At 40.5% G+C, this 249,529-nt stretch overlaps 14 protein-coding genes and 1 long non-coding RNA gene across 26 annotated transcripts; 7 read left to right on the top strand and 8 right to left on the bottom strand.

Moving 5' to 3' along the window:
* Positions 1-16,449: 16,449 nt before the first annotated feature.
* Positions 16,450-38,289, top strand: LOC117480474. 9 transcript variants are annotated; one of them, XM_034127812.1, is made up of 32 exons: positions 16,450-16,756; positions 18,162-18,536; positions 18,665-18,769; positions 18,891-19,009; positions 19,331-19,549; positions 19,685-19,772; positions 20,144-20,296; positions 20,846-20,943; positions 21,353-21,525; positions 21,615-21,731; positions 22,424-22,669; positions 23,122-24,012; positions 24,625-24,855; positions 24,984-25,202; positions 25,333-25,557; positions 25,682-25,906; positions 25,999-26,214; positions 26,360-26,557; positions 26,701-26,934; positions 27,088-27,258; positions 27,380-27,586; positions 27,776-27,970; positions 28,574-28,773; positions 29,074-29,142; positions 29,268-29,312; positions 30,003-30,065; positions 31,152-31,325; positions 34,433-34,819; positions 35,323-35,445; positions 35,644-35,754; positions 36,244-36,324; positions 36,629-38,282. In XM_034127812.1, the coding sequence occupies exons 2-32, from the start codon at positions 18,483-18,485 to the stop codon at positions 36,656-36,658; spliced, it is 5,667 nt and encodes a 1,888-aa protein (XP_033983703.1). In that variant the 5' UTR covers positions 16,450-16,756; positions 18,162-18,482; the 3' UTR covers positions 36,659-38,282. The 9 variants fall into 9 exon arrangements, with proteins under 9 accessions (XP_033983703.1, XP_033983702.1, XP_033983707.1 ...); XM_034127811.1 differs by having other exon boundaries at positions 16,451-16,756; positions 18,159-18,536; XM_034127816.1 differs by lacking the exon at positions 22,424-22,669 and having other exon boundaries at positions 16,451-16,756; positions 18,159-18,536.
* A 326-nt stretch (positions 38,290-38,615) lies between these two features.
* Positions 38,616-43,662, bottom strand: LOC117480476 (casein kinase II subunit beta). The gene is made up of 7 exons (XM_034127820.1): positions 43,528-43,662; positions 43,096-43,171; positions 40,023-40,125; positions 39,835-39,950; positions 39,674-39,749; positions 39,375-39,564; positions 38,616-39,094 (listed from the first exon to the last, which is right to left on the bottom strand). The coding sequence occupies exons 2-7, from the start codon at positions 43,165-43,167 to the stop codon at positions 39,004-39,006; spliced, it is 648 nt and encodes a 215-aa protein (XP_033983711.1). The 5' UTR covers positions 43,168-43,171; positions 43,528-43,662; the 3' UTR covers positions 38,616-39,003.
* A 506-nt stretch (positions 43,663-44,168) lies between these two features.
* On the bottom strand, positions 44,169-45,740 carry LOC117480593 (allograft inflammatory factor 1-like). Its single transcript, XM_034127958.1, has 6 exons — positions 45,630-45,740; positions 45,490-45,551; positions 45,276-45,342; positions 45,134-45,175; positions 44,826-44,991; positions 44,169-44,526 (listed from the first exon to the last, which is right to left on the bottom strand). The coding sequence occupies exons 1-6, from the start codon at positions 45,646-45,648 to the stop codon at positions 44,439-44,441; spliced, it is 444 nt and encodes a 147-aa protein (XP_033983849.1). The 5' UTR covers positions 45,649-45,740; the 3' UTR covers positions 44,169-44,438.
* A 226-nt stretch (positions 45,741-45,966) lies between these two features.
* Positions 45,967-49,140, top strand: LOC117480592. The gene is made up of 8 exons (XM_034127957.1): positions 45,967-46,864; positions 47,165-47,491; positions 47,578-47,853; positions 47,938-47,973; positions 48,070-48,252; positions 48,341-48,391; positions 48,496-48,558; positions 48,655-49,140. Exons 1-8 carry the CDS (start codon positions 46,801-46,803, stop codon positions 48,666-48,668), a joined length of 1,014 nt encoding a protein of 337 aa, XP_033983848.1. The 5' UTR covers positions 45,967-46,800; the 3' UTR covers positions 48,669-49,140.
* Positions 49,141-50,188, bottom strand: LOC117480594. Of its 2 annotated transcripts, XR_004555667.1 has the most exons (5): positions 49,969-50,188; positions 49,622-49,879; positions 49,426-49,526; positions 49,302-49,327; positions 49,141-49,226 (listed from the first exon to the last, which is right to left on the bottom strand). It is a non-coding gene; the product is annotated as an uncharacterized LOC117480594 (long non-coding RNA). The 2 variants fall into 2 exon arrangements; XR_004555666.1 differs by having other exon boundaries at positions 49,622-50,188.
* A 2,675-nt stretch (positions 50,189-52,863) lies between these two features.
* LOC117480591 (steroid 21-hydroxylase) lies at positions 52,864-56,751 on the bottom strand. Its single transcript, XM_034127956.1, has 12 exons — positions 56,631-56,751; positions 56,249-56,437; positions 56,069-56,158; positions 55,825-55,979; positions 55,576-55,671; positions 55,212-55,322; positions 55,028-55,114; positions 54,672-54,755; positions 54,437-54,550; positions 54,180-54,346; positions 53,499-53,602; positions 52,864-53,408 (listed from the first exon to the last, which is right to left on the bottom strand). The coding sequence occupies exons 1-12, from the start codon at positions 56,743-56,745 to the stop codon at positions 53,155-53,157; spliced, it is 1,566 nt and encodes a 521-aa protein (XP_033983847.1). The 5' UTR covers positions 56,746-56,751; the 3' UTR covers positions 52,864-53,154.
* A 335-nt stretch (positions 56,752-57,086) lies between these two features.
* LOC117480582 (tenascin-like) lies at positions 57,087-61,645 on the bottom strand. Its single transcript, XM_034127938.1, has 15 exons — positions 61,525-61,645; positions 61,254-61,435; positions 61,137-61,198; positions 60,010-60,044; positions 59,778-59,900; positions 59,508-59,651; positions 59,291-59,410; positions 59,052-59,207; positions 58,830-58,942; positions 58,609-58,741; positions 58,356-58,507; positions 58,174-58,270; positions 57,918-58,079; positions 57,661-57,824; positions 57,087-57,560 (listed from the first exon to the last, which is right to left on the bottom strand). The coding sequence occupies exons 1-15, from the start codon at positions 61,643-61,645 to the stop codon at positions 57,462-57,464; spliced, it is 1,863 nt and encodes a 620-aa protein (XP_033983829.1). The 3' UTR covers positions 57,087-57,461.
* Positions 61,646-67,769: 6,124 nt separating this feature from the next.
* Positions 67,770-82,325, bottom strand: c4b (complement 4B (Chido blood group)). The gene is made up of 41 exons (XM_034127691.1): positions 82,210-82,325; positions 81,722-81,908; positions 81,468-81,639; positions 81,311-81,381; positions 81,134-81,222; positions 80,957-81,039; positions 80,780-80,867; positions 80,212-80,335; positions 79,943-80,084; positions 79,656-79,768; positions 79,424-79,576; positions 79,172-79,339; positions 78,884-79,075; positions 78,452-78,595; positions 78,228-78,351; positions 77,480-77,551; positions 77,161-77,373; positions 76,950-77,064; positions 76,583-76,653; positions 76,359-76,498; positions 76,046-76,261; positions 75,554-75,605; positions 75,347-75,436; positions 75,053-75,259; positions 74,647-74,722; positions 74,307-74,499; positions 74,104-74,199; positions 73,399-73,561; positions 72,993-73,183; positions 72,752-72,910; positions 72,607-72,666; positions 72,437-72,527; positions 72,189-72,360; positions 71,991-72,081; positions 69,294-69,368; positions 69,120-69,222; positions 68,938-69,027; positions 68,748-68,846; positions 68,557-68,640; positions 68,320-68,452; positions 67,770-68,239 (listed from the first exon to the last, which is right to left on the bottom strand). The coding sequence occupies exons 1-41, from the start codon at positions 82,278-82,280 to the stop codon at positions 68,098-68,100; spliced, it is 5,115 nt and encodes a 1,704-aa protein (XP_033983582.1). The 5' UTR covers positions 82,281-82,325; the 3' UTR covers positions 67,770-68,097.
* A 4,815-nt stretch (positions 82,326-87,140) lies between these two features.
* Positions 87,141-89,502, bottom strand: LOC117480387 (C-type mannose receptor 2). Its single transcript, XM_034127690.1, has 5 exons — positions 89,344-89,502; positions 88,839-89,198; positions 88,387-88,722; positions 87,742-88,260; positions 87,141-87,641 (listed from the first exon to the last, which is right to left on the bottom strand). The coding sequence occupies exons 1-5, from the start codon at positions 89,411-89,413 to the stop codon at positions 87,280-87,282; spliced, it is 1,647 nt and encodes a 548-aa protein (XP_033983581.1). The 5' UTR covers positions 89,414-89,502; the 3' UTR covers positions 87,141-87,279.
* Positions 89,503-90,757: 1,255 nt separating this feature from the next.
* rxrbb (retinoid x receptor, beta b) lies at positions 90,758-98,690 on the top strand. Of its 3 annotated transcripts, none has more exons than XM_034127687.1 (12): positions 90,758-90,915; positions 92,154-92,347; positions 92,683-92,827; positions 93,037-93,216; positions 93,635-93,688; positions 94,902-95,062; positions 95,262-95,391; positions 96,241-96,367; positions 96,473-96,514; positions 96,635-96,726; positions 96,833-96,938; positions 97,061-98,690. In XM_034127687.1, exons 2-12 carry the CDS (start codon positions 92,207-92,209, stop codon positions 97,206-97,208), a joined length of 1,326 nt encoding a protein of 441 aa, XP_033983578.1. In that variant the 5' UTR covers positions 90,758-90,915; positions 92,154-92,206; the 3' UTR covers positions 97,209-98,690. The 3 variants fall into 3 exon arrangements, with proteins under 3 accessions (XP_033983578.1, XP_033983580.1, XP_033983579.1); XM_034127688.1 differs by lacking the exon at positions 90,758-90,915 and adding an exon at positions 90,930-91,137; XM_034127689.1 differs by lacking the exon at positions 93,635-93,688.
* A 93-nt stretch (positions 98,691-98,783) lies between these two features.
* On the bottom strand, positions 98,784-188,420 carry fhod3b (formin homology 2 domain containing 3b). Its single transcript, XM_034127686.1, is given in 27 exon segments — positions 98,784-101,105; positions 101,217-101,384; positions 102,305-102,491; positions 104,488-104,680; positions 104,866-105,056; positions 105,164-105,325; positions 106,085-106,204; positions 107,108-107,290; positions 107,963-108,121; positions 108,440-108,651; positions 108,654-108,825; positions 108,828-109,369; positions 109,935-110,477; positions 111,231-111,412; positions 112,476-112,526; positions 112,786-112,920; positions 113,975-114,085; positions 117,559-117,806; positions 118,648-118,791; positions 119,400-119,494; positions 120,416-120,527; positions 121,307-121,401; positions 133,312-133,417; positions 134,547-134,614; positions 173,569-173,633; positions 181,919-182,025; positions 188,256-188,420. Coding segments are annotated over 27 exon segments (4,599 nt in total). The 3' UTR covers positions 98,784-101,022.
* A 1,453-nt stretch (positions 188,421-189,873) lies between these two features.
* slc6a19b (solute carrier family 6 member 19b) lies at positions 189,874-195,739 on the top strand. The gene is made up of 12 exons (XM_034127284.1): positions 189,874-190,108; positions 191,140-191,280; positions 191,363-191,500; positions 191,572-191,753; positions 191,837-191,947; positions 192,288-192,400; positions 192,472-192,600; positions 192,699-192,855; positions 192,972-193,176; positions 193,258-193,417; positions 193,753-193,915; positions 194,017-195,739. Exons 1-12 carry the CDS (start codon positions 189,910-189,912, stop codon positions 194,230-194,232), a joined length of 1,914 nt encoding a protein of 637 aa, XP_033983175.1. The 5' UTR covers positions 189,874-189,909; the 3' UTR covers positions 194,233-195,739.
* Positions 195,740-196,068: 329 nt separating this feature from the next.
* On the top strand, positions 196,069-200,969 carry LOC117480513 (sodium-dependent neutral amino acid transporter B(0)AT3-like). Its single transcript, XM_034127857.1, has 12 exons — positions 196,069-196,237; positions 197,374-197,514; positions 197,683-197,820; positions 197,935-198,116; positions 198,733-198,843; positions 198,928-199,040; positions 199,137-199,265; positions 199,455-199,611; positions 199,712-199,916; positions 200,286-200,445; positions 200,531-200,693; positions 200,793-200,969. Exons 1-12 carry the CDS (start codon positions 196,069-196,071, stop codon positions 200,967-200,969), a joined length of 1,845 nt encoding a protein of 614 aa, XP_033983748.1.
* Positions 200,970-202,718: 1,749 nt separating this feature from the next.
* si:ch211-254p10.2 (solute carrier family 40 member 1) lies at positions 202,719-206,361 on the top strand. Its single transcript, XM_034127856.1, has 8 exons — positions 202,719-202,821; positions 202,916-202,983; positions 203,135-203,294; positions 203,591-203,706; positions 203,902-204,028; positions 204,202-204,462; positions 204,882-205,568; positions 206,102-206,361. The coding sequence occupies exons 1-8, from the start codon at positions 202,719-202,721 to the stop codon at positions 206,359-206,361; spliced, it is 1,782 nt and encodes a 593-aa protein (XP_033983747.1).
* A 19,547-nt stretch (positions 206,362-225,908) lies between these two features.
* LOC117480466 (rap guanine nucleotide exchange factor 5-like) lies at positions 225,909-248,523 on the top strand. The gene is made up of 18 exons (XM_034127799.1): positions 225,909-226,355; positions 230,514-230,653; positions 231,335-231,435; positions 238,565-238,643; positions 238,945-239,089; positions 239,175-239,272; positions 242,171-242,201; positions 242,422-242,500; positions 243,635-243,784; positions 244,361-244,458; positions 245,006-245,128; positions 245,612-245,790; positions 245,974-246,064; positions 246,156-246,206; positions 246,488-246,575; positions 246,729-246,793; positions 246,898-246,952; positions 247,336-248,523. Exons 1-18 carry the CDS (start codon positions 226,176-226,178, stop codon positions 247,452-247,454), a joined length of 1,872 nt encoding a protein of 623 aa, XP_033983690.1. The 5' UTR covers positions 225,909-226,175; the 3' UTR covers positions 247,455-248,523.
* The last annotated feature ends 1,006 nt before the right edge of the window (positions 248,524-249,529 follow it).

The raw sequence follows: 249,529 nt of genomic DNA, 5'->3' as shown, positions 1-249,529 counted from the left end.
ACTATTTAACTAGGGTACATAATTCACACATGGAACTACAGGTTGGGGGTATTGTTTCCGCCCGGACATATATGTTGACGGTACCTCCGGGGTACCTACAGTGTGTGTGTCCCTTTCACTTTCTCTTACTCTTCTCGGCTCGACCCGACAGCATGTCGATTTCTGCTCCTCAATAAAGCCAGATTTGTACCTCCGATGCACCGCCTCCGACTCCCTTCTCTCGGCACTACATTGGTGACCCTGACATAAGTCTCGCGAAGGATCCGAGGCTGAATCGAACACGGCAAAAAGCGCAGCTTTTCTCGGAATGCCGGAGATTCTTGGAGATGTCCGTAGCTGCCACGTGCACATGGACTGTGGCTCGGTGCGCCCCGCGGAATGGCTGAGGACGTCGCTCGCCATTCCCGCTTCGTCTCGGCACTGGAAGGCAGCAAGCCTTCCTGCTACGAGGAGACGATGCACGACCTGCTAGGTATGGAGGAACCCGACTTCTACCTCGTGGGGCTGTTTCTTCGGGACATGCGGCTGCATGTCCAGGCTGCGCTAGCTAACACGGCTAGTGTTGAGCCCCACGCTTTGGCCGAAGAAGCTTGCCGGTTCTTCCTGGCCGCCCGGCGATTTACCCCTGAGGTGCTTGCCACTGCACGCTGCAGCGCCTTCCCTGGTGGGGGCACGCCGCCTAGCAGAGGCTCCGGGGCCGACGACGACGACAGCGACTACCGGCCGTCGAGAGCGGCTAGCCTCGACTGCTAACGACAGCTAGCCACGACAGCTAGCCACGACAGCTAACGGCTAGCTGCTACCAACGGCTAGCGACGACTACTAGCAACGGCTGACGATGACTAGCAGCTGCCAGCGGCTATTGACATCCGACTGTTTTTTTTTATTTTTGTTTTGTTTTTTGTGGTGCCGGGGAGGAGGTTCGATCACGTCTGGTCGGCCTCGTGTGGATCCTCACAATTTCGCCCACCTGTTTTTGATCGTGGACAGGACGACCTTTTGAGTTTTTTTTCTGGTGCCTGAGAGGAGGTTCGACCATGTCTGGTCGGCCTCGTGTGGACCCTCTCGCTGTTTCACCACCTCGACGGCGGTTTCGGACGTCACACACGCCTTCTTCGGCCCGTGGGTGGCGCGCTTCTGGACCCCGTCTCGCCTCTTCCCTCGCCTCGGCGGTTCCGGACGTCGCCCATGCCTTCATCGGCCCGTGGGTGGCGCGCTTCGGGACCCTGCCTGGCCTCACCTCTAACCGCGGCTCACGGTTCGCCTCGACGGCGCCCCGTCTGGCCTCTCCCCTGTCCACGGCTCCTTCCTCCCGAGGACTTCGTGCCCGCCGCCGCTGTGCCTTCGCCTGCGGCCGGGCAGCGCTCCTCCCTGCTGGGGACCACCAGGTTTTTCACGCCTGTCCCCTCGTCGCTACACGGCGACCCTGCTTTCTGCGGCCCCCTGACGTCGGCCCGTTCCGGCCCGCCCCCCAACCTCCGGTGGGGATGCCCTCGCCCTCGTTGGGGCCCCTACCCTCTTCTGCGGCCCCCTGACGACGGCCCGTTCCGGCCCGCCCCCCACCCTCCGGTGGGGATGCCCTCGCCCTCGTTGGGGCCCCTGCCCTCTCCTGCGGCCCCCCGACGATGGCCCGTTCCGGCCCGCCCTCCGGTGGGGATGCCCTCGCCCTCGTTGGGGCCCCTGCTCTCTCCTGCGGCCCCCTTCCGACGGCCCTTTCCATGGCCCGGCCCTCGCCTGCGGCCCCGCCCTCCTCGGCCCCTGTGGTGCTTCCTCCCGGACGCGAGGATTGTGTCCATGGTTGAATTCTGGGGGGGCTTGTGTAGTGACCACTATTTAACTAGGGTACATAATTCACGCATGGAACTACAGGTTGGGGGTATTGTTTCCGCCCGGACATATATGTTGACGGTACCTCCGGGGTACCTACAGTGTGTGTGTCCCTTTCACTTTCTCTTATTCTTCTCGGCTCGACCCGACAGCATGTCGATTTCTGCTCCTCAATAAAGCCAGATTTGTACCTCCGATGCACCGCCTCCGACTCCCTTCTCTCGGCACTACAGTATGTGTTTTATCCTCTGAACGGAACTAATTTCCGGTAAAAACTGGTTGAGGTGGTATGAAGATTTTCCCTGGGTGGAATACAGCGCAAGTAGGCACGCGCTTTTCTGTAAAATGTGCAGACATTTCCCCAGCCCAGGTGCTGGGGGTGCATTTACGAGGGATGGATATGTAGACTGGAAGCACCTGCGTAACTCCGGACGGAGAAAAGGAGCGGAGATTAATCTACATATAAAGACGGAGAAAGTAAAGGATAAAGTTTATGTTTAAATTTAGCACCCCCCGAAGAGGCACAAAGTTGGTATGAACTATAATATAAAAATGTAGGTTGTGTCCTAATTCGTTTGTATGCTGTTTTGTAGCTTTGCTGTCTGTTTACAGTTAACATTTGGTAGTAGGCCTATGCTAAAGTGATTCTAATACGAATGGAGCCTAAATGTATTTGTTATTCTTGTGTCTTTATAGCTCTTACGTTGATATTGGAGATTTCAATAAATTCATATCATCAGTCATGTCTTCGATCATTATTCAGAGGGAAATGCTACAACGATGCTTGGCAATGGGCATTATTATATATTATTATTATAGGCCAGGCCTACCTTAAAGTAATTTTTCCCCCTGGAAAAAGCTGGCCCACCCTATTTTATACAGGCCCGCCCTAAAGTAAATTTCTTCCTACGCTACTGCGTCTCTATACTTTCTTACATGAATGCGGAATACTGGAATGAAGCAATTATAGAAACATCCGACAGGGGGCAACACGCCCTCAGTAAGCCACAGTTGTGAGGAGGCATGCCTGCATTTTGTGACTGAAGTTGTGTGTGTTTGTGGTGATGACAGTTGCTCTTATCTTCATCCAGAAGACTGGAGTTGAGTGTGTCACACTGGGTGGATCCTGGCTGCTCTGCATGATAATGGTGAAAAGGTGTTTCCCACAATGTGAGAATATACTGCATGTAAGAATGAATGATTTGAAGAATATACTCGAGTCTAGTCTATCTATCTATCTATCTATCTATCTATCTATCTATCTATGGCACTCTACAGTATATCATGGCTCACTGCACATACTAAGGACAGATTGTTCATCACAAGGCGTATTAGTCAGCTTACAAAAAACACTATTGTATTGCCCATGGGAAGTGTATTTTTTGTTTAGTTTTAGGTATAATACTGAGACAGATGTTCCAGCTGTAGCAGCTGCCAGACAGTGATGTGCTGCACCTTAAGGGAATTCACAGTGCTTTTGATGGGAGAATGAAATCAGAATCAGAATCAGAATACCTTTATTAGTCCCACATAGGGGAAATGTGCATCGTTACAGCAGGAAAGAGCCACAGACAGCTTAATGTTACATATGTTAAAAAAAAGTTATGATATAATAAAAATATAATTAAAAAAAAAAGTTAAAAAAAAAAAAGATTTAAAAAAGTTACATACTTTTCAAAATACAAATCCTGTAACAGTTCTTAGGATTTAGCAGCCAGGTATATATTACACAGTTATTAATGGCATATGTATATAATGTATATATTGCACATATAGCACGGAGCCATAGCTAGGATATGTGTGTTTGCCGTATGCACCTGATGCACTGATGTAGGATTAACCATGAATTTATAGCACATTGTTTGAATATGTAAAAAAAGATACACCAATTGGTATAAATGTGTTTCTGAAATTGTGTTGAAGAAATTCTTAAATAACTTTCATACACCAATCTTTCTCCCTTTTTGACAAAGCAGATATTTCTATTTGGAATTTTTCACACATCCATGTCAAGTCACAATCAGCAGAACACATTTTTGAGAGGTGAAGGGGCTCTAATTTATATTTGGGGAGTCACAATAATCAGTAAGAAAACTTATAAGTAATAAATTGCCATTTGATCCTTACTTACATGACATCATAACAAAAAAGAAGGTGATCGTCTAGGAACCAATCAGTAATAGAGTTTACCTATTATTAATCCTTGGATATACTGGAACTACATGTTAATGTAACAATTTGTATTCTTATGTTGTTACTTGCTAAAGACATGTCTAAGTTTAAAAAAAAAAAAAGATTGCGACAATAGATACACAATAGATTACACATGTAAACACACAACAGCACCCCCCTGTGGACCCACCAGCAGAGTTGGAAAGCATTTGCAGAAATGTCTCAACTTTGGCTGGTGGCTCTGACTTTGCTCCTATCAGTTGTATTTGACTTTTCACTGGCACAACGTTTGCCTTTGTTTAATGATAGCTTAATATTTGACCACACATTCCTCTGATGTCCAGGCCCTGATTCTGAAACTACACAGGTAAACGCATATGCTGCTGTACCTGTTTTGCATTTTTACAGGTGATATTTTAAGAAGGAATCCTTTGTGCCAACATGAACACTCTTCTATAACTGATGCCTTAAATGCATATCCATCTGTGTTGAGGCAAGTAGGATTATTTAACCTTCTAAGAACTGGTTTAAATTATAATCAAAACATATCATATATATTATTCTGAAAGGTATCAATTAGCATAATAAGTTATTTTACTTTTGGTATATTTTCATGCTTATACTTTTGCACTTTTACTTGAGTAACCTTTTGTTTGCAGGACCTTTATTTGTAGGAGAGTATCCCTACACTCTTGTACTCAGAGGTGGGAGAAGTATTCAGATCTTGCACTTGAATAAAAGTAGGAGTACCAGAGTGGAGGAATACTCTGTTACAAGTAAAAGTCCTGCATTCAAAATGTTACTCAAGTGAAAGTACAAAAGTATTACCATAAAAATATACTAAAAGTACCAAAAGTAAAAGTACTTATTATGCAAATTATCCATTTCAGAATAATATATAGTATATGTTTTGATCATAATTATTGATGCTTTAAAGTGTTATCAAACCTGGTAAAGGTACAGCTAGTTACTTTGTATACTGCAGGGTAGCTTGTGAATGTTACTCCAGGTGTAACTAAAGTCTTATTTAAGTGTTGATTTTATTTCACATCATTAAACAAAATCTGCAAAGTAACAAAATCTACAAAATAAATGTAGTGGAGTAAAAGTACACGATTTACCTCTGAATTGTAGTGGAGTAGCCTAGAAGTAAAGTAGCATAACATGGAAATACTCAAGTAAAGTACAAGTATCTTAAAATTGTACTTCAGTACAGTACTCGACTAAATGTAGCCTACTTTAGTTACTTCCCACCTCTGCTTGTACTTTTACTCAAGTATAAGATCTGAGTAGTGTTTCCACCTCTGTAAATAACGCTCCCACCTCCACTCCACCCATCAGTACTTAGTGCTTCGTCATTGTGGCTGCGACACCGCCTCTCTGTGGAAACCTGGCCGAGAGTCTCCAATTTGTTCTGAATAGAAACACGGGGATTATGGCAACAAACTGAAAGTGGATGAAACGCACAGAAGAGACATCTATCTGCTCAGGTATGACTCGCCTGCACGCTATTGTGTTTACATTTTACACAGCTATTCCTGCGAGGCTTTTCATTTTGCGTCTGCTCGCGACGGCAGTTCGTTTAGAGTTCACTGAACCGTATTTAGAGGGATTATGTCAAAGATGTTTGTGCTGTTAGCTACCTGGGGAATGAGGAACTAGGACACCTAGCCTCCTGTAGTCTGTCGAAGGCATGATAATATTAAACAGAAATGTCTACCAAATGATTGTTGTAGGGTTGCATTCAAAAGCCCAGAGACTCCAGGCCCTTCATACTTTGTAAACTAAAGATACCGAGTTAAAAATGTTATAAACAAGGAAACACAACCACAGCTAAACAGGCAGGTTGTCCTAGGAATTATGTACTTTTGCATGGATCTATTTAGTATACCGACAACAGAAAAGGAAATCTAAAGAAAGGTGTTGGTAATAATTATGTTTGATAAAACAACTGATTTGAGTCAACCATTACCTGTTTATATAAACTGTTTCTGGGTGCTAGCACTATATGCCATACTTTCAAAGAGCTATTCATCTTCTGATTCAGGCCCATTAGCTATAAATTCGTTTTTGATGTACATTATGCATTTAATAAGAAAAAAGCATGGTTAAATGTAACACTAGAAAATGTCTTCGGATGTTTAAATGTATACTAATGTTGAACATCATTATGAGTTTTATCAATTGCACAACAGTAACCTGCTTGGAAGCATTCGAGGATGGATAAGAAGGTACTTTTGACAAATGAAATGACAAAAAAGGTGCACATTGATATGCACTAAAAGCAATTGAAAGCGAAAATACTAGGTGGACCACTCAATGATGATTTTACTGACCACCTTTATATTATTTGTTTGAGTTTTGAAATAAACTAATAAACACAAACTGAGATACGATCATTATTCTATGTTAATAATTTGAAACAATTTGAAACTTCAGCCCACACCTACATCTCATCGAACCATGTGTGCTGTCACTCTTTTGAGTATATTTTATAAACCCATTAATTAACATGAATAAATCAATTTGTATTTAGTATAGTATTTCTCTGAACTGACACACTTTTTTTCCATTTCTCCTTCTCCCTGCTTCTGGTCTCGGATTGTCGCCAAAAATCTTCAACGTTGACATGTTGTGAGTATCTTCTTTATGGTTGTATAAGTGTGACAAAGGCAATTGGTATTGTTTTGCATACAACACTAACAATTATATTACCTTAATTTATATACAAATGATTCCCTCTTAATGTACCACAAATTGATTTTAAGCTTTTGCAAATAATGACTTTAACAAAACAAGCCTACTTCCATGCAGCTGCAGAGACGCATTTCATTTTTATGAATGCAAAGATTCGATGAAGTCCTTACTATTTTTAGAGAATATTAATTCTCAAGATTTCTATTTGACCTGCCACTCTTCCTGGCATCTGAGTGCAGACCTTCTCTGTATCTTCTTTATCCATTTTATAATTTATTTAAAATGTATTTGCTGGTTAAAATGCTTTTCTATCATGATTCTGACTCCATTTGCGTGGGAATAGTTACCACTATTTCTCTACTATACCATGGACTATTTCTTGTACTTTCTTTGTAAAGAGCCATTTAAAAAAATTAGCCTTTTTAAAGTGCAGCATTAAAAAGATCTGAAAAATACATTGGGATGGAATCCCTTTTAGAAGTTTATTGGCTGAAATGATGCTTTCCTGCTGTTGTTGACCTGCTGGTAACTGCCCACACCAAACTACTTTTGGGAGGGGTAGTGTGACCGTGTCAGTCTGAAGCATCTGGACGAAACACATCTTTATCTCTCATGAACACATGCTTCTGGCATGCCTCAAAACTCTGTATTGACGTCGTAGAGTATTATTGGCGGGGATTCCCTCTCACTCAACAAATAATGTAGAACTAATAGTTTGGTCTTTCACTATGAAGCTTTTTTATTGTTAGACTCTAAGTTCACATATTTTACCTGGATTGCAGTGGGTATTGAAAGTGTCAGTATAGAGAAGATATAAAGAAAATGTTTTTATTTCAGACCTGTCCCACTAACTACTAGTCAGTCAATGGAACAGCATGTATAAGTGGATTCATATACCATCTGTCCACCAGGGGGCAGTGTAAACTAAGAAAACATGGCTATTTACAGTAGCATCAGATGATCAACACATTTGTAGCGTGTACTTAGGTGGCCTAGAATGTCCGACACAATCTGTTCACCGTACCGTGAGCCCCAGGGTACAGCTTTTTATTTAGAGATCTCAGATAAAATCCAAGCGTATGCATATTAATATAAGCATTTCCCTTCCAATCTGTCTACCAGCTGCAGAAAAGCCATGACTCATTTATTTTGGGGAAAGTTGTCCTGCCCTATTCTCTCTATTATAGCACAGGAGGCACATAATATGCAACATAGACATGTCCTGACTCTTCCCCTAGGAGAAAACATCATGCTGTTTTATTTAAATTATCTTAGGTGTGCATGAAGGGGAGAATTCAAACGTAACCTAGGACGAGAAGGATAGGGGACATGTCTGCTGGCAGAAAGGAGCTGAAACATGGAACATTCCTGGTTCATGAATTCTTCATAACATAATGGTGCACTATGAATATTGATGCACTGCTACCATCAATCCCGTTAGTGCTTTTGAGAGCTCTGTTCATGAGCACAAATAAAACCCCTGAAACTATGCTTCCATCACATGCACTTATAATTCATATTTAAAGCATTTTTTAAAGCTGCACAAGTTGTTTTACATAAGATACGGGAGGGAAGGCAGCGTGTGTGTGAGATGTGTACCCAGATGCAGTATTGAAAGTCAAAGAGAGATGAATTGGGTGCCAGTGGTATTGGACATTATGTAATCACTGAGTGATGGTGCCAGATAGGGATAAAGATGTTCCAAACAAATACAACCCCCATGCACTCAGCTGGAGCAATGCACTGCAGCATCTAATTTGCCTGTTTGGCTGTGCTTTTGAGCAAATGAGGAAGAGTGATGGGGGAAACAGAAAGTGCGCGTCAGTGTTTTGGGTGTGTCGTCTCAGAGTCTGTGGTTCCAGTCTGTCAACGTCTCGAGGGACTGTTAGTGCTGCTCCTCCTCTCCTCCCCTCTCGTTTCTGTTTCTCCTCCCTCTCCTGGGTCCAGCTCAACACCTGCTCCTTGCAGTAGGAACAGGGCAGGGCAGGGCAGGGGTTCCTAAGCAACTGAAGGCAACGCGAGTAGTTCATGGAGCCTTTGTTTCTCTTTCTTATTGTCTCTCAATTAACTCTCTCACTTTCCCATTCAATCCCAAACTGAAGCAGCACTTTATCTAAAAGTAGCTCTTCCTAGCCGCTGGGATTCGTCAGATGTTTACAGTGGTGTTACAGTTAATGTTTAACATTAGCAGTTGTCATCATGCTGCTTATGTGTCATCACTGTGTTCAGTGATCAAAGTCTAAAGACAAAAACATGATCACCAACCGATACTGTGCAAGACGGAAGGTTTACATTTCTGTGGTTTGATGTCTGCATTGATTTCTGATACCTCTTTTGGACTTTATGAAAGATTTACGGACTCATATTTCTACTGGTAAGACTTTTATAAACATATTTTACACATAATATTGCACAGAAATTACATGTGACAGTGCTATGCATGGCACATTAACTTTCCTCTGTGAAACAAAGGTGATGATGCCTTAGTGTAGCTGTGAGAATAATGAACCCCTCTACATCCCCCTACCCCCCCCCCCCCCCCCCCCCCCCCCCCCCCCCCCCTTTTCAGCCCATGAGCCGTATGGGCCTAATGGGGTCAGGCAGATGGGTGGGGTCCATAAAGACAGCTTGTATGTATGTGTATGCACATGAGCGGACGCACATGTGCTGGTGCATTATTTTATTTTTACATAGGAGGTTGAGGTAAGTTGTTGGACAGTTTCTAGTGATTTTGAAACGGTGTCTCTTTTAATATCTCACCATTTGGCTCATAGTTGTAGTCCTGACAACCTCATACTGTGCACATGAATGCACCACGCTGCTGCCTGAAAAGACTGGAGGAATATTCCTGTAGCCCCCCTCCTGTTTCTGGACATTGTACTGTGTTAATGACTGCACTCTTTTGCCCCCATTCTCCATGCCTATTTGGAACGTGTGTAAACACGTTTTATGTGTTGTACCAACATATTAATGAGTTGTTTCAAAGCAAAAACTACTGATATACATAGAAATCTGTCGTTTATCTTCCATGCTTCTGAAAAACTGTGGGGTGTTTTTAAGGTTGGCTTGCTGCAGCATCCAAACATATTTTTGACATATAGGCCAATATTTAGCAGCTTTATATGAAAGTTGTGTCCATGTCCTCCACCCCGGCATGTGGCTGTGAGCTGCTCGGTGCTCTGTTGGTCAGCTCAGGTCCGAGCCTCGGAGCGAGACTCCTCCCCTTTACGAGCGTCGGACACCTTCAGCACAACAAAGCATGTGTCGCTCCGCAACATTGTTTCTACTCTGAACGTGCGGAATAAAGGATTTTGTCGGATTTTTATAGTGTTTGCTTTCCCATTGATGCTAATCCTGCAATAGGTAAGCCAAATGTAAGATGTGTGTTGGTGGCGCGGTGGGGATGAGTTGGTGTTTATTTGTTTTGTTGTACATTCGGCGCCATTTTCATACACAGATTGTTTAAATACCCCGGCACGCCGGCTCGATACAGCTGGCAACTATTTGTGCGGTTATATTGACACAAAGTTGGAAATGGAAGTAATGTTTGACTATATTACTGTGTAAGATTTAAACGGTGATTTGTAAAAGCAAATTGCATTTATAAAACCTTTCTTTTGCACAATTAAAACAGCAACTCGCTGTCTTACAACATCCCGATAAATCACAAGTGCTCCGTAAGCTGAGGATGTGTTGTTTTTGTAAAGATGAGTGGACATGCAAGTTATCTGTTTACAAAAAAATGGCACTAAATTTGTTTATTTTATGAAAACTTCGGTAAAGGGTGATACATTATGTCTAATCTTCACGTACAAGTACAGCAAAGAGGTCAGATCATATGAAATTATTATTATAATATATGATGTATTAGAGAAACAGAACCCAATATATTGTTATGACCTGACTAAAAATAACATGATTGCCATATTGTATCCCTTAATAATTATTATATGAAATAGTCAGTGTTCCTCATGATGCAGCTCTTCGTGTTAGGAGGTTCTTGGTTTGGATGCTTCTGTGACTTGTGTTACACAGCTATGTGTCTTTTCAGATATATATTTGTTCATGCTGTGTTAGAGATGGCATTGCTTTTGAATTTGATTTATTCTGCTTGACCAGACTTGCCTTTACCCTCGAGAGGATAGTAAAGGTAACACATATCCATCTTTGGTGGAGGGCGGCATATGTGAATTTGTGTCTGTGTACTTCCCATCACACATTAGGAGAAACTCCTCCAATAAGCCTCCCTTGATGATACAGCTGGATACATATAGTCAGATTATCTTTTATGTAGTGCTGCATATGACGTGGTAAGGATCAGAAAGAGCCATGGGTGGCATTATTTCAGTAGGACTGGCAAGTGTAACAGAAGTCAACATAGAGGTACAAAAATGACGAGAGGTAAAATACAATCTGGGTGCTCGGATCTCATGTACTGCTGAATCATCACTGTTGTAAACACAAGGCTGCTGAAGGAGGTTTTTGGGTCTGCTGTGTGAGAGTGAGGTCAGCGAGGACCCAGAAGAGATTGCTGATGTTAATCCTCTTTTGGGAGTTATGATGTATTTGTGCAGTTAGACTACTACTCTGTTGTGTGTGTGCATCACTAAATACTCACTTACAAGTAAACACATAAACAGTCCATTGCTCTTTTCTTTAAGAATGAGGGAGTCTGTGGGTTCTAGCTTAAAGGCCTTTATAAAATCTAACTTTACATAACATTTACAAAAATAATAGCAAATTGCAAAAGTATTGAGTTCATTAGTCAAATCCTTTTACTGACAAATCTCACTTTCAAGACACAAATCTGTTTTTTGTGTGCGTGTAGAACATTAAACATTAACATTTCTTTCAAATTGTGCACTAAGGTTTAGTATTTCTTCAATGGGCTTGGTCTAAGGGGATGTTGGAGACAGATTCAGGCTTTCAGGGTAACCACAGTAAATCAATCAAGCTACTTCATTCTTTTCCCATGTCGGTTCATGTTACAGCATCATGCTCACAGACCATCTGTGTGTATTGATCAGGGAAGGGTTTGGGATAGGTTTACAAAGAGGACTTGACTAAAATAAACCTTTTGTAGCCCAATGTCTATCACAGAGTACTCTCAAGAGATATAGTATCACAGAAGCCATGATTACAATGCTTCCTACAAAGTTTGATCCTGAAGTTTTAGTCACTCAACATATCATAATCTTAAAAGCAGGCAGTTTTATTTTACCTTTAAGGATGCTTCAATAAGGAGTACATGACGTACCCTATAATGATTTTGCGTTTGGGGGCCTTCTCGCCTATTTTGTTTGTTTTCACAAAGTTGTTGGGTCTGTCAGATGAACAGTTTATCCAGGCACGTGTTTGCGTGTATGTTGGCATGTGTGCCTGTGTTTACTGAGAGAGGTTAATAGGAGCCACCATGTGGCCAGAGGACTGATATTTTGGCTTTCTGTTCATTTCTGTTGATTTTAAGCCAGGTAGGCGGGGCTCCACATAAAACCATGAATCAGCACAGCTGATAGCCAAAGCGCTTCTTCATACCCTCTCTACTCCACACACACACACACACACACACACACACACACACACACACACACACACACACACACACACACACACACACACACACACACACACACACACACACACACACACACACACACACACACACACGCGCGAATGCATGCACATCCAGAGCGGGAGACCAGAGAGACAGAGGGGGGAGACACACTGATACTGAGTGAGATGGATACTGTAGGCAGGTAGATGGTTGGAGATAATCTCACTTGGTCACTTGGGGGACGATTAACTCTAAACTCCTTCTAATTCCTTAAGCCTACTCTCAGTACCGAGGAAACATGCTTTCTTTTTGTCCCTATATTGCTGCAGGTTAATGTTATTGTGGAACTCCATTCTGCTGTCAGTCAGTGTCCAGTGTCTGGTGAATTCACTCAAAACAAATGAAATATTTCCTGTCGTCTTTTTTAAACAGTCCTATTGTGGTGTATGCATTTGCGGCTGTGCACACATGTGCATATGCGTGCTGTGTGCAGCGCACTGTGAACAGAAATAGATATGAGCTCGTCTGTAAAGGGCTAATGAGTCCCAGCATCCTAAAGACATGTAGCTATTTATATACTATACCTCCTCCTCTCCCCATTCAGCTCTCGTCTCATTTCATCACACACTAACACACACACGCACAGCAGCAGCTCTTCAGCATCACTGGCAAATAATATTAGAGTCTTGGTATCTAGAAATTGCTTAATTCGCTTTTTTTTTTAAACTGGAGACTTGGATTTAATGGTAATATAAATTAATTGAACCGGTTTTGTCAATGGGTGAGCATTGGTTTGGACCTTTTCTTTTGCATCATTTTAATGAGAAGAATTAATACATTTCGGGTCAAACTGTTTAAGCTAATGAATTAATTAATTTGAACCAAATGTAAATCAGTTGTTTAATCACATTTCAAATCTTCCTGTAGGAACATTACATTCAATTGATAGTCACATAAACTCTAAATCAAATCCTGATTCCCCTCCAGCCCTGGCTTTTGCACCTGATCCAGCAGCTCAGAGCAGAGAGCTCACTCTTGCTAGAGGGTGGCCTACTTCATTTATAATTTAGCTAATTAGAGCCGCTAATTATGTAGGATGGAGGGCAGATTTATTTGACAGAGCAGCTATATTTCATCTAATTACCTCCAAACCAAGCAAGAAGTATGCATTGTATTATGAGAGATTGATGCTTTTTAAGAAAGACATTTTATCTCAATGGGTCCTGATGCAGGTTAGCCCTGCTCAGCTGGCTGATAGCAGAGATGTTAGATTGGCAACACAAAATGGAGGAGGCAGCAGACACAAGCTCAGCTGGTCCATTAGGAGCATGTCTGTGCCCTGACAATCACAATTGAGATGACAGAGCATTAAAAGACCCAAAGGAGCCCGTGGGCATTGATGCATACCGGTGTGTGCGTATGTGTGTATGCGTGTGGTGACCTAGGGAATAGGCCGATGGGGGGTCCTGTGGGGGGGAAGGGTAGGCAGGATTAGTTATAGTGTGCAGCACAGTTATTGGTCACTGGACACAAACAATGGGAGGGCTAAAGAGGATTTGGTTTGTGTGCGTACCCCCTCCTCCCCTCCTGCTGTCCCGCAGTGCCAGTAGGAAGTGTATGGTATATAGAGGGCCGGCCTGCACCCTTTGGGACGGCCTGTACATCTGGAAGATCGGGCTGCCTGTCTGCTTGTCTAGAATCCCCCTCCCCCAATTCATACAAGGCAGGGTGGGACTTGAACTACATATGGAAGAGACAAACACATTCGTCACCAATTGGACAATGCCTAGTTCAGGACAGACGGGATACAGACGGGATGCGGATCGGTCTGAATGAGGACACACATTGATTGTTATGAGAACTACTGTAACAGATATATAAGGAAGGTGTGAGGATTGCATAATGATTTGCGCTCTTTAATAAGCTGGTTAAAGTTTCTAAATATACCAGAACTGCCCTCTCGCTGCCAAACTAGTGAATCAAAGTCGTGTTCATTGAAGTCCCTTCTGCTGTGACTTTAAATCACATCATTGTATAATAAGTCACTTAGACAAGTACGCTTGCACTGTTTGTTACATATTTAAAGCAGCCTTGGTATCTCCCATCGCTGTTGTATTTTTATATTATATTAAACAGAATATTTTTGGGTTTTATACTGACAAAACAAAATATTTAAAGACTTATATCAATTGTAAATGACTCCTTTCCTTACATTATATTCACCAGCCGATGAATATGTAACATTAGTGTCAGATTGATGGATAATGACCTTAATTGTTAGTTGCGGTCCAAACAGAAGGTAACATATATCCTTATATCTCCTGTATTTTTCTACTCATGGCTTCGCAGCACCCCTCAAAGTGACCTCATCCACCACGAACTATTGATTGAAAGGATTGATTAACCAATTTATATCTGCATATAATGCCATATCGCCCTAGTGCCCTTATATGACCTGTGCAGGGTGGGCGTGTGTGAGATAGGGCGCAGGGCATGCCTGGTGAGGATGATGCAGGCGCTGCTAATATGCAGCTCCAGAGCAGAATGCCTCCTTTGTGTCAGTGAGATTTAATGAGTCTGTGATAGGCAGTATGGTGAACTCACTTTCAGAACTCTGTGTAGACACAGACATACTCTTCAACAAGGAGGGCTATTGTGTGATGAAGTGGTGTATGTGTATGTGTGTTTGTGTGTGTTTGAGTTAAAATATAATCTGTTGGTGGCAGTTGGCTTCAGGAGAAAGTCTCATGTATGCCACTCAGATTATGCAGCTAACAATACATTAAAGCAGCAATTTAAATTATTTAATTTGTTATTTACTTATGGTAAATGACCCGGCTATTAGTGATAATAATGCATGCATATATATTACCCTATTTGCATAATACAATACAATTCCTAAAAAAAGAAATACAAGCCTCTGCTGATCATTTGGGATTGAGCAGAGTAGATGTTTTGATAGTTTTGTTTTTTGTGCAATGATTGTTTTCAATATGAATTAAACTGCTTTTTAATCTCCAAAATATGACATTGTGAAATTACAGTGAAACGTAATTATTGTGCTAATAGCCTACTTCTCCTAATCTCGTTTGTTGTGTACCAAGTATAGCCATGATGTGCACCGTCACACTGTAAAGCACCATGACCTTCCTCCACCTTTGACTCTCTTCTGTTCTCCTTCCCAGTGGCTACCATGACAACAGAGGCAAGTGCAGTGAGCGAGGCGGACACTGAGGGCAAGCAGAAGGCCAGTGGCGCCGAGCCCGAACCTGAACCAGAACCAGAGAACAAACAGAAGCCGGAGGCGGCCACGTCCGAGCCGGAGGGGGAGCAGTCGAGTAAGGAGGCCCTAGAGCAGGCCTCCGAGCCTGGGCCTGCTGACGTAGCTACCTCCCCCGAGGAGGAGCAGCTGAAGCCCCGCACCCGGACCTCCGCTGGCAAGGGCCTGTCTCGCCTCTTCTCCTCTTTCCTCAAGCGCCGTTCACAGTGCTCTGAGGGAGAGGGGTTTGAGGCGGAGAAAGCCAAGGAGGATAAGGCAGACAAAGAGGACAAGTCTGATGAGGTAAACGAGGAGAAGGAAGAAGAGGTGAAAAGTGAGGAGAACGAGGAGAAAGCAGAGGAGAAAAAAGTGGAAAAGAAGGAAGAAAAAGAACCAAAAGAGGAGAAAGAAAAGGTTGAAAAGAAGGGCAGTAAAAAGAAAAAGAAAGAGGCCAAGAAGAAACAAGACAAGAAAGATGGGCTGAAAAGTGAAGAGGAGAAAGTGAAAAGTGAAGAGGAGAAAAAAGAGGAGGCAAAGGTGGAAGAGGAGAAAGAGGAAGAGGAGAAAGCAGAGCCGACTGTAGAAAAGAAAGAGGAGAAATTGGAGACAAAAGAAGAAGAAAAAAAGGAAAGCGCTGAAGTCGAAGACAAGGAGGAAGAAGCCGCAAAGAATGAAAGTAAGGAGGAGGAAAAGGTGGACAAACATTTGGTGAAGAAAAAAGAAAAGGATGAAAAGGTAAAGAAAAAGGAAGAGGGAAAAGCTAAGAGGAAAGCAGAAGAAGAAGAAAGGGTCAAGAAGAGAGAAGAAGAGAAGGCAAAGAAGAGAGAAGAAGAGAAGGCAAAGAAGAGAGAGGAAGAGAAGGCAAGAGAGGCCGAAAAAACTAAAAAGAGAGAAGAGGAAAAGGCTAAGAAAAAGGAGGAGGAGGCTAAAAGAGAGAAGAGGAGAAAGCCAGAGAAGAGAAGACGAAAAAGGAGGAGGAGAAACCAAAAGAGGAGGTCAAGGTGAAAGAGGAGGTCAAGGTGAAAGAGGAGGTCAAGGTGAAAGACAAGGAGGAGGAAAAGACAGGAGAGAAGCAAAGAAAAGAGGAGGTAAAGGGGAAGAAAAAGAAGAAAGGAAAGAAGGAGGTGAAGGGGCCGAGTGAGGAGCAGGTCAAAGCTCCCATCGCAGCTCCAGAGCCCGAGCTCAGAACTGAGCCCGACGCCGAACAGGCTCCAGATCAGCACTCGATAAGCAGCGCAGAGAACCAGGTGAGTGTGACACCGACACATGTATCACCGACACAGACATCCTTAAGGCCGCTACACACCCACCTGAGACCAAAGAACGCGTACCGAAGGCGTCCCGACTTTTACGTCAGCTTCGTCGCCTGCGTCGGCTACGCCGCCCGCTACGCCGCCCGCTACGCCACCCGCCTACGAACACACCGCAAATACTTCAGTCGACGAGTGGCAATAACTGTCCTTACCAGCAGGCAGCGGTAGTGTGAACAGCCAATCAGAGGGATTGCTTGGGCCGACTTTCTCTGACCTCCCGCGGCCGATTCAACATGTTGAATCGGCCGCGGGAGGCGTCCGGAGGTGTGAAAAGTTGCCGTAAAGAGACGACGGTGCGGGACACACAAACCTGAGTAGGGCGCCGCGAATGCCCGACTGCCGCTGACGGCCTCTGACGGCCCCTGACTCCCAAAATTGGGCTGGTGTGTCCGGGCCTTTAGATGAGAAGATTGAGACCACTTTCATATCTTTCTGTTCATCTACAGTTAGCTTAGCTTAGCTCCAAGACTGGAAACGGAGAGAAGCAGCAAGCCTTATTGAGTCCAAAGAGAACAAAATCACCCTGCCAGCATCTTCAAAGCTTCATAATAAACACATGTTATCTTGTCTGTTTTAATCTCTATGAAATCCAAAGTGTCAAAAATAACCAGTGCCAGACTATGTCCTTTACGGTAGAAGTGACCCAGAGTTGGCACTTGGATAATGACATTCCAGGAGACTGCCACTCCTGGCCAAGAAATAGTCACGCACATTCATTAACCCCCTGTTGTTTTGACACTTTGGTTTCTGTTCAGTTTAAACAAGGGAGATAAAGCATGTCAAACCAATTAGTGAGCGTTCGAGGCGCAGATAGGAAGTATCTTTGGACAGAGCATGCTAGCTGTTTCCAACTTCTTTCTATTCTGTAATGCTAGGCTAACCTGCTGCTGACTGTAGCATCGTATTTATTGCGCAGATGCAGGAGTGGTATTGATCTTCTCATTTTATAAGAACTTGCTTTTCCCAAAATGTGGAAAAAACGTTTCATTCAATCACTAGAGTGTGAGCATTAAGGATAAAAAGACGTAGCTCTCATGTATACAACAGCAGATTGGATTGTAGTAGAGGAACACATGTTTTTTTCTTTCTTATGAATTGTTTATGATGTGGACAGCTTGCTCAGCGAAGTAACTGTGGTGCACTGAGCTGAGAGCTTGGCCTGACACAAACGATCCATGCTGTTCTTAATATGCAGCTAGCATTAACAGCAGTATCTTTACTGTGTTCTATTAACGGTAGACTGTGTATTCATTGTTGAGCTGTCATATTAAAAAACAAAACAATTAGTCATTCCCCTTATTTATTCTTTTGATATCTTCCGTGTTTATTCTACAAGCAGGAGCAAAAGGAAGAAGCTGCCATAAAGAAGGAGCCTGAAGTTGTGGAGGAAGTGAAGGAGGAGGACACGGAGAAAAAAGAGGAAGAACCCGCAGAACCGGAGATAGAAGCCAAAGGAGAGGAGAAGGCGAAGGAGAAGCCGAAGGAAAAGCCGAAGGAGAAGACAAGGGAGAAGATAAAGGAAAAGGCAAAGGAGAAGACAAAGGTGGAGGAGAAGACAAAGGTGGAGGAGAAGACAAAGGTGGAGGAGAAGAAGGAGAAGCCTGTAAAAGAGAAGAAGACAAAGGAAGAAGAGGCTCAAGGCCCCAAACGTCTGAAAACCATGCAATGCAAAGTCACCTTACTGGACGACACTCAGTTTGAGTGCGAGCTTGATGTAAGAGACCTCCCAGATTTCAGTTTCTTGAATGTTTATACCAATGGCTACTACCCGCGTTAAAGAATCAAATGGTGATGTCATCTAAATAATCTCCTTCTCCCTGTCTCTCTTTCTTTCTTGTGTAGAAACATGCTAAAGCCCAAGAACTTCTTACAAAGGTGTGCGACCATGTCAACCTGCTGGAGAGGGACTACTTTGGCCTCGCCAACTGGGAAAACCCAACCACCTGTGTAGGTTTTTCTCTACTCCCTGCAGTAAAGTTACTCTGCAAAAGCATAACCCTTTATTATGAATGACAATGAAATTGGCTGTGAGCAGTTGTTTATTTTTTACCCCACATTTATTCCGCAGACATGGATGGAGTCTACCAAAGAGATCCGGAAACAGGTTCCAGGTGCTGTGTATGAGTTTACATTCAGCGTCAAGTTCTACCCTCATGATCCAGCCCAGCTTACCGAAGACCTCACCAGGTGAATATCTATTCATAATATATTAATAAAGGAATAGTTGGATTTAGGAAAATATGCTTATTCTATGTGATTTAACATGTTATTTGGAGAGGTGCTGGTAAGCTGATTGTTCTTAAGGACAGAGCCAGGCTATTCGTTTGCCTCTTCTTCCAGTCTTTATGCTAAGCTAAGCTAGCATTATACAAAAAATACCTAAACGTAGCTTTCAGCTTCACAGCTAAGTCGAAAGCTTGTGTTTCCAACAACAATATAGTAAATTCAGAATATACTTTTCAAATCTTCATAAGTGAGCTAATTGTTGTCCATTCACGTCTTCTCCAGGTACTTTTTGTGTGTCCAGCTGAGGAAGGACATCATGCGAGGTGTTCTTCCCTGTTCCTTTGTCACACTGTCCATGCTGGGCTCCTACACAGCCCAGTCAGAGCTCGGAGAGTATGACCCAGAGCTCCATGGAGTGCATTATGTAAGTGATCTGAGCCTGGCCCCCGGACAGAGCAAAGAGCTGGAGGATAAGGTGATGGAGCTGCACCGCACATACAGGTAATCAATGGGGGAAATTGGAGCAACAAAGTGATGGCAATCTGTAGCCTGCAGTTAAGTTTCATCAAGTTTGAGTTGGAATTAAAATAATCATTCTATTAAAATGGAATATAACTATGATCTGTCTTTTTCCAGGGCAATGACCCCAGCCCAGGCAGACTTGATGTTTCTGGAAAATGCCAAGAAACTCGCCATGTACGGAGTTGACCTGCACCAAGCTAAGGTATTATTTGTTTAAATAAAGTCACCTGTTTAGATCGGTATCAAGTTGGTAATCTAACAATGCAAGTATTTCATGGGAATTTTAAAATTCAACAGTTCATGGATTCATCGATTTCTTGTGTGTGGGTATTTTGCAGCAACCCGCTTGGATTACATCAGGAGCATCCCGATTTTAATTACAAAATTGATGTCCCATTTTAGAAAAAAAGGAGAGATTAATTTCATTTTAAACTCGATGCCCTCAAACTCCATGTCCTCAGTTGTGGGAGAAAGTCTGCCTCCCAGTGATTGTTTATTGTATGTGCAGGGTTAGGGTGATGGCGTGCAGAGCTACAATATCCTAACTGTTTCATCCTGTTTTTGTGCATCCAGGATCTCGATGGCGTCGACATCACGCTCGGGGTTTGCTCTAGTGGTCTGATGGTGTACAAGGACAAGCTGAGGATTAACCGTTTCCCTTGGCCCAAAGTTCTCAAGATCTCTTACAAACGCAGCAGCTTCTTTATCAAAATCAGGCCATCAGAGGTAGATCTGAACTTACATTCATTTTTTGTACTATATTCTAAATTAAATTGTTTCCCTTGTTTTTTTTATTTACTACATTATCATTACAATTATAATGTTATTTTTTGATTAACACGCTATTATTGTAATTTGTACATTATTTTAACTGGATGGGAATGCTGTATAGCTGTATGGATATGGATATGTATGTCAAGCCTCTATATACATATTTCTCTGGCTTAATACAGATTTAGCATGAGGATTAATACATTTGAATAATAATCCTTAAATATATTGCACACTGCAATTCAGGCTTTGATTTTAGACTATTTTGTACACTTGCATTTTTATTTCCAGCATTACATTTTTTGTAATATACAGTATAACAAATGTTTCTAAGATTTTAATTTAAGAAATTGTCTTTTAGAATTGACAGGGTTTACAATATATTCATCAGGATTCACAATATGTTCATACAACCCAGCAGATGCATGTCGATGCTTCAGAATATTCCCATCAACATAAGGTCATTATATTTGACTTTTTTTTTTCTTTTTTTTTCATTTACAGCAAGAGCAGTATGAAAGCACAATTGGCTTTAAACTGCCCAACTACAAAGCCTCTAAGAAGCTGTGGAAAGTTTGCGTTGAAAACCATACCTTCTTCAGGTGAGTTCAGGTCATTTAATGTAACCACACATTCTAAATTACACTTCCTTGCCCGGCAACAGAGGTCATTTGGAGGTTGTTCCTATCCCTTAGATAATTGGCTAACTGCTCTCTACAGCTTAAGCCCTATATTGGCTCCCTGGCAGTTTAACCACAGAAGCAAAGCTGCATGCCCATGGTCATGACCTTAGAATTAAACCTCAAAGGGTTTGTCTACTTAGTAAGATGAAGGTCGAAGCTGTTGCTGACCTTTTTGCATAACTGACAATTTTAAGGGAATGCAAAATCCTTTCATGTTAAATGATGTAATTTACATTTATATTCCTGGTACGTGGGTCTGTCACTGAAAGGAAATTGGAAAATGTATTTAATGTTGAGTGGATGAAAATGAAGTGTTTTTGTCTTTCAGAGTTCCAACAGTGGAGCCGCCCGCATCGCGCCGCTTCCTCGTCTTGGGCTCTAAGTTCCGGTACAGCGGGCGCACTCAGGCCCAGACCCGCCAGGCCAGCTCCTTGATCGACCGCCCAGCCCCTCGCTTCACACGCTCGGCGAGCAAGAGGCTCTCCCGTAACCTGGATGGAGGTATGTGCCACTGTGTGAACCTGTGTTGGAATGATTGTTTAAGAGCGCAGGTTCGATAAGCTGCCCTCTGACTTGTTTCGCTCTTGCAGCTGGAGATGAAACTCTCCAGCTCCTGCAAGACCTCTCAGCCTCCACCAGGTCTGAGGTGGATGATTGGTTGCTGATGCTGACATCTGACAAACCCCAGCCTTCTCCTGAACTCCCAGGTACCAGGAACTGTGTGGAGCCGCTCCAGCGCTTTCTGGCATATTTGCTGCTTTTATAGCCTCATCACATATATTAACATGCTCTTTCATTTGCCTCATTTGCTATCATGCCCGTAATCCTCTTGAAAACATTGCCTGTCAGCTGCGGGACAGATGGTTTACTTGTCAGGATGCTGACTTACTCTGACATGTGGGTAATGTCACCCACCTAGTACTTCCCCTGGCATCATCCCAGGGTCATTCAGTTCTCTTTCTAAAAGAATACATAATAGGATTTCTCGAAGACTCAAATACACACAGGCATTTTCAGTCTTGAGGCAGGTTCCTCATTTTTTGGGCATTTTCTTGCTGCTTGATATGTGTTGCACAATGGCTTTTCATTTGCTTGTACCTTGTAATTTTTTACATTTTTGACTGACTCATCACTGCCCCAGTGTCATTTAAAAGGTAAAAAAGTACTTTTTGCAAAAGTTTTGCCATTTTCACCTGCTCTCGTTGTGAAGGATGAGAGGCATCTTCCATTCAGCTTTCTACTAACCTGAGCTTACTTGAATTACAAGAGTCTCGTACAAACGCTTGGCATCTGCTTTGGTCCAAAACACGCTTGAAGCACTGTGAAGCATCACACTGACCGTCATCTCTCCCTGCAAAAACCTTTGCACAACAGTCATCACTCGGTCATTTCTTCACAGCCAGAGGGGAGTCTGAGCAGATTTCCGTTCAGGAGCAGGGGCAGTCTGTTCACACAGTCTCATGGCAGGGCACTGGGACTGGGCAGACTGGCTCTCAGACCATCACCCAGACAGTCAGTCAGCCAGGGCAGGAGCTGACGTCTGACGAGCAACAGCAGAGGGGAAAAGAGGACGAGTGGTCTGCCCTGCTCGGGCGATATCCGCCTTTTCCCTTTATCTCACCTTTTGATTTTGCAAAACAGCCAGGTATTTGCACATCTAATGCTTGCCTCAGCTTGAATTTTAAAGAACATGTGGCAAGTGTGTTATGTTGTACACTGCGTTATCTTAAAAGCTTCTACAGAAACTAAGCGTGTGGTGATATTCTTCCTTGTTTAAGGATTTGCAGTTGGTAAGCTTTGTGTGTGTTCGCTCATGTGGTATGATGTATTTTATGATTTTTCTCTGATGTTGTCGGCTAAATTCAGCTTGGCAAAAATTAGCTCAATAGACCAACTATTACGACCAGCACTGAAACGACCAGATGATTGGTTCCTGTACTTTGAGCGAATCATCAGCATGTCCTCGCTTGGGCATGTTAACAAACTATGTGATTCTTCTTTGTGTGGAAATATAAACTATTAACAGTCTGCAATACGAATCATATTTTAGTTTTTTGTATGCTTTATTGCTTTACTTTCCCCTTTTAATCCTCCCAGTCTCACGCCAAGCTCAGTTCCAGCTCCTGGAGGAGGAGGAGGAGGAGGAGGAGGAGGAGCAGGGCTTGCGAATGGCGGATCAAGAACTGACCAGTGAGGAGGTCTTTGAGAGTCTGCGGGAAACCGAGATCTTGTTAGACGAGCTGCAAATGGCAGATGTTTTGGAATGGAAGCTGAGGGAAGTTAGGGGTTTAGAGGAAAGACTGCAAGAAATGGATGAGGTGGCAGAGCGACTTCAGGAAGTAATAGAAGAGGAACTGGGAAAGGAAGAGGTAGAAATGTTAAGAGAGGGAGATTTGGATCAGGAAAACGGAATACAGGTTGAACGCATAATAGAAAGTGTTTTGAGGAAATCTGTGAAGTCAATGGAGACAAAAGATGATGAAGTGGATGAATTGGAAGAGCAGATAAAGCAGGTGTTTTTAAAAGGCATTTTGCCTGAAGAGGAAGAGTCCCAGATAAAGCAGGAGAGTGAAAAAGAGATGACGGGAGAGGGTCCGTCTGATGATAGCTTGAGAGAAGAGCTGTGCCAGATAGAAAATAAATGGCAGGACGAGATGGAGGAGAAGTTGAAGGCCGGATCTCCAGACGTCACTTCGGTAGTAACATACCGGAAAGTGGAGCGTAGGATTAAGAAGAGAGTGACTATTGTAGAAGATAGAGGGCAGATGCAGGAAGAAATTGAAGATGTGCTTGCACTGCGTGGTTTAATATCAGAGGAAACGCTAGGAAAAGACGGGACATGGCGTAAGACGGTCATACTGGAAGCCAAAACTGAGGGAGAAGTTCTAGAGAGGCTTCAGGCTGACAGTCCTTCTCAGAGCGCAGATGGAGATGAATGGTTCATACCTTTTGACCGACTTCTGTACAAAGCTGTTTCCAAACCACCAGGTACAGTATGTCATTGTGCAAATAGCTGTAGACTTCTGCTAATCTCTCTAATCTCTGTATCATTTCCTTCTCCAGTACTACATTGTGTGCTGTTAACACTAACAATTGAACCGTCTTTAGATTTATTAGAAAGGAGAAGTAAGCATATAAATATAATTTGCCATTTATGAAAGGCCTCTCTGTGCTGGGTGTTGTTCTGGGTTATATTCAGGTCAAAGCAGTCTACTGAAAGTAATGACAGTATAGCTGACGGAACAAATTTGGTTAATGAAGATGTCCTAATTTGAAAACGGGTTGAAAGAAAAAAAGGTCCAACAACCATAGCCTTTGTAGTCTGGTGTATCCAGGAATTGGAAGCCTTTTTGTATCATTAAAATGGACAGTAATTATCATTTATATACAGAGAATTCTTCTTAAACCTCGCTCACAGCGAAATAACGCTTTTAAAAGTAATATGATTTGCAGTGTTAGTAATACCTATACTAGTCAGGAAAAAAGTTTTTTGCAAATAAGAATAATCAACCACACCCCTGTCCTGCTTCTGCGAGCTTTTCGGCACTGCATGTTTGCCCCGATGTTCAAAGTTTTTTGTGTCTTTACTGTCATCATTAGTCACTCCCGTGGACCGTGCTCAGGTGGATGAAGGTGAATATTTCCCTTCAGAGACTGTTGTTACGACAGTTAAGCAGAAAACTGAGATCATAGTCGCTGAGAGACAGACAAGTGAAGAGGAAATAAGGCGTATACCAGAGATCCCCCCACCACAGACAGTCACTGAAAGAGATGATGACTGGCTTTTGATGTTGGATGTTGTTCCCAGGGAAACACTCTATGTTCCACCAGGTATTGCTTAGGCCCTCTGGTAAAACGTTGGCTCTCTGGTGCTTTATTCTGTGCTTGCTTGCTAATATAAAGGAAATGTGTATTACTGTTCTTTTTAAAATACTTGTTTCTGACCCAACTCTTATCAGAAACCAAAGGAAGAGACCACATGGGCGCAGAAAGTTCTGTCTATTTGGGTGGAACTGCGACTTGTGAGGAGATTAGAGAAGTTGTTTCTGAGGGGGAAAAGATAATAGAAGTGGCGCCAAGACTTCAAGATATCCCACAACATCCAGTAATAGCCAGAGATGATGCCTGGTTTGTGTTTCTGGATGTTGCTTCCAGAGAATCCACATATGTACCACCAGGTACGGCTAAAAGCCCCTGTGCTGCTTTTTTTAAACTGGCTATCTTGTGGTTTTATTTTGTGCTAATATACAAAGAGAGTGTACTTCTCCTTGTATTTCAAATACCGTCTCTCATCTCTACCCACATCAGTTACATTGAAGGGAAGAGACCAGATGGGTCCAGAGAGTTTGGTCTCTCTGGGAGGAACTGCAGTCAAGGAGGAGATTAGAGAAGTCGTTTCTGAAGAGAGAAAGATAATAGAGGAGGTACCAAGACATCCACAAGAAATCCCACAACAGCCCGAGACACACAGAGAAGATGACTGGTTTGTGTTGCTGAAAGTTGTTCCCAGAGAAACATCATATGTTCCACCAGGTAATGCTAAAGGTCCCTATTTGCACCGTTATCGCAGCAATCATCCTCAGCTTTGTGGACACCGTTATTCTTAATCTCCTGTACTGTATATATTTCTAAGGCTTTTTCATCTCTTTTGTCTCAGTTGCTGTTGCAGAAGTTGTTAAAGTGTCCCCAGAACAACGTGTCGCTCTGGTTAAAATAACAGCTATTGAGCGGAGTGAGAAAAAAGTTGTGGGAGAAGAAATAAAACAAGTGTTTGCAGAAAAGCAAGTAGTAGCACTCCCACAGGCTGTGAGAGAAGTAGAAGATGACTGGTTTGTGCTGCTGGATGTTGCCGCTAGAGAAACATCATATTATCACATACCAGGTATGGTCGACTATCTCTACAGGCCTGACGTAAAGTCTTAGAAGCTTATTGTAGGCGTCTTACAAATGTTCCTTCGTTCTGTTTGTCATTAGTTACCATGGCCGTTCACGTTTATACTGAAGACAGACTTTCTACTGTGGCTGAAACAATAACAGTAGAGTCCAGGAAGGAGGTCTTTGTTAAAGAGACTGTGATGCAGTGGGAGGACAGAGGACAGCAGGAAGTGTCCGGGCCACTCAGAGAAAGAGATGATGACTGGTGGATCCTGCTGGATGGTGTTCCCAGAGAAAGTGCCTATGTACCTCCAGGTACCCACAGCCTTGACATCTCACACATTTTCCTCCTATAGAAGAATATCTTACAAACAAACATGGTGTCACGCAAACTATTTCTAGATAACTTAGATTGTGGTGTCTGATTATGAGTTTGAGTATTTATTCTGTTTGCTTTCAGTTTCTCTGGTAGCACCAAGCTACATTGATCCCAGTGTTCAACCTCAACAAGTCCAAGTGATAAGGGTAGAGCAGAAGTTGCAGCAGGTTGATCTTGAACCGATTAGACTGCAGCCTTCCCGACCTCAGACGGAGAGAGATGATGGCTGGTTTGCACTGTTTGATGCTGTCCATGAAAAGACAGTCATACTACCATCAGGTACATGTAATATATGTTCGAACCACATCAGAAGTTACTCTGAAACCTTATATTTTAAGACATTTACCAATTTCTGCAGCGCTAAGCTTTTCTTTGTTTGATGGATAGCGCTCAGCTTCTTTGACTCTGTTTGTTTGTGTCAGTTGCTCCCGTTGAGATTATTCCGGATATGAGGAGGGCGTTTGAGACCGAGGTGTCTACCACAGAGACTGGAACATGGAAGAAGATGATAATTGGTGTGGACAGCAGGCAAGATGAGACACATCTGTCTGAAATTAGATCGAGCCGAGTTGCACTGCCGTCAGAGAGGGAAGGAGGAGATGATTGGTTTGGTTTGTTCGACATCATCCACGGAAAGCCTGTTGTCATACCACCAGGTACCTTTCATTGCCAAAGCTGCTGCATACACTTTGCTTCAAAAAAGTTCACATAAACCCGACTGCCCGCACACCTGATGCTTTCAGCCATAAATAGCATAAATAGTTAATCAATCGGCGTCAGAGTTATTTAACTTTGTTTCTCCATGTTAGTTGCTGTGGTTGAGCGTGTTGTCCAAGTAGTGGCAGCCATTGACCAAAAACCAAAATATCTCATGGAAGACGTGAGGCCCCCCGTGAAGTTTGTGGAGGTTAAGACGTCACATCCAAGACGGATTGATGATGATTGGTTTGTGCAGCTAGATGTAGCAGCAAAAGAACCAGGTATTATTTTGTCGCTCCTACTGTGCGTGCGCTTTATAGTTTTATAAAATAACTCACCTGTTTAATATATGTTAAGTAGAATCGTTGTTACTGAGAAGGCTTTGTTTATATTCTACATTAGTGACTGTGGACAAACATTTCCACACACATCCTGAAGTAAGACCAGCTAAAGAGTATGCAGCCATAGAGAAGAGAGCGCAGAAGAGCGTTACGATAGTGGAGCAGAAGTGGCAGCTGGAGGATGTGCTGCAGCAGAAACCGAGTGCAGCAGTGAGAGAGGTTGAAGATGATTGGTTTATCCTTCTGGATGTGGCCAAGAAGAAATCAGGTATTATTAGAGCAAGTGACAGCTATATATAGGAACATTTTACATTGAATTTATTTTTAAATCATTCTAAGATGTAAGCCTACTGTATCAACAGACTCAGCAGTCATTGAATTTACTTTCACTATAAATGCAAGTGTGTTCATATTTTGCACTTCATTTCTACAATAATACCCACTTGCTTTGTATTAGCTGCTGTCCCTGAGCGCTTCCAGCTCCCAGCAAATGTGAAAGTTCCAACTGCTGCTGGGGCCGAAACAAAGATTGTGATATCCGAGAGGAGACCACAGTTTGAGCAACGGGTCCTGGAGGAAAGGCGTCCTCACACACAAACACATGTCCACCATGATTGGTTTGTTCTACTAGATGTTGGCCTCAGAGAGTCAGGTACCTGTTTGGGTTTTGTTGTTTGCAGATGAACCGCTTACATGTTTTTTCGCTCCATGAAACGCTTAAGCAACACTTGCAGCCCGTTCACAGGATGCCCTGACTTGGATGCACATTCATCATCACTGAAGGGCCTCTGGTCGTGCTATGTTTTGCACATTGAAGAAATAACGCTTTCTTAACCTCGGCATTTCACCTGTACAACCACATCGGACTGCAGCCTAACGTCATCTGCCTTTGCATCTTTCATTGGATTGCAACAAGAACTAATCCATGCTTTTACTCTCATCCCACTTTGTGGATATTTGATTTTGGCCCACCTTGAGGGCTGACGTTTCCTTTTTTTTAAAAGACTAAACAAGGCTTATGAGGTACAGTATACCCCTGCAGTGTGAACACATCGAAGCTTGTAAGTATGATGTGGCTGCTTGCATAGACGCGCTATTGTGTTGTTTTTTTATTTATATGTTTATAGATGTTTTATTGTGCATTTTACTCACTTGGGCGATTTGATCATGTTGGATGTGCCTACCGTCGAATCCCTCTACTGTGCTTGAACATATTTCCTTTTATTTACGTACAATTCTGTCTGTATTTTTCTAGTGGTGGTCCCACAGAGGGGCGTCCGTCCCGTCAGTGCTCCGGTCTTCTCCCAGGCCGCTCTGGCCGAGGCAGGGATCCCCTTTGCCATCCCGGAGCAGCCGCAGACCTCCACTCCACTGAAGACCAGCCTCAAGGAGGAAAGAAAGCTGGAGGTCACTATAGAGGCGGTGGAGCCCTCAAAAATCGAGGCTGTGGTCAAGGTATACAATTTCTCGTTAAACACTGTCTTACACGTTAATGAGGAATTTTAAATATAAATGTGTACGTGCAGGACACATGTAGCATCATGTATGTGTGTAATCAACGTTTACCTTACAGGAAAATTGGTGTCCATTTATTTTATTATTTGTCCTCATAGCGATTGGCTGGGAATTTTTTGTTGTAGATAATAAACTATTTTTAATGCAATTGCTTCATGGTCTTCAATGAAGACACTAAAGTAGCGAACAGAGATTGTCCTCTGGGTCCGAGTGTGAACTGTGTCTCTCTTGCTGCTGTAGCCAGCAGCGTGGAGGGACCAGAGAGAAGTAGACTCTTCACTGATGGCAACCCTCAATGGGGACATTCAGGTTAGTGTCAGACACTGGCCCCTTGCATGTGGCCCCTCACAAGACTTGTTTCCACTCTGGATCTGAGTGTTAAAGCCAACAAGCAGAGGATGCTAACATGTGTCCCTCTCTCCTCCCCGGGGTAGCACGAGTCTGAGGAGACGAGCACGGAGGTGGTGCGAATGCGAAAGGTCAGATTCATAGCCTCGTAAACGTTTCCGTAGCCATCTCTCCACCTCCATTCTGATATCAAGCTTTTCATCCAAAACACTAATCTCACCCTCTTCTCATGTTGTGCTTCTGTACAGCTCGGTCTAAAATGATATCCACATCCGGTTGGATGAACATACTGTATTAGATCGAGTCGATTGAAAGTAGATTGAAAATGTAAGCAGCGAGTAATATGGTGTAAATAAAATAGTATAACTTGAAAAAAAGAGAAAATGCTTGCCTCAGATTATACGTTTTTACACAGATTATCTGATTTAAAGTTTACACGGCATTCATTTCCTCTCATTGCTTGCTGTTTTCACCCTGGAATGCACACATGCATGATTATAGATTTGTGCACTTAACTAAGAAGTTGCATGATTACTGGTGTTTGATAACATTTCTTTCACTTTAGGTTCTTTATTTGTTTGTTTTCTTTGTGCAAATAGATACCCTAAGGCAGTCCTCTATAGCCTTAGGTCCTTTGGTTCGTTAGTGCATTGCCGTTCGACTCTTATACTCACTTAACCCTCAACTATTTTGCATGCAGACTCCTCACAGCTCTGTTTGTATTAACACTGTAGTGAATGTTGTAGTATGCATGTCCAACATATCTTCAAGCACACAGGGCAGCTGAAACAAACCCACACCTTTTTTGTTCTTTTTCACAGAAAAGAGCTAAGAGAAATGAGGGTGACTCGATTTATATCAGACATAGCCTTTTAATGTTGGAGGTTTGTATCCCTTCTGGAGATGTCCGTCTCTATCTGTGTTTTCCTGCTCTTTGGCACGGCTGCTCTTTCATATCACGCTTGCATGTGGCATGATTCTCACTTTATGCATCGGCGTTTAATTGCTGCAGAATAAATGATAACGTTGTGTGTTTTGCAAATCAAAGATGCTTTGGTATCCGCAAACTTGTTAAGGATGCTGCATCCTGTCACTCTTCATAAGCAGCTACATTTTTATTTGGTACATTTTTTCCCAAGATCATCAGTATTCTCCTGTTCCTGCTTTTGCTCGTTTACCTCCATATAATTCTACAAAAATGACATCTTTTGACCATAGAAATGTGAATAAAAAAATATACATTTTCTGTCATTTGTAAAAGGTATGACTTTTGGAGAAACACTTAACATTAAGTGACGATATATTCAATTAAGATCAACTTGGTGCTAAATGTGGCCAAATGAGAGCTGCTACTGTTGCTTTTGTTCTTTTGTGTCAAATGAGGTTTTCATTCATACTCAGGCTTTCTCTTTCTTCATCACGTCTTCTGCTCTTTCATTTGCAGCCTGTTTTTTCAAGGGCTTCACTGCTAAATGCTTTAAAATACACCATTAACTATGTGATGTGCAGCTTGTAGCTCCTTCCCATCCAAATCTCAAATTACATTTGATCAACGTGGCACTTACTCCTTTGAACCTTCACCAAAGTCTGCTCTCATGAATCAGCCACCAGAATGATTTAAATGTTGAAAATATGTTGTTAATCTATTAAGAATCCACATAGTTTTGATGTAGATGATTGAACCCTATGTTCCTTTTAGAATCACCAAATAACCCTGCTGCGGCTGCTGCTGATGCTTATTCATTAATCAACACAAATTGTACAGAAACAGGAGGAAGCAACACAAACTGACTTTTCTTTATTCTCTCCCGTTTGATTTCCCAACTACGAACCCCATCCGTCATCTTCCCTTTCCTTCCCCTATTGTTTCTCCCTTTTTTTATTGTTGCATGGCCCAATTCCCTGCTCCCTCCCCCCCTGCCCCCTCCCCCTCCACACTCTCTGTCCCCTCTTGGCTCTCCTCCCTGCAGGAGTTTGATAAGCCTCAGGAGGACCTGATCAAGCATCATGCCAGCATCAGTGAGCTGAAGAGGACCTTCATGGCCTCCGCCCCGGAGAGCAGGCCCAGTGAGTGGGACAAGCGTCTGTCCACACACTCTCCGTTCCGCACCCTGGGGGTCAACGGCCAGCCCGGTGCAGATGGGGTAAGTCTCCCACAGAAAACACCAACAAATGTATGTTGATGTAACTACTATAAGTCAGCCTGCTCAGGAATTGAAGCAAACAAAGCAAACATTTAAATTGATTTTGAAACCTCTGACAATTTCCAAGTTGTCTTGGTTAAAGCTGTACTTACACATGCATCATCCTAAGTGTTGTTCATGGCTCTGCAGTTTTAGAGATGTTTGGATAAACATCTGTGCACTAGTGTGAGCAGTGTGCATGGTTTGCAAAGGGAACAGAAGACCCTGAAACTAGCATTGATTCTAAGACCGATAGAAGAAGGGATCAGCTTCTTCCATGTGTCCTTCTTGCTCCGCTTACAGTCTGAGTGCAAATGGATGGTGTGTGCATGTAGACCTATTCAAGGAGATGGCATGTGGAATGCAGCACATGCATGTGTACTGTATGAAGAATGCAGATGGACATGTTGAATAGGGTCTGTACTTTGTGTGTGAAGCGTCTCTGGGACAGATTGTCCTCTCTGAGATCTGGCTCCTCTCCTCCTCTTATCTGCGATGGATGCCTCTGAGCTCTGACTTTGTTTTGATTGCATGACTGACGGACCTGACTTGTAAACTTTACCGCATGACTGCACGTTCTGCTTACACTGAGCAGAATTGACCTTTTCCCCTCTCCGCTGTCCCTCCTTCATTGGAGAGCTTTCTTTCGCTTTTAATACTTTTTCTTTGCACTTTTTCTTTTTACACTGATTTGTAAATGTCTTGGCTGCTGCCCCGCCCCAAGCCATGGTTGTTTTCCCCTGAAAAGACGAGACCTCATACACAGTTGTATCAGCAGCTTTTGCACCACAATGCCTCGACTAAAACATAATGTAAACTATGAAAGGAATCCATTATAACAACTGTGTCATTGCTGGTATTAACAGTTGTGTTACAGTTCAAATATGAAGCTCTCTATTACACTAGAAACAACCCCCAATTTAGCTGAACTGCTGTCACACGAATAAACAAGTGTATTCTACTTAAGTTTATTTTGTATGCCTTTTGGTGAGACGGTAACTGAAGTGCAGCATAACTGTTTGGACACACATATTTGTTACACTTGGGGAAAAATGCCTCCAAGTAAATGATATTGTCAGGATGCATTAGGGCTGCACTGAAATCAAAGCAAATCAAATCTGACAGCTTAGAGTCTGCTGTGACGAGATGAATCAGAACAGCAATATGACATTGGTCAAATGTTGTCTGCCCAGTGGATCGGACACACACTCTTTAGCTCAATTTCAAGCCAGTTTGTCATTTTTGCTTAACCTTCAGTTGTCAGACTTAAGCCCCTAGTGTGGGAGTTAACATTTGCACAAGTACAGATTAATATCAATGTGGGTTTGCAAGTTTTTGGCACGCAGCAGCAGAATGTGTCCTGCTACTTCCTGACTTGCTACTTAAGATAAGAATTGAGTTCTTAGCTATGTTGTTACAAGGCAGCCTTACACAGATCAAATCAAATGACTGATTAAACACAACATAGCACATAGGTCAATCTAACATCCTCCAGCCAGAGGCCTAAGATCCTTTTGGCTGTACATTCTTCATTCTCCTCAGCTTACTGAGATCATTCAATTATATTTATAAATAAGATACAATAGTGGATGAATTTCTGTCTTTTCAGAAAAAAATGAATTGTTGGACATGGAAAAATGCCAGTAACGTTTCCATGATCTGGACAAAAAATAAGAAGCAATCAAAATCCCATTTTATTATTTCATTACAACGTTATTACTCAACTCTGGCTTTTTTCAAGATTCATTTAATTTATGGGTCATTTCAAAATTCCTTCCTTCCATCTCTCTCCCCCACCCCTTCCTCCTCCTCCTCCTCCTCCTCCCCCCCTCAGTTTGTCATCCGCCTCCCACGCGGCCCCCTGCTCGACTTCTACTCCAAACGCAGCTGAGGGGCCGTCTCGAACCCTGCGGGAATCCCACACAGGTGTGAGTGTGACTGGGGGAGACGGCACCTAATCCATCTACCCATCAACCTCTCGCTTTCTCTTCTCCTCCTCTCCTTCCTACGCCTCCTCTGCGACATCACTGTAGCTTTCTTCATCTCTCATCCTCCAGCTGCCCAATTTTTCTTCTTCTTCTGGCATCTGTGGGACAAGACTTTCATTCCCTTTGTTTCGAACCGCAGACCTGGTTGCTCCGGCCAGAAACAGACTTGCACTGGGAAAGACAATCAAGCCATTTGGCATTTTCTGCGTTGTCTCTTTGACTTGAAATCATCAATTCTACCTGACAACTGACTGGAGGCGTATAATGCCTGACCGTATCACTTTGAGCCTGCTTTTATACACAATTTGAGGTATATTTATATTGTCTGTTGTCTAAGGATATTGTCTAGGCTGATCACTGTGATGTGATTTTTGGATAAGTAAACTTTTTTCCTAAATCCACGTTAACAAAGCACCAAAAACCGCAGTGTTGTTACTGAGAATCTTTTCAGTATTTGTTGTCCCAGTATAGTATTTCCTGTGATGGGAGACCTCGAGGCAGCTTTATTGTGATACATATTAACCTCTTTGTCCTTCACCAGTATTTTATCGAGGCAGTATGTAGCAACTGCAAAAGATTCCTTGTTGCATGACGTTTTGACAATCAACTCTGACCAAAGAATAAAAGGCATTCCATGTACAGTACAGCTCATATGAGTGTGTGTTCCTTGAAATGGGTTCTCACACTTTTCATTGATAAAAAATGTTTAGCAATACAGGTATTCAGTATCCATCTTATTTGGTGACATACTGCTGCATGCGTCATGTGGAAATCAGTTAGGAAAAGATGAAGGGATACACATGCTCTATACTATACAAACTAGTATTGTTATGCTGTGGAGTTCAAATGTTAATTATGTCATATACAATCTAATTCAACCCTTTAAAATCATCATGTTCCTACAGAGCTGTACAACCTCATAACATGGATACTGTTCTCTGTACATACTGTAAACATAATAGTATTTTTTTTTTTAAACGCATGCATTATAATTTAGATAAATATGACTTCATATCATGTCAGTAGGAAGCACTTCTCCAACATACGATCACACAGATACTGTGTTGTGTCTTCTTTTAGAGCGTGTGCATTAGTCTCCTTTGCAATGGTTCAGAGACAAAGACGGCAAACGAGGAAACCAGCAGCAGTTTGGGCTTTTCAGGCATATCAAGTCCTACTGTGAGCCACATGAGTGAGCCTGATAGTGTCGAAGCCCGCGGCGTTCCAGTTGAGGAGTCACATGATAAGGAAGTGGTTGTAGTTTTTGAAACCTCCTTGGTGCCCATCATAGAGGGGGAGATGGCGCAGCTGCCTCCCTCCTTCGACCCCTGCTGTAAAGCTTTAGAAAGGATCCTGGAGGAGGAAGGATCATGTCCAGAAGTGTCGGAGAGCTCTGGAAAGATAGTCGGACGTTCCCCAGCTTCCTGTTTCAGGAGCGATGGTCCGCAGGTCGTACGCTGCTTCCAGGTAGCCTCCTGACCCCGTCTCCGGGCGACTCCGTCTTTACTTTGCCTTTCTATGATTTCAAGGGCACACTCGCTCACTCCTTTGCAGCACTATCATTAAACAAAGCATGTGAATCTGTAAAGAGCTGTGTGAAATGTGTTGATACAAGAGAAAATGGTTGCAGCAGAGGTGTTGCACATGGGTGTGATCATAGCTACGGTGAAGGGTTGCTATAACACTAGCACATTATTCTCTGGCATGTTTTGTTTTGAACATTAACTTCATCTTCCCAACACACATATGGCTTTTCACATCTCCCCGTTTCCTTTTCAAGTAGTTGGTGGTGGGAAGTAACAAGGTGATTCTGTTGTTTCCAAAAATCTAATTTGGTGACAAAGAAAGGGCTGTTGAGGTGAAAATCACGCCACACTGCAAATGCTAAAAAGGGAATGCATGGTGTGAAGCACATTGCTGTGAGGTGTGTGGTTAAACAGCCACTCATGGGGCTATGCTCCCATCCACAGCCCCCTCTGGTGCAGACCCAGACAGTCACCATCACAGCTGTCTCCAACTCCTCCGCCCCTGGCATCTCCACCACAGAGGTCCCTCTCGTCCAGACCAAGAGCTTCATCTATGACTCATCAAAGGTAGGGGCTCCAGGACCTGCTCAGCCCAGATCTGTGTCGGCTTTAAGCCTTCCATGTTTAGAGGAGATATCAGCGGGTCTGGGGGGGTCAGGCCAGGGGCTCCACAATAAGCATGAGGCAGCACTGCACCTTCCCTGGCTCAGGGTCACCTTACCTTAAAAACAGTTACTCAGTCAACCTGTCTTTTTTTTACCTCAGGAGACAGTTGGGACGGACGAAGAAAAAGATGGCTCAACTATGACCACCTCTCAGACCGTTACCTCGGAGACCAGCAGCGGCACCACGGTCACCACCACTCACATCTCAAAGGTCAGCAACACAATCTTTCTCTCTGTTGGTTATCTCCGCCAGGCTTAAACCTGGAGGGGACTGTGTGTGTGTGTGTGCGCGCGTGCGTGTGTGCGTGTGTGTGTGTGGCATACTACTGAACCCATCAGACTCATATTTTTTCTGCACCTAAATTAAAGTATACTCAATGACCTCATGTTCAAAAAAATGTAAAACCTTGGCGGACACCTTTTCTAATTTTAATGTAAGTTATAATACCTGAAGACTTTTCTTTTTGCCCCTGCTTTTAATTGAACTATTCATATCTTACACTGCACTGTAACTGTTTATTTGATTATCTTTTTAATGACTGTTTTAAATGCCATTTTATAATGTGTTTCCACTGCACCATTTCTTAATATCCTTCATTTTTGTAAAGTACTTGGAATTGCCTTGTGTTGAAAGGTGCTATATAAATAAACTTGCCTTGCTTTGCCTTACTTTACCTCTCAACTATTTTCTTCCCAACAGGTAGTGAAAAGTGGATCTTCAGAGACTCGGGTGGAGAAGAGAATCGTCATAACTGCAGAGTCTGACTTTGACCAAGATATGGTAGGAACATCCTGCCCGTAAAACAAAATAGTATTGGACAAGATTTTTAAGGACTAGTTCGGCATTTTGGATTATACCATTATTTGCTTTCTTGTTGAAAGTAAAATGGTAAGATAAATACTCTTCTCATAGCTCTCCAGAAAAAAGGAGATGCTGAGCTTAGATTGACATACAGACCAGAAACAGGAAGAAATAGCCGGCTTAGTTGTGTCCAAAGCTTCATTATCTAATGAATATAGAGACAAATGTACTTTATTATTTCATATAAAGACTAATAATAGTGCAAATAATGTCTGTGTTTCAGGAGAGAGACGGCGGAGCATCAGCATTGTAATTGAATCACCACCTGCATTTATCCTTTGACTCTTCACCTCAGACACACACCGACTACCTGCGCACACATATCCCAGGACAATATCTCATAAATATTCTACCTACCTTTATAGATGAATGAGTAGATCCTCTTTGTTTTTCCAGTTATATGTAGTGGGGGGGCTGCACAGTGCTCAAGTTAGATGGCTTATCTCATACTGGTGTTAAAAAGCTTACTATACAATCTTTTATTGGTTAAAAAAACATCATTTTCAGTCGAGTGATCCCAGTTATGTTTGCTTTTAAATGCTTTTATTTTCCTAGTGGTTTTTACATTTTTTGGTTTTATACAAATGCACTGTTTCAATTCTAGTTTAGACACCATTATCAGCATTTATTCCCTTGGTGATGCTAGGGGAACGTTAAGACTACATTCAAGGGAATTATTTTTGTTTACATGTCTATTTAATTCAAGAGAAAGAATTGTTTAAAACAAAATGACGTACCTCGCATCAATAAGTGAGCAAAGACATTCTGTGCTTAAATGTGGACAGTTGTTCGCTGCTCAGTTACAAAAACAAAAAGTCAAAAGCAAGTTCTTCCCTAACCAGCCAAGAACCAGCAGCCTACACATTATTGTAAAGTTTTAATCAAAAAATGGATCTATTTTCAAATATTTCTCTATTTTATAGAATTAATGCTTTTATAGAATTTGTACACATTTGAGGTTTTTAAGTTATTCATCCATCTGCTCGTGGAATTGCAGGTTACCATTGTGCTGTTTACTGAACTTTGAGGTCTCTACTAAAGACCTGTCTTGCCTGAATCATTCTTATTCGTTTCCTCTTGTAGTCCACCAAGTTTATCAAACCTTTAACAATAAGACAAGGGAGTGCTTCCCTCAGCCCTTTGTTTTGTTCAGTAGTAGAAAGTCATATTTCTTTTAATATATTTGGTTGATAAGAAAAGTTTTACAAGCTTTGGTCTGTTAATCTCAGGTTTTGATATTCTTTGTAAGACTACAGACCTCCATATGATTGTACGAGGAATGTCCATATATGTATAAACATCCCTACTTTAAATGTACATTGATGTTCAGCCAAGTGAGGTCAATACATGCAAAGCTGGTTTGTCCCAGTAACCACGCGAGAGGTGCAGGCAGCTGTCCCAGTATATATGTGGCTTTTCTCTCATAGGAGCACAAATTGTCTTTTTTACATGTTCTACTATACAGTAATTTATTTGTAAAGTAGGAACTGTTGTGTGATTTGATGTACTGTGATGTTTCAACACAAGCTGTTTTCCAGGCTTTCACTAGAGATGTCACAATGTTAAATATTGCATTAATTATCAACCAAGTTTGTAAAGCCTTTTTACCACATAGTCTAAGTAGATTGCTCACACTTGCTGTTTCTTGTGCTTTTTCATAGAAGAGAAAATGCTTAAAATATATGAATCCCTTTTTAGATAGCATGTTTGTTAGCCATTTCTTTTTTCTACCCAAAAATAAGCCATTGGTATTGTAGCTACATGGACAACAGAAACCTCTCCTGGAAGAAAATGTAGAATTTCACATGAAGAAAATAGTTGTTGCTTTGTGACTTATCCCTGTCTTTTTATGAAATAATAAAATATGCATAATTTTGCATTTTATTTGGCGTTCTATATGTGTAGCATACAATTCAAAGAAAATATTTTGGTACGAAATCAATATTTAATGCCATTCACTAGCTCCACTGTAAATGTTGCTGCATGTTTAATCGATACCAAACTCTTGAAAAAAAAAAAGTTAAATCTGTTCAGATTGTAAACATCAAACACATACAGGAAATCATTGTTACAGTTGCCAAAACATAATAAAACCACTGAATTTAAAGTTAAACGAACAAAGGAATACAATTGAAATCCAGAATAGGTCAATTTTTCGAGTTTGCCATTGCTTTTTGGAAATACCTCCTGTTCACATTGACACACACAAGTTAAGGATTTGATGGTATTTAATGTTGAATTTCAAAAGCATTGACTGACTCACTGATAGGAAACACCCATTGGGCTGTTGGCAAGATGTTTTGTTACATTCAATTAAACCACAAAGCACTTCATGATCGAGTCAAAGGATTGACATCAATTAACGTTAAACACTTACAGGAGATTGACCCGTTGGTAATAGCTCAACGTTAAATATGGAAGAGAAAAATCCTGCTCAACTGTAACAGTGTTTCACTAAATAAGAAGTATGTCTAAATCTAAGCGTCTATTCAAGTTTGGGAAACTGTACAGGCATTTATTTGGAATATATTATTCATTCTTTCAAACAAGTAGTAAACAACAAAGTCTTTCAGTCCACTGTGTTCGTCGGGCGGCGTTCTAGCGAATTGTCTTGACTGGGCTCTTGAAACTTGATGCAGCCTGAAGTTGGAGTTGATAGGCCATTGGGTGGATTTTGAAACCATATAGCCTGAAAGAAAAAAACATGAAACAAAATCACTTTCTGGCAGAAGTACATTTTTATTTACACCTGAGATCAAAGCTAAATATTTAGACACTAAAACATCTAAAATGATTGAAATTTAAATGATGACAAATAAGATAAATCTGACCACAAACAATGTCTACTTTTATGCTTAATCCATATGTATTTAAACTTTAAGTGTGTGTTTAATATTCAAAAGTGTGTACTGTTAATGCTAGTTAAAGCTAATACTGACAATACATAACTTGAGTCAGATCAAACGCACCTTGGCACAAACTGATTGGCTGGTCGCTTTGGACGATACTCTGGATGCACCATGAACAGCATGTGGGGGAACCCCGTCCCAAAATACGCTCCATCTGTGTGGTGGTGTCTGGAGGATTTGGGTGTGTAAACATCCATACACTTTGGGCAGTAAAGCTTCACCATTGCTTCTCCAGGGATGTCGGACAAACCTGCATCAGACAACAGATGGGTGAGTGTCTGCAAATCCTCTAACAAAGGTCAAAGGTGCAGCATGTGCTTTGTGTGAGGCAGAACGTGTTAATAGGAAGTCAGACTCACCAATAGGAAGCATCGGCTGATTCTCACAATAGACTCTAGGGCAATAGCCGAAATCCCCTTGTTGATATTTTTCCAACTATGAAAAACAACACATTTCAAAATCACTGATGATTCATGTCATGGGGCAAGTAAGAACTTGACATGATTTAGTAATAACCTACCATTTGTGCAATGCCTCTGTTTGTGAGGATGTAACGTGCATGAATGAGCCCGTAGAGCATCTCCGCCGCCTGCTCGATCAAGTCACTCTGATTGGGGTTATCTTCCAGTTCCTCATCTGTCAAATTCAAGTGTTGACTATTAATAATTTAATTTCTCATGGGAACAGCTACTTCCTTGATATTCTCACCTGGCTCCAGGTCTAGAATCATGTCCAAAGCCTGGCGATAGTGAGGCACCTGCTCATTCAAACCCGTCAGGTTAAACTTGTCCTGTATGTAGTCTTCATCAACCTGTAACACACACAATTGAAGATGATAAATGGCTATTAATGGTATGTATCTGTTGCAACAGCACATTGCTCAAGCACACTGATAAGGAAGCATTATGCAAGAGCTTAACAGGATTACTTAGATCAGTGGTTCTCAACTGGTCAGGCCTCGGGACCCACATTTTCCTTTGTCAATAGATCGTGACCTAAAATTTGAACCACTCAAATCTATTCAACAAAAAATCGTGCTGTAATATATACGCTTTGCAGCATACAAGATTAATGAAAGTGAAGTACAGTGCATATATCCCTTCACAGAACTAAAGAATGCTTTTAAATAAAGTTTAATGAGATGATGGAATCAAAGTTGAACTGTATAACATAAAAAAGCACACATGCTGAAAACCCAATGCCATTGTTTGTTTTTCACTTTGTTCTGACAGCTGAACTTGCTGCTCCTCACAGAGAGAAGAGCAAAGAGGAGATAGTCTGTGTGAATTACTTTAAATTGTGGGTAGGGTAGATAGCTCCCATTGTTCTGTGACCTGTCAATCATCAAACCGGGGGTCATATTTAATTATGTGTTCATTTTTATCTGAAGTTGTACCCATGGATGTATAAAGAATAGTTCTACCTCAGTTATTCTCCGTGGGGACTTCCGGCAAAAATCTTGATTCTGATTGGCCAGAAGACTCGAAAAAACATCAGCAAAGATGTTGTATTGAGAAGATGATCACTACGTGACAGAAGTTTTCAAAACCGTTTATGGTCTCCGGTACTTCCAGTCCAACGCCTACTGCATGCACAGCGTTAGAAAATCGGGTCTTCAAAATAAGTTTGACTTTTTTAAAAAAAATAAAAAAAGATATATATTTTTTTTCAACTTTTTTTTTTTCTTCACTCACACATCTGCGACCCACTTTTGGGTCACACATCTGCGACCCACTTTTGGGTCACACATCTGCGACCCACCTTTGGGTCGCAGATGTGTGAGTGAAGAAAAAAATAAATAAAAAAAGATATATATTTTTTTTCAACTTCTTTTTTTCTTCACTCACACATCTGCGACCCACTTTTGGGTCGCGACCCACCAGTTGAGAACCACTGACTTAGATCCTGTCGATGAAGAAAGCTTGGGGTTAGAGTTGTATTGTGTTAGTGCTAACTTAATCAGACCCACCAGTGAGATGCACATTGATATACTATACTGACAACACAATTAGTTTTATGTTAAGTGTTTTATTCTTATTTAACTTGTCTCTCTTTATAAACATTTTTTTTTTTTAAAGGCACCATATGCTTGGGTGGAGCAGAGTAGTAGCAAACAGCAGAGGGAAGTGGCTCTAACGGGGAAGTGCTTACTTTGTTTTTGCAGCAGTATTTGTGTAAATAGTTTGAACCTTTAATCCAGCCAGACATGAAACTGATCTCACACATTTGTTTCCGGCTTAATGTGAAACCACACTGTGACACCAAATAGTTTATGACTGTTGCTTTAAAAAATAAATACGGTTGCTATATGCAGGTTTACATATAAACACCTCTGCAGATATTTTCTTAACACATTGAGGCTTGCGTGTGTGATGCGGCTGTTTGCATAGATGCGCTATTGTGTGCTAAGTGTATACATGTGTTTATAGGGTTATAGCTGCTGTTATACTGTGCATTTTACCCACTTGATGGTTTGATCCTGTCAAATGTGCATCCTATCCGATACCCTGATAGCAGATGTTGGAGTTGACTGAGGTGTCTGTAAAGCAGGGGTGTCCAAACTGCGGCCCGCGGACCATTTTGAATCGGCCCTCAGCAAATTCAAAAAGTATAATGGAATATGGCCCACAAATGAAACTTGTGCTTGTCTTATACTTCTTAAATATAAATGTAAACATATATTACACAGTAGTAATCAGTAGTATTCATGTGTTAAGACCACTTTTCAAATAAATTCAGTAAATTAAAGTAAACATATATTAGTTGATAAGAAAGAAGCCAAATGGGAGTGATTAGTAAAATATGCATAAATAAAAAGAAAGAAGCTAACTAGGTAACATAAGATAAGAATAATCAAGTTTAAATGATTTGTTATTGGTTGTGATCATATTCTAAAGATGTTTGGATTATTGAAAAGTATACAGCTCCCTTTCATATGAGTGTTGAGAGCTGTATCCATAAATTCATGTTGTGCTCAAAGTGCACCAGATTGATGCATTTAACTTCCACATTTAAAAAAAATCTTCCCGGGGGTGCATGCCCCCGGACCCCCCTAGAGGAGGTGAGGACCCCCCCCAAATAACGCAGGTTAAAATAATTAAATTGCATACATTTTCTTTTAGTAAACACTGAAAACGGATCCCACAGACCCAAACAGCACACAAAGGTTAAAGGTAAGCATATGATAATGTTTAAATGTGCTAAATATATACACTGCAAAAAACTAAAAAAGGAGTAAAAGTAGCTCACGACTTGTTTTATTTTTTGAAAGTAGCTCTCATCCTAAAAAAGGTTGGAGACCCCTGCATTAGAGCGTAAAAACTGTAACTATAAGTATCTGAAATAAATATGTGTACTGAAACAAATACCAATAACTGTATTGCATTGTTTTCTTATGCGCAATTACTTCATAGTACTGTCTTTGTCTTTTTCGTCCTGCATTTATTGTGCCCCCCTCAGAAAATAACTGGTCCCAGCCTGGCCCCCCCCCCCAGTCAAATTGGTCTAGAACCGCCACTGGTGAGTGGCCCAGCCCTTCGTATATTTTTCTGTATATGGCCCTCGGTGATAAAAGTTTGGACACCCCTGATGTAAAGTGTCCTGCACGAATCTGCTGTTCATTCTGCTGATGTCAGACTTCATTCGTGTGTTAAAAGCATGTGCACATACATTGTTTTCCCCTCAGTGTAGCTCTGCATTTTCGATAACTTGTTCAGTTAGTGCTGATTTCAAACCGAGGCTGTACAATGTAGATTGTATATTATTAATGCGGGGGACTAACCTCACAAAAGAACTCATTCCCTCTGAGTCCACAGAACCAGGAGATCCAGGACACCTCCTCTGAGCTGCTCATCCTCCTGACAAAACAACAATATTCATGTACATCTTCACTATGGCTAACAGCTAAATCCGGCAGTTCATATCCTTGAGATGTGGACTTTATAAACACAGATTTAACTTGTTTCAAACAAACTCAATCTGTCCTTTCTTGGACTTAGAACAAAAGTGTTCTTTTATATTGCTAATGTTCAATATACCTTGGAGTTTGCCTATCTAACCTGCTGCTAACGTTAGCTTAATTGCTAGCATTCGTTAGCGTGAACACACATCGTACAGATAGATATTGCTGACATTAATTGTAACTGCAAACTGTCTTTAAACATAGTTTCTCATGCATGTGTATATTTGTTTCCAGAAAGTCACTTTTACTCACCTTTCTCTATATTAGTTACCACATTAACCTGCAAGCTTAGCTAGTTTATCCTCGCTCCCCGGATGACATGCACGTCGTTTTCCGGTCAGCCGTATTTTTCAAAATAAAGTTCTTCATGACATCTCAAAGAAAGAACAGCACAGAAAAGGGAAATGCGATTAGGGGTACTAACGGAACTAAACGCGAAAAGTACTCCGGTGTGAACGCGGCTATTATGTTAACTAATTGTTGGCATTGACCATAACAAAATACAATTCTCGTTACACTTTATGTGAAAAACATGAACAAACTTCACTTTTCTTCACCTTCACTTTTTTTATAAATTTAAAACAAAGTAAGGGTAACGTAGAATGTAGGATTTTTCAATCTTGGTGGGCATTGTCTTTTTTAATATGATCAAATGTTTAATTTATCTTATGAAAGAGAGTGTTATTCCTTTATTTATTAAAGAAACATGTTGGTATTTTGACTAAGATGATAAGGGTTAATCAATATGTCATGTTTTGTATTTAAGCAGCTAAACCACATCATATAGAATCTAGATCAACAGGTTATGGTATGATGGCATTTGCAAGTAATTAGTTGGCTATAAAGTAGGACATCTGTTCTGTGGTCACAATCAGACAAGGCAGAATGCAGAAAAGTTTTGGTAGATTCTTTAATTTTTATTTAAATTTAAAAAAACCTTTGCACATGTGAACAATATATGTGTATTTATTTTGACATGCATTTTGAAGCATTAGACCTAGGTTATGTTTTAATCTGGTAGATTTGAATACTTTATAAAAAAACATTTGCACATTTCAACAATTTGTTTGATGTTGTCATTTCTATTGACATTAATTTTGCAGCATTTAATCCTGGGTTATGTTGTAATACAAAAACAATCCTTTCTGGGATGGAGAACTCCATCATGGCAGGTCTGCAAAGGTTTTGCGAGAAGGCGGTGCAACATCTTTCTTGTCCTGCTCCTTTCCCATGCCTTCAAACATCAAGATCCTTTAATGTAAAACACAACATGTCAGTTACTATACTGTACGACATTTCTATTAATGTTTTAACTTTAAACACGATAGAGATTACTCCTGCATTAAAACAATGAACATCACATGACACAGATCTAGCAGATACTTAAGTGCTTTTCACACTGAATACATTGTTGCATTTTTAGTTGTTCAAGTTTTAATTGATATATTGTGATTAAAACTCACGTGAATTTTTAGCAGTTTTATCAGCTAGATCAAGGCTTGAGGATCATCATCAAAAATAGCCCTCCTTGTGACCAAGTTTTGACTTACAGTTTGAGAATTGCATTTCTTTTTCCAAGCATCATATTCAGGAAGTCGTTGTAGCTTATCGTTTCTTTAGATGTATCTCCAACCACCTCTGACATCATCTTTTTCAGCTCTAGGTGAGTCTTGGCCAATCCAAGTTTTTCCAGCATTTGTTTTAACCCCATTAAATCTATAAAGATCAAAGACAGCCAATACATTCAAAGTGCTTATATAGTATGAATATGTTAAGATGTTGTGAGTCATTACTGAGAGCAAGAGTTGCAAACTGTAGCAAAAGATATTTGAGGGTTTTATGATCGGTGGCGTTTTACCTATTTCTCCTTGGTCGTTTAGATCAAACTCCATGTACTTTTCTGTGATAAAAGCAAATGTAATTGTATTCAAATTATATATCTTTGCACTAAATTATAAGACAATTTACTGATAAGCGATTGGCAGCCTTTGAATACTCACTTTGAAACATGTCAAGCTTTGAGCTAAGGTCTTCCTCTTCAGCATGCTGGGGGTCTGACAGATAAGTCTAAGGGTGATAATAAAAAATAAAAACAATAAAACTGACATTAGTTTGATATTGCACATATGTCAGGCCCTTGTGGGTAGAAAAACTATACAAAATCCATTTATCGCTATTGAAATTGGCTGACTTTGTCTAAAAATATCAACACACCTCATTTATAGACAGCAGCCTTTCTTCCTGTTGAGACTTGAGAAGACCATAGGCTTTACCTCCTGTGAAACAACATAAAAGACAACATTTAAAAAAAAAGTCAACTGACAAACATATTTGAAAAAAAAAGACAAACTGACCTTGAGCATTGTGGTCCATTTCTGTGCACTGTGCTAAGAGGATGTGAACACTGGAAGTGTGAAAAGCTATGATGGCGTTTCTCTTTATCAAGCCACAAGAGGAAGTGAAGTTACAAAGTTTCAGTTTGCATTAGTGACATTCCTCTGTTTAAGGCGACAGTAAAACAAAGGTCAGTTGGGTCAGGTCAGAATGCCCATCATAACATTGACACACACTGAATTTGACAAGTAAGAAAAAACCCTGTTGTATTGCAATAAGAGAAGTTTGCATGCAAGATACCTGATGTGTAATGGCTAGGACTATCTGACTTTACGGACTCGAATGCAGTCTATGTGGAAGGGAAATGCCGCTCCACCAGTTACAAGAGTTAAGATTGTAATTGAGGAAGGACGTTTGTGTTTAGGAACTGAGAGCAATGCACGTTAATCATTTTTAGACATCTGTTTATAAGGAGTGTTTGAATAAAATCAAGTCTGCCAGCCACTGAGCCTCTTCACTGCAGCAGTTGGGGGTTGAATGTCGTGCTCAAGGGCACCTCAGTGATGGGAGGAGCAAGCTTGTTCTTCTGTTTCACTTACACATTAAAATGCAAGCTTCATAAAATACTTGACAACACAGAATTTTACTTATTTAAGAAGCGACAATGCACGTTAATTATTAAAAGCATTTTAGTTGATCATGCATGTGTGCCATATTTAACCATAGAGGCTAATTTTCATCTGCAGTTCATGGCATTAAAAAAGACATAGAAAAAGACATGAGCACATTTTAAGACAATTGCACAATTAGCACAATTACAGCACATATTAAAGCACATATGCCCAATTAAAAGCACATTAATACAACACATAAACACACAATAGACAAAAAAACACGTACATTAGCACAGATAAATCTAATAGGCACAGATCATTTGAAAAATAAGGATGAAGCCCATAGTCAAAAAGCTCTTGTGCTCTTATTTTCAATTTGTCAACTAGATGTAATGTCTTGTTTTTGCCACATGGTGTCTCTATTGGTCACATAATCAGGTAAAACAACAAGTAATTTTTGTCTCTGCAGCTAGTTTCATGTGATGACTTCTGTGTGACTTAGAGAACTGAGAATAGGAGTGAAAGGTCTACCAGAGAATAACACTTTGAAAAGCCATTCCGCTACATTACTCAGAAAATGGCACAGTTTTATCCACAGCCTCTCCTGCTATTATTGCTGTTAAATATATCAGAGTGCAGAGGTGAGTAAGTCCCTAGATATTTTATTTACCAAATTCAGAATGTCATTTATTTTGTATAGCCTGGATACAAAATAGGTATACACCAATTGTGACTGTATTTAAAATTGAAGGGTATCACATATATTTTCCTTTTTAATAGCTGATGTAATAATATGTTTGACATCTTCCTTGTATTGTGAAATCTTGAATCATCTGCTTTACAGGTCTGACACTAAATGTTTTAGTGCGTGCTATATGAAAACCCTATATACAGGTATTTTTCTTAAATAATCCTATTTTTTATCTCTTATTTTGTTAAAGGTGGCTCACTAGTGTTAGTGTCTGCTTCTCTAGGAGAAGACGTAGTTCTCCCTTTTTCTGATCCAGTCATGACTGATAAGGACACGTGCTTTAGAGTCAAATTGATTAAACATGCAACAGATTCCAGTCAGATGAAGGTGATCCTTGCCAGGCCTGAAATATCCAAATTCAAGGATGCTCAACGTGTGAAATGGCAAGCTGATAAAAACGGACACATGTCTATTACTCTGACAAAATCACAAAAATCTGATGAGGGACTGTACGGATGTGAAATCTGGAAAGGCTGGGATTCTATTCTTGTCAAAAACATATCTTTGAAAGTGAAAGGTAATGTCACACTTTATATCTTTCTTATTTTCGCTCTCTTAAAAATATCTCCCTCTAAAGTATTACACAAATCTATCCTCTTTCAGACTGCAAAAACCTCCAGCCAGTAAAGGCAGCTCTCAGCACCCCCGTTACCCTGAACTGCCCTGTGGACAAAACAGCAGGACAACAAGGACCCCCAAATATCTCCTGGGCAATGCTGAAAGGAGGCAACCCGGTACCTTTCAACTCTAAAAGTGATGCAATAAATGGGAAATCAGTAACTATCCAGTCTATGAATAACACTGACAGCGGTTGGTACAGATGTAATTACACGCTTGATCAAACCCAGCGCTGCTTTGATATTAACCTACTGGTCTCAGGTAAGATTTTAAACTATTTGGTTTTATAACTGACAACAAATGACAGTATACATGACTCCAATGTACCTTTTCTGTTTCTTTCAGAAGAGGAACAAGTTGTTGTGGACACAACGGTTCCAGGTACTGCAACAAAAACTCTAATATTTGACATCTTAATGTAATTGCATGAATCATTTTGTGTTCAATCTGCTATTGTAACTAATGGATCCTCTTCAGGACTGACAACCAGTGAGATTATTTTGGAAAGCGATAAGGAAAGGATCAGTGAAGTATTTTTGGCAGTTGTTGTGGCTTCAGTCATTACTGCGATTGCCATAATGGCTGCCCTGATGGGATTGTTCATCTACTGCAGACGTAACTCCCAGGCGGTTACACAGCAAACTCAGAGGCCTCCAGCAGGTTTGATCTATCTTTTATTTCAGTAATTTTCTTGAGCCTCCAGTTTGGTTAAGTGTAAATGGCTTTTTGTTCTCTTGTTGTCCAACAGGTTCTCCTATAGAGTATGGTGGTTATGAGATTGTGAACACCCTTTCAGAGAGTGAGCACCATCTTATATTCTAACTATTTTCTTCAGTCTAGTAACTATGACCGCTTTGGGTTTGTTTTCCACTTCTCTGACAACTTTTTCACTGTATCACACAGACCGTACAAATGATCGATTCGACAGTCTATACCAACACTCCCCAGATGAAAGCCTGTGTACTTGTGAGTAACTCAAATTATAACTACTCTTTTAAAATCAAACTTTAACTCTCAGTATATCCAAATAGACAAATAACACAATTCTGTCCTTCATTGCAGTCTGGAATGAGTAGTTCTCCGTCTGCTCAAGACATACAAGAAGATTGACCTTGTGATTCTCCTGCTTATATTTACACATCAGAAACATGTAACATCTTCTAACCTGTAAAGTGTTTGTCTTGTGAGGGAGAGAAACTAAGACGTATATGGAGCAGCATGGAAAATGTGTACACTGTGAAACATGAACAATGCTAGCCTCTGCTTTCACTTTGAATGTTGAAAATACTTTAACACTGTTTTGTTAATTCATCTAATCATCTGTATTCATTTAATTGCAATGAAGGCCTGTTGAAGATTAAAAATGTCCTTTAATATGTTATCCAATTTAAATCAATATCTGTTGGATTTTCAATGATAATTAAAAAGGAGTCATAAGAACTGATCTAGGAAAGTATTCTTATTTAAAACAATGGATAGTTGCAATCAATGTTATACATTTGTATTAACCTTTAGTTTACAGCCTGTAATAAATCATAAAAACTGTCAGTTGTGGTGACAGCTCCTCTTTCGGTGTGCCTGTGCTGGTGTGGTCCCTCGATATGTTTTTCTTGAATGACCTCGTAAATATGAGTCTGTGTAGAGAAACACTGGAGTTATATCACTGGAATATCAGACACAAAGGTTATTTTATCATTTTTATCTCTTACCATTCCAATACTTGGCTGTTCATTTTCTGCAAAGAGAAAAGTAAGAAAACAGCAGCCATTTAGGTATAATTTCATTACAGTAGATGTACTGAAAGTTGTGCAGCTCCTTAACTGCTCTCACTACCTGTATTTGTGTTGTGCTTCCTCTTCATGTACATGTAAAGTCCAATGGCAGATATACACATCAGGAGGGCTAGAGGAACAGCTACCCTGGCGTTTGCAGAACTGCAGATGTGGAATAACTATCACTTTTAGTTTCCCATAAACATTTGTTGAATTCATTTAGGAGAAAAGGCAACATTAACACAAGGTATACTTACGGTCAATAGAGCGCCATTTCTTTGACGCCATGACTCTCCCCTCTCTTTGTATAGAGCAAGTTAATTCACCAGTAACAGAAAGCACTGGGAGAAACAGCTTGTTTAGAAGAGTGTTATTGACATGTATTAAACCGCTCTGCCAGCTATTGTGGTTTCCTCCAGACCAAAGTAAATCGAAGTCTTTTCCACATTCTTTAGAGCAGGTGAGCACACAAGTCAATGTGAGATTATCTCCTCCTGGCACACACTCTGAAGTAACTGTAAAGACAAACATGATAGAAAAGAATTTAATAGCAAAGTAAATACAGCATGCTCTGTATCGGCACTTATAGAGTGTCAATACTCACCATCGAGGGTATGCAGCCTGATTTTGTTAAACACCTTTTGCTCATCTGTAGAGTCTGAACAGTGGTATTTTCCTGCATTTAAAGCCCCCACTTTGGTAATGACAAGTTTGACATTTATTCAAATGCAATGCCTCTGTTTGGCCTCCATAAAGCGAGATATTATCATCTGTCAGGGTCCTTTCACCCACAGCCCACTTCACGCCCACGCTGAGGGAGGAAGTGTTTCCACATGAAAGTGACACTGACTCAGTGAACACTTCCTCTACCATCTGAGGTGGAATCTGGAAGTGGAGTTTGGTACCTTTGTTGTTGTATACGTGATGGTGGCTTTAACCATTTCATTCTGAGTCAGCTGGCATTTCCATTTTCTGTGATGGTCTGTACGTTTTTTAGTGATGATCAGTTTAGAGAAGCATTTCGAGGGATATTTGAACTGAAATCTATCCCCGTTTAATGGTGTATTAACTTCTGTGATCCACTTGATATGTATCCCTTTGTTGTTACAAGCAACAAATGCTCTATGCATATTGAGGAAACACTGGAGTTCTATTGTGTCTTCCACAGGATTCGGGTTCTCAACAACTAAGGAATGAACATTATTAGTTCACACATGTGACTACTGTGATATTTAATTGAAATTGTTCAAGAATGGTTTGAGTCACTTACCTTTAAGAATCTGAAGTGAAACATTTGAATTGAGCACTCCATTGTCACAAGAGTAAAGTCGTGCATCATCGAGGACCAGGTGGTTAATCGTCAGAGAGCAGTCTTTTAGCAGGGCTACCCGTTCGGGGGCCGTTACCCTTCCAGCTTTCACCACCTCAGTGACTGTATGAAACTCTCCAGCCATGTTCCAGTTTACAGAGGAGCAGTGTTTGATTGAGGGCATGCCACATGGTAAAGTAATGCTATCTCCAAGTAAGGCAAACATAACCACATTATCTGTTGGAAAGGACAACATTTTATTTTAATTCCCATGTCATGGAAGTTGTTTGAACAATCTAATTTACATTGTGAGAGCACATTTTAGTGGGAAGTTGGTCGCCTCCATTATGAACTGATCTTGTTAATAACCATGTTTGGAAGTAAAATAACATTGAAATTACATTTGCTTCAGAATATTAGTAAGAAAAAAAGTGTAATTTTAATTATTAGTAATAGGACTACTTTTAGACCTATCTTTTGAAATCCTATAGTATCCTAATTTACTTTATAAAGTCACATTCGACGGCCTATATAATCCGTATCCGCAACATAATGAAGAATTGCGTCCTAATGGGAGTATGTTTGCCCCTATTTGTACCACAAAGAAGGTTGAAATGTGGCTACTGAAATTAAGCACCAGTTTATGCAGCACTACAGTATGCTGGGCGTCCCAAATCAAACACACCCACAACGTTTTGTGAACAGGTGCATGCTGGGTGTGGCTAGCATGCTAACATCTTAAAATGTTAGTAGTGTTTTCTGGCTTCTCTGGTAAACTTCTTTCTTCAGTGGGATAAAATGGCATGCTTTGATAACGAACGAGCTGAGGAATTGGACCTGGTGCGGATTTGTGGAGGAGTTTTCGGTGCAGACGCGTTCAGAAAGGTGAGTACACCAACACACATGGACCGTTGTATCCCTCCAAATCAACATTGCTAGTGGTTGTGGGCATGCCCTACTGGAGAATCTTGTGTTTTGTTTGTGGCTGCAGCTGATGTAGAGTTTCACATCTTGTCACATCTGTATTTCATGGTAATGCATTAAAGCTTACTTTATATAGTACTATACTCCTACCCCCACCCTTCAATAGTGTTGGTGAATCCCTCTTTTTGATGCACTATTATTGTATTTACTTGATGTTTTATGGTTGTCCTCGACTGAAGAAGTTAGTCAACTAACACTCATACAATTTAATTGACAGATCTGTTAAATGGAAAAAAGTATGTGCTTATAAGTTTCTTAGAAATAAGTATTTTTAGCGTTAAAGAAATAAAGTAAAACTGTGAAGAATTGACTAAAGTAATCTTAGTCAACTAAGACCAACATTACCAATTCATAGACTATCCCAAAACAAATGGCCTACAACAGATTAGAAGACATTATATTCTATATATTTACCAAATGACTGAAATCCAGCAGCTGCCTGGGTGAGAGAAAGAAGACTCTTATCCATGAAAAAGATGCCATCCTTCTAATAGAATATGTCTTCTCCTAGATTGTGTTGCTTATTCCAATATTGCTAAATCCTCTGATGACAGAAGTGTTTTAAGTCACATGTTAAGGAAATGAATCTTTTTTTATTTTAAGACCCACAGAGGCCCATGTTCATCTTTGCACGATACGCCTTCAACTCTATAAAAAACTGTGGCCACTTTACAAACAAATGCCTACTGTGTGATTTAAATGTAATATATCCCCTTTCTATCACGTGTGCAAACAACAAAACCCTCTAGTTATACACTGGTATTGTGGTTATCTTTCATCAGATTGATGCAGAACATAATTAATGTATAAATGCTGCACACACTTTTACCAGATGTGCCTTGAACCAAGGGAGGAGGACTGGTAACCTCAGAGTCAACTGGACATTTTCTTCAGGAGGAAGTTATTTCACTTTCTGTAGCACTCTCAGTGTTGGTCCACAGGGTGGTGCTGTCAGACTCTCTTATATTCTATTATTCGATCTAGTAGTATCTTTTACCAGTTTGCAGTGTACAATTTCTAGGTTTGGAATCAATTTTTTCATTCAAATGCAGCTTCACTTGAACTGTGTTTATTTGATCAAGATATCCTTCTTACGGATCCTCACTTCTTGTTTATATTTTAGGAAAAATGTGATTGATGACTCATATCATTTCCCCCCTCCACGGGTGATTCTGAGGCTGATTATTTGTACATATAAAATCTTTATGCAGTTTGATTCGCCCTTTAATACTAAACAAATAAACAAATGTTTATATATACATCTCAATATAGATGATTGAATATAACTTTTTAATACATTCAGAGCTATAAACCCAATAACTGACTATTTTAATCAGGATATTTAATACCACAGCCAAATAGAAAAATGTGTTGATTAGAGACATACCAATGAAGGTTCTGTAATGATACTTACATTTAAAAGTTTGTTAAAAAAAGTATTTGTTTTCACGGAAATAATATGTTTAAGCAACAAGCAAGCAGTACACCCTCTGTAGTTCAGGGATTAGTCTCAGGCCTCCGACATGCTACAACTGTGTAAGGTTTGACTTTGAGGACAACACTGGCAACCCCTCTCAGGTCGGGCAGAGAGGCTTTATTCTCAGGAGGGATGAAATGGAAATCTCTCAGCAAGTAGGCAGTGAACAGAAAGAGCTCCATTTTGGCCACGGACTCCCCCAGGCAGAGCCGAGCCCCCCCTCCGAAAGGAATCAGGGCACGGGTGGAGCCTCCTCCTCCCGCCAGAAATCGCTCTGAAAAATAAGAGAGAGTAGCTACTTTATTTGAGATCTGCTGAGCCAAGTGAAAGGAATGCACTTCACCTCACACAGTTGGAACAGTACCTGGTTTGAAGTTGTATGGGTCAGACCAAACTGCAGGATCATGGTGAGCTCCAAAAAGATTAGGAATGATGACTGTGTTCTTCGGGATGAAGTAACCTGCAATACTAAACATGCGTAGGAGTTATACATTTGCACAACTAAGTAAAACAGTGTTTTCATCCATACAAGTGGCCTTTGTGTATACCTGCTGACTGAAAGACCTGATCGCAAGAGGACCAACGTAGCTATGTCAATATAGTTATCTAACCATTAGTTAGCATTTTTTCAAATCTGGATCCAGATGCAAACTTAAAAACCTGGAAACAATGTGTTGCTTACTAGCTTTTTAATATATTCATGATTTAGCTGATTTGCAAAAACAAAGCCCATGCATAATTACTTTTTGCATACACTATTTAATGCAATTCATTCTTCATAGCCAATCTTAATGTATGCATTGCTTCAAACAGTGCCAAGTGGGTAAGATTTCAGAATTCACAATGCTCTGGTATTGGAACAACAAACAAATATTATGAGTGTAATATCGGATAAACATGGGTTTTTGGCAGTTTTCGAAACTATCTGTAATGTACCCACCTCTACCAATGCCAGTAAAACAATAGGATCTTATAGACAAAATATCTCGGTAAGTAGCCACTTGTCTTCAATAATTTCATCATCACTGCACATGATTCAGCTGACCTGCTGTCTCTGATGGCTCTGTGTGGCACAGCCAGCGGGGCGACTGGCCTCAGTCTGAGCACCTCGTTGATGAGAGCGCTCAGGACAGGAAGTCTGTGTCTGTCACTGTACTTGGGGTATCGTCCCTCTAGTACTGTGCACATCTCCTCATACACTTTGGTCTGCACCTGAAGATTTTAAAAAGAGCTTAGAAAGGCAATTAGATCATCGCCCAGTGTGTGTATATATACAGTGTTTAATGTGGAGATGTGCCCTGCCTCTGGCCTGTGCAACAGGAAGGCCACAGTCCAGTTGAGCCATGCTGCAGTGGTCTCTGTTCCCCCGATGAGAAGGTCCACAGTGGCCATGTGAACATGAATATCTGTCAGGCGCTGAAGACATTTTGTTTAGTATTTTTCATAGTACATTACATTTTAAGTCTTCAGTTAAGCTAACTTAATTCCCAGTGCAATTTGAATTGTGCTCCCCTAGAATTATGTAATTTGTACCTACCACTCCATGTTCTGTGTTGTGTTGTTTTTCAAGGCCCTGTAGGAGTGATCCTGTGATGGCATCCTCATGTCTTTTGTCTTGTGACTGCACATGTGACAAAGCAACAGCTGATTCAAATATATATATATATATATAAGGAAAAAACAGAGCTTGGACACATCCACCTTTCTGGATGCGAACACAATGAAAATATACTTGGTGCAATTATTGAACTTTGGCACTATAATACCATTTTTAAACAGACAAAACAATCTGATCTCCCCAAAGGCTACTATAGTGCAAATGTCTCATTTTATGATTGTGACATTTCACTATGATTTGTTCTTTTGGCATCTTTGACATTTGTTTTTACTGACCTTGTAATTGTTGAGATGTTCCTTTATAATTTCATCTCTCTTGGCCACCTCTTTCAGAAGACGGGAAAATACAGGATTGGGCAATTTCTTTGAGAGAACAAATGACGTAATCTGTGAATTCTCACTCAAAAGATGTTTGTTGGTTTTTCCGATGATCTTTGGTCAAGAATGAATATTTACTGACTCTGAGCAGTGGAAAGGAGTCCAGAGCAGAAATCCAGGAGGAGCCCCACAGGGCAACAATCTCATTCAGACAGCTGTGCAGCTGCTGCAGCTCCGAAGAAGTCTTATTATACTAGAAAACAGATAGAAAATATCATTTTGTTTCATTTTTTAACATATCCTAACAGAAAAATGCCCTGTTTAGCAACAAAATAGTACATTATGAATGCACTAATGGAATCTAAGCTTCTAAATAGGACAACATAAACAGGCAACCAAGCATTGGCATGCCACAACCTCAACTGTTCATTGATGCAAAGCAGATTTTGCAATCCATCTTCGACCCTCCGAGGATAACACTTTGCTGTGGGAAGAAGGATACTCACTTCTTTTCCAAAAGCCAAAGTGGTGATGACATTACTGGCTGCCACTGTGAAATCCTCTGAGAGATCTACAGCGCTGCCTTGATAGTCCATCAACACCTAAACAGCGAACAAACAATGCTTTGTCTTTTGAGTCTGACCACTCTGGAAATACCCCCAACATCTTGTTTGTTCTGCCATCAAATACAGGCCATTATGTGTTTCAAATAGTGAATCCACTGTTGTATAATTAGTTTCTCTTGTGTTCTGTACCTTTCTCAGATGCAGCGCCTGTCTTTCGATCACACTATGCAACGATTTCTGGCAGCAACGCTGCAAAGCACTGTGGACGAGGCGACGGTGTGCCCTCCACTCCTCATTATAGTCCCCCAGAGAGATGGTATGCCCTCCCCCAGACACAATATCACCTAATTCAAGTCAGGAGGGGTTAAACAATGATACAATGATTATGCACACACTGCAATGCATGCATTGCAAAAAGCTTCAAGCTGTTTACCTGTGTATGAAACTGGTCTCCCTGCAAAGTCTGACCATTTTTTCACCAGTGCTTCTCTTATGACTTCACTACTGTTTAGTACCACCATGGCTGAAAAACACAACAGGGTTTTGTACTATCTAGAGAAAACATATTTTAAAAAGTTGTGCAAAATCCATAAATCTGAAATGGGATGTTTACTTGTGTTTCCACATTTCAGGCGGTAGATGTTTCCATACCGCTGTGCCAGATTGGTCAGGTGAATTGGCAGATGATCATGTGTCAGCTCCATCATATTGCCTATCAGGAAGAAGCTGGGAGGACCTGGGAGGGAAGGAGATGAGGAGTGGGGGAGCAACTGATGGAGATTCTGCAGCAGTCCAGCTTTAACTACCGGATGAAAGATTTTGGAAAGAAAAAGGTAAAACGAGGAATGCATAATAAAATCCATTAGAACTCATCCAGGTCAGGGGTTTACTATTGTTTGGTGCTTTGAGAAAATGTCCTGTTCATTTTATTGTACAACCAGTTTGTTAAAATATACAGTTAATGGCAACAAATAGATAAATACCTGTTAACTTACTTCCCTTGTGGTTTTCCTTTAAAGATGTGTCTCTCTTACAAGTAATCAGTACCATCAACAGCAGCAAAACTAGGATCACAGCTCCCACAGTGATCACTGATATTTCCATTGCCATTATGTGTCTTCCTGCTGGTGTCCCTCTTCAGAAAGGTTGTCAGCACACTGCTTGCCCCTCTTATAGTCTGCTCATCACTATCTTAGCCAGTCAGGTTAAAACAATGTTGATGTTTTCACTCAAATCAAGGACCTTTGACTATTTTGTATGTCAACAAATCTGATAATGAGATTAATGCGACACATGAGACAGAGTGATACATATAGCCAGGACTTCCTGAAGGGCATGATAACACTTCACAGTTTACGCAATGGTAAGTTATGTTGGCATTTGTTTTCTTTAAACACAGGGTTTGAGTTTTTTAAATCACTGTTACAAAACCAAAAAAGGACACATCAGACCCACATTAGCCACATTTATTCCAATGGAGTGAGACAGTGCATATTCAATTACAGTAGTAGTGGGGTGGCATACCGTGGTGGTGCTCAAGAAAGTATTACTCAATACACTGTGTTGAGATGGACCGGTCAGGCATAACAGAGGATACAACATTTAAAATACAACATTTTCCCTCTCTTTTGGTGTATTTCCAGAAAATAACAGATCAGAAAAAAAAGTTTGGACATTGAATCAAATGTTCTGATAGCTGTCGTTAAAGCTATCGAAACCACTGTACATGCAATTTCAGTTGGAAAGTGACATGCAGCAACTGTGAGATCCACTGTCTTCTGGATTTCTGAACCTTTTATTCTCTGTCAGATGTATTGAGACTGTCCTTAGCCATGGGTGGCAGGAGAGAATCTGGCCGGTCTGAACTTCATCTCAGTGAAGGCAATGGAAGAGTCTTTACCTTTCCAGTCTATCCAGACCACTCCCTGTGTCAGAACAGAGACAAAAAGTGATGTTTGGTTAGGTTTTTGTATCATAGAAGATGTTTAAAGTTCAATAGTATATGCCCAGGTTGATGAAGTGTACCTGATTATTACTATTGATGCCGTAAAGACCGTTGAGGTTGGTCTTGTAGCAGTTCTTGTACCACCAGCCTCCCATGTAGGCCCTGGCACAGTGGATCCCCAGAGGATCAGTGTCCTTGTCGCGGGTTGAGAATGGACGTCCATTATGGTACCTCATGGAGTCACCTGAGAAAAAGTGACATTAAGGTATAAATTATTCACGTTTTAACAGTATAATATAGTTTACACTGCACATTTCACGTTCAGTATGGTTTTTACCTGCAGTTCCAGTGTAGCCAGACACTGCAAGAGTGTAGTGCCTCTCGGCTGAATCAATGGTGAAGTTGGCGTAGTGAGCGTAAGCGGTGTCATTTCCAGATTGCAAATCCACTCTCAGACTCACAGGGCCAACACTGGTCAGGTTGTGAAGGAGCTCATTTCCTAGTAGTGGTAGAAGGAACAGTTGAGGCAAATGTATTCAAAATCTATATTCTGGTGCATATGTGATGAAAATAAGGACTTGATATATCTGTACCGAGCCAGAAGTCTTCGCTGAGGTTTCCAAAACCAGCGCTGTATTCATTCCATGTTCTGTAGAAATCAGTTTTTCCATTCATCCTCCTCTGGAAAACCTAAAAACACACATCAGATGTTTACTATCAAATCCATTCTGCCATTTCCTCACCACAAAATATTCAGATATCAACTGTTTGTCACCGTCCAGCCACCGCCATCAGTCTCCATGTCACAGTAGACTCTGACTGCTCCTCCCTCTTTTCCATATGGGTAGACATCCACCTCTCCTGAATGCAGAGCTCCATTGAGCAGCTCCTGAGAGCACTCGGTAGGGAAGGGGAAACGCAGTTTGCCTAAGGCATGAAACAAAAAATAAATAAAAATAATAACTTATAAAGCTAAAGTATTGGTACTGGGCAGATAAGCAGGGACTGTGTTAGTTGAAGTACAACACCTGTGATGAATTCTGTAGTGACAACAGATGTGTATTGTCCTTCTCTCTCGCCTTGTACCAGAACAATGTAGCGTGACATTGGCAACAACCCTGTCAGCTTATACTCTGTGGTGGATTGATCCAGGATCACCTCCTAATGTATACACAAAAAAGCACACTTAGTTTGTAAATGTCATTCATTTTTTTTAACTATGTGAGAATGATAAGCGAATATTATTCACCTTTGTCTCCTCTCCTGCCACCTGGTAGATCAGTCTGTAGCTGTAATAAACCACAGTGGATGTTCTCCATGCTATCACCGCAGAGCGAGTACCCACTTCACTGGCTTTAACCACTGAGAGACACAAACATATTTTTAGTAAGCAAACTATACACACAAACTATGCAGACAATGGCAAGGAAACAATCCCTGTCCTGGTAAATGTATTCCCTTTTCTACTCACGATTAGGTGTGGTGAAAGTAGTAGAGATGGCCATGCTCTGCAGACTGTCCTTCTGACTCAGCACTTTGACTGTGTACACCGTGCCTCTCTGCAGGCCTCTCAGCTGGTGCTCCACTGAGCTTCCAGACAGCATCACTGTCACTGTCACATTAGGAGCTGTGGCAAGAAGGAGAAATAATAACAGTATTTAATCTTGAAAACGTTGTTATTTATCATTCTGGTAATATTGCCACACTCACTTTTAGAGGACTCGTAGCTGATGATGAAGCGGTCTACTTTCCCCAGACTTGGTGTCCATTGCAGCACAGCTTTGGTATCTGTCACATTGACAACTTGCAGATGTGTTGGAGGAGCGGGCACTGCAGTGAAGAGTCAATCCACAATGTGTTTATATGATTTTCATGTGTTAAGACAAACAAAAAGTGACTGTAGATATTAGAAAATGTATCTAAGTACCTGTGGTCATAAGGGATGTTAGGATGTCACTCTGTGTTCTGCCTTGTGTAGTCGTTACAATGATAATGTAAGAGGTTCCGGCAGACAGCTTTGACAGAACCACGTAAGATTGATGAGACTCCACGGTCACAAAGCGGCTCTCCCCTAACAGAATAATCACAATTATCACAAAGAAAGAAATGTACTCTTCCCAATATAAAAAATCCCCACTGACGGAAATGTAGGGGATTTTGAGCTAAGATGCAGTATAAATGCAGGGCTTTGACAAACCTGTGATGATGTTGGTGTACGTCACCCTGACGCCTGAGAATGTGGTCTTTGGTTTGGACCAGGAAACATTGAGGGAAGAATCTGTTACATCGCTGAAAACCATCTCTGTGGCTGGCTCAGGCCCTGAAGACAGAAAACAAGGAGATTCTTATTCTCATGTAACACTGCTAAAATGAAGGAATTATTCTTAAAATAAAAACGTCATACAACATACAAAATAAATTTATTTTACCTGTAATTGCAGTTGCTTTATGAGTCTTTGATTTCCTCTCAGCTGCAGAGCCATATACTTGAAGAACATATGCTGTATTTGCCCGAAGGTTACTGAACTCTACAGAGCGCACGCTGCCAGGGACCACCATAGAGATCCTCTTTGTTTCAGTTTTGCCACTAGCTGCAGCTGCTTTACCAGAGGCAGCAGTTGTGTTGGTGCTCTCACTCTGTACCTGGACTTCAGTTGTGTTCTTAGCTGTGGAGGCTGCGTCTCCTTCAAGAGCTACTTCTTCCATTTCCTCGTGGTTCTCTTCGTCGCCCTCTGTTCGGGGCTCTGTTCTGATCACGGTGAAGTTCTTGAACATCCCTTGTGGTGCTGACCATGTGACAGTGAAGCTGTAGGAGGATATGTTTACGACCTTTACAGAGCCTAATCCAGATCCTCCCGCCTTCCTCGCGGAGTCATGGGTGGTTGATACCAAAGTAGAATTCACTAGATACTGACTCTTCTGCACGTCTTTCTCTTTCTCAACTTTGCCAGCGACAGTGTTTCTGTTGTCTACAGATTGCACATTTGTGGTTTCTACTTTTACTTTCTTGGTGCGTTTAGGTCCAGATGATTGAGTTACATTCTTCTCAGCCAGTGTGGACTGCTCCATGGTCTCCTTCCCTGTTCTGGTTCTGTTTGCTCCAACACCCTTGGTCAGAATGGTCACAATTTTAGCTGTGCTATTAGATTTCTTCACAATACTCTGAGTTACATTCGTTTGAGGTTGGTCTTTTAGCTGGTTTGTTTTAGGATGTGCTTTGTCTTTGGTTCCATCTTCAACAAGCTTATTGTCAGGTTTTTGGAGGAACTTTTTAGATGTTGTTTTGCCTTTGCGGGCCTCTTCCTGCTTTCTGCCCTCATGTTTCAACAGAACCTGACCAAGTGTTGGGAGACTGGTCTTTTTGCCACTTGTCTTTGTAATAGTGATTTTGTTAACGGAGGATTCTTTTTTAGCACCTGCTTTAGAATTAGTAGCCACTTTGGTTTTAGTGGTGGTCTCTTTGACGTCAGACGCCTTCTTCTGCTCTTTCTTCTGGACAAGTGTGTTCTCTACTGTGTTAATTTTCTCCTGCTTGTTTTCCTTGTCTTTGTTCGACTGCTTGGTCACTGTTTCCATGGTTACCTTGACCTTTCCTTTGGCAGTTTCTGAAATTGCAGAGTAGAGGTTACAATTAAAGTATGAATGAGAGTTAAAGATACAATTATCTCACTTACAATGATGTGCCTCTAATGCTACCAAATCCAAATACTGCAGACCTTTTACTTTTATGACACTCAGCTCCTTGTGCACACTTACTGCAGTCTGGACCGGTGAATCCCTGTTGGCAGATACATTTCCCCTTCTGACACTCTCCATTGCCACTACATCCATTTGGACAATTAGCAGAACATGGACCTGGGCGGCAAGAAAAACAACCAAAATTACTAAATCAACATCTCTGAGTTCTCAAATATGATATACTACTCAATATGACTGAATCCTACATTTCTCTTTAATGGAAGTCATCTCTCTTTCCAGTCGGGCCACGCGTCCTTGCAGCGCAGCCATCTCAGCGTCACATCCCCCGCTGCAGCTACCAGGCACCAAGCTGATCTTATGCGTCATCACCAGAGGCTCGCCAGGCTTCAACTTCAGCTCTTTGCCATTGTTTGAGTCACAGCCTTCACTGATGAACACCTTCATTGGTTTTGCAGAGGAAGGCTTTTCTTTGGTAGTGGTAGCGTTGGGAGCTTTGATTGCAGCGAGCTTATCTTTGTCAGCTGCATTTGCCGGTGTTGACTGAGCACTTTGATCTACTGTGAGGGCAGACTTGTCTTTGGTGGAAGGAGATTTAGCTACAACAGCCTGATTGACGAGGGTTGTGGGCTTATTTTTGGTGGTTTTAGCACCGGCGGGAGTAGCCTTTAACGATGTTGACTGATTTTGAACTACGGTGGGGGCAAGCTTGTCTTTGGCAGTCTTCCCATCACTGGTTGAAGGTGATTTCATTGAAACGGTCTGATTGACCAAAGGTTGGAGTTTGTCTTTGGTGGTTTTAGCTCCGCTGGCTGAGGCAGACTTTGTGGATGCTGACTTAACATTTGGAGCTACATTGGGGGCAGGCTTGTCTTTGCTAGCTTTCACTTCACTAACTGTAGAAGCCTTTACTGTTGCTGTGGCTATAGTGGATACAACTGTTTGATTGACTGTGTTTGGCTTCAGGGTCTGTTTGGTGAGGGCAGCAGTGGTTTTTGGTTTTGACAGGGCAAAAACTGCATTGGATTTGGTCGCGTCGCTTCCTGTGGAGTCTCTCCTCTCATTGGTCGGGGATTGAAAGCAGGGAAATGGGGTGAGAAGGAGGAGGAGTCCTAAAGTAAACAGCATTTTGAACCAGCAGCAGTAGCCTGCGATGGTATTGCCTTTGGTGAATTTGTATGTATGTTAGTATACAATTATTATTTCTTCCCCAATATTTCTGTGACCACTTGTAAAGTGGATTATGCCAAGTGTCTCCTAGAAATGAAAAAACAATGAAAAAGTGAGTTATTACCGAGTTGAATGCATGACATTTTATGACAAATCATTTTAGAACTTATTTTTTATCCAAAGAAAGGATTTGCACATTTTTTTTGCCAGCATCAGATTCACTGAGTTCCTTTTCACACCTTGTGCAAACTTCTACTGGCTATATGCTACACAGATCAAAAGAGACCTGACAGCAATGGCTAGAGTCCACTGAGACAAATGTAACATTTGTGATATTGGGCTGTATAAATAAACATTGATTGATTGATTGATAGAGCGAGTGACATTATTACATAATTTCTTATTTGGACCAAGAAACACATTTTGGCAAGTTTTCAGTCTTTGTGAAAGGTTATCTTGTCAAAAATAAAAGCACAACAAATAATTCTAAAATGCAGTTGTGCATCTCACTAAACATAATGTTTCTTTTATGTGACATTGTTTATTGAACAATCCTAATCCAATTTTCTCTGAGCACCAGTGCAAGACATTAGAACCAGTAAGCATCACGAGAAAATATATTGAGTTCATAAAAACTAATATAAATATACATTTTTTTCTAAACTGTGTCTACTTATACACAAGACAAAATAAATAAACCTAAAAAATTGTAGCAGTGTTTAATCAGCAAATACTTAATTTATTGGCTTGTCAAACTGAGTATAAATCTAAATGAGCTGATTTTAAACAGGAAGGAAGAAGGGGACTTGAGCTGGGGGTCTCTGCTGGGGAGACTTTGCAGAGGTAACAGAGCAGCACTGTATAGGACTGTGGGACACTGTAAGTCTTTCACTATACAGAAGGTTACATAATCCACCGAACCAACGACTCATAAAACCACAGAGAGAAATATGTCCAGCTTTGGCTTTAAAACAGCAGAAAGTCAAATAAATCATGTTTTAAGTAAACAAGTTAGATGTTGTGCCATATAGCAAGAACATTTTTGAAATGTTTCCTTGGTGCACAGATAAACTGCCTAATTGGCTGCGGTATCAAATGAATGAATAGCCCCTTTTCATTCACGAAATATAAATTGTTATATTATCACAGTATTAATCTTGATATAATGAAGAAAGCTTAAGGTAAAAGACAGAAGGAATAACAACTCCACATCATCTTGCACTAAGACTAACATCATATCACCCAATGCAATTAGTGCAGAAGGTCTTGTTAGCAGCTGAAACACGGTATTAAACAACATGACTGTTTCCAACAAATATAACACTGAAAATGATGTTCAACTCTAATATTATAATGAATAAGGAACTTACCAGAATATTGATGTTTCTTGGGCTTTATCTCGGTCTTTATGTTGCTCCCTCCATCTGAATGTAAAAGCTCACACAGACTTGCTGGTTATGATCAGGGAGGAAAAAGGTGAGAGAAAGTACCACCACTATAGAAAGGAGGAGAGTGATAAAGTCTGCTCCTACTTAAGGACCCCCTCCTCTTCCTCCACGCCTAGTGGTCCCACTTTCTCAACCACTATGACAAATATTTGTATTGGACTTTAAAAAGAGTTGCTTTTTTACACAAATATGAATATTAACAATGATCAAATACTCTCTTGTATTTAGTTTTTGCTTGCTGGTAGATTTAACATTTTAACTTCTTCTGATAGAATGATCCAAGAATTGTTGATGAACACATAAATAATACATCACATACACTTCAACTTTTTGTGTGTAATCCAACATATTTTCCAACATGTATTTTGTAAATTGTGTAACTTTTTATTATATTTTTTATTATATCATAACTTTTTTTTTACTTTAATACTTTTGAATGCATGTAACATATGTAACATATGTAACATTACGCTTCCTGTGCTGTAACAACGTAAATGTCCCCTCTGTGGGACTAATAAAGGTATTCTGATTCCGATATAATGTTATCAGACTTTTAGTGAACGTACAGAACGTTTTTCTCTCAAACCCACTCTCAGCACATACCAAGGCATTTGTTTGTCTTCTTTCATGTACTCTAACACAAAAATAGCCTGCATGTTCAGGTTTGTATGGCCGATGACAGTTATTCCAGTGTCTGCCGTATGTAACTTGACTTATCCCAGACATTGCTAACACCTAGACACAGCTTTGATTGAATAAAGCCGTGGTCTGAGAATCATGATTCAGCTGGAATACATAGCATAACACTGCAGGTATTCAGTGCGGACTCTGGGGGACAGGAACCTCTCGCTATATGAATTGGCTGTTTGTTGGAAGTAATGAGATGTAACTACGTGGGAGTTATGTAAGTGAAACAAGTATCCACCAGATTTAACGAATGCTCTGTGAAGGCTATGAATCTATGACCAATGGCCACCCACTATCCTACCTTTTGTAAGCCACATGAAGACAAATCACTGAAGGGTCTAGAGAAGAAGGGCACAAGTGACCTTTTCCTAACTTTACAGGAGAGCAAAAACAAAAGTGTATATTATTCAAGGTTTTTATATATCTAAAGATAATGTAGATACACTAACATCGATCAGTATTCAGTTGTTTTCAAAAAACCTCTTTAGGTTAACTATTGATTGCTCTTATAAACATTTATAATATTGAATTAAAACCTTGTCTGGTAACTAAAATAACATAATTTGCAGCAACTTGATCTCTTATTTCATGAAAATGTTGTTATGAATTCACCTGAGATAAATACATTGTAGATGCTACAAAGTATGTGATGGTCACACACAGTCTCGGTGGTAGAAAGTAACTTAGTATATTCACTTAAGATTTGTACTTAAGTATAATGTTAAGGAACTTGTACTTTACCATTTGATGCAACGTTAAACATCTACTCCACATTTCCAAGAGAAAATAGTACTTTTTATTCCACAACTATTGTTTGACTATTGTAGATACCCATTGTTAGTGATAATGTAATATTTACAATAATATGACACTTTTAAAAGAGCCACTCTGCACAAAGAGATCCTTTACATGAGACAGTGAGCACACAAAACCATTTTTGAATGACAGTTTTAAGACTCTGGCCAATGCAAAGAAAACAGCTCTCATATTCTGTTGCGGTTACATGTAATGATTCTATATATGTTACAGTGTGGGTATACAAGAAGCCTCACAGCAAAACATATTTGCCTCTAGATATTTTAGTTTCAAATGTGCTGAGATAACATGCTTTTCTTGGCATGTACATCATGTTCTGATACTGCAAGAAAACATACTTACAGTGCATAACTTCAGCATTGCAATGTAACAGACAATATATTACTGAATAAAGTTGATATGACATTTCCATATCAACTTTCAAATAATTGATGCAACACATTATGCTACTTTATGCTGGCTTTAAAAATGAATAGTGATGTGATGCAATTAGAGAAGAGAGGTGAAAAGATGAAGCCATACTGGTAGAATAACATGATGCACTTCTGACTTTATGGAAGGGGTCGAAGATAAAGAATTGAATTGAAAGACATATCCCTTCATCGTGACATGTGCTTTATCTGTTCATTTTAATTTCGCACCATGAGGCCTGTTTTTACTTCAGACACTTGCATCGTAGAAAAAGCGTTTTTGTTATTAATAACAGTAACAATGTTCTTTTCAAGTGTCCCCCGTCATGTCAATGTGAGCCAGCTTACAGAAAAGCAGGACCCTTAAGCTGAAGCAGCTAAATGGCCTTCAGCCAGCAATACATCTTATAATTTGCATCTGTGCTTTTCCAACTGTGACATGTCAAAATGTCTTCTGAGAAAAGGAGCTATCCAAAAAAGAAACCAAGTCACCTTGATATTGAGATGAAAAAGATGAATTGGCAATGTAGTGTGGACTCCTGAGTGGGTGGTCCCTCTCCATCCGTGCCTCCATCTGCTGGCAACCTCCAGGAAGGGCCCCGCCTTCACTGTACTCCTTTCTGCACCATAGACCACCCTTAAACCGCTGACCCTGTGATGGCCTTTGGAAAAAATGGCTGGGCCCACACCTTCAACAACTAAAGCTACTGCACACCTAGCACACCTGGTGGCACATTTCTCAATTCCCCGGGCAGTTTCACAGTTGATGCTCCAGCGCATTTGGTGTGTCAGATTAGCTGAGCGTGTACCAATGAATTATGTGTATTATAGTCAAACTCTTTTGGCAATCCATGGATGCAACAATACAATTATATTTATAAAACAAAATTACAAATCTGTCAACCTCCACTGTCTGTCTTTGATGAGAGAACCTTTGTGCTATATTTTGATGCAACAGTCTGTGCAAGAACTATATCTAATACTACTATTGCTGATTACATGTGACTCTAATTGTGAGCACAAGTCTACATTGCTTAGTCACGACAAGCCATTGATTACCTGAGGAAGCCCACAGTAAAAAGAAGAGCACTTTTTCAAATGCGCTGTTGCTGTTGGCCACTGACGGTGCACTAAAGTAATTCCAAAATGAAAATGTGAGATGCTAAAGTCTGCCTATTTATTTACCCTTTATTGGTTCAAATGTAATGAAATGTCTAATGGCAACGGCTGAAACAGTGCAGGCATTGATCTGGCTGTGATTGAAGTGATGGTCAGTACTCCTGTGTTGCTTACATTGGACCCGGCCTCAGAGATTAAAATAATATAAGCACATAAGCCCTTGCTTGTTCCTCGCCTCTCCACCCATGCCTCCCTCTTTCTCCCGCTGCACGGCTCCCTCCCAACACTCCTTGTTTTCTCCAATTACCGCTTTCTGCATCAAGTGCAACGTGTTTTAAATAATTGCACTGAGAGTCTTCAGCTGCATGTTTGCTAAGTGGAGCACATTTAAGAAAGGGGACTTTTCTTGAGATACAGAGTTGTTATCATTACGATGTGATGATTGATCCTAATCCTGTCACTATGTTTCTCCGCTGGGAGCAAGCGAGACAGTTTTATGTACAGACTTATATTCCACTTTATGTGCTAACCCTCAAACCACTCCCCTTCACCCTTACCTTGCAGATGTTAAGTAAGGAGGTGGGTAACTTTGAGGGGGGTTGGGTTGAGTACAGAGAACCCTCTCAGATCTTTTACTGCCAGTAAGTGAAAAAAAAACATAAGAAAATAAATATATTCAGCAGAAAAGTTAAATAGAGCCAGTTCACTAAACTGAATCAGACTATCTGGACAGACATGAAAGCACAAATGTTTTCGGCTTCAATCTTGAGTTCTGTTTCAAATAATTATCTAACATGTATGCATCTAGTTTATGCCCCAACCAATAATTCACATACAAAGACGTTTTCAATTACAACATGGTGTTTTTATTATATATATGTTTAAAACACTGGTAGCTATATTAGTTATAAAGACACGATTAATTGGTTACATTGTCAGTAGTAAACTATACAATTATACTGTGGGCTGAGTCACTCTTTTTTTGTTGGCTAGCAACAATGCCTCTTTAGGAGTTTAGGTTAAATGCTTTCATGACTCTTTAACATTTTTTTTATTTAACCTTTATTTAACCAGATAAAAGCATTGAGATAAAATCTCATTTTCAATGCTGACCTGGCCAAGAGGTACATACAGAGAACATACAATGTTAAATGAAAAGGAGTTGTGTGTTTTACTGTCTGCAGCCATCTATCTTGTACTCCTCTGTAAAGCTATCCAACTCTGTGCAGGCAGATCTATATGCCGATTTTTTGCATGTGTCCTTCGAAGGCTTTCTTTCAACCCAAGTGTTTGACTCCAGCAGGTACTGCATCCTTTATGAGAGGGAGTGAACAGAATGAGAATCAATCATTGTTAAATTGTTCCTTTAATTTATATTATTGACTTGACTTACTTTCCGTTTGAGTCAGTTGTGGCGCCATCTTTGCCCATGATGAGATACTGTTTTCCCAAGTCCAATTGTCCTTTACAGTGTAACCTCTTAGCAAACACTCGGACAGAATTCTCGCTCACAAGGATATCTCCATCTGGTAGACAATTATCATAACATTTATGAACAGTGTTTCCACCATAAAAATGTAATAGTCAACGTTACAGCATCTACTTAAGCTTATGGTTACAGTTTACTCACGTGATCTGAGTATATCCGTTACATTCACTGTGTACAGCTCAAAGTTGCTCTTCATGGTAACATTTAAGACTTCAACGTTGTATGCTGGAATAAAACAAAGTGTGACTTTATATGAAAGTTTGTTTTCAGATATTTAAAGTTCAGGTTATATCATATTCATTACTGCAAATTGTCTTAGGTGCATTACTGACCGTAATCTACTACAGGAAAGAAGCACGCATGTTGTAAACGGACATATTTTGACATTCTTGGACGTCTTTGGAATGTATTTTGTATTTTATGACAGGGTCCTAAAGAAAAGAGGAACATGATGAAACTTTTATAATTATCACAACATTCATTTAGCTGTTAATCAGTATGGGTGTATGATAAGTGGCCTACTTTCTGCACATTGGCACACATCCTCTGAACACAGTTTGGAGATCATTGTGCTTCTTTTGGGGGCAGAGTAAAACACAGTACACCGTCTGTCTGCAAGTGAAGCACAAATAATTCATAAATTCCTGGTGAATTCAACAACGATTTCCCCTCTATCCTCGCAACAAATCTAATAAATAGCTTACTTGGTTCATAATAATCATAGAAGACAGCTGGAGCAGGCTGTAGAAGGCCAATTAGTACGGTCTGTGTAGCGTCAAAGCTAATGCATTCCTTTGATTCAAGGACCTAGAGTGAAAGAACAAATCTTTTAGTACTGGAAATGTCAAATGTGTGTATGTCAAAAGAGTTTACCTTACCTTATTGAAGTACAGCACCACTCTTCCATAGGTGGCCTCATAATGGGCTATGTATTTTTCAGGCAGAAGTGTCAGCTACAGGAGACAAGAATTACACTTTTTGATATGATACATCCATATACTGTACTTTGGCATGATTGACCGCTCTAAACACTACAATACAAAACGTTATAGTTGCTATGTAGAACAAGCCAGTCAGAGGTGCAAGTCATAACAGTGAATTAAAAATGCTTTGATACTACAGTTGAGAAGAAAATTGGCGCCATCATTACAAAATGTAAACAAATAACCCAAAATTCAAAACTGAATTTATCTGAGCTTGAAGTTGTAAAATGAGTTCTTTCAATATTGCAATCTTTAAAAAAAAGTGTTGATGTTTTGAGACGCTTCTTTTTTTTTTTTTTACGCTTATGCATTTGCTTGCCTAAAGGTAGATGAGAGACTGTTCTCATTCATAACATTCGTTTCGATGTCTCACTATGGGATGCGCCTCCCCGCGTATTCCTCATGCGTTCTTTTCAGTTACACATGCTGGCACGCAAACTGATACTATGGAGCTGCTGCCGTCTCCTTTCTCTGAGAGCAACGCACGTACCGGGGGTGATGAACCTCGGAGCGGATCTGTTGGCCAGAGGTGCACCACTATATGCAGATCCAGAGTGAGAGAGCATCGCCACACGCTGATCCTGATAGCTCCGCACTGGCCTGCAATGTATTGGCTGGCGGAGATATATCAGCTGCTGTGCGGGCAGCCGTGGCAGCTCCCGTTACGCAGGGACATACTGTCTCAGGCAGGGGGGACGATTTTTCACCCACACCCGGAACGCTTGGCACTATGGTATAATTTGAGTACAGGTGGGCTTCCTCAGAAGGTGATAAACATTATTCAGAGTGCAAGGGCTTCCTCCACCAGGTCTCTTTATGACTGTAAGTGGAGAGTGTTTGAGGAGTGGTGCCTCCAAGAGGGACACGTCTCTTTTCAATGTCCTGTCGGTGTGATTTTGTCATTTCTGCAGGACTTGATTGATAAACACAGAGCTTTCTCTACGATTAAAGTGTACCTGGCTGCTATTGCTGCATGCCATGTTGGTTTTGAGGGAAAGACGGCTAGCCAACATCCCTTGGTCTGCCGTTTTATGAAAGGGGCTCGCAGGCTCCTCCCTGTTTCCAGGTCACTGGTGCCCCCATGGGACTTGGCAGTGGTTTTAGATGGGCTCACTCGACCTCCATTTGAACCCTGGAAGAAGTTGACATGAAACACCTGTCACTGAAGACAGTGTTGTTGCTGGCTCTCGCATTCGCCAAGCGAGTCAGTGACATTCATGCGCTCTCTGTACATCCGTCATGCACTCAGTTTGCCCTGGGGCAAGCAAGAGTGTTGCTGAAGCCTAACCCTGCTTTTGTGTCCAAAGTGGTTGGCTCATGCACCCCCATTGACCTTGCGGCATTTTCTTCACCGTTATGTTCTTCTGAAGAACAGCGGTCAAATTTGCTGTGTCCAGTTCGTGCCTTGCGCATCTATATGGACAGGTCTAAAGAGTTTCGATGCAGTGACCAACTCTTTGTATCCTGGGCTAACCCTCATAAGGGCAAGCGATAGCTCTGGCTTACACGAGTCGGGGTTTGCAGGCACCAACGGGCCTGCATGCTCATTCTACTCGTGGCCTGGCTACGTCCTGGGCTTTGTTTAAGGGTGTTTCCATCCAGGACATTTGTGCAGCAGCAAGCTGGTCTTCACCGCTCACTTTTGTCCGTTTTTACAGATTGGATGTCTCTGCTTCAAGCGTGGCCTATGCAGTGCTGGGCTCAGGGTCCGCGTTGGGACAGAGTTCTACCTGTTGAGTACTGGTGATTTTAGAGATAAGCATGTCTAGCAATACGGGAGTCTCAATATCCCATAGTGAGACATCGAAATGAATGTTATGAATGAGAACTATACTGTAGGTTACTAGCGTAACCCCGGTTCTCAGAGTAACATGAGTGAGATGTCTCACCAGACAGCCCTTCTTGCTGAGGCGAAGCGAGAAGAGGTGCTTATTTTGAATGGCGCTGCATCGTAGCGCAAGCTACTTAAAGGGTGGGTGGATTCCCTGACGTAGTCGTCAAGATCACCAGCCAATCAGGATTGGCGTAATGAGATTGATGCTTCTGAGGCATACGCAGGGAGGCGCATCCCATAGTGAGACATCTCACTCATGTTACTCGAACCGGGGTTATGCTAGTAACCTATAGGTACGTTTCTCATTTATTTCAGCAAAATATGAAGACTAATTAAGTTTAGAACAAACCCTGGAAACTGGGGGAACCGTTAACAAAACATAGTTAACTAAATCTGTCTATTATAACCTCTAACACACTCAAAACAAATATGTATTTATTAACATAAAACGCATCAGATTACATTTTACAGGGCTTAATGTGCCAGACTCATTCAAGAACAGGTATTTTTCTTGAGTTGCTGCTGTTTGCTAGATTACAAATCACAGTTGCCTGTCAAATATGTTTGTTCATAGTCATGTACCTTCAACTTTTTTTCAAAACCAAAATATTTTCTTACATAGTTTCTAAGCTTTTTCAACTTTCAAACCCCTTAGCTTGTCTATTGAATGAAGGAATGCATGAATGAAAATGAAAAGAAGCTCCTCCCACTGCCCTGAGGATGTTAATGATGAAGAGGAGGTAGAGAGTGGTACTGACCCTATCCAGGTCCTGAGTTTCAACCTGAAATCCACTCAGCAGTGTGATGTCAGCAATAGCCATTCCTGTGAGATTGCGGTCTAGGCTATGACTACACACAGGAAAACAATGAAAAATACAGACAAAGCTTTTTTTCCTTCAAAACTCACCGTCTAATGTTATTTATTTAAGATCACATCTGTACTGGTGTCAACTAACCTGACACACACATGGTAGGTGACAGTATTTTCTGATTGGAGGTTGTTATCAAGATCTCTTCTGTTTCTGGTGCGAGCATCAAACCACTCAATTGCTGATCGTGCCACTCGCACCTCCTTCTCCTTGTTGACAGAGTAGTCCTCATAGTAGTCATAGTTTTCTATGATCTTAGCTGAGGAAACCAAGGTTATTGTAACTGTAGGTTTTGTCTTCAATGCATGTGGCTGTGACTTATAATAAAAGCTCACCTGTGTACTTCACTTTGCCCTCTACTCTGACGCTGATAGACACTTTGTCACAATGGTCCTTGGAGTCCAGTAGATGGTAAGCCTTTACAATCTGCAGAAGACATTTGTGATTTATGTTATATTATGGATTAGTATTTATATATCATATTGGAGACATTTGTCAAACTTACTTTCAACTTGGTTTCGCCATTTCCTGTCAATTTCACAATAATGTTGTTCCCTGCTAATTTCTGGGACAAAAGACACAAGAATGAGATTTAGTTTGTGTGTGTGTGTGTATGCACTGTAAGTGTTCTGTTGATAATGCCCTGATACCTTAAGGTCTGTTTCCACTCTCTCCTTCTTATTTTTCAGTGTAAGCTTTGCAATGTCTCTCTTTCCTGGGACTGTGAACTCTGCTATGAGATTTGCTTCAGGACTGGTGGTCCTCTTTAGCTCGTATTCCGCAAAGGCTTCCATTGTCATGACGGTATCCTGAGGGTGGAAATAAAAAGTTTAACATCTCAACTATGATTGTTTATCTGGTAAATCTAAAACGGGGATTATTGATAATCACCTGTGATGATCCTTGGCCACCAAAATAGTTTTCCTGGGTGGTTAACCAGCACGCAGTTTTGTCTGCGATCTCGGTTTGCCCCAGTTCCACTGCAGCCAGTAAGGTGTAAGCTGCAGTCTCTACTGTGATGGCATCTGGCCTCTGTTTCTGTGGGCTGGCATTAGCTGTCCGCTGATTACAGCCATTCTCCACTGATATATAAAAAATAGACAATACGTTTAAATATCTAAACAATATCCAAGACAGGTATGTTTGCCTGTAGGATTGGGATATGTGTAAATATATTAGATAACATACATTGATCAACTTGCAATCATTCTGCCACCATAAAAACATTCTCTTCAATACGTATCTCTGGGTGTCTTAGGTTTGCTGTAATTCAATCAGAGGGACTGCTTTTTTCTACCTTCAGTAGCCAGTTTTTGAAGTATTCTCAAGGCAGATGAATGATCTGTTTCCTGTGGCATGCAAACTGCAAGGCAGTAGGCTGTAATGGCAACAGCGTAGGGATGCTGAAGCTCCTCCAGGTGTGACAGGAGATATGTTTTAGATCTTGAAATACTTGCTTCCTGGTAGAAAGTAACATAAAGGAGTCATGTTTTTACAACTATTCGTCACAAATCATTCACTGACTAAAGTGTATCGAAATACATCAAATATTAAAACATGACAATTCTGCTGACAGTAGCATGGCTCTGTATATGTGTAGGGTTTATTACCTTTGTGACAATCTTATTTTAGCATGTTGGATTGCAAAATTCGCTTTCACTGTATGTGGTAGGCTTAACCAGCATTAGGTGAACTTGTTTGGCACGGGCTTGTATGTAACAGACCTTAAATTAAATGTATACATATATTTTAAGTCCCAAACACTGACTTTTACTTCATGGTTGAGCCATAGCAGGTATCAGGTATCCAACATCGTTAAGATTTGTCTGGAACTTGTTATTATTTCTACAAAATGTTGTGCCAATCACTCTGGTAGATTTCGATGTGAATGTGAAAACTTTCACCTACCAATGAAGCTAGAGGAAAAGTAAAAGCATTAAAGTGCAATGTTGTCAAGATATATCAAGATATATATATGTTTCGAGTCGATGTATTATCTCACCACATTATTTCTTAATTCACTATCTAGGAATTGAAGAGACCGGTACAGTGCAAGATTAATGGAAGCCGTCATGGATGCTTTTTTGTCTTGGTTTACCTACATTGAACACAGAGACAATATTGCATTCAAATCACTGCAACCTATATCTTATATTGTTCTAATATAACATATGCATCTCCTAACATTTATTTATAATAAGTTACCAGAACTCCATTGTGTAGCACTGGATATCGGTCATGGTATGACCCATCTGTGTTCTGTACTGAGAGCAAGTATCTGACTGAATGCCGGATATCTTCTTCTGGCACAACCCTAGCCTTCCTGCCCTGCTCTCCAAAAGCCACGGTCTGACGCTGCCCCACCAGCGATAACACTTTCACTACATAGGCAGTCAACCTGTGGAAAAGAGAAAGAAAAACAAAGGGGAAATATGGATCACAAATGCTGATTTACAATATTGTAGCTAATATTTGTTAATATTTGAAATATTGGAAGTAACTACCTTATGTCAAGAACAATTCAGGCAGCATAAAACATACTCACCAATTACTAGGTTTCTCTTTACTCCATGGATTATAAGATCCATCTGGTTGCTTGCCACCTAAAACCCTGGCATAACCTGACAAAGAAAGTTTATACTTTGTTAAAAAACGAAATGTCTTGAGATTTGTGAAAAACCCGCAGAGGGAGCAACCTTTATAACGTACCACAATACTAGTGTGACAGAAACCATTAAACAAAGACAAAGGGGTAATTTTTTATTCCCACTTTAACTGAGTTAAGTTACCAACTAGTACCAATTTGAAATTCTAAATTTTAAAATGATTACAGTGAACAACGAGGACATCGCTATTTTTATTGGATTCTTTCTCTATTTTATATGAATATTGTTATTAAAACTTAGCAGACAAACACATGCATTTAAAATAAGCTCTTGATGTGTTCTTACCTTTCTCAATTTTATCAAGAGCATCATCTCTGGTACCAGCAGGCAGGTCAAACCATTGCTGACTCAGGTCCAGGTAGCGGAGGGCTGAAGCTGTAGGGGCCAGTATGGACATTGTCTGTTCTACACATCCTGTAGGCATTTCGATCAGTTTGGAAACCTTTTGAGGAGAAAGAAGGTTCTCTGCGTGTGAACTGCCAAATCCATCCCCTGTAGGATGAGAACATTGAAAGGATAAGACACTTTTATTTACAAAGGTCTGTGGTATGATCTCAGTTTGTTTTTGTTAGTACATACCTTCGGCTGAAATGAAAATATTGGAAAGGGAGTCTGGCACTACGTCATCTGGTAAAGTTCCGTCAATAGTGAAAGTCTTTGAGCTCTTCCCTAATAAGATACAGAGAAATAGATTTATTGAACCAAATGTACGTGTAAATTATTTTGAAGACAGAAATATTGGCAACTGTGAAGCAGGCATTAATAAGAAAAACAGCCAAAACTTACCATCTAATTTTAGCACATGGGTTTCTTCTACTCTCTTTTCTAGTCCTTCTGTCTACAACATGAGAAAAATATTGAGCTGGTTATTCTGTGTCCCTTGCTTTACATATTAATATATGCAAGTGGAAGAAGCATATTGGTATAAGCTAACATCACAATGCTCATATTATGTTAATTAATTACTTTGTTAATATCCTCAAGCATTATACATTTTTTAAGGGATACAATACTTTCTGCATTATCACAGACATTTTAATTAACTAACTATTAACAACACTTTTATAAAACTTGCTGACCTTTTAATACGCATAAAAAACTGTCAGCAGTACTTATTAACAAGTTGAAAAGTTATAACATAATGCTTATGTCACATATGGATGGTCAATAAAGGCGATTAATTTGTACATATTCATATTTTCCATATTTAATTTGTCAGGCAGGCCGCTATTATAAAATAATTTTGCATTGAGATCAAATCATGTCTTTTTCACTCACAAACACATTCAAAGTCTTCTCAATGGCATCTATTCCCATCTCATTCCCTATATCATAGAGACGGATTTTGATGGGTATCGAGCCCGTTACCATGGGGACAGCAGAGAAGGAGACAAACTGAGAGGACTGCGGCTCCACAGTAATGTTGACAAAAGCTGTCGTGGTGGCTGAGCCGGGCGAGCAAAGCCCCTCCGTTTGTTCCATGTGAACAGCCAACTATAACAATGCATGAATCCACAGAGAAAAATACATTATGAATTGAATTTGTATAGTGGGAGGGGGGGGGTTAATGTAAATGTAATGTTAATCATACCTGTAGTTTATCATCGCCATAATTGTAGATAACAGGTGAAATGGATAGTTGCTCATATTTCTTCACAGAGTAAGGCATTCTCAGAGACACAAATACGCTCTTGAATGCTCTGACCTCAGACGGCTTGACTACACAGAAACCTGGATGAAACAGAGTTATTAATGAGAAGCTACTCGGTCAAGTATTCCAGATGTATTTCTGAAGTGGGATGAAGCTACTATTACCTGTGGCTGCTGATAAAGTGACCACCTGAATCTCCCACGTGGTGATGGAATCAGGGAGAGCCAAATTATAGCTAAGGGTTTTCAATAAGATCAATTAAAGAGTGCTGCCTTACTAAAATGCATCGGAAAAATGCTTTGTCTATATTTGATTCATTAGACATTACGTAATGCATTCAATCAGATTCAATGACACTGATTGTTGAAAAATGCTAACATATTTAAATTGACACACACAGTAACAAATACAAAGAATATAAACAGAACTAAAATAAACATTGATTGAACTATGAAGTATTAACTTGCATAACAAGCCACTTTAGGAATGTAATTCAACATTTAGCATACAAAGGGTCTGTCCCCCTCTTACCTTCCTTTTCCATTTACTTCAAATTCTGTGAATGCAAAGCTTGGGGGGAAAAATCGTCGAATGTACTGAGCAGTGGTGTCCAAAAAGAACTCTTCAATGTCCTCTGTGCTGGTAGCTGAAAAACAGACAAATTAAAGGTTTGCCACAGTTATGAAATGCCAATTTTGTATTTGTGTAAGTATTTAATGTCCACATGAAAATATTATCTCACTCCTGCCAAGTTCATCCTGGGCCTCCTCTATCATCTTTTTGTTTCTCAGACGCTCTCCTTCAAGGCAGCATTTAAAAAAGGCTTCTGCACAACCAGGTTTGGCTTCCACCAGATTGATTCTCTTCACTCTTTCCAGACATGTGCGTCTCATAGGGATAAGAGAAAACCCTTGAACACAACATTCTTGAAACTCTTCATTGGAAAAGTTTGATTCTGAAATGTATGATAACACAAAAGGAAAACAAATTCAAACATGTTCTTACTAGAATCACATTACATTATCTCAGACCTGAGTAGTAATGCCAGCATGTTTTCTTACTTAAGGACATCATTTCCTGTTGAAGGTCCACAGAGCGCCTTTGTCTTGCAGCTTGTGAGTTGCAGGTAAGACCTGGAAAGTGATAACACACTGCTGAATGGATTTTGGATTTAAGTGTCCCTTAAAGGTCTCCTATTATAGTATTTTTCATCAATATATTATAGGTCTCAGATATATACAAATATGTCTCTGAAGTGTTTGGCTCCAAACACCAAACAGATCATGCATTGTAGCATCCCATAATCCCCTCTGTTTCAGCCCTGTTTCAAAAGTGCTGATTCTCTGTCTGTTACTTTAGATGAAAATAAGGAGCCACTCCCCACGCCCCTCTGAGAGATATTTGATTAAAAAGAACACAATGGTGCTCTAGGAGGAGATTCAGGTGATAAGGTGGGGGGGTGGTGTTATCTTCGTTGGTGATTGGCTAATGGTTACACAAGCCAAAAAAATCGTTATGACATAAAGTGGCCAAAATCTGATCAGCTCATTTTCAGACAGGTTTTTATATAAATGGATCCGGACAAAAAGTGAGAGAATTTTTTTCCCTGAAACTTTGAGAATCTCTTTACACAGAGGGGAAACATGTTTATGTATAAAATACATGAACAAGTAGATGTTTGCATAATAGGTGACCTTTAAAATATGTGTGTGTTAATTTAATGTTAGTAAACCTGAAACCGTCTTTATTACATCTTGACAGGAATCATTTAAAAAAGGTAAGATGAAGAAATAAAGTAATTTCTCATACCTTTTTTCCATTTTGAATCTGACTGAGAGAAAAAAGACAGTCCAGCATCAGTTAGTACAGATCCAGGGTTAGCTCCTCCACCGTATGTGCAACCAAGATCAGAGGACTGCATGGACGAAAACACCTGAAAGGTAGAACATGAGCTTGGATTTACTGTGCTATAATAATGGGATAAATGCAATAACCTCAGTGTGTTGGTAGAGATATTATGGGTGAAGTGTTACCTGTTTGGCTGTGAGTTTATTATCTGCATTAAGACCGTAGAAGGCTTTATCCACAGCCAGCAACGCCACTTTGGCTCTCTGACCATGCAAATCAAATTCTAGCACAGACTGTTTTCCGGGTTTGAACGGTCCTTTTGTTTCTACCTAAATTAAAGTACAATTTTACAGAAGTTGTTAAAAGCCACTGTCCAAAGAAAAAGTTAATTCAATTATTAAATGAACACCATTGAAGTAAAAACATGTCAACATAAAAACACCCTAATAACACCCACCACAGCTAGTTACTTTCAATCTAATGCTGATTTCCTTTAGTCTTTATAAAGTCCAACAACTGTCCTACTTCTACTCAACTGACCCCATCGGAGGTAAACGTGTGTTTATCTACTGCCTCACTCTGCTCAGACAGCACTCTTATCTGTTCTGTTTACTCACCTTGGCCTTTATCTGACATTCATCCATGACATCTACCCACACTGAGTCCGCAATGATGTCATCATTCTGGTTGTAGTAGTAGCCAATCAGACGGAAGGATGGCACCATATCAGATGTTATCTGAAGGTTTTTTCCAACTGAAGTACCAAGGCTTACAGAACCCTGCTTTATTAGGATCCCACGGCTAAAAACCTACATGTAGTCAACAAATACATGTTAGATATAAAAAACAGTTTATTCTCTCTATCAAAGAAAACAGGTTTCCTTAATTAATTTGATATGCCTCACCATATAGTATATCAACCCTTGTGTTGGGGCATTGATGGTGTTGTAGTTAACAGTTAGTGTCTCGCCTACAGAATACATCCTGTGGGTAATACTCAGGTAAAGGAAGCAATTACTCGGAGAAGAAGCTTTCTGGATTACTTTCTCCTTCTGAAGGCCATCTGCTGACACCTGATGAAGCAAGAGTATACACAGTGTATCTTAACAACAGGAAATCAAGTAGTTTATTCATTTCATTTCTTTAGGGATACTAACCTTAACTGTAATCGGAACCTCATTTTGAATGTTAAAGACATGATACACTGCCCCCTCCTGGTCAGTGGTGCCGTGCCAAGGTTCCTCTGGTTTTACTTCCATCTTTACTGGCAAACCAGCTGCTGGGGATCCATCTGGGTGACGCACAACTGCCTATAATAACAACAAACTGGATTAACCTTACAGACTTTGCATACATAGCTGTGTACTCATTTGTGAGTTTCATACATACCACTACATCTAGCGGGTATCCAGGAAGGAAATATGTGCGAGTTCGAGAGAGATCCACGGTGTATTTGTGGGAGATGATAGGAAGGTACACCTCTGTCTCTTGAATTTCACCACCTGGGCAATAAAAGGCAGAAATCAGATGCATTGAGCAATCACAAAACTATATCTTCTATGTATACCTCTCACTTACAAAATGGATATTTTACACTTTGTTAAATGTATTCCCTTTTTACACCCTATGGTTGCCTACTTAATTATGTGTATATAGTGTGACACAGTGTTCTTTACTTTGGATGTTGGTGACAAATACTCCCAAGTAGATCTGGGCTCCACGCTGCTGTAGTTCGGAGATACTTTTATTCTGCTGAATTTGGAGTTGGTTGCGTAATTCTGCTATCTGGAGAGTAGCTGATGCAGTTCCATCCTGGACCTGTAAGGAATGACATCAATTGTTGATTTTAAGTACTGTAAAGTTTAAGAAATGCAATATGTTGCCAGATTATCTGATCTCAAAATGAGCTGGATTATACATTTTGGATAAATATATTTTTCCTCACCGAACCAGTCAACTCCAGTCTCCTGATAAAGACAGGTTTCATTTTTTCACCATGAGTTGTCTCTTTTTCTACCACACCAAATTGGCAGTGGTAAGCCCCTTTAACTTTCTCGCCATGTGAATATCTATAGAGAGAAAATCATTGTAGAATTGTAGCAGATGAAGTTGAGACAAAAAAAGGTATACAACTAACACATTGGGGGACATGCACCCTTAATACTTTAAAGCACATGTGTCAAACTCAAGGCCCGGGGGCCAAATTAGGCCCTTGGTGGATTTAATTTCGGCCCGCAGGATAATTTTGTATTACTATTAGATCTGGATTTTTTATTTTGGCCCACTGTGTATTTGAGTTTGACACCCCTGCTAAAGGAATCAGCCTATATCATAAAATAATATGTACTAATACATTCTATGTGTAATATAAAATGCTAAATACTTCATAGAGCGATTCCTCTGCTGTGTACTTCAACTTTTTTCTTTAGTTTTTCGGCATAGTGGACACAATGTATTGCTGTATAAACAAGAACACTTGGCAGTAAAGAACGTTTAAATGAATCAACACTTACCTGGCTAAGATGGTGAAGTTAAACTCTACAGCATTTAACAAAATATAGCGCTGTTCCATTGCAATGTTCACCTCAAAACTTGGTAAAACTAGGATAGGATCGAAAAACAACGTTTTAAAGGGGGACAACATATTTAAAATACTTAAGAAACAACAAACTTAAACCAAATAAACTCACCGAATTTTTTGACTTTGAACTCTCTGGAAACAGCGTTTTTCTCGTCATTTTCATAGTGTGCTGTAATCTTCCATGTGCCCATTCTTTGTAAACAAAATATGCATTTGTTATTAGGGTGTCAAATGTGCTTGTATTGTCATGCTAGAGGCTGTTTATTGTTCATTTGTTTCATCATACTTTGAGACATCTGGTATGGGAAAATTGCCTTTTAGTATTCCTCCCTTTGCAGACCGTAGGGACCTCATTACTTTGTTCCCAGCAGCATTCTGTAAAGAAATAATAAGTGTCAGCCAAAAAAATTCACCAATTAAAATAATGTATGCATTATTTCTTAAGTAAGTATGTGTCACTCACAATAACTGATATATAGATCACGTCCTCACTAGGCCTATACGTGTGGTCAAGAGTGAATATCCTGTAATTCACTTGAAGACATAATATGGAAAAAGACAGGTTTTACAAACCATAATTATTCATTCTGTTGAGTTGATATTATTTTCTTTCCTTTCACCTTGTCGTGTTGGGTTGTAAATTGGCTGATCAGTCTGAATGAAGATATTTCCTCTCCGTTTTGATACCAGGACCTTTGTTGACTTCCTGCCACTGAAGGCGGGGCTCTCTGCCACCAGTGTGAGGTACCACAATGCCTTAGGTTCTTCCAACTTTGCTACAAAGTCTTTTATCTGTACAAATCCAAATTATAAGTTTGGTTAATGACCTATAAGTGCTGTCAAAATTATTTTCATTTTGAAAAGTGTCTCATACCTTGAGCTCAACTGTTTGGATCTTATGTTCCTCAGTACAAGTAGTAGTTATTTTTTCAGACAAAAGTCCCCCAGTCTCAAACTCCAGGTAGAGAGTAACAGGAATGTTAAAATGAGACTTTCCCATCTGGACAAACACTTTCTCATTAACACCCACATGAAAAACTCCGGGGGCTGAGATGAAGAATCTACACAAAAGGTGAAAAAAGCACTGTTGGCACCTTTATTGCTATCATTTGCATTGCTTGACCTATATACCCTTAGAGAAATGTGTGCAACGCCGCATATTTTATATACTCTAACAATATGACAAAATCTCATAATAATCATTAACAATATATTATGTTGAAAACATTCATTATTAGATGATGTGTAAAAACATAAAATATATATGTATACTGTATTTATTTAAATCCCTTTTTCATCAAACAAAAAAAGGTTCCCATTACATGACATAATATATAATCATGCAGCTATTTCTACATTTACCCATTGTCCGTTGAAGCAGCTGGTTCCACAGTCAAGATCAGAAACAGTATTGAGAAGATGTAGCGCTCCATGGTGCAGCTCCTAGGTCTTTGCCTGCTCTGACACAGGCTTTTGATGAACTGAAGTTTTGATATTGATCCATCCCTTTATTTCCCAATCGTTGGACTTCGCAAAGCCCTCCCTCTTTTTTTCCTTTTTAGATAACTTTGTTTCATTTCTCAAAATGAAGCCACATGTTGCATGTTCTAACTGGCTATACACAAATTGAGAAAATCATCATACTGTCAGAAATACTATGTATACTCTATTGTACAGATGTGTTATATTCTCATAGTGTTTATATTAAAATGTCAGGCTACAACATGATTGTTTTTTTATTACTTGGCATGCAGCATGGAAAGTGTTAGTTTCTGTTTCACAATGTGTACCCAAACTCTCACTGGCAAGTCAGCCAGATTTCCCGAAAATCATGTGATTTACAAGAAATCGAGTTTGTTCTCTTACGGTAGGGAATAGAGTGAGGGCTGTTTACTGATTCAGGAATGATTTAGAGGAAAGAGAAGTGTTGCTAAAGTTTCTGTAAACTCCATAAATATCAACATTTCTTCATGTTAATGGTTCATTCTCAAATATATCTCATCAATAGTTGCTAAAGCTTCTTAATCTACACATAATACTTGTCTTGCAGTTAACTTGACTTAACTCAACAAAAGAAAGAAACACACACTGAGACCGGTTCAGAAACTTTATTTTTTTCTACATAAACAGCTTCATATAAGATGCAATACAAAAAAATCATATTTCTTCTCAAGTATAGCAGGAAACATGTACATTTGATTATATTTACATTCAACATAAACCAGAAATGCAAGTGAAAGCGTCAGATTTTCACATTTATTTATTTGATTGATGTTTCACTTTATACTCTTGTAAATGTAAACACCTATAAACATCCATGTTGAGGTTTTTGTAAGAAATTAGCACCAACATTGTTATCAGAACTACATGCTTCAGATGACCAATCCCTGGTAATTTGCCTGAGGTTTTAGGCTTGCAGTGATCTACTACTTTATTGCACATACAGCATGTTTGTTTAAGGAGATTTAGTGATTCATTTCTATTTTAATATTGTCAATATGCAATTAATAGTCTATATCGTTTTTGACTTACTTCATGGTATTCTTTAATAACATGAATTGCATTTTTACGTTTTAGATTTTAAAAAGACATAGCTGTAACATCAACATCAAGCTTATAAAAAGTTTTAAAATAAAATATTTTATAGATAAAATATATACATTTGTTACACATATATACACTGTGTATAATACACACAGTTTTACAAATAAGAACAGGGGTGTGTTATGGCCCTGAGTAATCCAAAGACCCATTTGGCACACACTCTCGGCCTCCATTCACCATGTGGCCCGTTACCAGATCATCTCTTCAACCATTGATGATCGGATTTTCCCCAAATAGCAAGATACATTGTTCTTTTAAAATGTTTCTTTTCAGCAAACAACTGATCCACAAACCAAGGTCACTTGTTTCTTCAATATAATAAGATATTCACACACGAAACAAACAGAACTTTACAATAAAAAATTCAAATATGCTCGTCCAATGATGCAGTCTCCTCCTTCAACAGGGAACTCAGGAAATTAAAAAAGTCAAAGTCCAGGATCTGGAAGCTTTAGATTAATTCGGAGAACTGATTTAGAATTTCAATACCTGCATTTTAAAGGCATAAAGTCACATTTGTTAATTATCCAAACTTTTTTTATTATATTTTGAAAATGTTCCATAAATATGTAATTTCAATCAAACTAAACCAATAGTTTAAAACCAGTAGGGGCGATGAAATGATTTATTTTCCGTAATTATAAAAAAATGAAAGGCCTGCACACAGCTAAATGACATTAAATGAATTCCCATGTAGTTCTCTGTGTTATTCCAGCAAGAAGATGAAGTAAATGAGAGTCTGAGGCAAGATGTCCATGCACAACTCCTGGATATGGAGAATCAGCACAAGAATTGCGTTTGGACAATCAACGCCAGACTCCCTGTCAAACTTGGTATGAATAGCTGCATTGGTTTAAAAGAAGTGTATGAGATGAATAAATAAAAACAAGCGCAGAAATATCTATCATCAAATGGGCTGACAATTTTAAATAAATAAATGAACCGTCAAAAGAAAAACAGGCCACTCTCAGAAATGTCATCAGAGAGGTTTTTAAAAGGAATTCAATGTAAAGATTAAATGTAATCCATGTTCCAAAGGTTTTTAACCAGTAGCACTATATTATTACACAAAATGTACACATTGATTATTTAGAAATGTACTATTTCTTATCTATACCCTGGCATATTTTTAAATTAACTTGTACTAACTAACTTGTTAAAAGGTACATTATTGTAATAATGTACTTACATGCCCCAGCAATTTCAATAATACAGTGATAATATTCCAAGAGAAGCATCTATTAATGTTATTAAATATAAAAGTCTATCTTAACTTTTTTTTCAATATTGTTAGGTCCTCTGTCCTCTGCGTCCGTCCTCCTCCGCTGCTTGTTCAGTTTGCCTGTCCCGCTCTCGATGCCTTCGCCTCTATCCATCTCATTTCATGCAGGAGTGGGGTTACCTAAGAGACCCGGGCACAATGGAGAAAATCTCTATTCTACAATTAACTGTGAAAGTGACAGAAGGAAAAGAAGGGAGGGATCCACGGAGGGGTGCGCGCTCAGAGAAGAAAAGAAAAGAGGGAAGGACACAAGTGCCCATGGCAGGTAGAGGAACATAGTCAAAAACGTATATTTGCACTAATGTTTAAAGTTTCATCTTAAAAAATAAACAATACACCCGGAGGAATAAATACCTGTAATGACCGCATTTAGATAGAAAAACTATTGTTGAACGTTTGGACCCTCAGAAAGCAGCATTTAGTTACTGCATTTACACTTGTGATTTATTTAACATATTTTGTATTGCATTGAGTCAGGCTAAGGATTTTGATGATAAAATGACATGTACATTAAATGATATATTTGTTGTCCAATATTGTAAATATTCTTCACAGACACTCTTAATAAATATATACATTTTAGGGTTGTAGCACCTCATACTTGAATTAGGATTAGGCCAAATTAGGTTGCATTACACTGATCCCAGTGAAAGTGAATTATGCCTATCACCATAATCTCTAAAAATGCAGAGGGAGTGACCACTGGGTCTCCATGGCGAGATGTACACAAAAGGGTGTGGCGTGGGAATGTCCTCAGAGGTCAGGAGTGAGGGTGAAAGGGTCAGAGGTCAGAGCCAGCTGGACAGCACACAAGAGGAGATGAGGGTGAGAAAAGGGGGTGAGGGGGGAGTCCAGAGACTCACTGACTGGACCCAATGGGACATTAACATTGAACTGATGGGAGGCTCACTGACCAAGGCCTATTCTGTGAGAAACTAAGCTATGACACACTCATGTGTAATGGTCCGTGGTAATTGACAAGTGACAAGACCCTTGTTGTGGATGCAAAAGCACTTATAAAAATGCAGCGGTAGATTACAAGCTTTCCCTACTAGTTTTTAGTGGTTATATTGGGTTATTTAAGTCTATGATGCAAACAAACGTGTATACTTGTGAAATGATGAAGTGCTCTCCTTAATAATGGATTATATGAAAAGTGTTATGTGAAACTACAGTATAAGGTCTCATCTTTTGAATAAGAAGCCTATAGGCATATTGGGTTATAGATCTGTATAATTTTATTATCAGTTGGGAATTTTAGGACTCACTTCGGTATACACAAATTATTACAACCTGTTCTTAGACAGTTTTGAATTACAGCAGTTATAATAACTTACAGTATTGGGTAATAATAATATTGAGTTGTATAGTATATATAGTTTTGACCTTACAGAAGTTATAATAACTTACAATATTGAGTAATATAGTGTATAATAATATTGAGTAATATAGTGTATATTACTATCAATATTACTACTAATATAATCTATAATAATATTGAGTAATATAATGTATACCACTAGAACTATAGTGTATATTTCTATTAATATTACTATTAATGTATTTGTATATAACTTTATTATCAGTTTGGAGTTTGAGGACTCACTTCAGTATGCTCCAATTATCAAAACTTGTCATAAATAGTTATAACTTACAGCAGTTATATTAATTAATAGTATTGAGTAATATAGAGTGTATTAATATTGAGTAATATAGTGTATATTTCTATTAATACAGTGTATATTACTCTTGTTATATTCTTCACGGTTTCTTATTTTTCACCTCAAGGGAAATAGAGTTTAACAAGCAATGACAATGATGAAACTGCATCTAGAGTAAATAGTTGTAGTAGTAATTGTTGTATGGTGTGAACATTAAATAAAAAATAAAAAATACAGGGAACCCATCATGTTTCTTTACAGTTAACAGGGAAAACAGCCCGTTTTTATTTTTTGTGGAAGAGTTTGACATTCATTGAAAATGTTGTATCATTTCCACTTCCCATGGTGAAAGATGCTCTGTGTACCTCAAGGGTGCAGACAGGAAGGTGAGCGTCTGTGAGCGCTGTCTTCCATGTGTCCGCTAGTGAAGGTCAGGTCAGAGAGGGCAGCAGGCAGTCTGGATCGGGGCCACACTCTGGTGGTCTAAAAAAGAAAATGTTGGGGCCCAACCCAGGGGGTCAACATGCAAATAGTAACCCCTGAGTGAAAGGCATAAAGCAGATCAATGTTCTCACATTACTCTTGCTGCCCATGACTGTGAATGTCCACGCCTACACACCACAGGAGGTTTTCATATTTAATGAAATTCAAAATCAACAATAGAGAAGGCAGCTGTATTTCAACAATGGTAGAAGTATGACGTCATAAGTGAGCATTAAAATCAAATAAGTTGATGTCACAATTGGTTAAAAGAAACTTGTATTTAATGTTGAATCATATACTTTCGAATCACAAAGATTGTATAGCCAGAACAGTTTCATTTTTCTCCATACAGCATACAGAAAAACTGCAACAACAACAATGTCTCCTGAAGTTACTCCACTCTCATTCAGTGCATGTGGAGCAGATGAAATTCAGCTGTTCTGTCTCAGGCAGGCCTACCCACTGCTGCCTCCCAGTGGTATCAATGGCACCTGTAACACCACAGTCATGTCTCCCTGTAGGTCCTTGTCCAGGGGCCCAGTTCTGGTAACAACTCGTAGTTGAATTTGTCCAGAACCAAAAGTTAAATTTACAAGTGAATCGTAAACCTAGCCAAACATGGGGTGATGTGGCTTTCTTTGCCATATCAGCCACCTTCCCCTGAATGTCTTTGGTGGTAATGTGGATGAGATCAATATGGTGGTCCCTGCAGTATCCCATAGCTTCAATCCATGTCATATTTTTCCGGACTAGTATCAGGTTTCCTTTTTAAAAGACAAAAGAGAGAAAAACAGAGACATTTTAATCCAGTCACCAGGCAAATATAGGGAAAATTACCACAAAGGCACATTATAATTTGATTACCTGTAAGCAAACTATGACTGGTTGCCGTGGGCTTTAGAGTTAAGGACGGTGAAGTGGTATCGGCTGAAGTTGCCTTCAGTGTAGGTAAAGTAGAGATACCACCGCTAGTTATGAGTGCGGTAGTAGTGGTGGTTTTAGTGGGCTTTAGAGTTAAGGACGGTGAAGTGGTATCGGCTGAAGTCGGCTTCAGTGTTGTAATAGTAGAGATACCACCTCTAGTTATGAGTGTGGTAGTAGTGGGAATTTGCTGTGTTGCTGTCACAGTTGACATTTCTGTTGCTGCATTGTTGAGCTCGGTGCTTGACGTGCTTGACACACGATCCGTGGTATTTGGTGTTGTCGGACGATTAGCAGTTGTTGCTTCTTCCGTGGTAACTTTAGAGGTGTGCGAAGTATTAGAAACCACATTAAAATGAAAAGTAATTAGGACCTCTTGAGATGTTGATGAGTACAAAGTTGTCAGATCTTCTGTCGTCCCCTCTGTACTTTGATGTGTGGTTGTTGGAATTGATTTTCTTGCTGTAAGAGTAAGTAACAAATTAAATTGACACAGACTATAGATCTCTGTTTGGTATTTTGCAAGGTTACAAAACATAAATTAAAAGAACATAAAGATAACTTTGCTGACAGAGAACATCAACTTACCCCCTTGGCAAACGAAATGGCGCTTTCCGGCACATTTCAGGTCATTCCACTTGCCTTGATTTTTGAAAATAACAGCAGTACAATTCTGACCTTTAAGGTAGTTAGGCTGAGCAGGTAGCCAATAACGGAAAGATGACATGCTCCCATCAGACCACTTCCAGGAATCTTTAAAGAGGCCAATCCACACGTTTTCTGACTTAGACAAATCATGCACTGCCTCATTCTCTTCTGCTGAGTGTATGCTAATGAGATCATACGACAAGTCCCTGCAATGATTCTGAGCGTCCCTCCATGATTTGGTCTTAGTTACAATTAGACCACTGGCAACCTCGTTTCCTGAAAATCCAAAAGTTTGATATTTTAAACACAGAAAAAGTGACTAATGTCCTCCATTTTTAACTGATTTGTGCTGTCTGAAAGATATTTAAATACAATATTGCAATTAAACTTACCATGACAAACAAAACTTCTTTTAGTTCCACAGTCACTCGCAATCCATTCGCCATCTTTATCCATGAATGCACACGCGTCTTCGTTTTTTATTTGTGGTTGTCCATCCTTCCATCTAAAAAAATCCAGATTTTCATCTGGCAGGGACCAATGCCACATCCACACTTTTCCAGTCTCCAGTCCTATCCAAGCTCTGTTAATACTTGGAACTAAGGTTATCAAATGATTCATTTCTATTGAGTTGTGAACTGAAGCTAAATCAGTGTACATTTGTCTGCAGTAGTTCTTTGCTTCTGCATAGTTCTTCTTAACAATATTAATAATGTGAAAATCCGAAGATCCCAGTGCAGACAAGCACAATCCTGTGAAAAAACAAGTAACATGTTACAGCAGTTTGAATACCAACAGGTATATATAAAACAATAACATTTTTCTCGTCAGAAATATCCAGACACAATTATACATGAGTATTCGAATATGAGGAAAACAAGCATGTAAGCTACAAACCTGAGATAAAAAGAAGATATAAAGTTTGAGTCCCTTTCATCGTGCTCAACCTGTCTTCAGTCAAGATCATGGCAAACAGCAAAACTAAAAACGAGTTGTTTTTAATATACTATTTTAACCGGTTGCTGCAACACAGCAGCAGCTATGAGCTGCAGTGTTTGTAAGAATGCCACCGGGCTTGTTCAGAGAAACCTCTTTAGGAGCAACCACGTAAGAAGCTGTTTTTCAGGATTCTTTCTCTATTGCACATACAGGAAGGCACATGGGTTCCTGGTTTGTTGAGTTGAAATTCAATGAAAACAGTTCAATTTAATACATTTATCAATTCATCAAAAGTGGGTAACTGTGAGCTGCTGACATGATCTATGATTATGACATTATTTGGCAACAGGTTAGTAGACAAATAATTACAATAGCGTGCAAGATTACATCCCTGACCAGGCCAGGTTATATTAAACCACCATACCTTCCCTAGAGAAATGTGTTGGTAGGAGAAACATCAATCATGTTAAAAAAGTGTGGATGAATAAATATATGCATGCATTTTTACACCAAACAAAGAAAGAAGGTTGAGAAGGATCTACAGGCCCAGCAGAGAGAGAGTGAGTCTCAGAGGGGTAGTGCTTTAAAAACAAACAAACAAATATATCTGAAAATAAGAACAGTAATGTGATATGTTGCTCTTTTGGATCATGTGTACTGGAAAATGTCACCTTTTTTCAGAGGGCTGCATCTAATTAAGGGCAGAACTAGAATTATTTCTAAGAAACTGGTTGAAAAATTGAATATGTAAAAAAGCATTAATAACAATAATGTATTTGTCACACAGAGAACAAGGACGTGACGAGGAGTGCAAAAGATTACAGAAAAATAACAATGTAATGAATACTTCTGGTGAAAGAATATAACAAACAACATCACTGAAGCATACAAAGTTGTGCAATACTGTATATCCCCTCCTGTCAAAAGCATTCCAGTGCTTCTTAGGTGTGGCTGTCTAAGAGTTGGATCAGATTATGTCTCCAAAAAACACTTTTAAATTTCAATTTTAATGAAATGCAATTTATTATATCATGCCTGTAGTCAACTTTATTAATACACCATTACCAAAAACACATTTGAAAAATCATCTGAATCTTGTGTCAGAATCATAGACTATGAGTAACACATATTTTCAGAATGCAAATGTGCTGTGTGCCATTCTCCTTTAATTCCCCGGAAGGGAGAACTATAATTTAAAAAAGTAAATATTATGTATTACAATGTTCATGCAGATGGTCGGATATTGCGCACAATAATGAAATGCTATGTTAAAGTGAATTAATCTATAAGATTACAGTATAGATCAGGCGGAACACATACTGCAGGAGTGTCATATGACAAGATGTTATGGGTGGTCCCATGAGACATTTTGGCTCAAGGGATACTGGCACTGAGCCACCATGGCCTGTAAACAACAACAGCGTCAAGTTGAAGTAAACTCGCTCTGAGTGTCGGCCTGTAGTCTGGCGCTGGTCTGGTTACAACAAGTACAGTGAAGTGGTTTTTAACAATGCGTCGAAGGTGTGTCTGGTAAGTAATTCCAACCTTCAAACGACCATGAGCTGTTTTGTCATCCACTGCTTCCTCAGACTATCACCGGGAACCAAGCTAATGTTAGCTGGAGAGGCTAGCCGTAATTGCAGCTAACAAGCTAATCTTAGCTAGAATACATTGCGCTATTATTGCGGATTTATTGAAGTGGCTCGATGACCGTCGAGTTATCAAGCTGCACATTTCTTGATGGTTACCGGGGTATGTTTATATCGTAGTTTCAAGACATATTATAGCATGCAATATTTTCCAGACGTATGGCAGCCAAAGCTAATGTTAGCTGTCGGGCTTGTGAGCTTTCATGGATTTGCAGCTAGCTAGCTAGCTACCCTCGGTGAAAGCAATCATTATTTATGTGTTATGTTGAGTAATGCACTGTAGCAATATGTATTCGTGAAATAACTCATGGGCACCGGCACTTTTGTTTGTGCTTTGTATTTACTGAAAGCCTCTTGCCACGGTGAAACTTAAATGTAAACGTTACTGCGTATCGTTAGCAACATTTAGCAAACGTGTAACGCAATTGCGATGCCAAATGGGGCCAGCTATCGTTAACACATTAATGTAAGCAAACGTTGATGTACTTAGTGTTTTGAACACTTTGAACAGACACTTTCATATAATACACAAAACGTTGCTATTTGTTAATGCGTTTTCCTCTGAATTCTGGGCTATTTGAACATGTAAAACAGTTTGGATGTTGGTTTTCCGCTTAGCTAATACATGGTTACAGTCGTATTCGCCAAACGCATCACTCTTTTCGTGGGAAAATGAATACGTGTCAGGCTTATTTTAGTATTATTGACGGCTGTATAATTGTTGGAACATTTGAGACGTAACGTCACTATGTCCTTAAACTAAGGCTACAACTAACGATTATTTTCTAGGTTAATCAATGAGTTTCTCATCTGCCAGGAAACAGTGAAACTCTTTCATTGCAATTCTTAAACTCCAAAATGTCCTCAAATGTCTTGTTTTGTCTGATAAACGGTCCAAGACAAAAACATCAGCTCCCCTGAGTCAGAGACTGATGCATATATTTGCTTGACATATGATTTAAAGTATTAAGAAATGTCAAAAATAGCTGGCAATTAAAATCCTGTTTATTAACAACTACAGTACACCATTTTAGATCTACCTGCAATCATTACCAGTTATTGCAAACAGATGTTTCAAGTTCCGTCATAAACTAATAATATCCTCTGTATCACCCTCAGATTGATATCCTTCAGACGAGAACTTATCCTCTCCATTGGGTATCTTACTCGTCATGTCCTCACAGCAAGGCAACAGTTCAGCCTCCAACAGCCCCACCAGCATCTTGGGTTCTCCCTTCTCAGTAATCAGTTCCTCACTTAACTCCCCTGTGGTCTCACCCACTCTGGGATTTGGACCCATCAGCAGCAGTCAGGTAATTGACATTCATTAGTCAGTAAATTAATGTCATGGTGCACCTTCTTTTTTGTATTTAAGGGATTTATCTGCTGTAGTGTACTTTGTTTACACGGGGTCGTGGCTACACATGATAGTTTTGCATACACCGCACAGTTTTTTTGTGTACAATATGTCCAGGAAGATTGTCATGCACATACCAACGTTTGTTTGATACTTCAGTTTAGGATTCAAAGTTTAGAGAAAGCACATTTTGATAATGCATTCAACAGTGTTGTAATTTAACATGACAAAATGAACCAAATGCACCGCTGTGTTTTTAATGACTCTTTTTGGTTTCTTTCGTTTATCCAGATCTCTTCTTCAGCAGGGATGCACTCAATCAGCAGCTCAGAAGATGTCAAGCCTCCGTTTGGCCTGAGGCCCATGCCATCTCACAGCCCTGGGATAATGATGTCTCAGAAACGCATGTGTGTCATCTGTGGAGATCGCTCCTCTGGTGAGTGAGTGTGCTAAGAGCAGAATTAGCAGAAGTGAAAACACAAGCTGTAGAATGTTTTATTTCATTTTAGTAATGTAATGTGTTTTCAATTGTTTCAACATCTTAACAAAAATGGAAACCAGACAATTTTGCTGAATAATACAATTGTGATGTTTGATTTTCCCATCAGACTCTTGCTTAACGTCTTTTTATGTTTTAATTTACAGGCAAGCACTACGGAGTGTACAGCTGTGAGGGTTGCAAAGGTTTCTTCAAACGAACTGTGCGCAAAGACCTTAGTTATACCTGCAGAGATAACAAAGAGTGCCTGGTCGACAAACGCCAGCGCAATCGCTGCCAGTACTGCCGCTACCAGAAGTGCCTGGCCATGGGCATGAAGAGGGAAGGTATGCAAGATCAGGGTTCAAATAGCAGTTAAAGTTCATTTTGAGAGCCTGTTTGGCTATAAAAGGTTTATGAACACGTTTTTTTGCGAGTTGACTTACATGCCACTATACAGAGGGGACCTACATTGGAGATTTCTGCAACATAGAGTTAAATATTCCTATTTAGAATGAATTAAACATTGGCAGTCAATTAGATTACTTAGAATAACTTATTATGCTAATGCAAGCCCAATTAAATTGATGAAGTAACATTGGATTAGTACTATTTCTGGCGTAGGTGAGGGTGGATGCAAGATTAGATAGATTAGATAAGATAAAGGGTAGAGACGAGTGTATTGGGGCTGGTTTATATAACTAACCCCTCTCCATCTCTTCTCTTCATTTTCTCCTATTCTACCCTTTCTCCATCTTTCAATAGTGATCAAACATGTAAAGTGGATTAAAGAAGATGGAAAAGATGAGGGATGGATGAGTATGACATGAAATCTTAAAGATATTGTATTTTTATGTTACTTAGAGAAATAGCCTGTTGTGTTAGACATGCAAATTTGTTGATTGGCGGATTTATGTGTGAAAATTTACCCCAAAATGATGGAGAGTGAGGATTGCTGCGGTATGGTGCATTGTGATGATAGACTGCTTTGTAAAAAAAAAAAGCAGTCGGACAGCTGTAGTTCTTAGCTGAATCTCTGTAACTGTATTTACAATCTGATTGAGTGGATTGGTGTTGCGCAGCAGAAAATAGGATGGATGGATCTTTCTAGTTAAGGCCCTCTATAGGCCGCAAGAAACATTTTAACTATCTAAAATGCATACAGTTGCAGGTGTTGCCTCTTGACCAGCTCTGTGCAGCCCAAATTCTGGCTCCATATTCAGGCATAAAGTCCTTACGCTATGCTTTGCCACACGTTAAGCCTTGTCACTTTGTTATGGCTGCACCTTTGTCGAGAGTGTCTGATCTGCCAGAGAGAAGGGTACATTTTATGATTTGAGGGGAGTCCAAACATTGTGTATTTAAAAAAAAAACAGCTTCTGTTCTTCCACCTCACTGACATCACAGTTTAGATTGCTGTAGACAAAAGTGACTCTCACTTTTACTGCCCTTAAGTTTAAAAAAAAAACTTCACATGTTAGTCTCTGTTGTCCATCTATTGTGATTCTGTCTTAAACCATTTAGTACTCAATTGTGAACGACTATGCTAATGCATGTAAGCTAGGAAAGCATGTCATTAACATACTCATGCATGTAACTTGAACCTACTACTATACTTAATATACTTCTATTGATAATGGAAGAACATTCATTTGACTTTTGTCTTGATGGTTATTATGATATTATGAATGTAGTATATGGTAGAAAATGAAAAGTCAATATGCCACAAAGATACTTTGAGAAACAGTTGTTTCAGTTCTATCTAATGTACTGTATTGTAGAAAAACCAGCCCCACTCTTCAGTTAAAATTGCCAGAAATCCACTGAATGCAACACTTTTGAAATGTGTTTCTGCTCTTACAATTGTATCAAGACATGCAAAAAACCCTCTACAGAGGCTGAGCATTTTGCATAATATCACCTTTTTAACCCATAAATTCATCAGTTCACATTTATCATTCTTCCGTATTTACCATCATCTCATTCCTTTTCTTCTCCCCCACCACTGTGTCCTTGTGTTTTGTCTGACCAGCGGTCCAGGAGGAGCGCCAGAGGAACCGCGAGCGAGAAGGAGAGCTGGAGTTCAGTATGGGCGTGAATGAGGAGATGCCCGTGGAGAAGATTCTAGAGGCAGAGACCGCTGTGGAGAAGAAGACGGAGCTTCACTCTGACGATGGCTCCGCTGGCAACTCTGTGAGTGGTTAAAACATCGCAATCAAAAGGAAGTTACTTTGCCATTCATCAGTGTTTGGCAGAAGCATGATGGGTTTGGCCTAATTTTTTTAGAATAGCCTAAACAAAAACATGCTATAAGTACAGGCTTACTGTAATTGTTGGAAGTATTTGGTTTGGATGCACAACTAAGAAAATGTGATTTATTGTTTGGTTTCAGCCCCATGATGCAGTTACCAACATCTGCCAGACTGCAGACAAACAGCTGTTTGCTTTGGTGGAGTGGGCGAAGAGAATCCCTCACTTCTCTGAGCTGCCCCTCGACGACCAGGTCATCCTCCTGCGTGCAGGTACGACTGAGTGTAAAGAACTGCACCTTTTAACGGAGATCAGATGCACATTATTAGTCTTTCTTCAAGTTTATCAGATGCATATGTAATACTCCAAAGTACACTTCTAAGAGAGGCTAAGGACACATTTGTAGTGTTACGCGATGTCATACATTTACACTGCTATCTTTGTCTCTTATCTGCACTGATGTGAACTCTTGCCTGTCCTGGGCTTCACTCTGACGTCTGTTGCTGACACGTGCATTTCCCTACGGGGATTATATAACGGTTTATCTTATCTTGGAGCTAAAGATAGTGCTTTGTGGATTTCCTTTTACTCTTACTTGAGTACATTTTTAATTGAATAAATATAACTATATAAAGTTTAATTATTAAGTACCCAATGCAGTATTTTAATTATAGTCGAAGCCTGAAGGATCACTTTTAGCTGCCCTTAACTTTGTCTGAAAGTTGGTATTTGTGCATGCATAGAGTTAATGAAAAGATAAAGACTATATTGGTAATTAATGCACAGTAAAATACATTTGAAGTTGGCTGCAGGTTTTTTTGACAAAATATATTGTCCTGTTGAATTTGAACTGTGTACAAAAAGTGCTGCAGTGAACCTTAGTTCTAGGATATCTGCCCTTGTACAGTGTCCCTTAATGTGAAGACATTATGTTGTACTCACTGTTGAGGTTTGTTTGGTGTTGACCTTAGGGGGTTTAACTATCAATAATAACTTAAGACTGCAGGAGGGTCAATGTAGGTCAGGGACCTTCTGATGTGTACGCACACGGGGGATAAAGTGATGGCTCTAAGTCCTCGAGACCAGTTTCTTAATGAGCCCCTCCCTTTGTGCGTTGTCAGGGTGGAATGAGCTCCTCATCGCCTCGTTCTCCCACCGCTCCATCGGTCTGAAGGACGGAGTTCTCCTGGCCTCTGAGCTGCAGCGGGACAGTGCACACAGCGCGGGAGTGGGGGCCATTTTTGACAGGTGCAAATATGGAGACATAAAACAGCCAACACACTGTTATGCCTTTTTGTTTAATGTTGCACATGTTTGTATTGTCTAAATAATAACTGTTTTTATTTAACACAGGGAGAGTGTGCAGAGTGCAGAGGTCGGCGCCATATTTGACAGGTAATTTCACTCTTGTGATATTATTTTAGTGTTTGACTAATAAAGTCATGGTAATTATTGTATTTTACACTCTGGCTTTCCTAAAAGCATTTAATCAAATCAATCAATGTTGTTATTTAGGGTTCTCACGGAGCTCGTCAATAAAATGAGAGATATGCAAATGGACAAAACAGAGCTGGGCTGCCTCCGAGCCATCGTCCTCTTCAACCCAGGTGCCTGACCAATGCTGATATCTAAATAAGAAACATTAACATACTTTTCTTACTATATGGGATGTCTCGTGGCACTGATGGAAATCTTCTCTCTATTTGCTTGCAGATGCTAAAGGGCTCTCCAACACCGGGGAGGTGGAGCTCCTTAGAGAAAAGGTCTATGCATCATTGGAGTCCTATTGCAAACAGAAATACCCCGAGCAGCAGGGAAGGTAAACGTCTACAGCTACCTCAAACTCTGCTCATCCTTTTACAGTGTAGAAAGTCAAAGTTAAACCTGATTGGTGCCTTGGTGTTCTGCTCAAACCTAATGATTTCTCCTCTGCCCTGGCAGGTTTGCGAAGCTCCTCCTGCGACTGCCAGCACTGCGATCTATCGGCTTGAAGTGTTTGGAGCATCTCTTCTTCTTCAAGCTGATTGGTGACACGCCTATTGACACTTTCCTAATGGAAATGCTTGAAGCTCCCCATCAGTTGTCTTAGATAGGATATGCGTACTGTGGTTAGGTTTAGAAAGCTGGAGTGGGACTGGAGTGGCACTTTAAGTTATTTGAAGATTTGTCAATTTGTCTCACTGCTGTCTGCGTTACACTATTTCAGTGCAGCACAGATTCGCTCTTTAGACCAAACCCAAGGCTTGGCATGATCTACAAGCTGGTGCTAAATGTTGAAATAACTTCATGAGTAACTATGGTTTGAAAAAAAACAAAAAAAAAGTATTTTTAAAAATGTAAACATTTACATATTTCCGTCACAGGAGCTATCATTTGGGTAAACATTTTTATATAAGCTTTTTAGACACCTCCAACACCAAGGTTCAGTTAATTCTCCAACTGAACTGAGCCCCAAACCTATTTTTTAAAAGGAAGGCAACCTGAATCATGTGTATGCGTTAAGGATGTATTCTTCTTTTTATCATTTGTAATTGAAGCCAGCTCTAAAACATGATGTATTGTACAGTCACCAGGTACTGTGTCCAACAACAGCTCTAAGTTTACTTGTATCATTGCAGAAGATAAAATCCTGACAGTAACCCTGCGATAGAAGACAGGTCAGTGTTTGAATCAGCCGGGGCCGACTTGTCTGTGTTGATTGAGGATCAGCTTTATGTGTCTGGTAATATACAGTTAGTGTTGTTTACTTCTTTGCCATTTTATAAATCTAATCACGTGGTGGTTAACGATTAAACTGCACTGCACACTTGCTATGTACTATTTCTAAAACACACTTAAAAAACGCCTTGCCTCTGAATAGTTGGGCGTTTGTCTTTTGGTGCTATTTCAGTAATAATTTGACAATATCGGTGCAGATGCACGCCAAACCACAAACCTAAGAAAATATGCAAAACTAAACAAATCCCTTTGTTAATCCTTGTTCAAATGTAGCAATATAAAATGTTAACTGCATAAGAGCTTTCTGCCTGTCAGTCATTCAGGGGTTTTACTAAGTAAATCATGTCTGGTGGAAAGGGAATACTCCATTTTGTAATTTATCTATACAATTCAAAGGTACTGTGCAAAAGTAATTGTTCAGGGAAAAATGTATATTGATAAATTGGAATTATGATCAGGATATACAAATTATATAATTCTTAATATGTGCCCTTGTTTTTAGTTTTCAGCTAGTATAAAGCAGAACATGTCTTGGGTTGCACTGGATTTGCTGAGACTGTTTCAGCTGATTTTTATTTTTTGTGCTTTTTATTTTGATGCTCAATTGTATTTTCCAACCTCCCCCCCCCCCTCCTTTTTGTAGGTAGCTGTCTTGTTCATTGTTATATGTCTCTGCAATTTATTAAAAGCAAACCATAATCACATTTAAGACCAAATGAGGTCTGTATGATGGCCATGTGTAAACCCCAGATGAGCTGTATTGGAAGCTCGTCGTCGACCTCTATCTGCTCTCAAACATAAAGTGACTTGAAGCATGGGTTGTGTGGACTGAAAATAAAGAGGCGTAAGTTTTGTTTTTGGTTGCTTTTTCTTCCCCAAAACTTTTACATGTGACACATTTTTGAAATCACAATTGAAAGATATAGTAAAAGAAAAAAAGTCAAACAACGTTTTAATGAGCCTTTTTATTGACTTTGTTACATAGTTTTTGCTGTGGGCAAAGACGCGATGGAAGCCTTGGTTGTATAGCACTTGTTTCCAAGTTCCACAGTGATGTTATGGCACAGGCAGCAACATGTGTGGTGGGCTAATGTTCAATTACAAAGAAGAAATGTTGAGTGCAATGAAATCAAAGGCTTCTTTCCACAGGACTAGCTGGTGAGTTTCAACACTGCACGTTTCACAATGTGTGTGCACTTTACCCTCTGTAAAGTCAAATATGTATTAACACAAACCCTACCACAGAGAACCAACTTTCGTATTGAGCAGAAGTGACACCTTTTTTTTTTTTTTAAACCATGCATGGCTTGGTTTGCTTAAATTATATTTAGAATAATACTGCTTTTAGTCTATAATACACTATTCTACACATGGAGCCAAAACAACAGAACTCAAAGACATTGTCATGACATGTACATCATTTTACAGCATTCCCCCTATAATACCTTACACATCTATCCCCCCCCCCCCCATAACTTCAGTTCCACTAAGTTGCATGCTACACAGTGGGCCTAAGGTGCTGATTAGTTTTCAGTTAATTCTAAACAAAACAAGAACATGAACTGTTGGGTGGGTTTCACATAGCTTCATTACGATGTTGCACTAGATGTGTTTCTTTCTCAATGGCTATGTTTCCGTCACAGTGGATAGATTATCATTGCTATGACATGAAGTGAAATGGTGCAAGTTATTAATTTAGCCAAGGCCATTGCAAATAGATTAATAGCACAATGACACAATCGAAGTTAAACTGTGGGCTCCTTTTTTACTTTTAATACAGATGTAAATAACAATAGATACATAATTGAGATTTTGTGTGCGTCCGTATTGCTAATTACCCCCTGATGTTCACATTCATAGTTAGATAATGAATGTCCTGTGAACGACAAACTGAGATCTCCAGTGAAGCCAGCTGAACTACACATTAAATTGGCCTGGTCTATTTTTAATAACTTTATTTAGATCTTGACTAGAGTGGAATAATGCACAATAAGGCAACAGGATACAGCTAATGTGCATGACCAATCCTAAAATGTCATAAATACTTTAAAGCTATCTTCATAACATACTATTTGATCCAGGACAGGATTAAAAACACTGGTTAAAAATAAATCACAGCTCGTGAAAGATGTACATTGCAGTATTATCCCCTCGTCCCTCACAGACTGCACATCTGTAGTAACATTTTCTTGATTAAATGTCCCTGAAAACATTTTAATAAATAACTGTCTCTGAAAGGCACTCTGAGATGTGCAGCTCATAGTTTCTAGAAAATAAAACTATATAACTGAAGATTGCTTCCTTGTAACACTGCACTCGCCTTGCTTAAACTGTTCAGTCCGTCAGAGAGAATAGGTCACATGATGTGACATGTCCACATTTTTTTTTAGCTAAAACTATTGATGAGCATTAGACTGAGACGAGTGGAATCACGAGTCTCACCTTAACTGTTGAATACGATCTTTAAAAGGAAGTTTCTCTGATAAATTCCTTCCGATCCAGTCACTTGGATTAGACAAAACTGTGCTACTGTAGATTTGCTGGTTTAACTGTTGAGTATTATTTCCGATGTCAGTGGTTCATCAGTGTCAAGGATTTCACATTCCATTGATACCCAACTTTTACATCCAGTGCAATTGTTCCTTATTTGAGCACCTTCTTGAGCAAAATAAAAAAGAAACACAAAACTACCACAGTAGTATATAACCCTCAGCACAAAGCCATCTCTTCAACAGATTAAATGTCTTTTAGTTTGTCCCTAAAGCTGCAGGGCTGACACTAAACTCAAGGAGAATTTAGTGTCCGTACCACACTTCCTGCTCTTTGGATTCAGTCAAGGCCACTGAGATCGAAAGCACACGCAGCTCTTTTGATGCCCTCAGCCTTAAAAAACACCCTTTAGCGAGGGTGCTGTCCTTTTGGAAGGATGACTGTGATTAGGCTGAATGAGTGCACGTCATCGATGTTGATCCAGCAATAGCAAAGCTTAGTGGTTTGGATACAGCACTCCGCTCTCTGACCGTCAGTTCATGAATAAAAGCTTTTATCCAATCTCTCCAGGAAGCACTTGTGACAAGCCTATGTGAACTAAAACGCATACAGATAAGGTCAAGGAGTGGGTTGCCAGGTTGGATGTAGGCAATGGAGGGGCAGTGAAAGGGCTTCCGCACGGCCTTTTGTCCATCTCACACCTGCATCTCTGAACCACTGGACAAGCCCAGAGCGTTGGCCTCCTCTGTAGTCAAGCCGTTCTTAAGTGTCCTTCTCACTGTGCAGACAGAGAAAAGAGGATTGTTAAAATGTTTGCACGGCAGCCCATTGCATTTCTCTGTACATGAAAATAAAGGATGCCAATTGGGTAATATTTGGGATGACTCACATGATTTTCGGTTGACTCGGGATCGCCTCCTCTCCCGAGGTTGCGTCCGCTGGCTGGGACCCTGAGTGGCTGACCTCACAATCCTCTCCATGATCTCATCAGCCGTATCATCTGTGCCGTTCACCGGGTCGTCACTGGCAGAGCACCATGGGGCCACACGCCCTGAAACTGGAAGGTCGGAAGGGATGATAGGTCAGGTGTTTAGAAACCAGAGTACTTTTACGTCAGATTTCTCGTCAATAGCTTTCATGCCCTTTGACCCAATGACTCCAAATTAATGCAGTATTATATGACTATACCGGTCAAGTAGTACACCTCTTTTTATTGAATTTCCAGGCTTTTACTATTGTCTATGAATATATTTAAAATTAAAAATGTAGTTATTGAAAAAAGTTTTTTTCTGAGTCTCCAAGAATTTTAAATATAACATTTGAAGATTTTCATGTAAATGAGAGATGGCCTAAAATCCAATAATAAGGAGTGTCTTATTAGTCCAGTTTAGAAATACTATCTAGTATGGATGGAGTCAACGGGACAAATGAGCTATTGTAAAGAAATGGAACTTAAAACTTTTGAATCACATTTATTATAAGATACAACTACGTTTTTTTCCACGCGTAATTTACTACAACTTTATAAATATAAACAAACTAAATATGGGAAAGATGGTATTAACAATAACATTTGTTTTGTGTGACTCAAACGGTAGATCATTGACGGTCCCTAAGTGAAACCCTGGGGTTAAGAGCAATAGCTCAGATGTGAACTAGTCGTCCATTGAATGCTCACTGTCTGATAAACTCAGTATGAAGGATCAGGAAAGTTGTATGTTTATGTAAGGCTAAAAAGATAAGAAAATATAAGAAAGATATTTCAGCCTGATGGACATACAGAGGGACAATGCCATCCCTAGAGGCATGCTGCTAGCGTAGCTAAAAATACCCCGCCTAGTGAAAGATTAGCTTAAAGGTTACAGGCTGGATTACTGAAGTATCACTGAAATTCCTGGCCACAGAGGAATACTGAATGATGATGATATGATGAAAGCTATGTACTGTAGGGGCTGTAACGGTGTTTCTCTGACTGACCTCGGGTGCCGCTGGCTCTGGTGCGCGTGCGGAGGCCTGGCACCGTGGACGTGGGGCTCTCTCCGCCCTGCAAGCCACTCTTCAGTACGGCCTTCATGTTCTCATGTTCGGCTGCATCCTCAGCATACTGGATCCCCTGAGGCTGGCTCTCCTGTGCCTCTGATGGGGCCCCGCTGAATTTACCACTCTGTAGGGTGAGGACACAGGATTACTACAATCAGACATTTTATTACAAGGTGTTTGCATATCTCATTCCAATGCTCACTTTTAGTTTTTGGGAAAAACCACACTGAAAAGCTATAAATACCAAACATGTCAGACAGCATCATGACACAGCAGTTTTTCTATCCTCAGATAAGAAGAACTAGTGATATTGCTGTTTATTCTGTGACACCCACAAAATAGTCCATTCATTTCCATAAGGAAGTACCTGCGACACCATGCGAATACCTCCTTTTCTTTCCTTGTCAAAACCTTCAAGCTTCTTCATTCATTGTAGGTTAAACACACACAGAACCTGTCAGTCTTATGAATGATGACTGGCCTTTTGTTAGTCTCAAACAATGTACCAGTTATTGTTTAAAGTTACTTCAGCACAGTCTGGTTGAATGTTAGTCACCACAGAAAGTTCCCATGCACATGTTTGCACACAAAGTCACCCCCCTACCTCACTATCATCGTCATCATCACTCTACAGAGATAAAGGAAATGGGGGGAAAAAATGCCAAGGTGTGGAGTGAATACAATATACAGCCAAATTAAAGTGAAAGCTCTTCATATACAAAATCACAAATATTTAGGAGGTGTTTTTAGACTTTCAGATCGATAAAGACACTACTAAGTTATCGTGTTTTTATTTTTTACACAGGTCTAAGCATTTTCTCAAATCAAAAAGAAGCACATTGTCTTTGGTCTCTATTCATTTACATAAAAGGAATAGTTTAACATTTTGGGAGATACGTTTATTTGCTTTCTGGCGAGAGGTAGATGAGAGGAAGAGAGATTTATACCCCTCTCATGTCCGTAAAGTAGATGAACCCAGCAGCTGGTTAAGTTAGTTTAACCTGTTTACAAGGGAAGACAAAAATGGGCCTACAATCACCTATCAAGCTCATTCATTAACATTTAATATCTTGTGTTTTTACCAAGGATATTGTTGATATTTAGTTTTTTTTTTAGGAAAATAGAGAGGGTTGTGTTTTCTGACACTTGGTGAGTTCCCTGGAACACCGGGGACACATATTCATGTATAAAAGACGTACAAAAGTGCATTTTGCATGATAGGTCCCCTTTAAGTCACTATGCTAGGCTAAGCTAACCATCTGTTGGTTCCAGTGACATTTTTAACAGACAGATAAGAGAATCAATTATTCGAATGAATTCTCTGTAAATAATACAAAATCTTTCTCCATGTTGTTTATATTTTGTTATTTTTGGACACAGTGCTAGCTCTTTGCCTCAGCTTTAATGCTCTATGCTAGGCTAAGCTAACCATCTGTTGGTTCCAGTGACATTTTAAACAGACAGATAAGAAAATCAATGTTTCCAATGAATTCTCTGCAAATAATACCAAATCTTTCTCCAAAATCAAAAGTCCTATGGGGTTTTCGTCCTCCAAAACCATAAAAAAACATTGCGGATGTATACGAGCTAGGGACCAGAGGAGCATAGTTGACTGAACATCTTTGTAAGAGTGTGGTTGAGGTGTGGGCCTTGTTATTTCTCCTTCAGGGACGTCCAAAGGTTTGAATTTGCACACAGTGATTGAATTAGAGTTCCTTTGAAGAGAAAGGGGCCCCTGCCAAGGCTCGCAGTGGAGTGGCTCTGAGCGACCGACTCCTCGGGGTTTAAGGGATTTTAATCATGCAGGGAGGTGTTTGCTCTGGCCTTTCTTAGCCTGCTGCAGCTACAGAGTGAGATACACCGAAAAGAAAAGCTGTTTATTGTTACAGTAACCTATACATGTGAATACTGAGGAACTACGCTGATGTCATTACAAATGTACAGCGTGTCTGTCAGTAATGGCCACTTTCAGCGATTTAACCAGATTAAGGTTATAACCAGTGTCGAGGGATTGCTCATATTGTCTCATGGAATTGAGAAAGTAGAAACTAAGCAAAGATGTGGATCAGGAAATGGAGAAAGTGTATGTGTGACCCTTGCTCGTGGTGAGTAGCACTTACATCTGTTATCATTTTTCCCCTGGTCTTGTTTCTCTCTCGGTGGTTGGCCCTCTTCTGTTTCTGTTGTAGCACGCGCTCTCTTGTTGTTCGATACTCCAGGGCAAATTCACTCAGGATCTTGCTAAAGCGATGAATGCTGACCTCACGTACTGCATATATCGGATGGCCCAGGAACAGCAGAAAGGCATGAAACCTGCAGATGTGTAGGGAAACATCACATCACTGTACAAGGATCCTTTAGAAACAGACTTTAAAAATGCATTAAAAAGTTACAAAAATGTCTTTCAATGCTAAAAATGGTTGTTAATCAAACAGAAAATAGAATATATAGCTTTGCCAAGTTGATCTGATCCAGTATTTGATCCTCACGGAGCATACCTGTTGAGTATTCTCCGATGAACAATCTTCAGAATTATAATTCTCTCTGCACACTCTTTGAGGAAGTCAGACATTTTTTGTTTCAATGCTGGTTTCATCTCATGTTTCGCAATGACCTTGAGGTGATCCCATGATGCTTTGCACCTTCGCTCCATCTGGGCCAGATTGTCTTGAAGCTGGTCGAAATCCACCTAACAGAGTGGAATCACAGAATTGTTGAGGACTCTTTTCGTAGAATTTGACGTTTGCATTTCAAACTGATATTGTGGACAAACGTGTTTTTAAAATGTTGAAAAACCTTGGTCAAGCGGGTGATTGCTCCTATCTCAGAGTAGAGGTCAGTGCTGTCTGGAAACTTCTCCACCACGATGGCGCAGGCATGGTGCAGCAGGGACTGCTTATGAACCGTGTCCTTCACCTCCGGGACTTTCTCCAAGTAATTCAGCTCAAAGCCTTTCGCCTAGAGATGCATGTATACACAGCAAGTCAGAATGCGGGACGGAAACAACTGCATGGAATTAAAAATCAACTGCCCCTAGTCCAGGACTAAATTGCACTGAATTTCCTTTTTGGCACACTCAGAAAAGGGGCTCAATGGACTGAGCCAAGTAGATATGTAGATTCATTCGGCTGGTGATTATCAAAAACCACAATCTACTTTAAAACATTGGAACTCCCCTTCCAAAAAACAAGGCTGGACACTTCATGAAAGACACAATCCCAACAAGCCTTCCCTTGTTCTGCTGCCAGTTTTAAATGGCTTACTGCAAAAATATAAATGCTGCTATTATTTACGGGAACTACTTGTTTTTGATGTTGATGATTTATGTTTCCCTTGGCTATCATGTCCCAGGGGTTCACTAATGCATAGAAATACACGCAGAAATCCCCATTGCATAAAAAAAAGCACGAAGCAGATGCCAATCGAGCAGCCGGGACAAACACAAACTGTCCGAAAACACACAATCACACAACCACCTTCTCTTTTTCCACAGAGCCTTCACGAGCGTTTTTACTGTAGAAGGACAGTGTCTGCTGCAGACAGTCAGGCAGCACATTCTTCTACACATAGAGAGTCCACTGTTATCCTAGCCAAATAAATATGTTGGCGGAGGATTTAGGGGGAGGAGGAAATGGAGGAAGTGAGTAGAAGACACACAGGGAGAGAAAGTGAAAGAAGAGGAACCTCTCGGCCATATACGTCCTGAAGGTTACTCACATTAGTGCCATTGAGGAAGTTGCCAATAGCCAGCAATGTGGTCAAGATGTAGCGGAGAGTCTTGTTCTTCTCTAACTGGTCCATCCCTTCCTTCAGGTCCTGCAGAGGCTCGGCCACTTCCTGAGAGCATGAAAGGAAGTTCAGAAGCACACTAGCTACTCTTACCTCTTTTTGTCAATTAATTTGGCTGATAACAATGCACAGTAAACACAGATTTTATATGTAACTATCAAACGTTTTTAATTTGAGCATTTTGCCATTCAAAACATATAGATGAGCACATCATGTCATTCTTATACATACTGTATATTTACATCACAATATCCTCTATATTTTCTTGATGAAAATAATCAATCATCACTCTGCACATTCCTCTGAATATTTTTGCACTTTTCTAGCTATTTAAAACTGCACAGCTCTTCCACTTACATATTTTCTTTCTACAGACATTTTTCATAGTCCTATTGTATTTCCTTTTTTGTATATTTATAATACTTATAAACAATCTTTTTGCTGCTCCTATTTTAAAGCTTAAATTATCTTAATGTGTTTATGCATGCACCATTATACACCTGAGCAAATAGCTTGTATGTGTAATGGAAACTTCTTGAGCAAGGACTCGAAACACAATGAGAAACAGGAGAGCTCGAATCCTGATGGCAGACACTGAAGATGAGTTTGAAGTTACGTTGGAGAGTTGACATTTTCTGAAGCCACGAAGTGACACAGCTCCTGCCTAACCAATTCTGAAGATCTCTCCCAAATCCCAAGTCTTTATCTAGCTCTAGACAAAACTATTCTCAAGGGAAGAGAGAAGGTGGCAACCGAGGTCACGTGCCTGAACGCTGACTATAGGAGTAGAGGGATAACCTGGCAGAGGCATAGGAACATATATTTCTCAACAGTATGTGTAAACCTAGTGCCCAATAAACCTGATCCTGATCCATAGTTTTCCATTGTTTGACTTCTCGTCACTCTTGGTGTGATCTACGTGTGATTCCAGTGGACAGGAATGTGTCTCACCTTCTCTAGAAGCTCATAGTCCATCTTGAATGCCCACAGCTGCAGGCGGGCCGACAGCTCTGTGATGGAGGACAGGGTGAGGAGGAACTGCTCGGCGCTGCCCAGGGGGATATCAGGGCTGACCAGCTGGGCCTCCTGGATCCTCTGCTTCTCCTCCTCTGTGGGGATCATCGTCAGGATTTTCTAGGAGAGGGAGGAAGAAACAAGAGGAGGGGAAGGGAAAGGGAACAGGCTTTAAGGATCATTCATCAAGTCTACCTATGAAACTCCTAAGATACATTTTTACAAAATATGTCAGGGAGTAAATCATAGGAGGGAAGAAACAAATTAATTTCGACATTTCTCTGCGTGTTTATCTAAGATGTTTCCAATCTTTCCCACAAACTTGCACGACATCTGAACTTTCAACCTCCCTTTTCTTTTAGTATGGCTGTGAGGATCTCCGGGGACAAAAGGTGGGGATTAATACTCCTTTATTCTAAGAATGAACTCAAGGTGAAACTCTTGAAACTACAGGTTATATCACCCCAAAGGGATGCAACATTAATCATTGTCTGCTGAAAAAACTGCAGTATGGTTTTGAAAAAAAAAGCTCAAAATATGCATGCGGAGCTCTTCTTTAATCATCATGTGATTTATAACATGAAAACAGTCGGGACAGCCAGCTGTGCAGCCAGGAAATCACTCTAAATGTCAACACTTTGGGCCATCCCATATAGAAAAAGTGAAATCCCTTGCGAAATCCATCAGTGTATTTTGGTGTGATGAGTAAATGTCATTAAAGTGAGCTTTAAGTGTTCGTATACGAGAGACTAGACAGTGCCTTACCAATTTAGATACTCTAGACATGCTCACCTCAATGCCCTCTTTGTTCAGTGCGTACTCATCAAAGTTGAGGATAGCTGTCTTAATGGTGCGAGGAGGAGGTAAGACAGTCAAGCCGATGTTTATAGCGTTGCTGCGTTTTGAATCCAGGACGATGATTTCTTGTCGTTTGCCATCAACAGCTGCTTTCTATGAGAGATACAAAACGGCATCACATTAGCTCAGGACTGATTAGCCTTTACCACAAAATGAACAACTAACTTGCATACTATTCACCATTATAGTAGTAATAATATATAATATCCTTCGCTATAGATTTAGCTTGTTTACCCTGGTAAAGTGTGGTTGTGGTGGGACCTCAACCATAAATGCCACCCAGGGGGACAGTAGTGAGGCCAAAATGATTACTAAAATCAAAAACAATCCTTTCTAAAAAGGTGCCAAATACCAGGAGTATACAGTAATACTACATGGGTCTACTGTTACAACAGCACAGCGCTAATTTACCTTAGTGACAGGCAGCTCCTTGGACTTGGACTCAAACAGCTGCTCCAGTTTGGATGTGTCCACTTTGACTGGCTCCAGTTTGGACCAGAGGGACTCTTTACAGAATTTATGACTCTTACACTGCCAGTCCACGGGACGCACCTCGTTCCAGAAGAGACGGATGGTCTTCTTCTTCTTTTGGAAGAGAGGCATCTCCCCTCGACTCAGCTGGGGGGAGGGCGGGGGGAGAGGGGGCATGAATGGGGGGGGGGCGGGGGCATCATTTTGCCAAGGAGGGGAGGGGGAGGAGGAGGGGGGAATCCGAACAGGGGCGGGGGTGGCGGCATGGCAGCATTGTATGGCGGAGGGGGGGGGTGGGGGGTATCAGGTCACTTGAGCCCATCAGACTGTCCATATCTAAAATGTCCATGTCGTCCTCGTCCCTCAGGTCCGTGAAGTCCATCTCTTTGATGCGCAGCTCCCGGGGTTCGGCCATCAGCTGATCCCAGATATAGTCCGACTCTTTCTTGGGGGGTGCGGTTGCCGTGGCAGCCGTTGATGATTTGTCCGTCTGCTGCTGCTCCTTAGAGGCCTCCACCTCCGGAGGACATGTCAGGCCTTTGACCAGATCGCCAAACTTCTCTGCCACTGCTCGCACATTGCCCTGGTTGTCCAGATGCCCCACCTCCATTTTCTTCACATTCTCCTCCCTGGCCTGTCTGTGAGCCTCCAGTGTAGAGATCCTGCTGGCCAGGCTAGCCACAGAGGAGTCGCCCACCTCTGCCTCCTTCTCACATTTACAGTTCTCTTTCTCCGTTTCTGCTACATTCTCTTCCTCCTTGCCGGTTGTGGCCTGAGCGTAGAGCATGTCCAGCATGAAGCGCTTGCTGTTGAGTATTTTGTTGCACTGGTCGTTCACATCTGCGTCTTTAATGCACTGGGTCCACTGGCCTGTTGATACAGACATAATTTAACACAATGGGAGAAATATAGGTAGTTATGACAGTAAGTGAATAAAATGTGATGCTAATAACTGTGCAATATATACCTGGCTGCTATATGCTGCTATGCATTACATTAATGCACACAATGTACAACAATATCTGTTTTCGTTTTGTTTTTTATTACTGCCGATTTTTATTCCATATTTTATTCCATTCCATTGCAATGTAAAAAATACTGTTATATTTGACTATATTCTTTATTATTATAAATATTTTACTAGTTCTCTACCTGTCTTTTTACTTTTATGTATGCACCACGGCACCAAGTCAAATTCCTCGTATGTGTAAACCTACCTGGTCATAAACCTGATTCTGATTCTGTTACAGGATGTGTATTTTGTAAATTGTGTATTCTTTTTTAATTTAGTTATCTTTAATATTTTTTAATGCATGCTTCTTGGTTAACATTAAGCTGTCTTTGGCTCTGTTCTGCTGTAACAAATGTAAATGTCCCCTCTGTGGGACGAATAAAGGTATTCTGATTCTGATTCTGAAATCAGCATGGAACATACCTGCTTCGATGTCGTTGGTGAGTTTCTCCTCCCGCTCCTCCCTCTCCAGAGTGCTACTTGTGGAGGAGATGCTGGACGCGGAGCAGTTGTCCTTTTCGTTCACTTCCTCGTTCTGTCTCTCCTTCTCACTCAGCAGTACACTGTCTTCTACATCCCTCTCCGTCGGCTGCTCTTCCTCTTCCTCCACATTCACCTCCACCTCTGGTTGTCCCTCCTCTGCTACATCTACGACCTCCACTTCCTTCACTTCCTCTTCTGCTTCTACCTCATCCACACACTGCGTCTGCTCCTCAAGCTTCTCCTGCTCCGGCCTCTTTTCTGTCTCCATTCCTGACTGTTCATCTGACGCCGACTCTGGCTCTACATTCTGTTCGGACTCAGTCTCTTCAACATCCTCTGTCTCTGCAGGCGACTCTTTCTCAGTCTGCTGCGTGTCTGGCTCGGGGGGAGGTGTGGGGGGAGGTTCTGGTACTGTTAACTCTGGCGCTAGACTTTCGGGTCTGGTCTGCGGGTCAAGGTTTGGCTCTGAGATACGTTCGGTTCCTGGAAGAGAAATCCAAACAATGTGGAAAACAATGAGTTACAGTTATGTGCCTTTATATTATCTGAACAGAACATTTTTTTGTTTATAATGAAACGGTTTTAAATTGCTTCCTGACATGTCCTTAATTGCACCGAGAGACTGTACATTTCCAGACTGTAGAAATAGTTCACAAAGCAATCATGAAATTCAGTTATCATGGCTAATGACCATAGAACGTACACACTCTGTAAAACACAAGCTATGTATCTGAGAACGAGAGAGGTTCAATTCAAGCTTTGTTTAAGTTGTTAACAAATAAATGTGTTTTAGAAAAAACTATTTAATGTAATATTGAAAGATACAAGCACTTTAGATCCTAAAATCAATGAGGTTATCTCCATCAGCACACACATGCAAACAACATCAAAATACCTGTATCTACCTTCCTACTCTATCCCTGTTTCATTTGTTAATACATTTTGATTTGTATTTAAGATAAGATATACTTTATTGATCCCAAATTGGGATTTCTATTTTAAATGCAGCAGCATGTCAAGCAGGTATTGCACATAATTAGAAATACAAAAGTGTCGAAAATAAATAACATAAATAACATTGAACACATGTTTCTAGAGTGTAATGCGGCTGAATCTAATTTCTTTATGAAAATCATCAAGTGTTGCCAAGCCCAGTGTGTGTGACAGTGTGTGTCTCCGCCATGCTTGTATGACTCTGGTAATGATGATGAATAAACGGTACCAAACACCAGTTACCTGACGTTTGTTGTGCAGTGTCTTCCTGTGAGATGACAGACGAAGGAGTGGTACAGCGGGACACAGAGCGGCTCACAGGGTTGGGACTCAAACACAACGTGATCTCTGTTCGTCCTCTCGTTGGCACCCTGGGGCGCTCCCGCTCAAACTCCTCTGAGGCTAGCCTCTCCACGGCCTTGTACCTGCAATGATTAAATATAGCCTTCAGACGTCCTCGTTTAGATGCATGCTCTTTGGTTGTAAAAGCTTTCACCTCAGCCATTTAATAGTTTTGGTATAGTCTGAACATACATGCAAACGTACACATTTTTCGCTAATTGTAACAAATAACTTAAGTGGATGGTTATATTGTGTGTTGTATTGTACTTTTTATATTTGGGGTGTATTGTGGTTTTATGATACTGAAGGCTGTACAGTATATTTTAATAACCATGTATTATTAGTTGTAATGGACCAAATAGGGACAAAATTGAACTTTATTGAAACTATGGTAAATTGCATTGTCCATATAACGTACAAATACAAATATATAACATTTAGAGATTGAACTGCAATAAAGCTTTATTCTAAAAGTTTAAATCTCTGAACATATCTTTTAGGGGTGGAACAAAATGTATACCATGACCATTCTGTAACAGGAATTTAAATACATTGATAAATTGCCCTGAAAAATTCTCTGTAAAGATAACACTTTAAAGATATGTGCATGTGTGATGATGAAGAATGCATTCAGGTTTCAAAGAGTTATAGCCTATATGTGTGCTTTTGACATATATTTGTCTTATTCCTCTCTTATTCACACACTCCAAAGATTATTATGACACATCAGGGAGTCAAATTATTAAAAAAGGAGATCCTCCGTTGCCAAAGTGCTGTCCAACATTTTTGGCTGGTGTTAAATGATCTCACATTCTTTACAGGGTTGAAAAAGGTAAGGGCATAAGAATGAGCTATAAATCATATAGTGCTCACACTCACACTGAGACATGGTCAGAGGGAGATAACTGGAGCACATCCATGCCAAACCCCAATTACACACTTGTCCAGTTAACTTCGGGACGTCTTAATAGTGAGCAGGCCTTAAGGGGCTCTGACACCTATAAATAAGCCCGAAGCTTTACATCTGCTGTCAATTTTAAAATAGGATCTCAAAGCATTTACGAGCCTCTTTATCTGTTTGATCTACCTTCCCAAGTGCAGCCTTACTATGTGATCCATGTGAACCCATGAACTTCAGAAACTCACCTCTCCTCTCTGGCGTGTCTTGCTTCTTCCCTCTTCTCTACATAATCTTTACTGAGAAAGAAACACAGACACGGAGCAAGGATTTAGGATATTCACTGTGTGCATGAATCAATTATTTCAATTGCTCTACTGACAATGATGGAAAGTAAATCATAAAAACAACAAATGCCTGTGCCTTGATTTAGTATTTCCAATGATCCTCACACAAAATGGCAGCCAAGCATTTCAAAGACTTGAGATTTGTGCATTTTTCAGTTTGTTCCAACAATTATTGGCTGTAGAGCTGCATATGGTAACTATGGAGACTAACTTGAAGCGGTTCCTCTCTTCTCTTTCGATTCTCTGCAGTCGCTCTTCTCTTTCCAAACGTCTTCGCTCTCTTTCCGCAGCCAGAGACTCCTGATGCTGTCTATATGAAGACGTTAGCAAGCCCCCTAAAGCAGGTCTAAAGGAAAAAGGATATATGTGATAACATCAGCAAACAATAAGTGATTGGTTTGAGTTTTGATTTAGGTCAGGGATGTCCACACTTTTTTCACCGAGGGCCACATATATAAAAATATACGGAGGGCTGGGCCGCTCATTGCCTCATAAGTTCACTTATAAGTTAGCGAAATCAATCAATAGGTAGGTCAATTATGCTTGACCTACATTGAAGCCTCAGATTGATTATAATAAGGAGAAATAGGAAGGGTGTATTTCAAGCTTGTTATGTTAATAAGTCATTGGGCTTTTTTCTTATCAACTAAGATATGTTCAGAGGTCGCGTTAACCGAATATTTTCCGTCTATGACGTTTTTTTTTTAACAATGACGGAAAAATCTGAAAGCCGTTCGTCATTTTGACAGATTAGATCAAACTCAGAACAGCACCAAAGTTTCCCCGCAGTGGGGCTCCGGTGTTATGCCATGTTATTATGCATGTCCTCCCAAAAGGAAATGATATAGTTTCCAAACCTAACTTTGCCGAACAGATCATTGAAATGTCTGTGAGTACTTGCTTTACGCTGCGCGCGCTCCTGCGAGGTGCAGTGGGCATGCATAACACGGCGCTAACAGTTCACAAGCGAGTGTGCCTCCTCCGGTAGAGTAGTGTACAGGCCGACGGGTTATAATGGATTTTGACGGAAATGTTACGATCCTGTCCGTCAAAATGACGGGCAGCGAAAAAGTCTAGCGCAACCTCTGGATATGTTAGAACATTTTTCCAACTTTAATTGACTGAATGTATTTGAAAAGTGGTCTTATTAACACACGAATACTAATGTGCAATATATTTTACATTTATATTTAAGAAGTACACTATTAGACAAGCACAAGTTTCATTTTGAATTTGATGAGGGCCGATTCAAAATGGTCCGCCGGCCGCAGTTTGGACACCCCTGATTTAGGTATTTTCAAATTAGTTCAAATGGGAGCTTTACAGATTGGGTGAGCTACAATAATCAGCCATAAAGACTTAGTATTCTGCGTTGGCTGTGGAAAAGTTCAGATGCCAACCTGTCTACTGATTTGGAGTCTGGTGGGGAGGCAGCTGAACTGGTGAGGCGCTGGCTGGGTGACGTGGGAGGGGGGTGCCTGCCAGGGTATGGACTGCCATTGGCACTGATCCTGTGAAAGGAAGGTTGAAATAAATGCCTTGTTCTCTCATAAGACATTTTTGACTGAAAGACAGAGAAGGATGGACAACATTTGAGGAACCTGTGATGTGATGTGAATTCCAATGTCATACTGCTGAATAGTTTACACTGAGATATGACTGTGTTGAGAGCTCTTAAGCACCTCTCCCATGTGATCTGAATAGCTTTCCTGTGAGGAAAGCTGTGTCATCAAAGTCTGAATGGTATCTGCAGGTGTACTGCTCATCCATGTCTGTGTATGCAGACTATCTTTTATAAATGCATCTTTTCACTAAACCCACTCTTTTCTCAGAGGCCTTGTTCTTGTTGTGTTGAATGGGATCGGAGTGAACTGCACATTCAGTCCTGGAACAGTTGCACAACAAATACAAATAGCTAACAAAGATGACATAATCAATAATTGAAAACACACTAGTGTTCAACTCGGCTTTCAGACAGACTGAAACGAATAAAGCGAACACATGATGCTCATTGTTAAGTTCATACTAGTGTTTTGAGTTTCTACTAGAACATGTTCGCATGCTTTAATGTTTAAAAAACTGTTTCTGTCTCTAAAGGATGTTCTCAAGCCTTGGGGGGAAATCTGGATGGCTTGTTGTTTCCCATGTTTTCTTTCCGAGGCAGCCTAAACAACTGTCTGGGTTTACATATCTCACAGTTTGTGGGTTGGTAGGCACTCCAGCACAAGCACTGAAGATAATTATACTACTTCCCCTTTAATGTAAATCACAAAAAAAACATTTTATATCTGGTCCCTGCTCTTTTAATTTTGACCTGTTTACACCTGGCCTTACCTTTCAGCCCAGGTAGGCTTTCTGGTTGTGTAAGATGTAGGAAAGGTGTTTCTATCTCTCAGACTGGAGATGGAAGTGAGAAAAAGAGGAAAGTAGCAGTCAGGGGAGACACTCCAAGGATCAAACAGTTACATGTTAGTCAGAAAAGCAACATAGTGAGACAGCAGTAGAAGGTAAGCGTGCTGGAAGACAACAAACTTGACAGGGGCAAGAAGACAATATCTCTGTTAGTCTTACTGATTCATTGTGCCATTTAGAAGGCTAAACAAAAAGTGTTTATTAAAAAGAAATCAATTATTTTTAACTGAATCACTTATTATTGTCCACTGCACTGAGAATAAAGAATCATTTGTGCTTGGATGCATCAGGGATACACTCTGCTATGTCCAGACTATCACGTTTCTATTGCGCTCTGCAAAAACATGCATTACTAAGAGAAAGTGTCTGTGACTCATAATGCTTTAAATTCCTTAATGCTTTGATTTGATTGATACAGTGAGGGACACAGACACCGGTGATGGGGAGGACCAAGTTTTAAAGGGGTAACGGTAAAAAACAAGCAGATGAACTGTGGCTCCTGCCCTCTAACCTGCAGCGCCTCTCTCTGTCCTGGCCCTTCTCACTCTCCTCGGCCCCGACAGACACCTGGCTCTGGTTCAAGTCAGGGGACGGAGGGAGAGGTCGGGGGGGAGGGGGAGGAAAGGGGGCTGAGGACGGGGTCGATTGACACCGAGGCTGTGCTGAGACTGGCACTCTGCGGGAGACACAGTCAGGTGGCCGGGGACTAACGCTCCTCTTTTTAGGAGCGATGAACACGGGAGAGGACGTCCTGCTGAGACATTCTCTCTGCCCTGGTTGGTCACTGGCTTTAGGGAGGATGTTGGTCATACACTTTAAGTTCAAACACATGTAAGGAGTGTCTGCTACAGCCGGAGCCGCACTAGGATGACAAAATACAAGAGAGTGGGAGGACAATACTTACAGTACAAATGGCTGGGAGATACTATATGAGGGAAATGGGAAATCAAGCTTGACCTAAAATACCTGTGAGCGCCCTGTCTAGAGGACTCAGTGACTGGATGACTTTCATCATCTGCCTCTTCCTCGTCCTCCTCATCCTCCTCCTCCTCCTCCTCCTCCTCTCCTTCCTCCTCCTCCTCTTCTTCCTCATCCTCTTCTCTGTAGTGAGAGGAGGGGTCGAGGGTTGAAAGGAGGTAAGGCGAGAGGGGAGAGAATTTGGACAGAGACAATATGAAAACACAGAGTAGAGGAAAAGCCCGGGCAAGACAACACACAGAAACGACAAACACTTAAAAACATGCTTGTCAAAAAGCATTAGAAGTAGAAGAAGAGACAAACATTGAACGATGTATGAGAAGGTTAGTGGATTTTGACAATAGTCAAAGACAACATCTCAAAAATGAATATTAGACATGCAAGGTCAACAGTTACAACGACATTCAAGTGTATTTTATATGGCAGCATTAGTACAACAAGTGTTAGATTTGAAAGGTCTCTTGAAAGTATTACATTCAATAACAAGTGTTGGAGATGTAGAAAGATGTTGTGTGTTTGAGCTGATAGTCAGGGATACATCGTAAAACACGAGTCTGTGGCCACTTTGCTTTTTGGATCCCTCTTGGTTGTCTGGATTTCATTAACAATATGGACTCTGGTGATCTTCAAAGGCGGCTAGGATTTCCTGTGGTAGACTGGAAGAAGCTAGTCTGGTATCATATGACCTGCTGGACTGAATTTAAGTATACCTTAAGACCTGAGTGCTACCAGAAATATTAGTGCTACTTTAAAAACGCGTGATTAATGATAGGTGATTTAATTATGTTGAACTAGGCCAGACATTAATCAGTCGGGGATTGAAACACAAAAAGAAAGGCTGCATATCATCCTTAGTTTAAAAATCACGCCTTGTTTTTGTTTTCCGTCGTGTGACCTTTAATAAAAAGTGCAATGAATGGTTAACATGACTTCCATAAAGAAGGACTGTATGACTAACTTTTTCTGAAGCTTTTATAGGACATAGTTGGAGCTACTGCACAATTAAATGAGATCGCAATTTGCCTGAATCACCAAATGTGGTTTTTCTGAGTTAGTGTAGTCACAAAGTTGTGTTGTATATAAAACAGATGGCATTGTGGAGTTTAATGTATTCTCACTGAAGGAAGCATGACTTGAGACTGAGAGCAGATAGCTCATATCGTGTGTTTACAGAAGCTTCCTATTTCCATCTGTGGCAGGAGAATGTCTTTGACAGTGGGGAAATTAATTCAAATGTCACTTTGCAGCAAGGATCTCGTCTTGGCCGTTCTTTAAAATTACTATATAATTAAATTATCTGCTTTGGCTCTGGAGAGAATAGACACATCTCTCCAAGGCTGAAATATAATACAACACTTGCAGTCAAGCTGTTTCCTATGAAACAGAGTAATACTCAACGGAGCAGGGAGAATTTGGGATTCCATTTTAGTTGCAGGTATCTCTAAATATAAAAAGATCAAAACAAACCTGGCTGAACCTTTTATAAGCAGGATCAGACCTAGGTCAAGCTAAAATGGAAGCAAAGATAACATTTAATTTCTCTCTTGAAAATGTTCCACTTTTCCATTTCTCTCTGTCCTCCCCCCCGCCTCACCTTTCACTGATGTCTTCAACACGTTGGCCACCGAAGGGCAGGAAGCGGCTTGCGGGAGTATGAGGGCTGCTGGGAGATGCTGGGGCGGAAGCGTGGCCTCTGCTGTTTTGGAGCGAATGTCTCCGGCTGCGTCTTCTCTCCAGGCCTCGCTTCTCATTGGTTCCCCCGACGCTGGCCCGCCGGCGCTCCTTGCGAACGCTGGGAGGCAGTTGGGTTTCCTCGTCTCCGTCCTCGTGGCGGAGAGTGATCTGGATAGAAAGCATCACAAAAAAAACTGAGCAAATAATAATAATAATAATCAGAGATGGCAAAAGTACACACGTCCTTTACTCAAGTAGAAGTACAGATACTCGTGTTTAAAAATACTCTGGTAAAGTAGAAGTACTGACTAAACTTCTTTACTCAAGTAAAAGTAAAGAAGTACGGGCTTGGAAATGTACTTAAGTAAAAAGTACCCATAACTACCAACTGTTTTAAAAAGTAACTGACCTCACTTTGTATTAATAGAACAATAATGTCATTGTTAGCTAATGAATGTTTCGATGCTGAACAACGGCAAAATGACAAAGTTCTCATTGGTCCCTCTTCTTTAGAGAAGACCAGGAAGTGATGGATACGGACGGATCGTGTTCAAATCAATAGGCACGCAATGACTCTAAATAATAATGATCACGCCACCAAATGCAGGTTAAAGCTAAAGTAACAAACCTGTTTTGAAAATGTAAGAAGTAGAAAGTACAGGTATTTGTGTTAAAAATGTAAGAAGTAAAAGTAAAAAGTTGTCAGAAAAATAAGTAGTGGAGTAAAGTATTGATACCAGAAAAATGTACTTAAGTACAGTAACGAATTATTTGTACTCCACTACTTCCCACCTCTGATAATAATAATAATAATAATACATGGGATTTTTATAGCGCTTTTCCTAATGCTCAGAGACGCTTTACATACAATCAGAACAGAAACAAAACAAAGATATAAAATAAATTAAATAAATCAAACAGCAACCCTGTGACCCAGGACACACATGATCTTTAATATTACATTAAGGCTGGTTGTTATGGAAAAATGTGGCAGTTTAGGCTTCCTGACCTCGTAGATGTTGAACTGTTCTACGAGGTCGAGGTCCGTGCCCTTCCTGCTCAGGTGTCTCTGGGCCACCGCTTCGACACCCTGCTCCTCCAGACAGTCCACCATGTCGTAGTACGAGTCCTGATCTGGGAGGCCTGCCAGCGTCTGAAACACATTCAATAAAACATTTACAAGATATAACCTTGGCCCTGCAATATCTTGGATTAACTGTGAAAGTGAATTGAAACAATAAAGAAGGATCGGCTGAGAGACAGAAAGGGAGTACAATTACTTTTGTTTTGTTCAAACCTTGAACACATTGAAATGGAATCAGTAGCCAGATATGCTATCCAAATAAACTTCATTCATATTGGGTTGGTCTCCAGTGTAACTATATCTCTGTGCACTATGAACAACTGGGCAGGTTCATTATATTCATGATACTGCACAGTCCATAGTTATCTTTAATCAAGGTTTAGTCTGCTGGTGCTGTAGCTGTTGATTGTACAGTCTTTGTGTTTTTATCTGGGTGACACATTGTCACAAATGCAATCACAACATATAGATTGTATTGGATTTAATTGAGCTGACAGAATGGCCTAGCAGATCATTTCACATTTAGAAACCCAGATACAAGTTTTCCACAATTTGTAACAGGAATGAAAAGATAGAGACCATTAAGGAAGAAAATATGGAAAGAAGCAGACAACATTTTACTAGCAATTGGTATAGAGCTACTTGCCAAACCTAAGAACTGCAGGTCGTTTTCTTACCTTATTGATGAGTGTCATCGCATACACCAGCAGCTCTGTATCCACTCCATCCTTCTCCTCCAGGATTTCCATGATGTTTGACCACAGTTTTGTTCCTGCAGCAGAGAAAAGGCATGCAACACATTGTATATCACAAGACAAACTCAAGGCGCACTTGATGACAAAGATACCTGTATTAATAATAAAGTCGTAACTAATCCATCAGCTAGTTTTAAGAAATAAAAAAACGTTGCAACCTTGAAGTTGCAACAGGGAGCCGGAATCCAAACAAAAACAATGCTGTCATCCCATGGCTCCAGAAAGAGAAACGCAGTCAAAATTGTCTGCAATAGCCTCAATAAAAACGTTCTGAGGAAAAATAGAGCGGGGGCGATTTGATCTCCGGCTGTGAGTGTCAGACACAAGAGTCAAGTCCATCTCATCAGGAGACTGAGGATCAGGTTCAGTCTTCTTATGCAACAGCAGAAGTGACGGGATAAGAGCTGAGACAGAGGGATACCTGACTCCAGCAGAGCCAATGATCAGCCTCCTCTCACAGTACAATGCGGAGCCTTCAGAGCGGCAGGTAACTGAACCCCGCTGAAGACAGCAGTTACAGTCTTTCTCAATAAGCCTCGTTCCACGCATAGCTCTGGAGCTGTACAGGACAACTGATCTGAAAACGGTGTAACAGGAGACTGTGATCTGCAGGCAGCTGAACAGCAATACAGCCACCATGGATGACTTGACACGTGGAATTAATTTAAATATTAGCCCTTAATGGGAATTTTCTTTTTCACGTTTAGACTATTTACATAATAAATGAAATATCTCATCTCACTTGAGAATTTGAACAGCAGATAATAACAGCTGTCATAATGCAGATGTGATGTTTCAGTGATATGTAAACTAGGTCCTCTTAGGTGAAAAAAACACATTAAAATAAAACTCTTTGGATGTAATATCCACAGAACATTTGACAGTTTCCCCTGTCTGCTGATTTTGGCTTTAACATCCCAACATTTCTGTAAACGTACCTCTTTTGGCATCCACAGCATTAACAGCTTTTATGAGCAGGGCGGCGTTAGACTCGGTGTACTCCACAAACACCAGCAGCAGTTTTAGGGCTGTCTTCACCACCAGACGAAACTGCATAAAGAGAACAAATTAAGTTAACACAGATATCACAATGTGGCCTTAAAACCAATCATCAAACAAAGAATCCACTGAATTTCAATTGTAACAACGAACAACTATCAAATGGTATCATCTTTTCTAATAAAACCTTTTCCTGTCTAAAACGTCTTGAGAGGTTTGATAAGAACCATGTGTGTCGCTGGGCGAATGCATAGACATTTAAAAGCTCATGGGGAGCATACTGTTCTGTACTGAAATAATGAGGAATACCACGCACTTAAAAGTGACTACAATCAGAATCAAATAAAGACCGGGTTATAATAAACAGTGTTCAATATTTCAGCAGCCAAATAAATTGAAGTAGAGAGAAAACTATCAGAGAGGGGAGTAGTAGTTCTGAAACACCATCAACATCATGTCAGTGGTGATAAAACCTTCAGAGATAATTTAATACGTCTGAACAGCTGCCACATCTGCACTACAACTGGTAAACATCCCCATGACTTTGGCATGTAAATTGATTGGGAAGACACGGTTTGATTAAAAAATAAATAAGCAGAGTGCCAAATAATATTCCAATATTTATGTGGGAATGGAAAAGTAATTAGTAGGAACAGAAAACAGTGAGGGAAAGAGAGTTAAGAGTTAAAGTTAATATCTTCATCTGCTGTGCATTACACCATCTGGCCACTAGAGGGCCGAGGGGACCGCAATGATAGAGGACAGGAGTTTGTGACTGTCCCTATGTCATCATTGCACAGATGACTGTGTCTAATGTTAATATTCTTTACCTTGGATCCCACCAGGGTGTAAAGCCACTGCACCGTTTCATTGTGAGTTATGAGGCCGTTCATCCCGTCCACATACAGCATAATCTGGCCGAGAGCTGGAGAGAAACAGAGAGAGAGATGGGCATTGATTAATCATCTGCCATTTTTGTTTTGTTTTTCTCTTCTTTTTACTACACTTGTTGTAGAAACCACAAAAAAACACTGATAATTACTCTCAATGGAATAATTTCTCAAAAAGCATATGAAACTTGAGTGATAAAGTCTGGTTGTCTTTTCAATTTGTGGCAATATAAACAAAACATTGACATTATTGGGACAGAGTACTAAGGTAAAACTCCCTGTGTACTCTGACATAATGATTTCAGCCCATCCCTCATGTTTGAAAAGAGGACCTTGTCATGTATATGAGCAAAACCGTGGATTTTTTAAAAGAATTTGCTGTGGTTGTCACGTCATAATGTATAAACGAGCACACAATAACATTAATATTCCTCTGCCCATCACGATTACATCCTAAACTATAGTTGCTGGATCAACCACAAAATTGGGAAAAGACAAAAAAAGAAAAAGGGTCCACTCAAGTCAGAAGACACTACTGTAGGAAAGATATTTGAGTTGAGTACCTCACTGTATGCTGACATGACTTCCATCTATAACAGGATACATAAATACGAACATAATAAGAGCCAAGGGATCCCTATTGGGGGCCATAACAGTGTAGGGCTTCTGTTAAAGTAGGAAATGGGGGAAGGGGGTCAAACACTGCTGGGAAGAAGTGAAACAGACAAAAGCTGCCTTTAAATATGGAGTCTTTTTATTTGAACAGCATCTCAGTGGCCATCCTTAGAGAGTTAATGCATGCACACAAAAGACCACAGCAACAGGATGAGCTCAGCTTGAACTCACTGAAACTGTAGGTGATACATTGGCTGGGGGGGGGGGGAAGCAGAGCAGTATAAACATGTGAACACATCGAAATGGAACATTTTTGGAAGGGCTGCTTGACTATTTCTTGGCAGAAGCCGTCTTGTATAGGGGGTAATACCTAAGAGAATGTTCTTTTTCAAAAGTGAGAAAAGGTGATGCTTGTGCTAATCAAGTTCCAAGACGTATGAGTAGCTGGGCTGCTACAGCTGACACACCGTGTGTTTTGAACTGTTGAAATCTTGGGAAAAAAATACAAATGGACAGGCAGAGTTCAATCTTTGACCGAAAACTAGATACATGACTTAAAAAGGCTTATTGAGAGTAAGATCTAATCTCCTTTAGCCATGTTTCTTCAGACTGGTTATGATGAGAGCCTGCAGATTCTGTCATATATTTTCCCCCTCCTCTTCTCTAGAGGGGCATGAACATTGTGAATATGCGGTAGATAAGCCAAAATTCCCAGGTGCAGCTGATGTCTGTGCATGGTGCGTGAGAGTGTGTGAGTGGGTGGATGCATGAGTGCATGCCTGTGTGTGTGTGTGTGTGTGTGTGTGTGTGTGTGTGTGTGTGTGTGTGTGTGTGTGTGTGTGTGTGTGTGTGTGTGTGTGTGTGTGTGTGTGTGTGTGCGCGCTGCAGCAGCAGGGGCAGTTCATCTTTTATCAATCAGGGTTAATTACTCACAACATGTCAGGCCAGAGCATTCCTCACAGTCCTCTCCTGCTGTGAGCTCAGAGCCGGGCGTCACAGCAAGTCAGCGGCTTGGACAACATGGCGAATCAAAGCAGACCACATCAGAGTGTGTTTATGAAAACATGATTAACCTCCTCAGTCAGCGAGGGCCAGAGTGTCACCCTCTCCTGTGACTCCCCCCCTCTTTGTATGGGACTACTGCTGACAGACGAGTGACAGCAGTAATGACATGACGTACAGCTGCTCCAATGATTCCTATGGTTTGTAGAAGAAATTATCTAACTTTGTGAAAAGTGGTTAAAATAACTAGTCACGGTAATTCTTTAAACACAGACACACACAGCTGTGACTTTGCTGAATGAGTAATGCGCGACACGCTTCTTTTCAAACTGTTAGCCGATGTCTGACCTGCGGTATCATCACAGCAATGACTTCTATCTCCTGTGTGCACCTGTGTACAGTATCTGGGGAGGGTTTGAGGAATGTCCAATTGAAAACAGGGGTGAGAAAAGATAGGTGGCTTTAATGAGGCTTTTTAAACTGTCATTACACAACATGGATGTTCAGCTGCTGACAGATGAGACTTTGCTGATCGTTCCCTAAAGGCAACCACAAAATCAAATGACTCTTAGATTGTTCTCACATGTTATTTAAAGGTCCCATGTCATGGCCATTTCTACTGATCATATTTCCATTGTTGAGGTCTACTAGAATAGATTTAAATTGTGCAATTTTCCAAAATCGCATTGGTTTCTCATACAGCATCTCTGTATAGTATGTGTATTCACCAGGTATTCACTCTCTGTCCTAAACGGCTTGTTGGAGCTCCTGCCCCCCCCTCCCTGTGAGCCCAGTATGCTCTGATTGGTCAGGACTTTGCGAGGCTCGTTGCTGCTCGCCGCTGCTGCGAGCTGCTGCGAGCTGCTGCGAGCTGCTGCGAGGAGCGGACAGGTTTCCGGGTCTGCGATACAGCGAGAACAAGCGAAACTCATCCTGAGCACACACAAACACTCACAGCCGAAGTAAATACAATACGTGTGGCTTGATATTGAGTAAGAAAAAGGTTTATAACGCTGTGAGAATGGGTCTGCGGAGAGCATTTCTCCGCGATCCCAACTCGTCTATTACCAGCGTTTACCAGCCAAGGGACCCTGATGTGTGAGGTGCACCGCGGATTGGTCCATTTGGGCCAATCCGGTCATTTGTTGTTGATTTGGGTGTTCACACGTCACAGAACCCAGGAAGCAAACAATGGAAAATGAGAAATCTCCAACGAGGCGTTCTGGGGCAGCATAGACAGGTCAGTGTACTTTGAGGGTTTATGACTTTGCAGACCGTTTACATGCAGAAAAACCTTCATAACACACAAGGGGACGGGTAATAACCGGAAAAGCATGACATGGGCCCTTTAAGACATCATTCAAATATATTGTCGATAGAATCTGGGATTTTTTGTACTTAAGCTTGTGAAATATAAACAAATGTCTATATCAAATGTGGATTTAATTCAATGAGCATTAGTTAAGCTTAAGAAACGATATGACTGACGAACCTCGCCAGGAACCACACGGTAACCTTTCTTTTAGGTTCATTATAAGAAATTATTCTTGCTGCCATTTATGTACAACTCAACTTTGAGCATGAGAAACCACATAAGCTGATGATACCCTGTGAACAGTTAAGTAAACTGATACTGCAACTGTTTGAAAGAAATACAATTACCTTTCATTATGAGAAACTGCAACCTTAAGAGTCTGGTCAGAAACCGTTTAAAGGAAACATCTAATAACTCTGAGAGTAATCGCCCTTTGTGAACTTCAAATAGAACTGATTTCCACACACTTCTGATTAAATTAGTCGTGAAACTGCTCCGGAAAATGGAAAGTTACCTGGGAGTTGCAGTCCAGGTATTTAAAGTTAGATTAAATCATTAGGGCAAACTTTCCCAGCCTTTTTCCGAAAAGCTGGGACCTTGTGTCCAGAACATGGGAATTGTTTTTAAGGTTAACAACAGACAGTCATCAATAACTTCGGAAGAGGGTTAATAAGAAGAGCATGTGAGTGGTGAGTATGTACAGGACACCCCCTACTTCAAGCACTGATCTGGGGCCAAAAATGTGGGCCTCGATACAAGTAATCATGAGCAGCTCTATAATACCTCACACACAGTTCAACAATAACATTGCTAAGTCTCTTTGCATGTATGTCACGTAATGAGATGTTGGCAGACAATGAGCTGCCTTCAAAGCACAGTGATTAGAATTTAAATGTAAGCCATTATGGGAAAAGAGAGCCAAGGAAGAAAGATTTAGCTAAAGAGAAACTTGGAAGTGTTCAATGAGACTGCTGGCGTCTGTACAGCACTCTCACAGTCTATTTATTTCAAGGGCATACGTTTGCCCTAAGAGAACAGTTGAATGGTATCGAGCTGCAGATAGGGAGCCACAGTGTGGAAGAGACGGACCCAGTTTCGAGAGAAGTAAAAACCAATGCAACCGAGGTCTGGTGGAAGTGTTTCTTCTGGGCCTCTCCCTCTCATAAACCACAGCAATTATCTTCCACAACCGCAGGAATGTGCAGGAAAGGCTGCTCCCTGACCACTGCCGAGGTGAGAAGCACTCTGAGGTCTGGGTGGCAGCACCAACACGAGCCAACCTACTAAAAAAAAGAGAGGAAACAACCGTATCTAAGAAGATGCAGGAAATAACTCACCATCGTCCACTCGACAAAACTGTTCACCCTCCTTCCACTCACAATTCTGGCCCTATGGTTTAATTCACATTTGGGAATTTATCAAAACTGGGTCAGCCAAACTGTCTGTCAGCGGGCAACATTTATTTTATCAGGATGTTGGGATAGGGGCCAAATCTCCATCCCATACAGTGCAATTTAGGGCCTCTTATGTTATTATGCTCTGCTTTAGCAGGGAGCTGCACTCAGGTCTGAAGTGTGCCTCCCTGTACCCGTCTAATGTGGACGTGGTTTACTGCAAAGTCTGGAAAATAATTTGTATGTAGATTCTTGTTCTATTGTGTCACCTTAATTATAGTGAATTATTTTAATTTCAAGATTAGTGTCAACACTGGATTCTGGGAACGCATAAGGAGACACAGACAGCACTGACGTATGAAATAACAATATATCATGACCCCTTTACTGTTAGTCAATATTGGTGGAAGCAACCACATTAGCGCTACACATAGTCAATGTTAATTAAAAAGTATAGATTAGTACAGATAACTAAAATCTATCCGAGCAGCTGAAAGATTTCCTTTGCCATTTATCATGACTGCATGACGGCTTCCAGCTAGCTTCTCATTTAGAGTCTACCATAAAAAGAGCTGTTTACAACTGTCAATTATGAGCTGAATAAGACATGTTCATGGGTTACAGTCCATTTGTTGTTCAGCTAATCACCCAGCCCATTAGAGCCAGACAAACTGCCTCTGCGAGTCAAACTCCAGTCGCCCACTGCCAAACTTAAATCGACCCCCGTACAGTAAAACAACGGGGGGTGCTTCCATTTTCACTCCGAATACATGTCTGCCAGTATTCTACACAATTTACTGTGGGTCTAGGCTCAAACTAATTCAAACAAACAAACCTCATGGAATAATAGCATGAAGTAAGGCAGGAGAGACTTTCCAGTGTTTGGCTTTGCAGAGCTGATCAACTCCTGCATTGCTGAGCCCAGTGAACTACAACCCTGTAAGGAAAATAAAAAAGCTCAAACATATGACACGTCTCCATTCCTTCTCTATTTAAAATTGTATGGAGCTGATAGATTATAACTGCTGCTGTTCTGAATGTCAGTAAACTCATTTTAGGACAATTGGGGAAAGCCCAGTTTTTCCCATCCCATCCAAGTGGGGAAGACTTTGGAGGAAAGCTGCTGCTAGACATCCACCCACTCGTAGAGCGAGCTGAAAGATGAGCTGCGGTAAATTCTTACTGCTCTTGAGAGAGTAGTGGTGTGATTGGCTCTGGTTCTGGCCAGCCGTGTGCTGAATTCAGGCCCAAAAAACCGTCAGCTCACAGGAATCAGCTGTAAAACCCACCCCAGTGCTGAGGATTTCACTGTGTATGCCTGCGTGCTACATTAAGGCAAACATATTTTTTTTCTGTTCAAATGATGGTTTATGTTTCTTAGACGGCAAGTTTAGAGATGATAAAATAAACTATGGAGAAATACACCAAATGAAACATTATTAGAATATAATTGGCTTGTATTCTAAATTATGTTACAGTAAAACAATGAAGGGTTGTAATTCCAGTGCAAGTGAGGTTGCTCAGACGGAAAACTATAGATAGATGGAAAGAAAAAGAAGGGCAGATTGTAGGTCAGGCTGTTTGAACAAGTGAGGGGGATCTGAAGGGGGCTGTAGGGGTCTGCAGGGTCTGACACAGGGTGGGACGGCACCAAGCCTAACCAAAAACCTCACAACAGCCTTTGTTTTTTCTGTATAGATACATATAAAACAGTCTTGTCATCATGAATATACTTTAAACTTGTGGTTATTAACCTGTGGGTAAAGGATGGTAAAATGACAGTTGATTTGTTTCAAGATAGTATAAACAATGTATAGAGTAGTGTTTGTCAGTCAGTTAGAAAGTTTATTCTATTTAATACAGAGAGGCCAGGCTGGAGGCAAAGCCAAATTAAGTTGTATTTTTTTCTGTCATACCAAAAGTGATGAGTCTTAAGAATACTTAATTAAATATGAAAATATATAAAGCTTCCTCAACAGGACAAGAACTGGTAAGTATTGACATTTCTATTGACAAACAAAAGCAAACTAACCACAAACTTCAGAGCATCAGAGTGGCATCATGGATACTGTACTGTGTGTGGGTTTGTGAAAATGCAGTGTTTTCAGAAAGGCATTGCACAAAGCTGAAGCAGGAGCAGTGATTGGCTCTGAGAGTTGCAGGAGATCGGGTGAGATCGGGTGATGCACGTGATCTCATGTTCCCATGGGATCTGATTACAATCAAGGAGTTAAGGTTTCCATCAGTACGACAAAGCATTCGATCTCCTTCTTGCACCAAACACAGGGCTTGTCTGCGTGTGTGTCAGCAGTTCTTGTGTTTTCCATCTCAGATTTTGTTTTACCTAAGATCCCTCGAACAAGGAAATGATCACACCTACAATAACCAGCCTACACACATTGATGCCTTTGCACGAAGCCTCTTAAACACAGCCCAGACAGAATGGAAATGTTTATCCAGACGATGGGCCCTAGTAAAGGTCTCCCCTATAACACAGCCAGACAACACAATACACATTGTTTCCAACAAGAGCTTCCAAACGCTGTTAACCCAACTGTGCCTGGGTTTTCACTTAATGCTCAGAGAAATGGTCAGAACAGCAAGGAGAGAATTCAGTTATGCTCTGTTAAATATCTTTAGAACTTAGGTCAGAGTAGAACACAGAAAGATTGTGATTCCAAATTCAGATAAAAAAAACATTCCAGTATAAAATGATATTTTGGAAATTAGACATTATAATAGAGAAATCTAAGAAGTAGTGACATAGCTAAATGAAACCACTATCATGCAAACTTAACCCATCATGCAATGTTTATTTATTTGATAAAGTATCTGTTCATTAATATCAAGCATTTCATATATAGTTTAAAGATGCCAAATCAACTATATAGAATATTTAAAGGTTAATTATCCCTACAGGTTTTCCATCCAACCTAACACCAGATCACTGATTAAAATATTCATTTAACAAAGAGAATAAGAAGAATTAGCAGCTATTGTGTTAGTTTTTAGTGACACACGTTTGACCCGCACACTGCAGCATTGACGCATGGCTCAATGTTCTGCCTTGCTGATCTGCCACATACAAAATGTAATGCCACCACACACACACACAACACTGTAGAGACCAACAACGCTTTAAACAAAAGGGGTCTTGTGTTTCAGTAGCTCTTGTGAAAAAGCCTGCTGCCCACTAAAGTTACCGCTGTGTGTGACACTAAAAGCTGTGCTGAGCGCTGCTTTGGGAGCAGTGTTCCAGGTCCCAGACAGTTTAAGAGGCCATGAAACACTTGACTAGAGCACATCTCCCTTCCCCACCGACACCCTCGGAGCAGCTCCCTCTGGAAACCAGGAAGTCAAGGTGCTTTAACTTACGGCATCATAACTGCCGTGTCATTAAAAGCAGAGGATCTCAACATGGTAGCAGGAGAGAAAGAGAGGAGAGAGAGAGAGAGAGCGAGATACACAGATAGAAAGAGAGAAGAAAAGTGTATGATATAGAAGGACAATATGAAATATGGGCATGATTTATTTGATACAGTAATACTTTTGGACCTTTCGCAGCATAACTCCCATTTCTTTGGAAGCTATAAATTCACATTTATAACTTATAGCATGTAAGCCTATGTACATAATGCAACATTTGTTGAGATATGGCCTTCTGGATAAGAAGGTTATTTATATAATGTATCAAAATATATTTTTGAAAAAGTTTGAAAAAGATGTGTTCGTCTGAATTCCTGTAAGTCAAAAACTGAAGCTTCACTTCCAATTTGATTCTAATGAGTCTTAGAGATGGCTGGTGTTTTGTAAACAACAGTGTGCAGACAGAAAAGGCATGGCCTTAAGGAAGTGCAAACAGAGAAAGTGTTGTTAAAAACATCGCTTATTATGGGGATAAATGTCAACGGGGAACATTTCAAAGCAGGGAATAATTGCTTCAAGTTGACTGTTATTGGTTTGCCTTTAATCGGCCCTCTCTCTGCCGCTCCCATTTTACAGTTACCAATTAAAACACAGTTAGTGCTGTTTCTGAAAATACTACAAGTGGAATGTTGATCTAGGAAAAAACCCTTCTCCGGATTTTGCTCATGATAATAAGTACCATAGGGATCTTTTTCTTACCACAGCAAAAAAGTTTTAGCTTAGTGCAGAAACATCGTTGACCTTTTGGCACAATCTGCTTTTTATTTTAGGGCCGTTGGAGCCCTTACTGTGCTGTCAACAGTGATGTGTTACTGTGACAACCTTTGTTTTGATTTATTTTGTAGTTTCTAGAATGAATGTTGACCCAAAACAAAGGTTGCATCCGTTTTTAAAACCTGAGTTGGAGATTGAGGGTCAAAGACTTTCGGAGCAGCTAAAAAAGTGTTTGAATAAATGGTAATAAATACATTTTGAAATAACACTTTACCCCTCGAGACCTCTGCCGTTTTGAAAAACAACATTCTTAACTACAAAAACATTCAGTATGAACCCTTTGCTCAGCTTTTCACTTCATCAGCTACAGATTTATGATGTCACCAACTGTTTTAAAAAGATGGTACATGAACATAGATGTTAAATCTTATTTCTGAAAGGAACAACATGCAATTGCTTGCTTCAGAATTGAAAAATGAATATCCCTAATGAGCCCTCTATTACCTTTTTGGCCCCTGTGTGTTTGCCTTTCACCAGAGTGTAAGGCTTACAGGAGGACCAGATGGCATAGGCACCCCTGAAAAGAAGTGACCTCACACCCTTTCTCACTGATGGGGTGATAAAGGCATACAAGCTTTCCCCTGGGCCAAAAAACGCACGCCTCCAAGGAGCTGATTCCAGGTCTGGAAGCCCTCCGAGCCAGGTGTGAGGGGCCCGGAGAGGGGGCCAGGCCCAGAAAATACCCACATCACTGAGGGAGCACTAACGGGCCACAGACACCTCCAGGGCTTTGAGAGGACGGAATGAAAAAGTGAGGAAAAAGAAAAAAGTGAGATGGTGTAGATTGCTGGGAGAGCTGCAGGAACTAGCATTCACAATGACGGCAATGTTCCAGAGAGCTAATGCTGGGAACCTGTTCGTGTAAAAATGCATGCGGACTGGTGCGCACATGTGACTGGCTCTTTTTCATCTACAAAAGAACCATAAGATTGATTTCTATTCATGGAAGAGAGGAAGATTGTTTAGTCGGGAGGTTTTTAATTCACACCAGACAGATGGGTTCAAGGCAGCATTCCTACTTCTTCTTCTTCCTTTTTTTCCCTTTTACTGGCCTCAACTTGAAAGACGTTACAGTAAAAAACCCACATTAGAGGTGATCGATGCTCGATACCAGAGCAATCACGGTTCTTGGTTTGCCTCTCCATACATGTGTTAAGATTTCAGGCATCTACAGTAATGTACTCGTCTCCTGGGGTCCTTATGACATAGCTCCTCTTGGAAGTGATCAACAGTAAAGCAGCCAGACCTACATACATTTCTGACCTGTGCGTCTGCGTTATTGCACATGCTTGAGTTGTGTTCTCCAACACATGGCTCACAAGGGAGCGCAATCTGCTACTCTCCACATTTCCTCAGCTGGTCAGGAGGAATTAGGTCAGGAGTTGAAACAGGTTAAAAGGGCTTTTGGGAGGGTGGTAGTTTGGTTTAGTTCCTCATGGTGATATAGAGATACATGAGGGGAAACTAAAGAGATGGGGCGATAAATTAGCACATGAAAGAATAAAGAGAGTCCCACAGAAACACAGATGTTGTATCTGGATTCTCTGGGAGGTAAAAGGGAAATAAAGGAAAGCACAATAAGAGGGAGAAATAGGATATGAGAAGTGGGCTCATCATTCACATGACAATGACTCCTACATGTGGTCAACTCTGAAGTTTAAAAAGCCTGTCGTTGTCGTCCTCTGCCATGTTTTGGCCATTTACCCCATGTGATTTATCTCTGTCAGGGACCAGGCCAAGTTCAGATGAAACATTACACATCAGAGGCTGAGTCCTGGCGGGGGTCATGTTCATGTTCATAACTTGCCCCTGGGGCAACGTCGGTACTTTGTCACAGAAATCCGCCCTTAGCTCTTTGATATTTTTCCAATAACAGAAAAGCTCAACAAAGAGCAGGTTGGAAACAAATACACAACATCTAATTGAATAAACATGAGGGGGGTGTCATCTGATCGAAATATGCCCCCAAATTATAAGAGTCAAGTACATTGTGTCTCCTTTGAGTAGGTTTAATAAAGAAATAACAAAAAAGAGGTATGGGCTGTGCAATTGTAGTGTTAAATGGAACCTTTTGATACATAACAACACAGACTGTAACACCACTTGTTGTTGAATACCAACTATGTGCAATATGTGCAATATATATATATGCTGTTAATAACTTTGAAATATATACCTGGCTGCTATATCTTCAGAACTGTTACAGGATGTGTATTTTGTCAATTGTGTCATTAATTTTTTTTTATCGTTAATATTTTTTTATGCATGCTTCTTAGTTCACATTAAAGGTAGGGTAGGTAAGTTTGAGAAACCGGCTCGAGATACACTTTTTGTTATATTCCATGGAATGCTCTTAACATCCCGATAGCAATGAATATCTTAAGTGCTTTGACAAAAAATCCATAAATAAATGTCATCTGTGGAAGCCGTAGTACTGTGAAAAGCACGACCAATCATTTTAGCCGGCCCGGCTAAAATAACAGGATGGCCTACCTGCCTGTCAGCCTTCCATCTGTGCACAAACTTATCTCGTGCCCTCATTGGTCATGTGCGCATCCGTGTGTGTTGGAGGAGGGGCTCTGTAAGGAAGTGGCAGATTTGTTCCGGTTGTGTATTTTCAAATTCTAGCGCACTCGAGCCGGTTTCTCCAAAATGACCTACCCCACCTTTAAGCTGTCTTTGGCTCTTTTCTGCTGTAACAAATGTAAATGTCCCCTCTGTGGGACGAGTAAAGGTATTCTGATTCTGATTCTGACATAAGTTGGATCCAAGCGTGTGCATTTGTTTCTATAATTTTTGTTTTGTAACGTCATGACATTCTGGCTCAGGTTGCCTAATATAAATTCAACACATTTCTCATAATAAAATGAGGAAAAAAAAAAAAAAATGAAAGAAAGAAAGTAAGAAAAAGGAGGAGGAAATTTGTTTTATGACCTGCAATATCCTGCCAGAACTTTATTGGCCACTTAAGCATGTGTGACCTGCCCTCTCACAGCAGGCTGTTAAATGGTGGTGACCTTGCAGCGAGTGCTATGAATCCCTTGGACCCCTCATATCCCTGAACACGCTGCCCTGCCCCTTGCCGTCTTTAACACACATGATCCCTGACCTCACCGACATGGGACAGATAAATTAACCAGCTGCTAAACTTGGCCTTACTTCCACATTATCTATGGCACACATTTGAGTTTGTTTATACGCCTTAGGTGTGTGAGTGTGAGAAGGTCATCAAGCGCAATCATTAATTTACATGGTGTGTGTAAACACATGTGGTTCTGGATAGGTTTATGGAAAGAGAAGTGTAACAGGTCTGATTGATAGCATCCTTCATTAGCATGTGTTGTAAATTGAAGTGTGAGAAAGGAAACAGTTCTTTAAGTTTATTGGTTTAAAGCTGTGCTGTTCTGCAGCGGACGTACCCCTGAGGATGTAATTCTGGTAGTTCTGGTCGGCTTCAGCGCCAACTTTTATCAAACACGTCAGTCCTTCTGCCACCACAAACTCGTGCACCAGGTCCTTGTCATCCTGGAGAGAGGTCAAAGAGAAAAAGTGAGTATTGAAGAGTCGTCATACATCATACACAGAGCAATAAACTATACTGTTTTAATAGTTATTTCCTTTAAACAATTACATAGGATGTATTTAGTTCCGCCTCCTTCTCCAACTACAGTACACAACTGTCTTCAGAGTTAGGTAGATTTTAAAATGCTTGAACACTCGGTGGTGTTGTTAAAGAACTTACACAACTTTTTACCAATACATGAAAGTGATAAAGAAATGAATCAACCCCTGAAACAATTACAGGACTGTACGACTGAACAAATTATATGTATCTTATATAGACAACATGAAGACATTATGTTGCTTCAAGCATTGCTTTAAAACAAAAAAAACACACACAATTAGTTGATAAAACAGGAAGTCAAGCTGAATTAACAGATCATAATATGTTTGTTTACATTCGGTTGTAGCTACTGCAAACTGTGTGCAAAGTCCTGTTGCTAAGCCCAATGTGTCCTAGATGACAAAACGATATGCATCTCTCACACCTGTCAATCACTCTTTAATCAAAGACACTGCACTACTGTAACATAGGGAAGTAAAACTGATATCAGGCCCGGTGGATATTTTAGTCCTCAACTAGAATAATTGGTATTCTTCACACTGGAAACTCCTCAAAGCCACTCAGAGTGTAAGAAAGTAAGATATTCTAATCTATTCTGGGACTGCATCGTCTTCTGTAGCTCTCTTTTCCATCTTACTGTTGGTTTACCCTCCCCCTCTATGGCCCACTGCCCGCCAGGCCAGCCCAGCCCAATCCAGTGTGTGAAGTATGACCAGACCCGAACACTGCACAGCTGCCACGAAGGCAGACTCTCAGCACAACTCTGCCTCAAAAAAACAATGATACGTCCAATTGTGAGTGTGCACTGTTGCATGTGTGCACGCTCCATATAAGACCTGCATGTTACAGTCTGAACATGCATAGGAACATTAAAAGCCACTAAGCCAAGCAGAATATACATCCCACGCTGAGAAATACTGAGTTTTTGGAGAATACCTATGATATCATGAAAAACGTGAAATCCACTGGATGTAGTGAACTAGAGATTTTAAAAATGTCATTTTTTAAGGAAGCAGCAAAAACAATTACCTGAAAAATCTGCTTGAGGGAAAATAGTGCTCTCCGTAGCTCCCGTCCAGTTGAGTTGTAGAGTTTTTCTATGAAAGAGATAAGGAAAAGAGAGGGAAAATCAGCTTACAGTCACACATGTGGTATATTTCCATGATGGGTTCATACATACAGTCAATAAAACAAAAGCACAAGAGACTCGGAATCATTGTGATGTTCCCCATTACTAGGACTTTAGTGTACCACTTGAATCATACAAGATGATGTATCCACCATGATCTACAATTCTTTTCTTCAAAATCACTTCCTTGTGTCAGCGTCATGCACACATCATTGGCAGCAATTTTCCTGAGTAGCTAAATGTGAAAAATGTCCGGCAAGAGGAAAAGTGAGAGCAAAAGAACAGTAGGAGTAACATCTGTGGAGAGTTAGTGAACAGTGGATGTTTCCTGCTGACAAAGCCATATCTGCAGATTACCATAATACAAAGTCAAGGCAGAAACTTTAGCCAATAGCCACCACAACGACTCAGAAACAATACACCCATTAATCAGTTTATGGAAACACCAAAGAGCACTCAAGGATAGGATATGATGGATGACAGATGCTTGTGATGGAGGCGGACATCTCCTGCAACTACTTTGACAATCCTTCACCCTGTGTGCAGTGTGCACAGTCTGCCAGGAAGTGGCAGCGTTGAGCACATCACTGCTGTGTGAACTCTCTCTGACTCAGCAAAACCTGCTACTTACTGCAGCATTTACAGCAGCATATACAGCAGCATAAGGACAGCACAGTACATCCCTACCCAGTGCAGTTCTCTCTCACTTTGCTTTCTATCAAAATGTATTTTCATTCACCCATTTCTTTGTATTGGGATGCAAGATGACCTTGTTGTCTGCTTTGACAGATACTTTCTTGCCTGAAGGCAGTCTGATATTAGTCAGCAGAGGACAGGAGACTGGTATGTACACAAACAGGCATGAACACAGCGAGGCACTTTCTGTCTCTCTTTCTCACTACATGAAGCACTTTCCCAATGTCAATCTTGTCTGTTTGTTGCACCACTGCAGATTTTGCAGTCCTGACCGGATGGGCAGGATTTATCACTGTTGGTGCATCAGTGTGTTGAACTCGAATACCCACGCAATGAGAGAAGCAAATAGGCAGACACAGCATATGTAGGCTACCCATCATACAAACACACACACACACACACACACACACACACACACACACACACACACACACACACACACACACACACACACACACACACACACACACACACACACACACACACACACACACACACACACACACACACACACACACACACACACACACACACACACACAAATAACTTGAGTTTCTTGTCTTTACAAACAGCTGCCACTAATTATATTCAACAGTGTGGGAAACACACCGACCAGTACACTTGTGATTAAAAGTGTTATTGTGTCTTCAGCTGATGAGAGTGACATAAACAAGACATAAACAATGTGTGTGTTGCCAGTTCTAGGGACAAAACACAGGCTATGTGGTCTGATTTCTTTGGGTGCCTTTCCCGTGACACAGCATCTTCAAAGCACATATAAAACATTACATGAGTGTTATGGAGGCCCAATTAGAAAACTGACATGCACCATGAGAAAATCCTATTCTCTGAAAAGATGAATTCTCAAAAAAGGTCATCTCATGATGCTGGTTAATACAAAAAAAACTAAATAAATAACAAGATATTCCTCAATCTATTTCAATTAATACTAAATATGAGTCAAAGTGTGGTAGATGTTTCTGTATTTCATTCATGCATTACAATTTGCTGCCAGGGTACGATTGTCCACAGTAATTAATCTCAATACACTTACTATAAACATTTATATTGCTATTACGCAGTCGACTTTAAAAGATTAAAAATGCATCTGTAACGCAGAGGAGCTGGGACCAGGACATATGTGGTTAAAATGCTCCCATTTGATGAGGTTGCAAAGTGCAAATAAACACCTCAGAGTCCAATTCCAACAGAGTTCTTTATCTTCAAAAGATGTCTTGTTTTTAATTTATGACTATAATGGTATTTGGTAAGAGTCTGTCCGAGCTTCAAATGTATTTTGCTCTCAGTGCCGTACATAGCTCAGATGCGATGGTGATGAGTATTGGCCTTCTACGGAAGAGTCCCAGCCAGTCACTGGCAACATCCACAAGGAATAAATCTCTAGAGGTCCAGAGGTATTACGAGGGGGAGCTGTGTGATGCTGGTGATTTGTGTCTTTATAAATAACAGGAAAGAACTGTGACTTTTCAGCTCGCGCCCCCCCGGCTGTGGAACTCCCAGTGTAAGCATGTCAGGGTGGCCAAGTCGTTATATATTTTTTAATCTCCTCTTAAAACTGACACAAAAATGTGTAGTTGCATGTCTTTTATTTTATTCACCCCTATTTTAAATGTCAGATACTATTTCTTAATCACCACCATTGTAGTAAAGCACTCTATTGATGAAATAAAGAAAACAAGACTGTAAAACGTATGCTTCCAGTGCTCTTATGCCGAATACATATATACTGTATGTATTTTAAACTGAATGTATATACTGTATCTAGTCAGACCTCACAAGTGATTTTGATTCTTCATCATGTAAAAAGCAGTACAAGCTTTTCAACAACTTCACCCTCCAGTGCAGGTCAAGGTAGGGCCACATCCATTTCCCTGCACTTTGGGAAAATGACTCAGTGTTTAGATTAGGGATCTCTGAAGAGACAGGCTCTGTGATCTCTGGAGCGGAAAGTCAGAGGAAGATACCCTGGGTTACTCATCACGCCTTCACCATACAAAGCAAACGTGATTTGTGGTCTTACTTCAAACCAAAAGCTTGAATCAGCGTGCTCCTTTTCTTCTCAAAGTGCTAACGGCACTTCCTCACAGACATTGAATGTTAATCAGTCAACGGACCTACAGAGAGGAGGTCGAAAACCTGACATCTTGGTGCCAGGATAACAACCTCCATCTCAACATCAGCAAAACAAAGGAGCTGATTGTGGATTACAGGAAGCAGCAGGGAGAGGGACACGCCCCCATCGCCATCAATGGGACTACGGTGGAGAGAGTCAAAAGCTTCAGGTTCCTTGGGGTCCACATCACTGAGGACCTGACATGGTCTCTTCACACCACCACCATCACCAAGAAAGCTCGACAGCGGCTCTTATTCCTCCGCAGGTTGAGGAGGTTCAAAATGGATTCCAGGATACTCTGCAACTTCTACAGGTGCACGATAGAGAGTATCCTCACTGGCAGCATGACGGCCTGGTACGGCAGCTGCACCGACCTCGATCGTAAGGCTTTACAGAGGGTGGTGAAAACTGCACAGCACATCACCAGGACGGAGCTGCCATCCATGGAGGACCTTTACTCCCAGCGTCTCAGGAAGAAATCACTACGGATTATCAAAGACCCCCATCACCCCAGCCACAAACTGTTCTTTCTGTTGCCGTCTGGCAGACGTTACCGCAGCATCCTGGCAAGGACAAGAAGATTCGGAGACAGTTTCTTCCCGCGGGCAGTGAGACTGTTAAAAAATTGAACTGTTGAAACAACTTCAAACATTCATCTGCTACTCAGTAGTATGTATCTAATACCTAATATATATATATATCATTCCAATAACTTGTATATAGACTCGTACTGCACTATTCCACATCATAACTTTATTTTATTTTATAACTATTATTCTTTTTGTATTGCTCTTGCTCTTATTGTTATTATGTTATTATGTTGCATTGTTGGAGAAGCCTGTGACATAAGATTTTCAACTACATAATTACTCTGTAGCTATGTCAGATTGACAATAAAGAACCTTGAACCTTGAACCTTGAACGGATAGATTACACAGAGCACTGCTGAGCAACCAGTGATGCCCAGATCCCAGCACAGCACTACAGCAGTGATGCATCAGCATCTGGGCTGCCACTGGGTTTGAATACAGTAGATCCCAGGAGCATGTTTTGTGTGCGAGAGAGTGTGCGTATGTGTCAATCAATCAACAACAGCATGGTGGAGAAATTCTTCCATGCAGAGTTCCACTGACATTCCCCTCAATAAAACTGTCAGAAAGTTATTCCTGCCCAACACTAAATGAAGCCCATCTGCAAGAACAGACAATTTCTTCCCTGTCTCTGTCCGCAGTCCACACTGATGCACCTCCCAGAGGCCCGTCGCTAATGAGAAATAGCTCAGTGGAGATTAGTTCCATACCATTTGGCAGAGATATGCACCCAAAAGTATGGGCGCTCTGCATTTCCACCCTCAGGAAAAGAGCCTAAGACCACATTTATTCAGAGGAAATGTTTGTGGACCTCTCCTGTGAAACCCTGAAACTTCAAACTCAATAGCTCACTTCTTTTATCATGGATGTGTTATTGATTCAGGGTTAGATATAAGTTGTGCACACACATTCTGGGCACTTGTACAGTAGCTCTCAAAAGCCTGACCTTAAGATTGATATAATACACCCTTTACACTAAACAGACATCTAAACATGTTGCCAATTGTTCTTCATACCACAAAACAAGAGTGCAACTGAGGACTGTTTTTTTCCTCTCATCTTTACATTCCCCTCTGGCTTCTACTGACCTTGACAACGAAATGTTTCAACACAGTGAAAGTGTTATTTTTGATTTCTTATATGGATGTACCAGCTGTTTTCTTCTCTTAAATTGCAATACACAATCATGTTTTCTCAGCTGGGATAGCTACAGGGATGTAATGGTCTCATAATTATAACAATCATAAAGGTAGAAGCGGGAATTTCTATAATCATCAGGAATGTGCTCAACTACTCTGAGTAGAGGAGCGAAGGTAAAACCTGCTTTGGGGCCTGGGCCAGGACTGGATGGTTGTGCCACTGCTGAGAAGACAACTTTTAGAGGCAAATCTGACTTGTGCTGCTTGAGACACCTTCTGATCCTTTGTGTCAGTGCCAGCACATTCCAGTAATGCCATTTCTTGTGGGTCATGGGTCAATTTTCTCACCAAAGACCCGTCCCAACCACTCAGCTTAAAGATTATTAACACATTTGTTTGCCAATAAAGCAATTAACTACTTTCATTTTCCATCTGCTAACACATATAACATGCTACTCATCTGTTCACAAGCCTTTCTTTTCCAGAGAGGGCAATCAAATCAGAAGGATGACTACCACTGCTCATGCTTCGCACTGCAGGCGGAACACATAAACCACATCCAAAGCACAGCCAGGAAACACACAAAGACCCCACTGGGCAAGGCAACCCTGCACACACCGCTGTAAATTAAACTGTGTTTGCTTTCAGTAGTGGAGCCATTAGACAGGAAGCTAAAGGGAAGGATCCCTAGCGTCTTATTGCTGATTGTCTATAACACTGTCTTACAATGCACAATCAAATCAACAGCTGTCATGTGGGATGCAGAGATGTTGAGAAGAATACAGCATGGTTTGAGGCAATGGAACTTTTGCTACAGAGGTGGGAGGATAGCGAAAACCCTCATCACCCACTTAGCCAACCCCTATACTTAGAACTAGAAAGCCAAGATAAATAAAAAACAAAAGCCATTGAGAGTTTGACAGTTTCCTTGGAAGATAGGGGAGATCAATCACTCCTGGTACTGTATACTAACATTTGACCTGCTATGTGCAAAGGCTTTATTTTGGTCATGATACCATCAATATCCACCTTGTATTCTCAACCAAGCATGGTTAAAGCTCAGCTCAGAGTAACATTGGAAGAGCTGATAATTAACTCTCTTCTTGTTGTATTCAAGGTATACAACTGTGTGTGCTGCAAATGTTGGTCTGGTCAGAGCTGGACCCTAAGAGAGAGCTCCAGGCCAGCGCCCTGCCCATGTATGAATTTAGCTCCATCTCAGAAAGCCTCTTCCACTGGTCAGTAAAGGCCACAGACTGTGAGAGGTGACGGCGGTAAGACTAAGTTTGGGCAAACTGTTGCCATCTGGGAAACCACAGTCTCGTGTGTACCAGAACCACCACATCACTTTGTAAAGAGAAAGGGACCCATCTTTGATTTTTGTCCCCTGGTATTTTCATGAGAAACCCTTGAGTTTACAGAATGCGTAATGGCCCTCCGCAGTCACGAAACACAGCAGCACAACAACATCGACCGTGCTTCCTTCAAATGTTTTTCCTTTCCTCCTTTCTCTCTCTGTAAAGCAAACCTCCTGTTCTTACATTTATGAAGAGAAAACACAAGTAATTAACGTGAAAGACCTCCCAACATGTGCATTGGCTTGTAACATGCTAGTTTGTGGACTGGTGATTTTCTTTATTCCTTTCTTATGGGTCTTACGAATGGTCAATAAAAGCAGATTATAGCACTCAGGTGGAAATCATTAAGTGGGAATGCAGGTAAGAAAGGGTTTTGAGTTTAACCAAAAAGGCAATTATAAATACAATGTGGGAGGGTGTAGGCCTACACAGGCAGTTTACAAAGTGCACAGGGGAATAAGGACATTAATTAATTTGTTCCTGTTGCCTGGAGTTTATTCAAATGCTTTGGATGTTGTGATGGAAGACATATGGAGATGATGGTTTAGATTAGTCGGGCCACACAGACTACAGAAGCCTCTTGTCATTGGCAGCAGGCCTCACAGGAAGCCTGGTTGGACCCACGGGGCGTGAAAGCCTCTAAGAAGACACGCAGAGAAGGCATGGGACAAGATCAAAATCATCAAAATCACTAATAAATCTGGGCTTAATCTAGTGATGAGAAAAGAGTTCACATATGGTGCAGAACTGCAAATAAAAGAAAAAAGTCCAATGTGTGTTACCTTGTGTGTTTTGCAATCAATAAGATAGTTTCTTTACAAAGTTCATGATAAAATATGTATCAACGAACGGTCATTGCATCTATGTTAATGACATTTTTAGAAATATGAAAATAAACCACACTGATACATTTTGATTGGATTTCCTATACCTGGTCTTCTTCTACATATCGTGTGGGAAACATAACATCTCAAATCTCACGGGAACAGGGAGGAGATCGGGTTTCTGGGCAGCGACACTTTATCCTGGCAGAGACATTTGATACCAAAGCATACCAGAGCTCAGTTTTAATAAACACAAAACCTGGCCGACTAAGCTGAACGGCATTCATTGTCCCTCCATGGAAATGGGGAAATTGACTCGTTGTGTTTATTGATGTGTTTACACCAGACCTTCAGGGAAAGTTTATGTTTTTGTCAGTCACAATAATTCTTCTGGAAAGCAGTGGCACTTGTCTTTCAGCTTGGAGTAGTTCGTTTGGAGCAAGAAACCTAGAGTTCAAAGATAGATTGACTTTATTTTCTACCTCCATGGAAATGTGGCAGTGGCTTCCCTCAAGGCTGGCAGTACAACTATGTATTCAATAGTTTTAAAGGGCAGGTACTGTAGCAGCAAATCAGATGAAAAACAAACAAAAGAGAGCTCTTCTTAAAATGACAAGTGTTCCCTGGTGCAGTCTTTCTTTGTTCAATCCCTCTAAGGGTATAAAATACTTCCTATGCTCCGGCTGGCCTATGGGACCTTAAATTGATGACCAGATGGGAGCAGCTTGGAAAGCAGAGAGTTAGTAGTGGATGTGCTGTGAGGTCCTTCCTGTGTACAGCACTCCCACATATATGGCAAATGTGTTTCTGTGACTTGCCAATTCCCTGCAATACCAACAATCTTGGTACATACATCTTTTCATTATTCTTTAGGGGTCCAACATGTTCTGCCGAGCACTTAAAGGGCATCGCAGGCTAATTATCTCCTGTTAAAGTCTCCTCAATAAACTGTACGCTGCCCAGCCGTCAAGATGCTATCTGACGCTGTCAAACAGTGGAGGAAAGCGAGGGTGGAATCTGCAGAATTCCAGACGAGGAGAGAGACATGACAGCAAGGCCAATGTGAGGACAGACAAATCTTTCATTAGTGCCTGTCTGTCTAATGAGTCATTCCTTAGCTACCAGGTGGGGTGACCCTCACTACAACCCCCCACCCTGTAAATACCCCCCTTTTATTCCCTCTGCTTTTTTTTGTAGCACACTGCTCCCCTCCCTTTCACCTCCTCAGCAGGGTTTCCCCACATTCGCCACCACTGACACAGATAGGTAGCGGAGCGGAGAGCCGTGTAAAGGCAGGGACTTATTCAGCAGACCAGACAAAAGCCTGACACAGATATAAACTATCAGGGGGGGTCTACTAGGGGGTGGTGACAATGACAGCTGTAACACAGTTAACCAAAGTCACCATAAAGTGAGGGATTCTACCAAAAGGGGTGAAGCTAGTTTCGTTTTATTCCTGTGACTCTGCAGGTGAATGCTCCTCTAATATGTCTGTATATATGTTTGTAAGGAGGTTGAGTTGAGGCTGTTCTCCATGTGTTGCTTGTTAGCCAACAAGGTTTTCTTGCTGCAGTAAAAAAAAATAGCCATACTGTATAGAGGCAGGCCCAGATGCTCAGAGATAAATCGTTTTTTTGTATTATTGCCTTTTTAAGTTTTGATCTATAAAAGCCAATTTCTCAATCCAGACTTTGGGAATCCTTCAAATCAAAAGTGTTTCACTTCATGTACTGTAGTTAATTTAGATTTAAAAGTTTAATTTGTTTGAATAAGGACAAATATTCTCAACAATGACCTCAATGACTCAAGCCTTATCCACTTCATCCCCCTCTTCCTCTCTCACTCCTCCTGGCTGTCTCTCTGCCTCTGACTTACTCTGCTCCCTCCTATTCTTAACAGCCTGACGCGTGGGGAAATGCACCAGTGCAAACTCTGTCCAATAAACACAGGCGTGCTGAGACCACATCTATTTCAGAGTCTGCTCTAGGAGTATAGGAGGCAGACCCATGTGGAAGCACACACATCTGTGACAGTACACCATCTCATTTCCATACTGGCCACACTGTAATGGAGAGGATATGGAAAAAGCTTTCCCATCTGATAGTCTTTGTGTCAGAAACACCTGGTTTGTGCATAAGGGGGGGGACCCATTGCAGTCTCCCCTCCAATTCCTTTTTTGATTATAACATTTCTTCAGGGTAAGATGTGTTTCCTCCTCAGTGAGGAAGAAGAGGACCTATGGCATCTGTCTGTCATCGGTTTAGGTAAGGACACGATCTAGTTAACCTGACATCCAGTCTAATAAGCACAGCCCCCTGTCATCAGGGCTGCTCCAACACATAATGGCCTGAGGTAATTACTTCCTTCCGTCAGAGACAGATGGACACTTGACAACATGTTTGACAAGGAATAGAAGTCCAGTCAGAACCACATATCTCCAAATCTGGGGATTTTGAGTTCACATACAGTAAATTGAGAGATGATGTGTTCCTTTATAACACAAAAAAAACAGGCCATTTGTGTAGCCCACAAAAAGTGACTTATTGGAGATACAGTATATGATTTTCACACAAAAGCTAAAAAAAGCAATTTATATGCTGAAAGAAGATAACATGTTTTGTACTAGATATATAAACACAATCTTACAAAGAGAACAAGTATTTGAACATAAGTAAGCTCACCTAACTGACTGCTGACAAAATTAAGCCTTCACTGTAGGGGTAAAAGGTCACCAGAATTAAGGAAGATGAGGAAAACTGAAACTGGTTTGTACAAATATGGACAGAAACAACTAAAATACCTCAAATGTTTTCTTTCACATACTGTGAAATATCTTCAAACACTACTCATTTCTTGGCTGTGTGAACTTCAAGCCATTATCTTTTTTTCCGGCTCCACAATCACACTGGCACAGATGTTACCTACAGTACAGTCATCAAACAAGCTAGCGCATGAGTCGACTTTAATAGTGTCTGAGAGCTTTCCCTTTTGGATCAAAAGTCTTAGTCATAGTGATATGATTTCTAAGGAATCCATGGAGGACGACAATGAGAAAGGAACTTTATCAGAAATGCTTCCCAGCTTTGATAGATATGAACACACATGGTAGACAGTAATGGTGCTGCATGAGGGCCCTGTCATGTGAGGAGGTTGCACCTTGGCACCGGCTTTGTTATGCCAGGCTGGGTGTGAAGTGTGATCTGACTGCTGACAAGTGGCAGAGCTTGGGGAAAAGGTCAAGTCAGCACTAATATGGAAAGCCCAAGAGACAAGATACTTATAACACAAGGACAAGGACTTATAAAAGCATGCTACAATTAGAGAAGCATTATACTCTTGCTCATATCTGACATTGTGAATATAAAACATGAGATGGGATGTAATACCACTCCAATCCAAATAGTTTGAAAAACTGTTTTCATCTGAATAGTAAATTATCTCTATTCTCGAGGAGGTGTTTTGTTTGGATACTGCTTTATTCTGAGGTGTCATTGAAATGAATATAATCAATGCTTGGCACAGACAGTCAAAGGACCGAAATGTTTTGTCCTCCGGGGCCAACCTGTTTGCCCAACTGGAACAAATTCACAATCAACATGACCGACTGCCCTCTCTTCAAAATCCTACTTGACGATGCCAAATGACTGATGTGTTCGCTGTTTTATTCCTCATGGATCATATCAGAAATGTCTCACTCGTGTTTGCACTGGCAAATAAGGGTTTTAATAGTTGCTTGGCATCCAAATTAGTACAGTCAATGTGCACTTATGGTTGTATTAAAATGTGTTTTAGGCCTAGATTAAAGTATCGTATGCAGATTGACAAACTGATGTTGTATATTGAATAAGCACTTTTGCTTAACATGTACTTCAACTTGAAAAAGTATTTTGTTGTAACTACATTTTAACACATTTTTAAGGCCCAATGGACCACAAAGCTCTTGTGTCTTTGTTTTACATTGCAAAGAAAATTATTGAGCAATATCTAAAATATTCAGCTTTTCACCCTACCTGTCAGCTTGGTAGGTTCAACTATCACTTTCTCCACTTTTAGTCGTCTTAATAACACCCCTAGCACACTTTGACTGGTCTGAATGAATACGGTAAAGCAGTAATCTGGATCACTATACCACACCGGGCCTGTCTCCCAGAGAAAAGACTCAAATCCATCAAACTCTGACATACTCACACACAAAGCAGACATTAATCCATATCGTGATGAAATGAGATAAAGAGCAATTCCACAAACTTCAGATAAAATGCAATAATAGCCCTTTGATAGATATGAGTGTCCTCTGTGATCTCATGTTACCCTGGAAAAATCATCAATAGATGAGCCAGTATATTGCAGTAGGCTCCTTGTCTACATTTTTCAGGACACTGGGCCTCTTCCTCATCATTCATCTGTCATGTGTGACGGGTTCTAGTGAATTTTCCAAACAGGGCTGTTTGAATGTGAGGAGGAAACCAAGGCCTTTCTACCATGCATGATCCTTTATGAGCTAATTTAACCATGGCTTGTATTGGTGGGTTTAGATTTGGGTTAAGTTGATGAGAAACAGTTTAAATATCTTTAAACTAAAAGGATTTTTTTAACACACATTTTCTACAGCAAGCAAATTCCACTTGGTTGTAACAACAGTAAAAACATCTGCTACAGCATATCATACTTTAGCTGCATTTAAAACAATGCAATATGCAAAAGACATAGCTCTGGTACTTTAGATATTAGTTTCTCCATTTGACAACCTAACCAATGTCTTCCCAGAAAAACTATTTTAAAAATATGCCTGCTTGGAAAATGAAACAAGCCTCATAACTTCAATACAAAACTAAATTGGAGAAAATACTGCCGCAATAAAAAGTGAGACTGGAGAAGGTCTACTTTACTGGCATCTGCTGCCCACTTTGAAGAGATACATACCTGGCTTTCAGTAAACATGCCCTGGCAATATCAATCAAACTAAGAGATTTTTGAAAACCACCATTAAGAGCCAGTCATGCATCCCTATAGCATGACACTGTCAAGGTGGAAAGGGATTGGCTGGCACACCTAAAGCACCCTCAATTTCTGATGGGATAAAAAGGCGTTTTGGCTCGCAGCACTTCAGAGGATCAGCCGTCTTTGGAAAGAAAGAATGCTAAGTGTTCTCTTACCTTATTTAGCCAAAGCCAGCCATCATAGCATAGAGCATGCGATGGAAAAAAAAAAGGGAGAGACCTAGCCAAGATTATGGTCCAAAGCTATAAAAGACAATGTCAACAAAACCTACCTTAACGTAATGAAAATATATTTTTGGTATGTGGATGACAAGAGGTGTGCCCAGCCCCAACACTCACATAATTTAGGGAGGAACCACATGCTTTGGGATAAGAGTGTCTCATAACATTTATTTAGAAAGAAATAGATGGGGTGGATACATGGCACCTCTTGTTACTCCAACAAGTGGGAGCGTTATTCAAACACTAATTCCAGATTAATGCAATCTGCTACAAAGTGCATGGATTTGACAACATGATCAAAGACGCATGATGAGGTTTAGCTTGGCTACTTTCTCATTTCCCAGATAATGATACATAAGATTAGATTCCAACACTAATAGTTAAAACAGCCTAGCTCAAAGTCCTGACATACTCTGATATACACCATTTGTTATCTTACTGTATTTTATCCACTGGCACCAAGTCTCCATTAATTTCCTCTGAAGGACGCCCAAGTGTGTGTGTGTGTGTGTGTGTGTGTGTGTGTGTGTGTGTGTGTGTGTGTGTGTGTGTGTGTGTGTGTGTGTGTGTGTGTGTGTGTGTGTGTGTGTGTGTGTGTGTGTGTGTGTGTGTGTGTGTGTGTGTGTGTGTGTGTATGAGAGAGAGTGCTTTATCATGAGATTGTGTGTCTCCCAGGATGATAAAGGTAAGATATTCCTGGCAGTCTTTACAAGGTAAAGTACTGACATATGGGAATGGGAACAAGATATGTTACAGTAAATAAAATGAAAAAGAAACTATTCAATAAAACCCTGACAGAAATGGCAAATGCAATGTATTCCAGTTTTTAAAGTATCATAAAATGTGTTATACCTATAGTTCATGACTAATCTGTGAAACTGTATGTCTTTACCATCCTAACCCCTAGAGGTCTCTCTCTGTTTTTCTTTTTCTTTTCAAGCCTTACTGGGTTTGCATGAGAAGTAGAGTTAACAGGTTTAACTATCCCAACAAGACGGGAGGCCAGTGTAATAAAGCTTGAAGAAAAAAAAGAGGGACCTTGCTCTCTACGCAGCGGGGGGTGAGATTTACGCATGGTTGGATCTATATCTATGGAGACACAAATGTGAAAAAAAGCCCTTGCATAATTTTGGTCAAAGTGATGACATGGTGGTGTTGGTATTTCCCCCTCTTTCCCCCACAAGAGTAAAGCCCCAAATATTGACTGGCTAATATGTGGCTTGTACCCCAGTACATTCAGGTTCTATAAGCTCATTTTGCTATGCATTTGACCCTTGTTTATCTTAATTTATGTAAAAAGTGCTTCAACGTATGGCAATATCAGGTAAGGTTTGACTTCTGGAAACGTACTGTTGGATTTACTGTGATATTTATATTAAAGGTCTCCTATTTTGCTATTTTTAGGCATATATTATGGGTCACAGATATATAAAAAACATGTCTATGATGTGTTTTGCTCAAAATACCAAACAGATCATGCATTGTAGACATCCCTCATATCCCTCTATTCTAGCCCTGTTAGAGAAACGCTGATCTGGGTCCTTAGCTTGAAAACTTTTTTTACACATTCTCCCTCCAGTACAGATTAGCTCTGAGTGTTATCGATGCTTGCTAATGTAAACTAAAACCATATTACGTCCAAAACAGTTGGGCATTGTTTCTGATAGCAATGTTTCTGATAGTGCCGTGGGTCCACATTTCCGATATTACGTCATATCGGACGCAAATCTGGATCAGCTCCGTTGTACCCCCGTTTTTAGAGATTTGGGTAGGGAGGAAAAGAGAGAGGGTTTTGTCTTCTTACACTTTGTGAGTTCCCTGGCACACCGGGGACACATATTTATGTATAAAAGACATAAAAAAGTGCATTTTGCATGATAGGTCCCCCTAAAGTTTATTGGCACAATTCTGAAGGGATTTTGCTGCCAATTATGTTTATGATATTGCAATTTCCCCAAACTGGCTGCATTGTATTGTTGTATATATATGGATGATTATTTCCATTATATAGCACCAAACATTTTTGGCCCAGATAAGCAAAATAAAACCTGGCTGGTTTGGACTCTCTTGCACAGGACCACACATACCTTTGCAGTATGGTTTGCATGAGGCTGTGGGTGTGCTGTGGGGTGTAGCCCTGATGCCTTTCAAAACAGTGGATTTCATAGTTAAGAGAACTGTTGTACCCCATTGGGCTTGTGGTACAAAGGCCATGATGGATTGTAAATCTTAGAGCTCACCTCATTTGTATTTCATCTTAATTGACCATGGGCTACCCGTAAAATCGGCCAGATTTAAGAGCCAAATCTTGAACATAATATTTATGACTTCACACGACCCACATACACGTCTGTTCATATACCCTGCACCCTTCCTAAAAAAGGCAGAGCAATAATGTTTTCTGGCTCCGTGTGAGGCAACAGACATCAGCCCTGCATGATCGCAGCGTAACAAGCTCAGACACCTTAGCCTAACACTATGGTACCAGAATCGTTTGATGTTTTCACATTAAGCTACTCCATTCTTCTAGTACTCGCCCTCTTTGGCACCCCTCCAACTTCCACCCTGTTTTGACCTTGTGCCAGTTTCACCAAAACCTTTTCAAGCACACCTGGTAGTGGTTAGGCTCAAACACAGCATAAGGCTCATGAGTGCTGCAGCAGAACACAGGAAGAACTTGACAAAAATGTGCACTCAACACATCTACGTATTGAACTGTATTTCATATTGGAGTTTGATGTGTGTAAGTGAATTCAATCTAATGTTTACCTAGCTACTTTGTGTGTTAATCTGTAGTGCAGTTGGACCATCACAACTGCAGTACAGTTTAGTAAGCCTAAATGAGTCCAGATCTATATATTTTTTATTATTTTGAAGAACTTCTGTTAGAAATAATAGTCGTAAAATAGGTATGATTAACATTCAAGGTATTATTTTGTGACAATGATTGAACAGGAGTCACAATCGACTAAGGGTGAAGTTCTCGTAAAACTCTGCCACACCTGCTGAGGAGTGAATGAGAGTTGAAGTACTTTACCATAGGGGGAGTCAGGAGTGTGTGTGTGTGCGTGTGTGTGCAGCATTACTCACATATACCAGCTGCAAAATCAAAGGCTTAATGGATGGTGTAATTTCACTGATTCAGATCAATTTTCACTGTTCAGGAGATTTGAATCGTCTCATGCAGATTCCAGGAACCTCCCTCACCATGCAAGGCTAGTATTAGCAGGTATACAAGAGATACTGGAATGAAAACAAAGTTAGGATCCCAGTGTGTCATCCGTACAAATGTGTTCATGTTCTTGAAAAACCCCTCACTGTTCCCAAGGCTGCAGTGGGTGTTTGACTGGACTATGCTTGGCTCTGATCTGATTCAGATAAATGTGGAACTTTGGAAATGCTGGACCGAGCCAGCTGGATTCCACAAAGGCCTCAAAGCAGCCTTTGCACTCTCTGTAAAAGCCACGGGATTTAACCAGCGGACAACGTAACCTCTATATATTCTAAATATTACATGATTAGAAAGAGTTGAGGTTAGATAAGCAGAGCAGAATATACCACACAATTACAGACTTACAAACACAAGCTGTGTTTGGACTGAGAACAATGGCGGCTTGTAAATGAATGCTATAATTTGCATACTATTGAAGTATGAAGAGGAAGAAAGAACACATTTTGCTCAATGACTAAAACAAACATTGAAATATTCCTAATGGCATCCAGAGGGGGAAACAGTCTTGTTTGTTTACCATGTCAGGGTAATGGCTGTGCTATTTCATTGACTCTCCTTGAAGTGGACTTTTGTTGATATGTTTGATCACGGGTGGGAAGGATTTGATTTGATTTTTTATATTATCGCTTTCTACATTTTCCATGACTGGACGGACAGATGGTTTGATGACTCTACCTAATATACAACATTAGCTTACACAAGTTGTAGACAATGTCATTTTAAAATGCAAATGTAAAAAACAAATGTTGAACTTGGCTTGGGAAAATGATCAGATCTCAGTGCTTTAAAGTTGTATTTGTAATTTGGCAGATAGCTGTCAAAGCTGTGATGTTTTTGCTGAAATTACCAAACATCCTTTTGTAACTAAACTGTGTTTCCATGCAGGGTTGCAGCATCTTTGTTTTGATTTCCGCAGTTCCTGGTCATTCTTAATCATGTTTTTACTTGGGTTCAGTTTTAGAACTAGACATTTCTGTGCATCAGAAAACAGGGGAAATCAGTTATACCACGTGTCATGCTGTAATCATTACTGAAGCATTAGTGTGTTAAAGAATACAAATATGTAAAGAAAAATAGGATGCTACTAAAAGTGACAGTACACCCCTTCAGAAGTACTTCTTCAGGCATCATCTTTGAATTATGACTTTGCAAATATGAGGTAAAAACACTGTTAATAAACAAAGGTCATAATGATCCTCTCATTTTGAACCATGAACTGATTGTGTCACCAATATATGAACAATTAGCATCCTATCAGCATCTGTTACCGGTTTAAATAAGCTCAGCACATAAAAAAACAAGAAGAAGCTGGAAATGTTTTCCCACTGGAGGAGCAGTTCCATGCCACTGGCTTTTCTGCTTCAAACAGCGACCTCTGACCCCCTGATATCAACAGCTCCTGCTGCTGGGCTTTCTCATCAAGAGCTAATTGTCTCCTTTAAGAAAATACACTATGTTTGAGGATCCACAGGGGAAGGCCCCCCTCTAGCTCAGTGACACAGTGAGTCATTTGTCACCAATCATGTCAGCAAGCTCTTGGCCCCCCACGTCTTATTGTAAACACTTTCAAGGATTGATTCAAATAGCTTTGGTTGAAACTAATAGGGCAAATCTCAAATAATGTCTAATCCAGAGACACCCAGGGTTGTTGTTCTGCAGTCATTGGTGCACAGCGCAGATCATATAATGTAATCTAATATCAGCCTGAGTGCTCTGCTGTCTCAGAATTGCAACATCATGTCAACCTCTTATTTGGAAACAATTCAGGTGTTAAGAATAGCAGTATTTACAAAGGTCACAGGATTAAAATGTGATCTGAAAGCGGAGAAGCTTCAGGAGCATTCCTCAGACTGCTGGCTTTGAACTTGAGAGACTCATGCTGGAAGGCTGTCTTGCATGTGTCCCATCTTTCCTTGAAGTCTCAATGCAATCACAGACAGATTGTAGACAAAGCACTGTATTAAACCTTTATTTCCAACATACTAGACATTGAATACCATATCTCCATGAGTAACCTTTGACCTGGATAATTTGTTATTTACCCTTTCATCCCAATGTTGACAGCTACTTGAAGCCACAAAATGTCTCTACATCTCAAGCTTTCCCTGAAAAGAGTTTACATAAATATAAAGAGGACTGTCTCCCCTGCTGTCTACGTCAAAATGTGTATAATTGCAGCAGAGTGAACACTTTGTGTTTGCGTTGCGGGAGAGCAAGTCTGTACTTAGCATGTTGTTTTTAGCCAGTCTTAATGTCTTCCATGTCTGTGCCCATTTGTCTCTGGGCTCACTGGGCCACATCCGTGGGGAACGAGGAGGAGAGAAGTGAAGTCTGCATGTGTGTGATGTGTGTGACAGGCCTGGTACACAGGGCCACTGTGGCCCCTCTCTCTCATCAGCCAACAAACCCTCAACTGTGGATCTATGGTGAGATATGTGTTTTAAAGGTCCCCTATTATACAATTTTTCATCAATATATTATAGGTCTCAGATATATACAAAACATGTCTCTGAAGTGTTTGGCTCTAAATACCAAACAGATCATGCATTGTAGCATCCCATAATCCCCTCTGTTTCAGCCCTGTTTCAAAAGTGCTGATTCTCTGTCTGTTACTTTAGATGTAAATAAGGAGCCACTCCCCACGCCCCTCTGAGAGATATTTGGTTAAAAAGAACACAATGGTGCTCTAGGAGGAGATTCAGGTGATAAGGTGGGGGGGGGGGTTACCTTGGTTGGTGATTGGCTAATGGTTACACAAGCCAAAAAATCGTGGCCTTTAACTGGTGCTGTTTGGGCAATTGTCTTGTCTATGTAACATAAAAATGAAGAGAAATGTATGCATCGATAATATTAATATTATCCAAAAAAATATCATTACTGTTTGACAGAAAATACAACATTTTGAAAACTCAATAGGGAATGAGGTTCAGTCGGGCTGATGGTGCCAGAGAGGGCTGGAAGTGCTCACTGGAGATTGAGGTGATCCATGTCAGTGGTGTTTGACAGTGAGGTCAGGCTGAGTCCTCACTGTTTATCCAAACTGCCAAGCAGAGAGCTGGTACAGGTGATTGTCTGACCCCTCGACCTTAGATTCTTATTTTGCCTGCTTCCTCCTCTTTCTTCTCTTTAATGATACTAGCAGGTTAGTATAGATGGATAGATATAGATGTTAGCAGTAAAGATTCAAGATTACATGTTTTTTTTTTCATATGCACAGTAGCTGAAGTGTAGTTATTGAAATGTACCATGCTCCTTCAACAATGCAACATAAAGATATAAGACTTATATAGAAAAGATGCCAATTATTAGTGTGTGTCAGCGAGAGGTCTGACAATCAGCACTTTAATACGTGACGTTTCAAAGAAAATTATCCAGAAGCACCAGAGAGGTTAATTAACATCAATTATCATCAGACATCAATCATCCAAAATTATTTGTGGCAAGAGAAATTATCTTGAAAACCAAAAACTGATTTCATGATTCAAACATGTAAGAGATCAGAAATGAACGTTTAAGTTGCTTAAAAGTAGGGTCTAAAATGTGCAGTTCCCAAACACAAACTGTCATCAACTTCAACAAAAATACATAAATATATATAAGACTTATATTGTAAAGATGCAGATTTATCATAGATTTAACACACTTGGCTTATCTCAAAGTATTGTGTGTCCATCCATTTCTTTTTATATTTGCTCATCTGGAGCCTATCCTCAAATGCAGTGGATGAGAAGCAGTGAGACACCCTGAACTCATCACTACAATCTACACTACACCAACATTGGAGAGGATCTGGAGTTGAATCATTAGTCACTTTTGGAAACGAACTGGCAGAGGTCAGCAAAAAAAAAAAAAAAAAAAACTATTGTGCCACCATCACATGAACTAAAATGGAAGTCCAGTCAATTTGTCTATCGTGACACATTGATGTGAATGCCAAGTACAGCCAAACACCAGAAAATTAGACAATGACAGGGTATATAAGAATACAAATACACAAGATTACACTGTTTATAAGATATCCAGCAGGGATCAAGAGAAAATGACTCATGCATTCTTCAGTGCATGGAAACATACCAAATATATCCAACCCAGCAATTTGTGACCACAACAATATAACAAACAAACTGTAAAATGAGTTAAATGAAAATACTGACATCATATTCACTGCATTTTACTGACATTTCCAAACCTCCAAACAACAGCAATAAACTCCTGGGGAAACACAGTCTCACTCCCTGATAGTCCAATAGCGACGCTTGGTCAGGGTCCTTTGGCGTGCAGTTGTGACGCACCGAGTCTCCTTCAGCTTCATAAACGGACGCAAAGAGCTTTCAACTGATTGCAATGTATTCCCATCGGCGGCGGTATTTGACGCTCAGGGAAGCACGGCATCCGTCCATGTCGGCGGCAGTTAAAGGCAATGCGAGCGTCCATTCCCATTGGATAACGGAGGATTTTACACCCGGAAATAAGTATTCTCCTTACTGTCGATTGATTTTACAGTGATATCTGCACTACTCATCAACTCAAAAACACCAGATTATACCTGTTAATTACACAACATTGATTGGTTTAAATTCTGTACAATGGTTTTGTGTTTTTCCCCTTCGACTCTGAGAAACAAATAGTTGTATCGGAGTTTAGGATGGCCGAAGACACTACACTACCCATAATCCTCAGCTATCGTTTGAGACTACACCATGCACTTTGCTTTTTTTCACTTTGTGTGAATACAGTTGTTAGAGTTTGCCAAAACCGGCCTTTGTACCATTGCGTTCTTTGCTAGAGAGCTTTGGACATGTTTGCGTGCTGGCAGTTATGTGTTTGCTTTTCAATCTGTTATCTTTCAACAACAAACAACAGTCAGTTATATGATCCTAATTCAAGTTATCTTAGGTGTTTAAACAATCTAATTTCTAGCAGTGCTGCGTGGAGTCTGAGTTTGTATCCGAATGTCTCCACCACAAACAGCTGTATATTTCATAAGACTAGATAAAAACAAGGGTCTCTTATAATACTGTGAGCCATGGGACATTATCATCTGATTCTGCTGACCCATATTTTTGTGTTGTTGCTTTGTGTTGTCCCTAAAGTCAAATGCAGGGGTGTGGGAATCATTTTCTGCCTGGTTATTCAACTTTTGCCTTGTGTTGTGGCTGTTGTCAAGGTGATGACCTGATAGATAATAGGGCTATACAAAACAGAATCACAACATGGAGAGGATGTCCCCTTTGAAGTAAGTAAATTATAGTTGTAAAAGTATCTACAAAAGGTAGTGACATGTTGAATGCCAATTACTAGTGTGTGTCAGCGAGAAGTCTGACAATCAGCACTTTAATATGTGACGTTTCAAAGAAAATTACCTAGAAGAACCAGAGAGGTTAATTAACATCAATTATCATCAGACACCAATCATCCCAAATTATTTGTGGCAAGAGAAATGTTCTTAAAAACCAAATACTGATGTCATGATTCAAACATGACATCAGCCTCAGTCAGAGATGAACGTTTAATGGGGTAGTTGCTTAAAAGTATGGTCTAAAATGTGCAGTTTCCAAACACAAACTGTCATCAACTTCAACAAACTGCGAAGATGATATTCACAGCTGTACTGCCATGTGAAAATCACTTAATGTATCCAAGGTTAACACGCAATGAGTGGCACCACAGCACTGGAAAAAGTAATATGGGGTAATACGTTGTTTTCATCGTTTCTCGACAGCACAGTGGATCTGTAGCTTTTTAATGACAGGCTGTTTTCAGCTTTGCATAGTGGTGTGATGCCAAGAAGTATGACTAGTTTTACAGGTCCAGGTGCACCTTTTGATGCATTGTTCCCTCAGTGTGTTAAGAGATGGCAAAGCCCCTCATTCACACAGCCAAACAATTTCAAGAGTGGTTTCAAGAACACCGGGGTGAATTCCAACACCTTCACGGTCAAGTCTCCTCACACACGGCTCGGTACTTGTATCGAAGCATTCCTTGGAGAATTTAAGTTTGATAAAAATAGCTCCAATCCTTTTTTGTCTATCGATATGAGTAGGGTTTTTGTTCACTGTCTTTAGTATCAGTGTAGAAAACAATCAGCAACAAAAGAAACTGCCACTTCCATTTGGGACGGCACACAAACCTCATCTGGACGGACTCTTTGAACGGAACAAATAAGGGGTTCAGGTAATCAAATACTTAAACACAGCTGCCATATGTAGACATTTTATGCAGAATTAAAGACAGGTCTCAACTGCTTTTCCCTGCTCTCCTCTTCCTTTGAGCTTTACTGAGAAGGACTGAAATTCCTGGGACATCCTGTAAAGCCATTAACCTGATTTCCCCCCATGTCACCATTTAATGGGTGGCTGAATACTGTAGCATAACACATCCAGGCACTGCAAAAAAAACACCTCACTCAAGGCTCGACTAGCAGTGTAAGCAACTTTGTGCTACACCTTGGCGTAACAGTGGAGACATGTGGTAAAATTGACCTCTTAAGATGTAACATAAGGTCCTGAAATGATAAGTCGACGTACCGAATAGCAATACACAGATAAATAAACTATTTAAATAACTGATTAATCCTTAAGGTTAATTGAATTCTCAAATATGGAGATGTCCTAATTTTCTCCGTTTTATATTATCAAATATTATATCATATAGAAGAACTTAAAAATCCCCTTGGACTTTGAGAAACGGGTACAGACATTTTTTATTATCTCTGACATAATAGACTCAATATATATATTTATCGAGCAATTACCAAGTAAATTAATCAATAATCAAAATAATCTTAAACTGGGCCCTATAGACTATAAAGCAGGGGTGTCCAAACTACGGCCCGGGGGCCAAATGCGGCCCGCGGGACATTTTGAATCGGCCCTCAACAAATTCAAAAAGTATAGTGTAATACGGCCCACAAATGAAACTTGAGCTTTTCTTGTATTGTACTTATTAAATATATCTGTAAACATATATTACACAGTAGTGTTCATGTGTTAATAAGCCCGATTTACAATCAATTCTGTCAATTACATTTGAAAATATGTTCTAACAAATCTAAGTCGATAAGAAAAAAGCCCAATAACTTATATACATAACAAACTTGAAATATACCCTTCCTATTTCTTCTTATGATAATCAATCTGGGGCTCCTGTTGTAAGGGATGAGCTGCTAACAAATTAAATGAAACTCTCTGGAGAGCTGGGATGTAGGCCGGTTATTTTTCTTAAAGCAGATTCAAGTATCAAGCATAATTTACCTACTTTTGATTGATTTTGCTAATTTATAACTTAACTTATGAGGCAGTATACCTCACCTCTAGTGAGCTGCCTGGCCCTCCGAATATCTTTCTGTATGTGGCCCTCGTGAAAAAAGTTTGGACACCCCTGCTATAAAGCAATTGATTGGAGTAATTCGGACACATTTATTCCACAACATCACACCTTGTATTTTAGCCTATACATGGGATTGCACAGCTCTCCATAATCTATTATTGGTTGAATTTCTCACTAAACTTAGAGCACGTTTCTAAACGGAGTTAGAGACCTGATACAGCCGGGGCATGCTCTATGTATGTGAGAGGAAAGTGAGACCTGTCTTCCCCCAGAATATATGTGTGTTAGATCAAAAAATAAATTAGCACCGTTGCAAACACTGTTAATGAGTCACCAGCTGGGCAGCTAAAACAGACGGGGGTTACTCTAAATATAAGGGGAAGGCTCATGAGATAAAAATATAGTTTGTTGCATTAGACATATGAGCCACATGACAAGATTCTACACAATCGCCCCTTCCTGATCTTCAGTTCTCTCTATAAGGCATTACAAAACCCACCTGTTCAACACTGCATTCAACCACTGACCACCCCCCCCCCCCCCCTATTTTCTGTTTTTGTTATCACTTTTTGTATTTTTCTTTTTAAAAAAAAAATTGTATTCTCTGTCAAAGCGTCTTTGAGTTTCTAGAAAAGCGCTATACAAGTCTCATGTATTATTATTATTACAAAAATTACAAAGCCCCTGTGTTAATATCCAGGTCAGTCTTTCATTCCCACTCTTTATCTATCTTAGGATATCTACTGTATTAGAAGCACAGCTGATGTGATATTTTAGTCATGCAAGTAGATCAAGTGACGCAGAATGCTTGGTCTGGTGATGATAAGAATAATAGTCACATTTAATTGGCTGCTTCTCACATTTCAAATTATTCCTTCAGGAAAAGAGCAAACCTTTCTGCAATAAAGGGCAGTGCTGCAAATAGATTTAGGGGTACTTACACTGTATATACAGCATATACCAATGTATATTTTACCTGCTAAAATTAAATATACAGTATAACATTACAAGAAATCTGAACCAAAACGGAACAAGTAAGTTATATGGCCTAATTTAGAACTGGCATTCTTCAGTATTTATTATTAACTATATAATAAATAATATTCGTGTCGTTATAACTCTAAAAACATGTGTCTATACCCATTTATGAATTGAGAGCACAATGGGTATTTTTGGAGTATGTATTACTTAATATCTAGTTGCCAGTTGGATTCTATTTAGGTCTGTGGCTGTGACATGAAAGGTTATGTTATATCTCACATTTATGGTAAGAAAATACATGATAATACCAATACATAACAAGATTAAGTTAAGACCACAATCAAATATTCAGGCATGTAATGCCTGGGTCAGAAACTGATACCAGTCACTTGAGATGTAGAATACAATATATTACAAAGTGAACTATGCTTATGAACTTATTTATACAGTGGACTTTCATCTGGTTCCAAATGAGATGCACAGCCTGCAATGTTCTAAAGGTATACAATTGTGTAATACTAATAAGATAAACTCTTGCACCAAAAGAAAACAGTGGATCTGATGATAAACTGTCCCTGCCTGAAAGCTTATGAATGTTCCTTTATACCAGAGTCTTCAGTTTGCCAAGTCAGGAAATGGCCATGCTGTTTTGATGAGACAAACATCCATAGAAATTCTGCATTTCTGCAGGGTGTTAATTTGTCATGCCTCGTCACAACATGCACAAAGTATAAGAGGACTTCCAATCTCCTGCTGGCTCCTGGGGGTCATTATGAAGGGGAGAAATCACAGCAATATAGACAGGAAGAATGAGAAGGATTCCTGCATTAAGTGGATGAGGCCCTCCCCACTACAGGATTTGGGTTACACTACAGCCTACTACACATATGGAGCTCTTTGTCCCACATTCCCTCAGCTTTTCTATGACAAAAAACCCTAACTGTGTCAGCTAAAAGCAATGTCAATTATAGGATCCTCTTATTGGACCATGTGGCTCTCAGTGTCAGAAAATGCTCTCGCTGATGTCCAGTGGTCTTTGTCGTTTCTGTTGTTCCAAAAATGTTCAATAAACTGTAACACTCATCAGTTTTCCTGAGTCAAAGAGTCAATTAACTGGGCTGGAAACATTTTCTCTCTGCTACAACAGTAAAGATGGACCTTACAAAATGTATAGAGCATTCTTTAACTCATCCTGATTCTAGTGCAGCACAATATCTCCATCTTTTCTAAGTAATAGTGAGCCCTGGATGTCTCGCTGACACTGGACTCCATGCTCCTGGGTTTCTGTGGACTCGACACTTTCCAAAGATAACACGGGCCAAAGATTTCCACTCACGGGCAGGCTGAGGCCCTGCTGAGGCAGCCTGCCTGATGGGGAACAGACGAAAAAGAGCTGGCTCAAGAATATAGTAAGATCCATAGCACTGCACTATGGGATATGCCTTCAAGGTCTATAGTTAGTTACTATAGATGAGAGAAACAGGGACCAGCCATGTGTGAGGCGTGTGTTCTTTGAATGCACTCACGGGATACAGAACCAGACACAGGATGCTCAGCGGGCTTGATAACATGATACCAAAGGTGAATAATAACAAGGAAGTCATCAAATACAAAAAGGCAAAAGCGAGTTAATTTCCTTGTCTTACTATAACTCTTCACTAATTGCTCCAGTTTCTCAATAACTCCTTGTTTCATGGCTGTGATATATTGTCACTTTTCTGTTATTCAGAGGTAAATTGAGATTTCCAGGAAAGGCTTGTCCCATTGAGAGCGCCTGGAAAGCCCGGGCCTGGCCGTGTGCACAGTCATACACCACATGACGTCTTAGCAGGGGAACATTCCTCCATTACTTTTTCTCTCCCTCTAAAACCATCTTTCTCAATTTAGAAACGGGGGGCACAAAGAGTGGTTTCGAGCAAAAAATACGAGGCAGCAGATTAACGCAGAATTAAGCCATAAAAAACCTGACATATGTGAAATGTCCCAGACTGGGAATGAAATATCATTTCTCCTATCCAGGAACTTTCCACAGGAAGAAATACACAAGACTGAATTCCACTTAACCTCTTTCTTCTGTGGGCCAAAGAAAAATAGAATAAAGAATGGTTGAAAGTTTTACCTTTGCCAAACATTACCATTACCTAGCAGAATCTCTTTAAAAGGAGCAGGTATCTAGAGTATGTCCAAATGGTAATGTCTTGGAAGGAAGTAAACACAACTCATGCCAAACAGTCTGTTTAAAATACTTTCTTTCCAGCTATGCCCTTGTAAACACCAAAGAAGAAGGCGGAGGACTGGAATTACGTTATGGCTACAGCATTCAATGTAGCTTACAGGAGCTAGGATTGTGTCTCTTCTCCATTAATCATTTAATGGTGACAGGAGGTGGTCCTTTCGTCACTCTGTCCACCCCCGCCGTCTGACCTCAGGGGTGACAGCTTCCCTCAAGCGTCAACCCAAACAAAAAAGTGGTGCAGCCAGCTCCCATAGCCGGAGCTAGAGAGGTCAAACAGGCCTGTGCCAAACCAGCTCTTTCATCCTATAGCATTTACAGAATCAGCATCCTAGAACACAGGCATCAAAAGACACAGAGAGAGAGGCTGCTTTGAATAAGAAATCTTTTTGTGTTGCATTGTTTATTGACCTAGCCAAAGCATTTGACACTGTAGATCAACACATTCTGTCTAATGTTATGTTGGTGTCTCGTTTCGGTCATAATGCCATTTGCTGGTTTCAGAGTTATCTAACCGACCGTACTCAATGCGTCAGGTTGGGTAGTACTGTCTCTGAGCCTGTCACCTTGGAGAAGGGAGTTCCACAGGGCTCTATTTTGGGGCCCTTGCTTTTTTATTATATGTAAACAATATTTGTAATCAGATGCAATTTTCGACCTATCATATGTATGCTGATGACACTATTGTATACTCATGTGCTCCTTCTCTGGATATGGCCGTTTCCAATTTAAAATCTGATTTCATCACGCTGCAGCATGCGCTTATTGATTATTGATATTGATTTTTACATTATTTACATATTATTATTTGTACAGCACTTTGGCTCGACCAAAAATCGTTTATAAATGTGCTATATAAATAAAACTTGATTTGATTTGAAACTGCTATTGAACGGTAAGAAAGCCAAAGCAATGCTTTTTGCTCCCAAGTCAGCGTCCTCTTGCCTCTCCATTGACACCCTCTGTTGAGTTTGTCGATACATACAAATATCTGGGTTTTTGGTTGGACAGAAATCTAAACTTTAAACATCACATTGAAGTTCTAACTAAGAAATTTAAATTCACTCTTGGCTTCCTTTACAGACTTAAATGTTGTTTTTCAACTTCTTCCAGTAAAAGGTTGGTCTCTGGCGTATTCCTGTCCCAGCTTGACTACGGTGATACAATCTATAGATTTGCCTGTCCCACTGTTTTGGCCAAACTTGACCCACTTTACCATGCTGCACTGCGTTATATATCAAATGCACCCTATAGGACTCATCATTGCAAACTGTATAGCCTAACTGGATGGTCCTCACTTATTATGCGTAGGATGCAGCATTGGTTTTTATTATTGTATAAAGCCATTTTAGGTAAGCTTCCACTGTACATATGTGCCAGATTTGCTCCAGTTTGTGACTCTTACCACCTTAGAACCAGTGCCTGGATACGGTTCCAGGTACCTGCCGTGCGGACTGAGGCTGGGAAAAGGAGATTATGATCCTTGGTCTTGGAATGACCTTCAATCAAGCCTCAAACTGATGGCACCTGTCCCAATAGCCTGTTTTAAATTGAAGTTGTCTGAGGTCCTTACCACCAGCTGCTCTTGCAGTAATAAATAGTGTACCTTACTGTCCCAAATGTGCACAATGTAGTGACTGCTTTTCGTCTTTTGTTTACTTGTGTTCTCTGTATTTTATATGTCTGTGTTATGTGTGTAACGTTGCTGCCTTCTTGGCCAGGTCAGCATTGTAAATGAGATTTTATCTCAGTGCTTTTTATCTGGTTAAATTTAAAAAAAATGTGTGTGAGACAGAAATGACCTCTATGACCCTTAATATATGTGCAACTCATGTGTAGGAGGGTGTGGGATAATCCTGGAAGTTGTGCGGTGGGGGTCTCCAGGTGGCCCGGAGGGTAAGTCAGTGTTAACCCCAGTTGACCCTGGCTCTCTGCTGTCAGAGGTAGGAGATCTACCCCTAGCTTGTCAAGGAAACCAGGACAATGTGGCATGTTCCTCTTGGAAAAAGCTGAAATAAGATACGTTCCTTTTATGTGTCTTTTTATTATGCAATGTGGATAAAGTCATAGACTTATGACACCAAATGGTCGGGCATCAAGAACACTCATCTGTTTCTGTAAGTATTAAATGTCCCAATGGCAATATGAAGTCAAGCCCAAACAACATTTATCAATCTAACGTGTATGATTGTATGCCAGCTTTGAAGACAATACAAGCTGTATTTGTTCCAATAGAATGAAACGATGTCTGTCTCAGACAAGCCTCGGCAGAAGAAAATGTCTGGTTGGCAGGTTGAGCTTCAACACTTCCTCTAAATGCTGAGACACAAAAGTCTCAGATGGCAGCCCATGGCAGGGTGGGGGTCTCCTTTAGTGGGGTGTTAGGGAGTCTAGGAATTCCTGCAGCCTGCAACAGCTGACTGTTGGGAATGAGAGGTCACGGTCTAATTTTACTGGACAGTATGATGTGGGGGGAAATTCTTGACACTATGTAAATACATTGTCCAGGTGAACACGCTTTGAACATTAAAGTATGTGAATGGTGTCTGAATGTGTGAAAACTGTGTATCCAAGACAGACGATAACGCTTAGACAGTCAGAAAATAAAATGACTGTATTATTACTCTTTTCTTAAAGGTGGGGTATGTAATTTATTTCAGAAACACTTTTTTGTTATATTCCATGGAATGCTCTTAACATCCCGATAGCAATGAATATATTAAATGCTTTGACAATAAATACATTAAAAAATGTCATCTGTGGAAGCCGTAGCGCGGTAAAAAGCACGTCCAATCATTTTAGCCGGCTCGGCTAAAATAACTGGATGGCCGACCTGCCTGTCAGCCTTCCATCTGTACACAAACTTATCTCGTGCCCTCATTGGTCATGTGCATGTTCGTGTGTGTTGGAGGAGGGGCTCTGTAAGGAAGTGGCAGATTTTTTCCGGTTGTGTATTTTCAAATTCTAGCGCACTCGAGCTGGTTTCTCCAAAATTACCTACCCCACCTTTAATGCGTTATAGTTTATATTCACCAAACATGAGCTCAGGAAATGCAACCACTGAGCATGAAATGTTGTACTGACAATATAATCATTTAGAATGGAGACAGTAAATCACTTGTGGTGCACTTAGGTTTAGTGTACTACATGATTAGTCGACACTATGACATTTTGTCTGTTATGTTCTGTAGTAAATGTCACGGCTCTTAAATACAACCATGGGGAGAACAACTGTGGATTGGGAGTCTGCCTTGCACCATAAACATTGTCATTAGTCATGTGACTGGAATCTAGTAAGTGTGATCAGTATATGAATGTGTATGCAAACAAATCTTGTCTGACCTCCTTCCCGTGACAGGGTCTCATAGGGACAAAGTCCAGATAGCAGTTGTTGGGAAGCAGGTGTGCACTGCCCAGATTTAGCATGCATAGACAGCAATGTTGGGTCAGTGACAACATATTGGTTCAGACAGAGCACACACTCACTGCATGCTAATAGTTAGTGATAAAGATGTTTTAATACAGTAAGTTCACCTGACATCAGAGATGGCGTTTTGTCTAGATAATCGATTAAAGTATGAATGCATGACCAAGGTTAATTACTGTTTTCAGTGGAACAAGGTTACAATTCATAAAAGTATAAATGTCTCAAAATGTCAGCTATGTCTGAAGTAAACACTGAACCTAGCGGTCTGACGTTTCTCTACACAGACTGACAGAAGAAGCCATAATTCTGCCTCCATGACTCTCTTCCAGCACAGCTGCTCCTGCTGCCTGAGCTCAGCTGCAGGATCGATCAGCTGCAGGAGTGGAAAGTTAGGAGGGAGTCTGGAGCTAATATGTGGTTCACGATGACACATATGATTGCATACTTTGCATGAAGTAGCCAAACTAAATAAAAATGAATGTATTCATGAAGTGCACCAAAAATGACTCGCTGTCTTTGCCACATAAGGTCACCATGGGTCTGTGGCATAAAGTTGATAAATGTAATTTGCACTCCCTGTCTCTTATGATTAAAAAGTTACCTAATGTAAATTGCTTATACTGTAGCATTACACTAAAGCAAATAATACAAAATAGTCAGGGATTAAGGTTACGTGATATACTCTATATTTGTTCTGTCTGGTACCCCGACTCAGTTATCCTTAAGCAGAGATTTCAGAAGTGGCAGAAACAAAAATAGAAAGGCTTGTAGAAATGTTCAGGGACCTGCCAAAGTGGCAAGAGAAGAAAATAAATAATGTAGACCCTGAACCCTTGTTACTCATTCAGCTTTACCTTCTGACTACTGCTCCTCTCTCAGAGCAGGCTCTAAAACCTATTATAGAGCTGCTTTTGACCACTTTTATAATGTTAGATTCATGTTTTCTTAGTAAGTACAGGGAATAACAACAATAACACGCGTACAATATGATTCTACTTTTGTAAAACCTGTTTTGGCATTTCATTGGTTTGCAGTATTTTCAAGGTATTCTGTTTTCTCCATATCCTCAACCTTTGACAGAAAAAACAAACTGTTTTATAATGCAAAAGAGGATAATGCAATCCATTTTATTGAACAGATGTTTGTATATTGGGTCCAGCCCCAGTATTTATGTGTGTGTGAACAGCTTTTTCTGAATAAGATCCTACACCGCCTCTCTTGGCTTTGTGTTGAACCTTGCTCATACAAAAGGCATTCATCGTAGAACAAGCAGAGAGAACAGTCACTGATGTCATTGGATTTTGAGGTCCAGACACTGGGAGAGATTCAAAAATGTTTTACATTTCCAAACACAGAGATTAAAGGCTTATATACAGGCTTTTATCTTATAAACAAGAGGTCTAAGCAAAACATTTTAGCGCTTTGTGTGTTCAATGATCCTTAAGTGACCACTGAGAAAACCACCATACAACACAAGAATAGATCTGAATGGATCACAACAACGTCTGACATATTCACTGAAAGATAAGACGTTACTTTAAACAGCTTTAACCACAACAATGATGCAAACATGGCTTGCTTTCCTCACAACTTCAGGACACATCACTTACTGTATGGTTTATACCAATAGAGATTTTCACTCCTCTTTATAATCCAGACTAAGCAAAAGCAGACAATGTTTCTTTTACCCTCACCACGATGAACGATTGGGTAAGCTGTTATTGCAAATTTAATTAGTTCTAAATGTTTTATTTTCCCCAACAAAATTTGACAATTTGTTGTTGAAATTAAGAATATTCTCACACATTTCCTCAGTTCAAACAATGCTAACACCTCCCGAATCGACATGTTCAGATGCTTACTTTGCATGTTTTGCATTTGTAAGACACTTGACTACCATGTACATTTCCGACAGACACTCTGAATCCTCTTGTAACCTGCAGTTCAGATAGAGCCATCCCAACTGCCTGACATGCCCTACCAGTTAAGTAGGCTCTTAGTCCAACGTTCACACGGGGGATTGAGGCCTTTTGTCTTTTTTCTCCATCTACTGTATGGCTCTTTTCTTCTGCTTCAAAAAACATAACAAAGGTTGTCCAATCTTCTCCTGCTACGGCCACTCTGAGTGGTCCTCTTCAGAGACATGGGTATGCTCCAAGAGGAGATTCTCCTGGTGATTGAGTTCTTTATTTCAACTGGGCTCTCCCATCATCCGACAACCTCTGAAGTGGCTGAAGTGGAGGTGAGGGGATTGAGTATTTGAGCTTCAGTTGCAGCCTTAAGCAAAAGCCAAGAAGGGTTACTTTTGATTGCTTGAAACAGACTTTGAGTTCAATAAAAAGGGGGATTATTGCCTCACTAAAGACAATATCCAGCGTTGTCTAATATCTGTAAAAGCTGGTACAATCTTTGTTCCTTTCTCATCAGTATCAGTTGCATCACATGCTTTAGTTGTATCATTTTACAAACTCCTTAACCCCTCCCTCACCTGGATGTTTGTTGAGAGTGAATATATAGAATACATTACTTAAACTAAGGTTGACAGTGACAAGGGCATGCATTTTCATAAAAGTCCCTACAATATAAATATTACTTGTCCCATTTCTGCCATGGACTTGAGCTTACATCAGCTCTAAAAATAACAATTAGTTGCTTCTTGGCCTTGAACATGTTTGAAGCTGATAAAAAGTAACAGATACATGATGATCTAATATTTACAATGGATCACAAAATAGTCTATAATATCCATAATCACCCCGCAGCTGTGTGTCATGCTCCCCTTTGGTTGGCTACACTGTTTTGAACCAGAATAGAGCAGACAGCTCTCAAATCATGAACACATCACCACAAAACGCCACATACTTTCTACCTTTGCCAAATGGCTGATGATGAATGTGCCTAAAGTTTCTTTTGGCCCACAGCCAGTCTCCACAACGCAATATGAAACATGGGAGGCCACAGGTGTTCTAGAGCAACAGTGTGAAGTCATAGAAAGATTAAAAAGAGAACATTGTTTACTGATACAATAGAAAAATAAAAGTGCAATGTTCCTCAGGCTACATCATTATATGAAGCCAGGGCTTGGGAGGCTAGCAAGTCAGAGGGAGGATGCGATGGCAGAATGAGGTGGAAAACAGGGGGATACAAATTCTCCCATTAGCTCCCCTTTCAGTTAAAAATAGAAAGGAGAACATGATAGCTACCACAATAGACTTAAGTCTCTCCATACCAAAACAATGACATGAACACAGTTTCAAGAATGAGACCAGTGTCCAATTGACCCACTGTATAAATCACAGTCCCCCAAACAGGTCATGTCAATCTTTATTTTTCCAGCTGATGTCAGCTTAGTGGCTAAATCAATCTGTGCACATGAATGTGACAAAGAATCCAATAAAACCTCCTTCAAAGGCAAAACAGCCATGGTAAAGGATTCAAAGCTAGCCAGCTGTGGCAACACTGCTTGATCCAAGGTGAGAGAAGAAAAAACAACGCTGTTTCAGAGAACATTGGATGAGTGACAGTTCCTGTGACGACAAACAGTGAAAATATGAAGTGTTTTAGTTCTCTTAAGCATTTCTTATATTCTCCTGATGGCTGCAGAGAAGGGAAAGAGACATTTCCTTACAAAGACATCGACATCAAAGCTGAAGGAAAGAAAAGGAGCCTGCATGACATGCGAGGGAGGATGTGAGATGAATTCCATGGCACACTAGGATTTGGCTGAGTGCCAGTGGGGTGCTGAGTTAAAGGTTAAGGTTTTTTCTAGTGACTACTGGCACTCAGCTGCCCGTATAGTATAACCACAGAGTCAAATATGACAAAGATGAATAAAGTTGTGTCTGAAACTCTGCTAAAAGTTAAAGATGGAAGATCACGTTTGCATGTGTACACATATTACATAGAGGCCAATTTAGTAGAGCATGCCCAGCATCAACATTTAGAAATCACTACCAGAGAGGTAAGTGAAATGTGATTGGCTACCAAAATGAATAACCCCAATCCAAGAGGAAAACCATTTGCTCAAAATAAGAAGGGGCTTTGCGCTGGAACAATAGGTAAATAAATTGGTAATCTGATCAACAAAAATGTTGATGGTTGATTAACATTATTATTTTCTATCAAAAACATTGTTGTTGAGTGTTATTTTGAATGGATTTATTTATATTTACTGACATTTCAAAGACCAAATAATTAATCAGGAAAACAAATATCAGATTAATTTCAAGTTTCATCACTAGACTGTTCATATGAAACATAACGGCAATTACATAAGTCAGTATTGCTAAAAAACATTGAGAAATGAAAACGATTCCATCAAATGTGTTTTCTCAGTCTGCTACCCTTGGTCCTCCCCCCGTTGAGAACACACACAGGGCAAACATCAGCTGTGCGGATGTACCTCAATCTTCGGCTCTAACATAGACCACTGTCTGTGTAAATAAACAATAAACAATTATCTGCAGACATCCAAAAAATGTTGGTTTGAGCAAAAAACAAACTCAGATTCCTTCCAAATGTTCCTTCCTTCAAGCAGTCAGCTGTTTAAAGTCTATGGCTGCTGAGGTTACACACCTGTCCACTTCAACAAGGACTGCTCCAGTCTCGCAGCGGCGGTAAACCCCAGAGTGGTCAGTTTCACATGGCATCCAATCTTAGCGGTCCAACTCATATGTCATGAGATGTGCCACTTTGAAAAACGATATTTTGTTATGAGCACACTGTGATATGTAAGTTAAAGCAATTTTTAGCCAATCTTTAGATTTTTCTGACAGGAGTTTGGCTAGTTGTCAGAGGTCAATTTAGAAGAATAAAAGTGGCAGAATAGCATTATTCACCGTGCTGAAGCTGAATAATGAAGGTAAGGGACCCCTAGTTAGGTTTACATCTTTGTCCCATGGCCAGGCAGCACGCTCACACTTCTCTCTTTATCCTGTAAACACAGTGAGAAATAAATACTCCCCTCTTGGATGAAAACGTAGACAGCTCTCGTCTTTTTTGGACGGGTGAGGAGCAGTGCTGAGGGGCCTCACAACTGGAACCAGATGGCTTCTTAATATGTGCTTGCCTTTGCACGAGTGTGTGCATGTGAACGTGAGCATATGAGTGTGCTTATACGAATTAGTGTCATAGTGGTCCACAACCTTGTACAGCATGTGAAGCAAATCGGCAAAAGAGCCAACAATTAGCTCTAATCCTACCTGAAACAGTGGAAAACATGACATTGTAGCTGTGAGGGCACAGGGACAAATGAGGGGAAACATTGTCCTTTATTGTTGTCCATAAATGAAGAATTACCTTAACTACATTGTTGCTCTGCATGTGGTTGTGGGCTCACAGCCAAACAGAGTATATCAAAACAGAGTGAGGGAAAGTGTGAGGGGAGTGATACCATCAAACCTTCCACTGGTCTACTTTTGCTATCATTTGTGATTTTAATAGCAAGAAACACTCAACTCAGCTTCACTTTTTGGGCTGTTTGCTGCCTCAGATTTCTGCTCTTTGGCACAATGTTGTTTAGGTTGGCCTCATTGGGTGACTCTAAGTCCATGATCCCATTTTGGGGTCTCTTTAGGGGAAGTAGAAAAGGCCATTTGATCTTCCTCTGTGTCTCATGGGTGCGATGTGATATGCATGTTTTTAATTATTCCCTGCTTGCTTTTCACTCTACAGTCACAAAAAAAACATGACTAGACATTTGATTTGATCCGAAGGTGCATTTCGACAGAGTTATAATACAGATATTTAAAACCATAGGAATGACAAAGAAATCTATTAATAGATTTTGACACTTCCCAGAATGAATTGTACCTAATGCAGAGAACTCGATTCAACTAGAATCTTTACAAAGCAAAAGCATTCATTTCAAGCAGACTTTTTTATTTTTTTAGGCAGGTTAACTACTGGAATTGTTGTTTTTATGTGTATACGCAGAACAGCAGATGGCTTAGTGTAGATCTGGCAAAGTGTATGGAAAAGACAGACACTGTGTTTTGGAGCACCATGATAACCCGCAGGTGATCTTATCTTCTCAAGTCAAGGCGCTGACATCCCACACACACATACAGGCACACACATTAAAAAGCCTTAATTTAACAGTGTATACTTCCATGCAACTGTGTTGTTAGCAGCCAGGAAAACATCCTCCAACACGGTTTGCAGAGGGATAATGGTAGAGAATTTACTGCTCATTGACTTCCATCTTAACAACCACAGCGTTTTCAGTTGTCAACCTGAAGATCAAAACTACCAATTTTACTAAATTATAGCACGAAAAAGAAGTGCAAGTCAACAGCGGTCACGATGAATTATGTCTTGGGCCCAGATTAAAAGAGGTTGCAAAAGACAAGGCAGATAATCCACTAAGAATGTGTCACCTCTTATTACAGCTGTCAATCCTCAGCTGACATCAATGTGTTGACAGATGAACCTGCTCTTAAAGGGCAATATCAACAAAGTATAGCTTTCAAATGCATTATTTTTACATTTGTAAACAATTACTACTAAATATGATCAAAAAAGTAAGCTTGAACCACCCACTTATTTATGATCCACATTCATAAAATATCATTTGTTTGACTGTGGGAGTTCAAGATGATGTTTAGAGGATCAAGGAGAAATGTCTGGATTGCAGTTCATAGATTTTACAACCTCAAATGTTAGCCTAGTAATGCATGAATATAATTAATTGCAAGGGCAGCAGCTTCTGACTGAACATCTGAACTTTGCAAAGCTGCTGTTGATTACTAAACATGTGCCATTTGTTATTTCTTAACTGGGTATCCTCAGTTTAACATCCAGCGGTCCACACTCTGGTCTCTTTCCCTGTCTTTAAATTCTCCATACCATCACATCACGGCAATTCGTGCAGCCTTAGAAACAAAATGGCACGTAACAAGAGGACCTACTCTACTGTACTTGCAGACAACACTAAAATAAGCACAGGATTGCTTTAATCAGGCCCTTGCTACCACATCTAGTCTACTGACAACAATAACAGCCCAACAATTTAAACAGGCTGTGGCCAATGCTAACACGCAGAGAGGGATGAGCGGGGTTTATTTTCTGAATCCCAGGCTGGTCGAACAAATATAAACAAAGATCAAACCTTTACCACTACTGGTCATCTATTCAAAAGTACTTTTCTCTTCTCTCCCTGAAAAGGACTAATGTGCATGTATAACATGGATACAGACAAATATACAAAAGAGCTTCATACTAATGAGGCTATTACACACAACTCCGAGAGATAAACATTTGTATTGTGGCTGATCTGCACTTTCATTACACACAGAGCATGGACTGCTTAATTGTGTGACTAAAACAAATCACTGCATGACAGAGGATGTGGTCGAAAAACAGTTTAATAAACCATTAGCTCTTTGGGTTAGCACTTTCCTTCCTCCACTGACTCTGATGCAAAGAGAACGCCTGGTCCATATGTATGTGAGCGCTAATGACTATGATTAGAGAAGCCTGGATTAGGGTTTACTGTGGTTCATGACACATGCACACAGACACACACTCTCAACACACAAACTAAAAGCTAGCCTTGTGATTAAAATTTGGAGAAACCCCAAAAACCAGATAACATAAACAACGTGATGTACTTCTCAATTAAAACGTAGAATACATGCAATTGGGTTTTCCACATAATAATGCTACATGACACAGATTACATACATGACTGTAACCAACTCATCACTCATGTTAATGGAGCGGGGAAATCTTGACAACATGGGTATGCTATTTCAGCAACCAATCAAAAAGGGAGGGTTCATTTAAATGTGATTTTAAACAAATCCCATCCAAACATCCTAGTTTATTTTAACCTAAAGCAAGACTGGTGCTATTATTCAAGCTTGTCAGCCTCAAACAAAAGGAATATTTCTAAAGGGTTTCAAGCATCTTTACATTTTGTAGATGCAATTCGCCTAAGGCCTACAAATTATTTACCGCTTTATTTAATTGCACAACCTTTCTTATTAAAGAAAGACAAAAGACTATGGCCAGCAACAACAATTAAAAATCGCTGACAATAGAAGGGATGCTCTTTAGGGATATTTTAGCACAAATGAACTGACAGCAGGGTTATGCTCAATCCTTTAATTCAGAGCAAGTGCACAGCCTAAAGAATACCATGCCATTTGTATTTGGAAGACGCACAAATTATCTCCTGCGTGGACCTGGAAAATCACCCAGTAATTCTGCACTCAGGGGCTTCGAGTTAAGCCTCTAGTCGGATAAAATTAGGATCAAAAGCCTGGACAAGTTAACAGTAACAGTGACCACCTCGCTTAGAGGAAATGAATCAGTTAGCCATGCGGTCAGTCACTGAGGGAGACTAGGGAAGGGCAACAGGTGGCTGTCAACTTAGAGAGAAAGAGGGTCATCATCCACTTAGAGAAGAGCAGCAAGTCTGTCTGCCGCTCCCCGGGCTCCGCTAAGCTAAGCCCTGCACCAGCAGGAGGAAGAATAAGGTGAAGCCAGTTCAGAGTGGTGTGCGGCAAGGTTCAGCCAAATATTCACAAGTACAGCTTAAGCCCTGTTACATCAAGCAAAGACTGGAAAAGTATTATGGGTATGCGGTGTAATAAAACAAGGTAGCATCTCCCTACAATATTATTAACAATAGGATTGAAAAGCCTGCCAATATAAAACATTTATTGTATCAATTACATAATTATAGTGTCAAAAGAATCAAAGTGATGGCTTCTTAGAAATCAACATGTGCAAACATGTTGATTTCTCATCAAGAACAAGTGAAAGCTGTCGTTCTCATTTCTCATGTGTCTTCTCAAGAGTTTAATGAGCTGTCATGACAGAACCATCTCAGTAAAAGATCCGCGGGAGTTTCCAAAGCTTTGCTTTGCACGTCATGCATCAGCAGGTAGAATAAACAACCACAATGACTATCAGAGATAGTTCTCACATCAACGTGACTTCCTTCATGTGAGAAATGTCTGGGTCTTTGGTTTTTCTTATACTGCAATAGAAAAATACAGCCAAATTCAAAATCTGACAATTTACAGCCTAATAGCTTTTCCAGGCTATTTTTACACTGGAAGCCTTTAGAGGAGGCACTGTGTGTCTTCGTGTAAGAATGTGTGCTTCTCCACATTCTTCCACTAACCACTGGAAATGTACTTTACAAGGGCTTGTGTATTAATTTCTAACATTATACATACATTAAATAGGGTGGAAAAACCATTAACACCTATTTATCAGTTAAATCTCAACAGAAAGATGTGGGAAACAGAACTCAAGCCAACATTTCACAGAGTACATTGTAGTTTGTAAAAGCTTAGCAGTTATCATCCTCAGTTTAATGAAAACCCAGCCTCTGACAAGCCTATTGTATGTGTGTATGTGTTCGCACGAATGCCAAGTGCATGTGTTGCATATGTTTTCAATCAGCTCTTTGTGCTCGTTCCCTTACATTACTCAAAGACACTAGGAGGCCCAATAAAACAAAGTGACAGAACACAGTAACTCCAAAAACATTGAATGTTTTCAGGCACCACTCCGTGCCAGTGGTCTGTTTCTCAGAGTGTTGTTGTAATGATGTTAATTCTCGCACAAATTAAAATCCTCGGCCAAAACTGCCACTGTGCAAGTTAAACAAGAACCTCAATAAAGTAATCAACTAGTAATAGAGGTAATTAAAGCTCATACCTCACTGGTGATATATACGGAGAAAGACAAATTGAGCATCATTAAGTGAGAGCGGACAAATGTACGTGTTATCATTACCCACCTATGCAGGCGTGAACTCTGATGGACAGATGTGTTCGAAGAATAACGCTGTGTTTCTTCCCCCTCCTGTAAAGAAAAAAAGACAAATGGTAAGAAGGAAAATGTTAGTTGACATATTATTTCAATGTGTGTCTGTACATGTGTGTTGTCTGCTTGTATCTGTATGTGAAAGTGTGTTTGGGTGTGTGGTGGTACATCTGTATCAAGATAAAAACTGTCTCTCTTAATCTAAGGCAGCCATCAATATGCCTGAGCTAGGCAAGTGCTGACAGGAAAATAATGCAGAATTTCAACTGCGCAGAGGTGCAAAATGATGACAAACATAGCGTTCTGTCTCGTTAATTTAAACCCCTTCAATATTTGCAGCTTTTACACAACAGGGAACAGGTCGGGGAACTGACAGGGAAAAGGTCTTCATAGGTGAGAATGAAGGATGGGAGCATCTGAGAGGTCAGCTCCGCCCCCTGTGTTAATGGAGATATGGCAAGACCCTATCACTATCCTGTCAACTGCTTACAATGTCTGAAAGACAATCCAAAACAAAGACAACAACAATGCACCCCATTTCTATTGAATCGTAGAGTAGAGTTTGTAGCCATCCAAAGAATCATTTGGATACCTAGAGGCCCACGCTCTAATTTGTGTACAAAGTTTAATGTTGAATTTGCATTTTTAAAGGATAATGCTGGCAATATTTCTTTGTCTATCTTAGTTAACCAAAACCACCAATACGTCCATATACTGTAGTAGTATAGTCAATCCCTCAATATTTTACTACTTCCCTTCCTGTCGGTGACAGCCAGCCTATAGCCCATTCAATGCTCTCAACATTTAAATCTGTATAATTGTTCACAAATATATAGAAATCTTTAAAAAGGCTTACTTTTTGGTTTAAACAGTTGGATACTGTCATTTTTTTTTTTTAAAGTAACTCTGGCAAGATTAAAATATTGGAGCTGTGGGGTTTGTTTGAGGGTTAGTGAAATTTAAATTGACTCAAAATAGACTACAATGCTCAAATAATATATTCAAATAAAAACAGAGTCACTGATGTGTTTTAATCGTTTTTGGAGGATAATAAAGTGCAGTATATCAGGCTTCGGCTGCATCGTCAATACTTGATATGTGGATTGTTGACAATAAGAAAAATACAGATTATTATTATCCTTAAAATGTATCTGTTTGCATTAAACATGACTGCCTGTGTATCTATTCTAAATGTAAACATAACTAAAACCTTACAAGAAAAACATGTTGTCTCATCTTATATAATTTGACTTGTAAAGGCATTCACAAGAAGGTATTTCTATCCCATGTTTTGAATTTTGTTGGTGAGGGCCGCCCTTTTGTTTACATTTTGAAACAGAGATTGTGCCTTCAACCTCCTGACTAGACAAGAGCACAGCAGGTAGAGTTGCGCAACAACCCCCCCCCTCCTAATTCGGCTCCCTGACAAATAGGCTTTTATGCCGCGTGCACAAAGGATGTGTGATTGTTCTGCCTGGCGCAGTGCCAGCAACAGACTGTTACTCTTAGTGACAATCAGGCAGCAGTAGACCTGACAGGGACAGAAAACACCATCAGCACAGACTGCAGATCACACTGGAGCCTCACCATGAACCAGCAGCAGCATTACTGCTCCTGACAGACATTCTGACATCTTTCCTGGGAGACTGCTGCACACAAGCAGATTACATGACAGGGGAAATCTGAATATACTCATTACTTATTAAATATAATATCCAGCAACAAGCAGAGGTGACACAGAATCAACATCTGTCAACATGGACCTGCGCCTGCGAGATGAGACGGCAAACAGGAACTTAATCCTCTGTGATGCTGTTGAGGCAAATGGGTAACCAGATCCATTTTGTCACGAAAGTCTGCTTTCTCTCCGCTTGGCTGGAACAGTATCCCTATGCTTAACCAAGACCTGAGGCTACACAGGCCAACATGCTCATTATCAAATTAAACAAACGTGCAAGGAATACAAGTGAGGTTTCAGACCCCCCTCACCAATTATACATGAAAATTGGACATTCCTACAGACAGTGCTGCAGGCCTGTCAAAGGTGAAGCTCAACATAATTGTAACTATAAAGAATGTCAGCTGAATAACAAATTGGTTAAATGTTGGGATACGCTGTAATACCTACTGAAGTCCCTCCTCTCTCTGTGCCAGAACGTTCTGGTCTCTTCATGTGCTGGTACTGTAGTTAACTTAAAGGTCCCATGTCATGCTTTTCCGGTTATTACCCATCCCCTTGTGTGTTATGTAGCTTTTTCTGCATGTAAACGGTCTGCAAAGTCACAAACCCTCAAAGTACACCCTGTAGCGAGTAAAACTCTAACACAGAAAATACCTGTCTATGCTGCCCCAGAACGCCTCGTTGGAGATTTTTCTTTTTCCATTTTTTTCTTCCTGAGTACAGTGACGTGACCATACCCAGGTCCAAATGGACCAATCCGTGGAGCTCCTCACACACACACACTCACTCAGCCTTATCTTTTCTCAGCCGCGCTACTCCGCGGAGTTTCGCCGGCACACACCTTATCTTTTCTCAGCCTCGGCTCCGTGGATCTCCACTCACAGTTCGCCACACACTCACGTGTGTGTGCTGAGGCTGAGTTCCTCGGTGTCTCGCTGTCTCGCAGACCCCATGCAGCAACCAGGAAACGACACCAGTAATCCAGCTCACACTGTCCGCTCCTCGAGCGGAGCAGCGAGCCCCGCAACGTCCCGCCAACACGGCACCCATACCCACGCAGCATTCTCATCTGTTTTTCATTACTGGTGTCCTTTTCTGGTTGCTAACAAACGCCATTGTAACACATAAACACACATCAGAGCACAGAGCACAGTGGTGGGGGCAGGAGCTCCAACAAGGTGTGTAGGACAGAGAGTGAATACACATACTATACACCCCTGTGGGGGTATACATACCCCCACCCGTCGCCTCAGGTCTGCTGAAGCTAACCTACTGCAGCCCATCAGGACAAAGCTCCGGACCTGGGGTGACAGGGCCTTCGCAGCAGCCTCCCCCACACTCTGGAACTCCCTCCCCAGCCACGTCAGATCCGCCAACACTCTCACATCATTCAAACAATCCCTCAAAACTCACCATTTCACTCTTGCCTTCAACTCCTAATCAACTAACCCCTTGCCCTTATTCCTCCTAGCTTAGCACTTTCTACTTTTGTTGTTATTTTTGTTTTACTTGCTTGTAAGCGATTTGAGCACCAGGAAAAGCGCTTTATAAATGTAATGCATTATTATTATTATTATTATTATTATTATTATACAGAGATGCTGTATGAGAAACCAATGTGATTTTGGAACATTGAACAATGTAAATCTATTCTAGTAGACCTCAACAATGCAATTATGATCAGTAGAAATGGCCATGGCATGGGACCTTTAAACCATGCATAAATTAAATCTGATTCATCATATGCACAATCATGCTTCTTAAATACCTTTGTTGCAGCTATTTGAACATCAAGGAATTTGCTTAATAATGTCATAAAATTAATGAACTTGTCAATTACCCAAAACTTCTTACTTATGTCTTACTTCCTGACCATTACCCAGAGCAATTGATCTAAATTAGACGGCTTTATAAAAGATTAAATGAAAACATATGGCCATTTTTATTCATTCTGCACATGAAAAGAAGCCGAGCACTATAAATCTTTTTACTTAATAGCACAAATCTGTTATTCATCATTATTGCGAATTTGCAAACAGGAATGCAGCTGTGGTAACGTAACAACTATACCTGCCAATTAGATACCACATATTATTTTCCCCTCTATTCTCCCATCACTGCTCTATTATAGAGTACCCTCATAAAGCTCAGTCTTAATCCTAATACCCAACTGGATCAGTGGATACCTGCCAGCTTTATCTGAGGGAGCATTACTGGTTTATTAACTGAAAGAGTGTACCCACAGAAGGTGAACACTTATAACAATGCAGTATACAGTAAAGCCAGTTTACCTCTCCGCAAAGACCAATTAATGCCAGACAAAAAGGCCCCATCGAAGTCTGCTGACGCAACACTTCTTGGTGAACACCCCTGCATCAGTAGAGGGACCCACAGAGCCTGGGTGAACCGGGGGGGGGGGGGGGGGGGGGGGGGGGGATTGGGAGACTGTATAATCAGCTCTTCACTAACCATTGACCAAGTCTCAAAACCACATACACACTGAACAATCCCAAAGCTGTTCTATTCTGTTAATAATACCCGTAAACTGCTCTCCAAACACAGAAGGGGCAACTGGTGTTTTATTTCCTCCTTGAAGTTTAAGCTGTACTGCGATTGACAATTGCTCTGGTTCTTTTCAAATGTGCTTTTTTTTTCTCACCAAAATGAAAATCTTGTGTGCTGTGAGCGTCTACCAAACAATGTCCAAGTGGGGCAGAACAAAATGAGAATAAGGAAAGTGGAGCTGTCCTAAGAGAGATGAAAGGTAAGGATCGGATGGTTGAAGCAAGAACAGTTGGGTTTTAATATGGTTGACTTCTAACTGGTTGTCGAACACATCAAGAACACTCAATAAAAAAAAGGCATATTCAGCAGAAAACTGCTGGCTTTCAGCTGTTCTTTGTGTGTACTAGGACAGTGAAATGCTAAAAAAGTGTCAGCTACACATTTCACATGCTGAATCAATTATGGAGTCAATAACAGCACTTTATGTTATCTTCTTTAGACACGCCAGGATATGGCCTTGAGGACTTACAACTTTACAAATCAGCTGCCAATCAATGTCACATATTTGAGCAAAAAGTCATAAGCCGCACTCAAAACTCTCCAAATACAGTTCAATTTTCCGTTTTCAAACATCAGGCCCTGAGTAAGTGCCCCTGAAATGCTAAAACAGGATCTCGCTCTTCAATCCATGTAATCCAGAAAAACATTCAAGGACTGTAAAGGTCTTTAAGCACATGTCAGCCCATCTGATCCTAACTACGTCCCCCATACTCCATCTGGGCTCAGGGTTACAGATGCAGGAAATTGTGTGTGTACAGGGTCAATCAATCTATCACAGCTAGGAAACTAAATGATACACTGACTACCTTAAACTGTGCAGATATGCCTGAGCGCATGTCTGTGCTATATGGTCAGATATAGCTAAGTGAGACTGTACCAGAGATGCGACAGGGGATTTATGAGTCACAAGCGCCTATAGCTGAGCTTCAAACATGGTGTGGAAGTGATTATGGCCCTTAAGCTCCCGTGACATGGATATCTCCTGGCTCTGCAGCGCTCTGTCAGAGGATCATACTTTAATCTGTTTGTAAAGACACTAGGTATGACACAGGCGCCTCAGGAATGTAACCTGCCATTAATATCAATTACAGTACAGATGGATCCAATGGCCACTGATCAGGGAGGTTCAGGAACTCAAGCGCTATAAAGTACTATTTTCTTTGCAAAGGTAGGTGGCTGGGCTTGAAGCAATTATAATTAAAGCATCATTTTGCTTGTTAACTGGAGTGTTATTCTGACATCACGTTGTAAAACTCAGAAACAAATTCAGGGAAAATTATACTCTTTTTAAAGTAGGTTAGATGTTTTGGAAATGGAGACTGCTGTTGACAGATCTGCAGTAAAAGCAGCATAACGCCAAATATACAATGGAACAAGAAAAGGTGAACTGGCTCATCAGACCTTTTTATTAGCTCAATTATCATCAAATCAACAACAGCGAGCAGTAGGGGATGTAATCCTGGGCATATCACCACCATAAAAAGCCAGAGAGCAGAACTGCCCTATTTATACAAAATAATTGGCTAACCACCTTCACCCCCAGCCTCCTCAGACAACACTGTGTGGGTTTAATGACACACATCCATACCAGTCAGTGCCAGCTGGCAGGACACAAGCCCTGGCAGGCTCGTTCCTCGACGAGAGAAGAAGTGGACCACTTTAACCTCACAGCTCTCTATAGCCTTCCATAAGCTCCGAACAATTTCAGATGGAACTGGGAAAGGACGGCATTTTCAACGTCCAATAGGAACACCAAGCTACAGAGCAGCTTATAAATTCCAAGTTAAACAAATAAATCCATACATGTTTGTGGTCCCACCGACCAGGAACTCCGATGCCAACCCTTGGTTTGTGATCATCTAAAGTGGGAGGCACTTAAATGATATATCAACATACTCCACAGTACATATAAAAACATATGGAGTCAATAAAGTAACTAACCAAAGAACTTGTATGAAACAGAAATGAAACTCACACAATGTTAAGCCTCTCTTTTTTATCCAGGTCTATGAGTAATGTCAAAATTAAGCCTCATTTAACTCCATAAAAGAGGAAAACAATGCAGCTAAATTAGAAGCTGAGAGTTATTTGGTGGTGGGCTCTGAGGTAACTTTCAATAGAGATGAGGGCAATTACTCATGGATGTGTCTACACCTCATAAGTGGTTTAGATGACATCACTGCTGCCACTGGGCCAGGGAGGCCAGGTATTTCAATATGAATGGATGAATGCCATGGAAACTCTGAGACATTTAGTCTGCAACTAAAAAGGGTGCTAATACCCCCAGTGAACTGATACAAAATATATAGGGCTAACTTTCATACATACAACTAAGATCAGGATTACACTTTGATAGGACACAAATGTCTTCAAAAGAGCAAATATTGTAATTTATAAAACGGACAAGTCAAATCAAGCAATCTGATTGGTTCTTAGCCGTGATATAATGAGCGTATATCACGGGTAGAATTGTAGTTACTTTTCACAAGTCATGTATCCCTCCGCGACTGAGAAAAGCTACAACCGTTACAACTGTTACATTACGTCCGTTACGAAACTAACTAACTAACAAAGCTTAAGATGGAAACATGTAAGGTTAACTTCGACCTCCGGGGTGGCCTTACTATGGAGGAGTGGATTGAGCAGTGCCTATCTCCAGAAAAAAAAACACCTCAACGACGACATGTAGAGCTACGTGAAGAGCAGGTCGACCAACTGGAAAAGTACCACCATTCAAAAGCTTTCTGATGCGGGTCTTGAAACAAAGCAGAGAAATGATGACCGTTAGTGGCCACAGGTGCGAAAGCTCTCTCCAGAGCTACTGGAAGCCGAATCTCGGGGACCGGAGAAAGTGGAGCAATATTCTCGCCACGCCAAGCAACAGCCTAGAACAACCTCAACCTATACAAGTAACCACGTAAGCCATGCTACTGATGCTGGACAGTTTTTCAGTGGGTGCACAATAAACGGCAACATACAAATGAATGTAAATAAATAGCCAAATAATTGATCAACGCTCTCTGTCTAATATGTTCACTAGCTGTTAGTGTTGTTGCATAGCAACCACCTCGCACTATGTTTTGTGCAGAAGGCAACGGAGAGACTATTTTATTTTAAACATCATTATTTACTAATAAAAACTATTTAAATTAGAATGTGTATTCTTCTTTCCATGCCCCTTAGCTGTGATATAATGACCATATACCACGGCCTGTCGTGAACTATTGCTTAATTATATTTGACATATTCTGAGCCAATGAGGTGGTTGAGATATTAGGTGACTGATTTAAAAAGGAATGAGTGAAGCTAATAACACTGATATTTAATTTGAACTTATTTTCCTCTAGAATCTCATACTGTAGTGTTGAAAGCTTTTTGAAACTAAGAGACCCTCAGGTACGTGAAGGGTGTTCCCTCTGCTCCCCAACAGACCCCAATATCTCCTGAGAGCAGCCTCTGAGCAGCAGAGCTCAATCAGCTGAGGCCCGGAAAAGAGGGATTATTTCACTAATTCATACTGGAACGAAATGGGTATCATTATGATTCAAATCACTGTAATAGAATCAAATTAGGCAAAGGAATACAGCCTAATATATATCCCCATAGCCCCCCTTTATCTGTTCCCTCTAATCTCTCTACATATTTTATGTGTCTCCCTCTCGAAAAACAGTAATCACATTGTACTGATTATGTCTGACTGCTCAGGCAGAGACTTATTTTGGCTGTTTTAAAAAGACATATTGTTTTAATCAAAAACATCAGTTACTCTTGAATAATGCTTTTTTTTCATAACAGCTAATTGGACCACCACAACCTGAATATTTTATTACCAGACAATCAGAGTTTGGCAAGTAAATCACATTATCAACCTGCCAGTCTCTGTTGTGAGCCGTTCGGGCACAGATCCCAAATGCACCTTTTGAAGTGCAAACAATATATGACCGACTTTAGGGAAGTATTGGAGAATGTTTTTCATTTCAGCACATTGTGTACATGCGATCTTTTGCTTTTGAAGTTTGGTGATAGTGAAGGGAAAGCTAAGAGAGAGAGACAGAGACAGCAGTGATTATTATCTTACCCTCCTTCCTCCTGAAATCCCTCCAGTTCATCTTTCTGCTCTGCCAGCGTAGACTCCAAGTCCAGGTAGCTTCCATTATGGGACAGCTGAAGGGCACAGTCATCAGGCTAGACGGGAAGGAGACAAAGTTAAACATTGATATGTCTTCAATCCCAAAGGGTTATGTCATTTACACTTTAGACATGAAAGGAATGCTAAACATTAAGAAAGGAAGAGATTAAGTTTAGTTTATAGACAATTGAGGCTAAGAGCCAATGTCCTGCTGTACAAAATACTGCTTCACTCTGATCAGATTACAACGAAGTAGGGTAAAACCGATTGACTTGTAGACTCATGAACCATGACCATGTATGATATCAAAATGATGCACAGTCAACCTTTCCAAATGTGAATGGCATAAAGCCCTGAAGAGGTTTGCTTTGCTGATGTGTGATACAGAAGATTGGTGTAAAATGTTGGAAATATTTCATAATTATATGCATGTCTATTGTGATGTGTTAACACTTTTACTCTTGAATTCACAACTTCAGTTGCAATGATACTGCTTACATCAAGAGATACATTTTTTATTGCGGACGTATGAAAAACATGACTTTTGTATGTATCAATGGACAAATGCACAGCATATTTGAGGTTTATGTCTAGTCGGCAGTGGACCATAGAAAGCTATTTTATCAGCTCCTGTCAGCACTCTACAATGACAAGCAGGGCAAGGGTGGAGAGAAGTCATGCGGATTTGGAGCAGTTTGGCAGACTGTTATCTGTCTGCTGTCCCTGTCTGATAAACTATCATCATACAGGATGATTTTGCTGAGGAGGTATGATTTGTCTGGTCCTGAAGGGTTGTCAACAGCTGACTGTGGTCAAGGAGATGAGGAATGAGTCTGAGTCTGTTCACTTGTCTGGATGACCTCCAAATTGGAGATATTAACCTATTTATATTCTGAGTCTGTCAGCTCCACAGGACCGCGGCTCCAACGGTGAAGCAGAGGATGTGAAAACAAACATTTTTACGGTAGGGCAAACTTGGACTTAAGTGAAGAAAAGGGAAATGTTCTCTTTCATCAACAGCCAGGGTCTCTAAAACAACCTCATACTGTACAGTCCACTAATATACTTAAGTCAGTACATTTGTCTTCCCTTGTCAGCCCACATTTAAGGATTTGTAACCTAGCAAAGGCTATGATACAAATGACTATTTACCCTTCCCAAATAGGCAGTCTGCTAGAGTATTTTCTCCTAAAAGAAGAGCACCACATGTAAATATTATGCAACATGTGAAACCATGTGTTTTTCAAGTTAGACTGGTTATTGCCAGGTCTGATGCAGTTCAATTTCCTCCCACATATGACAGTAACTTAATTGAACGTGAAGGAAAAAGGCTGGAAAAGACATTATGGGTCGGATGGCTTTGATCTGTTAAGCCACTCTGTTTGTATTACTGCACTACAGTACTCAAGGACTGTGTCATATTTGAGAAGTGAAACAAAACATGTGGTTGGTAAGGATAACTCTCACTCTTTCTCCAAATCTGTGACTATGAGCTGTCTTGTTTGCCTTCCATGAATGGTAAAGCAAAAGATTCTTAGTAATATAAGGGTTGGAGGTATCATAGTGCAGCGCAACTTTATATTGAGGGACCAGAGATGAGGCGAAGCACAAGGCTGATGCAGTAAACATACAACAATATCTTCAGTCCTCAGTTAATCCAATCATGTGTGAGACAGTGATAAGCCTTAGTTAGGTCGTTGTTGATGTTCTTACAGTAAGGCGGGCTGAGAGATTTAAAGGGACCCAGAGATCGAGAGACAGGTAGACAAACAAACAAAGATGTACTGTACATATGAAGAGGAGGGAGGAAAGTGCTTCTCCAGATTACAGGACAGATTCTGGACAGACAGGAAATCCAGGCACAAGGGCCAAAGTTGGGCCCAAGATTTGTATGCCTATGAACTGATATGCCTTTCATAATAACGGCTGTGACAGTCATATGAAATGTAGCATGAAGGAGAAGACACACTAAATCATTTACGCTGAGTGGCTGGGCCTAACATTATGGGTAAGACTCTAAAACAAACCAAGGAAAATGGGAATGTTGCCCCTAATTTCTGAATCACCACACTGGTTAGCCTCTATCTATGTCCTAAATCCATAAACTTTTCCCAAATCAGTATTACCAGGGATGTGTTTGACCAGTGATTTCAGTGTTGATTTAATCATCTAAAACCATTTTCATTTGAAGAGTTTTGAGATTAGGGGTTATCCATCACTGCTTATTCTAACTATCCACACAAAATACAGAGAAAGAAATACAATGGGCCCAAATGCTGTCACTTTACGAACCAAAATGTATAATTAATGATCAACATCTATTGTTACAGTCGTATGCTATATTCTCTATTTACATTTACTGGTACTTTAAGTGCAGTTGAAGTTTGTGGATAGGATACAAGAGCAAAGAAATGTTTGTTCTCTTTCAGCTTCACGCTCTGTATCAAAACCTGAAATAGACAAAACATTGGGCTGAATTCGCAGCCGTAACCAGTAATTAGCTGTGGAACTGAAAAATGCTTTTCCCCACACGAGGTTTAGACTCACAGACCAAATGGGGAAAGTAAAAGTGAACTATGTGAGTTGGTCATTAATCCATACTCTTTCAGTACATCAAACTCATCCATGTTTCACATATCCATGCTCTAAACGGTGTGACGTTTTCATTATATAATCAACCTGGATTACTAAATTTTGCCATGTTTAACCACGCCAGGTTGATGCACATACATGACCCTTAATCCAGGAACAGGGCTAACAGATTATCAGTAGCAGACGCTTTCTTAGCTGTCCCCCGCCCAGGACTTGAACCCACAGTGGCCTGTGATGGCCAAGTCCAGAGAAGTAACCACCAGTGCTCACACACTGAGGTCTGGCCTCTCCCTTCAACCACCATACCGTGGTCCACTGACCAGGGAGGCAGTTAAAGCAGAAAGGGCTAAAAATAAACACCATGCAATTTCCAATTCAAAAATGCTATCTCATTCCAAACTTCCTTGGAATGAGATAGCATACACTCTTAAACTCTTTTGCATAGTTTAACAAATGCAAACCCTGTGTTAGACTTAGACATTTTGTCTGTAGACTGCACTGTGCTCTAAATCAATCAAGAGGAATTAGAGTAAGCCACTTCAAAAGCCAAACATTTGTTTAATAAAGGTGAGGATGGTATTTGTGTTTTTAAAACACATGATTTAAAACACATTAAAACCCATTTGATACATGAAAGAGAAACCACAACAGAAATCTTACATTTCTGTCAAGCATGCAGAGGATGAGACTTTCCACGGATGTTGCATTCTTCTGAAAGGAGCCCTTTTGCTGAGACAACCCTCCAAACTGCAGTGACCATCGAAACCTCAACTCTGCATAACAATGTGTAAAATAATTCAAAGGAGCTCTGACAGGCATGGAGGAGGAACCTGTATTTTACAGCATTTAACATAACTTCTCATTATGGGAGTCTGTAATTTCTTAAGGAAAAAAATGTGACCCAAAAATTGAAATTGGTAAAGTGAGAGTCCATTCTCCAAGACTTAGCCACATTTTCCCTGCCTTGAATATTGCTCTGCAATCGGATGCCAGGCCTCAAGGCCACCAAGCCACAAACTACAAAACATTGATAAAAACAAGCATTTGAAGGACTATGGATCTATTGATTTATGAGGACATAACCAGGACATTTGGAATAGCTCCCACAAATTCTGAATAGTATGCTCAAATGTCATTTTACAAGGAAATTGCATTATTCATCACAGAAAAGACAGGCCGAGTCAGGAGATGACTCGTCATGTTTTCCATCCACAGTAGCTATGTAAAACTTGTTTATAGGCGATATGCTAAAGCAACACATGGTATTGATTAATGTTGGTGTCTTTGAGAGTTTGATTTTCCATTAAAACCCTCAGATTATTCAGCGGTGGAACTGCATTAACACATGAATACATTACATACTGCATTCAAATATGATGATATGGCATTTTCCAAAAGACAACAGACTGAAAACTGACTTAAAAGTGTGTCTACTGTCCTGACAAACGCTTGTTGCTAAACAACAAGTATTTAAGGTTTGAACCCTTGCTATAAAATATAATCATTGCTCATGATGGCTTTTGATGTTATAACTCCACAAACAGTAACTCGAACAGCTGCATGGCCACGGTGCCATCCCATGTACAAGCCACAAACCAATCCAACACACGTACACACACAATATAAACAACAACCACACACACATGAACAGATCACCACTCTTGAGACTGCAGAATTAAACTGACAGGAACAGCCCAGAGACAGCATATGCGAGCTGTTTTGACTCCCTAGGCACCATGTGTTAGCAGCGTGCTATTTATACCAGACTGACCTGCACCATAGAGACGGCGCTCAAAGACAACAGACTTGCTGTTGAAGTCTTTAAAGGGTCACGACAAAGTCATTTTTTCAAATTTTTTGAGGGTTTTAATCAAACCTCAACGCTCAACGCTTTAATCAAACCTCAACGCTCAACACAGTGTCCTCCACCTGAGTGTTATTGTTTTATGAAAACCTCAAGGGGCTGCTCTTTTGAGTTACTGCTTACCACAAATGCCCGTGTGACCAAATCTTACTAACCAGGCGCTGCTGGGCCTACCACTGGTACTCCCTATCGGTCTAGTTTGCGGTCCAGCTGGCCTAGTGCTAAAATGAGACCAGTCGACTGTGCAAAGTACATCAGCTCTTTGTTTGTGTTTTTAATTCTGCCTGCTTCCCGCTCTCTCAAGCAGTGGAAAGCGTTCCCGTCCCATCCAGCTGGTCAGACTGAGTGGGCTGCAGAATGAGAGCCAGGCTTGTGGTGATCCACAGCATCCTGAGGCTCCCCTTACTTATCTTACCAGCTTTTCTCAAACAACATGGAGTACCATTGATCTGACAGAATAAGGAAAGACTCTAATTTCATTTCTATTCATGTGACTTCCCGGCAAGACTAAGATAAATACCCATTGAAAGATTCAACCTTTGATGCTATGGGCACTTTGCTTTGTTTAAATATGAAGATCAGAAGATGAGGCTTTAAGAAAATATGTTTGGATGCAGTCTAATCAGAAGGCAAGAATCAGGCATTTCTCAAGAGAAAATTAAAATAATCTAGGCTTCAGGTTAACATTATTTGTCACTGGCTGTCTTTAGGAAACGTAAACAAGGCAATTTACACTATACCAAAGTGGAATGGCCAGTTATTTTGGGCTGCTTAAAACTGGCTGTGCAGTTGTGGATTTTAGGAAGGCCAACTTTTGCAACCAAAACAATGTGTACGGTTTCACCTCTCAACAGTTAGGACTAAATTCAGACAGACGTTATGTCGCTGACCAACCACAACAATGTAGAGGTACTACAAAAGGAATTTGGCTTTTTACTAAGGAAATAACAGAATATGCTCATGGTAAAATGTTAACCATCAGAACTATTGTCTTTCACTGCACATGGTTTCAAAGTTGTGTTGGATCAAGTGATTGCAAAAATAAATCCCCAGATCTATGACAATTTGGTTAGGGAATTACCCTCTTCCATCCCTCTCAACAACAGACCAACTGGGTATTTGAACCCCCTCACTCTAATTTACACGGTGTAGTGACAATAGCAGAAGTGGTTTCCTAAATCAAGCCTATCCATTAATGGTTACACAAATGCAAAGTTGGCTTATTTTCCATTAAATACTTTCAGAAAGAAATTGCAGATCCTAGTTAGCCAAGAAGAACACTATGCCAAGTTGATTGAAAATAAAAGTAAACAAACAATCATCGATTTTAGATTGAGTAAAAACAAACAATTGCCTTATCAATTTCCTCCTTTGTTTGTTTATTTTTACTTTCACACATTAACTGGAACACCACTTTAAAATATATCTGCTACTCTAGCTAGAGGGAAACAGGTCAAACTGAGGGGATTAGTGTTGTGGTTGAGGTAAACATTAACAGATTACTGCTCTTCAGCCAAACAGTGGGTGTATACATAGTTCCATCATCATCTAAAGTCACCAAATACACCATAATGTCAAACTATAGGTGAATCTTACTGACACTGTGCATGCAGTAACTGAATGCATGTTGATGCTTAATCAGCATCCCATAACAGCAAGCTGCTTAAAGTCGCAGGCTCTATGATGGTTTATTATGTTTGTTTGGTAACCCCATCAACCATGTTCAAGCTAATTATTAATTTAGCATTTTGCAGGTGAAAACTGATCACTAAGCTCGTTTAAAGAGACATGAACAAAAACATCACCCAGAAAGAAATAAGTAGTGCATACCTTGTGTGGGGCTTTTAGCAGTCTGTGGATTCCAGCAATCTGATTTATCAGAGGAATATCTTCCCTGAAAGTGAAAAGTGGTGGCCTGGTGGGCTCGGGGAAATTGGTGCTGTTAAATGGATCAGTATCATCTAAGAACTGCACCCTGCATATAAACGTAGCCATGCTGCATCCATGCAAGGCGATTTTAGATAATTAAAACAGTGGATGCGACACCACAGCCCCTGACAGAAATGGCAGCCCCCCGGGCAGCGAACTACCGGCAGGTCTTCTGCAGTAGCACAGTCCTGCACCCCTCTGTTATCCTTGGACCTTCTCCATTCGCAGCGCAGAGGACTCAGGACAGTGAACGCAACACTCCAGTAGTAAAGATCCAGGGTATCCCGTTAAGATTCACGGTTAATCGGTGTGGAAGTGAGCAGGGTGGCAGTATCCAAGGGCATAGCGGGCGTTGGAGGTGCTGAGGCAGACTGCGGACGGACTGCCACTCTTGGACTGTGAGCGCGATGGGAAGCGGCTCCCTCCTCAAGCATAAACTCTGCTGCCAGGGGACACAGCAGCCAGACCTCAGCCGGCCGACTCAGCTCATATTACAGGCGCAATGGCGGCCTCCAGTGGCGAACATGAGAAGCACACAAAAACAAACGCAGCACCGAAACTGGCAGCGACTCAACCATGCAGGGCCTAGCAGTGCAATTATTTAAAGCCATAGACCGTATTGACAAACGTCTTGTAGCCTAGCTAGATAAATGCTACGGTCTATAGCAATTGTACAGAACTATTGCAAATAAACGAAACATGACAAAACAACATGACAGGCTGGCAGACAGACTCCCTCCATAATTTGACATAAATAAAAGGAGGGTAGGTATTGTACTTTCAAAACTTGTGTTTGATCACTAAACTTCAAATACTCAAAATACTATATAACCAACTAATGAATTATTATGCATTATTATACATGTAAAGTCCAGTTAAAAAAGAATAGCAATGGTCTCAACGTAAGCAGCTGAAACAATAAAGCACTGAAGATATGAATGCATGAACAATGATAATTCCAACAAAATACTGTATATAATAGGCTACTGTAGTTGTCCTAAATTAGCCATGTTGCACAATGAGTGGCTTTTATTTTATTTGTTGTTATTTAACAATTACAACAACAACAAAATTCTACAGTGTTGTATTTATTTTTTGGAGCAAGTACAATACATGAATAATTATTCCACAACTGTAAGAAGCTATTTAAACAACTTATAGTTTTTTTTATAAACAATGTTAAGTACAATTGTTTACAATTTATGAATATGTTGATACATGATTTAGTGAAGGCATAGGATTTCTTTATGTGTGCTTATAAATATATCACTACAGCTATGTTACTGTAATGTGTTCAATCATTCTTCAACTTTACATTATACAATACATCCTATAAAATTGGCCCTTCCTCACTAGATAAGACACTAGTTAACTGTCAGGTGTGTTCTACTCAGCTTACGCCTCAAAGGCTGTAGACCTTTAGGTGATGCTCTATGACACCACAGCCTAGTCAATCTATTACAGAGGTCCAGTATAAATAGTAGGATCTCACTCAATTTAAATTCCAACATTGCACAGTGCACTATTGTATCACCACTGCAGTGTTTGACAGATCATGAAGTTCAAACTTCCCAATCCTGGCCTGGAGGACAGGATATTGTCCTATGAGCAGCTGGACTCACTGGAGGAGAAAGAGGCTGGGGACAGACCCAAATGGGACAACAAGACTCAGTACATGCTGACCTGTGTTGGGTTCTGTGTGGGACTCGGAAATGTCTGGCGCTTCCCCTACCTGTGTCAGAGTCATGGAGGAGGCAAGTGATGCATTTATGGTTTACCTATTAGATATTTGATTACTTTTGAATACACTGTTTGAATAGAACAAAAATAATTAACCTCAATATGTGCAATCCAGATCTACTGGTACAGTAGAGTATTGTTATGCATACTTCCATTTATCTACATTGACAAATTGTATAGAGAAATTGTTGTATTTGTGGTTTAACATTAGAAGCACTCCAAAGTATGTGTCTGCCTGCCATCAACATTACATTGTAGATGACCTGTTTCTTAATCAAATAGAAGAAAGGTTGAATGTATTACTAAATACCCAAAAGACATGCTACAGCCAACAATAATGTTAAAGCTACTTTCTTTTGTGCTTGGACATGCAGGATAAATGCAGCTTTTTGTAATATTTGGCAGTTGATCACTGATCATTTTGCTCCCATTATATTTATGTGATTATAATTTGTATTTATATTTGTATTTATTTGTTTTGATATCATTTTTGTAAATTAGTTTTGTTAGTTTTTACGACTGTTCAAATGATGCATGTTTGATTGAGCTCAATTGAAATGCAGTACAGTTACATTTAAAATGATATACACTTGTTACGCCCTGTAGAAGAACATCTTCTGGCCTCTGTCCATTTCCACAGATAAAAAAATCATTCAGTACATATCTTACATGTAACAGTTCTGAATTACTGGGTAATAAAGGATAACACCCTTTTCAAAGTGATTATTTAATGAGCATTATAACAAGGCCACTGATCCACAAATAACTGTATCATTATAATATATACATATAAAAGAGGAGTAGAAGCAGCAGAAGACGGCTTGTAACCGATCTGTTCAGATAAGACTCGTTATACCAACTCACTGACAGGAAATCCTTGTAAAGATCTTACTGCATTCCCTTAGATGGACTGAACATTGCATTTTTAACTTAACTGCATTCACTGTTGGACTTTATCACTGCACATGTTCACGTGCATCTTGAATGATTAACACAAATTATTGTCACCTTGACACAATCAACACTTCCGTTGTTTTTCTTCCAGGTGCATTTATGATACCATTTCTGATCCTGCTGGTCCTTGAAGGAATACCTCTCCTGCATCTCGAGTTTGCCATAGGACAACGTATAAGAAGAGGCGGTTTAGGAGTGTGGGGTGCAATTCATCCCTATTTGACCGGCATTGGTAAGAAACGTTTTGCATAATGATTTCTACAACTAGTGGAAAAGTGCCTTTAAAGAAACCCTTTTAAAACTTCCATTGGCAGGTATTGCATCCATGTGTGTATCCCTGACGATCAGTCTCTACTACAACACCATCATTGCCTGGATCCTGTGGTACTTCTTTAACTCATTTCAAGACCCTTTGCCTTGGAGTCAATGTCCCATGAATGCCAATTTAACAGGTAAGGCTACAACTAGTACTGTAATTAAAAACTCTTGATTTTCACTGACTGACTGTGTTGAATTCCTTCAGGCATTGTCTCAGAGTGTGAGAGGAGCTCCCCTGTGGATTATTTCTGGTACAGGGAGACCCTGAACACAACCCCAAATATTGAAGACGATGGCGGTCTGCAGTGGTGGATACTGCTATGTCACATTTGTGCGTGGTCTGTGCTCTATATCTGCATTATTCGTGGTATTGAGACCACTGGGAAGGTACCGCACAATGCTTACTACTATTAGAGAAAATATTTCATCCCAGCTAAAAAGTGATGTAGTGAATACTTTATTTTCCCCAGGCTGTGTATGTGACTTCCACCCTTCCCTATGTGGTGCTGACAATATTCCTGATCAGAGGGTTGACCCTGAAGGGCTCTTTGAATGGAGTTAAGTTTCTCTTCACACCAGATGTAAGTTACCAAGTTCATTTGAGCTATAACACTGGCTTTACTGCAGACGACAAATACACTGAATGCCTAACTATTAAAATATGTTTGAATACTATTTGGAAACAGGGATAACATTTAACTCCGAGATATGTTAAGCTAGGTCTAATTATATTATGTTATGTAAAATTAAAGATCTGTTTGGATATTTACCTTTAATTGGATATTCTACAGTATATAGTGACCTGCTATTTTAGTCCACTGAACAGACTTCAGTCATTTCAGCCTCATTACAGGCATCATATAGCCAATGTACAGCAATAACCAGTTGATTCATAATTGTGTACTTTACATATTCTTCCAGTTAGCAGAGCTGGCAAAGCCATCAACATGGCTCGATGCGGGGGCTCAAGTTTTCTATTCCTTCTCTCTGGCTTTTGGTGGTCTTATTTCCTTCTCAAGCTACAATTCAGTGCAGTAAGTTATTTTAATCCCAACTGTTTTCACTCACCTCATTTAAAGTAAATACAATAGTATTTTTCCTCTAGTAACAACTGTGAACAGGATGCAGTGATCATCTCTATAATCAATGGTTTCACCTCCGTCTATGCTGCAACTGTCATCTACACCATTATCGGCTTCAGAGCAACAGAAAGATTTGACAATTGCCTTTCAGGGTACATTATTCATCCTTTTATCAAATGACACATTTAAGCATGTCATATTGGCTGTTATTCAGCAATACATTGACTTTGAAAACATTTTTGTGTTTCAGAAACATCCTAGCATTACTGAATATGTTTGAGCTTCCCGAGGGCTACATCACTGACAGCAACTACGATCAGGTTGTTCAACGCCTAAATGAAACAAGCCCTGAGATTATTCAACAGCTCGATCTTCCAACCTGCAACTTGAGAACTTTTCTCAGTGAGGTAAGTCTATTTATGCACCAGGACAGCTCCTTTCTTGTTAGGGGAAAGTAAACTGCTGTTCATTTGAATGATTCCTGCCATGCTTTGCTTTAACACTGTGCTGTGTTTGGACCTAGGGAGTTGAAGGAACCGGTTTAGCCTTCATTGTGTTCACTGAGGCTATCACCAAGATGCCCCTTTCCCCATTGTGGTCCGTCCTTTTCTTCATCATGCTCTTTTGCCTCGGCCTGTCTTCTATGTTTGGTAACATTGAGGGAGTTGTGGTGCCACTGCAAGACCTCAAGGTTTTCCCTAAGTCATGGCCAAAAGAGGCTATCACCGGTAACTCTCACATCTATTCTCTCATTTTATACTAATACGAATTTCTAGTATGTATTTAATCAACTCTTTGCTCTCCTTTAGGTGTCACCTGCATGTTCTGTTGTCTGGTGGGTCTGATATTTCTCCAAGGCTCAGGGAATTATTGGCTTTCACTTTTTGACACCTATGGAGGATCCATCCCTCTGCTGGTGGTTGCATTCTGCGAGATGTTCTCAGTCGTGTACATATATGGAATAGACAGGTGATATTAAAATAGTAATATAGTACTTTTTTTTTGTTTATATCTTTGAAAATAATTTGTCTGATGATGCTATTCTTCATTTCTGGTGTTGGATTTAATGTGGTGTGGTTAATACACTTAGTTTGTGGAGGGCTTGATTGTGGACAACAAAGTTGTGACCTAGCACACAATACACACTATACTGTATAGGCTTTAATAATAAACATTGATTTTGCTGATTCAGATATGAAGAACATGATATCATAGTATCACAAGCATCCCTTATTATTACTGCTGTTCTGTTATTTTGTTAACATACTATTAACGATGCAGTATGTGTGTCACTTTCCTCCTAGGTTCAATGATGATATTGAGTTCATGATTGGTCACAAACCCAACTTCTTCTGGCAGGCATCATGGAGAGTCATCAGCCCGCTAATTATGCTCGTCATCTTGGTCTTCTACTTCATCACTAAAGTTTCTGAAAAGATCCTTTACAAGGCTTGGGATCCAGAATCGGTAAATATGAATTTATTTTTGGATGATCTTGTAAGAATTATTCATATTGATCTTTTATTCATTTGTCATTGAAAACTCAAAATATAACACTTTCTCTGCAGGATAATTTCCCTACACTGGAGGAAAAGCTCTATCCATCCTGGATCTACGTGATCATCTTTATATTGGCAGGGATACCAGCTCTTGCTGTGCCTTTAGTTGCTGTCTGGAAATGTGTAATGACAAAGAAGAGGGATAAGTTACATATTGATAATATCGCTGACCAAATTCAAATAAACGATGAAATCAAAAAAAATCCCAGCCTAATATTCTGGTAAAGTCCACTATTTTCTCTTTCCCAAAATAATGAATCGACTGCTATAACGGTTTAATCGATGCAATTCAAAAATAAGAGACAAAGCTTTTCTGAACAGAACTCCCTGTTTCTTCAGCTACCTGTAACATCAAGTAAAGCTCTAATTTCTTCGCTGTGAATCAGATGACTATATGAAACGCTGTAAAATTAAAAAGAAACAGTTACATAACAATTTGTCGCCACAGAGGCTTATTGGTTTATTCAAGTTTATTTGATCTGACTTTTTGCATGGCCTTACTTTCAGAACACCTTTTACATTAAGAGATTGTCATTCTAAAAACACCATAAACATTGATCTCATACATTAACAGTGAGTGAAGTACTACTATCTTCGTAAAAGCAACATTTTTTTATAGCTATTATAATGGGGAGCATCATATCGCGCAGTCCATTCGTTTGTGATGCATTGTGGCCTTCATCATGTTCGCTTTCAGAAAGATGGAAAGCACCATTAGGGAGAATATTTGAGGGAAAATGATGGGACCCTTGCAGTGTCTTCCACATCATTAACTTTGCCTGAAGCTCTATCTCATAGAGATACTGTATTTCTGATCTTACATGTGACCAGGTGGGCCCTGCTTCCTATAACTTTGTGTGAGGTTATAACATTATATATATTTCTTAACCCTTATGTTCTGTTCGGGTCTCCTGTGTGTTGAACCTGAACACACACATGCACGTGTGCAATATGTGGTGTCATGTGTTTTGGGGCCATAGAATAAAATTACAACAGGATTGTACGGTTATGAATGCATAATAAGTTAGTTATGATGTAGTTAAAACAATATTGGATGATAGGCATTTTTTTGTTGTGTTTTGGACTGAAATAAATTATGGGTCAAAATTGACCCGCGAACACCATGAACGGTAACAGCTTTCGAACACAACACAAGGGTTAATCCAATTTGTATTTTGTAAGAAATTGACCAAGAGAAAATCTAATGAAGTAAATTTAAGCCCATAATAGATTACTATCCCAGGGTAACGCTGTGAGTTCATACTTTTGTGGGGTTAACTTTGATTAGACAGCTACAGTTTACCATGTGATTCACTATTTGATTTTAAGAATGGGAGGAAGTACTATCCCAAAAGGAAACTGACTTCGAGCCATGCAATGAAAGTACATTAATCTGTCCAGCTGGGGTCACTATTGTGATGTGTTTGAGAAGTAAATAGTAATCATCTGCTTATTCAGCTGCTTATTGTTATTTAAATGCATTTACCATGTGTAAATACATGCTTTATGAGTTTACTTTAATATTCAATTGAATTATAATGGATGTGACTGATTGTAGTCTGTATGAATATGAAAGATAACATAATTCAAATTAAGTTTGATAAGGAACTGCATCCACAATAGATACTTGTACAGTACCTTTTGTAAGGGATAATAACCATTGACTGAAGTAATGGAAACCTTGTACAACTGTAAAATAATAAATGCAATGTAGACTGTATCACGTTATGAATTAAAAGGAATTTATTTGCACAGTTTTCTCTCGGGGTTCCTTATTTATGCTGCGTTGTATAAATTTCAATATTACAGCTTTGTAATCAACATCAGATCACGCCGCTTTACACAAGGGCTTTTTATTAAACAAACAAACCAGATTGTTCCCACAGGATTAAAAGCCAACACAAAATATGAGGCTGATAAAGAACATGTCGCCCCTTCGCCTCCTGATACAAACAGGTAACACGTCCCCAGGTCCTCCCCTTATCCTCAGACAGAGTGGACAAGTCAGATAAAAGAAGATTTGCCTCTTACAATATTCTGAAATACCAACGAAAACAAGTGATGGATACACCTGGAAGTGCTGAGCAGATGCAGGATGATGAACCTAAAGACATCGCTGAAAGACCACAATGGGACAATCAAGTTCAATACTTGCTAACCTGCATAGGTTTTACTGTGGGACTCGGTAGTGTGTGGAGATTTCCGTATTTGTGTCAAACCTATGGAGGAGGTAAGAGCATTTTGATGTTAACAAAACAGTAAAGTGGGTCGCAAATATTTGACTTTCCATTTGGTTTGACAAATATGTTGTATTAATATATCCAAAGGCTCTTACAACACAATGATAAACTATTTACACTGCTTTAAAAGCTGTTACTATCATTTGAATTCCCTTACTAGAAAATAGCCTACAACCTTTATTTCCAATATGTTAATCTCACTATACAATCAGACGCACAAACACACTCCATACAACAGTTATACTGAAATGCTTCACAATAGTCACATTTTTTTTTTAAACAGTTTTATCTTTAGATTTTATTCAACCATAACTATCTCACTCTCTATTTTGATGAGATGTGGTTTCAGAAATTATGCAAATATTACTTTGCTTCTATTTTCATGTTGTCATCTTGTTTTTCCAGAACACAATTAAGGTTTCTGAAGAAATCTAGTTTCAAAGATAAACTTGAATCATCAAGATTGATAAATGATTAACTAGGGGAATCAGTTCAGTCAGACAACTCACGTGTTTCTTAATATGTTTATTATAAGCAGCATATAGTTTGAGTTTGGCGTCTAGGCTCGGGCCTCATCACTCCACAGATTTACAAAGAACATTGAGTGATGATTAGATAACTATCCCCCGAGCCTACAGGTGGAAGCTGGGGTGGAGCTGGGGTGGTGGTGGGGCAGGCAAGCAGCAGCAACATGAAACACAGCAGCAGGAACATGAACGTAGCAATAGCAAAAGAACACAGCAGTGCAGCAGCAGCATAGCGAGGCAGAGGCAGGAAGACCTGGCAGCTTAAATAGAGCGGCATGTTTAGGAGAATGTGTTTGGTTGGTTGTAAGAGGGACGAGGTGCGTCACGTGTTAATGTATCATTGGTGCTCGAGTTGACTGCCTGAACTAGCTCGCAGGCTTCGCCCCATTTATGTCTGGTGTTGAGAGCTATTGCTGGGTGTGATAAAGCTCAGATTCTTGATAGTAAAATGTCCAGTAATCATAAACCGAATGACCTTCAAAAATAAAAGGCATTGCCAATGTTTATTTTGAAGTCAACTGATTACTGAATATCTCATATGTATTGTGTTATTGTCCCTTATCAGTCATTAAGGCATTTGTTATGACTTTGATTTAAAGGGGCTTTTCTGATTCCTTATGCCATTGGCTTGGTGTTTGCGGGACTTCCTCTGCTGCACATAGAGCTGGCCATCGGACAACGGCTCCGCATGGGAAGTATTGGAGTGTGGAATTCAATCTCCCCTTACATGGGAGGATTAGGTGAGAAGGTTCAATCAATACCATTTACTCAGGAAAGCAATAAGCCAAAACAAGGGGATGTACTGTATGCATTTTACAAAATAAAGTTGTGTGCATGATTATCTGGAAATCACTGCCTTTCGTAACATTCATACATTTCTTTGTGAATGTGTAAATGTGGATATACAGGTGTTGCTTCCTTGGCAGTCTCCTTCCTAGTCAGCCTGTTCTACAACATGATCATTGCCTGGATCCTCTGGTACTTATTCCACTCCTTTCAAAGCCCACTTCCTTGGAGGGACTGTCCAATAAACTTGAATCATACTGGTATATACTTATCTTATCTTTTCATAATAATATCATTTAAAGATAATGGTTGATTGAAGTAAAAGACAAATAGTCCAATACATTATTTCATGATGAACAATCTCTTTGATACAGGCTATGTAAGTGAATGTGAGAAGGCCTCGGCGGTGAACTACTTTTGGTATCGTGAAACGCTGAACATCACACCAAACATTGAGACCAGCGGCTCCTTTCAGTGGTGGCTCGTACTGTGTCTCGCAACTGCTTGGTGCCTCGTGTACATCTGCTTCATACGGGGAATTGAGACTATTGGAAAGGTAATTTTGACCTGTTCTAAGTAATACTACAAAAAAACGTTTTCATTGTTATATCTATTTGTTATATCTTACAGTCGAGATACCAAGAACTCATTCAAACATATTGTAACTATTAAAGTAAGACTGGCTTTCTGTACACAGCTATATATGATGTAAAAATAAAATGAATATGAAATGGACTACGCAATATAAAAAAAAGGCTGGAATAGAGAAGTGCACTGATGATCCCTCCAAAGTGAATTCTGGCCTCAACTTTCATCAATGGCACAAATTCACCAAAGCAAGTTTCAAACCAAACTTTAACATCAAGAAAAACCTTCCGTCTCAAACAACAGGAGGGTAAAATGAGTTCAGCAAAAACAAGCTCATCAGTAATCTTATTTCACATGTATTATGCACTCTGGTACAGTCTGCATTAAAGGCTATAAAGGTGATGGACCGAAGACTGTTTTTATCACCTGAACAAGTGACAAAAGTGCTCTCTTACCTTAATGCTCTTACACTAACAAAACCCCGCACACATTAGGAGTGCATTCGATACATGAGGTTACAAAAATCTGTATTTCCGTTTGATTTTCATATGAAATATTTTATCAGCATTTAACTGTTTCAACAGGTTATTTATGTCACAGTCAGCTTCCCATATCTGGTTTTGACCATCTTCTTGATCAAATCACTGACTCTGCCTGGGGCCACAGATGGCTTAATATATCTCTTCACTCCAGATGTAAGTTTGATATTAGCTTTATTTTGAATTAATGATTGAATGTAATGAATACAAATGGATGTCTAATCAGTATGTTCTTTGCAGTGGGAAACTCTTAAGAATCCTGATGTGTGGTTGGATGCTTGTACTCAGATCTTTTTCTCTATGTGTTTGGGCTTCGGAGGACTTATTGCTTTTTCGAGTTATAGTCTTCAGAAGTAAGACCTTTATAAACACTTTTTCATTTTACAGCATTATGTACACAATAGAAAAATACTATAAAATAAAACTGAAACTTTGCTTTATCTTTGCAGGAATAATTGTGAGAGAGATGCCCTAATTGTTGGATTTATGAACACTTTCACGTCAATATATGCATCCATTCCAATTTTTGCCATTCTTGGATTTAAAGCTAATGAAAACTTAAATAAGTGCAGAAATTGGTATGTACCATAAAGGGAATTATGCTGTAAAAGTTTGTGTTTTTACTTATAATATTTATCAATTAATCAGTACAAAAAAAACATCTATTTTCACAGTTGATTAATGAAAAGATGTCCCCACTAGTTTTCATTATAAGATGTGATGCTTGTACTAGTAGTGTTAACTAATTTAATTTCCTTTGATTTTAGGAACATACTAAGATTGACTAATTCCTTCAACATTGGGGATGAGAACATAACTCTGGGAAACTATGATGACTGGTTTAACTATTTCAACAATACTGATCCCTCAGAGGTCGAAAGCCTCAATCTAAAGACGTGTAACCTACAGACGTTCCTGGATGAGGTACAACGCATCTGTTACTTTGATAATAATTGTAATCGTTTTCTGATTAAGCTTTGTGAGGTTGTTGTGTAAGAGATAACGTCTCAGATCCTACCTGTAGAGTGCGTCTGGAACCGGACTGGCCTTCATTGTGTTCACTGAGGCGGTGATACATATGCTGGGCTCTCAGGTGTGGGCGGTGCTCTTCTTCATCATGCTCTTCAGCCTGGGCCTGTCCTCCATGTTTGGGAATCTAGAGGGGATCCTTACTCCTCTGTTGGACCTGAACATTATTCCAGCCTGGATTCCTAAGGAAGTGTTGACAGGTAAACCAAAATATCTGAGGAGTTTATATGACTCATCACTAGTTTGTATTATAAAATTACAAAAACTAATGAATTATTTTCATTAACAGTTCATCTGTTGATTATTTTCTAGATAAATCAATGGTTCTATAAAATGTCATAAACCAGTGAACAATGTCCATTCCCGTTTCTCAAAGTCTGAGGTGATGTCTTAAAATGTCTTGTTTTGTCAGTCCAAAACCAAAAATAATGAGTTTAATATGATGCAAAACAAAGAAAGGCAGGAAATCTCCATATATGAGAGGCGAAAAACTGCATTTTAATCAATATTAGCATGAATAATGATTTTGCCCTAATCAATTTCCTATATTGTCTTTTTTGTCTAAAAAGGGCTAATTTGCCTCACCTCCTTTACTGTGGCTCTCGTCTTCACGTTGGGCTCTGGAAACTACTGGCTGGGGATTTTCAACAACTACGTGGGATCCATGCCTCTGCTCATCATAGCCTTCTTTGAGATCATCAGTGTGGTATACATCTATGGAATAAACAGGTGAGGTTGTAATTCATGACATTATTATACTTGCAATATGAAAATATAGTTCAGTTATTTGACTAAGGGTCTCCTTTTCCCTCAGGTTTAATGATGACATTGAATGGATGACAGGTAGGAGGCCCAACATCTACTGGCAGGCCACATGGCGCTTTATCAGCCCTTTGATGCTTCTGGTGGTTTTTGTGGCATACGTTGTAGTCGCGGCTGAAAAGAGACCAACATATAACGCCTGGAACCCAGATTATGTAAGAAAGTTTAAACCGTTTCTTTTCAACATCATTATGTTGTGTTCGACCTGCTGGATGTTGAAAAGACATTGACTTTCTACTCCTTTCCCCCAACAGGTGAACTTCCCCCTTGCTGACGTTCAGCCCTCTCCGGAATGGGTTTACGCTATCTGTGTGCTCCTATCTGTCCTTCCTATTGTATCCATTCCTCTTGTGGCTTTCTACAGATTCATGGGCTTCTTGAAGAAGTACATCATGAACAGGAACAACCCAAATCCATACCAAAGTGAATAATTTCACGGAGAATTGTAAAAGAGCTGTTTTATCTGATTGGTGGTCAGGACTGCCAGTAGTACATATTTGTGTGATGTACTGTATTGTTATTTAATAACGTTTGTGATTTTTTCATACCATTTTCAATCAGTTGTATGTTAGGGTATTACAAGTCTCTAATTACATAACATTATTGCTAAAATAGCATATTGGCAGTCGCAGCTGTAATTTCAATGTTTTCGCTAACCTAAATCAAAAAATAGTTTTCTTAATTTACACAACTGTATTTATATTGGTAATATAAAGGAAATGCAAACACTGTCAACTAGATTAAATCAAAGCAAGATAATATCCCTGAGAAGAATATTAAAATCAGGATACCAATGTCTAGAGCTGAATATCGGGCTTTGTTAATATTTGATTAAAGACTTTACAACTGTTAATTTCCTGTGTTGGCGTTTTAAATTGGATGAAACAGAGTGATGGATAACTGTTTTAAATGCTTTGTGATAAAGACATTATTGATTCTCAGATTGATTTTCAGTGCAAATGCTTACAATCTCTGCCACATGAGTTTATGTTAGCAGCAATTTTGAGTTTCTAGGTACTGTTTACATCATCATCTCATTGTGAACAATATGCATCATCTTGTAAGTCACATTCCCGTCTGTATAAGACATATCTTTTGTTATGTTATATTATAATAATGCTCCTACACTCTGCTAGCTGCAAGACTGATGTAGTGTTGCATGATGCTACCTTTATGTAACTTTTTTTGCATGCCAACAGTGCATGTGGGTGTATGAGAGTAGTAGGACGGGGCTTGTGTGGTCGAGGCTGCATGCGTGTGCTCACTGACCATGCGCATGTGTGTATTTTGAGCCATGCGAGTTACACAGTTGTCCTTTTTGTGGTGTGGGTGGACAGTGATATTGTCCCCCCGGTGTCACGTGCTTTGGAATATGCTGGCTGCCTTTGTTGTCCCTCTGCCTGTTCTGCTTTTCTGGCACTTTCATACAATGGTGCACTTGAACACTGTGATGTTATTAAGCCTTTCAAACTACTACAGCTTGAATTCCAGCTCTCAGGAAAGACTAGCATCCCAATGTAGGATACATGGCACAAGATACATCATCGAGGAACAACAGCAAGGATTGAGTGTAACATCAGAACAAAGGTGATGACCCTGCAAGGACCAATGAGTGCTTTAATTACTGCCGGTTTGAGAATGCATTTATAGAGTTATGCAAGGAGTCAAGCTAATGCTATTGGGAAGTCTGTTTGTTGGACATGTCTTTTCCTCATTTTCTTATTTGTTCACTATGTGATTTGTCACATTTGACAAATGGCAGGCGTTATTTATGTTTTTTATATTAAAAAAAAAAAGTACTTAATAACAGTGTGTTGCAAACCAGCTGAAGAGGTTAAAGCAGTTTGCTGAGGTCAAAAGGACACTGTATATTAGCTTCAGTTGCATAAAGTTGCTGGTTAAGGCAAATAAGTGTATTTAATTTGTGAAGACAATATCATCATAAGTTGGTGTTTGGCGATCTCTAAAGAATTGCTTTCTAGCATGTTAATAAGTAAAAAAAACAGTTATCCCAAGCGTTTTACACATTGTTGGAATAATCAACAACATAGTAACCTTGGTGTTGGTCCAAGCATCAAGTGATGCTGTGACCTTCAATAATGACACGCTGTAGTATCAACAATGGGACAAGAGTGCGACAAGTTCAACCGTTTTTTTGACCTTTGATCCTACACTAGGAAATGTCCCAGCGAGCAGGTGCCTCCCAGTGTGGGGGGGTTGTGGTGGAGTTTGAGTCTGGCGACATCAGGGATGACAGAGCCAAAAGAGATGTGAATATACCAGGTGAACTCAACTTTAAATCCAACTAGAACTTGTGCAACATATTTGTAGCAAGCATCATGTGTGCTTATTCATTTTGCATGCCTTTCCTCACAAGGTTCAGCTCTAATCTACCTCAAGGGTCCCAAGTTTCTCATCTATGTCAGTGGAGCGTTGTCAATGTGGGTAAGAATCTTTCCCTGAAAATACAGATTCCTGGAGAAATAGATAAGACTTAAAAACGTAAAGAATGGCAAGGTTGTCGAGATGTGACAGCCTACAAAGATGTCTTAGCAAAACAATACATGATGAAACTCTTTTATGTTGTGTTAAACAGGGAGACCGCATGTGGCACTTTGCAATTTCTGTGTTCCTGATTGAGCTGTACGGCCGTAACCTGCTGCTGACTGCGGTGTTTGGGTTGGTAGTGGCCGGGTCTGTGCTCCTGCTCGGGGCTTTGATTGGAGACTGGGTTGATCGCAATCCCAGGAATAAAGGTATGCGACAATCTCACGCCCATTTGAAAATTTGAGCATGCAGTATATCGTAGAGCAGTGATATATGTCAGCGGATTTCAATCTTGGGCTCAGAAGTCTGCTGGTTTCCTATCTCCCCAGGTGGCAAATTGCATTCACACGATATCTCAAGTGTAAATCAGTCCCTGATTTGATAGCTACACTCAACACCTGCAGGAATGCAGGCTCATATCTGTCAAGGCTAGCATTCATTTTGCAGAGAATATATCATCAATGTTGTGAGAGTCTAAAACTGCTTTTGTTTGTTTCAATTTCAGTTGCACATGCGTCTCTTTTCATTCAGAACATCTCAGTGACAGTATGTAGCATTGTGCTCATGTTGGTGTTCTCTTATAAGCAAAGGATTGAAGAGATCTGGGATGGATGGCTAACTGTGAGTAGACACTAAATGTTCAAAAAACGACATTTCATAACTTGATACCAAACAGAATACTCACCATGATTATTACACAGAGGAGTTATTGCTGCTGTTGCTCCCTCTGTCCTGTGTCCTTGTTGTCGCTGCTTCTGAGCTTGTGGCTACTCTGTGCTGTCGTAGTAACATGTTGCATCGCAACACTCACACAAGGTGGTTTGTTATACGGTGGTGATCATCCTGGCAGATGTGGCCAACCTTGCAAGCACAGCACTGACCATTGCCATTCAGAGGGACTGGATTGTGGTTATCACAGGCTACAACCGAGGTCACCTAGCTGGTGAGGGGATTTGTTTTCTGTCAGTGCACATTTGTTGCATTCCATTTTTGTCACATATCAGTGGCTGTGCTTCAGAAAAACTTAAATCACTGAGGTGTCGGCCTTTTTCTGCTCTCAGTGACCGTCCTCTAGTGGAAGCGCATTAACCTCTGTGTCTTTGATCCTAACAAAAGGAATGAATGCAACCATGAGGCGGATTGATCAGGTGACTAACATCCTGGCCCCACTAGCGGTGGGACAGGTCATGACCCTGGCCTCCAATGTAGTTGGCTGTGGCTTCATCCTGGGCTGGAATCTTGTGTCTCTCATTGTGGAGTTCTTCTTCTTGTCACGGGTGTACCGCATCGTCCCTGCTCTTTCAATCAAACCACCGGTGCTGGAAGAGGAGGAGGATCAGGTGTTTTTGCAGAGGACAGAGAGGAGAATGTCACAAGGTATGGATTGAGTCATTTAAAAAAATATATATATATATATATATTTGTGATTTTAACTACCATTAGAATGTAATGTGATTACTAAATTGTGCATTAAGGCCAGTGAGGATCATGGAGTCATTCACTTGCTAAGTGAGCTTTTAAATACACAAATGTAAATGTTGCTTCCCATCAATGCTTCTATGGCGTAATGGAGGATTAGACATCATAAAAGGTACTAATGTAGTGACATTTATGCCAACATATTTCCATATAGTATTCAACAATCCATATGGCCTACATTTACAGATACGTGTAGACCTGTAGTCAGCATTTGATGTGAGTCTAACATCACATAGAGCATTAAGGGTTCAGAACACCAAACAAGGCTTTAAAATTGGTCCGCAGAAGTATTAGATGTCATTTATTTTTTTCATCAGGGGAAAGTACTGTTGCACCGCCTCAACCTCAACCTCTGACCGAAGGTAACTGCAACTCGAGCCTGCACCTAAAAGAAATCACCAACCTGCCGCTGTGTTTCCAGAGGTTTCGCTGGCTGGTGAGCACCTGCAAGGACGGCTGGAGGGCCTACTATCGCCAGCCTGTCTTCCTGGCAGGAATGGGTCTGGCTTTCCTCTACACCACAGTCCTGGGCTTTGACTGCATCACCACCGGCTATGCGTATACTCAGGGCATAAGCGGCTCTCTCCTCAGTCTGCTGATGGGTGTATCGGCTATCACAGGGCTGATGGGCACCGTGATGTTCACTAGACTCAGGAAGTCCTATGGCCTGGTTAACACAGGCATCATCTCAAGCTGCCTCCACCTGGGCTGCTTGCTGCTGTGTGTTTGCTCTGTGTTTGCCCCGGGCAGCCCTATGGATCTTAGTTTGCTGATGCCCTATATTACCTCCAACTCCTCCACTGACCTTGGAGGGATGGCCAGCCAAAGGCAAAAACACACATATCCTCTTAGAGGAGGAAGCAATCAACCACTGCTACCAGACCGCTCCTCCATCCACTGGACCAACAACACTGTGCTCTTTGACAACGTCCCTTCTGATGCGGCGCCAGAATCTTACATCTCCATCATCCTTCTGTTCTTGGGTGTCATAACAGCACGCATTGGTGAGTAAAATTGTTTCAATTAGTCAATATATTACCAAAATAATTGCGTCCAAATTGAGTCCATATCTTGTATTGATGTACAATACTGTACATGGGAATACCGTTAACTGTAGAGCTTTGCCCATTTACAATTGCATTGCAGATAGTATTAGCCAATGTTAGCTTATTATGACTACATATGCCTTGTTCAAGATAGTTGAGAAAGTATGGCAATTACATTGTTTATCCACCAGAGAGCACTGTTATGTACTGGTTAACAGTAAACTGTCCCATTTAATACATATATTGTTGATAATAACAGTTGTTTGGGGGAATTTTAACCTTATATTGATAGTGGACAGTAGACTGGCAACGTCAATATATGGCATGCGGCGTATACCACTGAGCCACCAGGATCCCCCATAATTACATCATTCAATAATTAGACTTTAAGCATCCCTATAAAAATGTCAATGTCTGTTTCATTAACTATAGTTTACGCTCTAGTAAATGGCTTGCTCAACTTTTAAACCTGAGTGATATCTGTGTTTTAGGTCTCTGGTCCTTCGACCTGACAGTGACCCAGCTCCTGCAGGAGAACATCTGTGAGTCAGAGAGGGGTGTGGTGAACGGGGTGCAGAGCTCTATGAATTACCTGATGGATCTGCTTCACTTCATCATGGTGATCTCCGCACCACAGCCACAGCACTTTGGCATCCTAGTCATCATTTCTGTATTATTCATCACCACTGGGCACACTATGTACTTCCTGTACGCACACAAAGCTAAGAGAAAACACCGCCTGGACACATAAGGAGCAGACTTTGCCCACACATCCAGGCATGAGATGTTTACCAGCACTGACACCACTCTGCACCTGTGAAATGAATGTCACCCTCCTGTTCCTACAGCAATCTTATTGCAACCCTCCAGTCCCGTCTTAGCCATTCATTTCAGCACAACACAGCAAGTGTCCCACCTCGGTTGCTTTCTTCCTGCAGGGTCACATGCCATTGCAGCAAACAAGAACTCAGGTGAAAAAGAGTGGGAGACACGCTCTCCCTTCGTGTACATAAATTGAGGTGGCTACAATAAAAGCAGAAATGATACCTTCAGGGGGAATGTCCTAATCTAATGTACAACAGGACACATACAGTATATAGTGGCTAAGGCACCAGCTCATGCCTATGCAAGCCCTGTAGGATTACTGCAATACTTTCATCAAACAAGCCTGTTAACTGACATAGCTTTGTGGATGGGAGGGTGGATGGATAAAGAGCTTTTTCTAACCTTCACTCAGTAAAGAACTACTGTTGTGAGGTTAACTTAACAATAATACATGAAAAAATACAAACAAGACAAGATAGTATTTCTAAAAGTGGCATCAATGTAACTGATCCGTCCACTTGGAAATATTCCAGGATGTCCTAAAAGGAACATAAAGGGAACTTGATGCGAGTTTGTTCGATAAGAAAAAAAAAATGTGAAAGGCAGCCCCCCTTTTAATGGACAGAAGTGAAAGGACTACTGTAAGTGTTTCCTTCCCCTGGTTTGTTTCTCTGTGGATGAATCAAGCAAACATTTGCCTTTCTTTAATGCATGTAAACCATGGATTAACAACAAAGATGTTCATCACGCCATGTACTTGAGTCAAACTTCAATACAAACTATTTCATTCTAATTGCTTGTGTACTTAGATAACTACAAATAGTTCAACACTTTATTTCCTTCCCATATAAAGAGTGATATTAATAGTTTAATAGAAATCCAAGAAGAAAGCAATCTTCATTTTGTGACATGTTTGAAATCAGTGATAGCTATATGTTGATAGCAAATGTTGATCACTGCTATTGACGCTGTTGTATTATATTTTGCTTTATTCTTTTGTAGTTCTGATGAACTAAACCTTACCTCAACTAAGAACAAGAACACTGTTGGGAATATAACTTGGGAATTACTCCCAGCTACCATGTGTTTTCATATCTCCTACATGTACAGTGAAAATAACATCCGAGTTTAACCTTATGTCATACAACCAGCAACACATCTCAATATATTTGTATACTTTTCTTGTGAAATTTCTGTATTGTATGTAGTCATTATTTTTCAGACTGATAATTATGATAATAAAGATGAATGAAGATGATCTTTGGTCTCAAGTCTTCTGTTTAGAATAATCAACAAACAAATATCGTAATGTAAAATTAAGTGCATCACATTTTCCGTTTCTTCTACTTATTCTTAAAACACTATACCGATTTACAGCCTGATACTTACATTAAATCTTCAACTCAACCTTCAAACGTTACGGTAGTACTGGATTCATTCCAATAAAACGGTCAGCCAAATGGATTAATACAGTTTGTCTGCTCTTCTGTTATACAAACAGATATAGCATCAAAGGTGGAGTTAATTCATTATCAATCACAATAAACTGTAGCACCACAAAGTTATAATGTTGGCGGGAATACATAAAGTGTAACAGGGGACATAGCTTGGATTTAAAAAAAATTTTTTTAACGATATTAAAGGTAGGGTAGGTAAGAATGGAGAAACCAGCTCGAGTGCGCTAGAATTTGAAAGTACGCAGCCGAAAAAAATCTGCCCCTTCCTTCAGACTTCCTTACAGAGCCCCTCCTCCAACACACACGAACACGCACATGACCAATGAGGGCACGAGATAAGTTTGTGCACAGATGGAAGGCTGACAGGCAGGTAGGCTATCCAGTTATTTTAGCCGGGCCGGCTTTATGTATTTATTGTCAAAGCATTTCATATATTCATTGCTATCGGGATGTTAAGAGCATTCCATGGAATATAACAAAAAGGGTTTCTGAAGTGAATTACCTACCCCACCTTTAACATTTCACAGCCAAGTAAAGTAGTAGCCATAATGTAAATGTGATGTATTTTTGTCACCAGTAGAGGTCAATGTGATATTAAATGGGCTTCACCACCATGCCAATTACGGAAAGCTTTAGGGCTTTTTGCATTTTTTCCGCATAAATAAAACATAATACACCCACAGTGTCTAACACCATATCATAATCCTCAGATGTTCTATAAATAGTCATCACCATCATAAAGTAATTATGAAACGGATGCCTATCATCCAGAGGAGGACATACGAGGACATGGGAGGGTGGGCAGAATAATGGAAACACGAGAGGGAAACCTTCCAGAATTGAAAGACATGTAAATCCAGTCTGCACTCCAGAGATTCTCATTTAGAGTGTGAAACATCACTATAATGTAAGCTCATCTTAATCAAATGTTCCGTATCCAGACACACATGTATCATTGAACATCAATAACAGACAAAAGTATGCACAAGAAGGCAGTCAATGATTGGTACCTGCAATTTCTTCCACGATTATAAATCCCTATCCAATTGCAGGCCTAATTTGATAAACTAAATGTAGGTTTTAATGGTGCTATCACAATCGCTGTAGTTACCTAATGATCAGTAGCCATGAGTAGGCTGGTAAAGGCAACTTGCCAAGGAGAGCTGTTGTTGGAGTGGGAGGCTGTTTTACAGGAAACACCACTGAGTGAAAACCTGATGAACATCTATCTTGAAAATAAAATAAAAACTAAAGTAAAAGTAGTAAAACTACAATGTACTGTAGAAATATTCTGTTATAAGTAAAAGTCCAACATTTTAAATGTTACTTGAGTCAAAGTATAAAAGTATTAACAATAAAAATGCACTAGAGAATCAAAAGGAAAATAATTTGTTATGCAAAAGGTCCCAATTTTAAGAATAGAAATAGCATATAATTGATAGTTAACTATTGAAACATGATTTCGTTCATTGCTTTAAAGGTCCCATGACATGGCCATTTCTACTGATCATAATTCCATTGTTGAGGTATACTAGAATAGATTTACATTGTTCAATGTTCCAAAAATCACATTTGGTTTCTCATACAGCATCTCTGTATAGTCTGTATATTCACTCTCTGTCCTAAACGGCTTGTTGGAGCTCCTGCCCCCCCCCCTCCCTATGAGCCCACTGTGCTCTGATTGGTCAGCTCGCCCACTATGTTCTGATGAGTCCACCACCGTTACAGCGGAACATCAGTGATTATGTGTTACAATGGGGTTAGCAACCAGAAAATGACACCAGTAATGACAAACAGATGAGAATGCTGCGTGGGGTCTGGGTGCCGTGTTGGCGGGACGTTGCGGGGCTCGCTGCTGCGCCCTTTGAGGCTCGAGGAGCGGCCAGTGTGAGCTGGATTACTGGTGTCATTTCCTGGTTGCTGCGTGGGGTCTGCATGCGAGACAGCTGTGAGTGTGTGTGTGTGCTCAGGCTGAGTTCAGGTGAGTTTCGCGCTGTCTCAGGCTGAGTTCAGGCTGAGTTCAGGCTGAGAAATCCGCAGAGCCGCGGCTGAGAAAATATAAGGCTGAGTGAGTGTGTGTGTGTGAGGAGCTCCACGGATTGGTCCATGTGGTCGTCGTTACGTCACTTAGACCAGGAAGAAAAAAATGGAAAAAGAAAAATCTCCAACGAGGCGTTCTGGGGCAGCATAGACAGGTATTTTCTGTGTTAGAGTTTTACTCGCTACAGGGTGTACTTTGAGGGTTTGTGACTTTGCAGACCGTTTGCATGCAGAAAAAGCTAATTAACACACAAGGGGACGGCGGGTAATAACCGTAAAAGCTCGCCCTTTAATGTAGAGGCTTATAACTTGGACATATTTTAGATTTATTGATATAGTTTATTCATGCAAGCTGCTGGGTAAGCAGGGCCGGCCCTTATGGGATTAGTTTTGTTTCATAAAGATAAAGCAACACTTTCTCAGAATCAAGCAAAACTAAGAGTTTAAGAGAAAAAAAACTGAGTCAAGCAAAATAAATTTAATTTCAAAAATCAAACTATAAGTTGCAAACAAATCATTTGTGTAATCATGTAAACTATAAGTATTTTTTCTTTGTTTTAACATTATCTTTTTGTTTGCAGTTCTCTTTGCTTCTTTCTCAATGATCAGACTTTTGCTCTCGCTGCAGCTCTCTCGTTTGCGCTCGTTTTTTGTTTTCGATTTTGACACAAACGTCCCAGGTGGGCGGTACTTTCAGGGGTGCGTCCCCATTGGCTACTCAGTTTTTGAGTGACAGCCCACTACACCACAGATCATACAGTGCAACTCATGCAGCAAACTCCGGAGTCCACTCGGCCACGTTAGTGTTGGTGTCTCCTGGGGAGTTTTCATGAACATATCGGACTTATCTTATGGATTGCTGTGCATTATACTTGTGTTGTGTAGTTTATACTTTATTCCAACTTTAAATATTTTAATACCTGAACACACTGCTGCTGTAAAATAATTTCCCAATTTGGGGTCGATAAAGTGTCTGTCTGTCTATTTATTTATTTTATAGATTAAAAAAACACTTCTATGTATTTTCAAGCTAAAGGTGATACACAATATAAACTGTATACTGTTATTTTTTCAAAGACATGTTACATTTCAAAAGCATATATTGCTATGTTTAGGACAAACAATTAAAGACTGCTTTAATTTAACAAATTCTACAATATAAAAGTGGCAGATTTGCTTTATTAAACAGACCAGACCTAGGTTGCATACCAACACAATTAGGAACATGCTCACCTCCTACTATGTTGTTCTGAAGAGCTGAAGCATTCATACACAATGGATAAAAACGGTGTTGTCTCATTCTATATCCTGTGAGAAAATGATATACATTTAGCATAAAAAATTCGACATACTATTCCTAGCCTGAGGAAGATATGAATAATCAACAGATTTGAATGGAATATCTAACATTTTCATGTAGAATAAAGCCAAAAGAGTGATTATACAAATTACATTTATTGAAATTTTAACCAGAAGATGAAGTCTCAAAGAATGTTTTAAATAAAAGGACATATAACAAAAAGGTGGATAATAATAAAATATATTAAATGTATATGTAAAGACATTTGGTCAAATGAAATGACACTGAGCAAGTGATAACAGCAACGCCCAGCGTGGATGAAGCTGGTGCAGGTCTTTCTTCATGCCCCCCCTCCGTGCTCTCCCCTCAGAGGAAGTGGGAAAACGGGATAAGACCTCTGGACACCACGCTGTCTCAATGATCCACACTGTTAATATGAGAGGAAAATAAATGTTTTAGGAAATGAAAAATATGAAGTTAACAAATAAAACACAGCTCAGGGGAAGTCATGGACAGTAGGTTTTCCTACAAAGTTAACTCAGCCACCATTGATTTTCACATCAAATTAGCATGTTAATAAAATAAGCTATCATGGCTTATACTTGCATATCTAAACAGAATCATGAAAGCCTGTTGGTAGAGTCAGGCACACGAGTCCGTTTGTGTGTGTGTGCCGGTGTCTGAACGCTCACTCACTGCTAGCTATAACTAACTGTCCCTGCTGTTACTGCCCCTACACACGGCGGCGTGCGTTGACGCTTCAACGCTTCTGCCCATTCACTGTGAATGGGGTGACGTCACGATTCGCCAAACTGCATTGTGGGAGCAAAGCGTAGCTTTTCTCGCGGTGCTCGCTGCAAAAGTAGAGCAATGTTCTACTTTTGAAGCTGAGGCGGAGGCGTCAGCCAATCAAATCCCGCGTATGCAAATCTGCCAGTACAAGTGCTAGCCAATCAAACCGCGTGTATGCTGGGAGAGCCAGACCGCAGTTCATTTCCTCATATGCCAAAAAATGGAGGAGAAAATAATCGTAGCGGTAGGGAATCACCCGGTGCTTTCAGTCCCTGTTCACCTACCGGGATACAAACCGGAGGAGCCAGGCATGGAGGGAGGTGGCAGAGACAGTGGGTGAAACTGGTAGGTTTTCGCCTGTTTGGGGAGTTTATATCCAGTGTACTTCGTTTGAATGGACAGCTAGCAGGCATAGACAGTATTTAGCCAGCATGGAATGTTGTATAAAATAGCACCATAGACATTAATTAAAAATCGCTTTTTAGACATGAATGTCTATGGTGAGATTCATACACGGGAGCCTTTTTAAAGCCTTTTTACCCGGGGGAGACACGGGAGATTCATGTGATTGGTTGTTGGTCGCGTTGCTCGCGTTAACTCCCCAAGCTCAAGACACGCCCACCACCAAGCGGCAACGCACGCCGTCGTGTGTAGGCTGCGTTACGGCCCGTCCACACAGCAGCGTTAAAAAATCTTGGAACGCTTCTGCCCATTCACTTTGAATGGGGTGACGTCACTTTGCCTCACTTTTCGCCGAACTGCATTGTGGGCAGCAGAGCGGAGATTTTCAGGATTTTCAGGATTCAAAGTTGAGCAATGTTCAACTTTTGAAGCTGAGGTGGAAGCGTCAGTGTATGCAAATCTGACAGTTCAAGCGCTAGCCAATCAAACCGCGTGTATGCTGGGAGAGACATACCGCAGGTCATTTCCTCATATTCCAAAAAATGGAGGAGAAATTAGCGATAGGGAATCACCCGGTGCTTTATGACCAGTCCCTATTTACCTACCGGGATATAAACCGGAGGAGCCAGGCATGGAGGGAGGTGGCAGAGACGGTAGGTTTTCGCCTGTTTGGGGAGAGTTATATCCAGTTTACTTCGGGCTTTTTTGCTTCGTATGTCGGGGGCGGGAGATTCATGTGATTGGTTGTTGGTGCCTTGCTCGCAAAAAATCCCCAAGCTTCAGATACGCCCACCTCCAAGATTTTTTTAACGCTGCTGTGTGGACGGGCCGTTAGGCTACTTAGCTTGCATTGTTATGGATCTAAAGGTAGCAAAAGCTAACTTTCATAGCACAGCTTTTCTTTACTTCTCACTTAACACAATAAAGAAACAGACCGTATAGTATACAGCACAAACAACACAAATGATCAATACTTACATATATTTTCACTTGTAGTATTATAATAATTGAAATGCTGGTTCTTCTGGGGGTGTTCTATCCACGCTCAGCTAGTGTTACCGCACCGCAGCTGCACTGTACAATCGCTGGAGGACTGGGCTGTCACTCAAAAACTGAGTAGCCAATGGGGACGCACCCCTGAAAGTCCCGTCTACCTGGGACGTTTGTGTCAGAATTGAAAACAAAAAATGAGGGAGCCAAACGAGAAGAGCTGCAGCGAGAGCTAAAGTCTGATCATTGAGAAAGAAGCAAAGAGAACTGCAAACAAAAAGATGTGTTAAAACAAAGAAAAAAGTCTTATAGTTTACATGATTACACAAATGATTTGTTTTCAACTTATAGTTTTATTTTTGAAATTAAATTTATTTTGCTTGACTCAGTTTTTTTTCCCTAACCCGCCAGCTAAAATCTTGCCTAGGGCAGCAAATTGGTCAGGGCCGGCCCTGAGTACAAGTGTAGAACTATAAATTAGCAGAAGTACTTAAAGGTAGGGTAGGTAAGAATGGAGAAACCAGCTCGAGTGCGCTAGAATTTGAAAGTACGCAGAAAAATCTGCCCCTTCCTTCCAAGCCCCCAGGAAGTGCGCCGGACTCTGAGGAAAATATTCGTTGTGTCCAAACGGGGGTACTGCAACTTCCGTATCAGTCCGTGATGTCCCTGGGCCCAGAAAGACTTTGGTTGCGGTCGAATAGTCAAAAAATTAGCTCCTACCGTCTATCCCTATTGTCTATTCCTTGACCTCTGTGTGAAACGTCACGGGGTTAAGGAATAGTGGATAGGAGAATTCAAAAGGACTTAGGAAAAGAGACTGCGGTGCTTTGAGAATCCGACTGCACTTTCACTATCCGACGTATTTATGATGCGCCAGCGGACGTCACACTGCTGCTGTGGGGAAACTACAGTTTTCTATACAGCGGACTACATGGATGTATAATAAGAACGACGGACTACTGTAAACTCATCTAGAGACTCTGCACCGTGCTCTGATGGTGTTGTTTTATGCATTATGAACGTGGACAAGAGAAAAACATATTCTTCATGACCAAAGTTGGAATTGAAATAAAAAGGAAAGTGAAACTTATGCTCGTCGTCACCCTCTCCCTCCGGTCAACATTAAAGGTAGGGTAGGTAATTCACTTCAGAAACACTTTTTGTTATATTCCATGGAATGCTCTAAACATCCCGATAGCAATGAATACATTAAAGGGCCCATGTCATGGCCATTTCCACTGATCATAATTACATTGTTGAGGTATACTAAAATAGATTTATACTGTGCAATTTTCCAAACTCACATTGGTTTCGCATACAGCATCTCTGTCAAGCATGTGTATTCAGCAGTATTCACTTTCTCCACTAAACGACTCGTTGGAGCTCTTGCCCCCCCCTCCCTGTGAGCCTAGTGTGCTCCGATTGGTCAGCTCGGCCACTCGTTCTGATTAGTCAACCACCAGAGAGGCTGCGCCCATGTCAGTGCTTTTCCCGGCTGCTCTCAGCGTAACATCAGTCTTATCATGGCGTCGGTACAGCGGTATATTTTATATACATATATATTTTTAACTGTTGTTATAGAAGAGTGTGACGGCCTCAGGGCCTTTGTCTTACGGTGGGGTGGAGCTGAAGAGGGTAATCAGCGCGATCACGGACACCTCCGTAGCCGGTGCTATTAATCCCAGCGGCCCGGAGTCTCTCTCCAAAGCGGCTGCAGAAGGACGAACTGAGCGACCCTCTCCCCTCGACCACCTGTCTCTGCATTTACTACAATAAATGTGCCGTGGTTTTGTAAACTCGTGTATGTCTCCTTGTATTTCCGTTGTGGCCTACGAGCTACTCTCATAACAAAGAGTAAGTTATTTTTACCCGTTATAAACTACTACTGTTTGATGAGAAATCAAATCATGGTTTGCTATATATGAATTCAGGGAAGAAAGGATAGGCCTACTAAGTATTTCCATTAAACTTTATTTTTAGAAATGTACAAAATGAACATAAATATACATATATACACGGTATATCATCCATTCCTCCTCCTCGCATCTTGCCTGCGCACAGTCGGTGCGGTGCCTTTTAGCACCCTCAGTAGTAGTAGAATCCCTTCCCCGTCATGGATTGTCCGCCAGGATCTGGCTGGACGAAATCAAATGCAAATCACAAAATATTAGAGAAACTTAGTTGTTTTAGATTCGTTAGTAGTAGTTGTGTAATGAACAGCTTGCCTGCTAATATGCTAACCTAGCTTTGTTTACCTTGGTAGCTAACACGATATGAACGTTAGCTTGGAGGAAAGGCAACTATAATGCAGTGTAATAAAACTACTATGAACAAAAGCTAGTGGTTCATATTAGGCTAGCAATAACGTGTTTATAATTGCAATCGTATACGGGTATTCTGCTACGTTCGGTCATACAATGTAACTTGCATGAATACATTGTTTTGCGCTAGCATACAGCTAGCCTCGTTAGCTACATGCAGTATATGTACGGTCACAATGTACGGTAAATCACAGTACAGTATACTGTATGAGTATTCCGTGTGTGTGACTGCAGACATTCTCCTGCCATGACAAACATGTAAGGCCATCTGCTGACATTGTAGTTGATATATTTAAACGCTAGCAACGTAGCATCACAAAAATGTTTTTCTGACCGAAACTAGCTCTAGCTCCGTGTGTTAGATCGCTACGCCAGCTATAATGTAATTACGTTTCGCGACTGACCGGCAAATCACCCGGAGTATACTGTCAATAGGTATTTTGTGTGTGAATGCAGACATTCTCCTGCTATGAGATACATGTATGCAAGGCCATCTGCTGATATTAGAGTTGATATATGGAAACTCTAGCAACTTAGTTAGCACTGTGTCAATGGCTTAGCAGTCCAACACAGTTTACACATTTAAACAGTCTTGTTTGATAAATACACAAATAACAATGCAAACTTACAGGTTGTATACCCAGATCTTCCCCTGCTCCAAACGGTCCAAACAAGCTGTGCATATCCGGCCTCAAACTGGGCAATGTTTTGGAAGCTTTCGTCTGTGAAATGCCGGTTCTTCGAACCTCTGGAGGAGGAACACGACGCTGCTGGTGTGGCCATAGCTCTTCGGGATTGGTCCATTTCGTTCCGGGTACCGCATGACATCAGGCGGTACCCGGAACTAAATGGAAGACTCAAATGGGCAGTGACGTATCTCCAACGAGGCGTTTTGGGGAGGTATTTTCTGTGTTAGAGTTTTACTCGCTACAGGGTGTACTTTGAGGGTTTTGACTCTGCACACCGTTTACATGCATAAAAACCTTCATAACACACAAGGGGACGGGTAATAACCGGAAAAGCATGACATGGGAGCTTTAAATGCTTTGACAATAAATACATTAAAACATTTCATCTGTGGAAGCCGTGGCGCTGTAAAAAGCACGACCAATTATCTGAGCCGGCCCGGGTCAAATAATTGGATGGCCTACCTGCCTGTCAGCCTTCCATCTCGTGCACAAACTTATCTCGTGCCCCCATTGGTCATGTGCACGTTCGTGTGTGTTTGAGGAGGGGTTCTGTAAAGGCCCAGACACACCAAACTGACACCAAAGAACACGTCCCAACGGACCTGATTGTTGTGTCGCCTCACGTCTCCTGCGTCTTGGCCAACAGTTGCACTGGAACCATAGACTGTATATATAAATGGACGTAGGGTCCGTGACGTCACCCATAGGATTCTGCAGAGTTGCCGAGAAGCCCTTAGTAGGCGGAGTCGGCCACTAACGGCTCGACAGTGGCGTCAGAGTTCCACTCCCGCCTGCTCCAAATAAGGGCAAAGAGGCGGAGCCGAGACGGGACCTGCTGCCTCCGAGCTGGAAGTTCCAGAGCTAGCTGAAGCTACCAAGCTAAGCTAACATGCTCACCATCTGCACACTGCCGTCGCATTTTACGTTTCTAACGTAAGCGGACATGAGACTATTCAGCAAAACTATAAATAATAATCTAAGTTGAGTTTTTAGCATAATACTTCAGAATCTTAAAATCCCTTAACGTTTGTATGCAATGTGCTAAATTAAACACTGGAATCAAGCAAAAATATTAATATGTTTGCATGACATTAGTTATTTATATTTTACCATCACTTAATTATACGTTTAATACATTTAAGTTAAGCTAAGGTACATGTGATGATAGCTAGTTAGTACTCTTACCTGTGAGGCCTCCTCCAAACAGCATTATAACCAGACTGTATCATTAAAACTACAAGTACCAGTTCTAGATCCTTGACTTTAGACAAACAATTCAAAAGACAAAATGTATTTAAAGACCAATCTTTATTTGAAGGTGCCTCTTAACCTGGGATATTAGTTATACAGTAATAGTATTGACAATCTAAAAAAACTGAGCAACTCAACAGTCAACTTTATATTTCTTATTGTCTAAAGCATTTATTATTTTCATTTTTCCCCTCTCATATTCAGTGTGGATGGATTGAGACAGCGTGGTGTCCAGAGAGCTGCAGAGACTTCAGAGAGAAACCTCCGTGTGATGGACGTCCTGTGTGTTGGTTTGGAGAAGACTGAGGGTCTTTCCTCAGCGAGGAGGACCAGGCCTGATGGAGGAGCCCATGCATAGCTGATACCACCTGATCAGGCCTAGTCTGTCACTTTATTTGACTAAATGTGTTTACTTACAGTATACATTTAATAGGTTTACACCTTCTGTCCATATGAGCTTTTTATTTAAAACATGTTTGATTAACTTTTGGTTCACATTTCAATAAATTGAATTTGTATTTGCACTCCTTTTGTCCATTATTCTTACTGAAAATGTTAGATTACACATTCACATCCGACTGAAGATTGGCCCCATTTATTTGCGTTGCAAACTCTGTGGTACAAGGTACATGTTGTGAAGCTCATGAAGTGAGGCAAATAGAATTAATCAGCTGATGGAGTGTAGATGTGGAAATAGGTGCATTCGATCAGCTGACTGTGTTTTCACAATAAAAATAGTTTCTTAGTGAATGTCCTGTACTGGTCTTAACATCTCATAACATCAGCTTTTAATTTTCCTATTGGATGTTTTTCTTGACCCTCGGAGAAAGAGGAAATGCTGAGTCGTGTCTTTCAGGCATGTCCTTTCCTAACAAAAATTACAGGAAACATAAAACATATTATTGCAGAACAAGTGTGTTATTTATGAAAGAGGTGTGTTTGTGTTTAGGGGCTGTAGATATAATTATTTTGTAATTGTAATGTTTTTTTTTATTTCAACAGTGAGCTACAAAGACAATCAGATTATGAATGAACAGTATGAAATTCATCAACATTGAAATGTATTTTATTATCAAAATAATATTTAACTGTTATTAAAACAAGCTTGCTCTGTTGTCTCACTGAAAGAATAACTTTTACCACGTTTTTACAGACAATATTGAGAGATAAATAGCAGTTGTCACTATGCGTTAAATATCTTTGCCTTCAATACATTAAATTAGAAAGCTGACAGTCATATTGCTTGTTAACATCTAAATGTAACCCTTTGCATGGAAAAACCCCTCAACTTCACTGATGTGTAGGTGATCTAGTATTTAGTATTGTTTAATGGAATGTATAGCAGTGTATTAAAGTCAATACTTCATTTATTTAAACCAATATCTTTCTTGATTCTTTGTACAGTATGAAAAAAGAGTATTTGTACCTGTGCTGAAGTTCACTGCTGTGAGGAGTCCAGTTCTGTCTCTCACTCTCTGGTCCAGCCTGTCTGCATCACCTGGGCACTTTAAACAAACAGATATATATGTAAAGAACCGATGTGTACAAACAATATAACTGATTATCTTCTGTTGAACATGTTGGATTGTGTATTGTCCGAGTCAGGGTCCTTTTTATTTTACTGTAACTTTGGAAGTTGTGTTACCAATGCTTACTGTTTATTTGATACCAATTTGGTAATGCAATTAATAAAAACAACAAGGTTTGGGTTCGTTCTTCAGATGACTGTGATGTTAACGTGTAAGCTCAATAATGAACTCCAGCTCAACCATCCATATTGTAATATCTAAGTAATCATCTTGAAATATGACATTAATAATTGTAATATACACACATCTTATTGTGAGGTTGATTTCACATACACTACTTCGACATTAGCCTGTCTACATACTTGAGCATAGCCAATTTAAATTAACCTTAGCGATGCATTCAGTTCCTACCTACATAATAAAATATCTCTCTAAGTTACAAGGATGACCTTATTTTATCAACCTCAAACAGAAGCCTTTTGTTCTACAGTATTATCCCACTTAACGCTTAACACTTGTCTATTTCGTTTTAACCTTTATATATACAGTCTATGGTTTTAAGTTAACTTGGAGGCTAAGATTAGCATTGTTAGCACCGATGTAGCTACCACTCGCTTACACGCTAACCCAAGCCTTAACATTCATTACGTAGCTGATTGAAATCATAAACACATAAATAAAGTACTCGAATTTCACTTACCGCAAAACGGCATTCATGCACCGTCTGTTTTAACCGCAGAGCGAGTCACAATAGTCCGATATATAAGCATGAAGAACAAACAAACACGGCCGGGGTCAAGTTGTGTTCCCTGGATGAACTGAGCAGGCAGAGGGTGTTTCTCAATCGCGAGTAAAGCTGCTTCAGAGCCACTATTTCAAGCATACTACGTCATCGAGTGCCGTCGAAGTACTGTTCCAATCTCCAGCATACTTGGAAATCTACCGAGCCCGGCGTACTCCGTTTGGAGAAATATCGAGGCTGCACATGAGTAGACTCCGCGGTCGTAAAATCCCCACAATGCTTTGCGCACGGACCAATTTCCCCAAATCTGTGGCGGAAGATGTAAGGCGGGGCCTCTCATATGACGCACACCTGCACACTTGCTCGCCTGTTCCACTCTTCGTTTTCCGAATGCCAGGAAGTATTCTTGACTCGCTTCTGAAGCAAGATGCTCGGCAGACATGTGCTACCAAGCAAGCATACTCGCGATTGAGAAACACCCCGAGTCTCTGTAGCTTCACGGAGACGGAGCAGCTAGCAGAGAGACAAGAAGCTAACAGCAGCAGTCACTTGACAGAGCTGTCACTCAATGTGACCACGCCCTAATTTATGCAAAAACTTTAAGACCTAATATAACTAAAAGGGTCATGTTAGAAAACAATTCACTCACAGATTCATAATAATGAAGGTGGAATCTAACTATATACATAATAATATTTATTGCATCCAGGGCTAGAAACGTTTTTTTTCTGCTGTGAAATTGGGCATTTTAACATGGGGGTCTATGGAAATTGCTCCTTTCTGCAGTCATCGCCTATCGGCCAATATATGAACTGCAGTTTGTGGCACTTCCGTATTGGCGTCCCGGCTCTTCCCCAGAGTTTGCCGCTTGACTGGAACACACCGCAAAGACTTCAGCCGACGGCCAGCACGTACGCACTGCGCATGCGTATGCGTGAGTGGCAATAACTCTCCTTACCAGCAGGTGGCGGTAGTGTGTATTCGTCATTCAAAAGAGGCAACAACCGGAAGACAGACTGCATGATACACCGAGAGAAGAAGAACAGACTGCGCAATATAAACAAACAACAAATAGCGTGTGCGTTCCATTTTCACTCTACAGCGAGAAGCTCATGGGGCTTTCCCGAACCTGTGTCGGGAGCTGGAGTTAAATGAAATCTCATATTTGCCTTCTTAATCGTTTGTTTGGGTCCCTCACTTCCGTTTCGCTTCTCATGCACTGATTCGCTAAGCTGAACAGTAATTTATTTTGCCAACGGCCGAAAAGACACGACGGTCCAGGACACACCAATCTGAGTAGGGCGACAGGACGCTCATCGACGGCCAGACATCTATCGACATCTATCGACGTCTATCAACATCTATCGACATCTATCGACATCTATCGTCATCTATCGACACCGAAGATCGCACCGGGCCTTTAGGAAGTCTGAAGGAAGGGGAAGATTTTTTTCGGCTGCGGGTACTTTCAAATTCTAGCGCACTCGAGCTGGTTTCTCCATTCTTACCTACCCTACCTTTAATACAAATGATCCCAATACGTATTATTGTATGAAAAGATCTTAAAATAAATACAAATGTATTTATTATAAACGTTAGTCCTTAACATCTATCACTGTGTATATCACCATTCAAACATCTTTTAAAAGTTTAACAAACCCCACACAGCTCAGTAAATACTGTGAAATGTTGACTTTATTTGATCATTTCAGTAAAAACTAACGTTCATATTTCTCTTTTTGATTATAATACTGAACGTTCAAAACAAAGCACTTTGGCAAGTTACCACATACGTTTTAAAATGCTTAATAAGCACCGTAACTTTCATGATATAATTTCTCGGTCATAATCGGTTGTTTCCGTGAACGGCCGACTGTTGTGTGACGGCAAATGCTGCGGCCGCAAGGCATTGTGGGGCAGCATTTTCTCCTTTTCTGTCGTAAAGGAAGGTCCAGTGGTTCCTAAGCTAAAGGAGGTTATAAAGGAAGTTTGAAACCTCCTTTCCTTTCATCTAGACTAGAGAATTTGAACGGCTCTTATCATGGCTGCCACTGAGGTACTTCCGGGTCATTTCACTAGGAAGGTTCCTAAGCAAAACGGAGGCCCAATCCCAAACCACGCCCTACACCCTACCCCTACACACTCCCGTGAACTGCGTGGAGTGACACTCGCAGCTCAACGAGGCTCCCTCCTGTCAGATGGAGGGAGTAAATACAGCGGCAAGCTTTGGGACAAACTCCCCTCTCTCCGGCAGAAACAGGAAATGATCCTAAGTTAAACAAATATGAGGTTATCATGAGGTTGTTAACATCGCAATTTATCAGTGGATGTTTGCTGGAACTACTTGTAAACAGCATGTTTCCTGACGGACACACACATCGTTGAGATCGGTCAGGTAGAGACTGGTCTCCAGTCAGCACCATGGTCAGCACCGATGAAGACTCGCTGTTTGAGGGCTTGATAACCCACTCCTCCTCCACACTCGTTGATTTGGAACAGCACTTAATGTGGTGGACCATCCGCGCGAACGCGCAAACGTAGGGGTAGTGTGTAGGGGTCATAGACTGTATATATAAAGGTAGGGGTAGGGTGTAGGGCGTGGTTTGGGATTGGGCCTTCCTTACAGAGCCCCTCCTCCAACACACACGAACACGCACATGACCAATGAGGGCACGAGATAAGTTTGTGCACTAGATGGAAGGCTGACCGGCCGGGTCGGCTCAGATAATTGGTCGTGCTTTTTACAGCGCCACGGCTTCCACAGATGAAATATTTGTATATATTTATTGTCAAAGCATTTAATGTATTCATTGCTATCGGGATGTCAAGAGCATTCCATGGAATATAACAAAAAGTGTTTCTGAAGTGAATTACCTACACTACCTTCAAGTAAAGTACAAATACCTCACCACAATGACATCGTTAGCCATGACTTTCCACCACCGGTCAAGAAGAAATTGAGGGTTTTATTATTTAAATATTACTAAGAATGATGGAGGAAATCCCATAGGTAACACCGATTTGGGATTCATAGACATAAATCTATACTGTGCTCAATAGCGCCCTCCCATTGTAGTAGCAGCACCACGCAACAGAAATCATACAACAAATACTGTACAAGTTCAAGAACTAAAAGCAAGAACAAAGTAAGTAAGCAACCTCACAAAAGTATTAACAACATTCATTGGTAATATTGTATTTGTAGCTGGGATGTACTTTAAGTGTCAGTTCAGTTGTCCAGGTGTGACGCATGCTACCACTGTCTGCTACTCTCTGCTAATGCTAACGCTAGCTTAGCATGGTTATAATTAACTTACTAGTCAACTACTAGGCCTACATCAGTCACAGGGACAGGGATAACGATTTTCTCAAAAGCCAAGACTTACCAATGTTTTGAGTTCATATAACCGTCATTGTTCTTTATTGATCCTTGTTGGAAACGATAATCAGGCTGTTAAACAGTTAGGAGTATAATGTGTTTACCTGGGTGTCAAAGACGATAACCGGAAGTGACATTAGTTTTGATTTGTTTTAAAATAATCGTTTGTAAACAAAGAAAACAATTTGTGTTAAGTCTATGGTTGGCACAAGATGCATTGATGATACTGAGGTGATAGTGACATTTCCAAATGCATCAACAATTTACTGTTATGTAGATTTTGAATATACAAATATTCAGTGAATGGCAGAACATTACACCACGTGAAATAGGATAATTTGTTGGAATGCTAGTTTTTAGACTGCTTTAGTTTAATGTACAGGCTATTCTGTCAATAAATGCATGTCATAAAAAGAGTCCAAATATATAGAAACCAGGTTAAAACCATATTTTATTTATTGTGTCGTAGATTAAATGTTCCTGATTTAAATTGGATAATAAGGAATTTGAATAATCTAAAAATGGCAGTTAGTGTGTTTTCGATACTTTTTATAGTGCGTCTTCTTAAAGTAGGGTTTATTACCTTTAAAAAACCACAGATGTTCCTGTAGGAGACAGCATGCTTTTATGTTTTAATACTCATACTGTCCTCATGTGGTCCCTACAAATTAACTTCCAAGTCTGAAAGGAAGCTCATGTATCACTTTTCTGTTTTTGTCTAATTTAATTTGTGCTTTAGTAATGTATAAGTGCAGAAAACAAGGATTCTAGTCATAATTCATACACATGTGGTGATGTCATTGTTTCTGGTGTTGAGTAACTTCTTTCATTTTTTGAGATTGTGAAGTTGTAGTGTTATTTTGTAAAGTGTGTACTGCAACAGGCTCAGTAGAGTTTCATCAGTTTTTCCCTCTATTGCCGTGCCACAGGCCTACAGTAACCATGTACCTCCCCATGGTTGTCATGGGAGTCCCTGGTTAAAGACGGCTGTGTTAGAGCGAGCTTGCTAAAAAGTCTGACTGTAGGCATTCTCACTTTGCAATTAATTTACTTGAGAAAATGGGTCAGTGGTAGCACATTAAAGCTAGAGTTGTCTTCCTGGCGTTGTCTCACTAAGGAACAGAGAAGGAAAGAAGGTTGTTTTTTAGAAATTCAAGGCCAACAATTTCCTTTCCATAGCATAGTGAAAAGGTATAGAATATCCTTCTGCTTGTATACAGTAAGATATAGGACAGTGGCTAGGTCTACAAGCTACACATGTTCAAATCAATGATGTGGTAAAATGAATTTCATTTCTCAATGAAGTCAGTTTTGTATAACCAATAAGCTGAGGATTATTCTAAGCCTATTTTATTAGGCTGTTGAAGTAGCAAAGGATGAAGAGGCTTTATCAGTGCATTCTGAATATAGAGACCCCAGCTGTAATGAATAATTGCCAAAAAAGAATTTAGGGATTTCATTATTTAACTGAAATTATGAATGCAAATAGTGCATATGAGGGCAATGGGCATTTTCCCAATCAGATAAGAGCAAAGTAGAATTATGGGTCTTAACCTCACATGAAAAAGACGCACCACCTAGAGATGGGGGACCTTTTCTCATTCTGCAGTTTGCTGTGTCAGCAGTTTAGACCAGCAGCACAATTGAAAGGCTTTGGAAGGACCCAGTCAAGCATCACACTGCTGTGCTGACAGAGGGGAAAAGATATAACGCTAACAGATAAAGTCTTCATAGGAAGGATTAATGTCCTTGCTTTACCTTCATCAATATGTGTAGGATCACGCTGGTGACCATCTTCATTTAATTAGCAAGTGTCTGACAAGTCGGTGATCTTTAATAAGAAGGGACGCTTTGTGCACGACGCAGATTAGATACAACAGTAAGGGGACAGCTCAACAAAGCTTTACTATAGCATCACTAGGAATAAAAACTCCATTGGTACCTGCAAGGCTTTACTGTAGCTGTGTTATTCTGCTGAAATAGAGTTTCAATGAATTGGTTAGTTGATCAGCTAAAGGAAGCTATTTGATTAGGGAATGAATCAATTTTTTAACATCAAGAATAATTTGGTTCCACCTTTTTAAATGTGACATTTAACTGTGGTGGGTTGACCTAATTAATAAATTAGTCTGGGTTCGTATTTGTGGAAGAAATAATCAGTGTAATACCATTTTTGTATTCGGGATTGTTGGAAACGTTATTTCGATCTCTCTGTCTGTACACACAAACTGAAAGATTGACATTAAAGTTGACTTTTACTTGGACATGCCTTGATATTTGGGAGCCTTTAATGGACACTTTTTCTGACATTTTAAAGACTGAAAACAGAACAGTAATGTATTGTTTTAGTGCTTGTGCCTGAGTGACCTAAAACCTCCTCACACGTCATACGTCTCCACCCTAACAAGTGTTTGACCTTCCAATGTAATGTCCCTCCCTGCCCAATCCTGAATCTACACTCTCCCCTTTGCTTTCGTGAGATTGTGAAACTTCCTTTTTTGGGCTGTCCAGCTCACCAGATGTTTCCTGAGTCCACTGTGTTCATACCTCACTCCCCTCCCCAGCAGTGAAAAACAAGGGAAGGACAGAGAGAGGGGAACTGTCATTTAGTGAAGCCAAGCACAGAGAGATACCTGGATACCTTTTCTGCGTGTGCCTCTCAGCTACAGCGACCGGGATTGACTTTGGCTGCAATGACATTAGAACTCACCTGGGCAGCATACACAGAAACACAAATACACACATTTTTTGGCTCTACACTCTACTCTTTTTCAGAGTAGTTATAGCTCAGAGGCAGGAGCCCTACTGTTTTTTTCTCTGGTGTGCAGCCTGTAGTAGGTCGCCGGCGATGTCGTGGGACTGTGGCCTGAAGTACATGTTCTCCGCATCCCCTGCACTGCAGCCGGGGAGCATGTGTATCCTGCATGATAAGGAGGATCTGTCCCGACTGGAGATGGTCCAGAGACTGGCCAAGGATGGCTGCCGCTTCCTGCAGAACCACAGCAAGGGCCCGGAGAGGACAAGTGAGGTGAGATACACAACAATCCTGCTGCATTCAGAATGTACCTTTCTCATGTATAGCTATTTTTGGCTTTGTTACCGTGAGAACAATTTGACAAACTGCTTATCTTCTTAGTCCTTTTTATGTCATTATTAACACTGAATTAGCATGCTTCATCCTTAAATATTCCGTGACATCATCCCTTTTTACTTAGTGTGGTGTTTATGCTGCTGTTCTGTGAGCATCCCAAGCATCGTTTCTCACACTCCCTGCAGTGTTCCATCCATCAAACCACTTTTCATTTTGTTGTCTGTTTTTATTGGCCTCCATACATGCCTATAGTGTCTCTGCTTTCTCTGAAGATGTATGTTGTCATTAAGATTCTCTCCAGACTACAAAAATCCTTTATTCAAATGAATATACCAAAAAAAAGTCTCCAGACTACTGCAATAAACTGTATATAGAATACTTCATTACAGAATATTGCATCGTAGATTGTGTTCATATGCATAAAATTGACTTACCAGATGCACTGTATCCATTAAATTCAACATTGGCTTGGCCTTTCACAGTTGCAATGTCATTACAGACACTTTACAAACTTTTAGAGTGCAATTTGTCTCTTTCAGTATGGCAGCATCCTTGAAAACGTAAGTTCAGGTACTGAATGTTCAGTTCAGCCTGCGCAGTTTAAAAAAAACATTACATCACCTGCCAGTTGGCTGCCTAGGACACTTGTGATTGGCTGACCTCAGGGTGGGCTCAGCTTCTCCCTTCCTGCCAGCTGTGTGCTGAACTGAGCAACAATGGCAGGAAAAGTTGACGCAAGTTGCCAGACCACCATGCCAAGACATTGTGTGGATTTAGGGTGGATTCCAGTACATTGGGTCTCTGACCTTTCCACAAGGCTAGATCTTCTTATCAATGTTCTTATTGCATATAGGAACCTTTTGTTTAGACTTACAGTAGGCACTGCCAATCTGCATATGATCAAATGCTAGTGCTACATAATACAACAATCTGATTTACCGTTTTTGTTTTAGAAACATGTATTGTGCCAAGTTTTTCATACTGTGAATACAAAGCAGTACACCAATGACATGTATGAGTCACTTATGTAATGTTAGTGGTAATGGCCAGATAAGCTGACTTTTAATACTTGACATCAAATAGAAATATTTAGATGATGTGAGAGTATATCCTGGTGTTTCTAGATTATAAAATGGTTTAAAGTAATCCAATGATGCTACAATGCATATACTGTAAAACATGTGACTCATATAAATATCTAAACCCAGACCTTAAAGAGCTTAGAAGTCAGTTAATCCCAGCTGGTGGAAAGAGGGATGCTTAATATACGGTAGACTGCACAACTGTTCAAATGTGTGAGAGATTCTGGCGCAGGAACATCATGATTGTTACGCTATGTCCTTAAATATGAAAAAATAACATGTATCTATTCATTATTAATTTTGCTGCAAAATCCCGTTGGGTTTAAATGTTAAAGATACCAGTTTTGATTTTAGGAATCACTTGTTCTTTTCTCATATTAAATTACCACTGTATTCAATTATTCAGGGGTAGATACTGGAGTTGTGCGTGATCATCTGTTGCGCACTTTTCTTACACCCAACATAACATTACTTTTCTTTGCTCTATCCATATGATTAGAACATACAGCTACTCTTCCATTCATGAAGCCTCAAAAAGCTTATGTTTACATATTTTACATAACATGGACATACAATTCTTTACAATATTTTATCAAAGCTAAACACAGGAATTTCTGCTAATTATAATTGGAGATAATGAAGTGCATCTGCATCAAAGGCTCCTTTGAAAACAATGCTGATGTATGAATCCTTTGTACTCCTCATATTCCCATTCTGTGTGATCCACGCTATTCCTTGAGTCTAATTTTGTACAAATCTGCGCCCTGTCTGAACTGATGCCTTCCAGTTCCCTTTAAGTGTTCCATACCATGCGTGCTAGACGTGCCGCAGCAGCATTGAGACGTGCAGACAGAAAGTTTCCCTCCAGCCAGCGGTATGCATCTGGAACCCTGAAAGAGACAAACCGTTTGGCGGGACATGACTTTGTGCAGAGGCCTGATAAGTAGTGTTTACTCTTCAGCTGACGGTGTCCATGTTGGGAGGACTTTGGTGGTGAATGTGAGTCGAGGTCACCAACAGGCTAATGTGAGAACGCTGTAGCCTGGCACTTTATCTCATTATAAGCATCCACTCTAGAAGCCTGATTATGTTTTTTTGCTGGGGCACTGGTAACCACAAAGCCTAGTGCCGACTGAGCAGTGGCCTGCAGTGGAGGCCTGATCAATAATTCATTGTCAGGAAAGGTTTGTTTGCTGTTTGACCCGTAAACAGTACACTGAGACACTGCTGTTAATTATAGGAAATAATTCAGCTTGCTTTGATGTCGCACTTAGTCAGACAAACACAGCGGCCTTTGATGAAGCTGCAGTAAGAACACACTGTGAACGTCACATCGTGATAAAGATAAAACCACCAATGTGTTTTCCAAAGAACCAGGAAGCTAATCAGCGCAGGCTTTCCTTTCTGGGAATGTTCTAGTTCTGTGATTTCCGTCATGCCCCTAACCTTACATCATACTGATCCTGTGACAGGACATTACCGCCTTTGGCAAGGATACACAGGATACTCCTATCAGTACATGAAAGTACTTTCACAAGTGCATCTCATATTAACATAACATTAATTTAATGTAATTCATAAGTTGTCACATTAGCAGACATTTAAACTCACATCATAAATCACAGCACTTAAAAAACTGCCCGCACATATTTACATAAATGGTTCTTCCTGAGGCTTTGAAAACCTCTCTTCTGTTTAAAGAGGCCACTGGGGGACTATAATATTAATGTTAAAAATTGGTCTACTCAGTGATGTACACAGTTAAGAAATTATAGTTGTTTGCTTGCATGTTTTGTCAATGCATTTGTCTGTGTATGTATTTATATATGCATGTCCACAGATCCCAGATAAGTGTTAATGTGCCGGGAAGTCATGCTTGGCTAAAGGGTCCTGTGTGCTTCTCTGCAAACGGCAATTAGGGCAGAAAACTGCAACCACTTTCAGTCTGTCTGCCCGGCTAATTGCATGCACAGAGGCTTGTGTTGCATTGACTGATGGCCAAAGAGAGTGGGGGTGAAGGGGGGGTTAGCTGAGGAAGGATGCATGTGCGTGCACCATACAGTGAACTCCTCATTAAGACCAATATCTCTGGTCCAGACCCTCGACTGTCAAGCAGCTACCAGCCATCTCTATACTTCAAAGATGCTGCAAAAACAATCTTTCTAATTGTGTGCTTAAAGAAAGTTATATTTAAACGAGTATGTTGAAAATATTAGTTAAAGTCTAAGGTAAACAGTGTTGCATCAACATATCAAACAAACATTATGATTAGGGGACATTGTGTGACTAACAGAGAAAGAAAGTGAGAGTGTGAAACGGAGGGTGGGAGACGGTTGGCAACATGATGATGATGAATTTATCATTTATTGCACTGCATGGTGGTTCAAGACCAACTCTGTTGAAACTCACCTCTTAAACTCAAACTATACGTGGATTCATGGATGAGACGACTGACAGAAACATAATTGACAACCATTTTCATGGTCAAATAATATTCTTTCCTTATTCATCATTATTTTCTAAACTAAACATTTTTGGTTATTTTGACTTTTGGTCAAATAAAACAACACGCTGAAAACATAACAGGCTATGTTATGTGCTGTCCATTTTCGTACGTGTCCAAGACTCAGCAATAATTAATTAATTGAAAACATTATCTGCAGATGAATCAATAATGAAAACAATTGGTAGTTGCTGCCCTGCTCTAAACCAGTGTTACCAGAGTTTAACCCTTTGACAGCTGGAAACAGATTGTCTCTGGACACCACCCATGATTTAATAGGCTTTTTGGTATTTGTAATTAAAATGCGTGCGAGTCTTTTATGTAAATCCCTGAATGGGCTCCGCCGATAAGGATTGAATAATGATTTATGGAAATTCTCTTTCATTTACAGTGCAGGGCTTTGACAGAGTATTATGATGGAAATCAGTGGTGATTTGTGTGAGTGGGAGAAAAAAGAGGGGAATCTCCTTGGTGATAACACACTCCCTCACCTCTTCTCTCTCTGACCAGCCCCAGAGTGACGAGGCAGTCCGCGTGTGTCTGAGGGAGAGGGGCCGCGATGTGCTGGTTCTCCAGAGAATATCGCCAGAGCAGCCAACCCTCTCTGCATCGGCGAGGGGAGGGGGGAGAGAGGAGGCGAGGAACAGGAGGTAAGCCTCTCCAGTCCCCTCCCTCCCTCCCTCTCTCACTATCTGTTTCTCTCCCTCTCATCAGTCTCTCTCTCCGTCTCTGTGGATCACACACTCACTCACACAGGCATGCTTACATCACAACTCCCAACACATAAATGACTACATTAAATCTGTATAAGTGAGCAGCATGGGACTGTGAGGCAGAGCTCCGCTGGCTGCCTCCCATTCAAAGTCATCCAGGAGCTTTTTCCAGCCGTGAACACAGCGGGATACCTCAGAGTGTTCGAAGGATCACACAGCACTGGACTCCGGGCTGTGGCAGCTGCAGGTGGATGGATGGATGGATGGGTGAAAGGGGCACGCAGCAGTAACCACTGCAACATTGCCTGTGTGAGGGCACCGGGACTCGGCAAGGATGGGATCTCGGCCACAGCCCCCGAACCTGCGGCAGGAGGAGGGCAGGCTGCTGCACGCTGCCCTGGTCGAGCAGGAGGAGGACGAGGATGATGAGGAAGGTTCTGAGGAGAGCAGCAACGACAGCACCAGCCGGGCAGAGCCGCTGACAATGCCCACCTTTGACGTCCCCTACTTCCGATACATAGACGATGAGGGGACGGAGGGAGAGGAGGAATGGAGCAGCAGCCGCTCTCTGTCCTCCATCGACGAGGACTCTTCCACTGACTCTGTTGTGTCTGACAGGTTCGTGGTGGTCTCAGGGACCCCAGAGAAGATCCTGGAGCACTTGCTGAATGACCTGACACTAGAAGAAGACCAGGGGACATCCCAGGGCAAAGAGTCAGGTGAGCATGCAAGTCCTTTTTCTCATTATTGTTGTCCTTACTGTGTTTAGTCACATTTCTTCTTGTTTTTTAGAGAGCAGACATTTAAAAAAAGGAGTGGTTCGACAACTTTTTGATTATACTGTGTCATTGTTAAATGTATGTGTTTCCCCAGGTCCAATGATATTTCTGTTTGTTAGACATATCGAAGAGAAAAGACATGCATGACTTTCCGTTTCACTCTCTCCCCTCTTCATCCCTCTCTCTCACAGAGGAGCTGGGACAGCAGCCCCCTCAGGGCAATAACACTGGGTTAATCATGTGCTATCAATCCCAGAATGGCAAGTTTAAGCCATTTAAAAGCCTATAACAGAGATAAACGTTGCTCATATCCTTTGAGTAATGCCGAATCAGACTGTGAAATGCAGTCGAGCCTCACAGCGGCGACAAATGAACACATTTCCTCTCATCCCAGCAGGTACATGATAATGTGACACTGTTGCCAAGGCAGAGGAGACTCAGCTGATTGAGCTGGAAAGATTGTCAGAGGAGAAATTATGATTGAGAGTCGCACCACAGTAGGACTAGCAGAGGAACAAAAACACTAAAGGGAAGGGAGAAACATGTATGTTGGAGAAAAGGGGGAACGAGGAGGGAAGAAAAAGGAGATGCAGATTTTTTATTGAAAATGGTCACAGATGATCTCTTACCGAGATTGACGCAGCCTAACCCAGTACCAGAGATCATTACTCATTCTGATGAGGAAGTGAATGAAATTGATCTAAATGTCCTCTGGGGAGAAGGGCCTGCAGCTGGAGGACGGTGCATTTGCAAAGGAGATTTATGTTATATGTTGAATTGCATTTTTATCGCTATAATTCAGTCTTTTATACTGATATACAGTAGAGATGCAAAGACTTGCTCACTAATCAGTTATGCATTCGACAGAAAATCATTTTAACAAACTATTTTAGTTTTCATGCCAAAAAATTGCATAAAATGCAGTTTTCAGCCTCTCAAATATTGGGATATCCTGCTTTTCTTTGTTTTACATCATATTCAAGTGGATATCTTTTGCTTTTGAACCGGCAGAACAAGACATTAAACACATCACATTCCGCTTTCAGAAACTAGGATGGACTTGAAACTACTTTGTAGACCAGTCGATTAATTTAGAAAATAATGGTTAGAGTATTTGATGATGAAAGTAATTGTTATATGCAGCCTTAATATAAAGTAAGACATGCAAGTACATGAGCGGACAGGGGGGTAAGAACTCCCTTTTAAAATGTAGTACGCATTTTCACTGTAAGCTTTGTGTTCAGCAGGTAGTGTGTAGTTGATGAATCATTCACCATTAGCTCACATTGCAGAAAGTGTATTCAAATGAAGAATCCATGGGGAGCTGCTGACCAGAGCAGGAAGCTGAGCGATATCCCAGGGTCAAAGAGCAGGAGACCTGAGGAGGAGAAGGAATGAACTGAGTCCCGAACAGCAATTGATCTGCACTCAGTGAGGTTTAATAGTCTGACTTCGTGCTGGCCTTGGCTCTTTCTCTCTCTCTCTGGTAATACTGAAGCTCTGTATGCTCTAGTGCTACTGCTACGTGTGCCCTTGGAGATTCAGCGCACCAGACCTAGATACCATGAGATCCTTGATTTCATCAAAAAGAGATTTATTTCAACATCTACAAAGCTGCCGTGTTTGGGCCTCTCCAGAGAGAGCGTGCAGCAACATGACTGATGGCTGCAGCAGGTGATTGATGTTGTTTATGACTTACATGCTGTACAGCACATTAGAAAGCCAATTACAGCTCATCATGGTAGCACATGCTCAGCTTTGTACTCACCATTAACACACAATGCAGGCAAGGTTTCTGCAGGAGAAGGCACTTTTCTGGAAGCACCACAGGCATGTTTGAGGAGAAGCAAACCTCAGTAGGCTATGGCTCTTACAGTATATGCTAGTGTTTCCTTATGTGGGCTAGCATTGTGGGTAGCATCCAGTGTGTCCTTCTTCTCTGTGCCCAACCTCTCAGTGCAGCTATTGATTCTTGCTGAGCACAGAATCTAAACAGTGCCAGCTCTGAATAACATATTTGTGTGTTTAATGAGAGGATATGCCAGCTCTTTTACTGCTGCACCGTGCGCAGAGATGCTGATGCTTTATTTTATTTGTTTAGGGAAGAAAACATTGCATTAAATGAGCGGATATAATATTAGCATTTCTAGATGCAGACTATCATTAAGATTTAAGGCTTTTACATCAATCGGATGTCTTCTGGTGCTGACTGGGCCATTAAGTGACACATTAACATGCTTATTTCAAAGGATGCAATGATCAATTTTACGAGCACTTATTGTAATACGAAAAAGATTGGCAGGTAGATTGACAGATTGATTGATTTTACAGGAGATTGGCAAGCTAAATCAATGAGTCCATTTTGCAATTCTTTGGAAAATTATACTAAATGTATTTTGCTTGAGTAGAAGCATGATTCTGTGTTATATATGAACTAGTACAGACTTCTAAACAGCAGTGAGGAATAGGATTCAGATGTCTCTACATCCCCAACTGATGCTAACTGAAACAAAAACCACTAAAGTGGTTACAAATCAGCCAAACAGACCATTAAATGGTATTTATACAGCACAATTCATGCATAAATGTTTTTGGGTCAACACATCTTCTGCCAAACTGTTTGGATTGAAAATACTCCTCTGGAAATCCCCTGATTTTTCTGCTGTGTTCACAAGAAGAAATTTGAGAATATGACTAGGATGTGAGATTAAATATTTATTCTGTTTTTCCAACTTCAAAAAACTTGCAGTGTTCAGCCTGGGGAGTGGTATGAAGTGTTTCAGTCTAGATAGCTTGGAGAGAATACACAAATACGTGTGTGTGTGTGTGTGTGTGTGTGTGTGTGTGTGTGTGTGTGTGTGTGTGTGTGTGTGTGTGTGTGTGTGTGTGTGTGTGTGTGTGTGTGTGTGTGTGTGTGTGTGTGTGTGTAAAAGGTAAGGTTTTTTTTTTAAAGGTAACGTTGAAGCAATAGCCCCGCCTCTCCCCACCTCTCCTGCTCAGAGATCAGCTGCTGGGCTCTCAGAAGAGAGGGAGGAAAAGAGAGGCTCCGTTTTTTATTCTTATATAGAGTCGTTATTCATTTGTTTTAAAGCTCAATAAATAACAAAGAAGACCTTTAACCAGCACTTTTCTAATTTTGTCCGGAAGATTTAAACTTTAACGGACATGTTGACCGGCGAAAAAAAATCTAACTGAAACTCTGCTGCACGGTCCCCTCGTCCCTTGGAAGAGGCGGAGAGGTGGGTGTTTTTTATCTGCTGGTGGACTAACCGGAGAGAATTACAGCAGCAGGAGCAAACGCTTGCCTCGGGGAGGGAGAAAAAGAGCCAGAGCGTCCACAGCGGAGAATAAACAGAAGGGCAACCATGGCAACCATGCGCGGGAAGTCTTCTTCGCTGCTTTTGTGGCAGGACTACAGCGCCACTTACAGGCCTGGCATATGTACTACAGCGTCTCCAGCGCTTTCGAGCGGTCTCGTGTGAACCGACACGTTTCTGGTGCCTGTTGCGTGTGGACGGAAGACATTTTTGATAACGATTGCGGTCCGTTTGCGTTATCGTCCTCGTGTGGCTCCAGCTTTAAGCTATGGGTGGGCTAGTTTATCACCTCCAGACTTCCATTATTGTTGATCTCGCTGTCACCTCACGGACCCAGCTGTGTTTGGCACACAATCAGTGTGGGCCTCTCGGGTTAAAGTTTATCTGCTGAGATAACATTATAATGTTATCTGCTGAGATAACATTATAATGTTATCTGCTGAGATAACATTATAATGTTTACTAAAGTAGCTACAACACCATTCTAATATTATGCCTCTTTCCACTGAAGATAGTGCAATCTAGTGTTCATACAATGATTGTGTGATTTGTGTAATATGTATCTGGTGTTTGCGTTCAAGCACAAATCAGTTTTTTGTTATAAAGATATGCAATCTTTAGCTGAGCCGCTGTCAAATGCACTTGTTTAAAAGCTGAATTTAGATAAAACATCTGCAAACTGCGCCAAATAAATTCAATGTAATTCATATTTAAAGGGGACCTATTATGCAAAATCCACTTTTTCATGTCTTTTATAGACAAACATGCGTCCCCTCTGTGTAAAGAGATTCTGAAAGTTTCAGGAAAAAAGATTCTCTCACTTTTTGTCCTGATCCATTTATATAAAAACCTGTCTGAAAACGAGCTGATCAGATTTTGGCCACTTTATGATGTCATAACGATGTTGTGCCTTGTGTAACCATTAGCCAATCACCAACCAAGGTAACACCCCCCCCCCCCCCCCACCTTATCACCTGAATCTCCTCCTAGAGCACCATTGTGTTCTTTTTAACCAAATATCTCTCAGAGGGGCGTGGGGAGTGGCTCCTTATTTTCATCTGAAGTAACAGACAGAGAATCAGCTCTTTTGAAACAGGGCTGAAACAGAGGGGATTATGGGATGCTACAATGCAGGATCTGTTTGGTATTTGGAGCCAAACACTTCAGAGACATGTTTTGTATATATCTGAGACCTATAATATATTGATGAAAAACACTATAATAGGGAACCTTTAATGTAAGACACTGTCCTAGCATTCATAATTATTTGTTACAACTCAAATGTAGTGTGTGTGTGTGTGTGTGTGTGTGTGTGTGTGTGTGTGTGTGTGTGTGTGTGTGTGTGTGTGTGTGTGTGTGTGTGTGTGTGTGTGTGTGTGACAGTACGGTGTGTGGTTGGATGGCTGATCTTTTGCATGTTGTTATTCTGGCTTTTGTGTTAAGGTGGGTGACTGTATTCTTTATGGGAGCTACATATGTATGAGTGTGTAACCTCTTATAAGCATTGAGTGAAGCATCCACAGCTGCTCTGCGTGGATTAGCATAATGATGTCAGCGAGTCCTGTGGACCAGAACGTACACAAAGGCCCTGGGAAGCCAGTGTGAAATTAAAGGGGAGAATATACAATTCTGGATATGAGGCACACTTACACAAGGGTTGAGGGGACGTTGGTCTTAATAGGATTTGCAAAGCTTTTTTGCTTGTGGTCGGCATCATGTCTTGGACTTAGTCTTTGAATTTACGCCTTGACTTTGAGTGTTTTTGCAATTTATGAAATTCATTTTTACAGCTTCTTATAATGCCAAATTATTTCATTTTATTAAGAGATTCTGGGATTCTGTCTTTGTTTATCAAGGTTAAAAAAATTAAGTGTTTTGATGATGAACTATGAATGCATTTCATGTTATTTAAGGGGAGCTGGTGGTCTACTTGGCCTGCTTTGATTTAATCCTTTTACAGAAACACTTTCCCATGTGTAACCTTGGGAAGAAGCTCATAAGGATACAGTGGTTGCTTGTAAACACATTAGGATAATGGTCAAGCAATATCGGATGCTTTTATTTCTGGTTGCAAGATAGTCAGAAATAAAACATACTGTACACTTCATTAGAGGTCGAAGAGAGTCAACTGGCACATTATTGGCTTATCTTTTCTGATACAGCTTGCAATGACTAATGTGTGAGATTGAAGATAAGGCCAGTAAGGCTTGTTTGAACTTGTTGGCCCAAAAATGGAACAGAGGAATCCTTAGTGGTTTCAGCACATGCAATTATTTAAGACTGACCACTTAGGCTGCAGCCACACAAGGATGATAACGATAACGGACCGCAATCGTTATCAAAAAAGTATTCCGTCCACACGCAACAGGCACCAGAAACGTGTCCGTTCACACGAGACTGCTCGAAAGCGCTGGAGACGCTGTAGTACATATGCCAGGCCTGTAAGTGGCGCTGTACTCCTACCACAAAAGAGGGCGAAGAAGACTTCCCGCGCATGGTTGCCATGGTTGCCCTTCTGTTTATTCTCCGCTGTGGACGCTCTGGCTCTTTTTCTCCCTCCCCGAGGCAAGCGTTTGCTCCTGCTGTATATCTCTCCGGTAGCAGATGACAAACACCCACCTCTCCGCTTCTTCCAAGGGACGAGGGGACCGTGCAGCAGAGTTTCAGTTAGATTTTTTTTTCGCCAGTCAACATGTCCGTTAAATCAAATCAAATCAAATCAGGTTTTATTTATATAGCACATTTAAAAGCGATTTTTGGTCGAGCCAAAGTGCTGTACATGTTAAAGTTTAAATCTTCCGGACAAAATTTGAAAAGTGCCGGTCAAAGGTCTTCTTTGTTATTTATTGAGCTTTAAAACAAATGAATAACGACTCTATATAATAATAATAAACGGAGCCTCTCTTTTCCTCCCCCTCTTCTGAGAGCCCAGCAGCTGATCTCTGAGCAGGAGAGGTGGGGAGAGGCGGGGCTATTGCTTCAACGTTATTCAGGACATGATCGTATAGGCGTAAACACGGAGCCGTTTGCCCCCCCGGAGCGTGTCGTTTGCAGATCTACCCACCTAGGGACCCGTTATCGTTATCGTTTTCTGCGTTTCCGTGTCGGCCTCGTGTGGCCGAACCGCCTATCTGATAGAGAACTGTAGCAGATACGACCTTTATCGTCCTCGTGTGGCAAGCACCTTAGAATAATGTGCCATTCAAAAGTCTCTCACATTATCCTCGCCTCTGAAATGTCTCTGCTTAGTGCTTGTTAACTGGTATTTGACTGCAAAAAGGGAGCTCTACTTCTAGTATTAGTGAAATGGAATAGGAAGAACTGGTGCAAAGTCACTCAGCTCAATTAAAAGTACAGACATACTGTATGTGCGAACATGAATCATACAGTTGTCAAGGTCACTGGTGTATTTGCCCACCAGCATCCTCTCACAAACCTAAAGAGGCTGTGTGTGTGTTGGATTTATTCAATATATATCTATAAATCAAGTTATATTATTAGAAAATAAAGCTGAATAATTAATGGGATGAAATATTGTGGCGCTGCATATATGTATCTGCGATAAAAAAAAACTGTTACTGAAAACATGAATATTGATGCAAAAATGATCATTCCCTTCGATATTGTGAATCATATCCCAATTACCATACAAGTCATATATTATATATCACATATAATCGTATATTTCTTTCCAAAATGTTCACGAACCTGGAATTTTTTGTCAATTGTCAATAACGTGTTTCTCCTTACAGATACACTACTGGATGATTTTCTGCTGACCTACCCAGTGTTCATGTCAACCAGTGATTTATGTCAAGCTCTGCTGGGACAATATCCTTAAAAACACGGGCATTACAGAAACATTATTACAAATATCGACACATAATAACCTTCTTTTGTGAATGCTAAAGGCAGGCGTAGGTGTTTTATACAAACACACGACTGCTTTATTGAGTCAAAGCTACTCCACTACACTCAGCTGTGTTCACACTCCGCCGCCTGTCCTTATACAAACACACACACACACACACACACATACACACTGGCTTTATACATGCTTCACTGTATGCTGCATTTGACCAGCAAATAGATCTCGCTCTCCATCTGTGCTGAAGCCTTAACTGAATCCCACCTATTGCACCAAGCGCCACAGAGGGAAGGAGGACAGGAAGGAGGCTGTGGAGAGGAAACAGAAAGTCCTTCACCTGGTGTCGCAGTGGATGGCCCTCTGCAGAGACTTCCTGAGGGACGACGAGCATGTCAAGCTGTTCATGAAGGTAGGAAATATAATGTTCAGAAAGGAAAAGGATGGAAACTGGGTGTGTTAATATTGGAGAAATGAAAATTGACATTTCCTTCCAGACTTTGTATCGTTACGTGTTGGATGATCTCTATGAGCACCCATCCCTGGAGAAGGATGTGAGGGAACTGCAGAGACTGTACCAGCTGCACCGCACACAGTGAGTGACCTTATGATAACCTTCTTTCATATTTCAGGTCATGAGACACAGGGTGATTCCATACATACTAAGCAAAGATCATCGCATACAGTAGCACCTTTGATAAAAGAATCGCAGAAAAAATAGCTTTTAAATGGGGTAAATTAGACAGAATGAACAAAACAACAAGGGTAGAATGACATAATATAATCAATGCAAAGGAGATGGAAAATAAGACCCACTTGATAATATAACAACAACATATATTAAAAAGATGAAATAGAAATACATAGAGCGCATATCAAAAGTCTAAATGCAGTACTGATATGTGAATCATGCACCGATACATCAATAAACCTTCCAGCACCATCAAAAGAGCTCCATTCTCTTCTACTGTGTTCTTATCTTTTCTTTGTTACATCAATGGCAGAGATTTACATTTTTAAGACGAAATCTCAGAAAGTATTATGTGGCATTTTCGCCTCAAGTGCGCTCTCTACCCTTCGGTCTCTGAGGCTATAAATGAACACAACAGAACCTACTTTTCCCAACCGACACAGACTCACCATCGGTTGTGATAACATCGAATTAAGCATTTTGCATCTCAATGTATTCCCTATGCTGCAACCTCACTGTGTGTCTGATCTGTGTCAGGCACAACCCAAAGTCACAGTCCAGAAAAGTGTCAGAAAGGTTATAGCTATTTCAAAGGTAAAGTGAAGAGAGCTTTCCTGATATCTAAAGGTAGTGTGTCCTATAGTGTTGGGGCAAACTCACTTTGTGTAAATAATCTATAAAATGGAAAAACTGATACATTTATTGATATCTGGTCTGGGTGTGTTAAAACTGTGGTTATGACTGTTGGAGGTCTGAAAAGAAGCAGAGACACTCGCTGGTCTCTGAGTGCAAAGAAAGAGCTGCTTCTCTGCCTGGTGCCTTTATTTAGCCTCTCATCAATGAATGCATTCAGAGGCTGGAGACTAATTTCAATGTTCTGGGTTGTTATGCACAGAAATATGAAGGTCACCGGGCTCTTTGTCATTAATCTCTAAAATTGAGGAAATACAGACATTTTGAGAATGAATGACATGCTCCTTGAAATGTGTCACTTGCCATGAGAAGAAGGATGTTCAACTACTCATTAACTGGACACAATTTTAGCTATACAACCCCAAATTCATATACATGTAAAATACCTACTGCACTGATCAAATGCGAACATAACTTAAAACATCCTCATCATTAACGTCCACACTTAGATTTATTTTTGTTCTGACAGCTGGCAAACCCTGGCCTCATGTCTCCTTGTATAAAAAGGATTACAATAAGTTCCCTGCGGCACAGTATACATATTTTCAATACTGAAAAAAAAAGTATCTCGGATAAAAAAAAAAGGCTCAGTATCGGCAAATACACTGAGTATAGGTTTTGCTTGCTATCATGAGGAGAAAGAATTGTACGATCTAACCACACAACACATTTTGACACCAATTGTGTCATTGATCCCTCGGATTTATTGTTTTTTAACACTTGACTTTTCCTTGTTATTTAACCAGTACATACAATTGTACTCAAGCGTTTACACAACCACAAAATAATACATCTGTGTCAAAAAGAGATAATAGCAATCCCCACAAACGTGTAAGCTGAAGCCCTACAGTAGCTTATTACATCGACCCTTCTCTCAGTGCAACAACGCCACACACTTACTGTATGTCAGTGAATCTTAAACATGCATGTGTACATGCGCACATGGACTCAAGCTTACTTACACACAATGATGCACTATACAAGTTATAGATTGACCATTACATTGGACAAGGAGTCAGCTTCTTTTACATTCAGTATTGTATGTGTGCATTATTGATGTGCTGTATATTAAATATAGCCATAACTCAAATTTATTTTGTTGAGTCTTGAATATTGATTCTGTTTTTCGTTTTTTAATTAGAATTTAATAACAATAGGCATCACATTTCTCTTTGACATGTTTCAGTGTAAACAACCCCCTGTCAGCAGACACATTGCCACACCCGTGTCCCCCTTCCCCTCCCTCAGCCACAGCCTCCAATCAGATCTCCTCCCTGGGGGATGCTCCGACTTGCCGCCCATTAGAACCAAGCACAGATAATCACCCTGACTCGGCGCCTACTTTATTCATGTTTATATGCAGGGGGATTCTCAACACCCACTCCTTTAAAGAAGGGACTTTGTGAGGGTTTTACCAACTGACATAATCTACTATTTATGAGCTTTTGACAATCAGGCTCACTCCGGGGGAGGGCTAGGATCTCTGCTTTGTGACAATCTGCTGCCAAGCGAAAAAGCTAAAAGGTGTATTTTTTTATGGAAAGAAGATTCACTCAGCACTTTGATCGCAGAAACTTCTATCAGGCCTTTGTGTGAAGCTAAAATCACATGTTTCTGAAAGCTCAGGAGGGTATATTTCACAGAGCTCACTTTTTTTTGAGTAGCAAAAGAGTCAATTTGATCACAAGCTCTGTTTTGACAATTCAGTGGGAATCAGGTTTTTCATTAGTGCAGGCCTGCTGCTAGCCGGAGAGGGGGGATCCCTCAGGGCAGGCTTTGTGCCAACATGCCTATTGTGATGCTGAGCCCAGTGAAAGCAGAGGGATGCTAATGGATACGGGCCTATCCATCTTGCTAGTCGAGTCTGACTGATGACAATACTGTAAGGTGATTAAACGAAGGGATCACAAGGGAAGGTCTACAATCTACAAAGCAATCTAATCTCATGTTGACACTCATCTTGAATAATGGACTGAACACTGCAAATGAGTATATGTGTAGCTACATTAATTTTACCTTGATTAAAGACTGGTGAAGTGGTGTTGTTGTACTTCTATAAAACAGGACAAAAATTGTTATTTTACTGATTTATTTGTCTTTCTTTTCCAGTACGGTGGATAACTATTCCCCTCAAAGAAAGGTGAGTGAAAATATCTCATGAAACCTCTTTACGACATATTTAAGACAGAAATCATTGTATTAAACAAAGCAGGCCGACCATTCATACTCTATAGGGTGTTGGAGCTATTGTCGTTCCATTTCCTGCTTTACACATTGTTTTATAGTTCTAGCTAAATGCCCGCAGTGTTCCCAGGCAATATGACTGCATGTCAAAATCCACGGATTTCCTTTCTTTTTAGAGCAAAGCACTTTTCCACCAATCGAGCCTAAAAGAGAACAGGCTCCAGTCCAGAGGAACACAGAGGGAGAACAAGGAAGGTAAGTCGTAAAACACGGTGTTTCTTCACACATTCTTCCCAGCATACTGTACGCTGATTCCAAATCTGTCGAGACATTTAGACTGAACAGTAGAACAATAGACGCTTTCCAAGAAAGGGACAAGAAGTTTCTGAAATGAAATTCCTGACTGATGACTTGTGAGTTTCTTTTGTGTTATTGTTGTAATTTTTTGCTTATTTTAAATGCCAGGTTCACCCAAATCAAATAAAGAAACAGTCCCCTTTTAATACAATCTAGCCATGCAGACAGTTTGACTTTATCTGCTGATGAATGATCTTTTTTAGAGGTTTCTGCTTCTGGATAATACAGACCTCTCTTTAAATACATTTTCATTCAAACTGCTTTCGACCAAAGAAATTGTCCCCACTGACCCTTTTCCTTCATCAAGATAAATCTATTGAGTATGCTTGGTCCATCCCAGTAATGCCAGCCCTCTCCAGTTGAGTGGTTACACTGGAGCAGTGGAGTCGGTGCTCTGCTAAAGGTCACCTTATCAATAAGAGGCAGCCCCGTTAGATCCTTTCCTTCCTGACGGCAGAAGGTGACTTCATTAATTGTGATTTCTTTCTGGCTGAAGGTGTCCTGCTAAATTGTTTTAAATATAATATCTTTAAGATGTTTCTGCATTATAAGGAAGTCTTGTGTCTTTGTGTCATAATCTAGTTTCAAAATGTTATTATTTAGAAAACCCGTATTACTGCAGCATCTGATTATTAGTTCATGCCTAAATATATAATGAAACTGTGATGGAATATTAGTTGCTTTGAGATGGATTTTGTGTGTAACTATTATGTTTCTGTTTCTTTTAGTGAACTGCCAGCCAGGAGTTTAGCCTTGTAAAGCTTTTACAGTCACACAATCAGAATCTCAGCTAACACAACATCTATAAACGCCTTCAATTTAAAACAAATTGCTCATACATAACTGTAACCACAAGAGGAAATGCGTTACCAAAGAGGCCATATGTAGCAAAAATACTGTGAACAACACTACGTTAAAAAAGGACCATTAGCCTGATTTAGTAATGCTGGGTCCAAATCAACACAAATGATTCTTCCTCTTTGATGAATGCAGTATGCTTTTAGGTTTTCTCAAATGTTCTCTCTGTTACAGTGCTGTGTCACGTGTATATCACCATGGACTCGTTCCTGAGTATGAGGGCCCACGGCGGGGTGGTGGCCCAGGAGCTGCTTCAGGCCGTGGCAGAGAGGATGGACGTCCCACTCGGGGAACTGGTGCTGGTGGCTGTCACTTACAATGGGGGTAAATACTATTCTAACCAACCAGCATATTGCACAACAAACACTTACTATGGCCATTACAATGCTTCATATACGCTAACTTACACAACGGTGTCAATCTGATCAGGAAGGGAGAATTTGCATATGTCAACATTGTTTTCAATATTTATACACATATAGTTTCCAGCAATAATTACCATCAGTGTACAATTCAGTACAAAATAGATAACAAATAGGTCATTCTAAAAATCCTTGTTATTACATATCTTATTGGAGTTGACTATAAGTAAATGTTTAAGACAAATTTGTGGTATTACGAAAGATTTTCAAAAAAATTCATGCTTGAGTTTTTATTCCTATATTGAATCTAGAGATGTGAGATTGTAGTTAATAGAGCTGGCATTGATATCTTCCCTATGACAACAGTTAAAAGAAATAATCATTACAGTACAGTATCATAAGATCAGTTTCTGTTATCAGTGACTGAAGGGACTGGCCCCCTCAGAGTGTATTCTGGCACAGTGACTCTTATCTCTCGCCACTGCCTGACAGATTTTGAATGGTGTTCTGCTCTTTGTGATACATCTGTCCCCTGCAGGGAGGCTCCTGCTGCAGCCTCAGGACAGAGTCTTCTCTGATTCACTACGGCCGGTGGGGAGGCTGCATGTGTGCAGGAAGGACCTGGGTGAAGTCCTGGTAAGAATGTCACTGCAATGTGATACTATTGTGATGGAAACCTCTGAAGCAATGGAGACGAAACTCAGAGGGACACAGGGAGAGGCAAACACTGATGGTTTATTATGGAGTTACGGCCGGAGAATTTGACAAGACAGGTGCTGCCGCCACGAGGTGACACAGCGGTTGCCAAACCAGAAAAGAAGGGCCTCTAGATGTCCCTGAACATAAACTATCTCATTGCGGCTTGTGCTCGGTCATAAACTGGCAACAACAATGCGCCCAAGCTGCCCCTCCTTAAGGTGAGATGGCAGCAATACCCAAGGCCGTAGACCTATGCCATGGGAAAAGAGACAGTGAAAGGAGAAAACAATGAACTGTGTCAAAGGTTAAATACCTAAGCCAATGATTCCCCAAATACTATGACTTGGACATACTGTTCACAATCTGTGGAGCTAATTTATACACATTCATACATCAGCTCAGAAGCAGCAAATGACATAATGTGCAGAGGTTAGAAGCTTCAAGACTCCATTGCCTGATATTGTTGGATATTTCCCCCCCTCAGAACCCGTTCACCGACAACTCAGAGCTCCAACAGAGGACGGCACGCATGCTCAGTTTAAACACGTGGGACGTGGCGGTCGCTCTCACCAACTTTGACTGGACCATCTTTGCCTCAATACACGAGGTTTGTCCCACAACTTGAATACTCGTGCCTGAATGGCTGCCTTTTAACCCATAACGACCCACCGTGACACAGGTGTCACATGACATTTAAATGTTCTGGAAAGTTCTTTTTACAGCTTTAGCCTTTATTTTATCTCATGAAGTCTCTAAGTGACACGTTGAACAGTCTGGTGGGTCATGGGCCAGGTCATTTGATTTTGTGTTTCCATAACAACATGTCCAAGATGTCCATGTGCCAGACTAACACATGTGACAGAACTAGCTACATTTCAAAAGCTTATTTTTTGTTGCTAAAGGTAAAATTCAAGCCATTTAAGAATTAAAATGCTTACATAACATGTCCTTTATTACATTTAACCTGTTGTGGAAACATTTCTTGATCAAATTGACATGAAACAAAATGAGATAAATATCGCTGTGACACTGATGTCACATCGGGACTCAACCGTGGCTTGCTCTGCCTCATGATGTTGTTCCTTTACAGCAAGAACTGGTGTATTTCACCTTCAGTCGCCACAGCAGCAGCAGCCACACGGTGGCGCTGGAGCTGCTGCTGCAGCGCTGCAATGAGGTCCAGCTGTGGGTGATGACCGAGGTGCTGCTGTGCCCAACGCTCTGCAAACGGGTCCAACTCATCAAGAAGTTCATCAAGATCGCTGCTCAGTAAGTAGCTGTTCTCACATCCTTCTGCAAGACTTATTGATTGTGAGTCACACACACTGTTGGCCATTCCTTCTCCAAGCCTTGCATGGGGATGCTGCCCCCTCCTGTGGTAGATCAATGAACTGCATTGGCTTTGGTTGCTCTGCAGGACACTGAACTGTGTGCTCCATTGATCTTTTATAGCTGTAAAGCACAGAGGAACCTCAACTGTTTCTTCGCCATTATAATGGGCCTGACCACTGCAGCTGTTAGCCGCCTCAGTCAGACATGGGAGGTAAAGATGTGCCTTCTTTACTTCTTTTTTCATCTGTGCCAGCTTTTATGAGAAGAACCTCTGAACAAAAATCATGTTATTTTCTCTACAGAAGATGCCTGGCAAATTCAAAAAGCTGTTTACAGAACTGGAGACAGTTACAGTAAGTGTAATTCATGGTACTCTGTGTGGACACCACACTGTATATATCTGTTTTGAAATGAATAAACATTGATATTTATTCACTGCACTAGGGAATACAACCCTGTGCCTCAGTGTGTATGAGGTAAAACAAACAGATGTTTTTTCATTTCAGAACAGCAGGTGTTTTAGATGATCATTAGTCACTTATGCTGCCATAACTCAGATAACAAAGCATGCATGCACAGGCACACACACTCCTCCCCAGAGGATTACACTCATTTGTTTTGAAAATGTCTTCAGGATCCCTCGCTGAACCACAAGGCCTACAGGGACTCCTTCAAGAAGATGAAGGCTCCAAAGATCCCCTTCCCTCCTCTGCTACTGAAAGGTACGCTTATTATTCTGTCACATTATTACACACGCCTGAGAGGAGAGCTCTGTGAAGTATCTCCATCAGGCAGGTTTGACATGTAGCAACAAACAGACATTTCACATCAAATACCTGTTGATGAAAACTAACAAAAGACTTTCCTTTTTTTAGATATTACGTTCATTCACGAAGGCAACAAGACGTTTCATGATAACCTGGTTAATTTTGAAAAGCTGGTGAGTTCACAAACCCTTCACAGCACTTCATGTTCCGGCAATGACAACATCAGGCAGTGCTGAATTTGTAATGTCTAACGGAGCGGTGTTTATCTTATTTCCAGCACATGATCGCAGAGACAGTGCGACTCATCCGGCAGTGTCAGAAAGATCCCATGGGTCAGTATTCTCATCACTCATTTTAGGGTGTGAAATCTAACAATATTTTTGACGTTTACTTTGTAACTATTAAAAATCTATGTTGTAGATTCATTCTTGTAAAGGCAAATCTGTGGACAACATCTGTTAGCTTTGACATAAACTGTCCTCATATCGTTAAAATCAAATAAATACTCTTTACCATGATGTTCACAATCATCACATTTTGATTTAAATATAATTTGGGAAGTATTTATGATCCACAACATGTCATAAGGAGAAATAAAAGTTGGTTCCAATGGCCCTTTCACAGAATTTGATTGTTCCCAGGCCATCAATACTATGACATCATTATGTTTAAATGCTGCCCTGGCTTGGAGCTAAACCATTTCCTGTCCCTCCAGGTAACGGCATCACCCAGAAGAGCAGCGCAGAAGTGCGAGCGTACATCGACGACCTGCATATCATCGACAATCAGCAGACTCTGTTTGAACTGTCTCACAGGCTGGAGCCCCGTGCTTAAGAGAGCAGCTCTCACTGCACCCCCCCCCCACTGTGTCAGCCACACTGTCGGATTGCCAAGGAACGATTTATCGCTGTCTCATCTATCTCTCAGGACTCAGTCAGCAATCAGAGGCCGCTCAGTCAGGAGAGTGACACCACAGATGGGACTAAGCAGAAACAGAAGCATCTTAGGTTAAATGCACACGTGTTTGCATAGGTCCATAACAGTGTCAGTGATTCAAAACGCCTGAAAGCAGGTCCAGCTGCACGGCCAGCAGATCTACTTCAACTAAACTGCCTGGAAGACATCTATAGGTCTTGATCCATGTGTCGAAACCAAACCTGCTGCTATTACTTTAGTTCTTACAGGCACAAGTTGGCTGAGCTGTTCTCAGAATGATACAACAGCTCCCCCTAGTGGAGAAGCAGCAGGCTGCAATAACAGCACGTTTGAAGATGGAAGTGCTTCCCAACTGCTAAGAAAAACCCAGAACATGAAGGTGCAAACAAAAGGTGTTGAGTTTGACTTAAAGGTCCACTTAGTAGCCTTTTACCCACACAAATCACATCAGAAGTGATTGAGATGCAGGTTCACTCATGACACTGGACATCTTTTTGTATTTTTCACCATTTAAAGATCTGGCAGCGACAGTTTGTTTTATCCGAGACAACCAAAGAGTATCTCAGTCCAATATTGTACACACACACTTGTTTTCTTCAGACAGGATCCAGATGTTCTCTTTGCCAGATGCAGGACATGCATCAGTAATGAATCAGTACACTGTATGCACAACAAGCTGAATCAAGAGGACAGATTTAGGGAAAATGATTGTTAAATATTTAACATTTTCATATATTATTTTCATTATGTATTTTTACAGAATTCCCTTACCATATATTTTTTATCGTTGAACCAGAGTGTATGAGATGGGGCAACTCAGATGGTTTTAGAACAGTGAATTAGATAAGAATACAAAATGTATTTCTTTGATGTGTGGGAAAAGCTTTGTGTCCTGGCTGTCTGTGAGACATAATCACGTACAGTATGTTATTGCTATATACCATTAAAAACGCCTGTTTAAAGTGATGCTAATTGCATAAGGATCTCCATCTAGATGAGCTGTGGACAATCAGTTATAAATGAAGCAGCAGACTCATACTGACACGCGTCCGTATTGGTCTTTAAAGTTCAGGTTAAAACACAACATAGTGCACATTGCAACCCAGACAGTGTTTGATTTGTTGAGGTTTTGAGATAGCCGCTCTAGCTGTATGGTACAAAGAGATTAGCATTTGAAAAGCTCAGCAACAATCTTTAAGAAACATTAAAGACAACCCACAATACAACGTTTTCTGTTTTCATCAAATGCTACAGAGCTGCAGCTTACAATATCTCATTTATCCTCAGTAGATGTAAGGTTGGAAATTGTAAGGGATAAATAAGTTTCCTTGTGTTTCTGGGTTTAACTGTCAGTGAAGTAAAGAGCAATAGAGTGGTGCAGGGATGACGTATTTACCCGGAAATAAGCTGTGCATGGCTTCCCTCGACAAAAGAGCAATGGGATTTCTCCATAGGATTTTGGAAAATAGCTCGAAATAAGATCTGTGGAAAACTAACCTGTTTGATAAATGCACGTTTTGTTCAGCCGGATAATATCCACATGTCTACCCTACTTTTATAATTTTCTAATCATAAATCTAATCGCCAGAAGCAAAATGCTAACGTTATGCGATAAACGAACTACAGCAGGGTCGCTGCTTCAACGTCACGACTTAAGATCGATATTCAAAAATACAGATTCAAAATTGTACAAGTTGAAGCTTTTGTTTTAACAGTTTGCAAGAGCGCAGGTACTTGCTTTCAAGCAGACCAGAGCAAACAAACTTAGCGGGAGTGTTTGCGTGTTCGGTGTAATGATGACGTACAACGTCCTCGACAACTTCCATAGTCCTATTCAGCCACTTGTTAACAACCATCGTTTTTCAGACACGTAAACTCTTCAAAAAAATCACCAGTGTGGTCACTGCTGATGTATTTAATGTCGTAGAACAAAACGTGATCCGTCTCTTAAATTTGTGTCTACCACAGACCTT

This window comes from Trematomus bernacchii, unplaced genomic scaffold (assembly GCF_902827165.1).
Source record: "Trematomus bernacchii unplaced genomic scaffold, fTreBer1.1, whole genome shotgun sequence".
NCBI classification, from domain to species: domain Eukaryota; kingdom Metazoa; phylum Chordata; class Actinopteri; order Perciformes; family Nototheniidae; genus Trematomus; species Trematomus bernacchii.
The sequence above is the reverse complement of the archived record's forward strand: the minus strand, read 5'-3'. Positions and strand labels throughout refer to the sequence as shown.

What these genes read in the sequence shown, in the direction of transcription:
- LOC117480474 (XM_034127812.1), top strand. Translation starts at nt 18,483, where the DNA reads ATGCAATGCAAAGTCACCTTACTGGACGACACTCAGTTTGAGTGCGAG. An exon ending in CTCCCGTAACCTGGATGGAG is followed by an intron (nt 21,526 to 21,614) that starts GTATGTGCCACT and finishes TCGCTCTTGCAG; the next exon opens with CTGGAGATGAAACTCTCCAG. An exon ending in GCCTTCTCCTGAACTCCCAG is followed by an intron (nt 21,732 to 22,423) that starts GTACCAGGAACT and finishes ATTTCTTCACAG; the next exon opens with CCAGAGGGGAGTCTGAGCAG.
- LOC117480476 (XM_034127820.1), bottom strand. Translation starts at nt 43,167, where the DNA reads ATGAGCAGCTCAGAGGAGGTGTCCTGGATCTCCTGGTTCTGTGGACTC. An exon ending in GATTCTAGACCTGGAGCCAG is followed by an intron (nt 39,951 to 40,022) that starts GTGAGAATATCA and finishes TGAATTTGACAG; the next exon opens with ATGAGGAACTGGAAGATAAC. An exon ending in TCAGCCGATGCTTCCTATTG is followed by an intron (nt 39,565 to 39,673) that starts GTGAGTCTGACT and finishes TGTCTGATGCAG; the next exon opens with GTTTGTCCGACATCCCTGGA.
- LOC117480593 (XM_034127958.1), bottom strand. An exon ending in GGCTGCTGTCTATAAATGAG is followed by an intron (nt 45,343 to 45,489) that starts GTGTGTTGATAT and finishes TATCACCCTTAG; the next exon opens with ACTTATCTGTCAGACCCCCA. An exon ending in AAAGCTTGACATGTTTCAAA is followed by an intron (nt 45,176 to 45,275) that starts GTGAGTATTCAA and finishes CTTTTATCACAG; the next exon opens with AAAAGTACATGGAGTTTGAT.
- LOC117480592 (XM_034127957.1), top strand. Translation starts at nt 46,801, where the DNA reads ATGGCACAGTTTTATCCACAGCCTCTCCTGCTATTATTGCTGTTAAAT. An exon ending in AAATATATCAGAGTGCAGAG is followed by an intron (nt 46,865 to 47,164) that starts GTGAGTAAGTCC and finishes ATTTTGTTAAAG; the next exon opens with GTGGCTCACTAGTGTTAGTG. An exon ending in TGTGGACACAACGGTTCCAG is followed by an intron (nt 47,974 to 48,069) that starts GTACTGCAACAA and finishes GATCCTCTTCAG; the next exon opens with GACTGACAACCAGTGAGATT.
- LOC117480591 (XM_034127956.1), bottom strand. Translation starts at nt 56,745, where the DNA reads ATGGCAATGGAAATATCAGTGATCACTGTGGGAGCTGTGATCCTAGTT. An exon ending in CCTGAAATGTGGAAACACAA is followed by an intron (nt 56,159 to 56,248) that starts GTAAACATCCCA and finishes TGTGTTTTTCAG; the next exon opens with CCATGGTGGTACTAAACAGT. An exon ending in AGGCGCTGCATCTGAGAAAG is followed by an intron (nt 55,672 to 55,824) that starts GTACAGAACACA and finishes TTCGCTGTTTAG; the next exon opens with GTGTTGATGGACTATCAAGG.
- LOC117480582 (XM_034127938.1), bottom strand. Translation starts at nt 61,645, where the DNA reads ATGACGCATAAGATCAGCTTGGTGCCTGGTAGCTGCAGCGGGGGATGT. An exon ending in AACATCCCTTATGACCACAG is followed by an intron (nt 59,411 to 59,507) that starts GTACTTAGATAC and finishes TCTTCACTGCAG; the next exon opens with TGCCCGCTCCTCCAACACAT. An exon ending in CAGCTACGAGTCCTCTAAAA is followed by an intron (nt 59,208 to 59,290) that starts GTGAGTGTGGCA and finishes TTCTTGCCACAG; the next exon opens with CTCCTAATGTGACAGTGACA.
- c4b (XM_034127691.1), bottom strand. Translation starts at nt 82,280, where the DNA reads ATGGAGCGCTACATCTTCTCAATACTGTTTCTGATCTTGACTGTGGAA. An exon ending in TATTTTCATTTCAGCCGAAG is followed by an intron (nt 75,260 to 75,346) that starts GTATGTACTAAC and finishes CTCATCCTACAG; the next exon opens with GGGATGGATTTGGCAGTTCA. An exon ending in ACAACTGACTCAAACGGAAA is followed by an intron (nt 68,240 to 68,319) that starts GTAAGTCAAGTC and finishes CCTCTCATAAAG; the next exon opens with GATGCAGTACCTGCTGGAGT.
- LOC117480387 (XM_034127690.1), bottom strand. Translation starts at nt 89,413, where the DNA reads ATGATCTTGACTGAAGACAGGTTGAGCACGATGAAAGGGACTCAAACT. An exon ending in AAGAAGTTTTGTTTGTCATG is followed by an intron (nt 88,723 to 88,838) that starts GTAAGTTTAATT and finishes TTGGATTTTCAG; the next exon opens with GAAACGAGGTTGCCAGTGGT. An exon ending in CAGTCATAGTTTGCTTACAG is followed by an intron (nt 87,642 to 87,741) that starts GTAATCAAATTA and finishes TCTTTTAAAAAG; the next exon opens with GAAACCTGATACTAGTCCGG.
- rxrbb (XM_034127687.1), top strand. Translation starts at nt 92,207, where the DNA reads ATGTCCTCACAGCAAGGCAACAGTTCAGCCTCCAACAGCCCCACCAGC. An exon ending in CTGTGGAGATCGCTCCTCTG is followed by an intron (nt 92,828 to 93,036) that starts GTGAGTGAGTGT and finishes TTTAATTTACAG; the next exon opens with GCAAGCACTACGGAGTGTAC. An exon ending in CATCGTCCTCTTCAACCCAG is followed by an intron (nt 96,727 to 96,832) that starts GTGCCTGACCAA and finishes ATTTGCTTGCAG; the next exon opens with ATGCTAAAGGGCTCTCCAAC.
- slc6a19b (XM_034127284.1), top strand. Translation starts at nt 189,910, where the DNA reads ATGAAGTTCAAACTTCCCAATCCTGGCCTGGAGGACAGGATATTGTCC. An exon ending in CATGAATGCCAATTTAACAG is followed by an intron (nt 191,501 to 191,571) that starts GTAAGGCTACAA and finishes GAATTCCTTCAG; the next exon opens with GCATTGTCTCAGAGTGTGAG. An exon ending in TGAGAACTTTTCTCAGTGAG is followed by an intron (nt 192,856 to 192,971) that starts GTAAGTCTATTT and finishes GTTTGGACCTAG; the next exon opens with GGAGTTGAAGGAACCGGTTT.
- LOC117480513 (XM_034127857.1), top strand. Translation starts at nt 196,069, where the DNA reads ATGGATACACCTGGAAGTGCTGAGCAGATGCAGGATGATGAACCTAAA. An exon ending in TCCTAAGGAAGTGTTGACAG is followed by an intron (nt 199,917 to 200,285) that starts GTAAACCAAAAT and finishes TTGTCTAAAAAG; the next exon opens with GGCTAATTTGCCTCACCTCC. An exon ending in ACGCCTGGAACCCAGATTAT is followed by an intron (nt 200,694 to 200,792) that starts GTAAGAAAGTTT and finishes TTCCCCCAACAG; the next exon opens with GTGAACTTCCCCCTTGCTGA.
- si:ch211-254p10.2 (XM_034127856.1), top strand. Translation starts at nt 202,719, where the DNA reads ATGTCCCAGCGAGCAGGTGCCTCCCAGTGTGGGGGGGTTGTGGTGGAG. An exon ending in TCGCAATCCCAGGAATAAAG is followed by an intron (nt 203,295 to 203,590) that starts GTATGCGACAAT and finishes TTTCAATTTCAG; the next exon opens with TTGCACATGCGTCTCTTTTC. An exon ending in AGAGAGGAGAATGTCACAAG is followed by an intron (nt 204,463 to 204,881) that starts GTATGGATTGAG and finishes TTTTTTCATCAG; the next exon opens with GGGAAAGTACTGTTGCACCG.
- LOC117480466 (XM_034127799.1), top strand. Translation starts at nt 226,176, where the DNA reads ATGTCGTGGGACTGTGGCCTGAAGTACATGTTCTCCGCATCCCCTGCA. An exon ending in ATCCCAGGGCAAAGAGTCAG is followed by an intron (nt 231,436 to 238,564) that starts GTGAGCATGCAA and finishes TTCTCCTTACAG; the next exon opens with ATACACTACTGGATGATTTT. An exon ending in GGCTGTCACTTACAATGGGG is followed by an intron (nt 243,785 to 244,360) that starts GTAAATACTATT and finishes TGTCCCCTGCAG; the next exon opens with GGAGGCTCCTGCTGCAGCCT.